This window comes from Enoplosus armatus, chromosome 12 (genome assembly GCF_043641665.1).
Source record: "Enoplosus armatus isolate fEnoArm2 chromosome 12, fEnoArm2.hap1, whole genome shotgun sequence".
Taxonomy (NCBI): Eukaryota; Metazoa; Chordata; class Actinopteri; order Centrarchiformes; family Enoplosidae; genus Enoplosus; species Enoplosus armatus.
In genome coordinates, this window is record NC_092191.1 from 4,368,457 (window position 1) to 4,583,137 (window position 214,681).

General features: G+C 42.0%; 3 protein-coding genes across 8 annotated transcripts; all 3 read left to right on the forward strand.

Annotated features, from left to right (window-relative positions):
- The first annotated feature begins 21,553 nt into the window (after positions 1–21,553).
- On the forward strand, positions 21,554–38,313 carry b3gnt2b (UDP-GlcNAc:betaGal beta-1,3-N-acetylglucosaminyltransferase 2b). Its single transcript, XM_070916155.1, has 3 exons — positions 21,554–21,686; positions 32,783–32,948; positions 37,095–38,313. Exon 3 carries the CDS (start codon positions 37,120–37,122, stop codon positions 38,311–38,313), a length of 1,194 nt encoding a protein of 397 aa, XP_070772256.1. The 5' UTR covers positions 21,554–21,686; positions 32,783–32,948; positions 37,095–37,119.
- A 24,129-nt stretch (positions 38,314–62,442) lies between these two features.
- ehbp1 (EH domain binding protein 1) lies at positions 62,443–195,834 on the forward strand. The gene is made up of 25 exons (XM_070915571.1): positions 62,443–62,498; positions 63,116–63,578; positions 78,337–78,394; positions 78,498–78,593; positions 81,935–81,988; positions 101,164–101,345; positions 103,301–103,440; positions 104,697–104,813; positions 106,377–106,514; positions 107,576–107,840; positions 110,024–110,270; positions 125,814–125,992; positions 126,730–126,778; positions 132,858–133,658; positions 134,865–134,873; positions 135,683–135,829; positions 148,436–148,586; positions 153,703–153,857; positions 158,005–158,131; positions 158,787–158,894; positions 161,729–161,854; positions 185,039–185,138; positions 186,153–186,226; positions 194,100–194,214; positions 194,702–195,834. Exons 2-25 carry the CDS (start codon positions 63,475–63,477, stop codon positions 194,790–194,792), a joined length of 3,633 nt encoding a protein of 1,210 aa, XP_070771672.1. The 5' UTR covers positions 62,443–62,498; positions 63,116–63,474; the 3' UTR covers positions 194,793–195,834.
- Positions 195,835–202,797: 6,963 nt separating this feature from the next.
- Positions 202,798–206,279, forward strand: otx1 (orthodenticle homeobox 1). 6 transcript variants are annotated; one of them, XM_070915928.1, is made up of 4 exons: positions 202,798–202,894; positions 203,694–203,845; positions 205,533–205,699; positions 205,745–206,279. In XM_070915928.1, exons 1-4 carry the CDS (start codon positions 202,798–202,800, stop codon positions 206,277–206,279), a joined length of 951 nt encoding a protein of 316 aa, XP_070772029.1. The 6 variants fall into 6 exon arrangements, with proteins under 6 accessions (XP_070772029.1, XP_070772030.1, XP_070772031.1 ...); XM_070915929.1 differs by having other exon boundaries at positions 205,748–206,279; XM_070915930.1 differs by having other exon boundaries at positions 205,533–205,693.
- The last annotated feature ends 8,402 nt before the right edge of the window (positions 206,280–214,681 follow it).

A 214,681-nucleotide genomic window follows, 5' to 3' on the forward strand; every position in this document is an offset into this window, starting at 1 on the left:
CAGCAGCACTTCATAACCTGTTTGTTTTTGAGAGGGACACTCCACCCTCTCATCAACAAGCCCTGCTCATTAAGTTCCTCAAACCGCTTCTGTTATGCAGCCTGGGCTCTGAATAGGAGGCTGACTGCAGCCTAAATATAAGACAAACATGGCTACCGCCCTGAAGACGTAATGGGATGCAATGATAGGTAAAGTTAAATGAAGTTGGTGTTCTCTACTTGCTTTTTTTAAGTGTTATTTTTCTGTGGACATACAAGGAATAAATAATCTAGTGTAGCATTTCAGGAAAGGAACAACATACTCGAACATCTATATATTTATTACTCTTTCTCAGATGTTTAACAGTCACATAAGGCTGAAATGTGTCCTCACACTTTTGGCCACAAAGGGAAAGTCGACTAAAAAAGCAACTTGAAATGTGAAAATACACAATATTTAAATAAATCAATAACCCTCGCATAACCAAGAGGACACTTAAATGTAAATGTAAAAACATAAAGTACTTCATTTATAATCTCAATGAAAATATGACTGAATACCCAATTTGAAAAAAACAAACATTTATTTTGTTTTTTTTAAGTTTTATAGGTTTTCAGTGAACCTACTAAAATATAAATTGATATAAACATTCAATAACATTTCATGGTTTCCACATTCCTTGTCCGCAAGAGAAAAAAGTACAAAGGTTTTACAAGTAAATTAGCAAGAAGTGTATCTCTAGGTGTTCATTTGTGTGTCAAACTATCCAGAACCTCTCTAAAATAGCTAAAATGTGCAATTCAATATTTACAGAACTATTATTTTTTTAAACAGATAATCTCTTGGAGCTAATGAAAAACATATTTACAAGAACTGACGACCACAAAATCTAATAAAGATGTAAAATGCACCCAAAAATAATTAAGATTTGTAGAATAGAAGAAGAATTTAGCCACCAAGTAAATCAGACGAGACATTTTCACTAGTGTAATGTGATCATGTATATTTCGAACAGGAAGCAGAAACGCAGCCTACATGTGTGCATGTTTTAGGGTGTTTGAGGGTAACTGATTACATGATACGCCCATTCTCTGGTATTCTTATCTGTGATGCAAAATGCATTCCAGGAATTCTTTTTGCGACGAACTGTTTGCAATTTCTGGTTTATCTGCTCTATCGCTTCGAAGGCTATTTCCCACATTTCCCAGAATGCCTTTCGGACAACAAGTATAATCCTGTTGGAATTTTGGTTGGAAGTTAAACACGAGAGAGTGATAATGATAACGAGAGGGTTTCGGTTTGCAATGCGGCATGTCTTGTAGCAGCAGTGCATTCTGGTCTGTTGAGGTTACTGTCACTGCAGTGCTCCCTAAATAGTCGCTTCACACATACTGTACATTTACTAACTTGGGGGGGGGGGGGCTGCACAAACAGTTACAGTCTTTTGGTTTTCTGCTTCTTTGTCTTTTTTCTTCCTCTTTCTGATTCACGAAGGTGGCACTGATGCTGCAGGCCAGGAAACAGATGAATGCCTTTGTGGCATCAACTCCCCGTCACACATCACCCCACTCAGTGTTAAAATGACATTATTGTAACTGTAAAAGCTGCATGTGTGAAAGTGCCTGAGGTTGAATGACAGGATGTATTTTTCTTCTGCAGAAGATCAGGCAGGGTTTTCTGCAGGTTTTACAGGCTGATATTCACTTTCTATTTAGGCCCCTATATTGGCCACGATAGCAAAGATAGGTGGTGCTATATGTTATGTACATATATGAACAAATCTTGAACACCGTTGTCACTGACTGGAGACTACAAATGCTGAAATGACAACATGCTAACTCTGTTGCATAGTAATAGTTGGCTGCTGAGCATTTAACCTTATAAACAGAGCGTGTGCAGGTGTAGTTTTGCAGCTTGAACTTACACCGAAGAGTCAGCGTTGAGCGTCACAGCGTTATGAGTTACTGTTACTGTTCGCACTGAGAGACGCAATTACTTAAATAAAAAGGGAACAAACTGCAGAGACAGTTTGTAAATGTTGAGAACGTACTGTAGCTGCACTCTGCACACTACACGCTACACACTTTTTTCTTTCCTGTTTATGGGTTGAGTGTTTCTTTAACCCACAAAATCACCATTTCATCAACAACTGTGAATCATCAAAAACAAAAATCTGTGTGAAAGTCTTAAATTCAGCATGAAGCAGGTTCTTCAGCTGACTTAAACGTAGCATTTACTTCACGTGGGTTTATTTTCAGCTTTAGACATGTGTGCTTATTTTTACATCTTGCTCCTAGACTTAACTCACAGATCATACAAGGGGAAACTAGTTTTGAAAGTCAGACTGACCGACCTCCGCTCACCTGGTGTTTAATTACCTTTTAGCCCTGGCAGCAAGAGACCGTTGGAGGGGAGACAAGGTGATAGAATAGGGAAGTAAAAGAACAACTATATGCAAACAAGTAAAAGGAGAATTAAAAAGTCCGTTATATAAGTGAGAACTCAAAGCAGCAAGTACACTCTAACACATCTGTGTGTTCTTTGGTACAAACAACATTTGTGTTACTTTTCATTTTATATTTGTGTGTAGTCCAATAAGAGACTAATGAGATCAACTTTGATTTATTATCCGACGTTAATGGGTTCAACTAATATCAAACCTGAGGTCTATTTAGTGTATGTGAAGCGCATTCTGTACTACGCCTATAATGAATCCCTAAACTGTTGCTGCAGACTTAGTTCTGTATATATTCAGAGCGTTCTGAGTCCTATATTGAAATTTCACTGGAATTGCTTTATTTCTGTGCAGCATGTTCTGTCCTATTTCACTGTCCACACAGGAAAGACAGTCGCAGTCGCGTAGGGCAACCAACAGTTTCTCACCAGAGTCACCACACATGTGCATTGCAGGCAGTGATGTGTGATGATGCTATAAAAAACACACAGGAAGGCTCACTTAATCAAAAAATAATAATTTACAGTTTATAGTTTCAAAGCAAACCAGGCAGCTTCCCTTTTAGTTTATATCTCATGCTGTTAATAAGTTTTTCCCATAAACACGTTTATCTAAATGCTTTTTGAATAAACTCTTTATCACGTTTTATGTCCCCACACATTGTGCTTCCTGCTGCAAGAAGACTGCAGTTTATAGTAATTGAGATCTTTGCAAATTATATTTTTAAGATTTAAGTCGAGTTTAAACACACAGCACAGAGGAGGGATCCCTCATCCAGTACGGACAGATGTGCAATAGATGTCGTTTAGTAAAATGACATGACAATAGACAATAGGTACAGATATATTGTAAATATATATGAAGACTGGATCCGGGAGGACGTCAACTACCAGGTGTCACCAAGTAGAATCTGAGCCACACGACCTCTGATCCACCATGAAGACCTGGAAAGACGACTGACTACACTACTACCACTGAAATATCTGGTTCACCAATTCTATTTTAAGCAGCTACGATCAATATTTTTATAATAATAATAATGGATTTAATGGATTCTCATACTTCGGTCAGAGTTTCCCAGACCTGAAACTCTGGTCTGGAGGAAAGAAGTTTTGCGGCTGCTCTCCACATACTGTATGTTGGAATACAATACATGTAAAGTGTTCAATTTGAGCTATGAATGTGTTTACTTACACCGCCATCAGTTTTAAATCTCTGTTTAGCAGCCATCTCAAAACAAATGGAAGAGAAACAAAGGTTTCTCTGTCACTGTGGTTGGTCTGTGGAGAGAGAGAGAGAGAGGATCCTCTATCTCTGTGTTTGGCCTTTAGAGAGAAGAGAGAGACTGATTCCTGTTCCCTTTTATAGGCATTGCAGTAGCCCATCCAAACAAGCGTGGGTCAGATGCAAACGTATCAGGCAGCAGAGCGGTTTATCCTCTCAGTTTGTGCTCATACTTTCTCCTCTCCATATTTCAGGGAATGTTTGCTCTGCACAGCTTTTGTTTATATATCTTGATGGTCTCTATCCTCAAATGGCCCTCACAATGCAACGACGGAGAGCAGCAAAAGTTCAAAAGTGTATTCAGTATTCATCCTTTTCTTCCCCTTAGCCCCAAACCAGACCATGTAGAAGTCATGGTGATTACTTTTAGTAATAATAATTATTATATTATATATAATAAGTGTGGTGATACTCTACTTATTGTTAACAAACACCATAAAAAGACCAAAACCAGCATTGAATGGTACTAACAAGAAATGTCTGTGACTCCAAGGCCTGATATAGCTTCATTGTTGTCCAAACACAAAATAAAAATCAAAACACATCTCATATTCCCCAACAAATCCACAGCCTACTCCTGTTTGAGTGGCATTTGATGAAAACTAAAGTGCCCAGCTGTTTAAATGAAACTATGTAATTGTGACATGTGAGACAAGAACCAATGGATTTGGGTTTACAGGTAGTTTAGGAATAATGTCAGTGAACGCATCACACTGACTGCCTCCCTTCACTGAATGATCAATTCCTCAATCAGGATAGTTTGGAGCATTTACTTGGAAAGACTCAGTGGGTTTACCTCATTTTAATTGTTGATTCTTTATCATGACGTGTTAAGAAAGCAGGCCGTGTTGAAATTATCATCCATTTTTTTGAGGTCAGTTTAACCCATTAGATTAGGCAGAGAGAGCCAACTAGTGACACATTGTGAAGCAGAGCTTGCTGCTGTTACTCGATTGCCTAAAGTTTAATAGTTTACGGGGAATAATTTCAGATATTTTGAGAAATACACTGATTCACCTTCTTGCCAAGATTTAAATGAGAAGATTGATAACAGCATAAAGACTGGAAATAGAGGGGAAAACAGCTAATCTGGCTCTGTCCTAAGGTAACAAAACCCACCTATGTCTCGTCTGTTTAATCCGTAAAAACAATGCAGTGTAAAAGTGTCAAGCTGTAGTTTACTACTAGTTTAATTTACTGCAAACCCTTGAGCCCTTTGCAAATGGGACTATTTCTTTGCTGGGAGGAGTGACTTGCTGGAGTCTCAGCTGGCCAAGAAATATTCCGCCATATATGAGAGTGATATCAATCTTCTCATCTATCTATCTACCTAAGTAGATTTCCCAAAATATCAATTTCTTTAAGGTGTCCTGGCCAATAAGAAATAAACATTCTGTGGCCGAGGTATGCATGATCTACACTTTAAACTGAATTATTTTTGCAAAACGTAAATAAAATTGAGCCATAGCTTTATTTGAAAGAAATGGGCCTGTTCTGTTTCAGCTATCCTACATGTGCAGAAAGGAATCACCACAGTTAGTCTTCTATCATGTGCAATGACAGACACATCATCTTCTCTTGACACTGAGCGTGATGTTCTGTGAGCTGTGACACTGTGAACGGGAAGTCATCCAGTGCATCTCCTCCTGTGATGTCCCTCCATACATGCACGCTCTGTTCAGACACACCCACAAAAATGTTGATAACAGTCTGAGAGTGGGAGGGAGGGAGTCTTTGGTTTTACTGTAGAGGAAGGGGCCCATTAGAGGCGTTCGTTTGATTTGAAATTGTGCGCAAATGTTTGGGAATGTGCACGCTTGTGTGTCTCAGCACAGCTTTATGTATCTGTGTTGGGAATGTTAATGTGTGCGTACACGCGCACTCAGCGTGTATAAAGTATTTGCCTGCAGCTCTGTTGTGTTTGTGGCTCTTGACAAAAGGACCTTGATGTTGTTCCAGCGGTGTTTCACAATGTGGTCCAGTCGCGCTGCTCCTCTCATCTCTACCTCTAATCTCTAAAACACAATCTGAGTGCTCTGTTCCTGCGCTGATTAGACCGTCTGGCTCCTTGCTGTGTGTTGCTGGCAGAGCCACAAAGTCTGGCCCGACGCACGAACAAACTGGACGCTTAATAATCTGTTACATACAGTACATCCATGGTGCCTGGCTTGTGTCATCTTTTGTTTACTGACCATCAGGAAGAATATTGGTAGATGTTTTAGACAAGCTGAAGCTCTGACTTTACCCTGTCTGCTTTTAAATGTATTTTTAAATCCTTTTCCCCTCAGGGGCTACCAAATAACTGAAATAACTGGTATTTAGACATACAGATACACATACTATGTTGTCCCTATCGGCAGGACGGCATAACTTCTCTGTGCTTCCAAATAAATCTATGGTTAACATTTGCTTAGGTTTAGGGAAAGGTCGAGGTTTGGGTTGAAATGACAATGTCAAGGTTAGTGGACCTTCGTCGTCATGGTTACAATAATAAACACATGGTTGGGGAATGATTGCGGTCATGCTTAAAAGAAACCAACGTTAACTCATTGTTTGAATGTGATACAGCCGCCTCCCGTGTCAAAGTCCTACGTTTTGTTGGTCCCATCCATCCACCTTGACCTCTTCCCTACATGGACACTCTATAACAACGTCACCTGACTTCCTCCTTCGCTCCCGTTTTGTCACTTGAACGTAAATATATGTCGTTTTGGGGCACTGGCTGAAACAACTGGCACTGCCGCTCTTATGTGGAGGGCAGTCTCTTTTGATTTTATCAGCTGAATCTTGCTCTGATGAAAGGAATTACATGTGTGCTACTAAAAGCTTTGAAAGGGAGGTCTTCCTGATAAACATTAGGTAGCAAGTATAATAGCTTGAAAAGGAAACAGGATGTTTAAAAGTGAAACTTCTGGGGCTTTGAAACATCACATTTGGAAAAGAAATCTAGTGAAATTAATTTGTGTGGCTGTTTCAACCTAGATTTAAAAGGGTGGATCAGTTTTTATGCGATTTTAAGGTCAAAATCTGGCATCAACAGCACAGAAAGTTGTTAAAATGGCACCGCACATAAAAATCAAGATGCAATACATCAAATATATAAGTAAAATATGGTGAAATGAAGGATGGAGTCACATGGGAGGGAGAAGGAAAGAGAAACAGAGGGTACAATTTAAATTGCACTTCATGAGGGCTTCCAAACCAAAGGAAAACTGATTCTGTGGGCGTGTTCAAAAGCAGCAAAGAATTGAAGCAACACCATTCATGAAAACCAAACCACAGACAAAGGAAGTGAGCAAAGAACAGCCTCAACGCAACACACTCACACATTCACAGAAACTTAAATTTCGTTTCTGAGTAAGATTTAAGGAAAACCCAATTTTCAAAACTGACGAGTTTTGCTTCACTGCGTCTCTTCCTGTGGTGAGTAAGCCTGTTGAAGTTCATTGTCCTCCCATTGAACACAATGAGGAGGGACTACACAAGGCAAACTATTTTAAGACAGAGCCTCACTTACTGGTAATTCCTCAGTGCCAGTAACCTGCACAGATGTGTTAGCTGGTAAAGCGCTGGTTTTCAACAAAAACAGAATATTTGATGTTCGGTTTCCACCAGTGTTTGTATACAGTATAGGGGGCCAGTTTCTGGGGAAGTCCGATACTCCAGCATGCAGTGGGGTTAATTAAGAAAATGAAAGTGCAAAATATATTTTTGCATAATACTATATTTGTTTCACTCTGAGACAGACATACCTCATAAAACCACATGACCAATGAAACGAAATGTCATAAATCCATCTTCATTCACCTCGTGAATATCTGCACCAATCTTGTACCAATCCATCTATCAGATGTTGAGCTATTTCAAAGAGTAAGTGACATTTTTAACCTGCTAATGGCACATGGCCTTTAATAAAAGACAATGCTGTCCGCTGTGCTGTTCCTCCAACATTAGAAGTAGTCAGGACTTGCTATTAGAACCATCGACTGGAGGGGAGGGAAATCTAAAAACTCATGATATGCTTCAAACAGGTTCAAACAATACACTTAAATGACTAAAATCTGCAACAACACTTCTATTATGACCTTTATCATGATGGTAACTCCTGATGTTACTCACTCACTCTCCCCCTTCCTTCTTGAGATTCAACCCGTCAACCTTCCAGGTACCTGTCTACCTGTCTGCCCTGCAGGCTACAGTAGATGGATCACAGTCAAGGACAGGCAGCACCTCACCGGCAGGATACATCGTTTTACTACACAGCATTATGGCAGGCGATGAAGAGGCCAGGCTTCTCTCTAGCATTACCCATGTTCCCCAGAGTCAGCATTTTCTTGAACAGCATGCAGCGCCTTTCTGCACCGTTATGCTCAGGTCGGATTCACATATCTGATTTGGAGTCAGGCAGATATAGTTGCAAAGGTCACCAAGAGGGCTTGTGGACCAGGATTTGCCTCTTTTTTTATTCTCATCTGTTTATTTCTTACTGTTTGCTTTGTCTTCTTCTTTTAAATAACACATTCCTGCCTGGTAACCAAACTTTCCTCTCCCTCACTTTTTTTCTGTTACTCTTTCCATAAGTGTCTCTGCTTGACATCACATCTCCACCAACAGTAGTTTCACCATCTCTCCTCTGTTTAAAAGCTCCCTTTCAGTTTTTCTATTTTTCACCAAAGCCAATGTTTGTCTGGACCCCATTTTGGAGCATCATGGCCACTAATGAGCAGCATTAATCAGATGGAAATATATTACCAGGAAACATTTGAAAAGACTTTTGATCATGTTCCCGTTGATGACAAGGTTGATTATATACATTCCCCAAACACGGGGAAAGTTTCCTAAAGTTGGGTGCTGACATCTTCCTGGGTTTGACGCCAGTTTCAGTGAGTCTTCTGCAGAATAAGGAATAGATTAGTTAAAGAAAACAAGTTCAACTCTCTCCTTACTGACTGTATTAGATTAGCAGTGTTTTTGTAACAGAGAATTGTAACGGTTTTGGTTAGCACTGATAAACGATGTGGTCCAGCCAATAGTGAAGAAAATACTCATATGTGTTGTTCTGTCAAGCAGCTACAAACTGTAATTTGTCTTTAATTTGGAGGACTTGTTGGTCTGTTGTCTGTTTATGGAAAAGGCTAAATAGCTTCACAAGACAAACAGGGTGATGTTAGCTTTAGCAAGTGTTGCTGAGTTGCTGAGCATGTGAATGTTTTCAACTGTTAAAATCAGATTAATTCAGTGATTTTAGGGTCGTTTACAAGTCTGTTTTCGCAATATTTGGATATGAATACCTATCAGGCCTGAAAATAAAAAAATATATAAATGGCAGGTTGACAGACTGGTTGGTCTGATCCTCTCATTCACACCTCTCAACGTATACTCAAACCAGATTTATGCTTTGAGCTGTCGGGCAAACATGCAGTCATACATGCATAAATCAACTCTCAGTTTGCCATTGAGTTGATGTGAAGTCTGACTGAAGATACTTTTACTGTTTCTGAGTGCAGGAGGTTATTGTAATGAACTTAGTACACATAAGCGTATGGCAGCTAAAATGTTTGTGTTTGTTTTTCTGAAAAAGTGAAAGCAAAGTTGCAAAACCAAACTGAATGATCCATATTTGTGAGACCAAATCAACACGTTTTTGCCCCTGAAAGAGAAAAAAAAGGCATGTTGCTACGTGTTTGTGTTCCCGTATTTCTGATAGGCCCATACTATGAGGACCAAATGTTCTCACAAGGAGAGAATGATTAAAATCCACCAAAGGGAGAACATTTAATAGTTCTTTATGGGGTTATTTTAGGGTTTAGTTTGTAGTGTTAGGTTAAGATAATGGTTAAAGTTGAAATTAGGTGACAAAGACTTGTATTGTGGAGGTTGATGTCAGACGTAGGTTTACCAACAGATTTGTTCACAACCTGCCCGATCTATGATTATTCATGTTCCTTTGCTCTTTAGTGATGGAACATGTTATAGCCAATACAAAATAAGACCCAGGTTGGAAAAAATAACTGAAGTTTGTTGGGTGTTAAATGGTAAATATGGTTCCAGTGAAACCCAACCACCTCACCACCCACACACTCTTGTATTGAGATATTTTAACACCTCTCTTTCTCACACTCTCACCCTCTGTCTTTCACTCACACACACACACACACACACACACAAACAGACTCAGGAGACACAGAACAGTTGTGTGTTGGGACGGCAGAGTCTCTGGTGGTTGCACCTGAGCTCAGGTGTCTCTGGCGCAGGAGGGGGGGCGGAGCTGGTTTATAATTCCCAGGTCAGTTTGTATCAAAGACAACAGCAGGAGCAAAGACACACATGAATACACTCTAGACATCTTCTAGAGATATGACACATACAAACACATACACTCGAGCAACATCAATATGCAGGTTTACACACATATTAGTCTTTTCATATGGAACCTCAAAGTATTCAATATTAAATAGGTAAAGCAGACATTATGACATGGATAATCATATGAATATATTGTGTAAAATATATGCATGGACCAATGAATTGTGAAATAAGACATTTTAAAAAAAAAAACTTCATTATACTGAAATGTTATTTCATCTTTCTAATTTTTAATTTTTTTTCCCTCTGATACTTTTATTTAATGTCACATTTCATAACTTTGCATTTCATAACTTCCCATTTCATAATGTCACATTTCATAATGTCATCTTTCATAATGTCACCAGTCATCGCCCCCCTCACCTTTAAGCCACATCACATGCAACTCAAGCAATTAAGTTCAACAAATGGCAAATTAAGCAGTTAGCTCCTGTTAGCTAGAGCAACAACAACGTGAGTAACTAGCTAGCATCTAGGCTGGCTTGTGAGCTTGGGTTATTACTCCATAATCCACACTTAAAACCTCACATTTCTTAGGTCTACAATGAATTCTCACATATGAAAATCATCTGTCTCCATTTCCCTCCTTCCCCGTCTCCAAATTACATTCCAAAAACATATGTGATAACCATGGTGGAAGGCCCATCATGGATAATTGCATAGCTTTCAGGAGAGTGGGAAGACCGCAGATGCAAAAAGTGACGTTCAGCGTGGTGGTTACAGTCGGTTCTCTGGCATTTCCTCTATGAGGAGGGACTCTAGTGGCGGCAAAAGTTGAAATTTACGTGTCTGTTTACTTGTTTCCTTAAAGAAACAGTCCATACTTTCTTGTATCCATGTTTGTAGATTGGGGCAGTTGCTGGCTTTGCTCAATAGGTAATCCAGCCTTGTCCATGTAGAATAACAATCAAATAGGAGACTTTAGTGTGCTTGTACTTTTTTATGCGTTGTGGGGGGGTTTATCCATTTTTTTTACAAGATAATGAGTTCCTCTTCAACACATGTCACAAGTCTTTCTAACCTAGAAGGAATCTACAGTGTCTTGAAGGGAAACTGTTTTTTGTTGAACTGTGCCACAGTGTAACGTCCGTCTGCTGAGTAACAAATATTTGTCACCTGATGCTGACACGGTAACCCTCCGTTAACCCTCAAGGAACGACTAAATCGCTATGGAAATAGTTTCCTTTTCCCTACCAGTACACAAAACAGAAAGCAGTGCAAACATGCAAATACTCATGCCTTTTACCGGCCAAAAGCTGGGACCTGATGAAAATACACACATTTTCCTATCCAAATCAAGGACATTTGTGGGCTCTAAATCGAAGCACTTGACTGGGAGAAAAAGAAGAAACTGAAGGTAATTTGCATCTAATATGGGTGTGAGGGACGGAGCTGGCAGGGACATATCAGGTGATATAGTATAAAGAGCCACATAAGGAGCAGGCCGGGGTGGATGGATGGTCTTGGTGCCTAAATCTAACCAAACTGCTGGTAGAAAGGCTTTCCAACACATGGTTAACCCTGTGAAACGGTCACAGTTTGGTTGGGTTTAGGCACTGAAACTACTTGGCTAACCCCTAACCCTGAGGGCAAACTGCTCCCATGTGCCCACCCTCCACACTGGTGACTCACTAACTAATGACTGAAGTGATACTGTACAGAAGATAACTAAATGTGCGCTACAAATAAAAACTATGTACTGCCAACAATTCTAAATAAACTAGTAAGACGTATAAAACAAAACCTGTCATCATTTATCTGTTTACTGGTGTATGTGCAACGTGAATGTAATGTGCACATGGTCAAACTAAATAAGTAAATTAACTATTAAGTGTAAACTATAAAACTAAGGTGAGTGCAGGAGGGTTACCGGCATTCAAATCAGCTGTGTGGCAGCAGGCGCGGCAGTCACAGTGCGTATGTCGTCTTCTACAAAACAAACGTGGTTCAAATAGCTTTTGCAAATAAGTCGTGGTATTTAACTTCCTTGATTTGTTGGTTGTTTGGATGGGTGTTCTAGATGGTGTCAGATGACTTGTTAGTCACAAAAAAGCATATCAAAAGCATTCTTTGCACATATCAAAGTTTCATCAGTTTATTACATCATGTTTATTATTTGCAATTTAAGTAAATACAACTCTTATACAGTATGTTGCAAACCTGATATCACAGCAGGATAAAACAAACTATAAAAGTACGAGTCACTGCTGTTCAATGAAGCCTGACGCATCATAATGCCTCTTCTAATCTCTCCATCTCTGTAATATGAGAACAGGCATCATTTACAGCGTCAGATTCACTGAAGGATCTCATTTCAATGCTTCTCCCATGTTAGCCAGGATTAAACTGGATCTGAAAGGATGAGTCACTACTGGCTGCCAGTTAAATCAGGGTTTTGGTCTTGGATTTTCTTCTTTGTTTTGTTTGTTTTGTCACATGTATAGCTGTATGGAAAGATGCCTCAGTATTGAAAGGGATGGAGGGATAAGGGAGAGAGAGACACACAGAAATAGGGTGAATGTGTGCTGCATTAAAAATAGTATTTTTACATTTTTAATCTCATAGTCTTTTTTTTCTAACCCTCACTTACTTTAACCCTTACTTATCAGCACCCAACCATGTCTCATCTTATGACTTTTACAATTTGAATTTTACATTTTTAGAGTCACATACATTTTGAGCATGAATGAGTTTGTTTTTCCCTTTTAAGTATAATGGAGTTTTTGAATTCATTTTTAAACAGGCTTCATAAATATAAGGTTATTATCATAATTACTACAAAGCTGACATTATTGATACCCTGCTCTTTCTTTTGGACAACACAAACACACACTGCATGAATAGTATACTCTGTATACGTCACTGTATATTACATCTCAACGTTAGTCACCCATGTTTCATGTAAAAGTTATGTTCTCTGTTGTACACTGCATCTGTGTTCCTTGTTGCTGTCAGACTGTTTGGCAGAGTCCATGTTTAAGTTAATGAAAGTATAACCCTATATATTACAGCAAGATAAGGCATGATTGTACACAGTCAAAGACAAATTTTTCCTAAAATAGTACTCTTAACTTCTATAACATTGTCGGACTCACAATGGACAAACTTTTTTTTACTTCTTCCTTGTCAAAATCTGGCACCTACATTACCCACAACTCGACTGTGGACAGTTCGGTCGGAAATGCAGGCGTGTTATGCTAGTAGCAGCTAATGCTAACAGCCCCGAGTCGCGAGATGAGGGGCGGGATACAGAGGTCTGATAAGCTCACTTCTTTGTAACTCCACTCCTCCTGATTTTTTTAATTTTCAAACCTGCAGTCTTCAGCACCAACTGCAATTTGTCCGACTTTGCGATTCTGGAGCCTCAGTTCCCTACAGTCAATGGGTCAGATGTTGAGACAGACGTCTACATGTTGTGAGGTGTTCCCATGACTCCTCACTCCGTGTGAATGAAAATAAGAACTTCCAACTGACTATGACTTTCATTTCTGCCTTCTCTGGGCTGCATCCTGCCAGACCAAATCCTGTGGTTTCAGCAAAGAGGATGCGTGCAACAATGTGGGAGAAGACTGACACACACACTTACACATGCAGCAACTTCACAAATAAAGTCATGAGAAGTTCCTCACATCGGGGCATCTGATCGTGTCCCATGACCCTGTGGGTCAAATGTTAAAGATACAATCAGCAGAGTTTTTCCCTCCCAGAGTCACAAGAGATCTGAGGCATCAAAAACTGTTTGGAAACACAGCTTTGTTCTCTGTTGGTCTGTGGTGAAAACACATGATGATAAAAACACATCAACAATCAACAAACAGAGGAAAACAAACGATAGCTGCTATAATCTGTAATCAGCGAGGCAGAACGTCATGTGCTGTGATCAGCTCCTGTAGCTCCTGTCAGAGCCAGTGATTAACAATTCAACCCGCTCTGAGGACATGATTTTGCAGCACATATCGGCCTTGAGTAATAATCTCCTCACCGTCATGCACAGGCAGTTTGCTGGTCACACTTTGATGAAGTTGCAATTGTGGAAGTGACGTGATAAATTTGGTATTTGGGGTATAGTTAGCACACTTTATCTATGAAGCTAATTCAAAGTGTTACTTTTTCTTAAAGCTAAATTTGAATCAGAGAGATCTTTTCTCTACTTGCCCTTCAGTCTTCTACTGATGAGTTCTCTTCACGCTCTGATCCTAATTCATTTACAGCCATCATTTCCACTTTCCCAGACTGTCAAAAGTCCTCTCTGTCACAGTTTTTATACAACACCATAAGTGAGCAATCAGCTCTATTCTCATATTCTATTAACCAATCAGTTGTTGGACTTTAAATGTCTGTCATTTCAAATCAAGTTCTGCTCGACTCTCCTCTCCTCCCATCACCTCCGTAACCGTCAAACCTGTTCTTGGATATTCAAGCACAGAGGTTTTAAGCAGTGATGGAAAAAGTACTCAGATTCTAAAGGTAACAATACCACAACTAAAAAAATACTCAAAAAATACTGCATTCAAAATTCTACTTGAGTATAAGTACACTTGGTCGTAGGACTGGAGGGACAAAGGGGACTGAGTATGCAGGACTCTAATGTGAGTAGGGCCCACAAAGAAGAACAAGTATACTTAAGTATAAGTACTCACTGCAAAATGGCCCCTTTCAGAGTGAAATTAAATTATTTTTTTATTGTAAACTCACAAGATAATAATTTGCACACACGAGTTATTATCATGCGCAACAAGATAAAAAAAAAACATTTCAGGAGGCTCCTGTTAGTTTAGTTTATAACTTTTTACAACTTTATCATCCTTAAAAGTACATGATGACCTCACATAAACTCCAACCTGAGAGGGTCTACTACAAGTAAAGTACAATTACAATTACAATTGTACTGAAGCACAGTACTTTAGTCCACCACTGGTTTTCTAACTGGTCTGCTCTTATTAGACCCATTCACTTATTTTGCCTGATTAGACCTCCTTGCACATTTTCACAGATATTTCAATTTCAATCATTCATTTATCTAATCATTATTTACACCTGCGCTTTTCCCCCAGTGACGTCAAAATGTCTTCTTAAAAAAGGCCTATAGCTCCACCCAACAACCTGAGTGGAGGTCTATTTAGCCAGAATAGTTGAAAACACCTGTATGTGCGTGCAGAGCTTTTACAGGTATCGGCCCGTGCTGAATGGCAGAGAGTTTATGGAGTATTATTAGCCAGGAGAGGCAGTTCATGTGTACTTTCCTGCTGAACGGTCTGATCAATGACATGTTTTATCAGAATTCTACGGTCAGACAGCCTTCTGATCTGCCCGCACCACTGGAAGCAAAAGAGGGCTTGGATTGTGTTAGAGGAACGAACAGACGGGACCCAAAGTCACAGGACCCAAGGACATCGCTGCCAGGATCTGGGCAAAGAGCTACAAAGCTGCTATTGTTGCTCCAACAGGAACCTCGAGCAGACAAATGACAAAGAATTTCAACCAGCCCCCCCCCACCCTTACATCCAACTGGAGTTACTGTAGAGGAAAAAGGAAACGAGGACTGGCTTTTTAAGGTTTAGCATGTTTATCAGTTAAACCATAATTTTTCCCTGGGGGGGTTTAATTAGTTTGAACCACTTTTACGGGGCAACAGCAGTGATTTTTGTGCTCATGTTGTTGACATTGGACCTGTATGCCATCAAGACCAGCGCCAGTATATAGCCAGGAAATAGACAGTAAATATTTTTAGGTATTTGTATTCTTCATATCATATGTATTGAGTTACATGTTCAATTATATTTTCTATACATTTTAATTCCCAACATGAAGCATTAAGTTTTATTGTCCTCACTGCCAGGTACATAATTCTGGTTGGCCTAGAAGTAGTCTAAAATGTACTGGAATTACATTATAAAATGTTCACGTTCAAGTGTTTTCATGTATAATTGAATGATAATGATGATTCATGATAGCGACAGACCTGAGTGCCAATAGACTTGCTGCTGCAGACACCGCTGCACCCTCAGCCTTCTGCTTTAACCACAAAGTACACTGGTTAGTATTGAGTGCTTGTGCTTGATCATGTAAAATAGAACATGGCCTTGAAGCATCAGGACTAGAATAGCTAACATCGTATGGCTGCTGGCCTGATCGAATGAGTGTGAAGATCTGTTGTGCCATTCGTCACGTACCATTATCCGAAGTATTTTCCCATGACTCTGACTTGTTGCACATAAAACTGAGGCCCTTTCCCCTTCAGAGACCTCCAGAGTGCTTTTTGTGTGTTTTATGTGAAGATTACAGGATGCATCTTAAATATCTGTGAGTGTGTTCTATATATGCATCTGTGACCGCACAGATGTCATAGCTGATAAAAAGCCTGGCCCAGAAAAACAATGTGTCTGCTGCTCAGAGACGTCTCGAGAATTTCCCATCACAAACTTGGATGATCCCAACTGTTGTACAGCAGTCTGTTGTGGTTTCGATTACCTCTGTCGCCCTGTGCGATACGCGGACTGTGTTTACAGGTCATATTAAGGCTTCCTTGTTAACAACACGTCTTGTTAACAACCCAAGCCCATATCAATCAATATCAAAGCGGCTATAATCGATAACAGTACAATACCAATGTATCAAATGACAATGGAAAACATTGTGACTGTGAAACGGGTCATTCGTAGTGATGAACCTACAGAGACTTATCAGCTGAATCTGCAGCTCCACACTTTACAGAGTCTCAGATCGTTGTTCAGCTGTCTGGCCACAACTTTACTGTTTTGTTTACTCACACCGCTCTCATAGTTCTGTTTTCCGGCAGCTATATAGCGAAAAAGCCCACTGAACACTACCTGCTGAACATAGTGGAGCATTTAGCAGCTAAAGAGACAAATATTTCCCTTAGTTAGTAGTTAGTAGAGGCCAAAAACAGAGCTAAAAGAGAGTGAATATAGCCTGAAATAGCTTAATGCGTGTTTCATTTCTCAATAAGAGCATCTTCCTCTCCTCAGGAAGTGCTCACACAATCTCACTATATCAGCCATCATTCTCAGCATCCGTTTGCAGAAATTGTAAGCACAGGAAATGCATCATCTGTCATTTGTCCCTGCATGTTTAGTGTTGGCACGAGAAAAAATGAATCGCACTGAGGTTTAACATTTTATATTGTTATCTCGTGTTGTCACATTAACCATTTTATTTTGTAAACAAAGGGTTTCTACACACTATCTCTACATGACAGCAGTCCGACACACCTTTGCTGTCCGTCAGCTCAGTGTTTAGCATATCAGTGATTTTATAATGAGTAACTTCAGCACCAGTAATCAATAATTTATCAGTATTGTCCATTCACTTTAAAGATGAGATAATGGCCATTGTTAGATAATCAAAGTAGGTATGTCAAACGTTTACCCACTTCGATGAATAGTGAGGCTGCATGAGTGTTTTTGCGAATAAATAAAACCGTTGCACCTCTGAGAAATTGTTAAAACAGCACGTTGTCTTATCCAAAGATAGAACCTAACATTGTCTGCTTGTAAATTCATTTTTATGATCTCCAACTGCTGATAGTGTGCAAGCGTTTTCTCTATTTCAATGGATTTATGACCCTATTGACACTGATACAGAACGGTTACACGTGTCCTCAGATAGAGCAGGTAGACACACAGTGTGCCTAGTTCAAGACGTTCATCATGGTCCATAAATTGTGTTCATATTTCACGGTTTATATTTTACATTAGTCTGCTTACTATTTGATGAGATGATAAGGTGTGTGTGTGTGTGTGTGTGTGTGTGTGTGTGTGTGTGGCAAGTGCTGCTGTATCTTCTGTTTCAACTGTTAAAGCACAATAAAAAAAAATACAACAAATGAAGATGAGTGTTACTACAATTCATCTTTTATTGTTTCCTGTTTCTAAATCAACGTCTTACTTGAAGTTGTATGTGTGTGCGTATGTTTGTGCGTGTGTGGGTGGTGGGTGTGTGTGTGTGTGTGCTAGCTGTGTGTTAGCTGGACTGTGGAAACATGCATTGTGTCGGGCCTTGGCTCAGTTACTCTGGAGGCTGTGATCACCCACACCATCTCGAACCGAACAGCATCGCGCTCATTAAATATACAGATGAATGGTGCTTGAACCAGAGACCCAAAACAACACACACTGAGCTGCAAAAGCCTCATAAGAATTACAAAAAAACTGGAGAAAAATGTTCATTCACACTCAACAAAAAAAAACAAAAAAGAGTTTAGTGCCAAAATGAAAAAATGAAGCAGGCGTTCCCAGACTGAAACAAAATGAAGCACATTATGAATTACCATGAAGGATTTGTGTTTCATTTTTATCCAGCTGTGACAGTAAAGTGTTATTTGGACCGATGCTGGTGCATCTGAGGCTGAAACGTCCTCATTGTGGTTACTGAATTAAAGCCTAGTCTTTCATAATTTGTTCCATCCAGTGTCAGCAAAGTCTTCCTGTCAGTCACGACCGTGATGTGAGCAAACTTAAAGTGTGTGAACTCGACGCACCTTAAAGATGACGGCAGTCGGTCAAAACATTTCGATTGTTTCATCAGAGCTTCTTGTGTGCAGCGACCCTTTTATTCCTCACTCTCTTTTCCTCATTAACAGCATCGTGTGTTGGTCCCACTTTGATTAAACCTGTTACTCGAGCAGCTGGGTGGCAGCAGTGGCAGAAGTGCCAGTGTGTGTGTGTGTGCTCTCCAGACACCCTCGGGTGATCACACACACAGCGAACAACTCCTCACTGACCACCTGAGACTCTGGGAGGTGACACCTGAGTCCTGGCTGTCTGTGGGCTCCTTCACACCCGCTGCTCCTCTGTGGTCATCCTATCCTGTCTAGTTAACATTGTTGGCCCAGGATTAGCACCCTGCCCTCTGTTCAGATGACACAGTGATTGGTGGAGGGCTCTAGTGTTCGTGAAGCAATTACCCCTAACCCACAGCAGGGTGTGGACCATATGCATGCATGTATTCACGTGTATGACAGTAGTCTGTGAGAAAAATTAGCCAATTACCTCCCAGAGGTAATTACATTTAGGACAACTGAGAGTTACCGTCGGTAACAGGAATAATGTTCTATTGAGGAGAACGTCATCTGATGTAACGGTAATACATTATATATTGATTAATTCTGCCAGCAGATAAGCAGGAAATGTAGGAAATATACGGCAAAAGAAGTGGGACAAATACATTAGCCTAGCCTTAGCTTCTGTAGGCATTAAAAAATAAGCCTGCCGTTATTTTATGTTTTTGTTGTTGTTAAAATATTCCATCAAAAGATCAAAACCAACCATGCATTAGTCCTGTCACTGCATCACAACATATTTTTTCCACAACAGTTTTTTCCCCACTTTATTTCCATAGAGATCGTCTATTTGTTGTTTTGGGGAAGTTTTTTTTAGTCAAATCTGTAGCATCAGGCGAACAGGAGTCTGAATCAGAGTCTCCTCTGCTTTGTTGAGCAGCTTGGGGAGAGCGGAGAAAGTAAATGGCCCCACAGAGAGACAAACATATCATCTAACAGTGAAAACACAACTTTCAGTCGGACTTCAGATGGTGTGCATGCACGGTGTAATCATATGTGAACCTCTAGATTAATATTTATGAGCACAGGCTGGGTGTCCATTGTTTCCACGGGGTGACCAGCTGTGGGTCTGTTACACAGAAGGAGAGTCTCTCGTACTTCACACAGTAGACCCCCTTTGTCCTGGCCTGGGTCATTAAGACAGGACAGCCTGGGGACTGGCCCCCTGCTGTTTGGAGACCCCACACCCATCACACAACACATACCTCCAACTTCCAACTGCCATCTGGGTGCCTCTTGTTTGGACCACTCAGCACAAGTTCTGCTGTTGTGAAGTGAAAACCCTTAAATGTCGACAACCGTCACTCTCCTACTTAACTGTAACACTTCTATCTCGGTCTATCTCAGTTTACAGACCTGTCAGTCTGGTGATCCCGTTTATGACGAATAGTCTTGGATGACTGGGAGGATATTCCTTTTTCAGCCTTAATTGCCTGCCGGCTTTTAGCTCCATAGTTAATGCACAGACAAGAGAGTGGTATCGATCTTCTCATCTGACTCTTGGCAGGTAACGTGAATTAAGCGTTAATTTCCCAAAATGTCAAACTATTCCTTTAAGAGAACATAATGTCTGCCCATAAAGTCACTTGATTTGTGGGTGAGTCTCTTCAGAGAAATTAGCTGCCAAAGGGGTCTTAAAAGTTGATAAACTCAGGGTTGCAGAGTTGGTTGTGTGACAGTTAAAGATACTGTGTATTGATGATGTAGCACGAGGCTAAATGTGCGTTTATTGACCTGAAATGTTTGTGTGGTTTTAAGGCACTACTATGTTATTAACGGAATACTAAAGACCACATTTTGAGAAATACTATGATAATAATTTATTGGCTAGAGTTAGATAAGAACATTGATACCACTCTCATGTCTGTCTGCAGCTGGACCCAGCAGTCGGTTAGCTTAGCTTAGCATTAACAAAAGTTGTCTACCTGCACCTCTAACGCTCAAGACTTAACATGTTATATTTGTTCAATAATGATTTGTTTAATAATTAGAAAGCCTCATATTAACTTCAGATTATCTATGGGGTCGATTTTAGCACAGAAGAAGGACAACACATTTCGTCCCCCTTCACTTTCATTGGGAGCATGTTAGGAGGGGATCTTTTAATGGCCATTATGAACAGAAGGAATGATTACAGCAAGTAAAATCTGTGTCAATGTTCACGTGAGCATGTGAGTAAGTAGACTGACTTGAATAAAAGTGAACCTTTAGGTCTTCTCATGAACAGTGGCGGACTCAGGCTGTCTGAGGGGGCAGGGCCGAAAAAAAATGAATTAATAAATAAAAAGAAAGACTTGATGCCTTTATGATGAAACTGCTCCAAACCCTGGTTAGGATGTGACTTGTTATGTGATTTAAACTACTACACATCGGTAATAAAAACACACAGGGAACTTTTAACTATTTAACCATTTAGAGGCCAACTGAGCTCTAACTGCATTTTCCATTTTCTCCACAGGAAGGGCATCTTAGAGGGCCCTGCGTCACGTTTCATCCACTGGAAAGGCACTCCCCCCCCCCCCAAACATAGCCTCACTGGGTCACCGTGACACTGTTGTGGGCTACATATAAGGTATTTGACCAACGTGTGTGTCAGTCACTGAGTTAATTAAAGACAGTTACACTACTGACAATGGTGTATTCTGGTTATTCTCAATGACAACTCACCTTCAGGAAGAGTGAGGCAGAAACTCGTCAGGTGACTTTAAGGTATGGTAGGACTACAGGACGCACTCAAGCAAACGCACATTGACGACACATACTATTTAAATGTGTGTGTGTGTGTGTGTGTGAGCGCGCGTGCCTCGCTCCGCCCACTGAACAGCGCAGCGTCATCGCCGTTGAAAGACGAAGTCGGTCCTTATAACCGGCAGTCTCTTCAGCCGTCGGCGGAGAAGAAACAGAGACGAGTCACGGCGCAAAAACACGACGTTTAGCCGCCGGAAAAAAGGACGCATGGATTTATTAACTTTTCCGCGGGTGTTGGAGGGACTTTGAGCTGACGAGGACGGCTGGAAACAAGTGAGTTCACCCGGAGACTTCTGTTTTTTTTTGTCAGGACTTTACAGGAGTAACTAGCTAACGTTACATTCATATATAAGTAAGCTAACTGTTAACCTACCCGGTGAATTAGCTAACTTATAGCTGACATAGTGCACGAAAGTGTGTGAGACGAGACTTAGTAACGTTAAGACGTGTGTTTATGTGGTTGTAATGTGCTTTCACATGGAAGGTAACTCAGAAAAGTAAAGAGACCTCAACAATAAGTACAACATAAAACACCTATGGGGGAAAACACGATATGCTATTGCAATATTAAAGCATTATCCTGAATTAACCTATGGAAAGGCCTGAAACGAGTGGTGGGGCTTGACTAGTGGATCGATGGCAAGTTAATCAACAATTCTGGTGATCGATTAATCCTTTTTAAAGGCATAAATCAAGCCAAAATACATATTACAGACACTCACTTGTTCCAGCTTCCTTAATGTGGAGATTTGCAGCTTTTCTCTGTTATGTGTCGTTAAAATTAAATTGAATATATTTAAGGTGTTATATAAGGAGTTTGAAGTCATCGCCTTGGGCTCGTGGAAAGTTGTGGCAGGCATTTTCCCGATAGATATTTTTTTAGACTAAACAAGTGATCAATTTATGGTAAAACAGATGAATCATTAATGAAAATAATCATTAGTTGCCGCCCTGGTCAGTGTTAATGCACTCAGCGTTGACCACACTAAGTGCCAAGTGTCCCTGAAACCTTAGAAACACAAACACAAACAAATGAAATGTTTGTGGCTGAAAGCAGCCGAAGGTTAATTCAATATTTGAAGGAGATAATGGAGAGAATACATTCTGAATGGTGTTTTTGTCCGCCTGTTGGCTGTCTCTTATTTCTAGTAACCTAACAAACCTGGAAAACTTACTATTCTAGATCTAGTAGTCTACTCTTTTCTCATCTTCCTCTGTCTATCCTCTTCTCTCTCTCTCTGATGCCATATGTGCTGTCTAAGATAAAAGTTTTTAATCACATGAGCAACATTTTCCAGACTTGCTGCACAGATGTGTGTGTCAGCTCTGTAGCCCTGCTATGTTTAGACAGAAAAGTCCAAACCACACTTTGGATGAGTGGCCCTCATCCAGTCAGGGGTGAGTTTCTGTCTTGCTGGTAGATAAAAATGGGGCTAAATTATGACCAGGCAATGAACATTATGAAACAAATAAGCTTTACTTTCAGAAAGAACATAAGCTGTTTTTAACTAATGTAAATCCCTTTTTGGATTGATGATATATAAAATACCAACATTTGGAACAAAATGATTCACTTGTTTGATAGTTTGGCTTAATTTTCCTTCACAAATTTTAAACCATGGATATATTATCTTGAATTCATATGTTGTTGCATTTATAGCTTTCTGTTCTGCATGCCAGGTCGTAGTCATGATAATGACTCCATTGTTTTCCTGTGTCTCTCGGCTAACCTGTTTACTCTGCCTCTAGTACCTGCCCTGCCCTGTAAAAGTAGCCCCCAAGTAGCCCAATACAGAACAGTATGTACATTTCTATGTGTTTTAAATTACACGATTGTGTGTATTTGTGAGTGACTGCAAGAGAGACATTTATGGGAAGAGCATGTTTGGTGGTTGTGCTTTTTCAACATCCAATTTGTTGCTCATTTGCAGTATCAAGTTGCTATACCAGAGATAGAGGTGTTGGGTATCAGTCTTTTTCAATTTCATGATCCCAGAGCACAAACAATAACAACTGGTGCTGTAGTGTTTTTCTTCCATTTTAAATACAGAAAAGGTTAGTTTACATTGACCAAACAGTTTAACAGAGTCTCTTCGGTCATCTCAAAGACATTTTGCCATTCAGACACGACTAGCACTCTGCATAAATAGCCAAATTTAATAATTTTAAGTGCTTACTTTTTTTAGAAATTTACTGATGTTGTCTTCCAGCACAGGCACAAGCTCAAGTTTCCTGCTCAAGGACACTTTGACCGTCACAGGACGTGCATTCACCTGTTGATTAGATCAAAACCTGTGACCTTTTTACATACAGGACATTTTCTGTACTCGCTCTCATGTATTCATCTCACCTAATCCGTGCCACCTAATGTACCCCTCCACATTACTATTGCAGACATTCCTGATAGTGGCTGACTAACAGTTTCTTGGGATGTGGAGAGAAACAGGGATGAGTAATAAAAACCATCTACATAAGGCATAGTTTCTTCCTAGAACATTATGTTCAAGAACAGAAATGTCAAAATCAGATTGACTATTAATTTGCTAAATGGATTTGTTGAACAGCAGAAAACAGGTTGCTTTAGTTGACTGTTTGTTTTCAGCTTAAGGACTAAATCCTTTCTGGTGTATCACACAGTAGAGAGACTTCAATGTCGGTAAATTAAGTACTGCATTTTTGTTAAAAGGGTGCAGCGATTCCCTCTGATTTAAAGATCAGTCTCTCATTTCAAGGTCACTCATTTTAGCACATCCCAAATGGGAGATCTGAAGGTATCCAGGGATGCTGCTAATAATGGGGACATCCAATCAGGTCTGTACTGTAACCACATTGCCGTCATTCATGTTGACACAGAAATCTTTACTGTCCTGTTTAGAGAGTCTGTCACACAGCACTAGTTTGCAAAACATCCGACGTGACTATGACTATACGTCAGTAGTGCATGCAGTCGCTGAGCAAAGCTGCCATTAGTCAAGAAATTGAAAGTGAGCCACTTTGGTTTACTGAGAATTCAGCACATGTTGTGTAATAATTTCTACACGTGTTAAATACAGCTTTGGATGCTCATTTGACAGAGCAAGGCTCAAAGTTTTTCCCTTTCTTAGCGCTTTTGTGCTGAACACGTCCTGGACGCATCACCACACATGATGCACAAGGATGAAGCTGATATCTCTTCTTCTGAATACACGAAAGATAATAAACATGCAGCATACAGTATTTCCCAAGGTTATATAGCATGTGGCCCTAATTGTCATTTTCCAAGCATCAATGTTTGAGATTACACATACAATTTAAATGCCAAATATACCTTGATGATTATAAAAGTAACTGTTCAAAGAGCAGTATTCAGTATGGCAGCAGATATAGTACACAGAGGTCTCTAGTAATACTTAAGGATGTTTCCCAGCTTCCTGTGTTTTGCACCAAGAGGCTTTTTCATAATTTCATTCACACTCTCCTCGTCTTACCCAATCATTAACTTCTCTTCTGGCTAAAGTTTCTTCAGTTTTTCACCCATGGAGGGTACAGAAGTCAGGAGTGACAACTCTGATAGACGACACAAAACAAAACAGAAGTTCTTTAGTGACTTATCCATCCAAATTTCATCTAAACCTCAAAACAGAGCCAGGGTTGAAATGGCAGGTTTTGTTTTTGTTTTTTTATCACTAATAATGCCTATAAGGAGTCTAAACCCAACGTGTATTATCCTAAGTCAGCAGCAGCTGCTGCTATTTAAGTGCTTGGCTGCCACTGTTTTCAGAGATCCATTAAAACCAGCTTACAGGGATATAATGCTGCATGAACACAACTAGTCCATAATGTTAGTCATTTTGCTGACAGCAAATGGCAAATACATCAGTGGGTTTAAACTCTTTTATAGGCATTAATGGCGAGGGGAAAAAATACTGACGCCAGTATTGCCTATAATGGCCAGCGTACTCAGAGAGCCTTCATGTAAGTGGTGCCTTGCATGTATTCAGCACAATGAGCAAACTAAAGTCTCAAACAATTGTAAATAAGTGCATTCAGACTATGGTTGGGTGAACGAATTGGCATAAGATGATGTCCACTGTAGAGTTCTGGTTTTGCCGCTCCGATCCGATGCAGAAGCTTAAACCGGTTTGATTTTTTGCGAGACAGTTCACTCTGTAGGTTTTAATCGTCAGTTTTGCTCTACAACTAAAGACCAACCCCCTGATTTACGCACACCAGCACACTATGAGGTTAAAGTTTGTGTATGTTCATGCTAACTCGGAGTGTCAGTGATAAGCCTCTCTCCTATTTGCATATAAAAAGTCCCACTTGTTTGTGTTTTAGTGATTGTTTAACACCAGAGCAACAGCCTCGGTGTTGTTCAGTCTTTTTCCGGCACACTACCAGAATGAGTGGGAAGAATATGTACCTGGGCAGTAGAGTAGCTTGGGGAGTAGGAACATTTCATGAGGGGCACAGTGCGACACAAGTATGATAACAAGAAGTCACTCAGCACAGCAGCCTTCGAAGAAAATAATAACCATGTCAGAATTAGTCACATTTTCCACTGGAGGAACTGACCTGTAATTTAGCATGTAGCCGTTGTCACCGGTTCTGCTTTGGGGACACCTTCCGGGAATTACATTTCAGCACTGCCCAGGAAGTAATACTGAGTCCAACTTCTCTCAAAGTGTGTTTTTAATATATAGGTAATATTCTGATTCAGAATATCCAACGTGTTTTTTTCTTCGCCTTGTTATGCATTTGCCACGGTAAATTGTGTCATTTTTTTTAAAGCATAAATGCCAAAGAAAACATATTGCTTATGCCAGAGAGTAGGACATGTCAGTTCTCTGTTAGTAGATTGAAACCTTGTTTGCACCATCGTCTGCTTCCTCCCTCTCTGTCCAATACCTCCTTCCTGCCCTCAGTCCCTGAGGATGTGTAACATACTTATCTGTTTATAGTTCATAATCCAGAAGTAATGCTGTTCTCTGATGTTTGCACCGGAACCAATCAGACTTCCTTAACTTGCTCCCAGGTGGTTCTTCATTTATAGTGTTTGCAGGCTGCTTAAGGTTATTATCTTATTATAAGAGTTGTACAAAAGAGGCTTGAATATTGTAAGGTTATCCAAGACTCCATACTTACATATGCACACACTTAATGCACATGGAAAATTATAATCTAATTTATCTTAATGTGGTTTTGATCTTAAATGAGATTAAGTGCAGTTGCACAGTGGGATATACACTAGCTGCACCCTGTAGACACTTCAGTATCCTGTTTTGGTATGTGGTCGTGTGTGCAACTCATTGTGTCCCATGAAGAAGGGAAGTGTGCCCGATGAGATGGGTGTGGCTGAGTCACCACATGTTATGACATAATATTGTGAGGTGGTGAACATTGTGTACTGCGGTGCTAAAAAGCTAAACTTATCCAGCAGCCTTAACCTGTACACATTGACAATTATTTTAAGCAACTGCGAAATTATACGTTTTTTAAATCTTTCTCTCTGTTCGCTTGAAGTAAGTGCTTCATTTATGTAAATACGGGTTATCTGGGTAGTTGTCAAAATACTGCATCACTTAAACCACTTAATGAACTCAATGACATTATTGGTATCATTAGTAGCAATTTGCCATTTTCCACTGAATGTCTGAACAATCGCATCCACCACTGCTGCAGTGGTAAAATGAATAACTCCAGAAATTAGGCATTGTGGAACGTCGAGTAGGCTTTCTTTTTTACTCGTGCTAGATGCTTCATCATCCCAAAAAGCACACAGTAACACTGCATATACTTTAACATAACCTTTTAAGACTAGATGGCATTTTTTTTTACCACAATTGTGCCATTTATTAAATAAGTTTCACCACTAAATGTCTTAAACCAGCATTAATCAACATTTTCATAATATCAGTGGGTCAAATGACAATGAGTAATATGAAAACTCTGAGAATTATCACTCGAATCTGCAGCTCCCCTCAGCTCTACAGACCTGACGGAGCATCTTTCAGCTTATTGTTTTGGTTTCTGGCCTGCAGCTTTACTGTTTTGGTTCATTTTCACTGCTCTTATCAACCCCATCTGCAGTCACATAAAGCTTCTAACACCTGCCCAGCAGCAGACGTCAGACAGACAAAGTTAGCGCCTAGTTGGTGAATATAATAAGCATTTAGCAAAAAAATATATAGCCATATATATTTTGCACAGGAGCTACTTACGTTCTCCTGGTAGCCAGAAACACAACTCCAAATGAATGCTAATGTTGCTCCATATTTGCGAGATGTGAAAGTTGGCAACTCCTTCTAACAAGTTTGCCATATCAAAGTTATAATATGTCAGTGCTGTGTTCACAACCTGTTGCTCTGCACCCAAATGGTTTATCATGACTCGTATTATTAAATAATGCCACTGCATTCATGGATGTAATGCGGCTTCATAATGCCATTAACTGTAATCCTGAGTATTTGTTGTATATCACTACTCAACAGTTATTAATCTTGGAAACTATAATCATGACATTAAACAGAACATGATTATTTTCGCAGCCTGAAATATGTACGCACTGTCTTTGCTCATCAGGTCACACTGTGAGTCGTGTCAGGATTAAACTTGGCATGAAATGCATTAACAGAGCATTCACACGCACACGCATATCTTTAAGTTTAGATTACGTTGAGTGTGAGTGAACGAGTCACGCCATAAAGAGAGGTGACCTTTAGCATGCAGAGTCAGAGTGACAAGTATTTGTTGATAATTAGAAATTCCTTTCTATTTTAAGTGTGTGTGTGTGTGTGTGTGTGGCAGGATTATTGTCAGCAAGTTTCTCTTTATTCCGCCACCATTTTAGGAAGCATTGTTTTCGCTTTAAAGGACCGACGTTAATTTAGAATATTATCACTTTAACAAGATATTGAGAGAAAATAACAATTCAGCAGGCTGGCCTGGGTTGTTTTAGCTACACCATCCTTCTGGTTCATCATGTTGTAATCTGTCTCTCATGTGCTGAATGCTGCTGAAGTGTCACTGAGCAAGTTAGTCAGCTGTAGGCACACTGAGTCATCGCTAACCTGACCTTTTCTAAGAGACATATCCATCATTTAGAGGGTTATTGAACAACTTATGAGCTTGATAAAAGATACTGTATACTGAGGTTTTAAAGGTTCAACCAGACCCTGTTGTGTGCTGACTAAAAAGCGTAAAACCACCAGAACCAGTTTCAGAAGCCAAACAAGCCCACGTGTCTGTGACTAACTGTAAAGCTGAAGTGGGACCTTTAGCCCTTTGTGAATACTGTTGTTGACTGTCGATATTTGGTGGGCAGACTTCAGCTCAGACAGCACCTCTCTCAGTTGCAGCCCTCAGGCTATTTATGGTGCTCTCTCTTCGCACCATGTCGCTATTAGGCCCACAGTCCCTCTTGCCGTAACATCATCTTATATTCTTCTGACCTGGGTCAAGTAGTACTCAAAAATATCTCTTTGGTAGTTATAATCTAGAGGTGCAGAATGGACTGCCTGCAGCACAATGACGTTTTTTATATAGCACGATTCATACACAGAGGCAGTTCTTTTCATAATGCATGAAATAAGATATACAGCAATTGAAAAGTGAAAACAGAGATAAATAGAAATGACTTCTAGATGTAACATCAAGTGTTGGTGAAACAGAACAGCAAAACGTCTCATGTATTTCGGATTGGGGTGACAATAATCTTCTTTGATGAAAGATATGAATACTGATTCTGCTTTGTTTGTGTAACCAAAGATGCCTTTGTATATATTCATAGGCCGTTTGTAGGACATATTTATGCTGAGAGTATTTTAAGCCGTTGCATTTTTAGCATGACATGGGTGGCTGGTTTTCTCACGGAGGACGTCACATCGAACTCCACTGTGCAATTTAAGAAGTGGAACACGAGAGAAGTAGATCAAATAAAACATGGCTGAAAGATATCCCCCCCCTCATTTTATAATAGCGTCCAATAGCAGGGAGGAAAATGAAATTGGAACGTGTTGCAATTCAGGGCCACGTCTTGATGCCAACCCCTTGATAGTTAAGACTATTTGTCAGGTGGAAGCTCCCACGGGTAAATAGTTAAACCAAAATGTTTTACCTTTATGTTCAGCGACCAAAACATTTAATTTGAACTGTGGACCTGTCTTTATCATTTGTTCCTCCTTTTCTTGTGCTAGTCTGGTTGGTCAGATATCCTTCTATCTTCATTCTAACCCCCTCTGTCAGTTTAGAGTTGAACTTTGTCCAGAGACCTGATGTGGCCTCAGTGGTGGACACTTGTCTGCTGTGCCGTCTCCGTATCTGCTATCTCACACACACACTCACTATCACTGTTAGTCTCAAAACCCACGCACATAAAAACCAGGCACGTGCACATGATACGAGCATACAGAACAGTATCCGCGAGCAGAAAAGCATCCTTGTGAGTGTGCATTTCTGCTCTGCATGTTTAAACGCGTTCTCGTCCATCAAGTTGACTTTTTAGACTTTGGAGGCAGGGATGGAATAGACGGTGGCTGATGTCTCCCCTCCTTGTGATTGGTCACTTTCAACACCCACATTAACATTAATCTGTTCAAAGTGTGCATGCAAATGGGATGTAGTTTCATGTTTTTGTAGTCTCTCTAGTTTGTAGCACCACTTGTCAGGCTAGGTTATAATTTAGTGTAAGACTTACTTGATGGCCTGTCTTCGACTGAGTCAGTGATCAAACTCAACAACCAATCGGAGGCCATGGTCAGCACTCAAAGTGACCAATCAAAGGAGGGGAGCACTAACCACAAACTCCACACACCTTTTAAACGCCTTTTTTACACGCCTCTTTGTGTCTGGAAATGATTGAAACACTCATTCTGAGTCCTGGCTGACAGGAAAGCAGTTTGTACTAATCCATGCAGCTTCATTGGTTGTGTTCTCAGCTGGGAATATAAGTGACAGTTAACATGAACCTTGAACCTGAGTATTATTTCCAGTTAAGAATTGCTGTGTGTACCTGATGCTTTATGCTTTTATCCTCAGCAGCGGCAGCGTGACAACCCAGAAATCATTTCAGATGTCAGGAAACCTCATGCTCCTTTGACATTTACTTTTAATTACTTATGGCAGGTAGTGATGGAGGTGGTGTAGAAAGATTGCAACATGATTAGTCGTTATTAGTTATATTTGGGAGTTTAAACAATCTGATGAAAATATATCAGCTGTCAAACAACAATCTTTATTGATTCCTTTTTAGATTTTTTTTTTGTGCTAAGCGGAGCAAATACACCCTGCTATAAGCAAATATCGGCCAGTATAAACATCTGGCTCTAGTCTGACTATGAACTATTTTGATGGTGTTTTGACGTGTGTTTCTTATTTTGCTTGGATGGGTATATTCTGAATTAAGTGAATATAAGTGACCGACAGTGTGCAGGATCATTTGGTTCCTTCAAGCACTAACATTAAAAAGTATTAAAACAAAGGGATAGAGCTACAACCACTATGTTAGAAAGATCCCTGTGGCATTTAATTGTCATTTAAAATTGAGAAATGCAAGCCAGGAGTTAAAGGTGGAAAGTTTCTGAACAAGACAAACAGACCTTTCTTTTGTAAAGAGTGAAATTTAGATTACACAGGTCATATTTAGATTAGAGTCAGTGAGTGCATTCAGAAACTAGAGACATTCCATTGTTGATTAACTCTTCTGCTCATTCATCTTTTGGGTGCTGAATAATCTTTAAGTGAATATTTCAGGCAGTTTGTACTAACGCCATGCAGACAGAGGTGATATGTCATCGTTACCTGCTGACCCCTCATATCTAACCAGCAGGACCGGTGGCTTAATGATTAACAAAACCCAGTCGTGTGTATAAAGGGAGCTTTCCACATCACCGTCTTTGGCAAAAGCTAAAGATTATAGTTGTTATAGCTGTTTTTCATTCATCAATGTGTTGCCACCCTCACTGATTTTTCCACCAAAGACAAATTGTAGAGTTATTTGGTGCTTTAGTGTTGATTGCTGATCCTGCTTGTTTCACAAACCTCCTGTTGGTGTTATTAATCATTACTGTTTTACAGTCTTTTGGTAGCAGTCAATAATATGGCAAACATACAAAGGGGATATTTATACTTGGTTTGCATTCAGGCTTAAAATACATGCTTTACATGGGGAGTTTACCAGCATGGTGTGTACCCTGCTAATGTTTTTTCCATCTGTATTTGGCTTCCACCCTGTTTACACTTGGCATTAAAATGCACCTCGTTTTTATTCGATCACAAGTGGGCAGTTTAGAAAAATAGTTGGCTCTCCAAACAACTCGGAAAAAGGCTGAAATGGCCATTTGTAGTTGATGCCTATTTTTGATGTGCAAACAACTCTTACCTGGATATAGACACAATCTAGATAGATCTGGATGCCAGGCACAAGGATTGAACAGGAATAGTAGCATTATCTGCTATTTGCACACTTCCAAGTAACAGGGACAGTGTTCTGGACATGTTTCACAGAAAATGGCAGAGAATCATGTTGCCGTGTTGAACATTGAGACCCCTCAACTCCCTGATGGATGTGAAGCACAGCAGATGTGCATGCAGCAGCATGCCTCCATGAGTAAGAGAAGCTCAAACATTAAAAAAACTCTAAGCCTGAGGAGGGAAAATGACATGGGTGCGTACAAATGTCTGTAAACTAATGAAAATCCCTGAAAACAGCTATTAGAGCAGCCGCTGGTATCTGTGGTGTGAAGGACATATGTGACTCGGTGTCTTTTTCCAACAGTGAAGCAGTGAGAGTGGTCTGCATTGTATACTGTATGTTGGGTCAGGGTCTGCTTTGTGTCTTCAATGTTACCCCTGTGCAAAACATGAGGTCTTGTTGTCTTTATTCCACCTGTGCCTGTATATGCTTATCTGTCAGTCAGGACATTTAAATGCACTTATGTAACCAAGTTCCAGTCAGGATTCTGCAGTAATCTTATTTCTTCAACATCATGTAAATTAGACTATATGAAACTGTCTCAGCTCTGCTTCCTCCTCTATCTTCTGTATTTCAGTACATTTGGACATCTGTTGTGTGTGAGTGGGAAGTCATGATTTGGGAGGTATATGGATGTGATGATTTCAATGGAGACACATGCATTAAATGCGATCTGATATAAAGAGACTCTTGATTTGTCCTTCTGTTCTCTGTTCTTCAGTGCTGCTTTCTCTCCCTTTGTTCACCTTTGTTGGCTTTGAAAAGAAAAGGTAATGGAGCAGCTGCTTTTCAGCATGTGTTTAACAACAGACTGGTTTTTGGAGCTCCTCATATCATTGATATTTGTTTAGTAATTCTCCTCAGGCTAAGTTCCTAACAGCTGTTGACACACTGGTTGTTTCATATCGGTCGTTTTCAGGTTCAACCCTCCTACACTCCCCTCCCTCTCACCTTCCTCCCTTCCTGATCCTTTCCCCCCATTGGTTGCTGTTCCCCCAGAGGGCGGAGCTAAGTATGGGGTAAGAGAGCTGAGAGGAGACGACGCCAAGACGACACAAGCTGAGGAGGCCCTCTAACCTGCACAGGTAAGCTCGCACAATGTGCACTCACACCCTCAGAAACACCTTTCTAGTCTGCAATGTTTTTTTGGAATTAATGTATGTCCCTGCATTCAGTTAGTGTTACTTAATTTCATCTTGTGTCAACCATTGCCTGACTCCATGATGAGGTATTTAGATTTGTCCAAACACAAGCTTGAAACTCATTTAGATCGGCTTAATCTCAGCGACACACACACAAAGACACACATCCTTTTTAACCTGCTCCTGCCATTGTTTTCTGCAGTCTCACACCCATCCCCCACACAGGGGAGACTCCTCACCTCACTAAACCTTTTTATCAGGTGGAAAACTCGATGGTCAAACACAGCCTGGCATTGTCCAGTAGATTACTGCCAGATGTAATCAGTGTGCCACAGACCTGCTTTCAGTGCCGATCAATGAAACTGAAAACGGCATCAAAGTCCATCTGGCCTGCTGTTGTTTCCAGGATCTAACACACACTGTTGTAAATTGTTAAAAAAAAAAAAAAAAAATGTTTGTTATGGGCCCAACAGATAGCTAAAACACCAACCAGGCACCAAAGGGTTTATTAATGTTTTAGTACTGTTCTATGTTTGGATAATATGTAAAAGATTAACCTCAAAATATCATCTGGTGATTCATTTTAAAGATCAGTTTATTGGGTTTAAAAAATAAGGCGAACTAAGTAAGACTTGTTAACTTCAGTTTGAATTTATTTTGTTGGCAAAGATTACATACATGTAGATTACAAACACCTATTGTGCAAGCAAGCGTTGCTTAAAACAATGTGAGAAAGGTCATCTCTCCCTTGTAGAAGTTTAGTTTATTTGCCCATACATATAAAAAAGACTAAGAATTTAAAAAATAAGTTTGAGTGTTGTGCAGGAGAGGTTAGAAGCCAAAAGTAGTTGATGAAGATACAGGTGTATGCTCTGCATCTTAATCTGTTCTTATGTATATGCATCCAAAGAAAGTCTTGATTGGTTTTTGCAAAGTTTGCGCAAAGACAACCAAGAGTATAAACCACAGCAGCAACAAAACGGAAAGATGGAGTTTGCGTTTGAATATTGGAGGGAAAACACCACAGGCTGATGCAGGTAGGTGTGTGTTTAGCCTCACGCTACTTATGGTTAATTAGATGTCCGGAAGCTGTGGTCTTGTCAACATGTTGTTCAGCTTCCTTCTTTAGAATCTCCCCCTCCCTTCCCCTCACCCACTCATTTCCCAGAAGTCTCCTTGTTTGTATGGAGATGGCAGAGGACAGGAAAGCTTAATTATCCATGAGAAAAAGAGACAAAGGAGGGGGTCCGAAGAGAAAAGGCTATGTCTGTGCTTGTCCTTGTTAGTAATATAACACTGATATACCTTCAGGATTATGTATCATCATCCTGTGGGGATGTGACTTGCCTTTCTCTCTGTTTTCCCTTAAATATGAGCAAAATTCAAGAGAAAGGAGGAAAGAGAACGAGGAGAAGCACAGAAGACAGGTCGAGGGGAAAAAAGGGGGTAAACAAGGGATATGGAGTAGGAAAGAGAGCAAACGGGCACAGCAGGGCAGAGTTGTTGCTAGGATGCCGAGAGAGCAACATGATACAGAGGCCGGAAGGATACAGGCAGTGGTGCAGAGGAAGATAAACCAACTGAAGCACGAGTCAGTTATGGATTTTAACTTGTTAGGTAGAGTTTGCTCATCTATTGAGTTTTATTCATATCTATAACAAGTATCAAAGAGCAAAAACGTTAATGGAAATTAATTTCCTTGTTTCTCTTTGTCTGTCTTCCACAACATTTGTAGCTCTATCATGCTGCGTTTCTCTTTACTTCTGGACCTCTCTCTATCTCTCCTGTTTGTATCATGATAATAATCAGTCAGGCATTTCCAATGTCGGTCAATCAGTTGATCCATCTCCACGACAATTATTCGATTAATTGATTTGAAAGATAACTAATCACCAACTATTTTCATAATGGATTGTGTGCCATTTTTCAAGCAAAAATGCCAAATATTTGAAAAAGGAGGATTTGCGGCCTGTTTTTAATCATATATGATAAATGAAATATTTTTTGGTTTTGAACAGTTGGATTTAAGGACATCACGTTTGTCTCTGGGAAGTTGTGATGGCCATTTTACTAATCACATTTCCATCGGTCTCAGCTGTACTTTGTGATTAGTTCTAATTAGCAAATGTTAGCATGCGGAACCAAGATGGTGAACATGGTAATCATACCTGCTAAATGATGTTAGCATTTAGCTCAAAGTATTGCTCACAGAGCTGCTCTTTTTGCTTTTTTTCTGGACTGAAAGGGACAAGGCGGAAAAAGATTTACTGCCCCCAAATGACCATAATATCTCCCAGATGCTGGGACATTTGGCTTCCAGAGCTCACCCTCTGGCTTGTTGGCTCAGTTTGGAGCAAAAGCTGCATGTTTACTGTCATTTGTTATATATTTATAACATCATCCATGCATCAGTTTGTTTTATTGGTTTAAAAGTGCTGTTTCCTGTCACCTCTCTACTGCCACATATCAAAATAATGGCGGAAGATGTCCAAAGAATATAAGTAATACTAATAATCGTGGATAACAAAACATTCAGTGTTTTCTGATCATCTGGCCTGAACCTACAGTGGCTCGAGCAGATGTATAGTGGATGTGGCTGCTTGGCTGGCGAGCACAGAAAGGAGGAAGTAACGGGGAACGAGAGGCCCAGAAAGTGAGGGAAAGAAGGCAGAATACAGAGGAGAAACGAAAGTGAGACATGGCAAAGGGAATGTTATCAGCGAGGATGTGTGAGCCTGCCAAAGCAGAAACCTGAGGCAGACTCAAACCTCTTGAAAGGCTGTATTGTCAGTTCGTTCGAACCCATTACTCCAATGTTGTCCTCGTTTCTTTTTATTTTTTGTTTAATTGATGGTGAAAAATCCAAGGGGGAAAATACATCTTCAGTTCTATTGAATTGTCATCTGCCATAATATTGTTTCAACTAAGTAGCATGTCATCATCAGCTAACTAAAGACGCATAGCATTATGCTGCAGTTATAGCACAATGGCTGTGGTTCCAGACTAGCTAGCTTTGTTGCAGGATAATCTTACAACATGACCTCAGGTGAACCTTTTTTATGGTGGATAATTGTCTAATTGTTTTATTGTATTTAGTTTGGACTGTAGCCTGAACCTCCAGTTCATACATGCATGCATGCAGCTTAATGATTGTGATAACAGCCTGTCTTGTCAGTGCACACACCCCTGTGCATGAACACACACACCCTGCTGGGTAACCTGAATGACATCTGTGGGTTGCTGATTTGCAGAGTTTGCAGGGTTTGCAGAATTAATTATTTTCTGAGTGAAAACAATCACATACCCGTAAGATTTAGTTTGGATAGCAGGGCAGCAATAGCTGATTTGTCATTTTTACTTGTGGTTAACAAGTTTAAGCCCTGTTGGCAAACATCACCCTGCTGAAGTGTGTTTAAGAGAGACACTAGCTCTTGTTTTGCATAATATCTGAGCGCTAACCACTGATGCGATTTTACAGAACAAAAGACATGGATGGAAGACCGAGACATCCTGAAGGCAAACATCAGATAGGGACTTAACTGATTACAGTCAATAGAAAGCCCCAAGATTCATTGTGAGGATAATGCATTACATCCGAGGTTGTTTTTTATTACCCACTGAATCACTGTCAGTTCCTGTAATGCAGTTCAGTAGCTGAACCTGACCTCTGACATCCCTATTCAGAGCAGCAAGCAGACATGGAGCCTTACAGGGATCAATGAAGTAACAGTACTACTAATGTCCCTATGCACTTAAAAACACGGATTACTATCTTGTGTTCCCTGAAATGGAAAGCACAAATTAGATTCCATCAGGACTTCTTGTCAAGACTGACCAAGCTCTTCGCACAAAAGATCTATTAGACAGATTTTCTACAGTAGTTAATTTGATTGTAAGCCATCACTGTGACTGGCAGGGTTGTTGAAATTCCAATTTGGTTAAAAGTTACAGAATTGTCAAAGTGACTATTTGTTAATGCTGGAATCAACTTCTCATGTACTTTTTAAATGACAAAAAAAAACAGAAGCAACGCTGCAATTATTGTTTAACAAAAACAAACTTTATTTATTTTTCTCTGCGTCTGCTCAGGTGGTGACGGGTGGAGGACACTGTCATGGCGCTGCTGCGGAGGAAGTTGAAGCTAGTGGTGACAGTGACGATGGTCAACCTCTTCATCTTCATCCTCATCTCCCGACAGAGCAACCAAGACAAAAACGGGAGTCACAAGGTCCACATCCCCTCCAAACCCTTCTGGACCAAACTGGTTCCCAGCTTGGCTTACTGGAACCGCCAGCAGCAGATCTTGGACCTTCAGAACAATCCCATCCTGACCGCTAACTACAGTGCCACAGACATGCCCGATTGGCTCAACGACACCAGTTTGACCTCTGACCCCTGCCGGCCTAACCTCAAGGTTACCACTCAGGTGAAAGACTACAACTCCCTGCCACACCGCTTCAAGGACTTCCTGCTTTACATGCATTGCCGCTCCTACCCGATCATGGTGGACCAGCCTGATATCTGTAAGGAGCCGCCGTTCTTGCTCTTGGCTGTCAAATCCCTGGCACCGCACTTCGACCGCCGCCAGGCCATCCGTCAGTCCTGGGGACGGGCGGGTGTTATAGCCAATCAGACGGTGGTTACTATCTTCCTTCTTGGCAACGCCACAGCTGGGGACCACCACCCGGATCTGTCCGAGATGCTGCAATATGAGAGCATCCGCCATAAAGACATCATCCAGTGGGATTACCGGGATTCATTCTTCAACTTGACTGTCAAAGAAGTTCTGTTCCTGGAATGGATCCAGACTCGTTGCGCCGGTGCTCGCTTCATCTTCAAAGGCGACGACGACGTCTTTGTTAACACCTACCGCATCCTGGACTTCCTCAAGGGCCTCTCGGAGCCCAAAGCCAGGGACCTGTTCGTGGGTGATGTGATCACCAATGCGGGGCCACACCGAGACAAGAAGGTGAAGTACTTCATCCCAGAGAGCATGTACATCGGGACGTACCCTCCATATGCAGGAGGGGGCGGGTACCTTTACTCTGGTGACATCGCTGCTCGTCTGCACAATGTGTCACAACATGTAGCGCTCTACCCGATAGATGACGTCTACACGGGTATGTGTCTTAGGAAGCTAGGGCTGGCCCCCGAAAAGCACAAAGGCTTCAGGACCTTTAACATAGAGGAGAAGTACAGGTCAAACCCCTGCGCCTACAAGAGTTTAATGCTCGTTCACCCGAGGACCCCACAGGAGATGATCCAAATCTGGGCCTGGCTCAGCAGTCCCGACCTGAACTGCCAGTGATTGCTCCGCAGCAGGCAGCTTGGGACTGACTGACAAGAAGACATTTTGAGGTTGTTCCCAAAAGGTCAAAGTGACAAATATTTTATTTTGAACAGGGTCATGACTTAAAAGTTGGCAGCTTTAAGTTAAGATTTTATTATAAGGGTCACTTGGAGCCTCAGCTTGGAGCAATTGATGCATTGTGCCTCTAAAAATGAGGAAGGATGCCGGACTTTTTTTCAAAATGGCCACCATAGTATTTTGACTTGATGTCAGACTTCCATAGACAAGCTAACTCTGCTTTACTGTTCATACGAGCTTCACCCAAAGTGACTGTGTCTTTCTTTTGCGTGCACATATTTATATCACAACTATTTATATGGCCTTTATAATGCTTTAACACTGTGTGTCAGCTCCACGATGGAGCGTCTCAATGCTGTATTATATACCTAAGGAGACTTAAGAACTGGGATGTGTCCACCTGGGATTGTCTTTGTTGTTTGGTCAAGGGAAAAGACACTGTGTCAGCTGGACACTGATGAAAAAAACGATCACAGCACTCTTGAGTGTCTAAACATTTCAAACATAAGTAAAAGGGTGAAGTTCTTGAACTTCACTTCTTAGTAACAACCAGTGGTTCCCACATGCAGCAGTTTATTGCTGCTAGCTTTAAAAGTGCTTCCTGGTGAACACTTCCTAGTAATTGTTGCTGGAGGCTTAGTTTGTGCTGCTATTCCCATCCACACTCCCTAAAGTATTTACTTGTGACTCGCTCCAACTCAACCAGTTTCTCCTCGCAAAGACTTGGGGAAACTCACGTTTTGTTTGCCGTTTGTGTATGTTAATTTATAAACCATTTATTCAGTCTTGAAAAGGAGTTTGTTTTACCTTAACTTCATCATTAGGTTTCTCTAAAACCCGTAGGTTTCGCTTTATTGCTTGCCTTGACTCTGTTACCCATAATTTGTGCTGTGTGTCGTTTCATTTCTTTAACTGGTAGATAAATCATGTGACAACAAAACTTCAAATCATTATAGGGCTTTGAAATTGAGTGTTTGGTGGAGTGAATACACACTTTGCTTTCAGGAAACGGGAGGAATGTTCAGCTCTGAACAGCTCAGCAGGTCTGGGCTTGGTTTTGACATGGATAGAGAAATCCAAATGCTGTTTAATATTGCTTCAGGTTCTCACTTTACACAAAAAGAAAAACCGCTCTTATAAACCCTAAGTGCATTTTCAGATTCATGTTATGTCAAGCTGCCTGAGTAGAGCTTCTGCCTGACATACTCACGTTAACTTGCCTCATGAGTGTCTGCAGCTGTTGTGTGGAAGTGTTGAATGCTGTTAAATGTTGCTTTACTGGTAAGTCATTGAATCAGAGTCAAAAATGCCTTAAAACACGAGTGGAACGTGATGGAGCATCATGTCTAAGCTACCGAAGCTTTTTTTTAGTTGGCTCTGCATTGTTCACTGATTATTATGAAGGCTTCATTTCAAAATGTTACACACACATGCAGGAAGTCATTTCTGCATGGATGATACTAAAAAGTTTTAGTTTGTCCCTTAAGAACTTGGTGAAGGTTTAAAATGGTGAATAACTCATTTTGGAATGAAAGTCTGTGTTATTGGAAAGTTGCTTCTCAGCTCACTACTGTATGGCTTTAGCACAAATGCTGTGTCTTTTACTCGCTTTATGAGAGAAGTGCTGCATGTATTTACTTTGCATCGATGTTACATAATGTTCCTTTTCAGCTGGATGTGAGACGCAGTCAGACACTTGAAACAGAGACGCTCCTTTGTGATATAACATGTCTCAAAGAGTTGAACGAGAGATACTCTTTGTCTCTCTCAAACCCAGATAGAAAAGCTCAGAGAAGTGTGTTACACAAATGTACATCTGTACCCGGGTTTAGGGTCAATCCGCTTTGATTCATTTCGTTGATTTCAGTTCAGGAAGTGGATTTTTCTTCAGTATTCATATTCAGAACGTCACTGGACCCGGTCCATGAAGGCGACACTGAAAGTAAGTGAATGTTGGTTTCAGTCACATGTTTAGATTGACCCTGAACTTGGTTGTTTTGATCTGAGAGAAGAGGGGCGATGTTCCTGCACCTCTGTTAGAGCTCCCCCTGCTGTTCAGGATGGTGATCCTCAGCTCGTAACACTCAGAGCTTCATACAGACACACTGACAACTCCATGACCCAAAACTGTAGTTCAAAGCCTCATTTATTTTTTTCATGTTTTAAACACCCGTTCATTATCTCAGTCTTTGACTCTTCAGATTGTCCATATCATGACTTATGGCAACTTATGTCTCTGTTTTACTGTTTATGTGACATACCTACATAATTTTTGTGGTTACTTTCAGTCTACATTGGTGTCAGATAGTTGGGCTTTGGCACACAGTTGAGACAATCACAGTGAGGTTCTTAGAGGTTCATTTTGTAATTGTTTTCTGGGATTACCGACTTACTGGACACTATTTTAATTACCCTCCGGTGGTAGAATCTGTCTATCTCTATGTCGGATAAAACAAACACTAAAAAAGAGACTGCAGGAGCCGAGTGGAGGTTACTTCATCCTTCTGAAATAATTAAGTCCAAGCGTCACCTCATTCTCTTGTTCTTTGGGTCATGTGTCCGCAACATCCTCACTGTGGTTTCCCACCGCTCACATACCAATGATATGTTACATCCTATCCCTGCTGCACACAGTTTGTAGTTACTTGAAATGTTTACATGCTTTAAAAAGTCATCACTTATTTTTATAATTGTTCCTTCTGTCTGATGACAGACTGATAAGCAACTTTTTCTTTGTGTTTTACTGTCGTTTCTGTCCTCTTGCCTTGTACGTTGGAATTGAACCTTTTATCCATCACAGCGCTTTATTTTGTAATTTTGCTTCACATTTTTCCTTTTGAAGGACATTTTCCTGTTTCTTTCAGTCGCACACGTGTAATTGTGTGTTTGGACAGTCAGTGTTGAACTGGTCTCTGTAGCCAGGATGTGTCATTTTCTGAGCTTCTGTAGATGCTGGTGTGTTTCAAGGCAGAACAGTAAGCCAGTGGGTAGAAACATTTCATGTTATCATCTATATGCAGTGAAACGTCACTGTAGCTCCAGGATTGTAATACACAGAGCAATGTATTGGTCAGTATGGCAGGGAAAAATGATTGTCAACCAGGGGAAATAAAATCAAACGAGCGAGAAGGAGTCATCAGGTGAACGAGTGTTGTTTCATCATTCATCAATCAGGATTTGGATCAAACATCAGTGTTTTGTTACCCTGAGAGAAAACCTTCAAACGAATTGTGACCCTTTTTTTGTTTTACTGTAAGTTGCTGCATTAACGCCCCGTTAACATGTATTTCAGAAGCCTGTCGTTACTGTGTTACACAACACCTGCACTAGTCGGAGAGGCTTACCACATCTGTGCCTGATGTTTGTATGTACTGTATGTAAAAGATCATCCTTCAACCACATTAAGCGTGATCGCGTTTTTAATACCCAGAATGACTTGATTATTTCAATAAAGTTATATTTTGCTGTTTTTGTATATCTGTTCTATGCATTTTTGTTGTAATACAAACAAATAAATTATGTGAAGTATAAAGTCAATTTGTTCATCCGTTTGCATCAATAGTTTTTATTTTTTTTATTTCTAAACGTCAAAAATCTGAATGCTGTTTTTATAAAATACAAAAATGAGTAACTTTTCCTGTTTTCTTTTTCTTATTATACTTATTTTATAATAGTCTCCTAACAAGTTCAAAGCGTCCACTCACCTCTGCTGTCCCGGGTATTTTAAAAGTAAAAGCTTCACACAGGTGAGAGGGTTGTTTTTATTTTTACTTCATTTTGAAAACCATAAACTGAAGCCTGCACATCGTTTTGGACTAACAGGATGAAGAGCAATGTTCAGCTAGCGTTAGGTAAACACGACCTTTTTTATTCTTATTTTCCATGTGTTTCTATGGAAACCATTGCACTAAATCCCTCCAGCAAACGTAAAAACGAGAAATCAATCGCTGGGGAGGAATTGGATTGTCACTGCAGCACACAGAACGGGTTAAAGATCTAATTCAGATCGAAATCACATGAACTGAGCTCTCCAAAGTCTCATTCATGTCGGCTGGTGCAGTGAAAGTACCTGAACAGCAGAGGGCAGCAGTGTATAACCTGCCTGGACACTGACACGTGCGCTGCGTCCCAGTTCAATGCAACATACTGATTCCAGCAGGTTTCAAGTCTGCAGTGTGTTAAAGACTAGAAAAGTGACCAAATGAAGAACGTGCAAATACTAAACACGGTCAATTGACAAGATTTACCAATTAAGGTCGCGTGTTGCGTACACTCTATTTTGAAAATATAATAATAATAATAACAACATAATAGGCTGCAGAACTATGGGTTTATTAGTTTCTATTGAATAAGGGCAACATGTGATTCATTCCTCAGTCTATTCAGCTGTTGAACCAGAAGATGCACTCACAAATCACATTTTTCCATTACACTGCATTCCCTGGCTAAGTGCACTTTGTCTTTGGCCCAATGTGAGTGTGCTGTGACGGACAGCTCTGTGTATAAGACAATGAGCTTATCCTGAATATATCGGTTCGTATGCACTGCTCATAATCTACTGATGAACACAGACATTGAAATGTTTCATGTGTGAAAATAAGATGAGAAATACTTGATCAGACACAAACAAGATGTCAGCGCTCGAGTTGTTGTTGTTTTTTTATCCCCCAGAGACAAACTCATTGCCCTTTCCTCTCCAGGGTGTTTACCCTCCACGTCTTCACCCGGGGATAAGGGAAAGATGGGGCGCGGTTGTCATGACGACCCTATTCCTACGGTTGCAGCAGATGTGTGTGTGTGTGTGTGTGTGTTTTCACCACGTACCATTCTGTTATACTGATAATAATCCAAAGACCTTTTAAGGAAAAGACCATTTAAAAAGACAAATGGTTTTTGGGCTTCAGCTCTGTTTTAACAGATCCTGGTCTTCGCCGGGAGAGGTCCAGAGTCCACGTTGTGAAACCGTCTCAGCCAAAAGAAACATAACCTCTGTACCTTCTGAGACTTTCACAGAAGCGAGATAACATTAAGCCAACTTACTGTTTAACTGTCTCGAACAATTTAACAATAAATAACAAAATCCTGTCATTGCCTGTGATTATTATTCCTCAACGAGCCAGTCGGCGAACATACTCGTAAAATCCAAGTGAAACATCTGTTCCTTGATCTGTTCTCTGTATTAAAACTTCATAAGGTGACTTCATGTTAGTCATCTCCGAGTGCACATCGTCTCTTAAGCCTCGCACTGACGTGTGCACAGTAAAGCATCCATGTCCTAGATAAAAATTATTATTCAGAACCTGAATCTTCACAGCTATCACAGTGACTCGAGTGGCATCATGGTATCTTTGTGTATTTTTAGGTCTCCACCCTTGAAAACTGCTTCCTTTTCCTTTTTAGTCTCCACCGTTGCATCCTGCAGGCTGGGAGACGGCAACACATGTAGCATCCCAGAATAAAAAACTTCTGGCGCCTTTGAACAGTCCCTGCGAGTGTCACGTCCTGCCATGACGTCCTGTTTCAACTCAGAAATACATTCAAATAAAATAAAAGATAAAAAATAAAATAAAGCAGAGTTTTAATCATGGATCAGGAGTCAAACAGTCGTCAGCTTGTTAGTGACAATAATAATTAAGACGTTGTTACTGATAATGGCCACAAAAAGAGCACCTAAAGGATACGTCTGGGGATATTTTAAAAGACCAAAACCAACAATGCACTGATTTACAAGTAAAGAAAAAACTAATGAGGATTAATCCGCAGCTGAAAATAGTCCCCAACAAATGTGCTACTTTCTCCTGTTTGAGAAATGCTTGCTAAAAGCTACACTGCCCAGCTAGTTTAGGAAATGATTTAGCCTTTCTTAAAAATTAGTATTTGTTTCCTGTTTTTAAAGACGTTTCCAGAAGGAATGAATGTGCCACAAACATAGAATATCGAGAGATGGACTAGCGTATTGTTGGTTTTAGTCTTTTCAATAACAAATATAAATATATAGAATATATATAAAATATAGAATATCGGAAGATCATTAAAATGGCACGATATTGGAGCATTTTTCTTTGAAAGCTGCTTTAATAGTGTGTTTTTTTTACAAGCTGAGGCACGTTCTTTCAGCGCTTGAAGTTGTGAAGCCATGCAGCGTCCGTCATTCTATGTTTTAATGCTTTCAAGTCTCAAGTGAGTCTAAAATCCTCATGTTTGTGACTTGAGTCGGGTCTGCAGTGCTTTATGAGAACTATCATCATGGTTCAGATTCATCTTTGATAAATTGGATTCCTTGTATGAACCTTGTATGAAAGGTTGCATATATCAACTGGATCCCAAGCAGAGACAAAAACGTACCCAGCTGAGGCAACGTAGATTTAGACACCCATGAAAAAATAACTCATTCTGTGGTGAAATAAAACCGACAGTGCGTGCAGATTTACTTTCACTGCTGCTGCTGATGTTCAGATGTTCTTATTGTGCTTAAAACCGGAGTTTTTCGTCTTGTTCTTCATACCCTTGTTGATTCTCCGCCTCTGATACTGATAACACCTGAAGCTCCTGGATGTAGAACAAACCCCACCCACCTGGTCTTCTCTGCAGAATAAAACAAACACCAGGGATCATTTGTGACTGGCTTCCGATCCAGGTCTGGATGAGACTGGATCAGAGAGCGACAGCTGAGTCATTCTGACCACTGAGCTGTTTTCCACTTTCTCTTCCAGCCGAATGAGTTTCAACACATTTAACTTCAGCACTTTTTACTAAACGCTTGGAATCTAATGTTGAGATCAGTCCAGGATGTGATTGACTTCTCTGTTCTTGTTTAGTTTTCTCTCCTCTCTTCTGTCTTCCGTTTTTTTTAGATTGACTCATCAGTTTAAACTGCACTCTTACACTCAATGTGGAATAATCACATTTATCTGTATGATGTTATAATTCATTGGTTAATGCAGACAACATAATATAAACTTCCCCATCAGTGTTTCATTTTAAGACATTATTTGCTTCTCACTTCGTCAGCCTGAGGATTAGTGTACGTGTGATACAGGGAGGCAGCAAGATCACGAACCAGGTGTGTGACAGATGTGTTGTGGGACAGATTTGGGGACAAATTTTGCACTTTAAACCAGCTGAGCATAGAAAGCAAAGGCATAATTTGAGTGCAAATTCTAATGTTACTGCAACCTTGAGGAAAGAAAAGAAAATTGCGACGAGTAAATATGAAATCTTCACAGGTATATTAAACCAGATTCGATTGGATAATAATCTGAAGATCCAGTCTAAATGGAGGACAGCCGACCACATCCTGACTCACAGATGACATCATTAGCACGCTGCCAGGAAGCCACGATGATAAAGTGGAGTTTAAGTTCTCGGAAATTGATGGGAGCAGCACACACACACACACACACACACACAAACACACACACACACTGATGAGCTGATGTGCACTTCAGGATCTCAGGAAGTTTCAGTTCCTCATCTGTCACCGAAATGAATGTGGTCTCTCTGGGACTTAGGCTTATAGACAAACACACAGACAGACACCTTCCCTCTCTTTCTCACCTACTGTCTGACACATAAACACACACACACACACACACACACACACACACACACACACACACACACATGCAAACACAGCATACACTTTTAAAGCTTGAAGAGGCCATCGGCAACAACTGAACTGGTGCCGGCAGATTAAAAGAAAGAAGAACAGTTATCAGACAACTCACTGAACCCTTCAGGCTGAGTGCTTCTGCAGCTCTTTGTTGAAGGAAGTGGAGTCGACATTAATCACACTTCAGACTCCTGGATCAGTCCAGCAGCACTGAGAAGAAATAAAAGGAGAAGAGAAGCATTTTCACGCCTGACTTTACATTCTTTGTGGAGTGTGAAATTATATGACCAGTGCACACATTGTTCTGTCTTCATCTTTACATATATACATGCATATATCATGTACTGTTTGTCACATTTAGGAGCAAAGCTTTAAAGCAAAAGTTTGACATTTTTGGAATATGCTTCTTCACTTTTATTTAATGAACTACCTCCAATAGACGAACTGAGCCTCATTGCCGGCTTCCTACGAACAAAGTGGTTTTTCTTTTTCCGAACTGGAACAAGCGAAGTGGAGGAAACAGTCGGTCACGGCGAGTGTGGACGTTTGCTCGCTGCAGAAATGTGACACGGAGCGAGTGAGTCACCCCTCTGATCCAAATCTCCACTGTCCGGCTATATCACCGAGACGCAGGAAATGTCTGTTTGTTGAACGTCTCCATACGACAGGTAGTGGCTCCGCCGAAAGATACCGAGATTATTTTGTGAGATTTCTTCCGTCACCTCAGTACAATAGTAAATGGACTTCAGTCTGTGGGGCTTACAGTCTTTGCAGCCTCGCTCATGACTGGAAAGTCTCTCCTTCTGCTGCACTTTGCTGTTTACATAAAAAGTAATGGAAGACACCTGGCTAATCGCTGCATAAAGTTGGCAGTATTCAGTAGTTTCAGACACTGTTAGACGATCCGACAAATACTTGATTTATAAGCATACTGAGGCCTTTATTTTGGCTACTCTGCATCTCTAGCAGAGTAGCCATGTTTGCTGCCCCCCAGTATCCAAGTACATAGTACAAAGATTTTTTTTTTTTGTGCAGGTGTCAGAGCAGCAGAGTAGCTAGCTGAAGAAGAGAGATGATGAAAAATCATAGTAAAACAATTGCAAATATGTATAAACATAACATGATAATATACAAATACACAAAAACAATATATACAGCTACGTTTACAGGTGGAGTAAGGTTCTGTGTGAGGGGTTGGAAGTGCATAAATCCAATGCAATCAGCAGTTTAGATAAATACACAGTAGAAATATTCATAGTGTGCAACAAACATAGTACACATATACAACAAACCAACATATAATAAACGTCTAAATAGATATATGTCATGTAGTAGAGTCTCAGAAGAAATAAAATGGCAGTTTGGGTGCCTTGCTCTACTCATTGATCTACTGAGGGAATCAAACCCTCAACTCTGGAGTACCAATGTTCTCCACTAAGTGACGGCCACGGTGAGTTACAAAGAAACATTGAACTAAAGAATCACTGATTACAGCAATAAAAATAATGAACCTGCTTAAACACAAACCCTTGAGACACTGTGTTTACCCAAATGGTACCCGGCTCTGAACATCAACCTCACAGGACGGCAGAGCGGAGGAAGGGCAATTTACTGCATCACAGTGCTGAAACAGTGTCCTGAAGGTGGAGGGAGTTATGATGGATGATCCACCTCCTGGTTTTAATGAACGTATGGCTTACGGCTCCTACAGTCGGTGGGAGGAAGTTGCGCTCTAATTCTCTGCATCCTTTGGGGAGAAGAGAAATGGAATAACGAGGGAGGCAATACAGAAGAAACAGACGCAGCAGTGAAGAAGAAGAAGAAATGATGGAGACTTGGAAATGTGGAGAGATGGAGAGAGAAAGTAAGAAAGGCAAGTTACAGGGAGACAGAGTGGAGGAAAATTGAAGTGGAGAAGGCGAGAGGAGGTGTGAGGAGGGGGATGAGGGTACGAGCTGAGCTCCTCTGGAGAGTCGTAGCTGAGGATATCATCATCACTCTGACTCGGGGAAGAAAAGAAAATTAAAATGCAAAGACTGCAATTCAGAGCGTCGCTGCAGCACAGCTAACAACGTGCTTTTGACAGGACTCCACCCTGCTGCAGCACACAGGAGAGAGCGTCTCTACATCTAAACACTGCAGGATGGTGTTAAACTGCATGTCAAGACCATTTCTTTCACTAATTACACGAGTTAACAGCACGAGGACTAGTTGCAGTAGTGCACTCATGATCCAGGATCCATGATGATCTCTGGAGACAAAACACAGGTGAGATGTTAGAGGCTCTGTGACCTCTGAAGGACCTCAACAGCATGATGAAGCGGCTGGTGCAGCGGCCCCCCTCTCCTCCTGTCCTCTTGAATTATGGTGGCTTGAAACAGACTCAAATTCCACAAACTCTGCTTCGTTGTGTGTTTTTTTTTTTTTCTGGCAAGGCTGAGCAGAATGAGCTGAAGGGTTCAGGAACCATCGACACCAGTTGGTCTGTGAACAAATTAGAGGTGTGAACAACATAACTGGACACAAATCTGAATCAGAAGTTTTGAAAGACATCAAGTCGTGTCATCAGTTAGACCCCCTTTGCTGTGTGGTCCAGTTTCCAGGCTCATTTGAGTCTCTGGGGATGTTTTCTGAACCAAAACCTTGCAGGGAAAACTCTAGAAATCTCAGCTGGCTTTGACTGAACATGTTTTTAAGACTTTGTTGTTGAAATGTTTCCTGTTGTCACTTATTTGTTTTCACTCAGCAGCAAGAAACATAATCACTGTCTGGATTATGTTCACGGGAATTTGTAAGAAACCAAGACCATTATCTTTCCCTAACCTTAACCAAGAGAGTGCCTAAACGTAACCAGAATACGTTTGACAATGCTGTGTGAGTGGATGTTGTATTGCAAGATCGGATATTTTGTGGGAAAACAAATGAAATACGTTGACAGTGAACATTTCCAACATGTTTCCTCATTATTTTCATCTATAACGTAATCGGAGCAGCATTGCTTTTCCTCAAATAATGCAAATTAGTAGTACAGAAACGTAATTTCTAGGAGACTGGTTTGAAGCAGATCACACTTCAAGACACTTCTACACCTGGCAGGTCAATGGTTGATAAACTGGAACTGATCAATTCCTTATGTGCAATATACAGGCGTCTTTTGTTGCTTAGCAAAACAAACAAATACTTTTTTCATCTTCATTCATCTCTCACTGTCAGTACAGCTCCCTCCGTCTGTCTCTGCGTTGTCTTCTGCCAACGTGAACCCTCTCCTCCTCTTTCTTTTCCACTAATCTCTCCTCTTCTTTTAAACCACCCTCTGTTTATTTTCACCCTGAGCTTCTCCCTTCTTCCCTTTCCTCTCTTTCCCTCAGATGATCCGACCTGCAGGGTGTGAGGACTGTTTGTCATACCATCGCTCTCTCAACGGCCTTCTCACTGCATCAAACCAAACAAACACAGCAAAGCGAACTGTATCTGAATCTCCTTCAGTGAAAAACAGCTGTGGTTCTCAGCCTGTCATGAAGGAAAGTGGTGGCACAGAATCCCAAATGGAAAAACTGATTTCAGCCTGAACCTTCGCTGCTGTGTCTCTCCTCCGTCCTCTCTCTCTCTGCTCATTCTTATTCCTGGATCTCTGAGGATCATATTCGGCCTCCCCGTGGTGTTTCATTTCAGCGTTAAACACCCCAAACTGCTCCTCTGAGCTCCTCTAAACCCTCCTCCAACAGAAGGAATCTCACAGAGAGGAGAGTTTGGCCTGTTTGCTCAGATCTGTATCAGGTACAAACGTGGCCGAGTGATCTGAGCTGCAGCTCCGACTCCCTCTCTGTAAAACTGGTGAATCTGTAAAATGTCCGAGCTTGTGGAAAACAACGTAAGAGGCCAAACTCCTGTCACCTACTCGTCGCATATGCTTATTCTGTCATATAACTGATTCAACCAACGTCTCAGCACAGAAGCACAAGAATTAAAGTTGGCAGCATTTTACCGTTTTGTGCCCGTTCAGTCGTCTGACAACAGAGACATATGGAGACGAAATGCACCAAAACACCAAACACCTGGCGGAGGAGTGGTGCACATCAGACATGGTCGGCTTTGTGTGGAGTACACGGAAACATTTTCACATACATAAATGCAAATGAACATCATTTCTACTCTGTATTTATGGACATGTGGAGTCTGATAGGTCTTTCGGGTGATGCATTTTACATTTATACCTTTTTACAGAAGGAAGGTCGGTTAGTCTGTTGGAAAATAGATATATGAGTAGAAAACTGGATACAAAAGAACATGAAGAAACTCAAACTTCATCAACAGAAAAAGACATCCTAAGAAACGCAGTGCAGAAACATCAATATGGATATAAGATATGGCTTAAAGGGCTTTATTACACAACAAAATCAAACAAGCGAATGGGCTTCACCGCAAGCTCACAACCTGTTTTTACATTCAATATTCAGTGTTTTGTATCTCTATTTATTTTGTGTATTATTACCTGAGAGACACTGAGGCAGCTCTGTCTAACTTTTGTGTCAGCTGTCTGTTATTTATGCTGCGTAAACTGTTTTAAATTGACTCACAGCTGAGCGGTTTTGTTTGGAGAAGTAATGAATTGAATTATTCTGATTGAGTTACAGAGGAGGCCTCTGTTTGCTGAACATAATTGTGCCGGTTTGTTGTTTGCAACTCTTCAAACGCTTGATTCTCAAAGAAGCACGAGGTGAGTTGGTGAAGTCAGCAGCTCACTAACAGCTGGTTTAAAGGATTTACGTCATGTGTTTCAATAAGAGGACAATGTTTATTATACTACATGCAAACATCTCTCTTTAGCCTCACGTTGGACCTCAGAGTCTCTTTCTTGAAACAGACAGAAGCCTGGATCGATTCAGCCGCCCTGATCTAATGATCCATAACAGGTCTGCTTCATTTTTGTGGTATTTTTGGCTCAAAATCTGTGGTGAGTCTGTTAAACTCTGGGGAACTTCAACATCATCTTGTTGCAATAATATCAGAGAGTGTGAATTATACTGTGATTATATATTATCAATACACACAATCCCTGCAGTCCTGCTGGGCTGCACACTGTGCCGTGTGACCCTGTGTGTGCATAATGAGCCAAAGAAGTCAAGTAAATATGTTTATCAGATAGAAGAAACTAATTTTACATAATCTCAAAATACAAGCTCTTAGAACCTTATGCCTTATTGATCACAAGTGGGTCGATCATGGAGCTTATTTGCCAAAAACATCACTACCCTAGCAACATATTAACTCATAACATCTGTCTCTCTTTGGCCTGGGAAGCCAGATGTGAAGTGAGTGCCACAGTGACCCAGAGTCCACCTCCATCTGGTTTAAATCTCTTCACTTTACACCAGTTATCTGCCCCATGCCTGAGTAACTTTGACTCCACTTTATTTAAATCTGAGATTTGCAGAAATGATGCAGCGTGTTTTTTTTTTTATCTCTTTGCTGACAGTAGACTTTGTCTCGTGTTGTTGTTACTGTAGATAATGATTGACGGGGGAAGGTACACAGAGTACAGAACCTCACATGCAGGGAAAGAGAGTGGGGAGCATTTGTAGCTGCAGTTCACTCCTGGACGTATTAATCTATATCCAAATGAGAAAGCAGCTGAAACGTTTCAAAACAGGACAACGAACCCCTACATCTGACCTTTGACCTCTGACCTGCAGTGGAGGAGAGAAGCCCCCTCCAGAGCTCAATAACATGTCAAAATATTATCAATAATCTCCTCGTATCTGCAGCTTGAAGCACAATAACTGTGGATTTTAAACCTCCACTCTGATCAGATACCAAAATGTTTTTTTAAAAGATGGCCCATCAGAGCGCCTCAAAAGATCATGTTCTTGCAATTTTGGGCCTTCAGGACACTGAACCTGATTTAATACAGCAGAAAAGCCATAAAAGCGATAATAAAAGAGGAGTGGAATGGAGGCTGTATGTGGGCTCATCTCCTAATGGCTGATGTCTGTGTCTTTATCGTGGCAGACAGAGATATGAGACATTTTACAAGCTGAGCTGCCTGGGATGACTTACATACACTGCAGACCACAGCTGAGAGGGAGGAGAGGGCTGTGGAAATATCTTCTCTGTGAGCTGCTGAACCCCCAACCCCGGCACTGGATCAGTCCATGTTATTACACCTGCAAGCAATGAGTAGGCCAGCAAGAGCCTCTGCACACTGGAGATCAACCAAGGAGCATACTAGCCCCCCCCCACCAACTGCTGCACGTTCTCTCTTTATCCTCCTCTTTTTTCTTCCCCATGCAGATGCTTTTTTCCCCTGCTGGTTTCATCCTTCTGCTTTTTATTTTCAGCCTCATCAAAGGAAGTTTGATGAGCATGGATTCTCTGTTTCTGGGTTCGGTGTCTCGCTCGAGGGCAGCGTGACGGCAAAGGGGACTCCTCACTCAGCGCTCCTGGTGTATTTTTTCTGCTTTTATTTTTGCTCTTCATTTAAGTAATTAAAAGGGTTTTTTTCTCACATATTTGTTGCATCTTCCTTCTTCCTTTTTTCTTCTCAATCTCTCTTTTTCTTCCCCTTTGTTAAATTATTTTCTTTCCGCCCTTGTGGAAACGCTGCCAAGACTGTTAAGTCTTCCACCCCTCGCTCCTGCCTTCAATATGTTTGGACAGCCGAGGAGAGAAACTCCTCATAATAAACTCCAGAACAAATCAATTATCTCTGTGTCAATATCAGTGAGTGAGAGGAGACAGAGCGAGCTTTCCACTGAAGATCAACAAGATTTTGCACAACAGAAGCAGCGTTTCATGAGGGGACATTAGCGAGTCAGCCAGGTGTTGTGAAATATCTCCTGAAAGTTTGTTTAATATCCGCAATCATCAGCATGACTGCTGAATCATCGTATCTTTAAACCTGGTATTCAAACTTTGTTTTACAGGTTGAAGTCTGTATCAGTAATTATGTCTTTTACAGAACAACCTGTTCACATGTAATGATTAAAACATGTTCGATAATTGATGGACAGAAAATCAGCAACTCTTTTGATTATAGATTCATTGTTTCAGTCATTTCTTAAGCTAAATTTGCAAAACATTCTCCAGCTTCTCAACTGTGACGATTTGCTGCTTTTCTTTGTCTCATGAGATGCTTAACTGCTTGTAATATTTTGGTTTTGGACTGTTGGTCGGACAAAACACTGACATTTGAACACTTCACCTTGTATTCTGTATTTTCTGACATCTTATAGATCAAATGGTTTATCATTTATTCAAGAAAATAATCGGCAGCTTGTTCAGTAATGAACATAAACCTAAATTGCAGCTCTAACTCAAACAAGAAAGACTAAATTAATGAACTTTGACACTTAACAAATGTTGGTTAACATTAGATTTGTCATAGAAACCAATATGGGAGTAATGAGCACAGAACCCTTTCTTATATTATACTATTATAACAATGTCATAAATATCAGGAGGAAAAATGTGAGTACATTGTTTAATATCTTTACTGAGGTTGATATTAATGACATGAAACTGTCAGACACATTTTTCATAGTGAACTTGTGACCTGGTGAACTTATGAGCAACTGACGCCGACATATTTCCCAATTGTTGTGAAATGAGGGAACAGGGGATTTGCTCAGATCCGTTTTGCTTTGATTTGACTTGTACTTGCAGCTCAAACACAATTTGTTTTCCTAATGCCTCAGCTAAACATTATAAATCACTGTCTCCTGGAATAATGCTTTACAGCTAGTACTATAGAGACAGGAACCGCTCCTTCTCTCCTTGTTGTTGACGACGGGGAGAAAATTCAAGTTCTCTTCCTCTTTATGCTTTTCTTTGACAAACCAGCCACGGGGAGACGAAACATTAAACAAGAGTCTAATATTCAGCTCGATTCGACAAGAGAAAAGGGAACTCACAGCCACCTGCTCCGAGCATGACATCCAAGCAATACATAAACACAACCGACATCTGAATCTTGTGTTTCTCAGCTCCGTTGCTTTGTTTTGAACTGCAGAAAACTCTGCTTCACCTCCAGCAGCACTTGACTTGTGTGTAAACTCTCACTCTGCAGTGGCACAGCTAAATGATGAATGGACACAAGAGGATAATTACATGAGTACCGCTGACTCGAAGTGTTGAGCCTTCGTTTACATTGAGGGAAAGCAAGAGAAGTGGCCTTGTGACTGGAAACAGGCCTTTTCAAATCAGCAGAATATCTGCAGAAATCATGGAAGTGAGACGGGTAACACTTCCTCTAGAACAACACTCCCAAAACAGTTACTGTCAAAGGTGCTGGTATATGAATGCATGCGACCGCCTGTCCTCCTCCAGCAGAACAATGTGTTCTCAGTCAGTCGTTTAAGACAAAAAGCCATTAACAAGCGCTGAAAGCTGCGTAGTGTCAACCAAAGTCTTCACATCTGGATGCATTTTCAGATTAGCCCCTAATAGCTGACTGTTAATGCAAGATATTTGTCAAAGTGACAAGTTGTTCCGCCCTGAAATGTCATTTTATTTTCTGCTTTAAAAAGTTGACCTGACCTGCCACACAGGAACAGACTCATTTAAGGTGGAAGAGGACGATAAACAAAGTGTCCTCGCTGTGGAAACATGACTTTGATTAAGGAAGAATGATGAAGAACCACAAAGTCACAGACACTCACATGACCACGTGTGTTGTTATGTATTTGTATCTTACATAAGCATGAACAACAACTTATCTGACTAACTTTTGTATGTTCTGTGAATATGTACTGATTCAAGTTTAGACGCCTTTGGATGGACACTAATACTGAATGGAGAGTCATTTTTGAAACACCTTACATTACTAAATATTCTCCTTCTTTGGATCGTGCGTTTGAGCGCTCTGACATGCAACAAAAGAACAAAATTACTGTAACTCTTCATTAGGGTGTTCATTTTCCTTTGCACACTTTACATGTCCTCAACAACCATCTTTAAACATCTTCTATCTGAGAACTGTGTGCTGTTCTATCATTACTTTACAGTTTATGGTGTTTTTGAACTGTAGTTTCCAGAGATTGTTTGTGATGTAAACATATGATGATGATCTATGAGGCCTCTTTTCTGGGAATGTTTACGTATTTGGTGCTCTTTTTATTTCCTGTTCATCACTGCTCATGCTAACAATCCAGCTCGCCTTCTGTTTATTCTAAACAAACTGCTGCTGGAAAAATATCACTTTCTGAGTGAGGGATTTTTCCCATGTTGGTACCAGCTCTGACAGCTTTCATGAAAGCCATATAGGCTTAATCACTAAAGCTTTATATCAAGGGAGAGTTGCAAACTGGGCAATTATTCATAAGGTGACAAGATTACAGTCTACAGCCATGCTAGCAGCTCTGTGAGGCTGTACAGTACTTTAGCTAAATGTCAATATATCAGCATCATGCTAACATGCAGATAATGTTTGCTGCTACAATTTAGCACTAAACACAAAGAACAGCTGAGGCTGACGGGAATTAGTTTTTCAGGTTTTTGGTCATTAACTAAAGTACTGGACAAATTGAAATGTTGACCTGATGATGGAACTAGATGACTTGAATGTGTGTACCTAATTTTATGACAATCCATCCCTTAGTTACTGAGACATTTTTCTCAAAACCACAAAGGAAAAGTCAACGGTTCACCAAAGTCATTAGGATTCTTCTTCTGGGGAACATGTTGAGCCAGTTAATCCAGACATTACTGTCCCTAGAGCCACACTGCTATCTTGGCTAAAAAGACATTGATCAACATTAACGAGAACAGCGAAGATCCTGAAAGTGTGCCTCACGTACTGCAGATCGACTCCTGTTCCACAAGAAGCAAAACCAATAAGGAACACCAAAGAGAAGCAAATGCTATATTGATTTCAGCATATTAAACAAGCCCTGTGGTGCTGATGAATTACTTCCCACGCTGAACCCCTTAATGACTTCATCCAGCCACCCTGCTGCTAATTAACAAGCCATTTCAAAAGCCAGGCGGAAGTGTCTAATCTAGGCTGGTGGTGGTGGAGCTCACAAGGAAGTCATTCTGCACTCAACCCGCCTGACTGGGTTCCCAAAAAGCCCCAAGACAGCCATCCAGGGACTAATTTAGCCTTTGTTCAGGTTGTGTGAATGGAAGTGGAGAGCTCTCTCTCGGGAAGAGTAACTGGAGAGTGACCTGTCTGCTGGACTGTCACTGTTCATTCAGTGAGCTAATACTGGCTGGCGCTTGTTCGCTAATGATCTCGCAGCAGTGTGCTGATCTAGTGACATCTCTCTGGGTTGTTCCCTTTCTGTCTCTTTCTTCCTTTTGAACCGGAGAGGGTTAACGGGCCATGCATGTCCTTTTCCACCGTCACGCTGCTGTGCATCCACACGTTTACATTTATATTTTAGGTGTTTCTCTGACCCTTCTCCTTCACTTCCATGATTCCCAGAGGAAGGTTTGGATGCTTTCCACTTTGTTTAATGCCAGAAATATCTCTGGCTGGTTTGTAATTCATATCTTCAAGCTAGATGAAACATGTTTTGAGCCTACAAGTTTATCCTGTATCTTGCTCTGTGCTTCTGCATTAAATATCCTGATTCATTTCAATGAAAACAAATGCATGTTTGCACAAAATGTGTCGACCCTTAATGGATTTTGGTCAGCTCTAGTTTAGAATGAAAAATCAGCATCTTGAACTCGTCACCGCGGGTCATTCAAATAATTCAGATCCACTGCACTCGGCAGATGATGGGATTTCAAACCGTGACAGCTTGAGTAAACATTTATTTTGTAATCATTGTGGAGCAATACTGGCCACTGCGTATCTGCACTGCTCTCACGGTCAGCATAAAATGGGAATGTGATGTATTGGCTTTCACAATCAGCAGCTAGCAGGCCGTATGTAATCAGCACCATGTTTCTCCTGAGGAAAAGTGATTCTTCAAACTAGGGATCATTCCACAGTTTGTGCACAGTCCAGACACTCCCTGGGTTGAATGTGGGTTTAATTTCACACCGACGTGGATCTGATAACCGCCCAGATGAGTGTAAATGGGTAATTTGCTCTCCCTGAAAAGCCATTCCTCAGCAGAGGCAAAACAGATTGATTTAATTCTAATGTCAGAGTGATACAGCAGATAGGTGCTTTGACCGCAGAGGTGTGACATTACCACAAAGACTTTTGTGACCAAATATAATGTGTCCATAAACTGTAGTAGAGGCATTGTCTAAACATCTTAATAGACATTTTAAACATGAAAACATTACATCCACCCGCTGATCCACTTTCACTCTGTTAAATATCCATTTCAGATCTTCTATTCACCGCAGTTACTTCGAGATGACGTGGTTTGTAATAATTTACATCTTGCTGGGCTCTTTTTTCCCCTCCACCTGACTTCTAACTTCAGGTGAGAAATGATCTTTGTTTCCCAGAACGCATTTTGGCAGGCTGTGAAGAGCAGGTGTGAGCTTGTTGCTTTCAGTAAACGGTGGGCGTATTGGCATATTTTTATTATTGCACCTGTGTCCCTTACTCAAATGTAACATGTCTTGTGGCTGCACTCTGGTCTGTTGTTGATCGAGAAATTGATCTCTCTGCCTTGCCTTTGATGGATTTCTGCATTTATGAGCGCTGTTTGTTAATATGAAATGGCTTCCTAGAAAGTAGCCTTTGCTCTTTGATTCTGAGAGACTGACACCAGAATATCTGATGTTTACCACTGAGGATCCCACTTTAGGATCTTGCTAATCTGTTTTTAACAATGCTAGTGTTGTGTTTTTGCATATCATTTTAGCATATGAGGCCTTAACCTCGTCGATTATTTTCTCAAGTACTCAATTAATCATTTGGTCTATAAAAAGAAAACAGAGAAAAATGACCAGAACATCTTAAAATGTCTTGTTTTGCCAAACCAACAGTCCAAACCCCAAAAATATTCAATTTACTACTTACTACATTGAAGAAGAATTTTTACATTTGAGGACCTGGACCCATCAAATATTTTGCATGAGAGCTTGAAACATTATTTAAATAATTATCAAAATAGTTGTTGAATGATTTTCTAATCGTTGCAGCTCTAACTGGAATCAACGCTAAATCAAAACATGGATTTGCAACAGATCCTTAAAAGACAACCTGGCAAACAGGTGATGGAAGAGGGAGGAAATAGCTGCTGTGACTGCATTTACATAGTGAAATTAAATCCATATTTAACCCAGTTGTGGCTTTGGTGGCAGCGATCCAAGAGGAAATAACCACGCCCTTCGTCCATCTGTAAATCCACTCAACCGCTCAGAAACACGGAGACTTCCTGTAACTGAGAATACCACCAAACGATCTGCCATGAGTCAGGATGGTGCAGTTCAAAGCAGGAGATGCTTATCAGGCCCTGCAAGCATGGCACTCACATTTCCACAGGGAGACAAGACCAAATAGGAATCTGTGGAAGGAGGAAAATATGATACGATGACTCAAGCTGATACAATCAGTAATATGCATGTTTGTTTTTTTTGGGTCTGCCTTGTTGATAGATGATATAGCTTTCTGAAGTACTCCCTTCTCATCATAACTCCAAATACCAGACATTTTCAAAATACATACAGAGGCATCATGTCCAGCTATATTTCAAATGTCCCAACTATACATTCATTTAATTGTTTTAGCTTAAGTTACTCAAAGGAGTAAGATGCTTATTTATAGGGGACTATTTTCAGCTGTGGATGAATACACATTCGGTGCTCCAGTAAACTACAGTGGCCACGTTCATCCTAAAGAAGCAACAGTTGGGCCCATTGATGTGTTTTTAATCATTTTTTTAAAAGAATGGTGCTCTATGAAACAGAGGAAGAAGATATAAAAAGACATATCAGGGTTTGGTCACAAAGGTAATCACTTCTTTGTCAGTTTTCATCTTTTTGCCATAAAGCAATATGTTTGGTCAAGAAGCCTTTTCACTCTCTGTTTAATAGCCATCAGAACTAGCTTTGTATGATCTCTTAAACAGCAAAGCACACTATAAGTTGTCCATAAGCCACTGTATTAAACACTGAGCTGTATTTCTTGAGAACAATACCTGTGCTGTATATAATCCAGCAGCACACTTTCAGTCTTCTTGTGTTGAGATCAACACAAGAAGACTGAAAGTGTAAAAGAGTAAAAAGGCTTCAGCTCTTGTTTTTCTGTTCGTCCCACAATACTGTCAGCAGTGATACTTTTTGGCTATCTGTGCTCCACTCAAGTGGTTCAGACTCACTTGGCTTATATCTAAAGGACTCTGCTTTGTTAACAGGTCTTTTCAAGTGGTCTAATACCAAACGCCAGAGTCTCTGTGCTTGAAGTGCTGGCTTAGATCCTGGAGGACGTGTTTTTGTTGGCTCTCCACAGACGGATAGAGAAGTTAGGTGTGAAACTTCCACTCCCCCCTGCGCAGTATCACGATCGATATTAAGCCCACAATAAGAACCACTGTGCTACGGCTGATGAATTCCACCTGTGCAATATGTCTACAAAGGCACAGCTGCAAAGCGCTTCATAGTATTTGGGAAGTAAAAAGCATTTTATGTTGAGAAGTGTAGTGGAAGGAGCAGTGGCTCTCATAACATGGATTGGGACCTCCGGGGAGTGATGAACCCATTTGTGTAACCAGATACTGGACAAGCAGCAGAGATTACCTGTTTTTAAGTCCATCAGTTATCATGTTAGAGTGACAGAGGGTCTGCATGTGTCGCTTTAGCTGGGATTCATCACCTCCTCTGGCTGAAGAAGTGACAGCATCTAGAAACAGAATATATTTTGGCCAAATAGGACAAATCTCAGTTGGGGGGATTGCGCTCTTGTCTATTGCCCACTTTGTGTTTTAGGCTGAGAAGAATGGATTTGCACATGAAACGACTCCCTTGTGCAGCATTAAAGTTGTTATTGTGATTAAGGGATGAAATGGCTTTTGCTGTGAGATTATGAGTATCTGCTTTCTCTGTTTCCCCCCCCTAATAATTAAGCCATTAAAGCAGCATAAAAATGGAAAATAGAAATCATCATTTTGCAGCAGGGGATGATCATTTCTTTGTTTTCAGGAATCAGGCACGAAAAAGGAAGGAAGTGTCTGGAGTTGAGAGGGTGACACATACAGGACTCCACTTGACCTTTGCCACTCTCTCTCTCACTGTGCTTTTATAATACACTCTTTCTTTCACACAGAAACACACCGGCAGGACCGTCCTCCCCCCATGTTATGCATGAATTGAAGCCTTTGCTGACATGTGGGCAGACACACAAAGCGCCATTTAGCACCGGGTCATTTGTCACATCAAAGCATTCCTTGACGCATGGAGGGAGGCTCCCTGTAATCTGTCAGAGTAAAATGTAAACAGGCGACACAGAGCAGCGGGATCAGCAGGCCCCCTGCTGTCAAATCGGCTCTGACCTTAAACCCCGAATTGTTCTCAGTTAACAAATACGTATCTGAATGAAAGCTGATCTGAAATACTGCTTTGTGTTGTGACGGTGAGACAGTGAGATCTCAAAACACCCAATCTGTAAGTTATCTAGGACACATTTAGCAAGAAGCAACCTGATTTAGAGGTGCAAATATTTCCAATGTTGTGAAATTGCACATTTTTTCACACATGCAACTCATAATATAATCAGAAATATTACTGTTTCGTAAACAAATGTCAGAAGGTGACCAGTAACTTCTGTGGAAATCCTAACAGCAGCATAAAGTTGTTCAAAGTAGATGTTATTTGACATCAGAACTAAAAGAATTTAATAACTTTCCTGTGATTTTTAGAACCAAATTCAGAACAAATCCATTGTTTAGTGTTCATTTATTTTACATTTCAGGGGCAGTTTATTTTTAGCTGAAAGTTGTGGGTTCACTAAAGGAGCAGATATGGCCTTCGGGTGAATAGAAACATTGGCACTGTGTTATTTTATATTCTGCTGGATCTCTCTCATGATTTGAATTTGACTGGGCTTTTATAGCATACATATATATAAATATATAAATATATAAAAAGAGAAAAGAAAAATAAATCCACCATCTCTCTTGCAGCATATAACCCTGAGCAACATACGAAAGGATAAGATATCAATTTCCTGTTATTAAGTCCATATCATTTTGTTAGATTAAATTAATCTGCCTCATGTTGTCTTTCCCTCTGCAGAGCTGGCCTCCTTCCTTCTGCTCCCCCTGCTATGCATTTACGAGCCTTTGGTTACAACCAGGGAGTGTGAAGGATGTGTGTGTGTGTGTGTAGAGGAGGGGGTATTGATTTCTGATGGATGGTAGGTGTTTTATTTCCTCTAAACATGTGAAAAAGACCCCCGCATGCGGGGCTACAAGGTTAACACTCACTTATTAATGTGACAGGACCAGGAAGTGGAAGTCTCATCCTCATTAGCATTAACCTGAGGGGACGAGCTTTGATACTATAATGTCCTGAATGAACTAAATACAGCCTATTGTTTTCATCCAAACGCTTTTAAGTGTGTTTGCCAGTTAGTCTGCTGTTTGATTGAAGAAAGTCTTCCCTCAGTCACACACTTTTACACACAGAGCTATATAAGCTATATTTAGCTTCAAACTTTGTGCTTTGAATCAACAGACAGCAGCAATCATTCCAAGGAAAAACAAGAGCCACACTCTTGTTTTTCTACACGCAAAAACAAGGATTAAATGTCTTTGGAGGATGTTGGATTTTACCAGTGTGATGAAAACAACCCAGACATGCCTCATGAATCAGTAAACAATCTGAGAATGACACAAGAATCCCACCAATGGCTGATGCCCGGGGCGCCTCTTCGGGATCCAGTCATCCAGGCGGCAGGCGAAATGATGGAGAGGCGAAGCTGCGTCATAAACCTAGAACACGACCGGAAGTGTGACGATTAGCCTTCAAAATAAAACCAATTTGTCACGGAACGAAAAAGTGAACGTGTACATTTTTGAATCTGTCGTTTTAAAACAGAATAAAAACAACTGTAATTAGATCTATAATAGATTCATAATAAAATGGCTCATATGTGTCCACATTTCCATCAGCTAGTTTGGTTCCGCTATTCGCTAACGGTTTTATTTTAAATACCCCGAACGGGAATCTTTTTAAATGTTGGGTACCTTTACGGACTCCAGAGGAACAGAGCGGTCAAACTATCACTAACAATTGGACTACTTTGCTGTGGGAATTCCTGCCTGGGGTTGGAAATACTTTTGTTTAACTTACTTTTGGGACAAGCTCAAATAAATGTCGTGTCTGACTCAGTCGTGAGTCCCGGAGCTTGCGCTTACCTGTGGAGCAAATGTGTCAAGTGGTAAAAGCAACGGTTTCCGCTCGTGCCGTGTTGTGATGGCTAGCCGTCGTCGCTAGCAGGCTAGCTAGCTGTATGGCTGGTGTTCGTACTGCTGCAAAGAAGGAGATAATTAGCTTGCAAGCGGGCGACGCTCGCTCGGCTGGTAGTTTGTTATAGACAGTTCGCCATCTCTTAACACTGCTGTCAAGGCTGCTTAACGGATAATGCGTTGGATATTACAGTAAGGTGAGTGTCATGCAGGCACAGTTAACCTAGTTTCACATGTTAAGTCGTTAGCCTAGCAGCTGAATCATTCCGGTTAGCGGAGCGCAACGGCTCAGACTATTCCCTGGATTCGGAGGCATTTCACCAAATATTCCATGTTTACAAAATGTTTATTTGAGTCTCAGTGTCGGGTGGTGTCTCTCGGTGCAGTTCTTGTAGACTGGGTGGTTAACGCGACTTGTTTTAATGTAATGTCATTGCTCCTCTATCACTGTTACAATACATAAATTCATATTTTATTATCAAACATCCCAAGTTAGCTTGCTGCACCAGCAAATAGCCCCCCCGGCACGCCGTGCTGGCAGCAGAAGTGCTGGTACGGGAGTCCTCATCACATTCTTACACATTAACAAAGTGTTACGTTGGCGATGTAGATAAACCGGGTTGTTTTAACGCCAACACCGCTACACCCAACGGTAACTGAAAAGCTGTTACACGGACAAAGCATCCCTGTATCAGGGACCTTTATCGTTAGTGGAGTTACGTTAGAAATCAGGGAGAATACTCCGGAATGCCGGGGCTTTACAGTCTGGCTCTTGCTCTACTGACTGTGTCTTTTTTTAAATTTCTTTTTACAGGACGATCACCAGATGGAAATATGATGACACCGAGTGGATTACTCATCATGCCTTTTGAAATTATGGAGTGATTTTCTTCTCAACATCATGCGCGCCATCAAATCAGACCTCGACCACTGCTGCAGAGATTCCTTACATTTGGATTTATCAGGCAGTTTTTAAAGACCAGCAGCCACGACTGGGTGTGCAGTCTTATCTTTTTTTTCAATGTGCTTCCGGTAAAACATTAACTATGTATCTACGCGGGTTTGATATGCTCAGATACATATAAACATTAGCGTGAATTCGTGCGAAGGAAGCCCAAAGAAGGAAGTCCAGGGCGGGATAGGTACACAGAAACTACCCGTTCCCAAAGAAACATGGCCTCGGTTTGGAAGAGACTGCAACGTGTGGGGAAGCATGCGTCCAAATTTCAGTTCGTGGCTTCCTATCAGGAACTGATGGTGGAATGCACTAAGAAATGGTGAGTTTTTTGGGAATAACAGGCGACCACAGTGCTGTCATTTAAGCCCCATGAAAACTGTGTCTCTCTGTCTGTGCTGGAATGCTGAGCTCGTTCCTGGTGGCCATAATTCACACACAGACACACACACACACACACACACACACACTTGCACACTCAGTCTCCTTGGTGTGCAGGCATGTCTGCATGCTGGGAGGGGCCGGCTGCCTTGTAAAATTACTATGTTTCTTTTTTTCCCCTTGTGCACCAATGTTGAATTTGTTTGGTTTGAGTCTTGAGTCATGAGGGTGGCAGGCATGAAAGATTTCCCTTCAACCTGAAGGGCTGGGTTAAAGCTGCCCACGCTCTCCTGAAATGTCCTTGAGCAAACCACCAAACACCTTCTAGTTCTAGGGATGCTGTTGGGAAGTAGGGAAAGTATGAGAAAATCTTGGAACAATTAGTCACTATAAAATGTAATTGTTGGATAATTTCCTCTGTAAGTCCTACATATTTCTGTCTATGCTATTTGCAAAATATCCAGTTCTTGAGTCTATAAAGTAATAAGAATTGAAGGGATTTATTTTATTGACACTAAGACAATAGCCCTGACTTATAAATTTAAAGTTGTAAACAGCCAATGTCATCCTATTCCCTGCACTTCTAATAAGATTTGAGCGCTGTCTTAGAAATACTGACAGCCAAGTTTTTAAGTAGTTAATTTATTTTTGCTTTAGTGAAGCTCTTCCCATGGCTTCAACGTCTATGTATAAAAGTACATCCTAAAGATATTCCTGTATTAAAGAACAAATGAATGATATCGATGGAAGGAGATGGAGGAGCTACTGGGTGTATTTTCAAAAGGTGAAGATAAAGTGGAGTGATAGGTGGACATAATGCTACACTTGTAGCCTGCAGGTGTGTGTCCTGTAATGAGCGAAAAGCAGGGGATTGCAATGCAAAGATGTAGCCCGCAGACATGGCTTGCCGTAGGCGTGACTAACCCAGCCCCACAGAGCTTAGACCTGGGACAGATGTTAACGTGCTGGAGAATGGAATGAGAAAAATGTACATCTCCTCAGAGCAAAGGGTGGGTGGGCTCAGCACAGAGTCTGTGGTACGCTTTGTTGTGCAGCCTGAGCAGAGGTCTTTTATGTTATCCAATGGAGGAAATATGTATACATAACTGTTTGTTGTTACATAATTTAGTTCTTATCTATAGTAGTGTGTGATAAAAGTGATAAAGACATCAAATCTAAATTTAGCCACCCTTGGATGGATTACAAAGTGCTCAGATTTTGTTAAAAAAAACTACTTGGTTGTAGATTACGTCAAGTACAAAGTCAGTCATCATGTCAGTTAGATCATGCCCTTTTCATGTTGCCATTTGTGAGTGTGTGATGCTACCATTCATCTTAAATGTTATCTTCACTGCATAAAATAGTATTCTAAATAGCTTTGGATGTAAGCAGCGTCTGGCTTTACATCCAGTTTGCGGCTGTGAGTGTTGCCTCGGGGTCTCTGCTGAATGTTTGTGTGCACGCCTGGCTCAAAGTGTGTGAGAAAGCGTTGGCGCACGGTTTCTGCCTTTCCTTGGACTTCATCAGTACGGTATGTTATTGTTGCAGTGGAAACTTTCCATCTACGCAGACTGGAAACAGTCCCCAGAGCTCAAATGGATCTCAAATCCTGAAGCCTTCAGAAGTGATTTTTAAAAACCACAGCCCTTTTATTGTCTGGAATCACTAACAGGAAGAAAGGCTGAACGCTTGCTTTGTTTCAGTGTCCTAATGTATGTGTGCCCATACAGATATGTGTGCTTTGAATGTACATTGCGTGAAATGTAAAAGCATTATGCACACTTGGCTGACACTCAAAGGGTCAGTAGAATAATCTCTGAAGTCACGATAATATTGGACACTTCAAACAATCAAGAAGTTCAAGTTTGGCTACGTCAGAAATCGACTAGTCGGAGCGTATGTCAATTAGGGGCTCAACACGGGTCCACGAGGGGCCAAAGACTGCTTACTACTTTGCATCATCTGTATGAGCGCAGCGTTAGCTGTGATCAGTCACTTCATTTCACTCCTCTTATCATGTGGATGTGCGGAGAGCGTTTTCATCCAGCCAGAATACCTTTATGTTTTGGTGCTTGAATCTCCTGTGATGGTCTCAGATAATGTGGCCTCTCTCTGTCTGTTCCTCTGGACAGAACTTCACTCTAAATGGGACCTTTTTTTTTAATTACATATTTTACATATTACAGTAGTTATGCTGAGGTGCCAATGGTGAACACCAATACAAAACAGAGCATTGACATGTCAGTTACATTATGCAGCGTGTTGTAGATGTGCCTTTAAGAGGAGAGTAGGAGCATCTGGGAATGTCACCTGTAGACGGAAGATGATGGAAATGTAAGGGCCCTGACACACCATCAGTCGGCCAATGATCACTGTTGGGCTGTGGCTAAGCGCCTGTTGCTTGTAGTTTTTGCGTTATTACTGGTAACACTTACACTAGTCGTTCAGCTAAATGAGCTTGTTGAATGGTACTAGTTTCTCTACTCTAGAGAGGTTCCTACATTTTATTCTTCTACAAGCTAAATATCTTTTTTCCTTTGGGCAGTTTGCTCAACAATTGCAACAACTATTTTCATTCTTGACATGGAAGGATTGGGGGAGTTTCCTGTCATATTTTATGTTTGTAAAGTAATTTTTGGACTTTATCTATTGCCCTGGTTGCTGTAGGCGACGCCTCTGTAGAGCAGAGGGAGTTGGCATTCCACTCGCATGCCCATTTCAGACTCCAGAATCAATTCAGACTAACCATTAAAACATTAATGAGTTCAGTGTTTGTGTTTGCCAGTGAAATGAAGCACCACTCACACAGTGTTGCAGCACTGCCCCTTTGAAACTTGATATTTAACATCTTTCGTGAAAAATGAACAGTATTTTCTTTTGCCTTTCATCTGTAGCAGGTAATTATGATCCATCAGGTCAGGGATGGAAATCAAACGTCCTTGGCACGTGATCAAAATCATTTTTTACCTCTGTAGAAATGGATAAACTGATTTTTAATTTGAGTGTTTATAATATTGATTCTCTTACACACATACATGTTTCTGTATTTTGCTGCTTTTGTGATTGCATGTCTCTGTATAATTAACTACATGTATAATCTGGTGTCTGTGCCTCATTTAGGTTCTTATGCTTGCATCACCAGTTTCTCTGATATTTGCTTATCTGTAATTCTGCTCATCTTGTTATAACATCACTGTGCGGCCACCTCACAGTTAGAGTAGCATAGTGACTTCATCACTGGATGACTGCTCTATGCAACCTGGCTGGCTGTGCAGGTGACTGGTTGACTGACTCCATTAATGGAGCTATCATTATCTAATGAAACATTTACATTAAACAATTAATGAGAGGATGACGAGAGTAAAGTCCAGCATCAGACTACAACAAATGATTGAAAGGACAAGTTATTAAGCTACAATATGGATGGAATCAGTCACATATACAAGTTGTAAAATATAGTATTTATGTTGGTTATTTTGCCGACCTAAGACCACAAAAAAAACTAATATCCGGTGAGCATTATTCTTTCCACTCATAAATGCTGTCCAGGCTCAGAGAAACATATGTCATTTTTTATTAAGGCTTAAGCAAATATTATACATACATACTGGAGTGATGGAGCAGTGCAAGGTCTGCCTGCTTTAATTGTTTAATATCTCACTCCTGCTGCTGCTGTGAAGCACTTGGCTTTTACCATGTGTAATCCTTTTGTTACTTGATTTCACAAGTCTGCTTGTGCGTTGTGGTGTGGAAATTGTTATTTTTTGTTCTTGTTTGTCTCGCAGGTTAGTTTTTTTTGTGATAACATAGCGTGTCAGCGCATTATGTCAAGCATCCACCTTTTGAATTTTCAGGCAGAGGTTTTCCACTAGCTCTTGAATGCATCATATACAGCAGCTTGCAGCATGACTCCACGTTTCTTGCTCAGATGATTAATTTCAGACGGATGCATTGTACATTCTTCTTCTTGTGCCAAATGCAAGTGTCAAAACTCAAAGTTTGGCCTGAAATTGACCTTCCATGTTGGTTGAGTGAGGAGCAAAGTTTCGCCAGGCAGTGGGTGAGTGCTGGTGTCAAACCCTGCAACAAGTTGTCATCAGAAAGGATTGTATCCTGTGTGAAACCTTTTCTGTTCCCATGTGCCCATTTTGATGCATTTGTACGTGACTGTGTTGAGTAATTATTGTGCAGTGTGTTTACTGTGTTTTAGACTGGATCATAAGCCTGAGCGGACCAGCGAGTTGTTGGTTCAAACCCTCCGATACATAGCAATACTTGGAGGAGTGCAGTAACTGAGGCACACTTTTCTGTCCCTCAGCAACTGTCAAGAGGGCGAAAGGCAACTCGTTGAGGGTTACATTCATTCTCAAGTTCATACTGACTCTGTTTAGTATTTCCCTGAGGCTGGTGGTTTTGAGCAACAATGTGTTTTTAGTCAACCTGTCCTGCAAAATGTAGTTTGAAAACTGCTGACAGACGTGTTGACACATGTGGCGAGGATATGAGAGTTATACACTGGAAACAACACAGAGACGCTATTGATTACGTGGTAATTCTATCTGGCTACATGCATGCGTGGCTAATCAAGACTGCTTCCCTCACTGCCGCATGACAGTTCTGTGGCTTTCATAGGGATTTAGCAACTCTGAACACAAACACTCACCAGACTCAAGCGGGTTTACACTTCTCCTCTGGGGTGTTTGGTGTTCCTGCTGTGGATGCCTGTGGCGATGGAATTGATCTATTTTTCAGCATTTAACCTGCAGATTGTCATTGCACCACTGCTACACTCGATAGATGTGTCGTACATTATCAGTTGTTTATTCATTATACACCCATAGTAACCATGCAATTCTCCATTTGCACTGGAAGTGGCTTTGCTAGCTGGAGCTCCAAATACAAATGTCTAGCTACTGACTAGGACAGGATTTCTGAGCTGTGCATTTATTGTACACTTAAAGTTATGTTTACATCCTTTGTTCTTTCACTTGTGATAAAGAGTGACAGTCATAGTGAGGACTGCACTTGGAACAAATCAGTAAACTGCATTATCTTGAAAGGTAAAACCCTTGGAGGGTTTTATGCCCTCAACTGCCAGTAGTTGTGCATAAACCAGCCATGATCCCATCAATGTGTCCTTGAGCAAAAACTGTGATTCTCTACTCAATCATTGTATCATTACTGAATAACAGCGTTGTTAAATGCCAAAACCACAGCCCAAGCATCAGGCTGTCAGTTGAGTAATGGCTCACTATTTCAGTGGAAGTGACCACCGTGTGTCAGGCTGTGACATGTAGTTTTCTGTTGAACATGTGTGCATTATGGCAGGCGTCCATCATGTCTCTGCCAGAGAAACATCTTCCTGCCAACTTGTTTGACGTGGCTTTCTATTCTATTCAAATCCAAAGGCCTTGACACATTCCTGAGCATAAGTTTGGCACCAGGAGATGGTTTCGCTGCCAGGTGATAGTACGGTGCAGTCGTTTCTGTTGTGCAGAAATTCTGGATTCTTCCTCTGGGTTTAATAATTTCATTGTTTACATCTTCTTTGGTCTATCAAAGTGTTTCAGTGTGGTCTGATTTTAAGTCCTTGATATGCTCTCATATGTTTTTGGAAATGTGAACTGAACTGGTGCCAGAAAAATGCCAAAACTGGGCAGAACACAAACAAGTGTTTTCATAGTTGATAGTCTTCTAATTTGTGTGCTTGCTTATCACTTCCTTATTTATAGCATTTGCTGTTGATTTAACTGCACTGGTTGTTTTGTCCTCTCAGTACAGCTTGCAGCTCTTCATCTCCTCCTCCTGTGATTCTCTAATTGTTTTCTTGCACCAAACCCACTGCTGCATCTGGGGCAGCTCTCACACTATCATTAATGCTCCTCTCTTTACATTCGTTTTTCTCTGTACCCCTCTTATCTCCTCTCCTTCTCCCCCTTGATCTCTCTTCTCTCTGCCACCCGTCACTTCTTTCTCTCTTGCCTCTTTCCGATAATGGCCCTTTAACTGCTTTGCAGTGGAATCCATCCAAGTGTAGTTGTTCTGTGCTGCAATTATGGACACAAACAGGCATTTACACTCCCCCTCCCACACACCAAGAGACATGAAACATTGCAGGGTTGGGAAGCAGTCAATGGGGTGTTAAATGTGATGAAAACTCTGCTGGTGTGTCTGTCTCTGCTGCTGTCAGGCAGAGAAACACACAGCCTTGCTCATCATTTATCAGACTGCAGAGCGGCGCTGCAGCATCTGCAGGCTGATAAACGTGTACTTTATGTGTGTCAGGATGGCAAAGCAAAACGGCACAAGCCACGAGTGTACTGGAGTTACATTTTGGAAACCCCGTTCTTAAAAAATATAGTTGGTCCAGGTGGAATGTAGGATGTACAACCTGCTGCAACTATAGGCTAAAAATGTGTTTCCTTCTCCAGTAGTAAAAAAGTTTTCTCTCCCTTTCTGTGAAGCAAATATATGGTCTCAGTAGGCCAGTCAATTCACTGTCTTTATTGTACTCACCCTTTGGACTTTTGGAATAGTTAAGAGCTCCTGGTTGATCACTTTTAGGTTGTGGAGGTAATTTATCACACCCCCTTTGGTAGAACAGTTGTATAATCCTACTGCAGACCAATCTATACCCCAGATTCTTTACCCCAGTTAATGCCATTTTTGTGGGCCAATGGTCACATCACACCACTTTCTGTAGATTCTCCCAGCCACAAGCTGCAAACTTTACTTTAAATGATGTTGCTGGCTCAATGATAAAATTTAAAGAAACAAAAACAAGGAAAATAAATTTAAATATAATGAAGAAAGCAGTTTCATTTGCTTGCAACCATGACCTGCAATGAAAACGTCAAAGCTCCTCTCCTGCTGTAAATATTTTTTATTTGTTCCATTCAGTTTGTCAGACAAAGAAGCTACGGTCGCATGACTGCTCATGTATCATTGCCTTAAGAAATGGACGTTGCTGTCCTCACCAGGGCTTCTTGTTTCTGTGCAGCTGGTGTTCTTAGGCACATGATGGTTGTATTTCCTACTGCGTCAGTCCCTCCCCAGGGCTGTTAGCAAGCTGGTATAGGGAGGGATGGGAGATTTTTTAAAATCTAATTTACCCTACTGAAAGGCAGCTTGCTATCATTCCCTTTTTTGTTTTGGAGATGCTCCCAAACGTATGATCTAAGTGATTCCTGATCTCTCCCTGCAGCTTTCATCGTGCTATCATGTTGTATGGAAGTAAGGAGTATGTTGACTTCTGTTTATACTCATTTTACCGCCCTGTATCAGACTCCTTTCTGAATCCCCCTTTTCCTCTGTTCCTTCTAATTTGTATTTCTACATTAATTTAGGCAGGGATGTCTTGTTGAGCAAGCACGTCACCCATCTGCATATATAGAAGCCAAAGTTTGCATGAGCGTTTCACTTGTGATTATCTGCCTTATTTCTTTCTCAAGGAATGACTCAATTAGTTTGCATAGAAAATGCATTGCTTTGAGTTTGCCCTCTCAGTGGCTTTTTCAGACATACAGTTAATGTGGACTCCCCCGCCACTGCAGAAGTCTAGTGATAAGGGAGGAATGAAAGCGCATTGGAGATGAGCCAGTGAACTAAAGCAACAAGATGAAAAGATGCATACACTTCTTTTGTAGCATCTAACACATGGACTAAATTGTGGCGTCTGAGTTATTTTTGTCATAAACTTCACAATCTCAGCACAGACCTTTTTCACAATTTGATTTTCCAGCTCCCAAAATCTTTCTGTGGAGAGAGTTTTACCCTTCACCCATAGGTCATGTCAGCAAAGAAACATTTCATTTTCCGCTCCTGTCAGTCATCACCACTTGCAGTCCTGTTTTTTGACAGTTTCCTCTTCTGCTCCCCATATACTTCCTCAGGGGGAAAGATTTAAGTAACTCTTACCTGACCTCCATCCCTCAGGGCAGTTGGAGCTTCTGATCTTCACTTTCATCCGTCCAACCTACCTGCTTTATTGTTTGTAACTTGCTCTTAGTGAGTCTCTGTCCTCAGCCATGCCAGATTCATAATTGGCCACACTTGACCTCCAGTTGGTTAGTCCCTGCAGTTAAGTGTCTCCATGCAACTGTCCTTTTTAAGCAAACTTGAAATGTAAATTTGTTAAAAATAACATGCAGCTGACTTGAAACAAACCAGGCTGCTGACTGAATGTAAAATGCAGCTGCTTCAAAAAGAGTCTCACGCTTGATGTCTTCAGGCCCTCGCTGGAAATAATGAAGTCTGCAAATGTCTGGAAAAGTATTAAGCAGTCCCAATTCATACCCCACCATGTAGCGTTTTTAGTTGTAGATCATTTGTCACATCAGGTACTGTATTGATGTTAACAATAGTCTTCATCAAAAGGGTGATATGACTCAGCTGGGCAATGGGATTGGTGAAATGTGTTAATCAGCACTGAAAATCTTCAAATCTGGGTCACATTCGGAAAATATAATGGTACATGCAAGTTCATTCAGATGTAATAAAGGTCATGTTTGTGTCACGCTTGGTGCCAGTCTGACAATAGAATAATGTCATATATAGATATACACACAATTCATTCACAGTCACAGTAAAATTCAAATATTAACAATATTTTACAGTTACAGAAAGTGGTCCTGCCATGCATCCGGCTGCAGTTACAACAATTGCAAATGCTAAACTCATGCACATGCACACACATGCATACAGGCACAGTCTAGTGATTAGTGATCAGCTAGCTGATTAATGTGATGCTTTAACTTTGGACACTTGATTCTGGCTTTAGTGCTTTCAACTTTAACTCTGTGTCATTGACCCTGTTCTTGGTTGCCACATACACTCTGACTGACTGTTCTTTCACCGAAGTTCAAGGGATTGTCAGCATATTGTCACTTTTTCAATTCTGCACATACATGCAGATCCTGGTGTCTCAAGGGTCAGATTGAAAGCACTTCTACAGCATCATCCACTTCTTTTTTTTTTTTTTTTATGCTCAGTACAAGATGTGGCTAAAGACACAGCTTCTGCCAGAGTTTTGGTCACAGATTGTATTTGCACTGCTACATCTGTCTTGATAGTAAAGGCCACAGTCTGACAGATAGCACAACAAAGTGAGAGCAGTCCTCCCTCTCAGTTTCTTTCTTCCTTTCCTCTCCTGTCATTTGTCTCTTCCCACTCTCAACAATCCTCTTGATGCTGTCTTTGCTGAATCATAAATTGCCAAGTAGGTCAGGTATGAAAAAAATTAATACATTTCTAGCAAAGCTTTTCATGATGGGGCTATTGAAAGCATTTTAGCTGTCACTGTGTAATTTCTCTCATTCACTCGGCCATGACTGTGGTCTTCTAGCACTGCAAGTACCAGATTTTTTTGCTGGTGAAGTTAACATTTCTGTAGGTGGCATTCATTTTCTTCCATTCAGTTCTGGTCAAATGTACTGCTTATACAGATCTTTTAAGTGTATTTTACTGTATATAATCCCTTAAACAGCCCTATATCACAAGCAAGTCTAGAAAGGAAAAACAAACAACACAGAGCACAGCAATGACGGAACAATATGAAACAGCGATTAAGATGAATATTCATGGTAAAGGATGTATGGATTGAGGTAGCAGCATTGGAGTGAATGGATAATGTATTGCAAGATTATACAAATCACAACACCTTGTATTGACTATTTATATCACCTCTTATAGCCCAGCAGTCTACATTAGATGGCCTGTTTGTATGTATCACAATTTTCAGTCCCATTGTATACAACATAATACCTTTCATGCATTGCAGTGACGCAGCCTGTGGTTTGAGTCTGAGAGATACATATTACTGTGCTTGGGTGTATTGCAGCAGAGTGTCTGTTTTAGTATGCATGGCAGCAGTCTGTGATGTTTCATCCTTTGCTGCATTACAGCATAAACAAATCTACATTTTCCTCTCTCCTGATGTCTGTGATTGACAGGCAGACAGGAAGTCTGTCGGCAGACGTCAAAGCTCAACCTCCTCTCAGTAATGTCAGCATTTAGTCGGGATGTTACAGTATCCGCTTTTAGTAGCCTGTCTCTCTAAAAGACATGACGACTAGAGTGCCATTCCATTACAAAATAAAACCCTGAAATGTTAATACAGACTCCTGCTACTTGAAACCCACCACAGCCTACTTTTTGATACACCTATGACAGTTTTTTTTCTGGCATATATTTTCTCATCTATTTTCCAAGTGCCTAAACTCAAATTTATGGTACCATCCACATACAATTATTTTAGGTTTTTTATTATGAAGCGAGTGTGCAGGGCAGCTGTTAGGTGGAGTATTGGTAGTAATATGGCAGCCATGTTGAGCCATTTTCTTTCAGCTGAGTCAGGGATAAAACTGGAAATCAATCTTAAGTGGACAGCTTTCACTGTTGGAAGTTGCCAAAGTCACTATTGGGATTTTAAAATACACGATACTTTATCACTGTGTTTATCACTTGGCTATGTTTCATTGCTGTGCCACTGAACTAAACTGTGCCCTACCCTGCTATGTGTTTAGGTTTGTAACACTCCATGTGTGTAGTTGGTGTGAGCGTGTGTACATGTGTGTATGCAATGCTGGTCTGTGGGCCGTGATATCAAATGTGAAGTGGTTCCTTCCTCCTGCCTACAGGAAAGACAGGCCATCCGCAACATCCTGACACACCCTTCACTGCCAAACAGTATTTTTGATGAGCAAGCGTTATTTTTACGTATGTGTTTTAAGTGGCACATATTGTCCTAAGAACTAAAGATCTGATATTGATTTATCGTTTGTAAAACCACCCATCTGTTCCCCTGCGCTCTGTAAAGACTAAATAGTGAACAATGCAGACACATTTCGCTTCATTTTTAACCAATGCAGCTCTGCCGTCCACACCTGCCCTGCTTCACGTGATCTTTATGTGTGTTGCTGCAGCTCAGAGCGTTTTTTTTTTTAATACTTGTGCCCATAAGCACATGATTCTGTATTGAGCTATGAGTGTTGTCGTAAGGCTTCAGAGTGTTTAGCAGTTCTGTAGCTGAGCTGATGCAGTGTAGATGCTAATGAAGATCTGCAGCCGCTGCTGACAGGCTGCCTCTGCTGCACAGCGAGAGTAGACGAGGTGTGATACACACTCACAAAAATACATTCAAGCACCGTGGAGCTTGCAACAGTTTGTTTTTTTATAACCTGTTGTGATGCTAAAGTGTCTTTGAGGAAAACATTGAATACCTACATGCTGGCTAATTGCAGGTTTCTCTGGGTGAGAGCTGCAGCTAAATGCCTTAATTGTAAATATAATATTATGTGTTTTGTGTCGATCTCTGAGGGCTCTCATCTCAGCTCCTGCCGAGCTTACTGATCCACTTTCACTCTTATCTGCCCCGTCTCTCCCGCACACATATGTACGCGCGCACACTCTATCACAGATTTGTTCATCTTTCCATCTCTTTGTTTATCATTTTTTACATTTTTCATCTTACTGTATTATTTATTTTTATCATTTTGTTTTTTGGCCAGTCGGACTCTTGTATTACCATTCATCACACACGTCCACGTGCATGTTTGTTATTTCATTCTTTTTTTTAACTTTCATTTCCCTCTCTCTCTCCCCTCCAGCAGCTCAGAGTCAAATAGTTTCTTTTTTTCCACAGATGGCATCATACAGAGGTAACTGGGTATTCATCGCGTTTTGAAAAAATGCAAGAGGAGCTCACACTCACTAGTGGAAGCAAATACTGAAATATAAAAAGACATATCTACATCCAGTAAAATCCATCCAATAAAATGATGGGAAGTCAGAATCAGAATCAGAAATACTTTATTGATCCCCGGGGGGAAATTGTACAAACAGTCTGAGCCTTTCAGGGTACTCCATCGACAGTGCAAAAATCATTACAAAGAAACACGTGTATTGCCATATGTTAAAATAAACCTCCATTACCTCTTTTCCTAACATCCCTAACCTCAAATCTTGCATAAACTGAATGTTAAAATGGCCTCTTGTATCAGTGAGGGCTGCTGAACACATGTCATGATGAACACACGCTTTAAATAGATTTCCTCAGGGCTCTTTGTGGCCATCTTCATCACATTTTGTTTTTTCTGTTGTGGCATTCCTCTCTGATGGCTCATCGATTCCTATTAAACACAGAAGGAACATGCAGCCCCGAGGTTGAAGCTGATCATGAGAGAGAACAACACCAAAAAAGTGTGAAGAAGTCACTTAGCCTGCAGGCGAATGGTTTAAATTGTTCTCATAGCACAACGAGTACTGTACAAAGGGAAAAAGGGGATGGTATTTATTGTGTGTCTGCATGCTCTGATATGGCCTGTGTTGTTGGACAATAGCTTCTCTATGTGAGGCCTCTCTCCAAGGCTGAAATTGTTGCCTGTCATTCTCCCTCTCTCCTCTCCTCTCTTTCCCCTCTCACTCCTCCTCTTTCCTTCCCTCTCTGTCCCTCTGTTTTCTTCTTTCTTTTCCTTTCTTTTGTGTCTTCTTTCTCTCTCACACAGGCAGTGCATTCTTATCCTTGAATGGCTGCTTTGCTGTTGTTCTTCAAGAGTCTTTGACATAAGACAAACACACACACACACATAAACCCAGTGTGCTAACACTGAAGTACTGGACTTTTGAGGCAGACAGCAATATTGATGTTTAGGAGTTTAATAACAATATATTGGCCAATTTTTTTCATAATTTTGTATTACATTTTTCACACAACAGCCAAACACCATAGCTGCAACACTAACACTATAAGGAGGTATTGCAAGGGGGAGTAAACAGAGGGGTGGGGAGTGGGGGATAGCCTCAAAATATAGGAATATATACGTCACTTAAATTTGATTATTGAAAAACTGTGGCCAAGATACTCAGCAGGTCATTTTAAGGTAGAAAAATAAAACATGTCAGTGCTCTCTGGTGCCACATCTTTGTGAAGGAGACACAGTTTCTAAATTAACTGAACCACATCTTTGGCATTTCTGTATTTAAAGTTCTTGTTACTTTTAGCCCAACGCTGACAATGATATATCTGTGATAAGCTTAATATCAGCCTGGCAGATCTTTCAGTCGGGCTCTAACAGAGTCTGACAGAATAGAACAAATAGATTTTAATTGATCCCTGTAGGGCAATTTGCCTCCTTTCTTTTCTCCATTGTGGGATCAGAGGTCAGGCTCAGTTACAGAGCATCAGCTTGGTAGCTGGAGCTGGAGAGCTTAAGAGCATCGGGTAGATACGTGCCAATACAGGGACTTAAACCTGGACTCCCCTATTGACAGACAATCTTGTTGATTGGCGTCTGCTCACTGCGCCACTCTGTTGTCTTTGACCAAAAGCCAAAGCATGGGTTGACCTATATACTAGGATTTGGGATGTTAATGTATTTTTATGAATTTATTTTATCAACGTAAGTCAGGGTCAGGTGGGTCCTGACAGTTTAGTTTATGTTTGGTCTAAAATAATACTGCTTCCAGTATCTCATCTCAGGTTATCTGCCGAGCACCAACCACTCTCTCTTTTAGATGGTGGAAACACAGAATTTGTCTAATGATATTGACAAAGAAAACCATTTAATGTGGATCGATCAGTCATGGCCGATGCCCGATCTGCTTAATAAGGTCAGTATCGGCTGTTGCTGATCCAGGGCATCCCTACTAGAATAGTATTAGTATTAAAGACTAAATGTTACTATTAAGTGGTACTTTTAATATAGAAATGAAACATTTCAGCTTTCGAACGGGTCTGTCCCCCTCTACCACACACACACACACACACACACACACACACACACACACACACACACACACACACACACACACACACACACACACACACACACTCTTTTACAATATACACATGCACCAGGAGTGACAGGCAAGCAGGTCCAGACTTGCTAACTTGCCAGTTAACTAACTGCTTTGGCTGTGTTTTGGATGATTTCTCACACTGACTATGAGCAAGGGTGAACTTTTGACAGTCCCTAATTTGTCACAGTGTTCTTTTAAAATCAAGGCAAAGCAGCGAGTCAGTTGTAATTCATCACGCAGCTCCATGCAGGTTTATATTTATGAATGATTGTGCTTTTCAAAGTGTGTGTGTGTGTGTGTGTGTGTGTGTGTGTGTGTGTGTGTGTGTGTGTGTGTGTGTGTGTGTGTGTGTGTGTGTGTGTGTGTGTGTGTGTGTACACTGGCCCTCTGTAGGTCTGAATATTTACAGTTGATTAATTAAAAAAAAAGTTATTTTAAGTTACTTGCTTTAATCATGAACTGATGCTGATATAGCAGCAGAGTGGACCATGACCGCTGCACTGAATACACTTTTAGGATATGTACTCCAGTCTCATACATACATGACAAAGATGTACACCTTGAGCCTTAAAAAGTGTCTTACTGTAGATAATCTGTCTCAACACCTTGTTTTTCTGTTTTGTGTGTCACTTCTAATACTTAACCTCTCTTTCATACTAAATTTAAACACTCTTTATAGCATTTATGTTGTTTGTAACCACAGAGACAAAGTCAGGGTTTAGCTGTGTCTCATGATTTATTCATATCATGAGTGGATCTGCAGGTGTGTTGTTGTTGGTTTGTGTGTGTGTTCAGCAGTAGGCTCTGATCAATTGGACCGACGTCTTAACATGTTGATGTAGGTGGAGGAATATATACCTTTTACATTTTCACTCATCTGTCTTTTCTTTCCTTCCTCACAGGCAACCAGACAAACTGGTGGTGGTTTGGACACGCAGGAGTAGGCGGAAATCCTCCAAGGTTTGTATTTGATGAGTGGTATTCTGAAACAACAAAACAAAAAAAAAAGGTTCTCACATATAGTAAATATAAGCGTTTGTTCTTTTGTCCCTCTGTCCTGCAGTCCCACAGCTGGCAGCCTGGCATCAAAAATCCCTACAGAGGAGTGGTGGTGTGGCCTGTACCAGAGAACATTGAGATCACTGTCACTCTTTTTAAGGTAGGCTACAGCTGGTTTATTGGCACGGAGACGAGCATTTCTATGTTTAAGGTGGACTAGGGTTGTTAATGGTACATGAGGGTCTTTATGCTTGTGAATAGCAGTAACCTACATAAATAATTGGAGTGATGCCCACTCTTACCTCACCTCAAAACTGAGAATTGGCACCAAATGTAGATTTTTATTTTCAAGATTCGTTTAATTTCAGTAAATGGGTGACACCCAAAAGCAGCACAATGTGTATTTATTTACTACTTGAAAGGCATTTATCGTAAGTGTTATATGAATGATATTAAGTGTAGATATTAGAGTGGAGAAATAATATTAACAGAAGATTTGATTTGTGCATAAAAGCAATTTGGACAATTTTTAAATTTATTTTATGTCTGGAAGGTCTGTATACATATAGTAATACAGTTGTGTCTGTAAATGACGGACTTGCACAGACAGTATCTGTCACCGTACCTGGCTTACTTAAACATGCTGGGCCTCTGTGCTGACAGGCTAGCTCAGAGCTCAGTGTCTTGTTACCCTCCTGCCACAAATACCTACGTACCTGCCCCTGCTTTGTGAGGGCATTAGTAACTTTTTACTTCTTGGTCACGGGTGTATACATTACCAAATACATAACAACAATGTATTGAATCCCAATCAGGCACTTGATACAGAGGGTTCATACAAGGCTTCATGGGGACTTAATGGAGTCATCCTGACAAAAACCTGAGACTTTGTTATCTCCAGACCTTTGTTAAAACACATAAGGCACACTGTGATGCTAGTTAAAAGTGGACTATGATGTGTACTGGAGTTTTCTAGGCCTATGCTTGTTCAGCACTGCTGTACAGTGTCTCTCTATTCTGGGCCCACTTCCACTTCCTGTTCCAGAGGAAGTAATAAAGCTGTTTTTATAATGAGACACAAAGCCCACATCTGTTGGATAATTCCACAAATCAAATCACACCACGTCTGTAATCTAAAAGCTGTTATAGCTAAGGTGTTCCTACTTAAATACAGAGCAATATGTGGCCACCTGACTGATATAAATCTAATATCCACTGCCTTTCAGTTCTGGTTTGGGCTCCACAAACTCATTTTTAAAGGGACACTCCACCAGTTTTACAAATAAAAGTCAGTACTAGTCATGAAGAGAACTTCTCATCCTGTTAAAATAGCTGTATAATGTTACTAAATTGCTGGTTACTAAATTGCTACCCATTTTAGTAGTCGAAATCTGTGAAAATCTAATACCTAATAACTTGCAATTTAGATATTTCTGCAGTGTGTTGACTGAAGGTTAAAGCAAACGGTAACAGTGATTTGCAGATGTTCTCACAGCCCTGTCTGGCCTGAAGCTTTGCAGCGAAAACAGCTGAGCTCAGCAGTCCTGCAGCCTGTACCTCAGGGAGATGTACAGCAGCAGGCAGCCTTAGCTGAACTTTGTAGACAGCAAGAAAACACTGAATTGAATCAGTAATTTAACTGGGCAGCGTTGTGAGTGCTCATTCTGTAGACAGAATCAATCGTAACAGAGACGGAGTGGGTACCAGCCAATCCTTAGTGAAACACTCGGCACGTCTTGGCTTGTGAATTTTTATTACACATCTGCATTTTCAAGACCTGTAAAAGAGCTAAATGTTTGCTTGAATAAGGACAGATGTTTTAAATATTTTATCCATGAAGATCCTTGTTAATGTTGTTAACAACAAAATGTTGTATTCTGTCTCTGACCTACAGCTTCTGTTTACCAGCAGCACTAAAACACTGCAGACGACTCCATAAACTGAGAACAAACTGAGATGGCTGATAATGTCATGCTCTATTGGCTTTTGGAAGCAGTTTATGTAATAACGGAGGATTTAAGATTCAGAGGGATGAGACATCTGTATGATTTCCTGTGTGTGTGTGTGTGTGTTTGTGCCCATGTGGGCGTTGTGTTCGACTGCAGGAATATTGATTTCCTGGGGTGTGTCACAGGCGCAGTCAGACCAAAAGGCCATCAGTGCATGTGTTTGCTTGTGTGTTCGTGTAGTACTGGGGCTGCAACAAAACAATTATACTCAGTATTGATTCATAATTTTGTCTGTAAAAGGCAAAAAGTAATAACTGTATGAGCAAATGCCCATCTCATATATTACCAGAGGCCGAAGTGATGTATTAAAATATTTCATTTTGATAGTTAACCCCAAGGTGTTTAATTCCTGATAATGAGTCAGAGGAATGCAGTGTGCATGTGTTAGCGGGTGTGTGTGAAAGGAGGGGTTGATTAGGCTAGATTAGCATGTCTTTGTGTGTCCAGCAGTGATTTGTGGTTGTGTGTATGTGCTGTCTGTGCTCCTGGAGGGCAGCGGAGATCATTTATGCCAGCACAGTAAGACAGGGCTGCCTGCTGTCTCACTGCCTCCATTACTGTCTCCTCTCATCACCTCACAGCTAAACAGGCAGGGAGAGAGACGAGACAGAGACACAAGTAAGACAGTATATCAACAGAGAGGCACACTGGACCAGACTGGCAGAAAGACAGACAGACAGAGAGAGAAACATCTATAGTTTTGTATTTTCCCGTGTTCTCATGTCATGATGTGTGTTTCCTTTCTGTTCTGTTTAAAGTTTGATTGCTCATTAAGAGAAGTCTACTTTACAATAATAAAACAATAAAACAGACACACACACAAAAATAATTTCAGATCGGTCCAGCATATAATAAACTGGGAAGTGTGGGAGTGTATTTCTGTATAAGAGTCCTGCAGTAAATCCAACCTTTATGAGGTTCAGGTCATGAGAGGTGTTGATTCACCTTTATGGTCATTCTGGAGGATGTAATTGTAGTTTGTGGTGCTGTAGAACTGTATTGCATATGGAGAGGTGTTGCTGTTGTTTAGCCTACCCTGTTTGATATGAATGGGGTAGACAAAATAAGAGAAACACCTGTCAGTATAATGCAATACAGTTGCAGCGTTTTATAGTGTGATTAAAAGTTTATTTTGATAATTATTTCAAAGCATTCGACACATGTATGAGAAGGGAAGGAGGACAGACAAACTGGGTCAACGGGTGAATAGAGCGAGAATAGAGAGACATGTGAGCTGTCACTTTTCCGTGTTGCAGGTTTTGTGTTGTAAGTCTAAATGAAAATCTTCAGTTAATGAAATGAGTTGTTTCAAAATTGCTTTCACAATTATTGAGTGTTGCTTGAGACGGGTTGCGTGATAAGTCAATAATTATCTCTGTAGTGTAGTTTTGATGCAGTATCAAATGACCTTACTGAGGTTACCGAGGTGCAGCCTGCTCTAAGGTACTGTATATTGTGTACTTAAGCATTTCTTTTTACATTGCCCTTTCAGGACCCCCATGCAGAGGAGTTTGAAGACAAAGAGTGGACGTTTGTCATTGAAAATGTGAGTACTAAATTATGTTTTAGTCCTTCTGTCCCTTCAGTCTTTTTAATGTTGTTATTGCGTTGACATTCTCTGTTATTGTGTGTATTAGTGCACTGCATTTTAGATTTTGTATTATTTTTAACCTTATGGTTGGGAAAGGGTACCATATGATGAGAGTGTTGCTCAGAAGCACCTGGACTGTCATTTACAATCACTGGTGATGATGAGGTAAATCCTCTTTGCATTGCATATACAGGTTCTGCCACCATGTGGTCAGGCTGTGCTATTACATGTGTCTCTTAGTGTGGATGGCATCCCTCAGACCACAAGTGCTGATTTGCATGTTGACATATATGCATGACCACAATGACTGTTCAACACAGGTATGGGTGTGTTCGAAATTGCATACGAATCTACTGCGTACTACATAGTCAATCAGTATGTACTGTGTACTCAATTACTAATATTATAAAGTGTATGGTCTAGACTTGCTCTCTATGAAAAGTACCCTGAGGTAACTTCTGTTATGATTTGGCCCTATATAAATAAAGTTGAATTGAATTAATGACTAAGTATACCATTACCAGCAGACTGTTCCCATTGAAGTACTCAAGCAATACGTCTTATCTGCGTCACATGGCTGTGTCGTCTTCTCTGCATCGCATGACTGGATTGATCACATTACCGGCCCCCAGCTACCCTTGAATTGACAATTATTCATCACAAATGTAAATCAATGTAACTTCTTCCACTAAATTTAATATTTTCTTAACTGTACCTGAACGTTCTGGGTCTGGGTTCTGTTTCACATTCACTCTCCATCATTTGTAATTATTTTACTGCCAGTGCACAGTCTGGAGAGACGCAATGCAGCTTAGGGCAGAGTATGTCATGAGTATGTCCAGTAAACTCATGTCGTATATTTAGAAATTCTTGCAAATCCAGTATACATCCGGGTATTTCTCAAGTGCACAAAGTCCACATACTATGCAGTTGGAGCGTACTCAATTTCACACCATACTTTGTATGAATAGTATGTGATTTCGAACGCACCCTATTTCGACATGTACCCGTGGTCTGCCAGGAAACTTGCTGTTCAACAGTGATTTCCTGTGTTCCATACTTCTGCTGGAGCCAGTTCTTTGACAAGTAATACAGACATGTTGGACAAATGGGGCCTTTGTACTTACACATTGGCCTTTCTTGTTTTAGTAGAATAGCTATTCAGAAACTTATGACTAATGCTTTCTGTGGCTGTGCTGAGATGTAGCGTCTCCTAAACTCTTAAAGAAATATTGCCTGTATCATAATCAGTTTGTACTCTGTGACATCTCAGAATCACTCTACTAATTGACATAGTGATAAAACTGATGATGATAATTTTGCTCTGTGATTCTGCGAGATCAGAGGTAAAGATTTGCCACAGAGCAGTACCTTTTGATCTGGAAGGGATTCTCAACAGGGTGTGCTCATGCTGTCACAGGTGCTTGCTGGACACATATCACAGGGACAGCCTGACCTCCCTTTCAGTGCAAGCTCTTGAAGTGTTCAAATGTCTCTGTCTGGTGCTCACATTTGTTTGTGTCGGTCAAGCTTTTGAAGAAGCCCAGTTTGAAATCACTAATGAAGTCTCCAGGGTGTTTTATTCAAAGGAGCTGTTGCACATTATGCCAGTGTAATGTTTCTGATAAATGCAAGCCTTGACACGTGTTGCCAAAACTGCTGTAAAAGTAAGAAGTGAAGAGAAAGAAAAGGTGATACCTATTTGAGAGTGACAAAGATGAACAAATAAATCTTCAGTGAATCCGTCGTCAAAGCTTTGACGTGTAAACTTTTTGACTGTCGAGAGAGGGGGGCATCACTAGTAATCAACAAGGATAGACCTCCGAGACTCCTCCTTTTTTTTTTTTTTAAGAGAGAGCTGGCCGAGTGCTTTGCCACTGTCACTTCCTGTACACGTCAAGCTCAAAGGGAACGACAGCAGAAACTGCTCTACCTTTCTCTCTTTGATAGAAAGCTGAGAAGACAAGCAGGTCAGCCGGTGTTCTCTGACCAGAGCGTGGGAGAGAGCAAAACGAGAGCAAGAAAGGGAGAGAAAAAGACAAGTTTGTGGGTTTGCCTGTGTCTCTGCATACCTGACTAATGACAGAAAGATCAAAGCCACACCAGTTCCCTGACAGCAGGAATGGAGACCACAGAGGAGACAAGGGAGGGAGGGAGAAGGCAACCTTAGACCCTCACACACTCAGATGTAGACGGAGGGCAATGATGACTAATGATCAGATTTTATGGCTGAAGGTTTATGTATTTGTTTATTTAGAAAATAGTTCTTAGGGTGTTGTATAATTACATAGTCTGGCTCCTTTATTTTTATATATATATATATATATATATATATATATATATATATATATATAAATTAAAAGACTTAAATTTGTGCCTTCAAACCCTGTGGATCTTGATTAAAAAAAAAAAAAACATATTTCTAGCTTTTCACTTATCATTCTAGTGTCATGAGTGTACTGTCCGCACTGTCTTGACCCCTTTGTTGGAAGTTTCTCTTACTATGCTAAATGCCTAAACAATGTAGAGTAATAACAAATCCCTAGTAAACAAGAGACAGATTTACTAATGGAAGATAGGAGCTTTTAAAAAAAAGTAATACAATTTTTTTCTTAACACATCATTGCACTTGAAGACAACATGAAGCATCATCCTCGTGGACTAATTTGTCTGGACATGTCCTGATATTGCTGTAGTGTGTCCTGGTTTTTAGTGTTGCATTTGCATGCTACTTTAAGGAAGAAAGTACACATGCACTGGCAGCTTTTATATAAAAGCCAGACAACTCCTGAGACATTTGTTTCCCTGTTTATTTGGCACTTAAGTGCTACTGATTGGTGCTCTGCTGCAACTTAGACCTGTTGAATCTCTATCACTATTATTTCCAATGTGAGACTCTGAGTGACAGAGAGAAAAGCATATGAAGGTAGGTTTGAATTGCATCCTGCTCAAGTAATAACCCTCAACTCACATTATATACATATATTTCCCAGTGTGGCATAAGCTATAACAGTAAAGCTACTATTCATATTATTTACTGAACTGAATATGTTGTGTTTCATGCTTGAAACTTGTAAAAAGCCTTTCTGCAAGTTTAATTTAAAAGATTTAAACGATTTTATATATTTTGTACTTGTTCTGCTGGTTCCTGATTTCTCACAATTATCACGGTAGATGAGCAGAAACTAAAGAAGTATACAAATTGACCACAAGAGGGCAGTCTACCCTAAGATCTGTGAAAACCCCCATTCACGGTTAAATCTGTTGGATCACCCCCTTATGTCGCGTGTGAGTGTGAATAGGAAAGGTATCTTTGTTCAGCTGCATGTGTTTTTATGCCTGTGTTGATGTTTGTGTGACAAAAGGTATAACTTCATCCAAACATACTGATCATATTTTATTTTGACTTTGCATGTGTGAGTGTATAGACAGCTCAGATCCCCTTGCTCACACATCACCCCCACCTTTCAGGTATCTAAGCTAATATAAAGTCAGGAGGAATGAATGAATGCGCTAGTGGGTGCTGCTCTGAGGAGGAGGAGGAACAGAGGAAGAGGAGAGGTGAGTTCTCCTGACCCCTCATCAGACGGTGGAGGAGAAAGGGGAAGAATACGCCATTGTGCCCGAGCGCCGGAGATGATGAAATTCAAGATCCCCGCGCTGTGGCTTCGTCTTAATCTGGGGGCCCAACCTCGCACTAGGCTAATCCCTCCCCGTCGAATTACTGGCCCTGGTTAGATTGTATTTTGTCATTGAAAATGGCAGTGTCAAACACTACCTTTTTCTCTCCTCTATTTGTTCGTCTGCCAAGGCGAATCGCATAATCAAAAGATGGAGAGCGAGAGAGAGGGCGAAGAAGAGAAGAGAGAGGGAGAGGTGGCGGGCTGAAAATGGCTACACAGTAGTATCTCTAAATTGCATGCTACCCTTGCCTTTCACCCTTTTTCAAATAGGCGCGTATTATCAAAAAGGTGGGCAAATTGAGAGTCAAAAGATTGGATGGCTATATTTGAAGGCATTGTGCTGACAGGCTCTTTTGTGTGTGTATGTGCATGAGGGGGGGTTAAAGTGTGTATGCATGTCTGTGTGTATTCTCTCTGCGTTTGCATATCAACCAAAGCTGGAGATGACCAACTTCCCTCATCTTCAAAGCTTTGTGGGAGGATTTAAATAACACACACACACACACACACACACACACACACACACACACACACGACTGTTGTATTTAATGTGAGAACCTATCATGTCTGAATACATTGAATATACAGTGATACACACTCCAAGGCCCACTCTCCCAGGCCCACTCTCCCTGCTCCCCCCCCCCCATCTCTTTCCCTCCAAGTCATACTTCACCTTTTTCACTTGCATTACATCAATGTCACTCAGGAAAGAAGAAATTTCCAAATCTATGGCTGCTCTGCCAAATCAGCGCTTACACCCTTTGACAGCCCGTCTGCTGCACTTTTCCACATTTTGAAAATCGGTTCTGGAATTGCCACTTGGACTCATGGCTTTTAAACACCTCTTTTAATACTTTCAACCTTAATGCAATTATTGTGTATGTTTACTGTTTTCCTGCTGCATAAAGAGAAGACGGTTTGTCCCACACACGTTAAAAAACCCGGTGAATACTGATCTTTCCTGGATCGTTCGTTTTACTTGCATGTAATATTGGGCTGGTTTAGACTCTGCATGTGACATCCAAAGAAAGGGTGTGTGGACCGTTTTGAAGTCATTATACTTGGAACAGTCAGCTTTAATACAGCGTATAAAGACCAATATTTGACTATGTAATGTATATTCTTTTATGATCTCTTATGATAATGTTTCTGTCACCCCTTCGGCCATGTTGTTACTTCTTTCTTCTCCTTTCTATCTCTTTCTCTCTTTCGGTCCTCTCTCTGAGATGATGTCCTGTCTGTTGTGGACCACATCCAACTCCATTAAGGCCATTTCCACGCCACATACCTCCCACAAACGCACACTCATATTGTCACATACTGACACACACACACACTCACAATTTCACCGCGCACACAGTGAAAAACCATGACACCCAACCACTCACACACACAGGCCGACCTACCTCCATCACCTTTACACACACTCCCTTATACACACACACACACACACACACACACACACACACACACACACACACACACACACACACACACACACCCTCTCTCTCTGTATTGTACCCATAGCCATGGTGTGTGCACTGCCCCCCTCCCCTCCCTCTGTCTGGAACACATTACGTAGGCCAGTGGCTTGTGAGCGCTGACTGGGCCTCGGGGAAGAAAAACACAATTATTTCAGCCCTCGGCTATTCACGCAAAGGTGACAAAAGCTGGTATGAAGTATGAAATCCCAAAAGTTTCTCCCGTGCCGAGGCCGACAAATTGGGATTAATTTGTGCTCGTGTGCACGCGTGTGTCTCCAAAGTTTTCACCTTTGCTCGTTTCCCATTTCTTAAATAGTTTGGGAACTCAAAAGGCCTAATTTATTGTGTCAGAAAGAAGAGGGTGTGTGTTTGCTCGTGTTGTTTGTGTGTGCTCACAGTGCTAATTTTAAATAATATATTCTTTACAGTTAAAAGCTGGAAGGATGTAAATTAGTGTGTGTGTGTGTCACTCTAGGAAGGCAGGGGGGGGTTCTTAGTATGGGATCACACATTCACACACGCTTTTCAAATTAATTTAATCTAATTAATCGCCCTGAGGAGAGGCAACAGATGCTGGCGATTACCCCCCATGCCTGGACCCCTCCCTACGCGGGCACAAACACACACCAACAAACACACAGTAAGTATGCACTAGAAGCGCACACACATAACTATTACAACTCTAAATGCTGCCACTATGCAGCTAACATGAATTATTTTTGTTCATTGAAGCACATACAGAATAAGAAAGTGAACGCACACATACACACACACACACACACACACACACACACACACACACACACACACACACACACACACACACACACACACACACACACACACACACACATTCTGCAACAATATAAAGCAAATGACTCCACATAATTAAGCTCACAGCAAAAAAATCAGTGTCAATTGTTTGTGTATCTGTATCTTGCTGTGTGTGTATGTGTGTGTTGGTATCTTTGGTGAGAAACTGCCCCTGTGTCTGGAGAACTATGTATTTGGGTGTCAGTTATGTGTGTGTGTGTGTGTGTGTGTGTGTGTGTGTTAGTGGGTTGTAGGTGGCTGTGGAGGCCGGGTGGTCCCTCCTGTCGCCCTAATAGGCTTACTGGCCCCTAATCCACACCACACCACCCCATCACATGGCTGGTCTGCTGACTAACTGCTACCACCACCATGAGGTGTGTGTGTGTCTCTAACTACGTCTCTGTCCGGGTGTCGTATTTTGTGTGTCACCGTCTCTGTGTCTGAACATGTGTGGGGTGGTGTCCATTTGGGAGACTGTGTATTTTTATTCTTTATTTGGTGTGTGCATGTGTGTCAGAATGTGTGTGTGTGTGTGTGAGTATTTGTATGATTAATAGAATCAATTAGTCGATAACCAGCTTCTCAAATGTGACAATCTGCTGCGTTTCTGTATTTTATATCATTATAAATTAAATATCTTTGGGATTTGGACTGTTGGCCAGCCAAAACAAAAATTACATACCACGTTTCCTGAGTTCTGGGAACATTTGAATTATTTTCAGATATTTTGATAAATTGCAAGATGAATTGGCAGAATGAAAAAACAATCTGCATATATATATATATATATATATATATATCGATATTACGTTAATAAATCTATTTGTATGTATCTTTTAGCACACTCATATACACACAGGCATACTCTGATCTCTACAGCTTTTGGCACACTATCACTTGGCACACACACCATATCTTCTATCTATGTGTGTGTGTGTTTTTGCTTACATGCATACATGCATGTGTTTGTTAATTAAACTGATTAAACTGTTGCCCCTGATGATGTGGGGCTTTGCTTCTGTGCTTGCGTCATCTTTTTATACCGTCTGTGTTTTTTCTCTTCCTGTGTGTGTGTGTGTGTGTGTGTGTGTGTGTGTGTAGCTTTATATTTAGTATATGAATTGTTTTATCTTTGCCGTGTTTATTCTTTAGTCTCTTGTCCTTGTGTTCTTGTATGCCCCCCCCCCCCCCTCGCATGCTGTCTGTCTGTCTGTGTGTGTGTGAGAGACATATGTTTCTCGTGTGTGTATGCCATGTGCATACAGTCTGTGTGTATGTCCTTATGTTTGCATGTGTGACTTTGTATTTGTGTGTGTCGTTTGAGCGAGTGTGTCTTGTCCCACTGGTCCAGGTTGTGACCTCGGCTTTCATCTCCTTAGTCTGAGGCTCCTGCAGCCCACTGTGCTCCGCTCCCAGCCAACAACGCAGCAGATGTCACCAGACACTGCAGCAAACACACACACACACACACACACACACACACACACACACACAATCATATGTACACTATCTCATACACACAGTCTCTCTGTCATATATATACACATAGGCACATACAGGTTCACGGCGTGCACATACAGTATAATATAATCTCACACACTCGCACCCTGTCACACACATACACAGACACATATAGATACATTTCTAGCCCATACACACACATGCAGAGTCTAAACCAGCCCAAACAGGTTTTTGTTTTGCCTCATACAGTGTGACGTTTGACCCCAAAATAAACATCAAAACACAAGTGTCACCTGGGAAACATCCGTATTCCCACCTGTGTGGCCTTCGCATGATAGACCTAACAGCCTGAGTTAGTGCGTGGGTGAGTGTGTGTGTGTGTGTGTGTTTTGACTTGAGATGTTGATGTTACAAACTGCGGATCATACCATGTGTTCAGTATTTTGGCAAAACTTAAATGGATGATGATGATGATGGTGAATCTCGCCACTGTGAAATATACACACATGCACAAAAGGGGGGTGCTGCTGTAAGAGGCCAAAACGAGGTGGGATATTGTGATTGTTTGGTCAAGAGGGGACAATGCATCATGTTTAGGTGGCAAGACCTTTCGGCTGACAGTCGACTGCAAACCAAATATAATCTAATCACCCAGGTCTGTAAGTGCACTCGCATCCCTGCCAGTGAAGGAACTAAACAAAGAGGCAAACAAAGTTTATATGAAACTAATTACGGTAATATTTTAATGACGTTTGTGTCCCCGTAGGTGTCCCCTTTTCCTTGTCTGTTTAGCTGTGGTGGTTGTCGCTGCTCATGCTAACCGACCAGTTATTTTATGTATACCAAATGGGAAATAGCCCTTTTCTAGGTAAGACCTACCTGATACATGAGGTTTAAAACAGCAAATCGTGGGCATGCTGGTATCCAAGAGGTTTATGCCACATGACACATAATGTCGATGTCGGTGGTTTGATTTTAGGCCAAGCCTGTCCGGGCCCTGCAGGGGCTGCCGGCTCACTGTGTGCAGGCTTGTGCCAGTCTAGAAAACAAGCTGTACCTCCTCCTCCTCCTCCTGTTACTGCCTCCTGTCCCCAAGCTGACCCAGAAGACGCGCACTGACTCACACACCTAAGCATTTAAAAATCCACACACACATTCACCTACAAACACACATGCTGGCAAGGTTCAGCAGAGGTGTCTACTGTATCAGGTTTTTTGGGGGGGTTGGTGTAAAGTGAGCCTTGAACCAGCAACAGTGAAGTGAACGGGGGAGGAGAGGCTGGGAGATAAGACGAGGAGGTGAGACAAAATAGTAAGGAAGGCTGAGATTCTGAGATGCTACTGATGTGCAACTACACATCCATTGCTCACCTGCAGCCCCTGAAGTTGCAGAACATTAATAATAAAAAAAATCAAGTCTTGAGCTTATATTATTTGTGGAATTTGTTTAAACTTTGACAAACATTGACATACAAGCTCCTGTGGTCTTCAGTCATTTATTGAACCATTATTTCTTTCTTGTTATGTTGCCATTTTCCACTGTCCATGTCTGTCTGTGTCTGTCTGTCATTTTTAAATTAAATAAAAAAGAGAAGAGCTACTGTCCTGATATCTCATAGGAGGCTCTTAGTCATACGTTATTGGTTGCCACACCCTCTGTTATCAGTCATCTCTGAGGTCGTCCTCTCTCACTTCATGGCTTCACATCCTGTCACCTGCCCCCCCCCCCCCCCCCCCCCCCTCGGCCGGTTCTGATCAGTCTCTTCGTCCCAGTCTTCATCCTCATTGTTTTTGGTGTCATGTCTTACGTGTCGATGATGGGTGGCAAGACAGTTCTTGTGCAACGTGAGATGCAATTGGACGACGACAGCGGAACAGTTATTATCTCCAGCTCCCGGTTATTTATTTTTCCTCTGTGCGACTTAAGATGGCTGCTCGCGATGGAGACAGGCCTGTGTGGCCCGCAAAACACTGCCCTCTGCAAATCCCCCTGTTTATCCACAAGCTTGACCCGCTGGGCCTGCGTGGGCGGGTCGTCCGCTCGGTAGATACGTGCGGGGTGTATGTGTGTGTGTGTGTGGGTGATGCTGGCGAAAGAATATGCAAGAGTTTTGTGATGAACTTAGGTTAAACTTGTGTGTAAGGTGACTCGTTTGACATTATCTCCTCAAGATCCGCTCACAGTGAGTACGTGCAAATGTGTGTTTGTGTATGAGCATTTTAGGGAGTGAACACACACACACACACACACACACACACACACACACACACACACACACACACACACACACACACACACACACACACACACACACACACACACACAGAGCTACTGGCAAACTGAGGCGACTGTTCTGCTAAGTGGCAATGAATAGAGTCTTGTGATGTGCTCTGATGCCAGTGCTAAGCCAGCCACTGACAGTTAGACTGATCCCCAAACATGTCTCTGTCTCTGTTTGGGATATAAATCTGTACTCGGAGTACCGCACCCAGAGAGGATGGGGTCAGGAATTTGAGGTGACTTGCAGTAAAGGCGTAGTACACCCATGGGTGTTGAGTTGTAGTGAAGCACACATTGCTGCCCGAGAGAGGTGCTCATATCGGGTGTGTCACTTTCCTTTAAGCAAAGGTGAAACAATACATTATTAGAGATAAATCTGCGACATTTGCATTGTATTTAGCTTCTCTTTTTAAATGTCTTAAGGCAACCCATGTGTTGACTGGAGTACAATGCCTGTGGAGGCACTATGGTGACCTTTGTGACCTTTGCACCACTTAATGCTTATTGGTTATGAGTCATCTATGAATCTGAAAATTAAAGGTTTGTTTCACCCTCTAAGTCACTCAGAAAAAGATCATAGACTAAATGGCTCATCCACAATGTACACATTTAGATATGAGAAGGAGCTGTTTGCGAGTGTGTCTCACATGTAGATGCACATAAACAGAATTGGGGAGCCCTATTGTTCTTTCATGGAAAAGGAATTTCAAAGAACAAGCGCTCACCCATGCACACTCACACACACATGCACACACACTAAGGCACACCAGCTCCTTATCCAATCCCTCCACTAATTCCCCCTTGGTAGAAGGTGTTCATTGTTTCTCTTTCATTCTAATCTCTCCCTCTCCTCTTTTTAAAATCCATATTAGATTCTCTTTGAGTTGGCCACAATCAGAGGCACTGAAGCAGAGCATCACCCTGCTAATGCTCTTTGTCTCCCCAGATTTGTCACTTAGCATGGAGAGTACACCTTTGTCATGGAGCAGGGTGGGAGAGAGGCAGACTCTCACTTGGGGCAATTGTTTCTTGTCACAGGCCATCTTAACCTCCCTCCCCCTTACGCAAATCAGCTTTGCTCTGGATTAGGGCCCTATCATAGCTCTGTCAGATCTCAGCAGCCTGCCTAAAACAGCTAGAACAAACAGATCTTTAAAGTGAGAATTGAGTGGATGCGGAGGTTCTGATTCCCAAGAAAGTCCTTGTGTTGTCTTTACCTGGAAATCATCGTTTGATATCTCTGAAATATAGAAGTTCCAGTAGGTGCAGGAGGATATTTTATCAACCAAACCCTTGAGCTTCTTAGCATCTACTTCTGTTATCTGGTAGTGATGCTAAAACAAGATGGGAGGTGTATCACCACACAGCCATCATAATACCGTTTCATGGAAATTCATCATTATTTTAGTTGCACGTCAGTAACTGTCCAGAGGTTTTATCCTACCTTGAAATTAAAACAGATGCTTAATAAGAATTTTTCATTCACATACACACACTCGCATATATACAACCACTCCAACATCTTTCATGTACTCAAATCTGTCCAACTTTATACGTGCACACACGGACACAGATTTTGCTGGATACACAGACCTCCACCGAAGTCCGCCACCGTGGTGAATCTGCCGTCCTGATATCTGAACGGCTGCTTCATGCAGGAGCAGTAATCAATCCCAGATACAGTAGCTGGGGGTATTGGCTCAGTGGCTATGTGTGTGTGTGTGATGATGTTATTGGCCATTTTAGGCCTCTACGATGGCCAGAGATGGTGAAATGGTGGGAAAAGTGATGAGCAGGCACTTCATAGACCAGGGATGAACTCCTGCTATAATCCTGTCGACCTATCTCTCTCCCTCCCTCCCTCCCTCCCCCTCTTGGCTCTGTCTTTCTTTCTCCATCTCCCCTTCTCCCTCATTTCTTCCATCTTTTCGCTTCTCTCTACTTTTTTTCTCCATCAGTCTCCTTGCCATCCACCTCTCTGTCTTTCATTTTCGTATTCCCTCTCTACCCTTCTCTCTTTCCATTTCTTGACCACCCCCTTCTTTCCAAACCCCCCGTGTCCCTTTCTCTCTCTCTCCAGCAGAAGTGCAGAGCCAGGGCTTTTGCCTGCTGGTAATTTATTTTCCCATTAGCCCCCTGTCTGAAGTGCATGCTCTGGGTCTGAGTGTGTGTGGGGCACTGAGGGCCACCCAAAAGAAAGACCCGGAGAGTCGAAGAGAGGAGGGCACCCTGGACACACTGATAAGACGAGAGAGAGAGGGAGGCAGGGTGGGAGGGGCAGAAGTGAAGGGAGAAAGAGAGGATATGAGATACTGGCTTGGGGTCCATCTAAGCATTTTTGCTGGTTATGAATTACGATGCAGACTAATTAGAAACGCTCAATGACAATGGCAGATTTCAGTGGAGCGATTACTGTTGAAATGATTAGCCGATTAGTCGATCCACAGGAAATTAATATGATAATCACTGAATTGTTTGTCAGTTATCAAACACATATGTCAAATATTTGCAGGTTCCAGCTTCTCAATATTGAGGATCTGCTGCATTTTATATTACTGTTAATTGAGTGTCTTTGGCTTCACCTTGGGCTCTTGAAAATTGTGATCACCATATTTTTGAATTTTTTTCATTAAGCGATTGATCCAACAGCAAACCAACATATTAATTGATAGTAAAATTGTTAGCTATGAGTGATCATAGCTTAGATCTCAGAGGTTTAACAATGTCAATTTGTTTCATGTCCATGCGGAAAAATTGCTTTTCAGGGTCTCCTGTTAATATATTCATTTCAGTATACTTAAATCTTGCTTTACCCGCACCCCCTGTTTCAGTCTTAACATGGGATTTAATGTAAATGTCCAATGTAGCTGCAGCAATGCAGTCAGTATTAAGTGTGTGTCAGGTGCATCTCTACAACCTGTCAGAAATATATGCTCAAACAGAGCACATAGTAATGACATAAACATACACTCAAGTCAAGTGTGACCTCGTTGGGAAGGTCAGGGAGTATGAAGGAAGCCAGTAGATGTTTTCTTATGGTTAGAGTGAATATCCTTCAGTCTGCTGACTTGTGCTCAGGCTGTTTGGTGTAGAGATGATAGCTTTTATATCTGGAGGTTTCATTAATGTTGTTGAACCTCCTGGAATATTGCAGTTCTTTAGTGTATTTCTGTGTGCGCTTGGCTTGGTGTTGCAAGCTAGCAAGAGATTAGTCACCAATAAAACAGTCTCCTCTCCCAGTCAGGATTAGACCTTTTAAGGGCTGGTTGGTTTGTGACTCTCCTCCTTTCATCTGCGGCCATCAGAGGCAACCCTGCATTAAAGGCATTCCTCTCTTTTTCTGTCTTTCCCTTGCTCTCTCTTTCTCTCTCTCTCTAACCCCCTCCCTCTCTTTTCTCTCTTTTACACACAAACACTTGGGTATGTTTTCTCTGATTATCAGTATGTGTGTGAACTGGAGTCTCCTGCCTGACAACCACAAAATATTGGCTTCAGAAGCAAGAGATATCATCTGTTACTGTAAGAAATCAGTTGACATAAATTAAATTCACTAGTTTTACAATGTGATGCCATTTCTCATAATAACAGGGATTGCCATTGCCGTTTGTTTCTTGTTTGAGTGAGTTTTAGCAACTATCCTCTCTGTTGCAAGGTGGCACTGCAGTGTTTTGTTAATTTAGTACAAAACGTGTTATTGTTATGTAAATGCTGGAAACATCCTGCATTCAGTTGAAAATGTGTCTTTTAATCAAAGTATACAACTCCTTTGATCAAAGAAAAAGTGTTTTTATGTGGCCCACAATTAGGTCAGAGGTCAGGCTCAGCTACCAAATGGCTACTCTTGAGCTAGTATATGGGTAGTTCTTTCTCAAGGACACCAAGCATGACAAATCCTGTCTTTAGGTCTTCTTCATTAAGCCTCCATGAGATTTGTGAGTTTTTGTGTTCACTTGTTTGTGCGCAGTGGTTGTTTGTGACTGTTTACCCCGCCATCACCAATGAGTCTGCTCCTCTTGCCTCCTGAGTGTAGTCCTCCCTGATCTTTCCTCTACCTGGCAGTCTGTCCCATATCCAGTTTCTTAGTGTTATACAAAAAGGACTCCATGTCTGGAGCTCAGTGTCATTCTAAACTGTATTCAGCCAAAACTGCGGCACACACACTGTGCGGTAATCTGCTATCTTTTCCTTTAAAACAAACTAATCCTGCTCTTGTTGTGACTAATCGCTCTTCTCTCACTCTCTTCACTCACTTCCCCCTTGACTGTTTGTCAACCTTGTCGTTTTTTTGTTGTTCACGCCCCTGGGGACGAGGTGGTGGTCAGCGAAAGATGTTTCCATTTTGGGGGGTTTAAGTTGAATCTGATCCACAAGGTGGTTCTAGTGAAGAGAAATCCTGTGGTCCTTTTTTCTACTCGTTTGTCGGTGTGTGAGAGAGAGACTGTGTGTGTCCATGTGACAATACACATGAAAGCCATTTGCACAGTTCATTCCATTATTAAGACCATTGTTATTGTAATTCACATAACCTCAGTGATAGTATTGCATGCCTTTTATGTCCATTGTTGCCTTTAAAAATACACACACATACACACTGCTTGGGGAAAAAAAATAAATCCTCACATATAATAGCAGATGAATAAATTGGTCTTAATCTGAGTGTGTGTGTGTGTGTCTATAACGCCTATAGTGCGGTATTCATAGGTGGTATGTAAAAAGGCCTTCCTTATCAGTTATCAGGGGAGGCCAAATTGACACAGAGGAATCACTCCATTGTGTGCGGATTCAAAGAGAGATGTGAGCACATTGGATGTCTCCATTTCCAATAACTGTGACCTTGAGGCGAGAGGAATAGCACTGCACCCCCCCACCTCCAATCTGCTGACTGCTGAATTCAACCAGAGCCAGCTGATTTTGGGTGTTGGGGCGGAGGGCTAATCGGTGCTACCTCAGGGTTATTCTATAGGGTAAATTGAGTTTGGCTTTATTTTTTTCTGAATCATGTGAATGCAAATTACAAAGGCCTGTGTACAGTTTTGGGTGGAGTGGAATATTTGTAGCCCCTATGTCCATATCGTCCGATTTGAGGTTGAGGTTTTGTTGCGCATAGCTTTACAATTAACACATTTAATAACGATAGAAAGAAAAGGATAGATAGAAGGAAAGAAAAACAGTGGAATATGTTATAATTTAGAAACTTAGATTTAGATTATCTGTTGTTTCTGATCCATTGTCCATAGTCCCGCGGACGACGACAAACTCAGGGCTGGACCAAGCACATTCGGTACCCTTGGCAAGCTTCCTGTGGTGCCTGATGCATCAAACTTTTGGGGGGGGAATCAAATTTATTTTAAAAAAAATTTTATATACTTTGATTGCTATCAAATTTAGTAACCCATAAAATAAACTACCATGGTGTAACAATTAATTGCAAAATACAACGTCTTATGCAGCCTTGATGTTGTCTGTAGTGTAACTGACCTCAGGTTGTCCCTTTCCTCCAGTTTAGGATTGTTTTGTTTTGTGGCAGCAGGCTTAAGTCAGATAATCATCTGCTTGATGTGGAACCAGTGATTCATCACTTTATCATCATCGTTGTGATACCAGAGCCATGTGTTTTCTGTCTTCCTCAACAACATACTAAACATCCCCACACATCAACTCTGTGTGGCTCTATTTGTTATTGACAAATCGGTTGTACCGTTCATGTTGGCAACGATGGGAGGACCGCAACAGAACAAGAAAGTTGTCACAAATCGTCAAGATCAAAATATGGAGTTGTACCTTTGCAGGTCTCACCAGAAGTTTGGGAACATGATCAACCCTAAGAATAGATGATGTTGATATGCAAATTGTTTGAAAAGTTGTACTATATGGGTCAATATGGAACATTGACCATGTTTGTTCAAATTAGAAACCAATTGACTGGAGACCTGTGTTTTAAAAAAAAAAAAAAAAAAAAAGCCATTAGCTGATTGGTGTGTGTGTGTTTTGTGCACTTTTTTTGTGCTAACACTGCCCAACTGTCAGTGTGTGTGTGTGTGTGTGTCAGACCAGGTCTATACAAAGAAGCCAGGTTCTTTTAGCACTCAGCCTAATTAATCCATCTCTCAGTGACAAAAGGATCCCTACCCCTCCTTCCTCCGGCCCGTCCCATTGGCATTTTGGGGCAGAGGGATTCAGCAGGACCCCCGGGCACCCCTCCTGCCCTGACCCCTGCCCCCCCACCAGGGGAGCATCTGTGGATCGATCCGGGGCCAGCTGGCACCAGGGGAGAGGGGCAGGACTGGTACTCTAACACAAACACACCCTTCTTGAATGAAAGTCATTCACCGTCAGTTATGAAATGAATCCAGCAGTGCAGAGTAACTGTAGGCAGGTTTCAGGTTTGATTGCTCTTGTTTTTTATTGCCTTCCATGTGTCTTGTCACACGTGACCCGTTTTTTGTGAGTGTTGTACAAAGCTGCAAGTCAGAGCCAACTGTTAGTTTTAAAATATACTCTGCAGTGATGCAGGGATGCAGCTAGGGGGCAGTATACAGCCATCACCCCTCCCTCCTTCTTTCTATCCTCTCTCTCTTTCCCTGTCCTTCTTTCTCTCTCTGTCGCTGTGCTCCCTCTATATAAACACACACACACACACACACACACACACACACACACACACAGGTATTTAGTTATTCTCTGGGCTCAGAAAGAGAGAACATATTGATAGTCGTATCCTCTTTGTAATAAATTAAACTTCTGCATTGTCCTTCCCTTTCATTTTACACATTGTCACAACCTCCCAGTCACCCTAATCCCGGCTACCCCCCCTCGACTTCTCTCAAACACACACACACACACACACACACACACACACACACACACACACACACACACACACACACACACACTCGCATGCGCACACACACATTGATTGACAAGCAGCATCCGGGGAAATGGAGCAGATTTCCATTGTTTGCTGTCCCCACTCAAATCTGTTGAAACGGTTCTTCCATTCTTGTGCCGGGGTATTTGCATATCCTTAAGTATTTCCTATTTTTCAAGACCCCTCTCCCCCTTTGCCTCCCCATCCTCTCTTTTGCTAAATCCCCTCTTCTTAAGTGTTTGGTGCATTTGGCAAATTCATTCATAACGCATCTACATGCACTATTAGCTTAGTATAATAGCCAGGGTGTAATCTGCAGAGAGATAAGAGGTGGAGAAGGGAGAGTTCTTTTCCCCATCTTCCTCTTCTCCTGATGGGCTGCTCTTTGGACAAGTTGGGATTGGTGGTGGGGCGATGATATGTCATTATGTTTCCCAGCCAAAGCGACGAGGCTCAAATGTCAGCACGAAATGTCAAGTGGCCTCGCTAGTCAGTCGGTTGGTTTCTTCTGTAGTTTTTTTTATTTAATTATTGGTCTGAGCAAGGAGCGAGGTGGGGAAGAGGAGGCGAAGCTGGAGAGAGATGGAAGGATAGGAGGGTTAGATGGGATGTATGGTGGGAGGTCGGTAGGTGATGGAAGGATGGAAAGGCAGGATAGAAACAGAGGGATAGAGATTAGGGAAGCAGATTCTGATCATCTGTGCCACAGCAATTTTAGGTTTTATGTCATGTCCAAATGCACTTGGAAAGTAGCTCCTGAGGAAGGGAAGACGTCTGTTGCCTAACATAATTTCCTGAGCGTGTCTGGGATTCACATCATCAGCCTTTCATTGACGAGACTGCTTTTGACCCTGTTGCTCCCACAGGCCAACTGCATGAGCTCCTCAGCCTGTAATGCTCACTAAAAAGAATGAAAACAGAATTGAATAGATACTTTGAATGTGTTTATAAATCCGTTATTCAATCAGTTAATCTACCGGTTGTTTCATATTGATAGAAAAATCAGTGTGGTTACACGCTATGTTGGTACGTGTTGGCTGGCCCACAGATTTCTGGTCCCTGTTTGAAGCTTACATAGTTTCTCACTATATTACCAATAGCTTTACCACTGTACTGATATCAAGTCTGTGTGTGTGTGAGAGAGAGAATGAGTACCCTGCGGTCCTCAGCGATAAGGCTGAGATTGAGTTTTCCCCACAGAGCCAAAGCTTCGGAGATGTGTGTGTGTTTTTGTGTGTGAAGACATCAGGAAACGGGCAACGTAAAGAGCTTGTATCGCTTTATCTACCGTACATGTCACAGTGTATGTGTATATGCATATGTGCTCTCAACCTGGTTTTGTATGAAAGAGAGCTAGCTGCTGTGCTTTGTTCGGCATTGTGCGCATGACAGGATGAATCCTCGGGGCTCGCTTCACAGCTTCGACAAGAAGGTATTTTGCTGTGGTATAAAAACACAAGTGTGTGTGTGTGTGTGTAGGTGTGTTTACAGTTATATGTGCTGTTTTTAGACATCCATGCAGTGAAATAGAGACAAAAAATGGAGAGCAAGCGACAGATTTAAAGAGAGAGTATGTGTGTTACCACTGCCTGCGGCTTTCATTTCACATGGCCTGTGAAGGGACATGTGTGCTTTAACGTCGCATCGTGCAAATGAACACGTTTCAGTTAACCAGGAAAATGTGGCAGTTTCCCATCACAAAAACAGAATCTGTAAAAACAGAAAAGAAGGACATGGTATGTCAGTGGTATCAACACAGCAAGGAGGTGAACCAGTCTGCTGTTCACTGACAGCGTGGTGCTTCCATAGCCAGACCAGCAGCAGACAAAACCCATCAGTTTTTGTTGGAGGGAGGTGGGGGGGGGGGGGTGACAAAAGGCTGGATCATCCCCAACTGTTTAGTTTCCATATCTAGCAGTCAGTGACAAGGCTTTCCGGCAGTTGTTATTTTTCATACACTGTCCTCTGGTGAGCGGCTTGCATGCATGTACACACACACACACACACAGGCCCCTGTCACTGATTCTATAACTCTTATCACCTGGTCTGTGGCATATTCCCAAATTCCAATTTGACTGCTAGCCTCTGGCCCAGAGCACATCTCTGACAAGAAGTACAGCAAAAATGGCTTCAGCATGGACCTTTGATAGGAAATACCAGGAAGGATTTCATAAGCAAATTCACAATGAGGAACGCAGGAGGGCACCGATTTTAGCTGGTTCTGGATTTACCAACCAACAGTGACCAGAAACACCTTTATTTATCTGAATGTTGTTGGGATGCAATCACCAGTCATTCGTAATGATGAAAAGAATGATTCTGCTTCACCTTCTGGACCTTGTGTTAAGATTATTTGTGCATTCTGCACATTACTGAACCTTATAATACTTGTTCCCCACAGGAGGATGTAAAACAGTGAATAAAATGCCTCTTTCCTTCCTTTTCTCTTTGTTTTCCATCTGATCACTGCAGTGTCAATGCTATGCACTGTCAATTGAGTAACGTGCCTGAATGTGCGTTATCTTTCTCTCCTTTTCCAGGAGTCTCCATCAGGACGGAGGAAGGCCTTGGCCACCAGCAGTATAAACATGAAACAGTACGCCAGTCCGATGCCCACACAGACAGATGTCAAACTCAAGTTCAAGCCCCTGTCGAAGAAGGTGGTGTCGGCCACGCTGCAGTTCTCCCTCTCCTGCATCTTCCTCCGTGAGGGAAAGGCCACGTAAGTCTTCTCATGTAACACCTTTCCTAAGTAGAGTTGGGGTATCGTTTAGATTTTAACAATTTGAATTCTGGTTCCTACCCCGTTTATTGATTATGGTTTTTAACAAATCCTGGTTCAGATTCTTGTCTTATTTAAATAAAGTATAAATAGCAGAACACTGGCTAACTGTAACCCCAGTTTTTTGCCTCTCACACATAGTTGATGGTAGCGTTAGCAAGCCTGAGAAGCACCAAAAACAGAACACATATCTGTGCTATATTTAGAGCTTAACAAAATATTTAGGGCTGACTAACAGTAACGTTAACCCCAACAAACCGCAGGGCTATGACTACAGACACACTCACACCAGAGAGCCTCTCATAGTAGAGCCGCTATTCCAGGTACAACACAGGTACCCAGACAGTAACTGTGCTTTACAGTCAGACAGTCAAAGCTCCACCAGTCTCCCTGTCTTTTCAGCGGAGAAAAGAAGAGTCTGACAGAAGCTGCTTATGGCTGGTTAGCTCTGACTACAAGCTATACGTCGCTGTCAATGCCAATCCCTGGTCAGTCTCCCCCGTGTCCCCTGTCCCTCCACGTCACACACTATGTAGCCACGAGGTCGCGCCTCCTGAAATCGTTGCTCCCTCACTTCTCTGTTGCACTTTTTGTTGGAGGGAGGGCTCTGGGTCAGTTTAAAGACGCGTCTCTCTCAGCTCTTTTTCATGTCAGTTCTAACCAGTGAAGTTTTAAAAATGCTAGTATTGAAGTTTTGATTGCTTTGAAGTCTTTTAGAATTATATCAGATGTGATGTCCTCATCTCTGTAAGGAATCGCAGCAAGTTAATCTGTCTGGGTACTTCTATTGTTCTACTGAATGTGTACGCTTGTAGTAAAAATGCATAATAATATACACACACATAATGTATGTACACACGCAATCTTACAGTCTTTGATTGCACAAAGTTTAATTTACAGACACACACACACACACACACACAGTGCTTGCAGCTTCCCATTCATTCTTACATTTTCCTCTTTGATACCACCAACTTTCATTTGAGGACACACACTCTCCACCACGGTGTTTGCCGTTTGTTATTCATTCTAATTTGATAGCAGCAACTTTCATTTAAACACAGGCACACACACACACACACACACACACACACACACACACACACACACACACACAAACTGAGTGAGAGCAGAGCAACAAGGCCTTTGTTGTGGCGCGGGCGGCGGGTCGATGGCGCGTAACCCTTGTTAACCCTTCGGGGAATGATGTCAACCACACAAACAAACTCAATCACACCAGTTCAAATGAGCCTCTGGGCCTGGGAAACACCAAACACAAAGAACAGAGAGGAGAATACATTGATTATGATGGAGGGGTGGTATCGAGGGACTGGGGGGGGTACACAAGACTACATAAAATACAAGGAATACTGTAGAAGTTGATGCATCTGTGAATAAAGTGGTAGAGGGGGAAAAATAAGAGACAATGGGTGGATGGGAAAGAGTGAAAGAGGTTGAGTAGGGATAGAGACAAAAAGAGTGAAGTTGAAATCTTAGGTGATTATGACAGTAAAGTGTAGAGATGGAGGTCTGAAGTGAAGGAATGAATGAGTGGTGAAAGAGGTATAGACAGAAAGAGAAGGATGGAGAGCTACGATAATCCTTATATGTGATCTAGCTGTTGGCAGCTGTGTTTGTGAAAGCTGTGGGTTGATTTGTGTGTGTTCCTCTGTCTTATAGCAGGCGTGTTGAATACATCTGCATTGTATTTTCATTCATCCATTTATGGATTATGTCTTTTCTCTCCTTTTTTATCTCTGGTAGTTAATCTATTTAGGGTGTGCCATCATGATAAAAATGTACAGGCCTGTGTGCTTCAGTCTTTTTAAGAGTGGTCTTGCTTTTTAAACCAGTATATGTGTATTATATGTATGTGTTTCTTTTTTATGGCCCAGTGATGAGGACATGCAAAGCCTGGCCAGCCTGATGAGCATGAAGCAGGCTGACATCGGCAACCTGGACGACTTTGAGGAGGAGAATGAGGAGGACGAGGAGAACAGGGTTAACCAGGAGGAGAAGGCTGCCAAGATCACAGGTGAGAACTGGCACAAAGCACTTTTTATTCTTTTGACAGATGTATGTTTTTTTGCTGGAATCTGTCATAAGATGTTAGCACAGTAATATTCTCACTGATGGTCAGCAAACACAATTTTCAGTGATCACTTTTTCTCCATTAATGGTAAGTCAGCCTGTCATACCAGCTATATTGGCAGCTAGCAAATCAACTTGACCAGTAAAATGCTCAAAATGTCTTAGTAAATTTTGCCATCTTTCCAAACTGACTACGTCCAACCCTCCTGAAACTCCCAGACCAGAATAAGCAGGACTAAGGCTTCAGTGGGGCATCAACTTTGCTTCTTTCTTGATTTCTTTTGCTTTTCTAAGTTTATGCTTCTGTGAGTGGGTGTGTGCGTGTGCATGCTTGCATACATAAGAAGTGAGAATCTGTAAATTCATGAGTTTCATTTACAGTGTTTTGTCAGCCTCAGGTTATCTTCTATTGCTTAGGCTTTACTTCCCCCCTATCCCCATTACCCCTTGTTTCCCTGCTTTCTTCCTGTGTTGGTGGACCAGATGACGACTGATGGTGGCTTGCCTCCTTCCATACATACATGTTGAGGATTCTTTCTGTGGCCTAATGTATGGGTCCTGATGCTTCCTGCTTTGCTTAATCCAACTTTTCAAAGCGCCATCTCTTCATGTTAAGCTTCATGCTTTCTCTCCTTTCTTTTCCCTTCCCTGCTCTTTGTCTCATTTATATGTATATGCATTGAGCGCCTACAGCGATGCTTCACTAGCGTGTGTCTCTGAATCAAAGGCCTGGCCAAGCTGCCAAAACTCCCCACAATCATATTCCTCCCCTGGATGCTACCTATCCAACAAGCCAGCAATACTAACACGGGAGTAACCAACGCGTACCCTGCAAAACATATGTTCTCTTTTTACCTTTTACATACAGTATGTAAATAATGAGAAGAGAATATATTACACCTGAAAAGGATGTATTGTACATCTATATGAATATATATTTTGTGTGTATATTCTTTGTGTATTTGAGTATGTATGTGTTTGTCAGTTGTGTGTGAGTGTGAGATGTTCTGCCTACCAAGGTAACCAGCTAGAAACCTCAGCTGTGAAAGCTTATTGAAAAAAAATTCTTTAGACGTTCATCTATGTGTTATTAAATGGTGTTTGAGTGTGTGTGTGAGGATACTCTCTATGAGTTGTTATTTTGCCTTGTTCACTGCTATTCTTCCTTCCTCCCTTCCTGTATGGCCCTGTCGTTTACAGAGATAGTAAACCAGTTGAATGCCCTCAGCTGCTTACATGGGGATGATGATGATGATGATGGTGGTGTCCTTAAGCGAGCACGCAAAGCAACCGCTAAGCCTGCCGCTTCCTCCCAAGGTCTTTTTTCACCTTTCTTTCACCTCTCTCACCCTGTGTTCCTGATTCTCCTTTCATCGTCTTGTGAACATTGTGTCACCTCTCCACTACCATTCCTTATCACAGTTTCTTTCCATACATTTATTCCTCTTAATCCTTCCTTTTCCAGCTTTCCTCTCTTTTTGTTTCTCTCTCTCTCTCTCTCTTTGGTTCAAACCCCCATCCCCCGATCCTCCTTTACATTGGTATTGTGATCGTGTAATGGTCATGTGGTCTTACAATTTATCTTGGTCCATGTGGTGGTGTGCTGTACAAGGTGTTGTGAACACATCAGTTTGTGTTCATCCTTTTGGTTCCTATCCTTTGTTTTTTGATAGTGTGGCCTTCTCTATTCTTTTACTGCAATTGGTAGTGAACCAAACCAGGTAAATGGTATCCAAAGAAACTCTTCTTACTGGAAAAAAAAAATCTTTTCAGGAAGACAAAAGTTGTGTTGCTTTGTTTTCAAATTGGAATTAAGTGTGTTTCTTTCCAATTGTGTATTGGATCTGTGCTATTCCCATGGGACCTCAAGCTGGTGAGAGCGACAACGTATTCCACTGCTAAGTTAGATGCAGGCGGGTTGTGGTAGTGTAACATCAGGGGGTTTTAATATGTGCTGTGAGAGGCCAAGAGTTAAAGTTCCATCTTAACATCAGAAGTTAAGGGTTAAGTCTTCAGTAAAACAACAAATCATTGTTTATAATGAAATCTGCACACTCTTGGCTTTCTGTAATACATGACAAAACTTAATTTGGGACCCTCACATTTTGCAGATGGACATTTTCCACTTGTCTCATGACTAGAAAACACCCTGCTTGGATAGCGAACATTCAAAAACCATGCCACACACTAGCACACACATATATGTAAATACACACCTTTGCACATGTGCACTTGCCATGGCCTAAAAATGGGCCATGAATGTTGTCAGTAAGAGACAAGGTAAAGTGCTGCACCTCTTATCAGCTCCCACCACTTCACATAGCCACCCTACATACAGACCAAGGGACTCTCACTCACATATACACAGCACTTTTTCTCTTTGCTCTGACTCTCACACAGCACTCAGCAGCACTTCTTGGCATCTACCTCACACACATTTACGCTCTTTTCAAACTGACCCACACTCTGGCAGCATGCGACTGAGCTACAGTGAGGATGATGAAGATAAAGTGGACAATTCTCAGCCTCTCCAGCTAGGATCTCCATAGCAACTCCTATACTGCCTTCACCGTCTCCCACAGTAACCCTCCATACCACATACAATTTCCCAGAATGCCACTGTTGTACATGCGTTGAAGTGGGCTGAGGTGGCAGAGGAGCACAGGGAAGTTTAGGCAGCGCTCCCCAGCAAGAGGGATTTACTTATCCAAGACTGAATGGTCGCATGGTTCACTCCAACGTGCAGATATTGGTATATTTGGGTTTGTGAATGTTTGTATTCATTTCATTTTGGGAAATGTATTGTTGTGTAGCTGTTATTTTTGACCTTGTAGTTGTCACTTTGTGTATATGACTTTGCGTTGGACTCTGTGGAAACAGAGCTGATCAACAAGCTGAACTTCCTGGAAGACGAGGATCCGGAAGCGCCTCTTGCCATGAGCAACAATCCCTTCGATGACCCCGATGACGACCTTCATCCTAACCACCTCAACCCATTTGGTGATCCTGATGAGGAAGGTATGTTTAACAAAATGCATTACATCTGGTTTTGTTGTGATGGATGGATGGATGTTGTCAGTAATTTTGCCTTTTTTAGGCTTTGATCTTATGATCAAGTGATAAAAGTTAAGGTGTTTATTTTGGGAAGTGTCAGTACAACGACAGGTGATGCAAGTTTTGGTTGTGCACATACCTTGAATGTGTGTAGTCATGTGTAACTATAGCAGGCAGGCTTCGGTGCTTTTAGTCAGACAGCTAAACCAATATTTTTGTCTGACCACCTGAGGAGCCAGGTGTATTAGTATGGATTATTTGCTTTTGAGTGGCATGCTCCCACACACATAAAGCTCCCACTTTGCTTGTTGTTGATACTTGTTTAAGTTGTCTTTAATTTGAACCTTATTGTCTGTATAAATCTAGGAGTTTGCTCTCTCCTGCACAGTGTTTTATATATATTTATACACATCTCTTACTGGTTTTATTTGTTTTGAGGATGGTACAGTTGCGTGATAAAGTTTCATTAGCAGCTCTGTGTAAGCATGCATGTGCATCTGATTTTATCATCAGGACCTGAGCACACAAAAAGCACGTTTGAATTGTTATATTAAGCAAAATTATACTTGGTGAGAACTATAACTATAGAATTAAAACTCAGGCTCTAACTGCATGTTTTGGAAAAAGTCTTAGTTGTCTTGCAGGTGTACTTATGTAAACAAAATATGGGTAAACAAACAGCAAAATGCAAAAGTTAATGGCTATAAGGAGACATGATATAATATGAGAAATACTTCTGACATTTGCATAATAAAAGAAAAACTTGTGGCTCAGCTGTTGAGAAGACAAATAGGCAGGCATTCTGTAATTCTTAGCTAGTTACCAGGACTACAGTCACATTTATGTGGACTCCCCTCTGCTGCCCAGCTCTCTAACCCAGTGACAAGCTACCAAAGCTCTTGTCAAATAAAGAGCATGCTGTTGAGTGATCGTGTTTTACATGTCTAGTATGTGTATAGTATAGTATAGTATAGTATAGTATGTGTTGCATGTGTAGTCAGAGTTCTCTCCTCTCTGTTAAACAGAGCCCCCTGCCCAGCCGGTCTTAAGGCAGCGGGTCGATGATGATTCCTTTTATGATCATGAATCCTCAAATCCGTTCGATGAGCCGGATGAACCCGGGACACAAACACCCCCAGGGAACCCCTTCGATGAGCCCGACCAGGACATCGACCTCCAGCCAGACCCAGAACCCCCAAAGCCCAGACAGAGAAAAGGAGTACGGCCTGTTGACATGAGCAAATACTTGTACGCCGACACCTCCCACAACGAGGAGGAGGAGCTAGACGAGTAAGACTTTATTCATCATCTAATATTTTCAATTAGCTGACACAGGAACTGGTGAATATATATGAAGCCTGACAAACGTCATGACTATTTAGTCTGTGGATACATTGCATGTTTTGTCCTGTTGTGTTAAACACTTTCCACTTGCATTACTACAATATAAGGAGACCTGAAGTTCCTTTCTTTATGTATACAGTGCCTTTTTCTGCTCTATGTTATGTTGTTTGCTAGAGGGATTTGGATAAACACACTTTTCTAAACTGTTGAGCAAAATAGCCTGCTGACATGGTTTCCGTGTCAGTGAGTGGTCCATACGAGAAGCAGTCTTGGAGGATCCAGGCTAGGGCTGCCCAGCTTGGTTACTGTTGGCAGGCCAAGTCGTGTAAGACCCCCCCTATCCCTTCCCCATCAGGGCAGAGTGACGAAGCAGCTCTTTCAACAGGAACAAGGGCCCTGTTGTTTCACTGCATTCTTTAACCTTGTCTCCCTCCTTTCCCTCCTCTGTCGCTCCTCCCCTCCCCCCTATCAACTTGTCGCCCCATACTTTCCCTCCCTGCCATCCTCCATAACTTCCTCCCCAGACTCTGCTCATTTTTATTTCACCTCCCGCCTCTTTCATCATTCATTCATTCCTTCGTTCTTCCCCATTTTCCTTTTCTCGTTTAACATCACTTAAATGTATCAAAGCTGCCAATTAAGTTCAGTGACGAATTCATTGAATAGTACATTAGTAGATGACATAATGTGTGTACTCCTATCCGGTTTCTGAATTTTGAACTGATAGCAACACTAGTTTTGAGAAATGTGAACAGATTTGTGCTACTCACTTGGCATATAATAAAAGAAACCTTGCAGTCAAAGAGAGGACATCTGTTACCACCTCAGCAACTTTTCATGATAACTTTTTTCATCAGTGAATGAGCTGGGACAACTTTTCATTCTGTGGCACTCTGCACAGCAGTATGTTTCATTGACTGTGTGTGTGACCTCTGCAGACGAGCCGGCCGTGCCTAAATTGTAAATGTAAACTTGTAGGTTTTGGCTGCTGAGCGAAGCTGTCACACAGATAGCCGTATGTTTTAGTCCTCTCGGCTGTCTAAAGACAGACAGGTTATTGACTGGCATGTTTCTTTTGCTCTTGTCTCTTATACCAGGAGCAGTCCTCTGCAGAATAGAAAGTTCAAGAGGGCAGCGCAGTGTTTTGACTGGAGCCCTTTCACATGTCTTTTAGGCAGTGCTGGTCTGTGAAAGCTGCTCTATAGGCCTGCCTGTTTCTCTTTTCTTCACTTCCCTTCTTTTTTTCCCCTCTCCGTATCGCTCTGCGGTTAGATAGACACCGAGTAGCTCTAACCTTCTCTTTCAGACGGATACCTAGTCAATCAGCTTTTCTCTTTCTCACTCTTGCTCTCACCCCCACCCTCTCCATCCAATTCTCTTGTTTGTTTAGGATTGCTTGTTGCATGTTGAGTGAATGTCTCAAGACTGTGCCCCTGCTTTCAGTGCCACAAGCATGCCTGTATGTTGAGAACACTCTGGTATGTGTGTGTGTGTGTGTGTGTGTGTGTGTGTGTGTGTGTTTGTGTCTGTGTGTGTGTGTGTGCCTTCATGCTCCTGTCTGTCTGTCAGTGGTCCACCTTGGGCTGTAAGGATATGAGGTCACGCAGACCTGACCTCAGTGCACCTGCATCTTCTATTACCTTTCCACTTGTGTGTGTTGTTCATTGTATTGCACCGAACTCTCATTTCCTTATGTTTAACTTAACAATGAGCAGTCGGAGCCAAAGATGAGTTTAAATAGTGCTGATAATCTCAATAATTCATGGCTGGAGATCTACAATGTGTCTTGTCTGCTCTTGTCTTACATATACTGCCACTGAATCGCATAGCCATATAAAATAATGCCTAATAATGTATTGTTTTGTATTTATTGCAACGTTTTCTTGTGTTTTGTATAAATCCACATGAGTTTTTGTTATTTCTTGAAATGCTGACAGTTCTTGGTTTGGTGACTTGTTAACAAACACTGTTGGCCTTTGAGGCAAAAGGTCATATAAATCTGTGCACATTACTGTAACTTCAATTTAAAATAAAAAATGCAGTCTAAGTAAGCACTTTCTAAAAGATCTCATATCTTTTTGTCTTGTCTTTGGTCTCATCTGTCCCCCCTCCTTTCCCTCCATTCTCAGATCCAACCCGTTCTACGAGCCAAGGACATCGAGCCCTACGCGGCCCCCTGCTGGCGGCCCCTCCATCGATGTGGGCAGCAGCCAGAAGAGGAGGGCTCCCACGCCCCCAAGTTCCAGCCCTGGCCTCGGCCCCAGTCCGCCAGCTCCCAAACCCAGCTCTGTCCCAGACAGGGAGAGAGCCCAGCCAGTCGGGCCCAGTCCAGTCGCAGTGGTGATGGGGAGAGAGCTGGCCTCCGCTTCCCCCAAGGTAACCAGGCTCCACTTCAATGTAATAAACTTGATGTAGCCCCTCGACAGGGACACATACGTGTGACAACAACTGTGATAAACGCAGTATCAGTGTGTTGCAGGCTGGTGCTTAATGTGTAATGGGTTGGGATGGTAATGGAATTCAACTTTTTAGTAGTTTTTAAGTATTGAAAACAACCCCCATTAAAACACAAGGCAAATGTTAAATGTTGCCTAAACACCAGCAGCTGTACAAGAACTTCCTGCAATAACATATAGTCTAGAATTGGCAAAATTATGATTTATCTAAGAAACAGTTGCTTGGTACCAAAAGAGTATTCAAGTTTGATTTTATTAACTCCACTGGAATGTTTGTCAGACGACCAACGTTTCAATTAGTTTGCCAAATCCAGTAAACGTAATGTAATTTTATTTATATGGTAACACAGACAGAACATCTTTAAAATCCCAGAACTTATAATAACACATGCTACAAAGAATGAGTGAGTGACTTGAAGCAGTGTGTGTGTGTGTGTGTGTATGTGTGTGTGTGTGTTTGTGTGTTCGCGCTTGTGTGTCCACCTCCAGTGGTCCTTACATTAGCTTTTTTTCCGCCTGCACAATCCCATCTTCTGCCCCATTCTTTATGCTCACGAAACTCCCCAGCTCCTCATTTGAATATAGGTATTTGTTTATTGGGGTGTTTTCGTATGTTTATTTATTTATTTAAATTAGGTAAATCATGGCTGGGTCTAATTAAATGGCTGATGGTCACACACACTCACGGCAGGAGTCAGACCACTGGTGGGGAATGATTGGCTGGGGGTGGGTGGGGGTTAAAAGTGTGTGTGTGTGTGGGTGTGTGTGTGTGTGTAGGGGGCTCAATGAGCCTATGTGGGGCTTAAACACAGGGGGCTTAACTACAGCAGAGCGATCACAAGGGGGTGTTGACCCCCTGTGCGTACACACACACACACACACACACACACACACACACATGCACACACTATACAGTTACTTATACACACACAGACACACACACAGGTCCCTCCTCCCCATGCAGCTGGCTAGCTGACTGTTTTAGTGTAGCTGGGCGGTGATGCTGGCCGTCCATGTAATTATGGCACAGTGCCTTTATCACCCAGCTGCAGTTGCCTGTGACCGTGGGTGAGGGGGCCTAAACCACTTTAATTACCCAAAGCCAGTGGCCTGTGGTGGGCCACACTTCGCCAAGAGATGCCCCTGCCTCTGGAGCTTGGGACGGAAGGAGGGAGGGAGGGAGGGATGCAAAGAATGAATTGTGGGTGAGGACTGAAGAGGAGGGGGTGCAACGAAGGAGAATAGGTGGAAGATAGTGAAGGGTAGAGGAAAGGAGAACAGTGGGGGGAAGAGAAGGAAGATGGCCAGGGAATAGTAGAAAGAGAGATAGGATGCTCACAGTAAACAAGGATAGGCCTACAGGGTTTGTTGACATATACAGCTAGTGTGAATAGGTTTCTCTTTCTTATTCACACCAAGCACCATGACACACACACACACACACACACACACACACGCTTCCGCCATGTGTAGGCTGTGAGATGACCTTTGAATGTATGAAGTCAGAGAGGATTAAGAGGAGACATTTCCCACTATGAGAGGCCAAGACGAAACCAACACATCATCACACTATGAACGTGTGCAGAGTATAGATGTGCACTTGTGCTCGCATGCATGTATGTATCTGTTCTAGTTTCCAGTATGCCTTAGGCTCAGTTCAGTGAGTATGTACTGGGGCAGTTATAACCTTCCCGCAAAACACAGCTAACCTCTACCTCTCTCATACAAGAACTTTCAAGGTGCATTCTCCGCTCTCCATGTATTTCTACCAACTATTAGTTTGGGCAATTGGTGTGTAGGACCAAGATAAACACACACACACATATACATGCAGACAACATGCAGTGTTAATCTCAGAATATGAATAGAAATTGATACATTGCAAGCCGCCACACTCGGTTATTCATTTACAACCTGCCCTGAAGGGTATGAAATGTCTCATATGCGTTTTATTAAACGAAACCTTGTCTTTGCTAACCAAAAGAGATTAGCATGTCTTGTATCCCGTTTACATTTTACACATTTATTCAGCACAAAGGTAACATAAGTGTAGCGATTGAGTGAGCTTTAACTGCTTGATCACCATAGTTACACCCAACAAATGGTTAAGAGTGTAAGCATCCGAGCCTCAGTGCTCAAATAATATTCCTGTGATCGTGGATTAATATTTAAAAGATAGGAATAGAAAATATGATGTTTTTCTCTCAAGATAAACGAGGTACAGCCGTGGAGAAGAAGGGTGTGGGAAAGGGAATGTGGATCATGGAGAAATTATGATGTGAGCCACTAAAATACCCATTTATTATAAACTATGAACGAAGGCAGTCATATTTTGGCTTAGCTAAACTCTCTTGTCCTTGTCGGGGAGATTTAGCATTAAACTTTGTCTTTAGATGTAGTTTTATCCTCCTTGTCATTGCATTAAAACCACCCACTTCAGTGCCAGCCTGTGAAAAATCAGGACATCTACAGGACATATGGTGTGCACCCACTTACTCTATACACAGATATTACACATATGGATTGGATTTACATTAAGCTCTAACAAGAGCTCAAAGCTCTGGATTTTTGCCAGTGGAACACGCGTTCAGCACTGGCAATTTATGGACAGGATAAGATGGCAATACCAAACAACTCAAATGCATTTATTGAAACATGTGGGTTACCAGTTGTTGGGGTTTTTCTATCTTGAGACCATCCACGGGGATCTGTGAGACCAATGCTTAGCAAATTTACATTTAGCATGCAGGGTTGGTGGATGGAGATGTAAATGTAGATGTACAACCTGCAGCATCTATGGAAGCATTTGGTTTTCTTCTCCATGATGCCGAACAGACTGTAGGTCCTTTCAAACCCCAGCAGATATTGTAGAGCACATACGATTAATGCAAACTCTTGTGTAACTGTTTCTTCTTCGCTTCTTGTTGGTCAGTCCCAGCGTGAGCTCATATCCTGATCTTTCAAACAGCAGTGTCCGGCTTAATTGCAATGACTAGGGCTCTTTTTTTATTGTTGCCATAATACACACTCAAAATACCAGGCTCAGGGTTCCCCAGTACAACCCTAGCATTTCACAGTTGACCGGTTAGCAGCTCGACTGCTAACCCTCTCTGGGTCACTCTCTGGTGGTGGTTGTGAAGAAAAGGCAATGCATGTCTGTACCTTGACTCACAAGCAGGCTCCTTTAAATATTGTTTCGGGATGCTCTTGTCACAAATGCCACTTTCATCTTTGAATATACATATAGCTACTTTTAGTTGTTTTTGTTAGTATCTGAAATCTGTCTTCAGGTTGGTGAAAGTGGCACATTCGATGCTTCATGTCTCTCACACCAATGTGTCTGTCCAGTGTCCTGTCTGGGAGATATAGATCCTCAAAGACATCAGAGTTTAAGTTTAGCATCTGTGAAGAAGCTGGAAGGATGGAAATGTCTGCAGGATTAATGTAAATGAACAGAGGGAGTTCCTGTTGGGCAGGCTGTGAGCTCTGTCTGGTCTGATTCAGTCCATCTCTTTTCCCTGGGGCTGATTTTACCCCTCCCAGTAATTCAGTGATCCCCTGCTCCTCCTTTTGTTTCATCTCCATCTCTATTCCACAGTCAGACCGCTCTACACTTAGATGCTCTGATCTTTGGATTTTCATCAAGTTTCCGCTTCATGAATTATTTGCCTTATTTTCATATAAAGAAAAGTTGGAAGCTGGCATATATCTGTGAGCAAAAGTTTGAACAAAAAAGTTCTATATTATCTTAATATTTACTCTAAGAATCTTGCAAAGAGTAAGACGTCTTCAACTCTAAGCTGCTCACTGGGTCTGACAATACATGCACATCCTTCAACTGTTGATTGCTATATAAAATGGAGGTTACTACAAAATATATTTTGGGTTAGCAAGACATATTTTGGTGGCCTGCCCCATGGGTTTTGTAAGCTTTTTTTTGGCTATTACTTTACTGTAGCCTTTTGTTAATATCACCTAATTCCATGTGTGTCTCATAGTACAAACTGTAATAATCTAACATGGTGTGTGTACCATTTTCCCTCCTTTTCCCTTTCCCTTATACACACACTCATTCTTTAAAGAGGTGAGAAAGTGAACCAACACTAGAGGTATGTTTTCTTTCTCCCCTTCAGTTGAAGGGCTTGTGTGATTACTTATGTTAATCAAAGGGTTCAAATTAAATAGAGTTTTGCAGGTTGTGAGAGCTCCTGTGCCGGGGGGGAGGCAGAGGCCAGAGCTCTCCTTCCTCTCCTAGACTTTGTTTTCACAGCCCCTCCTTCAGTTCAGACTACCTCCAAATTGAAATTAGAATAAATTAACATTATTTAATTGAGTTCGCAGAAGGCTGCGATATTTCTTAATTAGCTTTCACCGGGGTTCGCGGCAGGAGAGGACCACATCCGCACAGTGAAGTGTTAGTGAGGTTGACGTGACGACTGCGGTATGTTTTTGGAGGACAGAGGGGAGCCCAAGAGACAAGGACAGTCATCTCTGGTCTTCTGATCTTTGCCCGTTCCAAGGTCTCTCGTCTTGTTATCATTATATCCGGTCCAAAGTTATTCCATCTTCTCTGATAACTTTGACATACCTTTAACAAAGAGTCTTGGATGTCGGACGTAAAGAAAGTGTAGCCTAATGTTTTTAAACAGTGGTTAAATACAAAGTAGGGTCAGTTAAGTGTCATTAATTGTCATAAATCAAATACTAGTTACTAAATTTACTTGATTGTGTTTGCTTTTTCCTCATAGTTCAGTGGTGTGAAGATGTTCAATGTTCAGTGCAGATATGCCTAAATACTAATACCCCCAATGATTCCTTTGTGATTTGTATAGCTACTGTATATTGTTGGGTTAAAGTATAGGATCAGAAGAGAGCTGTGTTTCTTATATTTCAGAAACTGGAATCAATATTAGCAGGGAAACAGTCATAGTGGTCCATTTCTGAGACCAAGGCATTGAAGACTCCGTGGCTCCCCTTGGCCACATTGGCCTTTCCATAAGCTGTGTAATATTAGGAGAATAATCCTTGAGAGGAGTAAGGCCAAGTCAGTACCTCTCAATGTCTGCCTTTTCCCAGTGTGGACCCCTCCCCAGTCTCTGAGTGGTCTGTCATCGGATCTTGTGGGAGAGAGGAGACCCAGTTTCTTCTGTTGTGCAGTTTAGGTCTGATCATTGGGCTTCCTGTTGTCGTTTCATGCTGCAGGGCATCGCTGTCATCAAGTTAGGTGGAAAGGTATAATACATTACTGACCACTGAACAATCTCAACTGTTCAAAAGTTGGAAAAGTTTAAGGGAATGTTTAGATAAGGTAATGTTCTGCATCAAGTTGTGTAAGAGTCTGTTTACCTGTGTTGTGGATATGAACTGGGCATGGCCAAACAATACCTAAATCTTTGAATCAAACTGTGGGATCCAGGGAGCATAAAAAGTTAGAGCCATGTTAAAAAGACTTTTCAAGGAGGAGCTGATCTCCTCACACGTGATGCACAACGTTGATCCTGAAGTCTCACTGGGCAGACGTTGCTATGTTTAATCATGTTAAGTGAATAGATAAAACTCTAATGTTAATACCTATTCAGGGACTGTTCTAAATTCAGTTTTATATACGGTTGCCATGAAAGAACGAGCATGTGTGTTGTGTGTACTAATGTGGAATCTTGTGTGTGTTGTGAGGAACATATTTTGATCCAGTTACTGTAATGCGGCTATCATTTTTCCACCTCTTCCTCTGTTGGGTGCATGTCGAGTTCACAAGTTAAGCACTGCGAAGAGCTCACTCTCCTCAATACCCGCGCCGACTGGTGTAAAAGGGCCTTCCGCAAAGCGCCGCTTGTAATCTGCCTTTGGTAAGTCCTCCTTAGTTTTATCTGCCAAGGATTACCTCACAAGCTGCAAGCAGGAGAGAACGAGGGAGACGCTGAGCAAGAGAGAGAGAAATGAAAAGCAAGTCAAACAGAAAACGATGAAGATGGAACAAAATGAAAACAAATCGCTGTGTAATCTCTGAAAGAGAGAGACCTGCTTTAGAGTTGAAGGGAAGTTTCCCTCGCCACTCATTTAGAGAGGGAATTGACTAATCCCTCCATGATTGATGTCTGCTATGAGAGGCTCTATGGCAGACTAATAGGGCTTATGAGGATGACCAGAAAGTCCTTTGTGTGTGCGTGCCTGTGTGTGCATGTGTATGTGAATGAACCAAACCTTTTTGTCTTGTGTGTCCTACCATCCAGTGGTCATAGAGGCCAGGGGTTTGAATGACATAGCGGCCGAAGAAGGGGTAACTTTATCTTAATCTGGTCTTAATCTGCCCCAGTCCTCCAGGTGTGTGTGGGCTTAAACCCAGAAGGATCCAGGATTTTGGGGTGAGGTTTAAAGGGGCTTCGGGTGAGGAGATAGAGGTCCATGCACTTGAAAACTCCTTCAACCCCCAGAAGGTCTAGGACCCCCCGCACATTCTTGAAAACCGCGCTCACTTAGTCATGCCATACCTTACTCCCGTCATCCTTAAGTGGCCCCTGCTACATTTTAATTGAATTAAACCAACCGTTCTCCATAATTTAAAAAGGACCTTAGAAGTACCTTATGAATTAGTCTGAGTGATTTGTCTTTCAAATTGTGTGTGTGTGTGTGTGTGTGTGTGTGTGTGTGTGTGTGTGTGTGTGTGTGTGTGTGTGTGTGTGTGTGTGTGTGTGTGTGTGTGTGTGTGTGTGTGTCCGCGCACACACATGTGCACTCATGTGTCTGTTTGAGGAAAGGAGAGCGAGTGTGGAGATGATAAGGCTTTAATTGCCTCTGTATAAAGCCCTCCAGCACCCCTTCTTTTGGACTGTTATGGTATGCAGGTGTGTGCTCATATGTGCCATAGGAAATACTAAGTGGCATTTTCAGTGCTTAACTCTTAGATCACTGAGTGGGATCATTCCCTTAGCTTTTAATTTAGCACTCTAGTAGGAGCTCAGCTGACCTCAACTCGAGTTGATCAGGCAGTCCTGACTTGATCATAATTGATCAAAGTATTTTTTGGTCTTTTAAATGTTAAGCTGAGCTAGCTATGGTTGTAGGAATGATGATATAGGAAATAATTTGATGACTATTGGACTGATCAGGAGAATGAATCCTAATATCTTTGGTGACCCCCTAACTTTCGTCTAGCACCATCAGTAGGTCAAAATTCCTGTCTGTCTTGGCCAACTGTGAGCTAACATTAGCATGTTAACATACTAAATACATGCCAAAAATGAGAAATAGCTCGAGGCAAAGGGACAATGTGAGCACCTTTTCTGCTAAATGTTAGAACCTACTTTTAACTGCTGCCTCACAGTTATTCACATGTTCTTTTCCTTCTTTTTGTCTCTTTACTTTCTTTATCGATACCTCCATCCACTCTTTTGGGATGCTCTTGTCATGCTCCCCCTCTTTTTCTCTGCCTGTGTGTAGCAACGCCCCCCCACCACCTCCACCCGTCCTCCCATCAGTATGTGTGTGTTGATGCATGTGTATTCTGATCAGGAGTCAAAGGGGTGACTTTGTAATTATGTTCATTTTAATTGGCTGTGCTATCACCCCTCTCATCACTTTGGAGCCCACACTGCGCTGGACAATGGCAGTCCGTAGTGGGGGGTTGCACAACTGCTGTGTCAAGACCCCCCCCCCACATACCCACACACCTCGTATGCACACACACACAGTCAGCCTCTTTACCTGCGGAACATAATTCCTAAAGTGGCCTCCTTAATGAGTTTTCCCTGCCCAGGCTTAGATTAATTGATAAATGGCGGCGTTATCGGCACAGCTGATCTCTGAATCCATTGCACCACTAATTTGTTTGTTGAACATGGCAGTTAAAGGAGATTAATACGTTATAGATTTATAAGAGCCACCCCCCCTTTCTCTTCCTCCTCCTCTTCCTTCTCCCAAAGCTTATTTATTTATCTAAGGAAGATGAGGAGGTGGAGGAAGAGCGAAGAGATAGGTGGCCTTTGGATTGTTTTTCTGGGCTCTTTAAAATCCAGGTTTTAAAATATACGTATTAAAGATGCATATTCATGATTTCCAGGGAGGTTAATTTGCCGGGCCAATGTATGTAACATCACAACATGCAACAGCTTCTCTAGTTAACGACCAGCACAGTAAGTGTTGTTAGAAGGCATCATTCTTTACATGTTTCCTTGAAACACAGTAATAGCCCGTTTTGAGGCGGAGACAGATGTTGATATTTGAAAGTTTAAAACATTCGGCAATTTGCATTTGAAAGATGAACTTGCCAGTGCTCTCTGGTGTAATAGTGACTGTGTTTCTAAATTACTTCAAACATATCTTTGGCATGATTGTATTGCACTATCTATGCGCAAAAAGCCTATATAATAATAAGTAAAAATGCTGCATGCTGCATTCAAGTCACATCAGATTTACTGTGGACTGAAGCTGCCAACACGGGTGGCAAACATGGCAGCACGTTCACCAGTGTTTGAAGTGTGAAGTATTAATTGGACCTCTTGACAACACCACAACAGTTGATCTGACAGTCACTGTTCAGGCTTGTAACCAAGTAAACCTCCATAGTTAGAGCAGCACTGCATTTTGCTTATTTATGCACATCATGAATGCAAGTTAAGTAAGGTGTGACGCAACAGCAAAGACTGACTGGTGGTGTTGCCATTAAAAAAAACGGGGGTATAGGAAGAGGCGAGAGGACAAAACAGGCTTTGAACTTTCACTCTGAACTGGTGACAAAAGCTGGTTGAGACCTCATGTTGAGAGAAGTGGATGAGGAGGAGAAGGGATTGGCCCAGAAGGAGTTTGTAATCTCCTCTGCTGGATCTGTGTAACCTATAGGAGGGAAAAAGACTCACCATCACTACCATCGGTTATGTTGTCTTGTTTTGTCGCAAACTGGATTGCACCACCCCCCTTTACCGCACACACAGATACACACACTCAATCCCAAACCTAACCACCCTGCGTGTCTTTTTTTTTTTTTTTTTTTTTTTCCCAGCCAAAGCTAATTTGCAGAGGCGTGAGTGTGGGTAATGCTACTGCCGTTTCCATGACAAGCTAAAGCCAGCGCTTACACCGCATTATGCCCCTGTGTTACACGTTAGGCGAGCAAGCGGGCGGGTGGGCACACTGCAAGCTGGCACAGTCAGTTTGTCTGCTGCCTCCTCCAAACTGTGTTATTTCATGATGTTTTTTTTTCTTTCTTTTTTTCAGTGAATGGTTTTTATTTCAATTTCAAAGCATTGCCTGTCCTCTCCTGTTCTGCTTCCTTTTTTTTTGCTGCTTTGCATGGTTATGCCTTTGGAGCAGAATAGGCCTTGGAAGCAAAATGGTCCTGGAAAAGGAAACCGCTTTTCCTGATTTTTGCATTTTACATCTCAGTAGCCAACTGCCGAAAGGCCCTCTGTCTTGGCCTGCAGGTTCACTGCTAGATGGGAAGCATATCTGCTTCTGAGTGAATCACAAGCAACCCCCCCATCACCATCATGGTGAATGTATTTACATATTTTCCTACTTTGTGATATTACACAAAGCCGTGGCATAAAGATTTGTCAAGAAAATGGTGGAACAATCAGTTCAATATTGTCTGGCCAGGTTGCGGAGCAGCTTGAGTGGCTTGCTCAAAAGTAGCACGTCCAGTTTGCCGTATGTTCAACCTCTGAGGTGCAAAGGGTTATCATTCTCTGTTCACACATAAAATTAAGCTTGACTTAACTAAACAGTGTCTACATGCATAGTCACACATACGTACACACACACTTTCTCTCACGGCTCTCTTTGGAGTGAGCCCCTCCTCAGTGTGATTACAACAGTAATGCGATATTTCCTTTGTATGTTAATGTGTATTATTTTTCACGCTACATTCGCTCCCCTCTCCTGCCCCAGCCTTTTGCCCCCCCCTCCCTCTTTCCCTATTGTTCCATCCACTCCACATCTCCATTTACATAATTGAACTTTTGATTGGACTTTCCTCCCTCCCCTCTGTTCTCATGCAGGCAACGTTTGAAATCCGAAGCATAATTTCATGGGTAAGGTGACGCGAGGCGATCATTGTGGGTTTTTTTCCGCTCTGTCTTTTCCTAATGTGAAGACGTCGGACATAGAAAGCCCAGATTAAACAAATTGCTCGTTTTCATTGAAGGTGCAATTAAATAATTGTGCGTGTTGGTAGTTGGAGCCCAGCCAATCAGATGAGCGTGTTGAATTGCAGGATGGACAGGCCACTTAAGTGCACTAACCTTTATCCTCTTAAAAGTGAACAGGTATTAATGCTTTTCAAGTGTGTGTGTACATCTTGGATAAGAGTGTGTTTGCCTACCTTTTCTAAACTGTGTCTATGCATGCTCTATGTCTACGTTTTCCTGTATGCTTTCGATTCAGTATGTCAGTGTGTATGCATATACAGTATATGTGCCTTTTATACTGTAGACCCTGCTGTCATTTGAAGTGAGTCTGTCTTTGTTTGTGTGCGCTTCACAATGTGTGTGTGTGTGTGTGTGCGTGGACATTTTTTTTTGCCGTAGGCTCCTTGAGCGGATTACAAGTTTTAAAGAGTATGAGATTCAACACCTCCTCAAATCTGACACTCTCTGACACTGCTTTGAAGCCATGAAAGTGAGATTGGAAAGACATGGAAGCTCTTTTCTTTCCACAGAGTCGTGGGTTTATGTCATTGGGTTGAGGCCAGTTAAGTTTCCATTGAAGCGTTATGCCCCAGAGGGAGAGACAAAGCTGCCACTTAAAGCGTTTCGCTTGTATCTTTTTTATGACTCCGAAAGGCCACTTTTTAATGTCCTCCATACTCCTTAGTCATTTAATTGTGTGTAATGCCATGTGACTTTGTTTTCATTTGTCTGTCTTCATTTAGGCCTACAGGGTGACCCAGTAGTTAGGCCGCGTAGTAGTAGTAACTCCAGGAGTACTGTTCAGTTGCTGACTTTGATCTGAAAAGCAGCAAAAGAATTCCCTGCAATGATCAATATAATGTCATTAGTTTTTATTAACTTTAGAATAAAAAATAATCAGAGTTTTGATATGAGAGACAACAAAACACCTAAGGCCTTACCTAAAACTTTTATCCAAGAAATCATTAAGATAATAATTGTTAGTATTGTAATCCACATATGCTGCAAAGTAATTTTAACATGTGGAACCATCTTGTTGTTGAATCTTTCTTACTTAACCTATTTCCCCTATCCCATCCTCCCCATATAATGTTGGTGTAAAGGGCTTTACTGTTGGTATAGTACTGTTCAACTCACAGCAAGTCAGTGGATGTTTGCTAAGTTGCTCTAAAAGGTATTTTAAATTACGTCTGCCCTCATACAGTACAGTAGAGATTGGCGTATTGCCCAAATCTAGCATCAGTTTCCAGCCTTGCTTCAGAATTGTTCTTTTGCTTAAGATCGACCTGGGACAATTTTCAAATTTTCCATATCATGGTTCATCCACTTTACCTGTGATTCCAGATCTCGAATCACATCCCGCCCTCTCCTGACACCAGCACCAACAGGAACCTGGATGCTTCCATTCCCAGGTTTCCTCCTATCTTGTCATTCAGGCATTGTAGTGAGCTTAACCCCCCTTCTTTCTCTCTCACATCCTTTTCCCGTCTTCCATTTTTTTTCTTTCTTTGCCCCGTCGGATGTATGTTGTTGACACTGAGGCATCAGGAATAATGGAATCTCTTGTCAGTGGCTTGTATTTTTCGCCCAGGCTGTTAGGGCTGTGTATAATAGTAGCAGAGGAGGAGGAAGAGGGGAGGTTATGTGCCACTGATAGTAATGAAGGTTGCCTTTTCATTTTTTAATATGGAATGTTTGTGGGCCGAGGCAATGCTCTCCGCTAATCCTCCCCTCGAGCCGAGCTAGCTACATGGCTGTGTCAGTGTTGCGCACACACACAACCAGTGACACTCACACAGACAGATAAAGGACAAACACACAGCACACACACACACACAATACATATATGTGCACACCTTCCTTTAGGCAAGACAGCAAACTGTTTGATAAGTCAGGGTGCATTTCTGCTCCTCATGAAAATTTCACTCCTCCCGTGTTTGTGTCTTAAGGAAATGCAGCCAGTTCCTGTAGAAGAAGATATGCTATTTGTTCAGTATTTGATGGATATGAAAGCTTGAGTGCGTAGATGCATTTTGTAAACCTTTATCTGGAAAGAGCGTAATGGAACAGTCTGGGCTGCAGATTGAGAAAATTACATCAGTTTGGGTTGTGATGAACGTGGGTTCACTGCTAGTCGTGCGCCGCTGTCGTTGGATGAACACCATGTCACTTCCTTTAAAAAAAACTCTTATTGATGCACATGCATTTTTCAAACGCTGGTTTACCGGAGGCTTTTAAAAGCACCTGAAGTTGAGTAAGTTGACTCTACACCATCCTCGACTTCGCTTCCATATGTGATTAATTGAAGTCAATAGTGTGTGTGAGAGAGGGTTTTTTGGCTAATTATGGTGCATGTTTATTTTTGTGTGTTTCTGTTGGCTCAGATACCTGTATGCCGATAGGTGGTTGAGTGTGTATGAGTGAGCCTGAAAGTCTGCGTGTCTCACTGGCTATGTATGTTTGTTTTGTTTTTTTAGTGTTATACAGGTGTGTGTTTTTCTCTTTGTGTGTACGTGTGTGTTTTCCGCCGGCTAGGGTGCAGGGTCTGCGGCACTGGAGTGTGCTGTGTGTCTAATTGCTTTAATAGCACCTGGTCTCTAATCCAAGGTAATTAGAGTGCTCAAATTAGACAGCTACTTTCAACCGTCACTTGAAAAAGCAGAAAGGGAAGGCCTGGAGGAAGACCACTCCACACTGAAACTCTACAAACACACACACACACTCTTTTACTGACACACACAAAAATAGTGGCAAAAGCAGAGGGCAACTGGAGAAACAAGTTTAGTTTAGTCGGCCAACAGGAGTGTGTGCTTGTGAACAGAAAATGTAGAGAAATGTACATTTTACCCCCATGATGTTAGATTAGTCAGTGATATACGTATGTTAAATATATCACATTATTTGATGGGGTTCCTTGTTTACATTGACCTCTCTTCTTATCCACGTATAGTAATTGCGACCATGTTATAATCGGTATTGACTGTCTGACTTTTTATCTCTTTCTTTCTCGTCTTCTTTTTTTTTTCCTTCTTCCATTTGTTTGAGTGGCACGCAGGCATTGTCGAGGCCGCCTAAAACGTGTCTGGAGAAGCTGTGGGGAAAGGTTAAGGCCCTCTTTTAAAGCCGGAAATGTCAAGTGGCCGCCCCTCAGGCTCCCGCTACCGTCTCCCTGTACTGAGACTGCCGTAGGGGCCTGCATGACTTACACACACACACACACACACACACACACACACTGGTACAAAGGTTAGGAGTTGCTATTAGAGTTGGCCTCCAGTCTCTTTCATCTGATTTGGCCCTTGTGGCATCTCAGCAGGCTCCAGGCTCGCGGTCACAGGTTAAACTACAACAATAGAAGAGTAAGAGACATCCAGGTGCTTATAGACTACTGCTAGCGGACTAATATTGCTTTAGTACCACCCTTTTATTTATTCCTCTTGACATTACACATGTTTTAGTGTCTTTAAATCTGTCAACAGCAAGGGCAACCAAATATCTAAAGGGTGACGGGCTTAATCTTGTCACAGGCTTAAAAGCATACAAAGTCGGTGTTGAGTTTTGGTTCAGACAATCTTGAAATTAGGTTAGGATGGGAATTCAGAAGTGTGGTTGTACACTTCTAGGTCTCAGCATTAAGCACATCTCTCTCTTTGGAGCGACGTCATCAAGCTAATCTTTTCCACAACTTTTTAATTTCCAAATGAAACAAACTCCTTTTCTTTTCTTTCCTGCACTCCTGAATAACCTTCTGCAAGTTGTCATGGCTTCTGCAAGAGGCTTAAACATGCTCAAGTCAGCACACCATCACCTAATAATACTGCTTCCCCAAATTTGTAATGACAAATTTGTCTTGGCACCCATCAGTTCTGTGGCTGTGCTGTTCTTGCAGTAGCAGAAAGGCACCAACAGAGGGGGTTGGTTGGCCACCACAAGCCTTGTTACGGGGCTGAGACTCAGGCAGTCACATTGTAGTGAGTTGTGCTTTCTCCAGACCTTCACTGTGTGTCTTTAAACACTGGGTTAACTCGTTATGGTGGTCGATATCAGGTTGTGTAAAACTAACATCTCTTCATTCACTTTTCACTACTAAAGGTTAAGTAAAGGTTTGACTTGTGTAACCATCAAATGTCACCTGGCTGTGAGAGCAGCATCATGACGACATTTGCATACTGTTGTTTCCATCTAAGCCAATAGTGTACAGGAAAGTACACAATCAAAACAGAGTAGACAGAAAGCCTTAAAAAGTCTTTAATATGCTGCAGTAAAGATGATTGTGTCCTTTTTTACATTTACTAGACTTGGAATTCATCTTATTTTGTTTATTGATATTAAAGCCTTTAAAAGTCAAATTAAGCTTGATGAAACTTAGACACCTTGCTTAAACATATTGTGTCACATAATTAAGTAAGTGTATCTTATTAGCCATGTTAATATCACATTGTCTTGCATACAATAGTAATATGCTCTTGGATTTTGAGCATATTTCATAGTCTTTTTGATCATTGGCCTCTAATGAATTTAATCAAATCTCAATGACATTTTTTGCCATTTCTCTCCAAAATGATCTGAGAGAATTAGCTCGTATCTGTCGCTCCATAACCAGATTAGTGAATAGCCAGCTGAATAATCAGAATAGCATTGGTTCTGCTGGCCGTCAGAGGAAGACCAGTGTCTCCACGCCACCACGGATTTGTGGGATTTGGAGTCTGGGAGAGGAAAGGCTCCTAATGGTGAAAGCTTTCGACCCAGATAAGACTTCAAAGGCGGAGCTAATTAATAAGATGTTTACATTATCCACGGTCATACGCTGCTTTTGTGCATGACCCTTCATTATGGTGTGTGTCTGTGTGTGCGCCCGTACGTGCATGTGTGGGCTCATTGTGTATCCGTAAAGCAAGCTAATTGGATGGGTGGAGGTTGCAAAGTAAAACATTTTATTGAAAAATGAATAATGAAAGGAGCTCAGACGTGTGTGTGTGTGGGGGGGGGGGGGGGGGGGGGGTAAAACTCTAACCATCACTACAAACCCAAATCTTTAGTGCAAAATACCTTTGAAGAACAGGTGTAGTATTCTCTGATACCAGTTGAAAAACACATTAAAGTCATTTATCTTTTATGTTAGATTGCCTCAGGAAATGAAGTACAATGTGCATTATTCATTTTTAACAATAATGTAAATGTTTATTGTCCTTCATACTTTAAAATCTACAGTGATCGAACGTGTGTAACCCAAAAAACAACCCTAATTTATTAAATGGATATCAACATTGATGAACTTCAAATTGTGAAAGTATAATATTTCAAAAGACTAAATTCCTCCTCTTCCTCCTCTCTGCCTGCAGCCCAGCCCCGTCCCCAGCCCGGTTCTGGGAGGGAAGCCCAACGCCAGCCAGTCTCTGCTGGCCTGGTGCCGTGAGGTCACCAAGAACTACCGTGGGGTGAAGATCACCAACTTCACCACCTCCTGGAGGAATGGGCTGGCCTTCTGCGCCCTGCTGCACCACTTCAGACCTGACACAATGTAGGAAACGCACAAACACTCACACTAAGAGAACGTGTCTCTCACAATATTAGGGCTAAAATTAAGTCATATTTGGGTGGAAACCAGGCTGTTGACCCCTTGAGAAAAAAACAAAATAATGAAGAAGTAAAGGTTTTAGATCACAGAAGGTCGGGTTAATGTCTGTAGTATATTCACATTAGATGAAGACTCTTCTTCTTTGCCTCTTTTAGTGACCTGGTATCATATTTGCACAGTTAACTTGTCATCATGCCGTGTCCTCATATCCATCGTTCCTGTCAGTGCGTTTTATTAAGATGACAGTTGTGTACCTACTTACGCATCACTTATGTTCTTGTGTGTGTGATCATTATTCTTTGTGAAGTCTTCAGATTCCTTGTGTTTAGTATTTAATGTGTATTTAACACTCAAAAGTACAACATATGGAAAACCTGCAGCCCCATCGAGAGAGCAGACATGAAGATAATTCATCACAAGCGTGCTCTGAGTACACATGTCTGTGTGTGTGTGTGTTGTGTGCCTTTGCACTCCCGTGTGTTATTTTTACATATTTTCCACTCTATTAGTTCTGTTGATTGCACTGCTATGAAATTGCATGTTACAGTTCTAATGCCATTACATGTGATGCATATTTAAACACAACTCTTTCTCCGCTATCTCTCTGTCTCCTATTCTCTCTCTCTCTATTTTTTTTTCTCCTCCTGCCTCCTCTCCGGCCCTCCCCACTGTTCTTCCAGAGACTACAAGTCGCTCAATCCTCAGGATATTAAAGAAAACAACAAAAAGGTAAGAGGCAGCCACCGCTGGGCCCTTCACACCACTTAGCTCCCTCCCATCCGCATCTCCATTTGGCCTTATTTAGAGATCTATCCATTAATCCCTGGATGTAGTGTGTATGTGTGTTTCATGATTTGATGGGGGAGGGTGGAAACACACATGAAGGCAGGCAAATGCGTGTACTCACAATCACACATATACACTACTGCCAGAATGTTATAATGACAGTGTTCCAAAGACGTTTCCCCCCGCTGTGATGTGTGCACGAGGCCATGTGTGCCCGAAGCATAACTTAGTCACCTGGCAGAGGTGAGATGGTATCTTAACTCAGCTGCCTGCTGGGAGCTTACTAAACAGCCTCTACTTTGTGTGTGTTGATGTCGGTGTGTATATAATAAGAGCATATTTGTCTTGTGTTGATTAGGCGGTTTTGTTTGTACGTGTGTGTGTGTGTGTAAAAGAGTGTGCAGGAAAGGGTGTATGTTTATTGGTGTGTGTTATTGGCTTGAGTATTACTGACTCTTTGGTTTCATTCCTCTCCTCTAGTAACACATTACAGCCCACACATATGCACTCCCTCCTGAAGTCCAACTGAATAACCCATTCACACCTATTTCCCTCCTTGCCCTATGTCATCATATCTGCACATTCACAATTTGAGGTGCACACTCGCACATATCACCATTTTCCCTCGGCCCCTCTGGCTCTTGGCATGCACGTTTACTTTTTACGTACACACTCGCAAATGCACACTTTCCCTTTCACTCTGTTACTACACACTAGCACACATATATACACACAGACGCCCTGTCCCCTCTCTGGCCCCCAAGGGCTACACAGAACGATATGCGTCGGGTTCCTGCAGCTTGATTTCCTCTTCTCATACACACTCTGGCTCGCCGATAACCTCTGGTGGCCCTGTTAGGCATGAATGCTACCCTGTTGACAATAACCACAGTGGAGGGAGAGGGAGAGACCCAATCCCATATCTGCTAACTGCCCCTCACCCACCTCCAGGTGCTCAAGTAGCCCTGAAGAAATTGGTAGATATAAGTAATATGGGAATATGCCGTAGAAGGTGATACCTGGTGAATAGCTGCAGCACTGTACCCGGCGTGCTGCGACCAGCTTCTCTGTAAAGATCTACACCAGCTGCTGATGTACATTTGGCCAAGCGAGGTGTTCCTTTGCAGCGCAAAGAGGAGACATGGGTAGATATCAGCCAACCACCAAAGTGCTCATATAGCCCTCAAGAATCTGGGTACATACGTATATAAGCAGCATTGGGGATTGGCTAGTAAATGTAGGTCTAGTTCTTGTTAAATGTGGACATGTTGAATTGTGCAGGGCCAGATTTTTTTTTCTTTTTCCAGAGGCATCCAACGGTCCCTACAGTCTTTGTACCACATTTACACACTCTTACATAGGTTTAATGCATTACAAAAAGTATGAAATATGTCTGTTCATCTTGTTTGCTGTGCCCAGCACAACTGGTAAACAAACCAAAAAATGCCTGAAAGTTTACCAGCGAACACATTTCATTCATTTGACCCTACCACTTTTCAGTGTTTCATGAGTAGAACAATGAAACCTGTTTATTGGTGTAAATTGATATGCGTGGTATTGGCCAATCACGGTTTCGTTTCATGCCGACTGTTTTCGCTGATGGACTCAGAGGGTGTACCTTTTTGAAAACAGGTAAAGAACAAGGACCTGAGATAAGCAAATTCATAAAGTTAGCAACCAGTAAAGTGGCTGATTCATATTCATTTATCAACCAAAAACAAATTAAAACAAAGCGTTTAGTGCTTGAAGAGTGTTATGTTGTCCCAGGTTGTAATGAGTCAGGCATTTACAGTGTGTGCCACTTAATGTTGGTTCTTAGACTAATTTCCATGCACAGTGACAATAAAATCTGCATGTAAACTGATTTGCGCTGTATGTGAGATGTGACGTCTGTGGGCTTTTATACTATGGAAGCTGTTGGTATGTTTCCAGCAGTACCACATACAGTAATTTTACATGAATCACACTTGGTATTGTAGGTGACTGTGAAAGCCAGTGGATTCAGACGAAGGGAAGTAATGCATCGTGTGGTTTCATGTGGCACCCTGAAGGTGTTGAACAAGAGAAGGGAGCTAGTGATATTGCCTGCAAGAAAACAGAAACCACTCACAGCAGGCAGAGGCTAGGACAGCATAGTGTGGCAGGTTAAGGACCCCAAAGAGCAAGCAAGAAGAAAGGACTGATGAAAGAAAAATGAGAGAAAGAGGAGAAAAGAAAGAAGTGTTTTAAGAGAAGAACAGTATGAAAAGAGACTTCTTCCCCATCCACCATGTTGTAGAGAGTTGCTTCATAAGGAGTTATTAGAATGTATAGAATTTATTGAATGGACAGCAGAAATGGAAATGTGTAGAAACGACAACTATCTCTGCTTTTCATGGCTAGTTGATAGACATGCCCCCTCCTCCTTTCACTGTCTATCTGTGAAGAGTGATTGCAATGAGCTCAGACTGTGCTGAATTATGACAGATAAGGACAATCAATACTGGGGGTGGGTAGAAAAAAAAAAGAGAGAGAGAGAAGTGAATATTTAGAACATTTACAGCCTTTGAAATGATCCATTATCAATAGATGTGTGTATGTGTGTGTGTGCGCGCGTGTGTGCGTGCTAGTCTGAGGATGATCGTGTGTGTGTCACATGATCTTATGTCCGTTTGCATGTTCCGCCTTCTCTGTTTTGTCTGTGTGTGTGTGTGTGTGTGTGTGTGTGTGTGTGTGTGTGTGTGTGTGTAATGAGGCCAAGGAGAAGTCATTTGTCATGCCATCTGATAGTGTAGCACCAAGCACCAGGCTAAAGCTCCCAGAGCACAACCGTGAGGGGTTGGGCTGAGGGGAGGGGGGGTGTTGATGATTGACAACGATAGATAGCTGTCAGTCACTGAGAAGGAGTGGGGGGGGGGGAGCAGGGAGCAGCGGCCTGGGGCAGCCGACGGTGACATTTAGTCCAGACCTAAAGCTTTGTCAGTTGGGTGATGGAAAGTGAGAAAACTAGATATTTTCCAAAATACATGATATTCATATTGGACAAAAAATGCTGATCTAATCAGTCCGTGTTGAGAAACACAGAAGATTAATAGATTCATTCTATTGACCGGCTCGTTTAAAATTTTATTAACCATTAGGGCTGTAAACACCATAAACAATAGTATGGTTTTCAGAGATCTTCAGATTGTGTTATTCTTTTCAAATGGCATAACATTTCAACTAATGCAGTTTGATTTTCTTGTGATTTAGAAGAAAAGGGGGGTAATTAGTCTTTGTGCTTTACTTGATGAAAATAGATTTTCAATAAGTGGAGCTTAAAGACATAAATCTGGTAATATCCTATATTTTTCTTTTTGTCATCAAATCCCACAAAAATACCAAACCTTATAATGGATTGATCCCGCTAACAAGTGTTTTCTGTGTAGCCGAAGCCGGATATATCTTATAGCTCCATTGCTCCATCTTTTTAATGATTTGTGTTTTTAGTCGCTGCCACAGACTGGGTAGGGAAGTGAGAAAGTATTGAGACAGAACAACCCAATGCTGATTTTGATATTTTCTTGGGATTTGTTAACATGACAAAGATTTAGACTATCGCCAGCCTTGTCCTTTAACTGCAGTGGACACATACTGTAGGCTGCCACCACAAAAAACAATTCACCTAAAAGCAACAGGTCTTCCCTCAATAGTCATCAGTGTCTCAGTATGACATGATCTGCGCTCGTCAAGCTATAAGAGAAGATATAGAAAGAATAAATCGTGACACTGAGGTCAAAAAGACTGTAGCGCATGTCAAGACTAACAGCGACCCTGAAACAAAACCCAGCTTGAGAGCCTCCCTCCCTTCTTCCTCCTCATACAGCTCTCACGTTCTCCCACTCTCGCTCTTTTCTCTTTCATTCTTTCATTCTGTCCCTATTGAGCAGCAAAGTTGTCGCTCTCTTTCACAGTCTACCCTGGGCGAGAGGGGAACAATGTAAGCACACTTTGCTCCCCTGAATACTTGTTAGAAACCCAATCAGGCCCTCTTATTCCCCATATTCTTTTTCTTTTTTGCTCTCTTTCTTTTTTCTTTCCCACTCCCTTTCTGCCAGGGGAAGGGGGGGGTGGGGGGGACTTAAACAGGCTCGCTGTAAAGGCAAACTCCTCTCTGTTCTCCCTTTTCTTTTTCCCCGCCGTCAGTTCTTTCTTCCTCCCTTGTCTCTGCAAGCACAAACACATACTTTGCATCAATAGAAAGGGACAAAAGAGGTGAGAGTGAAAGAGACTCCTCCTAACAAAAGACATCATAATTGATTGTAAATTGAGAAACATCTCTCAGTTAGTACTCAGTTTCTCTCCCTTTATTCTTGTGTCACCAGTTCTCTCGGTCTGTCATAGAAACAAATACAGTTGGGGAAATTTAGATTTTTTTCTGAGCTCATGTCCTTGTTCACTTTCCGCATAATAAACACTCAATAGATAACTCTGTAGCGAGTAATAAGTTGAGATTTCTAACACTTGATCGGGATTTTGCGCCATCAGTGACAGGATTTGTACTTGTCTTGTCTCGTCACTGAATAGGAGACTACTGTCGAGCAATGGCCATGTTAAATTCTTTAATTCACTGTGACAGAGAGTGGCGGTGTTTGCAGCGGAAATGGCCTTGTGTAAATATGTGTTACTGAAAAGCAGAAGAGTCTTTCTTCAACTCACTAATATTGTCTTCACTCTTGTATCAGAAACTTGTAGACACAAACACAAGCAACCCATGCTGCAGACACTACTGTTTTTGTTCCATTGTGGGAACTTTTAGGGCACTATTTAATGCATACATTTTGAGTTCAGACACTCAAATAAAATGGCAGAAAGATAATATGATGCTCTAGGTTGCAGATATGGAGTGATTACAGACACGGCGCACACAGTCAATATCTTTTGTAGAAGCTACAGTTGAGGTACCCTTGAGCAAAGAGCTCAACCCATCCTTAAAGTGATGCCCCCCCCCGAGCAACTTCGAATTTGAAACAGTAGTTTTACAAGAAAGCTCCCAGATTTATTGATGAATGCGAAGCACGGACTGAAAAATCGTTCATGCTCAAAAGACCCCCTCTCTGGATAAATAAAGGTAAGGAAATGTGGAGGGGGGAGAAAGACAAGGACTTATGTTGAAGCAGGACGGGGTTGAAAAAGAGTAAGCAGGCTCTTCAAAACAATCCCAGGGGTAAATAAAGGTTAAAAAACATGCAGGAGGGTTTGGAAGTCATAGAGGGAGACGGAGAGAAAGAGGGAGAGATTGATAGACTGGGAAGATCTACGGAGGCAGTGAAACAAACGAGCGCTGCAACAGGTTGGAATAAGATCAACACTATCAAGCAGGCCAGATACAAGCTGTGATACCTGGGGGAGATGGATGGAGAGGATATGTGTGTGTGTGTGTGTGTGTGTGTGTGTACGCGCAGGAATGGAAGCAGTGTGTGTGTGCTGTTAATCTATTTATTTACCTGTCATTGGCTGCGATAATGGTTTTCATCCCTTCTCCCTCTCTCTGTCTCTCTGTCTCAGTCTATCTGGTGATGGGGGATTGGGTTTCGTGTGTCGCTTGATAATCAAACCTGTATTTTCTCATCAGACTCTAATCAGACCAATTACACGCGTGACGGAGAGCGTGGGCAGGTTGATGTAGGGGAGCGATAAGGACACACACACACACACACTCTCTCTCACACACACTTTAGGATTAAGCGCTCTGTCTTGGGGTATCTACGTCTCTTATCGGGGACAACCATCCCTGACATGACCTGTCAGCAGTCATGCCAAAGATGTCTCTCACGCACAAACACACATGAGCACATACACACATGGATCATGCATGCAATGCACCATGCACCAATTACGACCTATGACCAGACTGCTCCTATCTCATCAACCATTGTCACCCTTCCATCCCTCTCCATCCTTGTTGTAATGTGACATATTCTTTCCTTAATTCAACAGCGAACTCATGACAGTGCTTCTGTGGTCATTGACAGTTTGTTCACTTATGTGTCTCTTTTGGCAGGCATACGATGGCTTTGCAAGCCTGGGTATCTCCCGTCTCTTGGAACCATCAGACATGGTGCTGCTGGCCATTCCTGACAAGCTAACCGTGATGACCTACCTGTACCAGATCCGGGCTCACTTCTCCGGTGAGGAACTCAACGTGGTGCAGATAGAGGCCAACAGCAGTCGCAGCACCTACAAGGTGGGCGACTTTGAAACCGATACAAACGCCTCCATAGACCAGGACAAGTTCTATGCTGAACTCAACGACGTGCAGCACCACCAGGGTAACTCTGAGCCTGTTGCGTCTGCTGGTGGTGAATCTAATGGCACTAAAGCCGCTGAGGACAAGGCGATGGATTCGGGTTGGAAGGCCGAAGTAGGAGCAGTCAGCTTGCCAGCAGCAAGACCTTTACAGTCCTCCCCTCCTGTCCCATCACCACGCACAGCATTAGCCGCCTCAGCAACAGACTCGACCCACGTCACACCATCAAGCTCTGAGGACAGGGGGAATCTGCTCAAAGCCAAAACTTTAGACCTTAGCGAGTTACCACAGAGAGTGGAGAGAGAGATGGAGAAGGAAAGACAGCAGAAGGATGAGATGGGAGAGGAAAGACGGGAGGGAAGTACAGAACCAGGGTCCCCCACCAGGAGAGGGGCCTCTCCCTCCTCCCCACCCCACCAGAAACTGGGCTTCTCCTATAACAGGGATGCTGACCTCATCAAGAAGAAGAGGGCCAGTCTGCGTCACTCAGAGTCTGAGCCCGTCTCAGACACCAGCTCCCCTCCGGTCAACCACACAGACCCGCCTCCTAAACAGGTAAACACACACTGAACATGTAAATACACATGAGAAGAATCCAGAGTGCTGCATAAGGTGCTACAATATCTTTATTTAAAGATATGTTTTTATGGATATTCCCAAAATAGAGAAGTTCCTCTCTGTCGAAGTGCGATGGTTTTGTCAAAGAGGAACTCAGATTCCCTACAGTCTCTTCAAAATATTTTCTTTCTTTTTGACTTTTCACTTTTTTAACATGGTAAATCACTGATATGTTTATTTCTTATGTTTGATTATCACTTGGTTTTAATAAAAAGAGAAGCAAAGCAGCACATGCAGCCCGACTAATTGTAGGGATGTGGAAACGGGAATATTCTCAGTGCTCATCCAGTGTTTTGAATACAGTTAGAGGGTCCTTTAAGGGTCAGTAAGAGATCCATTAAACTATCCCACAGCTAATTATAAATCCTGTACCTTAAACAAGCTCTGGATCAGTCTGTATGATGTAGACTAATTCACATCTTGCTACTTAAGTCAGGTATTAAGATTCTGACAGCGTTTACCTGCAGGTACCTGCCTGGCCCCTAAATGGATTGTTCAGGTTTTTATCCTTGCACCCTGGCTGTGATTGAAACTTTCACAGCTACATCAGTCATAAGACAGAGGATGCGGTGAACATTCATTCCCTCCTGGCGCTCGCTAAGCTTCAAATCCCGACCTCATTGATGCCATTGCAGAGATGACCGTACCGAAATTCTCCCGTTCTGCATTAGATGTTGTCGTCGCCTGTCTCGTTGCCGAGAGCCAGACGCATCGAGGCCGGGCCCTTAACATGTGGCGACTATAGAAGGCACCCAGGAGAACCCCCTGCTTTGACATTTCATTATATTTTTCATTATATTTCTCATCCCTTCAGTTGATGGCAGTTGGCGCCGTGACTGCTCAGGCGTGGCGACGCTTTGCGCAGAGCACACCTCATCTCGTCTCACACACGCGCTGGCACGCACCTGCATGCGTGTGCGCACACAGTCACACACACACACACAAACACACAGTGAATACATTGCTGCCTGCGTTGGTTAACCCCAGATTACCGCTTCCTGTTTACAAGTCGAAAGGTCACGGGGCAGGCGGGGTGGCAGCAGGGGGGTTATGACAGCTATGACACCCAATTTTGATCTGCTGTTATCTAGTTAGCGGGATGCATCCTCGTCTGCACCCAGGCCAGATTTGCCTTGTTGAAAGGATAAACATGTTTCAGTGTTATAAACAGCTTGGTTGTAATGTTCCTCCGTCGAAGCCTAATGCAAAAGCTCTGTTTGCCCTGTTTGCCCCTCCCTCTTAATACAGCCAGGATTACCTTACAGATAAAATTCTAAGCTAGGTGTGTGTGTTTTGCTTTCTTGTCAAAGCCGTCATGCTCTCCACACCACTGGACCCAGACAGGGCCGTGAGCCCGACTTGTAGGCTGGCCCCATAATGCCAAAGTGCAGGTCCTGTATATTATGGGGGATACACCCTGCCTCTACATTTGGGTCTGCTTGTCTTAATTATTTTCCACCTCCATCTGCTTACTGTACAAGGGAGAAATGTGAAAGCTTGCTACTCTAGGTAAAAATGTCTGTGTTCATTTCTGTGGCATATCACTTAATTAGGCACACGAGGTCAGTTAACAAATTTTGAAATTTGAAAATACTTGAACCTACAACTCTAACTGCATATCCAGAGGTATTTTTGGTGTTTGGCTGCACACCTGCAGCTAATGTTGTGTTTTCTCTTTCAAAGGAGCCAACGCCTGCCCCTGTATCAAGTCCCCCTGCTGAGAAGGTGAGAAAAACTTTGAAGAGAGTGTAAGACTACATATGTGAAAAAATATATTCTTATATCAAAAACAGCTTTTTCCCACCATACACTTGCAAAAATGAGTGTCCTACAAACACAAATTCTTTATATCCAACATGTGTGCTTGCTGGATATGTTTTATTGGACATGAACTGTACCCAGTTCTTGTTGTAGTCATTATGTGTTTAACGTCATCACACTCACTCTGTCGTTGCACACAGAGGGTGCTGTCTCGTCAGGAGGAGCTGAAAGAGAGAGCCAGACTCCTCCTGGAGCAGGCCCGCCGAGATGCTGCATTGAAGGCCGGCAACAAGAACGTCCCCAACTCAGCTGCCACTGCACCAAACAGGGCAACAAACGTCTGCGATGTAAGTCAAAGTAGAGTGTGTGTGTGTGTGTGTGACTGAAACTGTTGACATTGCTCCCTCTGATACTGTCATGGAGGTCAATTCTGTGGTCATTTTAAGACGTGACACGTGGAAATACTATCAGACCGGAATCGCAGCTGAAGAAGACCTAAAGGTTTCTACCTGAGGCTCAGTTCCGGTCAGCCTGCGTCTTCAGGTATCTGAGGAGGGCGCAGGTCTGTCTGACCTCTTCCGTGTGTAGTAGGTAAAGGCTGTCCTGAGTTTGAGTCGTCTGTCCCTGCCTCTTTGCTCCGTGCACTGGAGTGTTGTACAGCAATCACCTCAGCGTGCTGGAACAGCTAATAGAGTGACCACCAGCCTCTTCAACACCCTCATGTCACTTCCACAGTTCTCTATTCGCCGCTCACTACACTTGCAACATGCTGGAAAAGCCTGTCCAAACTGTCTCATCCTCTGGCAGTCCACTTTATTAAAAAGGGCTGTGAGAAGGAGAGACTTTCCCTTATTAACTTCTGCTCAGACTCTCTTATGGACTGCTGAACGTCACAACCTGAACGTGTCAGTAAGAAAAACTAAAATGTGGATGGACTCCCTCGCTCCCTCTCTCTTTAAATATTTCTCTCTTTCAGTCACTCCCCTTGGTCATCGTGACTCTGCTCTGTTTTTATGACATCCCGACCAAATTTGCTGCTCCCTCAATTTCCCCTGAACACTGAGTAAATGTTGTACACAAACACCTGTCAGCAAAGGTACATTCATGGTAAAGGGGGGGGGTTGCTGTACCGAAGCAAACTAGACTAGAGAAGACGTGAGGAAAATTGCCAGCTCTGAACCGAGCACGCTCCACTGAACATAATATATTAGGGGGGGGGGGCACACTGATGGACCAGGAGTTACCTCAGGAAAGCACTGTGGTCAAATACTCAGTGACGTTTCCAAATGTTTCAGAGAAAGGAAAGGGGGGTAAGAAAAAAAATATGGTCTTGTGAGAATTGTGACAACGGATTTGAGGGTAAAATGAAATAAATACCCTTTGGTAATGAAATATCTAAAAGGCAGCAGCCGCATGCCCCTGCATTTGCCGCCCGAATCCTTAAAGAGATATATGCCCTTGAATTAGATGGTTTTTAAAGGGTGTGTGTGTGTGTGTGTGTGTGTGTGTGTGTGTGTGTGTGTGTGTGTGTGTGTGTGTGTGTGTGTGTGTGTGTGTGTGTGTGTGTGTGTGTGTGTGTGTGCGTGCGTGCGTATGCGAGTGTGTTGTCAGTGTTTGTCTGTGTGTAGGCATGCAAATGTGTGTGTTTGTGTCTGTGTGCAGGCCACAGGAAATAACCATTTCGGCATAATCTGAGAAAATAAATGAGGAACTTCCAAGGACTGGTGGCGTTAAAAGTCTTCAGAAGAAGAAAGCAAATTAAAAGAGTTTTTCAAAGCTGTTGCAGTGCCGATATATTTCCTAAGCGACAAAAAAAGGTCCTCTTCTGTCCCTTGTTGTGCGGCAAGATGGCTGACTTCACTTAGATTAGCTCCTTAAAGTAGCCAGACCCAACCTTCCGCTCTTTCTATCTCCTCCTCCTCCTCCTGATTTCCTTACTCATTTCCAAGGACAATTGGTTAATAACCCCCTCACACACGCGCACACACACACACACACACACACACACACACACACACACACACACACACACACACACTGCTCCCATGCATGAGGGAAGGAGGGAAAGGAGGAGGGGCGAGAGGGAGATATTGAATTGTTTACACTTTTTTTAATAGAAAACATTGATCAAAGGAATACGACTGGCCTTGAGGCCAATGTGCTGATAATTGTTAGTGATTCAGATTAGATTACTTGATGTCTTGTTTTGATTAGCGTGTGTGTGTGTGTGTGTGTGTGTGTGTCTGTCCATGTTATCAGCTGGAGAGGCCCAAGCCTTTCCCATTTAACTCTCCATCCGTCTAAGTAGGTGCTTTGCGGTTTAGCATGCATAAGGTATAATTTGATTCAATTAAAGCAGGCTTCATTCTTCCAGGGAAGTGGCTAATGTGGGGGCAACAGAATGATTTGGGCAGAGGGAGAGGAGGGGGCTGCATTAACTAGTTTTGGGGGTGTAGCATTCAAAGCACAAATCATGTATTACTCAAAGCTGTAGAAGTCATCAGTCAAAAAGATATTAAAAGATTAATTGATAATCAAAGTAATCATTAGCTGCCACACTGATTCTGCAAACGAGAGCCTATTTTCTAATTGAGATGAGTTAGGTTACCAAAGTCATTTCCTCAGGTATGTTCACTTATGTGAAATCTTATCTGCCGACAGGAAACTTTAGCATTAAGTGAGTAAGTTTATCTTTGTTTCCCCCAGTCACTAAAAATAGGAAACTTAGGTCAGAGCAGTGAGTACTTACTTTTTAGAAGTACATAATTTACTCATTGAACAATAAACCCTCTCTCCATCATCCACCTGAGCTAGTTCTCATCAGCAACATCTCCCTCACTCCTTTCTCCATAGCTTATATCTAGTAATGTACATTTTCTGTTCATTCATGCATCCACAGTATGCCATACTTCTGATTTGCTTTCAAAGACCTGAGAAGATATCAAAGGAAGGTGCAACAGATTACAGAGAAGTGTTAGGATCATAATTCTACTATTATTCCTTTTCTTGTGCCTTTTTCTTACATCATCTTTATATTTACAGGAATAACATCAGGTCTTTGTGGCTCAAGCTAAATGTAATAAATCCCAAACACATACAAATTGACATATGACTACATTAGTAGAGCCACACTATATTGACATCAGTTGTAGGTCTGTACAAGGTGAGTGAAAATGAAATGTAAATGTGAATGGGTACATTTGTTACACAGCTACAGTGACTGCCATAAACATGAGTGGAGCTTGGTGCAGAACAATATGTTGGATGCTTGTGTGCGTGTGCGTGCGCGTGCGCGTGTGTGTTTGTGTCCCTGTTCTCTTGACCTATGCTCTCCCTCCTGCCATCCCTAATTGTAGCCCACAGTGACTGGTTCTTTCATCTAAGGTCACAGGTTCAGTTTTGTCCCTCCCCGTCTTCTCAGTCACTTTCTCTCTCTCTCTCTCACTGACCCCCCCCCCCCATTTTCCCCCAACCTTTCTTTTTCCACTCACTGTCTTTTTCTCCATGTATTTCTTTCTGCCAGTCCTTTCTGTTTCTTTGTTTCTCTGCCACATCTTCTTGGTCTGGTCTACTCTGTACTACGGCAGTACTACTAATAGTTTTGAGACCACCACCCCCTCCGCCGCCTCCTCCTCATAGGTGGCCTTCACAACATATCAGTAGTCACAGTGCAGATGTCTTGTAATGCTGTAATGTCACCCCTCCCTACCAACACAGCAGCCAGATGGGTAATTAATGAGCTTTCCTAATAATATCCAGGGCAAGGACTTTATTCTCTTTTTTGGCATTATTGCAGACATCCCAATTTTTTGTTTGTCTTTCTTTTGCTCTTTTAGTTTTTCCCACTGTTATTATTTTAATGGAGAAATTGTGTGTGTGTGTGTGTGTGTGTGTGTGTGTGTGTGTGTGTGTGTGTGTCTATTCGCTTCAGGTCTTCTCATCCATTAGCAGATGAGAACAGTAATTTCACACCGGCCTGGCCAGGCTAATTATCAGGATCCACACTAGGTTTGGGAGAAGTGTATGTGTGTTTGTGTGCACATGGTCACACAAGCATATGCTGCTGTGTGTGTCTTTGCAAAAACTGTAAAGCAAAAATATGTGCAATTATTTAGCACCTGTGCACTTTTGCATTCTTTTCAGCATTTGTGTGTGAGAGAGTGTGTGTGCTTGTGGTATGCGTTCGAGAGTGCACGCAAATGCCTTGGTGTTTTCCAGGTAAGAGAGTTCCCCTGCTCACTGACTCGTTGTGATTCCTATAATTGGGTCCCGTTTGATTTTTGCCGACCAGCACCCCAACCACCTCCGCCTCCTCCCTTCTCCACCGCTGCTCCCTCTCCTCCTCTCAGGAGTGGAGGGGACTCCTGGGTCTCCACTGTTGTGACCTGTGGGTGTTGTCATCTACTCCCATCTGCTGTCTGTCCTCTGATCCTGACTTGACTGCATTCATGTCCTCATTTTCTCCTCTGTGCCCCCTCTTTTTCTTTCCTTCTCTCTTTCATTTGTGTCCCTGGTGGTCAAAACAAAGCCCTCTGGCTGAACCTCTGCATTCCTAAATGTTCCAAAAAATGAGAAACGCATTGTGCCAAAGTTATTCTGATTGTCAGAAAAAATATGTTTGCTTGTCAAAGCCACATTTAGCTTCTTGTTACCTGGCTGTTGGCCCTAATTGCCAAACACTGGACAAGAGGAAAGGTGAACTCTGTGAACTTTTGGAAGGTGCTATGCCTTTAGGCAGCCAACTTATCACAACAAAGATAGAGGAGTCAGTGTTGAGAGTTGGGCATATCTTGCATCTTATTATAACTAAATGTGAGTTTCATTATCCACAAGCTCACAGTATTTGCTCAAATTGAAATAATATCACAACACTGTGAGTATACTTACTCCCTTATCCATAGACATACAATAAATGCATCTAATCTAACATAAAACTGTAATCATTTGATATTCTTACAACTCCAGAATACAATTTTTTTTTTGCAGAATATTAGGCCACATTTTCACTCTCTTAGGTTTGACTATTAAACAGAGTGAAATGTCTATTTTGAAAATGCAAATATGGCCTTGTGCACTCTCCTTTTTTTGTCCACACTTTGTCCTCTACTTCCCTCCTCCTGTCCTCCCTCCTTTTCAACTTTCTCACAGCAGTAATAGTTTTTCTCCAGGTCTCATTTTAATGTGGCTGCCGTCCTTTTCTTCTCCCAGCTCTCCCTTTTTTTCCTCCTCTTCTTCCTCTTCCTTCAATCCCCCCCCCCCCTTTTTTTTTCTCTTCCTCTCTCTCTTCTTTTTGAAGAATCTGCTCCTAATGAAACTAAATAGTTCGGTGGGCAGTTTCTTTGGACTGTGTGTGTGTGTGTGTGTGTGTGTGTGTGTGTGTGTGCTTGTGTTAGAGTGTGAGGGTATGTGTCCTGGCTGAATTGGCTGGAGTGGAGATCAAAGGCAGTCTCTAAATTGAGTGTGTGTGTGTGTGTGTGTGTGTGTGTGTGTGTGTGTGTGTGTGTGTGTGTGTGTTAACGAGCAAGAGAAAGACAGCTTTCTCAATTGCATCACAAGAGCTGATCAAGCCATCAGAGAGGAAAGCTGTAATACACACACACACACACACACTAACATACCTCTTCTGAACACATGTACCTCTCTTTCTTTCTCTCTTTGTCAAGTTATCACATGCCTCATGTTCACGTTTGACCAAGTGGAAGTGCCAAATGTTTTTAACGTCCACCTTGTAGCTCGCTCTCTCTCTCTCTCTCTCTCTCTCTCTCTCTCTCTCTCTCTCTCTCTCTCTCTCTCTCTCTCTCTCTCTCTCTCTCTCTCTCTCTCTCTCTCTCTCTCTTCTTAAAGCTGCTTTGTACGGATAAAATATGAGGGATGAAGTCCTCAGACGAGAGAATATTTAATGTTCATTGCATATGAAATTACAGTAATCCCACCACTTTAAAAGTGCCTAAAGAATTAGTTTTAACTTGAATTGAAAGTTTAAATTACTCTATCCATGTGTGTGCCTTTGTGAGATAGAGTTTAGCATTTATTTGATATTTAAATGTGTTCAAGTGTGTGTGTGTGTGTGTGTGTGTGTGTGTGTGTGTGTGTATACATTTGATAGCCATGATATTTTGCCTTCTTAATGTGGTTTTGTGAATATGTGACTTTACATGTCTTTGATTTTACTGGTAGGCTTTTTCAACTAAATATTCCCAAAGCTTCACTCAGGAAGTTAGAAACTCAATGTCCCTGTTGTGCAAGAACTGTGAACATTAGGAAAAGTAGACATATAAACTGTTTTTGTGCTTTACATAAGCATATTGATACAATAAGCAAATTGAGTTACGTTTAACTTCTCTTTCTTGCTTATTCTCTATATTTTATCTCTTCTCATTTACGTCATTTAAACGCCAATATCAGTAAAATAATTTTCAAGTCAAGTCATTTCCAAGTCCTGTTGACATTTGCAACTACCAGGTCTTGCTTGTAGTTTGAATGGATGCTATCCACACGTTGTAGCGGTCTTGAGGTTTGTGTTTGACCAGTCAACACTGTTGAGTGCTGCAAACTCCACCCTGATAGTTCCTGTGCCATTGGAAAGGGTTAGGGCAGGAACTTCTGCCCATGAAGCAAAACTGGTACTAGGTTCTCCCACCTGAGATGAGGGGGAAGTTCCTGATTTCCTGAGAAAGTTCCTGGGAAAATAAGGGGGCCACATCTAGTTGACAGTAGCCCATATTGCTCCTATCAACAATGTCAGTCTGCTTTTTCAAAAGGGGGCAAACTTATTTTAGAGTGACGCCCTTCAAACACACCGACTGCCCCTTCTGGTTATAAAGGATCTTGTGCAGTAACAGGTTACCTGTGTTCAGCTCATGTTCTCCGTCTCTTTCTTTCTACCTCCCTCCTTTTCTCTCTCCCTCTCTCCCCCTCTCTGTCTCTCTCTCACCAGTAATTATCCTGTCTGTTTAAAGGGCAGAACCTTCCCATCTTACTCACCTGTCACAGTGACGAGCTCCTCTGACTTTTGTGTTTGTGTTGAGAAGTCTCCATGCTCCACTCTACCTGTTCTACCTGTCCTACTGTACAAGTGCCCTTGTTAAACACACACACACACACACACACACACACACACACACACACACACACACACACACACACACACAGTAAACCACTGTTAAACAGAACCTCAGAAGTCAAACACACAAATGTATTTGCTCAAAAATGTCAACTTGATATTGCATACACACACACACACACACCTTTGCTCTGGGAATTTGTAACATACATCAATATTTTTTTTATTTTTAGAAATAATACAAACAATATTCTCTATAAAATACACAGAATACGCACTGTATCTTTTACATGTGCACCCATGTGTTGCTGCAGCAGCACTGTCAAAATAATGTTACTTTAAGTACATAACATGGACCATATATAGCACATTTATAGCCATAGCTAGTTTGATGGGTCATTATTCACAGGACACTAAATAATACTTTGTGACTGATCCCTTTTTTTAGAATTTAGAATAATCCCAGTCATTTAACACGTATACAGGCACACACACCTGCAAACAGTCATAAAAATGTATTGTATCTAAACTAAACCACAGCAACATGACATGTCACACACATACACAACACACACATGCACACTATTTAAACCCACACTCACGTACATGTATACACTGACACACAGGTACACAGCCCACACTTTCACACCACTTCCACACTGACATCTCACGGATTTATATTTATGTACATATAACACACACACACACATACACACACAGACCCCTATCATGGGCACGCACCCGTCGAATCATAATTAGGCCGTGTCCTGGTTCTTTGATAGCCATGTACAGTGGCTCTTCTTTAATTCTTTATCAAATGCATTGATCGCTGTGGGCCTCGCATGCTCATTGATCCGCGCACTCCGTCTGGAGCCAGACGATAAGCCTCTCTCTCTCTCTCTCTCTCTCTCTCTCTCTCTCTCTCTCTCTCTCTCTCTCTCTCTCTCTCTCTCTCTCTCTCTCTCTCTGAAAGTAATAGATGTCTAAATTTGGTTGGTACATGTGATTTTTTTAAAATATGTTTATATTATTGAATTAATTGCGATACCTTGTGGTATTATCACAGTACACAAATTGAGCCAATTGGAAAAACTGTGTAGTGGTTTACACGCTGAAGACCACATTGCTGTTTGTTCACAACTATGACAATGATCTTCAAAAGGTAATATTTCACACTTAATTTGTTAATGTTCAACTCAAGTGTTGGCTTATTTAGAATATAGATAGTAGGAATTATGAGGTTTGAGTACTAAGAATTGCTAGTTCACTGCTATGACTCTCACATGTGGTATCCACCTTTTTAACACCTGAACAACTGCAATCAGCACAGTGCAGTGTATCAGTGAAGTCTTATAGCAACAGAAACTAATTGGTCATAAATGTTTAAATATAGTGATATGTCTCTGAGCTAACTGCTAGTTTCATCCTGTCTTATATATTTATGTACTTTCCTGGGGAAGATTTTTAGAAGATACACGTATGAAGGTATGGTTTTAGAAAAGCCATTATATATAAGTATACAGTTCTTGTAGAAGTCAATTTATTTATAGAGTACAATTTAAAACCAACAAATATACATAAAGCAGGTAGTGTAGCTGTTTGCTGTGTTTGTTGTTGCGGTAGGATGGCTTTGAATGAAGTAATAGCAGGTTAACCACTGACTGAGCTCTACCTGCATCTGCATCGTGTCTGGATCATCATTCTGGCATTTGAAACAATGTTTTCGAGTGTGTGATTACACAGCTATGTGATTGGTTTTGTGTGTGTATGTGTGTGTGTGCTTGGACAAGATAGAGACCTAAAGCACCTCTTGACTGTGAATTAGCCTGTCATGACAAATGTCTGGAACTGCATGATTGGCTGCCAGACTGGCTGGCTATCTGGGAGGTTGGCAAACCCTTTTAGATAGTGATTGTGTGTGCATCCCTGTGTGTGTGTGTGTGTGTGTGTGTGTGTGTGTGTGTGTGTGTGTGTGTGTGTGTGTGTGTGTGTGTGTGTGTGTGTGTGTGTGTGTGGCATCGGTCTGTGCCCACGCCAGGTCTCTGTACATGACCAGTGGTGCGTGTCCTCCCTCCCTCTTTCTCCTTGCCCAGAAAAGAGCAACCAAGGCGACAACCTGCTCAAAAAGAGCTTCCAGAGCGGAGAGGGGTCCTCACCCCGACGCCAAGCCCACATAGGAGCCCTCTGTCTCAGCCTTGCACTCAACCGTTTAGCCTCTCTTCCCCTGGAGGTTCCCAGCAGTCAATGGAAGACACAGTACACGATTGTTCTTGCTGTCGCCATTTAAAAAGGAAAAGTCTCTTCTCCTCCTGAGTCTCCATTCTTGAAGCTGTGCTGCCCACTGACCACCAGCTGACACGCTTTCTCTCCTCCTTTTTTCATCCCGGCTTTGATCATGTAACGACGTGGCTGGTTGGGTTTGTGCGTTCTGCTTTTTTTCAAAGTTGCGTCCCCATGGCTTTGACATCCACTGGTTGTTAGTGTTCTGTGTTGCCAAATAAAATGGCTGTGTTTGTTTATTGATACGCATGATATCCATCGCCACTTTCCAAGTTGGAATTGGCTAGCGTGATCATCACTTTGCTTTAGCGTAATGTCCACTAGATGGCATTTCATCACTACCTGGTCAACAAGTATCCCCTATGAATGAAAAAAGTTCTGGCGTATCGTGTTCCTACAGAACAATGAGTTGTAATTGGGATGTCAGTGTTAGAAAATCTCGTAAGGTCCAACAAAGAACTGGAGTTTGGAGTTCCCAAAATGATGTAAGTATGTAACGCCCCTGTGGGTGCTGTCTCTGCATGTGTCCAACTCCTTTCATACATGATTTTTTACTTCGCTGTCGGAACTTCTTGTGCACTTACTCAGTTCTCACTTACTTACAGTTCCTATAGTCGAATCTGTGACTCCTTAGTTATACATGTACAAAGGACACATATTCCAACATCAGGAACTTCTAAAATCACACATGCACACAAGTATACTGTACAAAGAAAGATTTGATCCTAGATCATGTCACACATTGTCCTTTACACAACAAAAAGCCTCTCCTCTCCTCGTCTCTCCTTCCAAACACATTCTCATATTTTCTAATCAGTGGCTCTGTAGCTGTCCAAGCTAGGCGCTAGTCAGATGCATTTTTCTATAGCGTTAATCCTAGCCTCTGGATAGGCAAAGTCAATTTCCCATTTCCTGTCCCCAAAATGGCCGACAACAATAATGCAGAGGGATGTTTTGGAGTCTGTGCCCAAGCCATATATATATATATATATATACGTATACACATAGGCACACTTAAATTGGTAGTTGTATCCATATCTGTAAAGGCCAGATTGGATATCAGAACTAGTCCATAGCCAGAAGGCCATCAGTGACATTACTGGTTATCATATTACATTTAAAAAAGCAGGGAGAGCCTGCATAGACACAGTAAGAAAGAAGCAAGTGAGGATGGAAAGAAAGAAATAATGGGAGAAAACAACACAGAGTACACAGTATAAAGAACAAAAGACTGAATTGATTTTTATGTCATGACAAATTGTGATACTATTGCAGGCTTGACTTGATGATTAGTACCCCACCCATGTCAGCTTTTAGGAACCTGAACAGAAAATGCTAAATTAGTTCTGCCAACTATTATTAATTTAATAATTGAGACCTCAGCACCTGTGTTTGTTTAAACACTGGCCTTCATCCTAACCTCATGTTTGTGAAATCTTGTTTTCAACAATTGACAAAAATAGACAAGATTTTGTTGTTTTTATTGTTGTATATTGTCTTGTAAAGCTTTTTGAAAAGTGCTACTCAAATAACGTTTCCAGGTTTAAGGATACCATTACATTTTACTGTGATTGTACCTTTATATGATTACATGTGACAAATACATTTGATTGACTGTTTTTTATTTCAGATTCCCTGCTCTGTCTGGAACTGTGCTAAATGAGAGCTGGGAAAGAAGTGTTATGCTTGACAATCAATACTTTTCTACAAGCATTATCAACACCCGTTTCTCCTCTCCCTCCCCTCCTCACTCTTTACCTGTCTGTCTCTCTCTCTCTCTGTCTTCCCCTCTGCTGCTGTCTCTCTCTTTCTCTTTATCAGTCTCTCTCTAAGGTGTGTTCCCTTCTCCCCGTGGGCATCCCCTTGGGCTGTCTCTCTCCCTCACACACACACACACACACACATACACAGAGTGCATTAGGGTTGCTGTCATTTACAATACAGCCCCATTGTCCCAACCTAACAATGGCTACAAACAAACAATTGACATGGAAATGGAGAGATGTAGCTCATTAGCGGGCGCTGCTTGTTTTGTTAATGGATAAATGGGCGGCTTCAATAGGCCAGCCCTAAAACCCCTGCCTCAATATGGAGAAGCCTGATTAACAGGAAACCACAGGGAGGGAGAACAGTGACAGAGAAATGCAGCTTCACTCTCCCTTGGGTCATATGTGGTTGTTTATTTTTGGGAGGGGGGGGGTGCAAGGTGGAGTTTTAGAGTGTGTAGGTGTGTGTTTGTTCTTAGGTGGAGTTGTTTAAGACGAGTTTGTGTGTGCGAGTGCAAGGTGGAGTTTGCGTTAGTGTGCTACTTTAACTTCTGTTGTTTTTGTCACAGAGGCTTAAATCACGCAGGCGGGATTCAAAACAGTTATTTTTCACCGTAGTCTCATCCAGAATTGACTTCTGCAGTGAATTACTCTTCGGCTGCCACAACTCAGTCTTAGAAATATCACAACTCAACAGCCTCAGTACTTTTTGAATCAGTGTGCTCTCTCATAACTTTGTCCCATCTGCTTTTCAGAGCAGCTTTGAATTACTTTCATGTTTCTTTCTGTTGCTTTTATCTTTTTCTGTGTCCTCTGGAAATCACATTGTGACATTTTGAATGACTTGTCCTGGACATTTGTGTATTTCTTCCTGCTTACCGTATGCGCTTGCGACCTGTACATTGATTGTGTGCTTGGTTGAATCATCATCAGTTAAGTGTTTGTCAGTTGACATCATCAAGGTTTTCCTGTTTGCTCAGTAAGTGTGTGTGTATGTGTGTGTGTGTGTGTGTGTGGTGGCCTGTGCTATCAGTAGGATCAGATTGGATCGGCCTGAAAATGGCATTTCTGCCATTACTCTGATGGTGACGGCTCAATACTGTATGTCTAGTGCCAAGATGATGTGAGTGTGTGTGTGTGTGTGTGTGTGTGTCTATCTATACACTCCTAACTCCATAATGCACTAAGATGTGTACATCCATTTTGATTACAAAACTTCTTATTATGTATTTTGTAGTAGTTGGTGTGTCTGTGAAGGTTTTATTGTGTTGTATGTGTGTAAATTAATAGTATAGTGTCTTATATATTTAAGTAGTCATAATAATATGAAATTGTATAAGCGTTAGAAATAACCCGAGCTGATTCAAATGATCTGTATCTGGGTGGATCTGGGCATGTTTTAATGGACCAGTATCTGCTAAAATAAAGCCGACCCTTTCTTAACTGAACCTAACTGTGTTTCGTCCATGTCAGCCTGCTAATGTTGCAGCGCTGCTCTACTTTACATTTCGCTTTGTGCGAGTGAAAATTAGTGTGAGGATGAGAAAAATGATTTCAGAATTAAAGGATTGTTTATGAGGTAAAAGAGGCTCCACTCTGTAACACCACTGTAACACTACTGTACAGCCGCGAGTGTTTCTGTAGTTCCAACAACTCCAACAGTGATTCGTCTTCTCTCTAGCGGATCACATCACGTCAGTCACATTCTCCAAGTTTAAATTTCATTCAAACAGCTCGATAAAAATAAGGTATTTGATAATCATGAAATAGTATGTAATACAAACCTGTGTGTGGCTACTGTCAACAAGCATTTCTCATGTTTTTGTGCATATTTGTGTGTGCAGGAACGAGATGCAGAGCGGCGGAGACAGCTGAGAGAGCGAGCCAGGCAGCTGATAGCTGAGGCTCGATCCGGAGTCAAGATGTCGGACATGAGCCTGCTCGACGTGTCCAGCACTGAGAGAGGCAAGGGCAGCAAGGCTAGCCCTGCTGGAGGTCAGCACACTGAAACACACACACACACACACACACACAAGCAGAAGCAAACAGAAACATGCACTCTTTATGGACACACAGCGTTTTTATTTTATTTATCCATATGAACATACTTTCAGAGTTTGGTTAAAAAGCCTCATATGAACACACACACTTGCATCACTCATAAATCTCACTAATACTCATTAACTATAATATAAAAGAAAAGTCACACTAGCACGCTTTTGACATACACTCACTTTCTTCATCCACACATGCTATGACTCACATTTCCATTATGCTCTCTAAAGGGGTTCTGCCTAATCCTCAGAGAAAAACAAAATGCCATTTGATAACAGCCGCGGGTCTAAAATGCACCACCCTCATATTCAGAACAGCAATTTACCCTGCGACTCCTCCCTCGCCTCGTTCGCCCAGTAATTGTTAATCAACGCAACACATTGTGCGGCCAAATTATGCTCAAAATACCAAACACTTCTAATAATGGCTTGCAGGGGTAACAAATGCTGCCATGCGCATTTCCCACTGCTTTCCATTTCCTTGAAATTGGGGTTATTATGATAATGACCATTATTAGGCCTCTCTAGTCATTTGTTTCAGATTCCTCCACATTACACCCCTCTTTTGGTTGTACTGTTTAGGTAGATCGGGTGCACTGCATGCTAATGAGAGGTGAGAGTGTAGACAGGTAAGGAAGAGGAGTGTGATAAGTTAAGAAAGCCATGTGAGTGTTGTAAGTGCGATCAAGGAGAAGGAGCGAAGAAGCCTCTTGATATTTTTAAAGTAAAGATGAAGGAAGGAATGTGGGTTCCACTGATCAATTAGAAGAAATGGAGGCCTCTTGTTAGTTGTGAGGTGAGAGACGGAGGTTATGAAAGAGACGGGCTGCAACTAAATATTATTTTCATTATCGATTAATCTTCTAATTCATCATTTGGTCTATAAAATGTCAGAAAAAGGCGAATGATGCTAAGAAAAATAAAAAAAATCTCAATTTCCTAAAGTCCAAGATGACATCGTACAATGTCTTGTTTTGAAAACAGAATATTCCGCTTTTTTTATATACAACAGAGAAAAGCAGAGAATCCTCCCCCAATCCAGAAGCTGGAAGAAGAGAATTATTTGTTTTTGCTTGAAAAATGACTCAAAGATGAATTGATTGTCAGAGTAGTTGCCAATTATTTTTCTGTCAATCAACTAATTGATTAATTAACTAATTGTTGCAGCTCTGGTGACAAGGTTACAGCCTGAGAGTGGTGGTGGGTTCCTATTTTAAGTTGAGAGAACGGATGAGCAAACAAATCGAAAACTAATAAACCCTAAACAACAAGAAGTGAGATCAGCAACTTGTTAGGTAAAACGACAGAAGAAAGACAGTGGGGCAGAGGGAGGGTAGCACTTGATTTATTTGCTCTTTCAGCTTTTCTGAATTGGACTAATTGTTGATCTCATTAAAAATGGAGTTGGAGGAAAGAACGGAACAAGAGAGGAGGAGGAGGAGGAGGTGAGGGAGAAGAGAGAAATGCTGTTGGCTGTGAGACACAAGGCCTGCAGAGCAGAACGGCTAATCCTAGCCCCCACACTCTCTTTCTCTCTCTCTCTGTCTTTCTCCCTCTCTCCCCTCAACACCATTCACGGTCCTTTAATGCAGCCCAGGCTGCCCCCTCCAAGTGTCTGCCCGCAAAGAAACTTTCCAAACTCCATCACCATGGCCTCCCATTAATTAGGCCCCAGCCAGCCACGCAGGAACGGCGCTTGCAAGCACCCTCCGCATCGTAGCTAGCAAATTAGAAAAAAAAAAACAGGAAATGCTGTTATTTTGATTCTCTCTCCTTCTCTCTTTGTTCTCGGTCTCTCTACCCACCAAGTAGTAAATAGCAGAGGAGGGAGCTTGCAATGTCAGACGCTGTTTACTGATTGTTTTGTTTTAATCCATGGTGGGTTATCCATGCAGCTAGAGCTGCTCAGGTCTCCATTTGAGTTTCTTCTAACGTGTTTTTTCTTTTGTTCTTAATGTGGAGACGCTGTTGTTTCTATTGAGCCCCTCAGGAGACTTAATGGAATATGTGCTTTCATGTTTTTGTGGTTTTTGTTTGCCCTACCTCTTTTATCTGGAACAAGAAAGGCAGGCAGCAGATCTTTGAATGAGGGGAATTAAACAGAGGTCTCAGTTTCACTTTGTGTGTCAGATATTTGTGCGCCGATGCGCATGAACCCAAACAGACCGACAGACCGCAATCAATCAAAGTGCCTCCTTGTCACTCAGGTTGAATCTGCTGCCTTTTCATACCATGAATTTGGTCACATATTAGATTTATTAATTAGTTCCACACATTTAAATGCAACAATCCTGCACAATCGCAAGACATTCTAATGTGTGCACTAAATATTGGGGTGACAAACAGAAAGGGTCTCATTATCCCATCAACTGTACTGAAACGCTTAAGGGGAGATGCAGACGGAGGGGAGAAGACATGTTTTGGTGGATTATACATTTTAAGACATTTAAGACAAGGACTGTTGAATCTGGTCACTTAACATGTACTCATACCACACACTGTGTGTTTACACAAACTAACCAAGATTTCTTTTCTGCACTCCTCCCTGTCTCTTCATTTTATTCCTTTAACACCTGCCCTTCTACTTTTCTTAAACCTCTGTCCTTACATCCTCTCCTCTCTCACTTCTCACTTTCCTTCCTTGCCTCCCTGACTCACCCCCTTTCATATTTCCTTCCCTCTGTCTCGCTCCGTGCCCACAGATGTTTTGGATGGAGTGAGGCATCATGAGGATGATGCTGTTGATGGTGAAAGGGGTGAGGATGAGGAAGAAGGAAGGGCTGAGGAAGAGCAGCTCCATTTTGGTGGTGGTGGTGGTGGTGATGATGATGATGATGATGATACTGTTGCTGCTGCTGCCACATCTACGTCTGCGCTGGTTACTAACCCACTGCCACTGGAGGCCCCTCTTCCGGCCACCTCCAGCACCCAGGGGCCCCTGGAGCTTACTAACCCCGGCTCTGAGCTAACGTCTCTGGGTAAAATCACTGGCTGAGGCTGTTTGGTGCTGCATGGTTCACTGTCTCGTTGCCTTTTTCTAACTAACTCATTCACCTGTCTGGACCTTCTTTCATGTGTTTCCTACATACTCAGTGGTCAGTTAACTTCCCAAAGACAAAACAAATCAAGTGTTACACCAGATAGGCATACACGAAACTAAAGGCTGGCAGTCTGATCTAAGGTTTTCTCACTTCTTACTCACTTGCACTCACCGCTGCCTTATTTTGTCATTCACTCACTCACTTCAGTGCATGCTGTCTATCTTTCAGTGCATCTTCATGAATTATCCTCTGTTTGCTTGTCCCTCTGACCGCTGCATCCTATTGGCTCCATACTCATTGGTGCTTCACACAGGAGTAACTAACTTACAGTGTACATTTGTTGTTGGTGTTTTTTTCTTTCATTAGAAACTTCTGTAAGTAGTAATTAATAAACTCTGTTTATTAATTGCTCCCCAGACAAACATAAAATAATATCTTCAGGAAAGCATTTGCTCAAATCTTCAGAGGTAAACTAATTACTTTGTTTTGAATTTAATTTATTTTATTTGCTTCCTCAATTTCCTGCCGATATGAGATACAGTGAGGTACCAGAGGAACAAAACATGAAAACAGAGGAGTGCTTCCTCCAGCTTTGAAGTGCAGTATCTCTCCACTGTTTGGGTTTTTTTTAACCATTCGCATGTTTCTCTTTTTTTGTTCTTTGTTGGTGGTAATTTTTATGTAGTCTTAAAAGAAATGGATGGTGGTGATTGTAACAGTGAAGTAGCTGATACCACACTGTAAATGTTTTTGTCGTCACTGTCCTGCAGCACAGCTCATTCACTCCACCTCCTCCACTATTGCGTATCCTGTGTACGAGTCTGTTCATGTGTGTCTTTGTCACAAACACACACACACAAGGACATACAAAGTTCAAGAGAGTGTCTGTTTGGCATCTGTATGCATGCATCATGGGATGTGCGTGTGTGTGTGTGTGTGTGTGTGTGTGTGTGTGTGTGTGTGTGTGTCTCACAGAGGGAGGTGACACATGAAACGGTTGCCCTCCTGTTCTTTCATCTTCCTCAGTGCAGTGGTCTGTCCTGGCAGGGGAGCTGTGGTTACCAGTCCCTGGAAAATGAAGCTGTACGCAGCCACTGGAAGGCAGAGAGAGAGAGAGAGAGACACTGAAAGAAAACAAATAAATTAGGGATGGATGAAGGTTAAGGACGGGAGGAGGTTAGGTTTGACAGATGGAATGAGAGGAAGGAGTTAGTGAACTGCAAGATAGTTTTGGAGAAAGGAAAAGAAGAAAATTGAAACAGACCATTATTTCAGCATGAATATGAAAATATTTCAGCTCTTAAAAGTGGATCATCAGCTGTCATTGGGACATACTTTGTGCAGAGTTGGTTATGGATAGTATAGTAGTAAATGTTTATGGAAAAGTGAAATACACTCAGTTGCCAGTGTATTAGGTGCATCTAACTAAAACAAATGCGATCTAAAATAACGGGCCTGCAATAAATTCTACTTTCATGAAGGTTATAATGTTTAGGTCCCTTTGGAGACTGTAGTTTGTGATGCTGTTGAACAGTGTTGCATTATAGTGCTGTATTGCCATTTTTTTCCCACCCAATTTCTATCAATGGGGACTAAATATTATTTTAAAGAATTAGCCATCTTCTCTTTCCCTCCATCTTGCCCTGTGGTTACCATGGTGATAGTCCCAGCAATGTACGCTCAGCACCTCAGCAGCTCTCTGCAGTACAAACAGGACTTAAGTCTGCCTGGTCTGTCCAGATCTTTATCTTTCTCACACATCATATATATACAGTACACTATATATCTCTTCCCACTCATGTGCTTGTGTGTATATGTTCCTTATCAATGGCTTTGCCCGAGTGTGTGTGTATGTGTGTACATGAATGCAAACTCTAAGAGCGTCGTTCTCTGTGTGTGTGTGTGTACTGTACGTGACATTTGGTGCTTTAGTTTTTTGTTGTTTTAAACTGATGTTTTGTTTATGTTTCGCTGTATTTTCATTATCCTCTTATTCTCTCTCTCTCTCTCTTCCAGGTACAAACAGTAAGCATGTGGATCTGAAGCTGAAGAAACTGGTGGAGGTCAGCCCAAGAAGAGTCACCTCCCCTTCATCCCCGTCCTCCACCTCGTCCTCGTCCTCTCCCACTGCCTCTTCTACCTCCCCACTCAGCCCCGCAGAAGGACTGGAGGTACGCACATACTCTCCTCAAAACATCCACTTTCTTTATTTACTTTCTTTCTATCTTTTTTCTCTCCACCTCTCTTTCCTTTTATCTCTCTCTCTTTAACTGCCCCCCCCCCCCCTCCACACTATCAAAGGGTCAGTCCAATCAATCAGGTCCGATTGACCCTGGTTGTCAGTCGACTGACCCTGAGCACACATCAGTCAGTCGGACCACTTCATGTAAGACCATAATTTATCCCTTTCGTGTCCATATGAGTCTGTCTGCCATGACACACACACTGACATCATAATGCTCTACATAACATGTAGCAGTGCCCCTCTATTGACTATGACCTTTTCAGACAGGTGTGTGTGTGTGTGTGTGTGTGTGGATAGGTGGGGAAGGGGGGGTTGTTGCTGCTGCATGTGTCTATATCTTCTGATGTGAATATTGAGTCAACAACAAGTAGTCGGCCAGTCTTAACATCTGTTTAATTGATTTTGAATGTCAAGTGGAATAAGGTGAGTGTGTGTGTGGCTGTCAGTACAAGTGAAACCCTCCGTGCTTATGGCGACACAGGGTGTCTTTGATCATCGATTCACATAAACACCCTCTTGTGTTCAAAGCCCAAAAGGCTTAGTCCTTTATGGCCAAAGGAGTGCGTATGTGTGCGTGTGTTACCACTTGACCTCACAGAAGTAGAATCACCATTTGGTTGACACCTAACCCCGTCCAAAACACCTGACCCCGAAAGTGGGTTCATTCAGTGCTTCATTCTGCCTGATATTTGATTTTTGATTCCAGTGAACCACAAACTTTCCTGAGTCAGCGGTCAGCACCTTACATGGCAGTATGAATGTGTGTGGGTATGTCTGGGCGAACGTGAGGTACTACATGCTCTCAAGTTAAAGGTCCTTTATAAATGCATTATATAACCATATTTTTTAACACCCCATCTCAACTGAATTTAATATAATTTCTAAACAATTCTGGACTTAGAATTAGAGATTTTGTTGCCAGGGCATTCGTTTGGGTCTCTGTTTAAAATAATATCAAAATATTAGTTAGCTGATTGAACTACAGTGTCATCTAATCAACTAATTATCACCGTCTTGTTGTGAATATGAATGGTCTGCACTGGAGCTAAAAATCATGATTACATGCTGTCATGAATTAGTTATAATATATCTGCAAGTATTTGATTGGGTTGTTGAACAAAACCAACAACTCAAAGATGAAAAAAATCCAGCTGTTAAACTATATCTTGTGTAACTTGCTTTCAAATTGAAGATAACATGATACGGTAAGATGAGGTACAAGGGCTACTGAAAACACTTTTTGCTGTCACACTAGCCTACACATTTCATTTTAGGTGTAACTCTGATGCAGTGAGCATTACATCCACTACTACTACTTTTAGTCGTAGTCTTTTTAATTTTGTAATATTTAAGCAATATTTAACCATATGTTGGAATATCAATGTGAAGCTGCGCAAAATTAATATACTAAACACAAAACTACTAAAACAAATCAGGTATTTCTTAATCAAAGCTTTTGTTAGTATGTGCATGTGCGCATAAATATGTTTGTGTATGTGCAGTTGTATGAGTTTAGTTCCTCTGTCCTTTAAAAAACAGAAACTGTTTTGTCCCAAGAGGATTGGGCATCCCAAAAGTCCTTCAGGCGGGTGGAACGACCTGCAGGAACATCACACACACACTCACTCTCTCTCCCTCTCATTAGCGATTGTGTATATGCGCAGCCTTGGTAGCGCACGATAAGGGCATGCGACGCTCAGCAGACTGCAACGTTAGTCACGCAGCCCCCTGCATACACATTCACAGACTCACACACCCCGAAAGCACTGACTCACCACGGCCTGAGCGATGATAGCAGCGATAAGAGATAAAGAGGGAGAGTGAAAGAGAGTAAAAAAGGAGGGGACACCCCAATATCTACTTGTCCCAGAGTGTAAAAGAGAGACAGAGGGGTCGCCAAGTGGGCAGGTGTTCTCTGTGTGTGTGTGTGTGTGTGTGTGTGTGTGTGTGATTGAGAAAGACGTTAGTTTTTAAGAAGGTTTTGAAGGCCAGTAGAGGGTACAGGTCTGGTTGTGATGTGACAGCAGTTTAACTTCCAAGCAGTGCTGTTTAACCCCTGGTTGTAGTCCGCCGGACAAGTCAGAATCACAACGGTTAAACAGTAAGTAATAATTGGACAGACGGCCTCAGTGTCCTAATCAGTCTCCCCAGGGATTTACTCTTTTGCTAAATCAACAGTTCCCTGTAGATATTGCAGGGGCTTGCAGTTTTTACCAATCAACACACTAAAATGTGAAGAAGAGGGAAAAAAAAGTTCTTCTCCTGAAAGTATGACAAGGACAACATTAATCCAATAAATCCTTTGACGTCCAATTATCAGTGATTGTTAGACTTTTCCTGCAAACAAACAGATATTCATGTAATCAGTCACATAATGGACTCCTGACCATAGTGCTTTTGTGATTGTCACCTTTCATTGGAAGATGGAGAAATTCTGTTTTGTTTTCTTTAAATGCTACCTAACAGTAGACTGAGAGAAGGTTTTTTCCTCCTCACTTTTCCTGCAATCAGTCATTTGAATGTACTGCTCTTCTGGATTGCTTTGCCCTTAAGGTTTACTTACACACATGCAAACAGTAGCGCTTTCTCACACCCAAGCTCTGGCCTTATGTTTTAAAATGTTTAATTGGGCATTTTGTATATAGCGCTTCAGATATAAATATGACTCGATTTGGCTTGACATAAGGTTTGAAGACGCTGGTAGAAGCTAACAGACTAATAGACAAAACAAAGTGAGAACAGGCTAATTGCTGACGTTGTTTTTGAAAGTCAATAATCTGAAGCTAAACTAACAACTCCCCATCTACAGCTTGTTCTCCCGCCCACACCGTCTCTATTAGCTTTGCTCGCTCTGCACACCCTGCTTGACTATCTCCCTCCGTCTCAAGCAGTGGAACATGTTTACCCTAATTGTCGACTTTATTACACGTTTCGTCGTCTTATTAACGTTGCCACAGCGTCAATCTTAGCCCGAGTCGGTTTCTTTTCCACTCGGCTTGGCATATTTGGAGGCCTGGTAATAAAGCATTTCTGCATGCCATTTTTGATAGTGGGAGAAGCGAGCGTGTAGCTTTTTAACACATGTTCACTTTGAAAACAATAGCGTTTTTTTGCATTTTGCATAATCTGAATATATTTTCTGGCTCGGGGTTTTGTTGAAAGTCAAGTTAATTGCCTCCTTTTTGTCTCTCTCATGAGTGAGGGAGAGAATGAGTGTGTGTGTGTGTGTGTGTGTGTGTGTGTGTGTGTGTGTGTGTGTGTGTGTGTGTGTGTGTGTGTGTGTGTGTGTGTGTGTGTGTGTGTGTGTGTGTGTGTGTGTGTGTGTGTGTGTGTGTGTGTGTGTGTGTTCATGCAAACAAGGAAACCACAATGTAGCTAACATATCAACTTCTACCAGATTTATCTCATGGCCTGTCAGTAGGTGTGTTTGCGCGCACGTGTTTACATGTGCACCAATGTGTGTGTGTGTGTGTGTGTGTGTGTGTGTGTGTGTGTGTGTGTGTGTGTTTGATCACAATAATCACAGAGCGGCTATGAAATCCTGAAGCGGCTGCCTAATAAAAGCCCGAGAGCAGATCCAAGTGGCTGGCAGAGGCTGACAGAATAATACACGAGATGTGGAGAGGCTGCAGACTCATCGCTGACTTTGTTTTTTAAAGTCAATAATTTGAAGTTTAACCAACTACTCCATTTGTGTGTGGGGGTTTCTTCTTGAACTTATTGAACTTCTTCAGTTGCTTTCACCCATCTTTTACATGTTTAGAAAAACACATCGCCTGTGACAGGAGAACTGAAATGTCATGGCTGTACACTCTTTCCTCTCTTACATTGCAGTTAGATTTATTCGTGGCACACACGTTTATGGTGTGCTGTTGGTTAATATATAACCATATATGACCTTTTTGCATATTTACCTAACCTCCTTATGTGGTATTAGAGCGACACCAGAAATAATGTAGCTTCAACTTCTTGGTCAATATAATTACAAGTGACCACTGTTGAATACACTCTATTATATTTCTGTGACTTAGCTGAATGCACATTTTCTCTGCGTTTGACAGAATAACGCTGAGGAGTTACGAGCGGAGCGGCTACGCAGAGCGACAGAGAGGTTGCGCAGCCCGGTAGTCTTCAGCAAGGACTCTGCAGTCAGGAAAACACAGCTGAAATCCTTCAGCCAGTATGTGGAGAGCAGACCAGGTGGGTGACAGTGCAACACACACACACACTGTAACAGTATTTACCCAGGGAGGTATGTTTGCACACAGCAACACTTGACTCACATATATCCGATTCACACCTGAGAGCAGGTAACTGGCAGGATGTGCTCAGACATTTTGAGCTCAGTTCTAAAAAATGTCATAATGATTCACCTGTTTGAAACCAGCTTTGAGAAGAAGGTCTTCCTTTACTTTCTTTGGCCTCTGTTACTTCTAACCACAGTCAATAATTCAACTCCAAGATGTCAAGCGCCACATAAAATCTACTGGACATTTCCTCAGTTCTTCAAACATATTTCAAGATTTCAAGTCAGACATGCAAACAGTCCATAACTGCTGAATAAATCACCAATAAATAAATCAAGTTTTTGTGGAGAAGTTACGCCTCAGCTCAGTCACTGAAAGACATTAAAGATTATGACGTCTTGTTTGACAGGAGACTATCAGGTTTTCTCAATAATAGTCATAAGAGTAATGGCAGCAGTTTTAACAAAATAATAGAACTAGTAATAAGTCTTGTGATAACAATTCTTAATTTATTTTTGGTCTAGAAGGGCCCTTCGGCCTAACAACATTTATATGCTCCAATGGATCAATAATACAACTATAATAAATGAATGTCTGAACCCCACCAGAGGTGAAGAGGCAGAAGTCTGTTCCTGAGGATCTGCGGAGGGCAGAGGAGGACAGAGGTTCACCGACGGAGCTCGATATTCGCAGACCATTTGAAGAGGAGGTTTGTCATTTTCTTTCTCCTCAACCAGACTTTTGTTTGCAGAGTGGTTTTTAGTGCATACCTTAAACTTTTTTTCCCCCACTCGCAACACCTCACAGGGAAAACTGTAGAAAATTTGTACTATGAAAATACCAAGCAGCTTCACCTTTATGAAGCCTTTGTGGTAAGCATGGCAAGGTGAAATAGGGGAGTTAGGGATTGAGAGTGAGGTGGGAGGTTGTATCCCTTAATTACTCCTACTTGGCCTTTTTTTTATTTCCTGTTAGTCAGCTTTCTTTCTGTCTCTCCTGTCTTGTCTAAGATAAATCTATCACTTCTCTCTGCTCCCTCTGTGCTTAAATTTCCCTCCTCCTCTTCACCTTGTCCACCTCTCATCCTCTCTCACACACACTCTCCCTCTACTGTCCTCTCTTCTCCACAGAGACATCCAAGTATTGATCTAACAGACTGCCATTTTAATTATAACAATGGTAGATATCAGCTGCACTGCCATTTAGAGGTGTGTTGTGTGCCTACGTGTCCTTCAAGTGTACACACACACACACACACACATTCTCTCTCTTCCTAGCCTGTGTTTGAACTTGTGTGTCCATAAGAATGCTATTATTTCATCGAGTGTGTGAGTGTGTGTGCCACTGGAGACCTGAATCTCTCTTCCCAAGGAAACGTCTCCTACCCTCGACCCTGCACCCTCCACCCCAGTCCCATGCGCGCACACAAACACACACACCCACACACCCACACACACACACACACACACCTCCTCCCAGTGCCTGGGCCCCAGGGTTAATGGGTGTTCAACCTTTCCATTATCCCGATCAGCCAAGAATTACCTGCTGAATGATGTTTGCATTAATATAATATATATGGTAATTTCCCTCCTCTTAATTACGGCTGGGCCGAGCGCGGCAAGGGGAGTGGGCTGATCATGTGTAAAATTGATTTGCCAAGGAAAAATATGGTGATAGAGCGAGAGCGCGCAAGGGGGAGGAGGGAGGGAGGGCTGCTGGGAATCAACGCACACACACGCTTGCACAAATCATGTGCACAGAGGCACACACTCACATGCTGGAAAGAGTGCAGGAAAAAGTGCTGGCCTGGGTGGAATGAGAAAAAAAAAACTTTCTCTCTCTCTCTCCTGCTCACTAGTTCTCCTTCCCATTAAGAAAAATGAAGTGCATCAGCAATAAAATGGAGATATTTTTTCGGATGCATCCTCAGTAGTGAATTTGAATAAACATTTTCCTCCACTCAGAGGAGTTTCTCTGGAGAATAGCAAGCAGTCAGGAGACAGAGGTGAAGAGGGGTCAGAAATGGAGGGTGTATTAAGTGCATATGGTTATAGAGTGATGGGTGTGTGTAAGTATGGTATAGTTACGGAGTGCCTGGTGTATGAGAAGTTGGAAGAAAGACTTATCTGAAATGGCAGAGAGAGAGTGTATATGTGGGTAAGGAGAGCTGAATGTAAGGTTTAGTTTAAGGGACCATGGAGACATTTAGCCTGCAAGTGGGTTAAGACTGCAAAGCATAAACAGGAAAGCGAAGTATTGAAGACTGAACACAAGTTTAAACAACTTGTTACATGATTTATGTGACATTTCTGCAGTTTTTTAAAGCTTCTCCTACTGATGCTGATGTCTCTCTAAATCTCAGTTTTCCTCAACTTCTCTTCATTTAACCAAGAAACCATTTAATGTGAGTCAGACACAGAGGTTGTAATATTTATAATGCAATACATTTTTAATGAAAGTGTACACGAAGACAAGGTAATTACCACATTATGGATGTCCGCTGTTGGAAAGGTCAGCAGGTAAACATGAAAGGCCAAAGCTCAGTGAATATTAGTATTGATTGTGGAGTGAGCATTGGATGTCAACAGTGTGAGATATAAACTGGACAATACTCCAACTCAAAGTGCCATTTGGGATGTGAACGATTAATCGGTAATCAATCTAAACAACAGTAACAACACAGTGCCTTGTTGACAAGGAGGGTTGAGTCCACGCCTGTCGCCTGCACCTTTTCATCTAACCTTTTCATTGTGGCTACAGCTTCTTTTACCAATCCTCCTTTTATGATGTTTTAATTCACCTTATTGTTATCATCTAGGAGTTAAAATGAACAGGCCGTACATATGACTAATGCCTAAACGTATAGACACACTCTGGTGGCCTGTTTTATTTTTCATTACAACCCTTCTTGTTTATACAAGAATGGGTCGGCTTTAAGTGTCCTACTTGTTTATTCCCATCTAATTTATGTCATCAAGTAAGTAACAAAAGGGCATTAAGTCATTTGTTGGAGGGGCCAAAGATTATATGAGAAAATTCCTTAAAATTAGCACTGTCTTGATTGTTTGGTGTGAATAAAGATTTACTTCAGTATGTCACCTCTTGATTAGGCATTTAAAGCTTTGCAGCTCTTTTTTGCTATAAAATGGTTCTGAAGGTGTGAGAGAGGAACTCAGACGAAACAAGAGGCAGCAACAGTTAGTCATTAGCTTTATGTATTATCTCTTCTCTGGACAAATTCTCTTTTGTTTTATATGTGGAAGATTTGTGGACACACTGCACATCTATTCATACATTTTCACTCTCCTCCTCCCTCTGTGTTATATCTTCTTCTCTTTTCTCTTGTTTCTGTTCCTGTTACCTTTTTGCTTCACTCCATCACTGTATTTCTCTATTCTCCCTCCTTCTGTCTCATCCCTCTTTCCCTTTTTTTCTGTCTCTGTTTAATGCTATATCGCACTACTCCTCCTTTTCTCTCATAACCATTCTCTCTCTCTCTCTCTCTCTCTCTCTCTCTCTCTCTCTCTCTCTCTCTCTCTCTCTGGTTGACAGAAGGCGTTCAAAGACACCAGTCAGTATGTGGTTGGGGAGCTGTCTGCACTGGAGAGCGAGCAGAGGCACATAGACGCCCGAGCAGCTCGCGTGGAGAAGAGGCTGCGCTATCTCATGGACACAGGTACCCCAAGCCCAATTACACTGGAAAAACTGTTTTGGCAAATTGAGCGTACGCACGCACATACACACGCATGTACACTCAGGGAGTTTGTGTGTGTGTTTTTATGTGTGCATTTGTGTGAGAGAGAATCTTTGAAGGCCCCCCCACACACACACACACACACTCTCTCTCCCTCCCTCTCGGTTGAATGTTGCACGACGGAGCGCTGGGTGGATATGAAAGGAGGGGATGGAGGGGGGGGGTGAGGGAGGAGGAGGGGGTGGAGAAGGGGAGGGGAAGGGTGGGTGGGGAGGGAAAGAGAGGGGGAGTGTGTCTCGGGGATGGGAGAAGAAGGGAGACCTCTCTGGGCTGGGGTGATAAGGGAGCCCTTCATGGGGGAAACGATAACTGGGTGCGATAGCGGAGCCCCAGCCGAAGTCTCCGCTGCAGCCGTTTGCCAGCCGCGGCCCCAGCCAGCCAGCCAGCCTCCACACTATTGAACAGTGCGCTCAGCCATGCACGGCTACACACATACACACACATACACCCTCCTTCCCTTAGTACATATCTGGCCTTCATTGATATGCTGTATAAGGAAAGACGGGGGTGAGTTAAAGGGAGGAGAGAAGGAGAGGCAAGGAGAAAAAAAAAAAAAAAAAAAAAACGAGGCAACACAACATGAGCACTGACACAGTTCACAAATCCACGACAGACACACACAAATGCTTACACACCCGCGCATACAAAGTGCAATCTGGTTTGGCGTATGGAGCCAGATTCGGGAGGTTTTTATTTAAGATTTGGCCGGGGGTAAAGCCTTGTTAAGACATGAGACAGTGTGCCGAGCCAAAAGAGGGGCCTTGGCTCCGTTAAGTCCCTAACTGAAATTGGAGAATAGCATCCCATTTATGATACTAAACCGTCCCATTCCTCACCCAAGAATGCTGTTGAAAAAAAAAACGTGGTTCCAGGAAGTGTACAAATTTCTATGTTTGCAAATGTTCTGAGAGTGTAGCTGCAGTATTTGCTGTAGTAATTTAGTGACAGCTCTCGTGCTTTTTCTGATATATCAGTGCACACCTTGGTGGATTTAGCCCCCAAAATCAAAAAAAAAAAAAAAAAAAAAGCTACACAGGGAAGGATAGAAGAGGTTTTTAGAAAAGCAAACTGGGGCGGTGGGATTTACGCTCACCTTCCCCATCCCATTTGGGTCCTGATATCGAGACTATCTCTCCTCTGTTTGTTGTGTTCGCTTTCCTCCTTTTTGCCTCCCTCCCTGCCTCTGTGCCCTCTTCCCCTGTCGGAGCGCATGCCATTGTGTCAATCTGAAGGGCTGTTTTTCCTTCTTCTTCTTCACCCACTGATAAACCAGCCGCTAGCCAGCAAGACGCCAGGTTATTTACTTCCAAACACCTTCAGCCATAAAGATTTCTCTTTATATAGTTATATAAATATATATATATATATATATATATATATACACCTCCAGTCCCCTCCTGAAAAATATGATTCACTAGAAAAGGAAGAGGGTGACAACAGGGAAGGCGAGGACAAAATAATAAAAGGATATCACGAAGAGAAATTCACCTTGGTTGCTTTTCATCCCCTTATAACATCAGTGGGGAATGAAATCGAGAAAATGTGGTTTCCACAAGTCAACACAGTGCCTACTGGGAGATGTAGTACAATACATATGGGTGATGCGGCATGCGTTATATACTCTGAAACCCCTACATTTTCAAGTGCCACATTTAGTCATAGCTGTTTATAGTTATCAACAACAATGAAACATGTAGTTAGCCGATTAGGTACTAACATGTTTGACTATATTAATAATAATGATACTAATAATGACTAACTGTCATTATTTATGGCTAATTACAAAATAAAAACCCTCACATTGGTACCAATTCTACACTGGCATTTTGTTGCAGCAAGGAAAAAAAGTTGCCACATGAGCACCTTGCTCACTTCCTGAAAGTGCATTTCTGTTTCCATATCTCATTTTGCAGCACTTATCCCAGAGACTCATCCAATAGGTTATGGATTGTGCCTTTAGGCCAAGGTCTGGAGGCATCAGAGCGAGATGCGGCAGTGACAGGTGGTAACTGAAGTAACCTTTATCACCTCAGCAACTGAGGTCACCTTTCTATAGGCTGTCATAGATGATAGATATTTTTCTCAGGGCCCAGAATGTCTGATTGAAGTTATGGCTGATTGGCTGTAAGCAAAATATCCAGTATTGATCCATCACATCTGACTTGTGCCTGTACTTTACTCAGGCACATGGTGAGAAATTACCACCAGCTACCAGAAATGTTTAATATTTTTTACTCTGCTGGCCACACTTTTGAATTCCAGCCAATGTCCAGAGGTCCTTTTAATTTCCCCAAAATATAATTAGATGTCCAAGTGCCTGGTTGAATTGTGAGTCACAGTGCAATTAAATACATTTCACAGAATGTTACTTTCTTCAGATCTTGCTCAGCTCTTTCCTTGGAAGTTGTGAGACAGTCTCACCATCATGATGAATTGGCTATAGATCAGCCAGACGAAAGTTCAACAGAACCAATCACCAATTTGCCATAAAAGCCTGCTGTTGGGTCTTTTTGGCACAGTTCATAGGCTTATTCAGTGCAAGTTGTTTGCACCGTAATGTGGGCATGTTGGACAAAACATTTTGTCTCCTACCCCTCCCCAATTATTTACCTGTGAACTGAAATCCACCAATTTTTATCAACTGCCTCCACTAGTCTGCCCAAAGTAAGCCTAGACTAAAACACTGATATTATTACCTCCTTAATAATGCAATCCTCAAGTGCTTAACCACAGGTACAGCACCAACTCGAGTCTTGTCAGAACTGGTGCTACTCATGCATTAAAACTATATCACCTGTCACATGAGATAGGGATCAGAACTCGGGAGAAACAGTGTGTTTTTAATCAACTTCTACATTTTAACATCCTCATGATCCACTTTTCTGTCTGCACAAAAGCATGTTTTGTCCAAGGAAAGTTGACTGAGCATGCAGGCTTCTTTTTAATGACACCCAGCCCCTCTGCATCCTCTTAGAAACACAACGATCAACCTCTCACTCAATCTACCGTCAACTTTAATTTCAGTCTCTCTTATTCAAACTAAAGCATGTGTTTATGAAACGCCAAACATCTGCAACCTTGCGGCAGCAGCTGAGCTTCAGAGAGCAGGCCTTTTCTTGAGAAAACCTTGGACAGAAATAAAATTTGACACCACTTTCCACTATTTTAATTGAGCTGCAGACCAGATGTGATCTCAACAAAAGATTAGATAATGAAGAAGTCAGTTGAAAATTTGAGACTTAAGGGGGAACGTGGGTCAGCACTAAGAAGTAGAGGTGGAAAGTAGTGATGAGAGGAATCATAGCTGCTTTTCATGTGTTGAGATTTACAGACGGCTTTCTACTTAAAGGTTAGCAGTGCTTAAGAATTCGGTGTGTTCTGCAGAATTGTATAAATGTGCTTCATTGACTATCACCACATTAACAGTTTTACATTTAGCCTTTAATAATGTGTATGCTTGAAGATTATACCCAGAGCCACGCTCAGTTTGTTCATAGAGCAGACTTTCTGAGCGGGGGTGGATGTCATAGCAGTGCATATGATCATATTATTCAGACCTCTTGAGGTAAGTGTGGGTGAGATCAGTGTGCAGTGGTGCTGTGGTAGCGCACAGCACTGCAGGACTGATGGGCAGATGTGAACAGACAGACCGACTGACCCATGACTGATTGTTCATCTCTCTGCTCCACCAGCAGAAAGCCTGGGAAGATCTACTGTGCTCTGCTGCTCCTCAATATTCCCTCCTTTGATATCACATGCTTTTGCTTTGTCATTGCCTCGTCCTTTTTTTCCCCTCTGTTCTCTAAATAAATAATTTGTCATTCTGCTTATATATACATGTATAATATATTATATAATAATCTCAGTTCTTCCTGTTTTAAGCTACTTTAACTATTTTTGTGCTTCCTTCGTCAGTATTCTTTCTTTTCTTTTTATCTTTCAGTCTCTTCTTTTTCAACCCTCTCTGCTTCTCTGCATCACTTTCTATTTGCTCTGTTCCTTTTTTATCCATGTGAATCTTTATTTCTGTCTCCTTTCTCTCACCCCTGCTCTCCCTCCTTTTCCACCCCCCACCCCCACCCACCCCCCCGGTTTGGGCACAATGCAGCTTTCTGCGGCATTTTCTATTACGCCGCGGCCCTCCCCAGATGAATCCCAAGTAATTGGGGTGGTTAATTTATTTACTCAGAGGCAGTTCACAGCACATTAAATAATAGAGATAATTGAACAAGAATTGTCAAGTGTCTTCTGATATCAGACACATTACAGGAGGGAGTGTGCATAAAACTCCATTTCTATGCCCCCATTGTTTATGGTAATTAAGTACACAGATTTATTCCTTGGTTGCCTTCCAAGCTTATGGCAAGCGCCATTGTTGTCTTCTATTAATATGTAATCAGTAAATAGTTTAATTTTCTAATCTGCGGTTGGAGAATTCACTTTCTAACAACTCTTAATTACTGCTGGGCTCTAATGAGTCTCGCCATGCCAACGCAGCCAGCCAATCAGAGGCCAGGCCCGGGCCGGGGGGGAATTTGAATTCCTGCGGCGCCCCCCCTCGACTAATGAACTTGTTATTCTTGCACCACTGGGAGCACTGTCCTTCACACATGCAACATTAGGAGAACGTTCACCTCCTGCAACAGACCGAATATTTATAGGAGTTTATTGATTATATGAGCAGAATATTTTGTGTCTTCATTACATATACTTTATTCATTTTGACTAGAATATTATCACATGGCTTTTAAGTATTGCATAAAACTTTTGTAGCATCATACAACCTTTATACACAGTGCCCTACAAAAAAGAACAGATTGAATAGGTTGAACTTTTGATGGCGTCATTAATATGTGTTTTATTACTATGCTAATTTCATCAGAATCAAGACACCATTCATCATTAGTGTGTTCTTACTGGTTCAGGTAATACTTCTGACCTTGGCATTGTTAGTTTTCTAAAGCTATTGTTACACAGAAAAATGTATCAGACGCTCCTTATTGAAAATTCAACTTGAGGTATGAAGAAGCATTCAAATGCGTCATGTAGACTTCGCAGAAAATCTCCTGGCCCCTGTTTGAATATATCTCGACCACCCCCTACCTGGCCCCTGTACCTATTTACACACACCTCCCATTTCAAATAGCTATATAACCTGCAACAATGGACGCAATTATCCAAATAATGGCACTTAGCCGCACCGCAAAGCTGCCTCTCACCTACTGCGCATTTGATAAGAGATAAACAAGCAGAGAGAGGAGAGAATGAGTTTTAGCTCTCCCAGATTAACATATGTTTAAAAATTGCACTCAACGCCGATAAGATTGACACAGGGTTTTTATGGCGCGCGCTCCTTTAATCTGCCTTTGTGTCTGCGAATCGACGAGAGGAGAATGGCACAAGGAGGGATCCAGCAAGAGCTTAATGTACTTTACACATGCAGCCTATCCCCCCTCAGTATCTGAGAGAGGGACAGACTGGACTGTCAATGCCTTCACGTTGGAAAGGGCTGCTGGCCTCGACTTGGTGTGCGATTGTGTGGAGGATTGCAGAATGTGAACAGTTTAAACGTCAACCTGTGGCTCTAAATCCAAACAGTCATCCAAACTAAGGCCTGCAGGCTAATTTTGATTCATCTAATTTTATTCTTTTCCTTCTTGTAAAGCGATATTTCATGCTGGTAATGTGTTTACGTTTTCCCCAGATCCTCTACTTGAAGTCCTAACACTAATGGTGATTGTCAGAGTGTGTGTGTGTGTGTGTGTGTGTTACATTTATATTTCCTTAGCATCCAGTGAGCCGGTCTCTCACTCTTTTTCCCATGCTTGTCGTCCTAATCCAGCATTGTGGCAGCTTCAGTTTATAGTTTGACTAAAGATTTAAGCTGGGCTACGTGAGTGGCATTGGGACTCTCACACACACACACACACACACACACACACACACACACACACACACACACACACACACACACACACACACACACACACTCACATATACGCATGCACATCAAGCCCTGCCTTGTCTTGTTGCGGCAACACAAACAGCGTGTGCAGCTTTAAGTATATTATCAGGGGCAGTTCTTTCACAAACGTATTGCTGAAGAAGCTTAACATTAATTATTGTAACTTTGGGCAGATTACATCCGTGCCCGCCTTGTAAGCGCAGGCAGACTCATCTTGACCTCCTATACGAGAGCTTAAAGACACAAGAATGGCATTTTACCAACTTTAATGGGATAACCAGTCTAATCTTTCAGCACTGACAGAAGAAAAAGTGTTTAGACTATAATACCCTCCCCAGTTCACAGACTGGAAGATGGAGGGAGAGAGGTTTTGGTGTTGGCTTTAATCAGTGTACACTTTGTTTTTCAGGTGCTACAACTCCTCTTTTCCTCGGTTGTGTTTTGTTGGTGTAAAAACAAAAACGTTCTTCAGTGCACGTTCAAAAACAAATCAAGTAACATTAAGCTTCAAACGCAGCTCTCCTCCTGAATCTTCTGAAAATAAACGCAGGCTATGCCAAAGGCTTGTCCACTGCGTGAATTGTGATTGAAATTGTTGAGCAGAGAGATTCCGACTATTGTTTATCCATAATCACAGGCCCAATTCGTAAGCTAAGCTCATGGCAACAGAGATAGACACAGCCAAGGGAAGATGCGTTCCTTTTTGGAGCCTTTGGTCATTTTCTTGTTGTTGTCAGGGTTACAAAAAGAGCACTCACTTTCAATCGAATGGTTTTGTATCAGACCACAGTGGAATGTGTTTGTGGTCATCTTGAATTCACTTCAGGAGCAAATGCACCGTTCTTCCCTATGGGGAAGAAAAGAAATCTAGGGATCACTCCTTTAAAATCCATTGCCTTTTTCTTGCCTTTGAGGGGACAAAACAAAGGATTTGAGCTTCTTGTTTTGTGTGTGTGTGTGTGTGTGTGTGACTCCAAGGTTCAACTGGGTCAGAACACAGATTAACCCCCCCCCCACACACACACACACACACACACACATATACACTCCCATTCCCGCTCATGCCCTTAATCTCCTCGGCCATTTGAATGTTTGAGCAGCAAAACAATTTAATTAGTCAACTTGCAAGGACTCTGCACAAGCGACCAAAGCTGAGCTCCTGCCTCCCCTGCGCTTTCTGTCTTCCTCCTAGCCCCCCACCCTCACCAGTCCAGCACAGTGACACCACCCTCTTTCCCAGATGTGCACCGCTTTTTTTTTTTTTTTTTTTCCCTTCCTTCTCCCCCCTTCTTTTCTCCAGCTCGGTGTCAGCCTTTCATACATTCTTTAACAGTGGGGATGAAAGGGGGATTTTTAGGAAGATTAGGGAACGGGATCCTCTAGGCATTGTCTGAGAATCTTCAGATAAAACGAGCTGGGTGGATGGAGTCAACGGGAGGGAGGGAGGGAGTTTGTTGGGATGGGGGTGTAGCTACTCGCCACGTCCCAGAGACTCACAAGTTAAATTTGTTTGTAAACTAGAGCAGAAATTATTGTGGGCTACTTTTCATTTCCCTTTTTTGTCCTCTATCTTTCACTTTCTTTCTCCCTGATGACGCTTTTATTTGTTGCTACGCTCGTGATATTTTTGTGCTTCCTCTAAATCAGTTAAAAGTTGGGCAGGCAGGCACTCCTCCTTTCCTCAGCCTGCCAGCGATAGGGCCGATTAACATTTTCAGCAGAGGGGTGAGTAAGTGGGAATGGGGGGGGGGGGGGGGGGGTTGTTGGAGAGAATTGGGAGGTGGACAATGGCCGCTTATGATAATCTGCTCTTTATTGGAGCATCCCGCCAATGCTTTCATCAGCCGCCTCTCTGCCTGAGACCCCATGCAGCAGCCGGTCCAACAAACCATGCTGCAAGCTGCCAAACACATCGTCACAGACACTCGCATACAAACACAGAATATACACAAGTTACACATTAACAGAAACACTGAATATGTTCATACACGCACCCATAGAGGGCATGTACTGCACACTCAGCTACACACACTCTTAAGCAGCACAGTGATGCACACAATCAAATACACCGGAGACACTATGTTTTATTTCTGTTTGGTTGTTTTGTTTTGTGCTGTCGCTAAAAAACGTCTTTCATATAAATTCATCTTAAGGGTTCATTTATTGGTTTGAAGTGTCACTGTCACATTTTAATCTGCCTGTTTTGCTGCTTGTATTTTCTTTGTTTGTTAATGTAAACTCTTATCTTTCTTCCATCTCTGAGGAAGTTGACAGTGCAAATTAAAAACGAAAATATTCATGCATTCCTCAGATTCACTAGAGATATTTGTTTATTTATTTTGTTTGCTTTTTATGTGGTTGATTATTATTTAGTTAACCAACTGCGGCCCAACGACATAATTGCATTTCTACCTTGCAGTCAATTAATCGAGGCTTTCTTATGGTAACGGATGTGGTGGCACTCGACAATGCAGGTTAATGACAGAGGTTTGGCCAGTAATTACACCATTCACTTGCTAACACAGCTGCTCGCCATGCTACCGTTGTCATCACCCCCACACACACACACACTCCTCCTCCCCATTTCCCATTGTAATGAGCACTCCAGGCTACAAATACCAACAGCTGTCTTTCCCAATACATTTCCATTTAAATATCTATTTAAACACAGCAATTTTGCATTTGTGTATTGAATCAAAGCTTGAGCCAGTGGCAGTAACAGCCCAGTGCTGGTGTCAGTTGTAATGTAACGCTGTGGGGGGATTTATCTGACACATTTACAAACACATTAGGCAGAATGTAAATTAGGAAGTATATTAAACAAACCAAAGACTCAATTCTTCTGAGATTTTAAAAGTGCAGAATGTCTCTTTTTTTCAATCAAAATCATTTTATTGATATAGGACTGAGCTGATGGCCTTAAGCAAACCTCTGAGAGGAAGGAGAGACAGATGAAGGAAAGCATGCAGTGATTGTGTAACACAGAGAGACAAGGGGAGAAACTAGTGAATGGCAGCACAGAGATGTAAGAACAGGATGACTAATGTTGTTAGCAGAGCCATTACTGGTCCGCAGATTAATTCATCAAGCAAATTCATCGTTCACCTCCCCTCTGCCTCTTGTCACAAGGCGTGTAATATGACACCCCTCAAATTTGTTCTAACATCTACCCCAGGGGGGGTCGAGCTCTCCCCTCCTCACACACACAAACACACACACACACACACACACACCCTCCTCCTTCTCTTTGCTAATGGAGCAGGCGGAGCCACTTATGCTAAAAAGATTGCAGCTGTCTGTCAGCAGGTTGGGGGGGGTGGGGGGGTGTCCTCCACTGGGGGTTATCACTGCTCTCTCTCTCTCTCACACATACTCACACTTTTTCATTCAGAAATTTCTCTACCTCCTTCTCTCTCCTTTTACAAATAAATATAACTGCCTTATAAGTAGCTTGACCTGTGTTTTTACAAATAACATGTATGAACCAATGTAAACGAAGGCTTAGTACCATTGGATATTTTCTTTATACTAGTTTCTACTTTCTGTACCAATACCAAAACAGTACTTGAGAAATATAAAAAAAATTCTACGAAACCCTATTATATAAACCCATTTAACAAAGTAAGCCCCAGTTCTCAATTGTTAAATGTCTAAACTCAAGAAGCCGTACAAGAACTATGCCTACATAGAATAATCTAAAATTGGCGGCATTTTGATTTATATCTTTTTAAAGAACAAGCTAACAAGCTTGCAATTTGATACCCAGTCCTACTATACCAGTGTGTATTCCCCTGAAGTATTTTAAATCTGACTCCTAGCCCACATCGGAAACCTTACAGATGTATGCTGATGGTTGTGTTAAGCTGTCCCAATTAACACCATCTACAGGTACTGAGGTTTACACTAGCACTAAATCAACTCGTGTTTCTCCGCCCCTCTAAGCTCCCCAAATGGTTCACACCTCAGTGTGTGTGTAAACACATACTCAGGGAGCTAAACCACCTGGCTTAACCTTAGCTTAGCCTCGCAGAGCCCCGGCTTATCTGCACATTTCAACAGTGATTCCATAACACTGCTTTTAGCTCTGTAGCTGCATGTGACAGAGAGGAGGGCCCCAGTGTTTAGCATGGCTTCTTAGATATGAAACAAGTCACAATCTGGAAATAAAGAGGGTACTTTTTGCTCTCTCTGTCTATAGTAGATGCTTGATTTCAGGTTAGAACTGGGCTAATAATTTGTTATAATAAATAGCCACATGTATCTCTAACTAATCCATCAGTATGTGACATTTCCTTTAATGTTCCAGCTTTCTTTTTATATGTTTGTCTGGATTAATTACAGTATGACCAGGGCTGATTTTTTTTTTTTATTCATTGGTTGTAGCTATTCTCGGTTTAATTGCTTTTATAAAATAAATTAAAACTTTTTTTGGTCAGTGTCCATATATTGGTAAATTCAGTTTATCGTCCAGCCTTATATCAAGTAGTTTTATTTGACACATCGTGCATGAAAATGTCAAGAAACATGTTCTGTTGTTTTTACTGGAACGTATGTCCGACTGCATTCACTATTGTGGTACTGAGGCAGAACGGTGACATCACATGATCTATTTTTGTTGAATTTGGTTAAATTAATCAGGTAAAATGACTGTTGGAGCTTTTAACTTCTGTAAAGACTAGTGTCTCACTAGTATTTTTGCAGCAATCAAAACACACAAGGTTAGACATTTCGGCTCAGTCTTTTAAGTTATTTAACGTTCTGAGTAGAATCCAGCTAGATGGCATTGTAGGACCCCCTCTTCATGTGTCTCCTGCTAGCTGTACTGATTATGTAAAAAGAAAAAAACTCCCCCCAGCCTGGCCACACTCAAGCAGAGCAGTCAGAAGAGAAAACGAACCCAGGGCCTAACAAATACATGAAGGTTTGGTTTAACTAAATCCCACAGATAATGGCTACTGTGTCAAAGACTAAAGATAGCGGGGAGGGGTGGTGGTGGTGGCGGCGGTGGATGGAGGGGGGGATTACCCTGGCGTTTTGCATCAGTTGCTTTCTGCTGGGTGGCCCTGCTTGTCAAAAAAAAAAAAAAAAGAAGGGAGAGACGGAGGGAAAGAGAGAAGGAGAGAAAAGCATTTAACGCGGCACATTGAGAAGAAGAGGGCTCTTAATGCCATCAAAGCAAGGGGAGAAATCAGCCATTAATTTATTCTGGCCCTCACACACACATACACACACACACATGCAGGCAGGCAGGCAGGCCGTACACACATGTGAACACACAAACCATGTACACCCCTTCTGTTGTTTCCTCCAATTGTTGATCAGTAACATCTGGTCCACGCCGGTCTTGGAAGCCCACCAGAACCAAGGTTGACAAAGTGTTACCACTGATCCCCTTCCCTCTGTGTGTGTGTGTGTGTGTGTGTGTGTGTGTGTGTGTGTGTGTGTGTGTGTGTGTGTGTGTGTGTGTGTGTGTGTGTGTGTGTGTGTGCGCGCGCGTGTGTGTGTGCGCGTGTGCGTGTGCGTGTGCGTGTGCGCGCACCTTAAATGATTTGTGTGTGTGTGGATTGAATTATAGCCCTGACGTGAGGAGGAAATTTTCACCCTCAGATTCAGGAGGAGGGGCAGATGACTGGGCTATTCATTGGCTGATAAGAACTGATGGGGAGGTTAATAAGCTACACACCCAGGTCATCACAGGCTTTTTACTGGGCTACAGAGGAGAATGGAGGACGATGATGATGATGATGAGAGGGTGTGTGTGTGTGTGTGTGTGTGTGTGTGTGGAAGGTTGTAAGCCGGTGGAGTTGGAAGGAGTGCATCTCCTCAGTATCTGTACTTTGACATACCTTTTTAAAGGTCCCTCAAAGTTCTCTCTATCTCACTAAATTAGCTAAATTCTGACTTTTGCCTTCAGTTTTGTTTATGTAGAAAAGAACACGTTGCTGTGTCAGTGTTTTGGGGGGTTTTTAATTATTAAAAGTAGTATGTCTCCGTGATTTGTCCATTTGACTTGGTGAGTCAACACAATGTAAATAACATCAAGGAAGAAATTGTAGGATTCTTTTAGTTTAACTGGACGGCTGATTTGAACTTCCCAGACTAGTTTTCAGAATCTGCACGTTGGTAGCATCACAATGAAGACTTGTTGCTCCTCCTTCTGTACGCCCTCATTTCATTTCCCTCCTTCTGGGACGTCCCAGTCATTAGCAGGCGTGCTTGATATTTCATCAGTGGTGAATTGTCCAGACAAAATAAGTGCAACTGTAGCAAAAGCTTCAGTCTCTCCGTTACCAACATCACACATTTCTAAATCCAGTTGTAAAGTCAAAGGTACAATTCAGTTTTATAAAGTTGTCATGTAAGATACTGTACACAATATGGTGGAAGTAGGATTGTTTTCTCACAGAAGAAGAATTTATTTGTGAATGAGGTGGAAGTCAATGTGAGGAGGAAGTATTTTTTATAATCTGTGTGTATTTGTATTCAGCAGCTTCACCTCTTCAGCACGTTTTAACACCAAGCCCGGCATTGCTGTCATTCACCAACACAGCTCAGGCTACTTTTTTTCCCACAATTCTCCAGTGTAACCTGAGGCTAGTGGCAAGCACCCCCACTGAGAATAAGACAAAACACTCAAACAGAAAAACAGACTAATCTCTCTTCCTCTCACTAGTCTCTTTCCCTCTCTCTCCCTCTCTCTCTCTCTCACACTGACTATTTTAGCAGTGCTGCTGTTGGATACCTGGCTTAGCACAAAAATGTCCCTTCACCCCTTTTAAATACTTAACTTTAACACCCGTTGAAGTTGTTGAAGAGATGCAGGTACTGACACATGTAAACACTGTCAGATTTAATTTAATGTCCTGGTAACACAGAGGCAACATGTTGTTGCATCTCCACAGATTCTTCAGTTATAAACAAGCAGCAGAGAAATGTGAGAGTTAATTTATCAACCACATTTATGTACTCGTGTAGCGGAGCTCAAACAACCTTGACTGCCAGGAGCTTGTACGGCACTGTATATGCTTTTTGGAGCATCAATCAGGACTCTATAAGTTTAGTAATTATTAATGTGCCATGGATAATTTTTGAACTTGGATGTCTCCATCATGAGGACACGACACAGATGAATGAAGAGCAGGTAATGCTGCAGCTCTCACAATATTTAAAGTAAGCATCCCCTTGATGACTGATCCCTGACATGTTAATGGCCGTAGTGCTGCTGATGAGTAATGTGAATCGGCTCCAAATGAGTTTTAACAGTTGGAGCTGAAGATGTTTTCCCAGCGAGCATCACCACTGGTGTCGAGGTGTTTCATTGAAGAATCTCTCCCACTTTGTGTTGTATCACTGGAGCCTAATAGAAGCCAGCCCCCAAAGGTCCAAGCAAAGGCTCTCATTCTGAAGATGGAAAAAGGCACCAAGCAGGACCTTAGCATGGGGTCTCTCCCCCTCCATACCTACTCTTGTCCCAGGGCTAATAGGGAGGTGCCGAGCGCCTTTCGTGCTCCCTATCACCCACTCACCTTAATAATAAAAGAGAGCCCCCTGTGGAAAGGAGCTAGCATGAGCTGGTGAAGATCACGCTGTTAATAGGATGATGCCTTTTTGCCTTTTGTCATGAGATTATGAACGGGGATAGCCTCTCCTCGCCTCTCCTCTCTGCTCCTCCACTCTTCCCACACACAGCTACAGGCGTCCTGGAGGGCCCCGTTGAGTTGGAGTGGAGACAGGCGTAACCGAGGCTTTGTTCCTCTGCTTGTATGGTAAAAGGCTCGCTAATGAAATACCTTTTAGGGGGTATCGGCAGGTGAGCTCCCCAATCAGGCATTTCAGCAAAAACACACACAGGCATACATACACTCACATATTCTCCGTCTCCTCTCATCTGCCCCCTCTTGCTATATTAATTACGTGAAGTGCTCTGGCCTTGCAAAAATCTCTCGATTCTGCCGCTCTCCTCCTCCTCTTCATCCAACACGACAGCCACAACGGCCTACGCTAGCCTAAAGTGGGGGAGTGGGGGGTGCAACAGAAAAGGGAGGACGATAATAGTAGTAATGAACACGGGTGACAATAATGAGAAAGGTAATTGAGAAATGGTGTATGGCAGTCCCCCCTGAATTTCCTTTTCCAGCCCCAAGCTAAGTGGGGACAGGTTGAAAATCATCTTATTTAGAGCACAGTTAAATGGTTCTTGTAGAGCGTCGAAGAGAGAGAGAGGATTTCTGACGCTAAAGCTAAAGAGAGCTGACAAGCACAGAGTGGTGATACAGCAGCCTAATGGGTTAGGGAGTGTTTAAAGTCGCTGTAGACTGTGATTCTTTTTTTCTTTTAATTTCTTATTGACGTTGAGTGGCAAAACAGCCTGTGCTGTACTGTTAGGATTATTGTTAAACACCTTAATGCTTCACTGCTGTTCTTTTCTTTTCCACTCTGCTCACTTCGATTGTTTTCTTCTGACTATTTCTGTATATGTGGATGTGAGAAATCGCTCCCCGAAGGACTGCACATGCATCAAAGACTTGCCGTTTGATCATCGAGCATGCCTATGTGTATTTGTGGCTCTGCCTGTATGTATTATGCTTCCATCTTATGTTTACTGTGAGTCCCTGTTACGTTTGTTTTTGTGTTGTCTACCTATCTTGTGTGTGTGTGTGTGTGTGTGTGTGTGTGTGTGTGTGTGTGTCTTTCTGCTTCCTCCTGGCCTTCTCGCCCAGGCTGTGATAGAGACAGGGCGGTCTGGGCTTTAACAGACAGAGGCTGCCTCCACCAGCCCATAGTCTGCCACTCTCTGATAATGTTTATTGATTTGTAGCAAAAACACAATTTGATGGAGTGGGGCGAGGGAGGGAGGAGATGTGGGGGTTGAGTTGAGGAGGGGGGAGGACTGTATTTGTGTGATTGTCACAGCTTGGCTGGCTCTGCTAGACAAACAGAAAAAGACTCCAGAAATAGCCCCCTTTTAGTCCCTTTTTGTTCAAGTCAATTAAAAAAATCTACTTTTCACACATTTAATTTAAATAGTTAAAAAGAGGAGAAGAGCTAAAGAGAGAGAGAAAGCTGCATAAATTACTTCTCTTACGCAAATACACTCTTCACCCCTCAGTACAAGCAACAGAAAGTGTGTGTTAGTGTGTGTGTGTGTGTGTGTGTGTACAAAGTGAAGACCCCTAATATGAACATTTCATCTCCAGAGTGAGTCTATTATGTGAACTGTGTTTGCCCGAGCCTCCACCTCTTCTTAACCTCTAAGGTGGAGGAATGAGAGGTGTCTGGAGGTTGGTCTACTGTTAGCTCTGAGGTCAAACATGTTTGCCCAAGGTTGTGTGTGTGTGTGTGTGTGTGTGTGTGTGTGTGTGTGTGTGTGTCTGTCTGTGTCTGTGTCTGTGTGTGTGTGTTCCTGTATACATAGGAGAGCAAGGAGGCGTGTGTGTTTAAGAGAGAGGAGGATGAGAGGAGGAAACATATTAGCAGCACAAACCTATCGCCTGTGTTTAACATGGTCTCTGAATACAAGTGTTCAAACAGTGACATGATAGGCGCTGCGTATGTACACTCTTCTGCTCATTAAAAAAGGCTTTGGCAATCCTACTTACTACCATCCGTAGTTCATCTCCCCCTGAAACAGAGCTCATGATCAGGGCTACAAGAATATTACCAGCACCAATACCGATCATGATTATTGGCCTCTTTTGACTCGAAACTAAGAAAATGTCTTAGAAATTAAGTCTATATGCTACTTATATACAATAGCCAATGCGTAATGCCGTCCCATTACAGTTTTAACATAATGAGGAAACATTTTTAATGAATGTGTCTGCAAAGTCGCTAACATTCATACAGAATACTGCAAAACGTTCATTAACATTTCATTGGATTTCCTACAGTATCCACCCGTATCAATGGAAGCGTGATCAACATTAATTGTGGTTATGTGTGGGCGCTTGGAGCATTTATTTTATTGGACAGCATTCTACTTCAATATTTTAACAATCAACCCGTGCTGATTTCTTGTGATTTATTGATTGTGGAAACCAAAATCATTACACAAGATGATAATTAATTCAGCCCCTCTGACTGAAAGATGGACCTTCACCGTGAATACACTTTGTAATTAGAAACAAATAATTATGCAGCCCCACTTATGATTATGGAAAAGACTCAATTCATCCCCCCAAAACTCTGAGTCACACCCCACTCCCTGACCTCCGCTTCTTTTGTAAGTTGTAAAGCAAGCAGTGGTTGACAAATGACACCGGTGGAAAAGGCAGTCATTGTGCCTCAGTGTGAGAGGAGGTTTTTTTTTTTTCCTCTTATTTTACTTTTCTCCTTTTTCTATCCGGGAGGGAGGGAGGGAGGGAGAGAGGTGAGTGTGAATCGGTTAATGTGTTCCATTCACCAGACATTATACACAGGTTCAATAAAGCAGGAATCTGCTCTATACGCTGGGACCATTGTGCCATTGAGGGTGGCTACAAAGGCCTCGTACAAGCCTGCCTGGAAAAAAATAGCCCTCAGCGCCACTCCAGTGGAGAGCAGAGTAGAATAGGAGAGAGAGCAGGAGAAATCGTGCAATGTAGAGACGATTTCACAAGTGTTGTAATGTTGCTGAGCTGGAAATTGCAGCAACTGTTGCACTCACAGTTTTTTTTGTAACACTGGAAGAAAGGCGAAGGAGAGAGAGACGGGAGTAAGCTGTCAGATCTGATACTTGAAATTTGGTTTGACTGATTTTGCCAGAACTGAAAACCACTTTCATCAGGCTTTAGATTTTGTTTTATGTCTGAAATTGCGAGAAAATCTTTCTTGCATACAAGCTACGCTCTCAGTCTCTCTGTGTCTCCTTCCTAACAAGACACTCCTCTACTCACATTAATTAAATCAAGTCTTCAGTAGGCTACTTACGCACAACCCCCCCCCCCCCCCCCCCGGGTCCTCGCCACAGACCTCTCTGATTAGGCCGGCCCCTGTCATGCATATTCACATCGCTGCAGTGACAGCCTTTTAACGAGCTCTTACCTAATCACAGGAAACAATGTTCATCCTGTTCTTTTTATTCCTTCTCTTCTCATTTCCTTTCATGCGTCTTTGGCTTTCATCTTCCCTGATCCCCGCCGATATCAGACGGGCTTGACGGTCGGATGGAGGGAACGATGGGAGAGGCACAAGTGCGACTCGTCCCTAAATAAACCGCAATTCAGAAAGTGACTTGGACACAGAAGAGACGTTCAGCTCTATCTCCTCCCTTTCCCTCCTCCTCCTCTCCTCCTTTCTCCTCCTCCCGGCCTTTTTACATGTCCGATAGACAAATTGGATTAGCAGCTATTGGATTAAATAGCAAAATGGTGGGATAAGAAATTAGATGAACGTGCTGTGATCACAGCTATTAATGTTTTTCTCTTTCTGTCTCATTCATTTTCCTCTTCGTGTTCAAGCTCCCTCCATCAAGGCACAGAGAGAAGAAGTTTCTGTAGTGAAGACAAACGGAGGATTTCCTGCTTCTCCAGTTGCCGTATTTCATAATGTTTAAACAAATACATGCAGTTTGTAAGTAGCCTGATGGTCAAAAGGCTGTCCCGTAACTGAAAGGTCAAAGTATTGACGCCTGCGACTTGGCACTGAAGCAATTAGTCAATTTATCGATTAGTTGAACGACAGAAAATGAATTGAAAACCATTTTTATAATCAGTTAATCTTTTCAGTCATTTGTTAAGATGCCTCTCAACTGTGAGGATTTTCTGTTTGATATAATTGTAAATTGATTACCTTTTAGGTTTTTGACTGTTCGCTCGGACAAAACAAGCAATTTGAAGACGCCTCCTTGGCCTCTGGGAAATGCTTGTGACATTTCATAGATGAAAAGATTAATTAAACCAGTAATTGCCAGCAAATTGATAATGAAAATAATAATTAATTTCAGCCTTACTGTAACAGGGCACCTTTAGTCACCAAGCAACAATGAAGTGTGATGAACCGAGAGACAATCAAACCCTTAAAACTTGTAGTTTTACCATCAAATTGTTATTAATTAACTGTACCAAATTATACAAATGTACAAAGAATCTCACTGCTGCAGGATTCAGTACAAAGTCTTGAAAGTTTGGAAAATGATTGATTTTAATGTTTTTAAGATTAGGAATATGCTTGAATCCAAATATACTCAAACTAAAAATGATTGCTTTTTCAACATAATCTGGTGTTTCATCGACAAAATCACTCATGTAAACCAAAAATCCTTTTTAATATTTGAAATGAGACGATCCCGTCGTCACATTTGTTTGTTGTCTCAGCAAGCTTTAAATAATCATGATCAAAACATACAATCAAAGTTAATATGAACACAAACAAAGTGACAATATACATTGATTGTTGTGGGTATAAAGGAAGTCTGTAACTTTTCTTTTTCGCAGTTGCATTCATAGTAATAATTTAGATGAGATGATAAAGGCTCTGAGAGTCTGGACATTTTTGGTTTAGGTACCACAAACATGCTTGAAAAGTGCTTGAATTGAAAGAGCTGTACAAACCCTGTTGCTGGTTGTATTCCTGCCATCGTTGGACATCTTAGCAAATGAAGACAGTTCATTGAAAATAGTCAAATCAATCAGTATTTACTCACTAAAACTCCTCCTTTAGTGAGACCTAGCATAGCAGCATTACACACTTAATTAAAAACCAGCGCAGGCCACCAACAGCAGCAGCAGTTTGACCACCTCAGGGTGGGTTTCATTATTCCTATCTACACTGAATGGAACAGTGGCCAAGATAGCTATCTTAATCTTATTTGGCTATAGAGGCTCACTGTGTCTTTTCACCCCATCTTTCCCTCCCTCTGTTTCTTTCTTTTATTTCTCCCTCTCTCTCTCTCATATGGATGCATACAAACACACACCGACACCTCTCTAACCAGCCAGTCTTCATACCTAAAGAGGATAAAAGTCTCCTTCCACAAGCGGCAGTTCGCGTCATTGTATCCCGGTTGTGTTTGTGTGTGAGACAGCGAGAGTGAAACAAGAGAAGAGGGAGACGGGCAATCAGATAGAGGGGTTGTCGGGATGTGTGTATCAGTTGTATCTTGACTGTGTGTCTGAGTTGATTGTATCTTGTGTGTTTCTCACAATCGCAGCCACGTTGATAGCTGAGGTAACACCATACATGATATTAATGACGATAAAGTTTACTGTAGGTAGGGAAACCCTGTGTATCTCCATCAGACATATTTCACTAATCCTTTGATGTCCTGATCAAACATTGTACCGATGCCAAACGTACTGCCTCAGTCTCCGTAGATTTTGGCCTGTTTCTGCTCTGCCCTGCTCTGTGTCGAGCACTGAGAAATGGCGTGTAAGGCAAGCAGCAAGACCCAGAATGCAACCTGCCAAACCGCCAGATGCTTTGATCCAAGATGGCCCCCTGAGAGCCAGCATGGATCCACAGCTTCTCGGAGCCAAGGCTGGATTCACAGACACAGTGTCAGTGGTGCTTGCCAGGGATATTTACACCATTTGTCTTCATACAACACAACGTTCACCAATTTTTTTTTTCTGTTGTTGTCACTCTTAACATATGCCATTTGGTGGGCGCGCTCATTACAGCACAGCCAGTGGACACATTTTTAGAAAAAAGGGTTTTCTCAGTGGGAATCAAACCCCCAACCCTGAATTAGAGTCTTCATTTATGCATTGAGTAACAGAGGACGGCTCTGTAATCTTCTCCATATATAAAACTGAAACAGCCATTGCTTTAAATCTTTTTACTGTATGTTGCCTAATTTTCCTGCTTAGTTTCAATAACATAATACAGTAAAGCTAATGAGCCGATTAAATGATGTAAACATTAGTGCTGAAAAGATAAGTCGCTTGATGCATCAGTTAAGATGGAAAACAATTGTGATAATCAAGTAATCGTTTAAACAACTTATCAAACAGAAACAAACAAACGTGAGGATTTTCAGCTTGAAATTTGAATATATTTGGGTTTTTGGACATTTTACAGACTAAGTGCTCAATCAAAACAAAAAAAGGACAGAATAATCAATTAGGAAAACAATTGTTTGTTGCAGTCCTAGTAAACATAGCAGTCAATCTCATTATTAAATACAACAGGGAATAACTTAAATACTAGTTCTCCTCTATCTAACTAGCCGGTTCTGATCTTTGAAGTTGTCTGTAAAATGTGTCTTGTATTTAATTTTAAAGGGCATTAAAGAGTTATTTTTATTTAGTCGGGAAAAGAACGCAGTCACACCTCCGTCTCTTTAAGAGTGAGGTAGTATCTGGAGGTCAGAGTTCAACTCGGGTTGAGTGAAGGGAGGAGGATGCTGAGCAGCTGTCGAGCGTCCTGCACCACTTGTCCTCCCTCCATCCCTCCATCCCCTCCTGTCTTTCTTTCTCTGCTTAGAAATCGCTCACCTGCCCTCATTCCCTCCTCCGCTCTCCCTCCATCCTCCAGTCGTCCCATTTCACTTCCTCTGTCCATCCCTCCCTCATCTCTCCCTTTCTCCTTCCTTCCACCCTTTCATACCTCCCCTACCTTTCCCCTGACCTCCCTGCCTTTCTCGCCTTCCTATCCTCGTTCCCTTCCTCTCCCACCCTTCGCCTCCCCTCCCTCCTTTCATAAAATGCGGCTGGTGGTTGGCTGGTAGCTGCTGGCTGGGTAGCGGTGGGGGATATAGCTTTATAATCCCTCCTCGTCTTCCAGCCCGCCTCGCCACAATGTCACAGGAGCTTAATATTTGCCATTATTATTTGCTTGTTTTATTTGACTTCGAGGCAGCACAATGACCTGTCAGCGCCGGCTTTATCCCCCCTCCGAGTGTCGTCCGTTTCAAAGTTGACTACAGTAATCCACGAGCCCCCGATTCCGCTAAATCCTGAAGCTTTCTTTCATTCGCTCATTCTTTTTTTCTCTCTCTCTCTCTCTCTCTCTCTCTCTCTCCCCCCTCCCCACTCCACCCTCCTAAATGAAATTACATACATCTGCTGGCTCAGAGTATCACAAATGTCCACACACTCGCCGGTGTCCGCGCACACATCCACGCGCCTGCCTTTTGTCGTCAATGACGCAGCGGCCCAGTACTCCCTCTCCTCTGCAGTGTGTGTGTGTGTGTGTGTGTGTGTGTGTGTGTTGACGACACATTTCTCTTGGTTTTCTTTCTATCCTTAGTATCTCAATCAGTCATTTATGCTCAGATTGTGATCGTATTCAGGTGCCATAAAGCACCAAATATATTGTTATAAGTTTATATTGTATTGAAGGCGTTTGGCTGAATAAGTCTTAAAATAAAGTAAAAGTATAGTATAATGAGCTTAAAACACTACATCACTGATCACTCAAAATGTTCTCTCCCATATAGAAAAATATAAAACATCAAAACTTGGCACACATGTTTTTCTTCCACTGTACAACACACTAATGCCTTTCGTATTATTCAGAGGGCTTCCAATTAATAAATAAGTGGTATGAAATGTCTTCTTAGTGTTAATTCTGTTATGATGCCTGTCGTAGGTTCCCAGCTATTAAACCTCCCTCTTGAGAAAGGGAGAAAAAAACAGCGAGAGATAATAACATAAGCCCTAAGACGATCTTTCATCTCGCGTCCTCTGTTTTCATCCATTTCTTCTCTTCACAGACGTACTAAGTGTCAGATTAATGCTGCTGTCGCTGTTTAAATGGCCTCCAGTGCCACAAAGCTTATATCCCAATTCTAGACATAAACAGTGCTGAGTGAACTGACCACAGCACAGTTTATTTACACAGAGAGACAGAAAGAAAAACAGGATTTGAATTTGATCGTATTTTATAACAATCTACATTTCATAACAGGTTTTTACTCTGCTAGTTTTCCTTCTGTCCGCCCTGTAATGTACACCAATTTTGTATTAATCTGGAAAGACTACAATTACATACAATCATATATGTCAGTTTTAGGAGAATATTGGTCAATCGTGAAACATGTTAATACATTTAAAGGCCCAATTCTGTCACTTTAACTACATATTTTTGATGTAAATTCATATGTGTAATCGAAGGTTTTGTCTTAATAATACCAAACCAGCATTTTTGTGTTTGCCGACGCATCATAATTGTGAATAAAGGCCTATTTTACTGCTGTTTGTCAATATTACTAATGTGGAAAAGCATTTCACATCACCAGAAACTTAAATAAAATTGGTTTTAGTTGTCGTGCTAGTCTCTGCATTCAAAGAGAGATTTTCGAGTAATGACAGGTTGGTAGACCCTTCGGACCGCATTGAGATGCGTCGTAAAATATCTTGTTGATAATTGGTCCTCAAATCACTGGAACTACAATCTAAATGATTATTTTGAAGTCGTCATGGCCATCTGATTTCCGTATACTGAGGCAGCCAACAGACTCCTCCTTCAGTTCAAAACATGACCGAAGGAGGCTGTTCTTGTTGCATGTGCAGGTTTCCTTTCAGTGTGCTTTGTCCGTATCAGTTGTGCGTATCCCCATTGTACCCTGTAAGTAAGTTACAGCATAGAGCTTTAGCCCCAGGCGTGGGCGAAGCTTACATTAGCCATGCATCTGAGCCTTGCTAGCTCTCCGTGTGTTGAGCAGGTATTACACTAACCGTCGCAGAGTACCAGAGACGTGTTTTGTTTTTGTTTTTTTTGAAGGCCCGCTGAGTGATTGGTGGGATATGTATTGCCCTACAGTGAGAGGCTCCACTCTGTAAAGGCGCTCAACGGTAATCGCTGAGTTAATCCCGCCACCGGTTGAAGCCGTTGACGTTGTGAAGACAGGATGTGAAATATGTGAATGTTTACACGAGGAACATAAGCGAGCAGTGTATTTACACACACACACATAATATCAGGTGGACGTAACTGAGTCTGTGGCGGCAAAAAGACTTAACTGAGTCGTTTATCTGCATCATCTCTTTCATGCATGTATGCCTGCACGCTTGTATACACTGCATGCTCTAATTTTGTTATTTACAGACACAGACGATGGTAGAAAATGACCTTTTATCTATGAGGCTCACTCTCCTGTAACTGATGTTGCCTTTATGGCTTTAAAAGGGTGCAAGGAAACAACTGAGGAATGAATATTAACATCTTGTGTGTAACTCTGCTGGTTCTTCTTGTTTCTGTGTGTGTGTGTGTGTGCGCAGGCAACAACAAGGAGGAGGAGGAGGCCATGATGCAGGAGTGGTTCATGTTGGTCAACAAGAAGAACGCACTCATCAGAAGACAGAACCAGCTCTCTCTGCTGTATGTATCTTAACTGTTTCACTACACTACATCCACAAGGCCCTGCTTTCAAGAATCCCTTTAATTATATTCACATGTTTTTTTGCAGTTTTATTTTAATGGCTGACTACTATAAACCATTTCCTTCTAGTAGAGTTTTTTTTTCTATATTTCTTTCATGTGCTGAGAAGCATTAAAAACCTCACACCTCTATTCAAGCATTACATCAAACTCGCTGAAGCTACACGGTGTGGGTGTGCACTTTCCACTCCATTCACCCCCCTCTGTCTATCCGCTCATTGATTTACATGTGGACAGGATATGAAATCAATAGAAATGTGGCGATCATCACTCTATCGCTAGTCTCTTTTTATGTGGTCAGCTGCGACAGGTGGAGACACCCGCTGCCGTTTTTCTTCATTTGCGGCTGTTGGGATTTCAAAGTGGAGGAGAGATTGAAGTATTCATAATCACATTATATCGTGGGAAAGGGGAGGCTTTTAAAGTGGTCAATTGACAGAAGGGCTGATTATTAGCCCTTTCTGTTCTCTCTTTGTGGAGGCGAAGAGAAAAAGGCGCCTGTGAAGGACAAATTCTATTAGGGACCGAATAAGCTCATTTTTTAATATGGCTGAAAGAGGAAAGAATTCAATTTGTGCTACACACACACACACACACACACACTCCACATATACCCATACATACACACATGCAGACCACACACACTCATTGCATGTCCATAGATACTCATTTGTTTCTTTGTCTTTTTCAATTTTTAGGCATTTTCGCTGCCTCTCATTATATTTCCCTTTTTCTTTCCTCACACACACGTTCGCCCAGGGCTGTGTGAGTATGTGTATCAGTTATGTGCAGTAGATTAATGCGAAGCCGGAGAAGGTTCAGGCGAGTAGCTGAATCGATGTTTATTGCAGGTTTCTTTAAGTGCTTAATGATTTAGTCATTAACATATTGATGAACTTTGTGTGTGTGTGTTTTTTTTTTCCTCTCCCTCTCGCTCTTTCTAACTTGCCACAGGGAGAAAGAGCACGATCTGGAGAGACGCTTCGAACTGCTGAACAGAGAGCTGAGAGCCATGCTGGCCATCGAGGGTAAGACACACACACAAAAATACACACTGGGAGTTAACATGGTGTCTGCAGGTATCAGGCAGCAGAGATGCGTCATTTCTCCTCTCTGCTTTACTACAAAATCTGACTTGTAAATTGGGTTTAAATGTCAAACTCTTAACTTTGAGTCATTTGACTGATTCTAACAACCAAATAGTTCGACCTAAATTACATAATCTACTAGATTATGATTGCAAATGTGAAGTAAAATAACCAACAATCTGTCAAGGAGCCACTAATTTGTCAGATCTCATTTTCTAGCTGACAAACAGCAACAGATGAAGTTTATTTTCCATCTATAAATAAACAGAAGGCAAAGCTGCTGTCAGGGTTGTTTTGAGTTCTAGTAAAGTGCTTCATCTTTTGTCCACCTGTATTGTTTTCGCAAGTCTTGCGTTTTGTCCAGCTGTTGGCCGGCCTTCATCGAGAGCCTAAAGCAGGATGATTTGAATTCTGCGTCGGCTTCTTGATGAGGATTAAGATGCGAGCTTGCGAGGGATTTCACTCCCTGATACTTGATCAATGCTATCTGTTTCCTAGCTAGACCCCGACTGGCCAATGCCTGATTTGAAATCTAGCCACAGCCGCATTGAGAGACGGTTTACGAGGTAAAAAAAATAAATAAATGCGGTTATATTATTGAAAGCTTGTTAACTATACCGCAGCCAGAAAAGCAGCCATTGTGTCGTATCAAAGTTGTCAGGGGGCCAGGGAAGTTTAATCCCCTTCGACTGCGTCCTCTTTGGCAAAATGAACCTTTTGCCAATCAATGCTAATTGATTTTGCCATTCGACATTGACCACCACCACCCTCCTTCCCCAATCCGCCCCCCCCCCTTTCTCCTCACAGCCTTCGGACACCCATTGTAATTTCAGCGGGCACCTGATAAGCTACCTGGTCCATAATAAATCAATTGTAATTAGCAAGAAAGGAGGTGGGCCAGGCGGGAGGGGGCTGATGGGGGGGCAGACATGCGTAGCCAAGCAGGAGCTGTAGACGGTGCCACGCTGCCTGCGCCCAGGTTGATTTCCTCTGTCTTCGCCCGGCCATTTTATTTATTTATATTTATCGAGCTGCAGCTCCAGTCAGATGGGAGGATTTCACTCTCTGGTTTATATGCCAGTGTGTGTTTGTATTAGTGAGTTTCTGTCACTTTGTGTGTGTGTGTGTGTGTGTGTGTGTCCGCGCAAGTCTGCTTTTGTCTTTTTCTCGTGTGTGTGTGTGTGTGCGCCTGTGGGTTTCCTGGTTCATCTGTGAGTGCATATTTCAGGTGTGTATCATGTGTCTGCCTGCTAGCCTGTGTGTGTGTGTGTGTGTGTGGAGGTGAGAGAGCAGAGATAGTGTGTGAGGTGAGGTGTAGAGGTGGTGTGTGTCGTGTCACCGCGCTCCTCTCCGCCTTCATGTGGACTTGTTGGATTTGCAGCTGACTAACTTATCAGCCGGCCTTATTTTCCTCCCTAAGGGAGGCACTTAACATTCACAGGCTCTACCTTTCTGTAGCAGCCACAGATAGTTCTGAGCTGCTGGGAAGAGAGTGTGTGTGTGTGTGTGTGTGTGTGTGAGAGAGAGAGATCTGTTGGTCTCTGTTTGTCTGCATCTGTATGTTTACATCTCACAGGTGTGTTTGTGTGTCCACCTGTGTGCCTGTCTTTTTCTATGTGTGTATATTTATGTGTGTGTGTGTGTGCGCGTGTTCGGCGGCCATCTCTCCAGCTCTTATTTGGTGCTTGGGCAGGTCCATTGAGCGATGGTCGGGCGTGCGAGTAATTGCTGATTTGGTTGGCCAGTCGATGACACAGAGAGAGAGAGATGCACCGTGAGTCCGAGCAGAGAGGAGAAAACACACATCACTAAGATACACCTGCCCTGACACACACACACACACACACACACACACACACACCCTGCTGAGAAAAATATATACCTGCACACACACACACACACACACACACACACACACACACACACACACACACACACACACACACACACACACCACTCTCCCTCTATCACTTCCTCTCAGTCGACCCACATAGTTACATATTGGACATAGTCTTCACACAGTCTGTCCAAATCAGTGTGTGCTACCGCTAACTGGCTGACAATGCTAACAGTTCCTGTCTATTCCTATTAGCATAAAAAGTTGCAGCAGACATGGATCATTTTAAACACTGATAGAGAAATAAACCTTAATAACAGACTGTATAATAATGTATAATGTATGTATAACATTTTAGATCTTGATGAGAGTTAAAAGCAGGAGATAAAAAGTGAACTGCCTCTGTTGATGCTGCAGAGAACAGAGAGAGAGAAAAACGTACGACTCATGAGGTTTTATTCTACGTTCGTATTGCTGACTTGAGCTGCATGACACTCAGACACATGAGAGGATGAGAGGATGAAAGACGGAAGTGCTTTGAGGTGGAAAGAGGAGTCAGGAGGAGAGGATTCCTCTGAAGTCAACTCTGAAGCTGATATTCTGCTGGAGAACAAATTCCTCTAAACTTTTCTTAGATTTCTTTCCGAGTTAGAAGATCTTAGCAGTCATTTTGGTGTAGTGATAAAACGTGAAATTCAAACATATGTAGAAGTCGCAGAGAAGGAAAAGGAAACGTAGAGGAAAATACTTCAGAGGCGGAGAAGCAGGAGCAGAGAGGAGCTGATTACAGCTGCAGTTACATTCTTAATTTTAGTCAGTTATTTTAAGTTATTTTGCAGCAGTTTTGATCTCAACATCAACTACAAACTAAAATAAAAGTTTAACAAAACAAAGAGGGATGTAGAGATGCATTGACTGCAGAGGCCTGTGTAGAAAACCAACAAATCAGCTAGAAACAGGTGCAGTTCCACTAATAGAGAGCAAATAATAATAGAAATAGTAAAGGGCAACATATCACATTAACTCCAGAGAGGTCACCAGTCCAGGTGACCCATTCAGGATAAAAGGAAAAGAGAAAAGAAGTATAAATGATCTACATTTAATAAATGTGTAACCTCAAGTCATGACAGTGTTTAGCCGATGTTTTTCCCAACGTCATTAAAAGTTTTCTGAGTTTGAATAAATGTGCAGCTGTTGCAGAATAATAAAACAGTTTGGGGGGTGGGGGGGGTGGAGGCTGTCAGGCCCTGCGTTTATGAGCATGCTCAGTGATAACCACCTCCTTGTACCTTCTTGGTATGATGCCAGGCGGGAAAATGCCATCTGTATGCCACACTCTCATCTCCCTGCCACAAAATTGATCCACTATGCCCTCTTTATCTGCTTACCGATTCACACCTATGTATGCACACACACAAAACTGTGTCTTGGCTCCCTTCGAGGGCCTGTGTGTGTGTGTGTGTGTGTGTGTGTGCGTGCATGTTTTAAAGTGGACGCCCTCTCGCCATCTAAAAGGGATTTATGCATAGCCGGGTCCCAGAGTTTTTCCTGCTACGGTTTGATATGATAAGCTTTTTTATATGTTTAAAATCAATATGTAATCCTATGCAGGAGCTTATCCCTCTCCACACCCCCGACACACACAAACACACACACACACACACACACTTCCCATTTGTAAATCTATTTGGGCTTTGTAACACATCGGGGCGGCGTGCTACAGACCCTGATTGATTAGGTGCACTGGAATCCTATCACATGGGCGACTTTTGATGATGTCGCCAACTCTTTCAGGGTTGCTAGTTGACTGGAACCGCCGATAACAAGTAGCTTCGTTCCACGAGTTGTCGGACTTGACTTTTGGGGGGAATTTAGGAAAATAATGTCTTCTTAAAATGTATTTGCAGTGAGCTTGTTTGTGCTGCTGTTAAGGCCGTTTTTCAGGTTATAAAAACACTGAAGATAAAGTGTGTCCTTATTTTAGATGTACACGTTTGCCCCAGAAGATGTGACTTTATGTGTTTTCCAGGATGTTGGTGCCTCCTGTAGTGAAGCTAACTTGATATTATATGCCGGTTATTGTAACATACGGTGGAACAGGTGTTTCAATTTTGTGCATTTTAGTTAAGATTCATGCTTCAGTTTCTGGATCGTTGACTGTTGTCTGATCTGCCTGCTCAATCAGTGTCTCGTCAACTAACTTGTCAGCATTTAAGAGCTTTTCATATGAGTCAGTTTGTGAGTCAGGAGCCTGGATAATCAAGATAGTTACAACAACAGTAGTTTTCCTGCTTTTTTCTGGAACATTAAAGATCTTAAGTAAACTTCAGAGTCATGAAATTAAACAGTAAACCGTGGATATTCTGTATTTTTCTTATCCCTTGAATGAAAGTCCATTGGTTCCTATTGAAGACGTAAAGCTTTAAAATCAGGTTGCAGATATATAGTTTAATATTTTTTAAATGGTCAGTCATTTCCTAAAACAGCTGGGCTCTGTAGTTTATACCAAACGTTACTCAAACAGGAATAAATTGAGCATTTTTGGGGACTATTTTCAGTGGCGCATGAATACACATTTGGTGCTCTAGTTAGTATTTACAGCAGCAGGACGGTGTATGTGATGAACTGCAGTGTGTGTGTGATGGTTGGTTCCGGTCTTTTTACCAGACGTATCCTTTAAATGATATCTGTGAGAACACCATCAGCCGAGTGGCAGTTTTCAGCGTTTGAACGTGACGTGACGGAGAATCAGTCTCCTGGTTGCTGCTGCGATAGTTTTGTATTTATCAGCCGTTTTCCCTCCGCCTGTCGACTTTCTTCTCCTCTGGTGACACTTTTTTGTCTCTTGACTCCACTTGGATCTCGGCCAAAACCAGCATTTGGGGGCCTTTTTTACACGAGAACAAGAGGTCGAGAGAGCAGAGCAGAGAGGACGAGAAAAAAAACCTAAAAACAAAGAAGTGAAGGGGAGCAAGTTTACCGATCGTGTTTGTCTGAAGACTCTGGAGAAGGTTTTCTCTCCACGTATGAAGCTGTGGATCAAATCCCTCTGCTGTCACATCGTTGTATCGTGTGTGAGACAGATAGATAGATAGATGCATGGAGGACAGTCTCTCCTCGCTTTGAGGGAACGAGGCTTTGGACCAGTTTGCTCTCTTGAATAAATTTAGCGTCGGAGGGACCGGGCGGGGAGGGGGTTCATGGGGATTTGAACCAGCGCATTCTTGTGTGCCTTGTGAAGACTCACATGGTTACCGTTGGCGTGCACGGCGAGGGTTATCTGAATACGCACCCACCATGTGAGTTGTACACACTCCTTCAAGTCTTTAACCTCTCTCTCTCTCTCTCCCTCTCTCTCGTGGGGGAGGCGGGGTTTACGTGCAGGGGGGGTTGCTGAGTGGCTGCAGGGTGTTTTGTTTGTTCCTGGGTGTCTGGTTACCCAGCCTGCCCTGCTCTGGTGTTGCCTGGTCACGTCTCTCATCGGCTCTCTTTATTGTTTACCTTCCTAATGAGGGGGGCGGGACTCTGCGACATGTGATTGACAGCAGTGTGCTTGCCCCCTCGTAGCCCCCCACACTCACACACACACACACACACACACACACACACACACCCACCCACCCCTCCGACCAGGACTTTGGCTTTTTGGCTGAGATGTGCTCTGAAGGAGAAGGATCAAGACGATTTTTTTCTTTTTGCATACCTCTCTGTGTTTTTGTGGGAACCCCTCCTTCCTGAAACGTCCTCTTGTGGGCCGGCCTTGTCGAGAGAGGATTGTGGGAGTTATGGCGGATGTGGATACACACATTCCTGTCGCACAATTATCTAAAGATGATGACTCACATGATGACTCATCTGCTTTTCTCTTTCTGCACTTGACACAGTTTGTCTTGATCTCTCGGGATCCTGAACCACCTCTTGTTAAAAACAAAAGGAGACAAAAACACTCCAGATGCATGTTCGGACATATTTGGCAGTTATGAAGTATTTGTCGACTCCCCCCACAAAGCCAGAGGAGAGTAAATTTGCTTCCCTGAGAGAGAGAGAGAGAGAAGAAAGAAAGAACGAAGGAGGCAGAGGAAGAGGAGAATGTAGAGAGCCAAATATTGGGACTGTGTTCATTTCGCTCTGTGGTCGACTTCAAAGGGACGAGTGGGGCCAATGAAGAGAGCGCAGACCTTTCAGGACAAACACACTGGGCCCAGCGTGACTCGCACACACACACACACACACACACACACACACACACACACACACAGCCTGACTGCCGCAATTTGACTCAATGAGGAGGGGGGGTATTTATTTTTAATAAAGCCACTCTTATTTTGGGATTGACATTTTACAACATGCCTTTTATTCTGGAATCAATAGGCGGTTAAATATTGATAGAGGGTTGAAGTTGCCTACGCGCCACAGAAGTTGCACACGTCTCAGCTGTGTTTGAATTCTCTCTGGGATTTTTTTTAAAAATATGAAGCGATGGAGAGTTTTTTGAGGGCGACACGTTGTCACGCTGAGTAGCTGCAGGTTTCCCGCCTTCCTTTTAGCTGCTGGATGAGAAACTGAGATGCTGCATGTGAACGTGTTCCAGTGCAGCGGAGATCAGTCGGATTTAAGATGAGTTAAGGTGATTTGCTGCTCTGGTTCTCTGTGCAGAAACAATAATGTTCTTTATGATTTAATCAGATTTGTGTGCAGCACAAGATTCCGTGTGTTTACATGAGAAGTAGATGCTGGATTGTTTTTGTACAAAAAGGAGGTTAAAAAAAAAGCAAACCGTCGTAATGAAATCATTCTTTAAGCAGCGTTCAGGGTTTTGGGGGTGAGGGAGGGAGGAGCGCTGCCCCGGTGTTGGGTGAATGTGGAGCCAAGGGCGCCGGGCGGATATTTGAGCCCCAGGGGGAGTGAGTGCTCTCCTGTGGGCATCCCCCCTCCCCTCCAGGGTGAGGCTGAGGGGATTTGGATCGGGGTCCCACCTGGACCCTGTGGGGCCCTGTGGGGCCCCTTCCTGCAAAGACCCTGAGAGAGGAGAGTCAGGGGCTCACCTGTTTGTTTGTTTGTTTGTTTGTTTGTTTATTTAGATGAGGAACAAACTGGGTGTTTGGCTGTGAGGTGACTTTTACATGTTTGTATTTATTTAGATTTTAAGACGTTTTAGATCTTAAACTAAGTGGAAACATAAACCCACGTTCACTCTTGATCTTCAAAAAGAGACCAAAACTTTAGTTTCATACAAATTCAACAGGGCTGTCACTGTGACAGTGGAATCTTGTGCTTTTCTTTAGAAAATGATGTCAACCATGAAGACAAAACTTGAATACATACAGAGTTCTACGTTTCAAAATTAGGTTTACACCATTTCCTATGAAATGATCGCCGATGCTGCAGGAATGAGCTTTAAGGTCTGAGTCCCAAAAATTGTTTGCAGCACAATCATCTGTGTTTGAAGCGATTGAGGACTTTATACGAGCAGAGATCCTCCACACGAGGCTGCAGATTAACATGATAATATCCTTCAAGTGTGTTTGCTCTGGTCGACACGTCGTCACTGTGAACACACACACGACCTGACGTGTGTTTGCACATCATACACATTACATGGAACTGGTCTGGTGTCCATCTCTACACAGTCCAGCGGTTACCAAACTCATGTTGAAGCTCTGTAGTCCTCAGGAGGACCTGATCCTGGTCTTTTAATGTGACTCAGTTACCTGATGAGGAGCTGAAAACAGGTGACGTCGTCCAAAGTGTTTGAAAAGCAGTAACAGTTTCATTAGAATTTCTTCTCCGGGAGGATCTGAGGTATCTGGGAACTTTGAGGTTCACCAGTCTGTTGTGTCGTGCAGTCACAAGTTCCCAGTTTGGCAGCACAAAAGACATAAAACTTCTCGTCCATGGGACAAAGTGTCAGAGGTTTTTAGATTACAAACAGATTGTCCTCAGTGTCTGAAGGAGTTTGTTCCTCTGATGTTGCAGACTGGCAGAAGACGGAGGCCCAGAAGAGACGAGAGCAGCTGCTGCTGGACGAGCTGGTCATACTGGTCAACAAACGAGATGCGCTGGTCAGGGACCTGGACGCCCAGGAGAAACAGTAAGTTACCCACAATCCTCCAACACCAGACACAGAACAGGTCGCAGTCTGAAACGTAAATGTTAAAGTAAAAACAGTCAGTTTTTGCTCTCAGTCTGGGAATAACCCGCCAGCTTTGGTGAGTTTGTGCGCGAGCGTCTGCTGCCTATCTTTAAATGTCCAGAGGTCCCCCAGAAACCGTAGATGTAGAAAACACAGCAGGGCATGTTGTGTTCCAGCCTGCAGTCATCCTGCATGCACTGCGGCAGCGGCAGCAGCACACCTGCATGGGCGGGATCCCGTCCAGACTGGCGCCGCCGTCCGCCAACAGGGTGCCAGGCGGGTGAAAGGTCGGAGCTCGGCCCCTGGCGCTAGGCCACTCCACGGGCGGCACGGCGGCAGTTGCCGTGGCACCGACTGTGTGTTACCTGTGTTTGTGTGTGTACCCCTACCTCCACTTCCTCCTCCCCCCCGACACATCTGACCTTTCGACCTTTGCCCTCCGCAGGGCCGAGGAGGAGGACGAGCACCTGGAGAGGACGCTGGAGCAGAACAAAGGAAAGATGGCCAAGAAAGAGGAGAAGTGTGTGCTTCAATGATTGTCAATTCAGACAAAACACAACCAACAAATGTAGCCGATAAAAGAAATGTATCATTATTATTAATATTATTAATATTATTATTATTATTATTTGATAGTGGCTTTCCTAGACATTTCTGTCAGTTATTGGAATCCTGATGTGGTTGTTGTTTTGGTCAATTTAACCGCAGAGACTCGGCTGAATTAAGAGGCCTTTGCACCAACTTTATACTGACTGTCCCACTTAAACACCACGTTTTTTTAATTTTAATTCTCCTTTTCTTTACCAAGAGCGGTACATGTATGTAATATAAACGTGTACGAGACGAGAGAGCCTGTCAGAGCATGTGATGATGCAGCCTTCTCTGTCTGAATGTGGAGACCAGTCGGTTTGAGGTACAGCACAACTGGGTTTAATGGGGGGATTTCTCTGTTTCTTGTTGGTTTTTGTTTGCATCATGTCGAGAAGATGTCGTTATAATATCAGTCTTTTCAAGCTACTTCGTTACTTGACTCTGTATCTTTTTAATTATTTCACTTTAAAGTTTTTACTTGTAAAATATCTTAAAGGGGGAAAACGCATTAACGTTCATAAATCTTAACTTTCCTATTGCTTTTTTTTTATTGTCTTGGCTTGAAAGCAGTTTACCAAAAGAAAAGATCATGTTTAAGAAAAAAAAAAAAAAAAAGAAATCTCATGTTGTATATTTTCATCACTGCTCTGACCAACAGCTTCCAAAATCCTCTTCTTTTTTTGTCAGGATTCATGCAGTCAAAAACAAAATATATATATATATATATTATTTATTGCCGTTTGTCCTCTTGAAGCTGCTTGTTAAGTGACTCTACCACCGTAGCTCACGTGCGTTTTGCTCAACAACTTTTGGTTTCTATTTATTGTATTCTGAAGAAGAGAAATATGCTTCCACGTGCGCCACATAGAGCTCCACACCTGGTGAAGTTGTCCTTTTACGTGTTGAACATTTGTCTGTTTTATTTATTCCAGTGTCATAACCCAAGTCTTCAATAATAAAGTCCTCTATGATTTCATACTCCACAAAGGGCAGCGCGTGGCGTGTTTTTAACCTCTTGGCAGATATTTTAAAGCATTTCAACACGTTTGTAATTGTTGTCATATTGATTATTATTGTTATAATGATGGATTTGAAGGCAATCGGTGGCTTTAAAGTCTGCTTTATTAAATATTCCCTGTTTTTAAAATTGCATGCAGACTTCTGAAACTTGTCATCTCAACACTTTCCTTCTTTTCTCCGTCATTTGTCCATTTTAGCTCAGAATCCCACATGATTCAGACCATATTCCTCATTTTTCTTTTCACATAACAAAAAGTTATTGAAATGCATGCACGCCTCTGGCTGCAGCGCTGCACAGAAGTGGCCCCTATCACTGCGTTGCGTTTAGCGATGCTTATTATTCGGCGCTCTGTTTAATTCCCCTGCGACTTGTGCGTGTTTATAAATTAAAATTAGCGTTTTTTTTGTTTGAGGTCGGTGCTGAGCAGGTTCCTCCGAGGAAGATTAGAGAAATCACTTTGTACCGGGCAGATGTTTTCTCTCTCTCTCTCTCTCTCTCTGGGCCGCTTCTGTGCGCGCTGCAGACGGGGGGCAGAGCTGGAGAGGCTCGGTCACCCGCAGCCCGGGATGAAGCGGGAAATAAGAACCGGAAGGTCGGAGGAGAAAATATCAATTTACAGATGTCGAAAAAAAATATTTCACCTCCTTAAATCGCCCCTTTTGTTAACTTTAACTTTAAGTTTTCTGAATGCAGACTGATGTCAAACAAAAATGAATGTCCCCGCAACAAAACAGACGACGAACAGAGTGTCTGCGGTTTAACCCTCCCGCACCGGCCCCGCAGGCTGCCTCCATCCCCGATTAAAGCTGGGAAATAGGTTGTGACAGCAGACGTCCTCCCCGGCCTTTCTAATACTTTCAAATTAATTTGCTGATTCGTTTCTTCTCTGCTTGGGACCGACTGTACGTGCACATCACGCACTTAACGTCCCCCGAGGCGCTTTGTTTTAGTTTGCGTTATTAGCGCGTTTATCGCGGGTCTCTGTAATCTGCACAATAAAAGAGCCAAACTGGTGAAGGACGTTTCTCTCGGTGCCGTCAGAGGGCTGCGTGTGAGTGTGTGTGTGCGTGTGTGTGCGTGTGTGTGTGTAGACAATCTTAAACATTATTCACAACACCTGTCACTTCTGCATGATTTAGACGCGTTATATATAAAAATTATATAAATATTTTCTGTATTGTTTTAAAACAGAAATGTTAAATGCGCAAAACTTAACTTTTACGCCTGAATTGGACTAAAAGTTTTGGTGTTTGTTCTCTTTGTTAAATTCACTCCAGTGGCTTCGCTCATCTTAAATCAGTGCAGGTTTAGTAAAAAAAAAATGACTTCAAGGCCTAATAAAAGAAATCACATCTAATATTTTAACAGTTTTTCTTCATGTTCTTTAGAATAAAGAGAGTAAAATGACAGAAACAGCCCTGTCTTACCTCTGCAGCGTCACTCGGGAAGCAGAAGGAGTGAAAAACGTTTGGAGTCAGTTTCCTATTTTTCTGTGAATAAGAGCGACGCGCTGCGTAAAAGGCGGCGGCGGCTCGGCGCTGCTGTGCAGCTGAGGATCCTTCAGCTGAATGGATTATCTCCTGAGCTTTGATGTCTCCTGGCCTCACCTCACAGGTGCTGAGCGCCGCTCGGCCTCTGCAATACTTCCTTTCCCCGCCGCCGTCCAAAAACCTGCACCTGAGGGAGCCCGGGTCTCTGCGTGCAGCGCCGGGGCTCCTACAGCACTGTGTTTTATGCATCATCGTTTTAATAAGCACCGACAACATCCCCGCAGATCCCCGCTCCCAATCCTGCCGGCTGAAGGGACAAAACTTTTCCCCCTCCTCTCCTCGCCGCCTAATCCCAGGCTTTACCAGCTCAGCATTAAGAAAATTCAACTGCAATTTGGGATTAGACAAAATACTCTTATTACAAAAGGTTGGTGCAACTTGATAACTTGATACTTGTTCAGGGGTTTATCTCGGGGTCTTACTCACATCGAGAGAGGAGGGGAAAAACAAGAAATGTAGGGGAAATGTCAGAATAACGCGACTCTTTTGTGTTGTGAGGGCCATATTTGTTGAATGGCCTTTTTGCATAATTTAACGGAGCCTGTGTGTGTGTGTGTGTGTGTGTGTGTGTGTGTGTGTGTGTGTGTGTGTGTGTGTGTGTGTGTGTGTGTGTGTGTGTGTGTGTGTGTGTGTGTGTGTGTGTGTGCGTGCACGCTCTCTCTCGCTCTCTCTCAGAGGAGAGGAGGGGTGATGGTATTTCGGTCAGACCCTCCACGAGCCCACTGACTGCTCGGACTTCAGATGTGGTGGAAATAAAAAGGTGCGTAAAAGTGTTTGACCTCCAGTCAGCAGCAACACAAACAGAAAGCCGTTACAGAGCTCAGATCAGCGTCACTTTACAACTCACATATCGAGTCGCGCTCACCGCCACCGTCACTCTGATTTCGGCCTCTGTGCGTAAAGGCACCGATAGACTTCATTCCTGCATATTAAGGTGCGTTCAGGTGCCCTTATCCTCCTGCCTGTAATAAGCAGCATCACTACAGGCCTCCAACATTTACTTTGTTCCCCCCTTTTTTGGGGGGTCGCCTATTGATGTCTAAGTTTCTCTGTCAAAGTGCTCTCGTGGATGACTTTTAAGTCCCATCGGCCTCCACTTTGATACTACCCCTCCTCACACACACACGCACACACACATAAAAATGTAATTTCCATCCCTGCAGCTTCTCTCTCTCTCTGAACATTAGCTCGCTTTCAGCTCAGGCCTCATTTAAAGAGGCTGATGTTTTTGCAGAGATCCACAAAGGATATCGTCGAGCCGAGCCGAGCCGTGCTGAGCTGCATCTCCACGACCCTCACTGACACACAGGCCAAAAAATAAAAAATAAAGAAAAGAAAATGCCGTTTGTTTAGTGTGTGATGGGTTAAAAACACATGAAAAACATCGACATATAAAGTGCAGGATGTGATTCAGTGACCGCAGCAGCTGCTGCTGCTTCTTCTTCTGTGGATTCTTCTTTTTCCTCCGCAGTGAGTTTGAGGTCTATCCCTATTAAACTTTACGTCAACCATCCTCAAATGTAATTCTAAATGGGGATTAGACCTCATTAATATTCATGAGACTGGTGTGTGTGTGTGTGTGTGTGGAGAGAGAGAGGAGGGGGGTGCACCACAATAAAATCAAAATGGATGAATTTAACTTCTTTTTCCTCCTTTTTTTTTTTTATTTCTCATGTTCACTTTTTTTGGTGCGACAAATATAATTCCAGAGGAATTAGCAGCAATAATACGAGTATTAATAAAAAGCTGGCGAGGCTTCGCGGCCTTTCAGGAAACGTGTTTTGTGGTGTTGATAAACTAAAATGCAGCTTTCTGTCAAACTAAACACCCTTTGAAACATTAAAAGAACCGTTTTCCTTCATTTTCTACAGTTTCTTTCTCTGGAAACATTCAGAATCATGATTATTTAATTTCCTTTAACAAAGTATTTGGTGGGTTTTTTTTGTGAAAATAAGCCGACACTTTCAGACATTGTGCAATTCAAGGAAGCAAGAAAACTCGTCAGATCTTTAGAAGAACGTGGGTTTTAGATGGAGGAAAAGTCCGCAGATTTTGTCTGATGCTTCCAGCTGCTCTTCTTCTTGTGAGCTGCATGCAGGTAATAAAATAAGAAACTCTTCCTCTAAATTGTGAATATCTTCTTAATTCAGTGTCTTTTTCAGGCACTTTGGCGCACAGCAGCGCCTGACTCTCTGCAGCGCTTCCTCCCGCAGGCCTGAGAAACATTTCCATCTTTTTCAAAACCTCTCTTTGGTTCGTCCGGTCTCGGGACCGGGACCGAGAGGAGGGGAGGAGAGGGGAGGGGGGGGCAAGTGGGAGTGGGCTCTCCCCCGGCTGCCTCTGCGCGCCTATAGGCCGCCCCCGCCGTCCGTCAGCCCGCAGACGCGCGCCGATTGGCTGCGGGAGGCGGATCCGCAGGTGTCCTCCGCTCATAGAGGCGCAGGGCGGAGAGAAGGTGATCAATCTCCATCCGTCTCCATTAGAAATCACCTTAACACTCTGACAGACAACGACAAGCCCCCTGAAAGCAAATGAGTTTGATTTATTTGGCTGTAAAAACACCCGGAACCGCACCGAGGACGCGGTGACGCCCGTGTGCAGATAACTGCGCGTTTCTCCGTGATGCCGCTCGGTTTGCACGCCGGTGTTTGTTTTTGAACAAGTCTGCTGCTGTTTGAGTTTTGTGCCCTGCAGACTTCCTACTGCTGGATAATTTTACTGCTGCCCGCCTGTTGTGGCCCGAGAGCTCGGGAGAAGGGACGGAGAAAAACAAGGTAATGTCTCTTCTTCTGCTTCCTTCCACTCATTTAATGTCCAAGTTTGAGCGCTTTGCAACTGCGAACATCTCTGACACGAGCAGCTGAAGTGTGAACGCGACAGAAAAGTCACTTTTTCAGACGTTTAAAAAAAGCTTTTCACGTTAAATCCAGACGTGGTGTTGTGAAGGATTTCAGTTTGCACCGCTGCACGTTGTGTAGGGATGTTTTGTTGCGGGGATATCAATTAATCGGCAGTGTGGAGGACTCCGACCTGAACTGGATAAATTGAGTCAACTTCCTCCAGAGTAGATAATTTTCATATTTCTATTCCTATTCATTCCTGCGAGTTTTTTTTTTTCTTTGAGAGCAATTGGCCATTAAAACGTTTGAACCACTTAGTAGATAATTGGAGAGGCGTGTTTTGGTTTTTGTTAATTTATTTTGCTGATAAGAGCCCTTCTGAAACGCTCTCTCTCCCCGGAGGTCTAATCTAAATTCTAATTGAGTTCATTTGCACCGAGATCTCGTCTTTTCACTCCGGCCTGGCAGGGCTGGAAATGCGGTTTAAAAAGCCGCTGGAATACACGTTTGGTTGGTTCAGGTTTGGTTTGGTCAGTTAGGAGCTCATTGTTAAAATAATCTCCTCCTTCAGAGGCACTAATTTAATTCACACGCTTTAAACTCCAGGGTTGTATTTTTTTGGTTTAGATCATTCTTCACTGAGGATAAAAAATAAAAAGAACAGGTTTTACGCTTTCAAAACTCCGCCAGGATTATCAGAGCAGTTGTTGAATTAGTGGATTAAGATAAACTTGTTTTATTTTCTAACTTAAAGTTTTAGAGGCAGCCGGCTGAGGAGATGTGTGTTTATTTTTCCCCTGAATGTAATCTTTAATTCAGTCGTGTTTACTGAGAGAAACAAACAAACAAAAGTGAATAATATAGGCTGTAATTTAAGGCATGTTTAAAACCCACGGAAATGGATGAAAATTATAGTTGTGCTTCCCAGGAAATATAATTTTACCATTCGTCCTTTTAATCTGGTGAAAATCAAGAAGGGAATAATTAATTTGACTTTATTTCAATGAAGTTTGGTTCTGTACCTCTGAACATTATAATAAAGGAGAAAACTGGTGCCAGTATGTTAATTTCTTGAGAAATAAAAGCGAGAGCAAAGTTAATTCATCTCAGAAACGAGTAAAATTGACTCCTCAGATGTTTCTCTGAAAAGAATAATATAAAAATGGTTTGTTTAGTGGATTTTTCTTCTTCTTCTCTTGTGGATTCAGTGGATTTCAGCCGAGGATTGAGGATCCACAGGAGTCTCGTTGTGGTCAAAATACACACAAAGTTTGACGACCCGAAACAAACAGAACGACCGAGTTACAGAAAGACTTCAGAAAACCACAGCTGTGATTTTTATAGATTATCAAACCACATCCATAATCCATCTTTTTACGTGTGTGTGTGTGTGGGTGCTGGCCTTCTCTCCCACACACACACACACACACACACACACACACACACACACACACGTTTTACTAAGGAGGCTACGAGTTTTAACTTTCCATGAAATAAGTTCAACATCACTGCAGGAAAACAAGTGACAGAACAATAAAAATCCTGCGTTTGTCATTTGAAAAATGTGAATTTAAATTTAACATTTAAACACCTCTTGCAGCATTTTGCTGTTTGACTTTAAAAGTCACCAAATGTTGAGATAAAAATATACAATTTTACAAGATCACACGTCGCATCCAGATCTTTAAAATAATGCATTACATAACAGAAGTCAGTGGATTATTTTGATTGAATTATTAATTACAGTTTGAGGAAATTAAGTTTCTCAGACGTAAAAATAGTTGTTTTTACAACATTGTATGCAGTTTATGCAGTATTCTACAGGTAGGGTTTGTTGTACTAGTCAATAAAACATTCAAGGTGTGCAAATAAAAACAAATATTTTCAGAACAGCAATGATTTATTGGAAATAAAATGCTCCAGTTTCTCTTCATCTCGTCAGTTTAAGTTCTGGAGATCTGTCAGCTTGAAATAAATAATGAATAATCTGTCAGTTTGCGGGTTGTTTCTCCTCCGCTGGGGTTGTGAGCTGGAGCCGTTTGACCCCGGTTATCCTCCCACCAAAAATCCAATATTCCTGAAGGGATTTAATGTGCGTCTGTCTCTGAATTATGAGTTCATCGCCCACTAATTCAAGGTTTTATATCCTGCTGCCACTAAATAATTACAACAGGATTTCTTAGGAGCTTTATGCGATGATGCTTCTTTTATTTCTTAATGTCCCACTTTGAATACATAGAAATCATCTCTCCATCTGCTGAATAGTCTATAAAAATGTAATTAGTTTTGTTATAAAATAAAAACAAGAGTTCCTTCCCATGTATACGCCTGTTTCAGGTGATCGACTTCTCTCTTCTAAAAAAAACTTTAGCAATGAATGAATGATTTTATTTCTCTCTTAAATGTTTAAAACGTGTTCTCCTCCGGTCCGTGTGTGTGTGCGCAGTAACTTGGATCGGCCCCCTGTCCCGTCAAGCTGCAGCATCGGGGGAAACCGAACCACTGGCCTGAGCTGGGTGGAGCAGTGACCGCCTGTAGCATGATGTCCTACCTCAAACAGCCCCCCTACGGCGTCAACGGCCTGGGGCTCAGCGGCGCTGCCATGGACCTGCTGCACCCTTCAGTGGGCTACCCAGGTAGGACCCCGGCACACACACACACACACACACACACCTTTTAAAGATGGAGGCACCAGGGAAGAGCCCTGTTTGGACCATGAAGGAAAAAATTAAGTAATGAAGAAAATGGGCTCACCTAAAAATGTTCAAGTCAGTTAAGATGTTTTTGGTTGATAATTAATAACACTAGGCTAATAATAATAATAATACGTGTGTTTTGGGCCTTCGTGGAAAAAATAAAAGCTTCAAAAAGTTCACAAATAGACAGCAAACTAAATATAGGCTTTGCCGTGTAAAAATAAAAGTGTTATTTTTTTTTAAACCAATTTAAGTAGGATGTATAATGTGTAGCCTATAGCACGCATTGGCATTATACAGTAAATACACATGACATGGTATAAAGTTTAGTCCAGTTTAAAAGAAGACATTAAACAAGTCTTTAATAACACTGGTGTTCTTTATTAATGTCAAATAAAGGAAGGTTGACGTTAAATGAAGTGTTTAAAAACAATGAAAGTAATGAAACAACAGCAAAAGAAATGCGACACTTTCATCAGTTCAATAATAAATATTATGAAAGGATTTTCATTTTCAACAATATTTAAAATCTAGACGTGATGTTGAAGTAAAGATGCCCCCTCAAAGGTCTTAATGAGGATGAGTGTAAGTTAATTTAGGCTAAATATTGTCTGTGACTTATTATTTTCCACCTGTGTAACATGAAAACATGGCTGTATAATAAGCATCATTGTCTCTTAACATATTCGTGTGGTGAACGGTGTTATTAACGCTCCTCCGGTGTTTTTCTTCTCTGCAGCGACTCCCAGGAAGCAGCGGCGGGAGCGGACGACCTTCACCCGCTCTCAGCTCGACGTCCTGGAGTCTCTGTTCGCCAAAACCCGGTACCCGGATATTTTCATGCGGGAGGAGGTCGCACTGAAAATCAACCTGCCCGAATCCAGAGTCCAGGTGAAAAATTAAGCATTTAACTCTGCATCTCTGTGTGTTCAGTACAATTGTGGAGACGTCCCTGGGCCAACGGTTAACTCAACTCTGGTTAGATGTATGCTAAACTTATGACGATAAATGATGCTATTAGCTAACATTAAACATGTCATATTTGTACACGCAACAGGCACGAGTCACCTGCTTTATTTAGTCTCGCCATTACAGTACTAAAAACTTAATATCAGCTATTTGAAATCCTGGTTTGACTATTTCTAACGACATATAACTGAAAATCCTAAACGTACTTAAGCTAGCGGTTTTTTTTTTGTTTTGTTTTTTTTTGCTAACAGCTTACGTTTCACTCCTCACTCAAAAGTAGTTTAATTAATTATTTAATATTCATTTAAAAAGTGAGGTAGTTATGTCTTTGCTTGTCACTCAGACAAGCAGACATTTTTGTTTTAAGCACTGATTTTAAATTTTCGTTTAAGTTTTTGAAACTGACCGTTGATGTCGTCATTTTGTTTTTAAAATTAACGGTTAACGGGTAGCTAGCTAACCTAGCGGGCTATAAATGACTTGGGTGTCCAATATCGTCAACAAATCCGATTAGGTTCAGTATTTTTGTGGTGTTTATATCAGTAAATATTACTTTAAAAACCCACTTTCACATGTACTCTAACAGGAGGATTATATAATTAAGCTGTACGGAAAATAATGGTAGTAAGATGGGGGTCATTTTAGATCAACAGCTCAGTGATTTCAGTGATTTAAGCCCTTTTCTTTCTTTTTTTTTTAAAGAGAATAACGGAATGTATGGATTGATTATGACGATGATGATGGTGAGATTATGACTGGAATTAAAATGATACAGACTGGTTTGTCAGTTAATTACTGGGAAAGTAACTGTAACGTGTTAAACCAGTAAATATGGGCAGATGAATGGGGGATGGTTGCGTTCAAGTGTTGTGGTTATTTATATAATTTCCTCTTTCCCAGCTCTGTTTTCTGGTTTAGCTCACTTCACTGGTTAATTTGGCCTCCTTCAGTCAGTCAGACCTCACCGGTTCACAACTTCATATCATGCAGGGATCGAAAAGACAAAACAGTTTGTAGGCTACACGTTGATGTAAACAAAAGTACATTTCAGATTAGAAAAGCTTCTTTCTCAGCTGAATCGGTTGACTTTTTCATTATTGTTTGATGCAACCTAACTGAAGGCTGTGTAACGTGATCTGAAATATGGGACCTATAATGAAGAGGCCAGGACTGTGCCAGCAAATACTCCTCACAAACAACTCACTAATGTACTACGATGTTGAACAAATGCTACTCTTGAAAGGCATTAGGGGAAAACCAAGGCAGGCCTCTCTCACACACAATTTGAGTTATTCTCAGAATGTGTGCGTGAAACAAAATGCTCTACATGATCCTACCCTCTCAGTGCTCTAGAGTTACCCTACTGTGTGGTGAAACCCAATAGCCTGTTATCTTAGAGCCGTCTACCAGGTATGAAATTAGACCCCTGGCTGGTCCGAGCCAAGGGGCCGGGGTGGAAATGAACCTTGATGGCTAATAACCCCCAATTTTCCTCCATAATGTACTCCCAGCGTGGCCTGGGAGTATCTTTTTTTTTTTTTTTTGTATGAAGTGCTGAGGTTGTTTGTGTGTACGGTTGCTAACTCCTGGCTGGTGTTTTCGGTTGTAGGTGTGGTTCAAGAATCGGAGGGCCAAGTGTCGCCAGCAGCAGCAGAGCGGCAGCAGTGCCAAAGCCAGGCCGCCCAAGAAGAAGTCTTCCCCGGCCCGGGAGAGCACCGGCTCCGAGAGCAGCGGCCAGTTCACGCCTCCTGCCGTCTCCAGCACGGGCTCGTCCTCGTCTTCATCCTCCTCTACCAATCACACGGGCCCGGTGGCGCTCAGCAGCACCTCTACCTCCATCAGCACCGTCTCCTCCATCTGGAGCCCCGCTATCTCCCCTGGAAATGCTCCTGCTCCCGCCGTGGCCCCTCTCCCTGAGCCCGGACCCCCTTCTAACGCCTCCTGCATGCAGCGTTCAATGTCAGGCTCTGCCGCCGCTGCCACCTCCTACCCCATGTCCTACAACCAGACGCCGGGCTACGGCCAGGGCTACCCTGCCCCGTCCAGCTCTTACTTCAGCGGCGTGGACTGTGGCTCCTATCTGGCCCCCATGCACTCCCACCACCACCCCCACCAGCTCAGCCCCATGACGGCCTCCTCCATGTCAGGCCACCCGCACCACCACATCAGCCAGTCGTCAGGCCACCACCACCATCACCACCACCAGGCCTACGGCGGCTCCAGCCTGGCCTTCAACTCCTCTGACTGCCTGGATTACAAAGAGCAGACTGCAGCCTCCTCGTGGAAGCTCAACTTTAACACCACAGACTGCTTGGACTACAAAGACCAGGCCTCCTGGAGGTTCCAAGTCTTGTGATCAGGCTTTTTTTTTTTTTGTTCTTCCTTCCCTGCTCGTCTGCTCCCTCTTCTTCTTTTTATTTTCCAGATTAGCACATTGCTTGTTTTTAAAAGACAAAAAGAGTTTATGAACCGTAAGATAACAAGATAGCAGCAGGAATGCTCAGCAATCGGACTTTTTTTTTTCTTTTCTTCCTCCCTCTCGTTCCTCCACGTCTTTTTTTTAAAAATTAAAAAAAAGAAGAGAGAAACAGTCCCCTCAAGTCCTGTGAAGAGAAACCATCAGGAGCAGTTTCCTGACGATGAAGAGTGGGGTTTTCTTCTTCTTCTTGGATGACCTTAAGAAAACCAAACTGTTTTTCAAAACAACAAAAAAAAAGTCATTTCAACCAAACTCCTTTGACCACCAGCTCTCTGGCTCTCTGGCTCTCTGGATGGGAGGAATATTTTCCCCTCTGGTGCACCGACAGGAACTGCCTGCAGTGCCCCTCTTTACCTCCGACCCAATCAAATCCTGTATAGTTTTTATTTCTGAAAATTTGTTATTTTAGGATGACAGAGATTTTTAGTCAGCTACGTCGAGGAGCTGAAATATGTAAATATGTATTTGGGTCAGTTACAGTGACCATGTTTAGTTGGTGGTTTTTTTTTGTTTTGTTTTTTTTTTCCGATTTGAAATTGTTTATTACCACTTTGGGAGAAAAAAAAAGAAGAAAAAAAAACCTGTATGTAAATCTTTCCAAATATTCCAAAGAGAACAAATTGGCCATAAAGTTCAGCTTTTATATACATTGTTTTACTCAGAAAAAAAAATTGTTTTGGCAATTTGAGATGTCTTGGAAAACTCTTAAAAATCTAAAATATAGATGCAGAACTATTCTGGGCTTCAGTCCAGCTTACAGTTTGTTTTACGGATATTATTATTATTATTATTATTATTATTATTATTATTATAGCCTCTACATTTTCAAAGCAGACCTCCTCTCTTGGGCATTGTCGTGATATTGGACATTTTTGAACCGCAGCACTTGGCTTGATATTGGAGTCAGAGCATTTTTATTTTTTGGAGAGGAAATGTGGATTTATAGCTCCAAAAATGACAGTAAGATGTTGAATGTATCTTTAAGGCGACCACCCTTACATACATGTTCATCCAATAAAGATCCGTTAAGTCATATTTATTTTCCACAGTGGATTCTGTCTCAGTTTGATTCCCAACAGGGAGTCAAGTTGTTCTTTATTTTTAGATGCATGTACACCAGCAAATTACAAACTCAACATTCCTGTTTTCTCTCATTTGAATTAGTCATACGTTTATTCAAAAGCTTGTTGATTTTGTTTTTCCCTAATTATAACGGGGTAAATGCAAATTAGTCCCATAATTAATACAAGCCGTGAACGCGTGTAGGCCCGCATTTCCATTTTAGAGAGCAGCCAGTTTTAATCCTCTCTGTCTCCGTCTTTAAATTGAAACACTAACATCTCCCCTCGCTTTAGGGAGACCAAGTGTCTTTTTAAACTGCGGCGTTAAAAAGCCCTAAATATTGAGCCGGCAGTCATTTGATCGAGGCGTAATTGAATGCAGCGCTGTAATGGCGTGATAATTACTCCTGCGCCCTGAGTTGGTTTCTCCAAAATAACCTGCAGGAATTTCACCGCCTCTGATGCGGTAATTACGTAGGTGGGGCCAGGTTAGGGGGTCAGATGTAAGAGTGTGTGTGTGTGTGTGTGTGATGCCTGCGAGCATAAACGCATTATAAAAGAGGAGGGGGGAGGAGGAAGAGGAGGGGTGAGGAGTTAAAAATAAAAATATATATATCGCGTCAGTTCTCTGGCAAGGTTGTTTTGTACGAGCGTGTTTTGTGGCAGTGAAGGCCGCACTGAGAGCAGAGGAGGCAATAAAGGCTAAACAGGTAGCATGCTAATTAATTGCCCCAATAAAACGACCTGTTCTTGTGCAAAGAAATTACCCCCCAAAGGAGCAGGTTGTGCGCATTCATCCGCCTGTTGTTTTAATTAAGACAAACACGAAATTAAACAGAATCTGACTCCTGAGAGTTTTTCTTGAGGCCTGTTTACTGTCCGGTCATTATATATTCGCTAATGAGGGCTGAAGTTAATCTGATTATTTTCTCGATTAATAGATTTATTGTTTTGTCTGCAAAATGCTCCCAGAGACCAGTGTGACCTTTGTCTCATGTGATAATACTGAATATTTGGGGGTTTTGGACAAAGAAAATATTTGCTTGAAAAGTGACCGAAACAAAGTAGTTCCAGCTTTATTTCTAATTTTCAACTAAGTCAAGATGATAAACACTTTATAGGACGGAAAACAAACGTGTGCTACATAAAACTAGACTTCTCATATCTTTGTTTTATATATGAGGTCGTTTTACATCTTCAGGCCTCTAAAACATATTGAAATCGATGATCTGAGAAGATCAAACTCACTCTTTGTTGTAAGTGCTCGCAGTTCATCATAAAAACGTGAACTTTTGACGAGATGTCGCGGGTTTAAAGGGTCACAGGATGCTTGCTCTTTTTCTAGAGACATATTGGACCATTTCACCTCTGCAGGCCTCTAAAAATCCTCCAAATGAAACCGTGTGAGAAAGAATGAGGCGTCACGAGACTAAAATGTTGAACCACTGTCCTAGAAACCCATCGATTATCCCTCCCATCAGCCTGATCAGGTTATCGGCCTGATCGATACATATTGTAGGCCGCTCCCCGGCTGTGCAGAGCATGTTTCATCTGCGGCCAGCCGGCGTGTTGTCTCTTTATGTAAATGAAGCTCGCAGCAGCTGAATAAACAGCTGCCGACCGGGACATTAAACATGTTTGCGTCAAGACGCGCAAACAGCGCAGCGAGTGTCCACGAACAGCGGCGGATTTGTTCTGATTTGCATCAAACAAACATTTGCGACCAATCTTGTGGGATTGTTTAAGGAGTCTGAGAGAGAGAGAGAGCCACAGGTCGCAGACGAGGCAGCTGCTCACCTTCAAACGAGCTGCGTTTCTGACAAAAGAGGAGAGAATTTATTGAATGTAATGTTTCCTCTGAGGACGCGACGTGACGCACGACGACTCATCAAACTGCTGCAGGAAAAGTGCGAATAAGAGCAGAAAAACACGAAGAAAGTTAAGATTTAAAAAAAAAAAAAGCTTTTGAGGAGATTTGGAATAAAACAGGGAGGAAAAGTTCTGGCGCTCATGTTAAAGAAACTTAAAATAATGAAAATGTATTTAATCCTGAGTCAGTGAGCTCTAACGTGAAAGATCAGGCTGATGAACACCGAGGTTCTGTCTCCCAGCATGCAGGGGGAAAAAACACAAAACAATCAGCGTGTTAATGTGCACACTGTTGTCGGTTACAGCTGCAGAAAGAAGCCGCCGGTGAAACGATGTCACGTCTGGTTTAACATCACGTGATGAAAACAGTTAGAACTTCTTTTTCAACAGGCAAATTATTTCATTTCCAGTCTCCTGCAGCTGTTTATGCAGCAAACATCTTGTCAGTCGGTATTCAAATCCGTTCAAACATGCTCTGAAAGCATCAGGATATCTAATTCATTTTTGTTTTCGTGCATCAGGCGACAATGAGAGGAGCCTCACTCTGATGAACTTTTTGTTACAGCTTCAGCTAGTTTCATCTTTGATTTAAAACGATAAACTCCTAAATGTAACCTCAGAGTGAAAAATAAGAGGATATTTCCCTAAAAGTCCCACTGAGGTTAACATGTCATTAGTTTGATGATGGAGATGAAGTATAAAGAAATATTTAAACAAAGAAAAACATCCAGGTTTAAAAAAAGAAAACAACCAATTTACATTTTGTATTTTCTTTCTTTATTTTGTTGTGATTTATGATTTATAACATGTAGATATCAGATTGATATAGAGATAATAGTTTTAGTTTACTGCTTGATTTACTTTTAGGAACTTCTGTTAACATCACAAGAAGCTCTAGACTGAGACCTCGAGTCAACAGGTATCTTGAAATTAAACTAATCCTGCAGATAAACCATCATAAACAAACCGTATAGAAATAATTATCAACCTCATTATTTTAAATGCAATGCACCAAAACTATTTATCGTGTACAAAAACACAAATTCAAATGAGTCCATACATTTAAAGGGAAGGTCTGAGAATAAATATGTAAACATTCATCAAGTTCAGTTGAGAACAAAAGTAGAAAAGTAAACATGTTGACGCCGACGTGTTTGGCCTCGTCTGAACCTGAACTCCACCTTTACAACAGAAAAGGTTTGTGAGCGATTACGTTGATGATATAATCTAATAGTCACACAGTTTATCTCTTTGTTTAATACTTTTTTTTGTAAAGATCCACATTCTCAGAGTGCTTTAAGAAGACCTGAGCAGCTTTCTAATAATCAGTATTGAAAATCTTCCATTTTCTTACCAAAAACTACATGAAATCAGCTCTTTCATCAGCATTTCATTATTTTCAGGGTGGAAAAGCCTCTAAAATGTTAAAATTAGGAGCTGAGGTTGAAAAATGAACAGATTAATATAAAATCTGCTAAGAAAATAAATATCACAGGATTTCTCGATTGTTTTCCATTTGAGGTAAAGTTCATCACCATAGGACGATCGATCGCACCACGTCGCCTGCTGTCGCCCGTCGACCTTTTGGCCTCTCGCCTGCTCCAGTGAAGGTGTCTGAATGTGGGTGGACTGGAAACTGTTGACATTTTGTTCACACTTTGTCCAGGAAGTGAACTGGAACCAGGCTGGACAGTTTTTGCATGAGCGAACAGTGATTTGTATCTAGGAAAGAGAGAGACAACAGAGGCAGACAGAAAGATAAAGAGACAGAAACCGGACTGGGTTTTCTTCTAAGGTTTGCGAGGCCTCGATGAGTCAAAAGTGTGCGAGAGAGAAAGAGATTCGAAGGACCAGGAGATGCACTGATAGCAGCCTGCATGCTGGGACTGTTTTCTTCTATTTCCATGCAGGACAGGGAGAAAAAAACAAAACAATCACTTGTCTTTCATTGGCTGTTGACTGTCGCCTGAACTTGGCATCCCGGTGTGTTCATAGGCCGGTATGAGGAGCGAGAGGTGATACAGAGGAGGATTATATTTACCTGGGAGGTTAATCTGGGGTCAACTGTACACCGACATGGGTGGAGTCCAGGCCACCGTCTCCGGTTTCTCTGCTTTGTCAGTTTTGTTTTTTTTCCTTTTTTTCTTAATATCAAGTCTGGACACATAAAACCGGTAGCTGCAGTAGATTTGAATGTCTATTTTGTAGTTTTAAAGAGTTTCCTGGTGTGAAATATACAGATTTGACCCAATAAAGCCACCGACAACCTCTTGAATCTGTCATCCAAACTCAAAGAAGGTGAGCGTACCGTTGGTTCCTACGAGGGGATTTCACAGTTGAGTCCAGGCGGCCGACACAGCAGAGCTGGTGGACTGAAAGCAGCTTAGTCACCCCATGACACAAGGCACCGGGAGCATTCATGAAATTCCTCGCGGGTTTACATACTGTAGATTTAAGTCGAGCAGAGGACACAGTCGGGACGACACAGCGACTCTGTTGGGTCGAGCTTCTTTCTTTCATTTTCTTCTGATTGATTCCACACAGCTGTGAAGGGGATTGAAGCAGACTTTTGTGGACTTTGGACCTTTGGTCACCTGACCTGAGGCGTGTTCGGAGGTTCGGTCGCCTGTCGACATGTCAGATAGACAGATCAGGTCACTGTGTTGGTCAGTACTTGCATACCGTACGGCCGTGATTGAAGCTGATTAGCATTTTCCTAAAAGTGAGACAATAAGAAAAATAGACATCACACAAACACATGTAAGACGTTTTTAAAGAAATTTAGAGCAAAGGCAGCCACATAGCAGACGTTTTTACTTTACTAATTTGTAATTGCTGAGATTCAGTTGTTACACATAATAAATCTACAGGTTTTAGGAATAAAACAGACTAAGAGTGAGCATGTTAGCTGCAGTTGTGAGGCAGGTAAATGCAGAATAACATTAGCAGCTAACAAGCTCATGACGTCAAAAAGAGCTGCAACGATTAGTTGATTCATCAATTAGTTGATCAATAACAAAAAAAAAAAGAATCTGCAACAACGTGACAATTAGCTTGAATATTTTTTGGACATGTTATATGTTTTATGGGCCAAATGATTAATCAAGAAAATAATCAGCAGTCGCAGCCCTAATGACAACAATAAAATGCTGATGTTTAGCATGTTAGCATGTTAACATTTTCTAATTAGCGCTAAACAGTACAGCGGAGACAGATGGGAATGTTATTAGCGTTGCAAGACGATGATGATGATGATGGCGCTAGAGGGAACGTTTAGGTTCACACTTCATCCTGACAGGGACGCGAATATCTGCACCGAATTTCATTTCACTCAAAGCTACAGATGCGAACCTCATGGTGGCGCTAGAGGAAAAGTCAGGGGATCGCCACCATCATAAGGATTCATCCTCTGGGGATCATGAATGTTTGTGCAAAATTTAATGGTGATTCATCCAGTAGAGATGAGGTATTTCAGTCTGGACCAAAATGGTAGACCAACAGACAAACATCCCTGGAGACGTGCGGCTAGCCTAGCATCGCTAAAAATAACACAAACAGAAGAACACTACTCTGCATATTTTGAATTATGCTAATCACTAACGTTACATGCTAAGAGTCCCATCTACTTGAGACACACGGATGGTTTCAATCCTTTCAGGAGATACCAAACAAAATGATCAGTGGGCCAAACTCCCAAATTCAAAGTTATTTAACAGTAAATAAGTAAATTAAAGGATGTGAGCAGCAGAGAAAGCTGTTCTGAGGTCAGAGGAGCAGTCAAACACTTCCTTCCTTCTTTAAAGTAGCTGATGGGAAATCAGACAAGACTGGACTGGTGAGAGCAGCTCATGGTTGTTGTGGACAGAACGTCTCCCTTCATGTGTCTGTCTTCCTGAAGGCGTCCTCACTTCCCTGCTCCTTGTGAATCAGGGGCATCAGGGTAAGCAGGGACGGAGTAGAAAGGTATTTGAAGAGGGCTTGTATTATCTCATCTGGAAAGGATGCAGCGGACCCTCGTCCCAAGTCACAACTTGTCTTTTCCCTTAAGCCCTGCAGACATGGGAAAGCTTAATGGAGGCTTGTTGCAGGTTTCCCACCGAGGACGTCGTCTCTGCGCGTCAACAGATCGCCATCTGACGCGTTGGCCACATTTCCTCGTTCATCTAGTTTGTTCCTCGCAGACAAACGTCTCTCCACGTTACGGAGCCAGAGGGGCAGCAACTGGGAAACACGACGTCTGCATCTGTCCTGACTGATGTGCAACATGTTAGGAGAATATGCAGTGTGGTTATTAGTACAAGAGCTACACTTTACTCGTGACCTTTGACCTTTAAAAGAAGAATCAGATGAAGATGAATAGCAAGATATTTTCAAATATTACTTTTGGTAAACTAGTTATACAAAAGATAAATCTGTATGTTTGTTTGGGGTCCCACAGATTAAACTGCTGTGGAAAAATAATCAAAATAAATTTAGGTATTTGTTCTTATGACCTTATTAAAACCCAGTTTGTAGAAAAGTGGTGACCTTTATCTTAGCTGGGATCGCACATTTGATAAATAAATGACTGTGAAGCATCTTTATGTCTCCAAATAAGGAAATATGTCATGTTTTTTTAAGTTATATGGGCTACACACAAGCAAATACATATTTCTTTTGTTTGCCAAAAAGTAATTTTAAGACAAAGAAATGTACATTGTGTTATCCTACATAGTGATGTTACTTATTTTCAATTTTCTAACTGTGTGAGACCTCTTCTGAACTGATATAAAAATGAAATAAAATAAAATATATACAATCACAGCCATTGTATTTAACCACGTTTTAAACAGACGGGGTCTCAGTTCAAAGTCAGGAAGCATCAGCCTGATAAAGTGTGTTTTTCTTTAGCTGTTAAAAAGGGTATTTGACCAAAAAGTTGACCACAAATAAAACATTTATCTTAACTTTAGTCTCAGCAGAGTCCTCATGTTTCCCTCTGACCTCCATCCGAAGCTGTTTTAATCACAGAGTATTAAATTATAATGCTTTTTGGTCTTCGAGGCTTTTTCAGGAAGCAAAAACAGATATTCAATACAGATACGTTGCACCGTAATTAAGTACTTTTCTTGATGAAAAAAACTGTAGTGTGATCCTCATGCAGAGTACGTCTTATTCACTGACTTGAGAACTGATAACTAAGAGAAACTTAACACTATTCTGTCATTTATTCTGGGAATAAGATCATTCCAATTACCCTCAATTGTCAGTAATTTAGTCTCTTTGATGTCTTTAATGCTCCTGACATATTTGTCTATAATATTTTGGGGATCTGGCTCGTGGAGATCAGTGAAACAAACCTATAAAACA

Excerpts from the sequence above, each read along its gene's own strand:
- otx1 (XM_070915926.1), top strand. The coding sequence starts at position 202,798 with ATGATGTCCTACCTCAAACAGCCCCCCTACGGCGTCAACGGCCTGGGG. Across the intron at positions 202,896-203,670 it reads CCTTCAGTGGGCTACCCAGG|TCCGGTGTTTTTCTTCTCTG; the intron begins TAGGACCCCGGC and ends TATTAACGCTCC. Across the intron at positions 203,846-205,532 it reads TGCCCGAATCCAGAGTCCAG|GTGTGGTTCAAGAATCGGAG; the intron begins GTGAAAAATTAA and ends TTTCGGTTGTAG.
- b3gnt2b (XM_070916155.1), top strand. The coding sequence starts at position 37,120 with ATGGCGCTGCTGCGGAGGAAGTTGAAGCTAGTGGTGACAGTGACGATG.
- ehbp1 (XM_070915571.1), top strand. The coding sequence starts at position 63,475 with ATGGCCTCGGTTTGGAAGAGACTGCAACGTGTGGGGAAGCATGCGTCC. Across the intron at positions 101,346-103,300 it reads CTCCGTGAGGGAAAGGCCAC|TGATGAGGACATGCAAAGCC; the intron begins GTAAGTCTTCTC and ends TTTATGGCCCAG. Across the intron at positions 125,993-126,729 it reads CACTTCAGACCTGACACAAT|AGACTACAAGTCGCTCAATC; the intron begins GTAGGAAACGCA and ends CTGTTCTTCCAG.